The following is a 272,485-nucleotide window of genomic DNA, read 5'->3' on the forward strand; positions in this document are numbered from 1 at the left end:
AAAGCTGCTCCAGTTATTAATTTTTTTTCAAACCCATCTTCCATATGTTGCGTCAGATTAAGTATTTGCCCACAACAAGATCTTCCTGGTCTGAAACCGGCTTGTTCCTTTATGAGCTTTCCATCTATAGTTTCTGCCACCCGGTTGAGAATCATCCGCTCCAGTGTCTTATAGAGATGGCATAGAAGTGACACTGGTCTGTAACTTTTGGGGTCCTTTATCTCCTTGCCAGGTTTTAGTAAAGCCACCACTCTCGACTGCCGCCATAGTTTTGGAATATTCAGCTCTTTAATACAAGTGTTCATCATTTGTAGTAACAAGTTTTGAGCTTTGGGCCCAAACTGTTTTATCTATTCCGTTCTAAGGTCATCAGTTCCAGCGGCCTTATTCAGTTTCATACTCTGAATGGCGTCTTCCAGTTCGGTTGCTGTGAATGAAGCATTGAGGAGTCCGTAATCATTTCGTTCTTGGGGTATAACTCTTTCCCTCTCTCTGTTCCCTTTGGTTTTTCCATCCTTCAGAAGCTGGCTAGAAATCTGATTTGCTGTTACCTCGTTGTTCTTCTGCTGATGGTCAGTTGGGTCCCCACTTAAGTTTTTCAGTAATTTCCATGCACGTCTGCTGTTTTGTTTCATGTCAAGGTTCTCGACTAGTTTGCGCCACCGTGATCTCTTATCCTCGGCAATAGCCTGCATTAGTTCCTCCCCAGCCTCCATCGTATCTTCGCTGAAGGGGTCCTGAGTGAACAGCTTTTGGTACCTGTCAAGTAAGACCTTGCTGCTGCCGGTCAGACTCTGGATGTACTGGGTACGGCAACCCCTTGGGATGTTTTTCCTTGAGATCCCTTTCACAAGATCGATAAATCTACCATACTCATCTGGTCGAGGAGGGATTTTCTCAATCTTTTCGTCCAATTGCTCTTTAAATTTCTGCCAGTCTGCCTTTTTGAAATTAAACCGTCTTCGGAAAAGCACCTCCTCTGGTTTAACCATGGCATTCACAACACAAATGATGGGTCTGTGTTGTGCACTTCGGATAGGTTCTTCAACAAGCTTCATGCACTGTGCTGCCAACTTCCTACTCACAAAGATGTTGTCAGGATTATACCCCCTTCGCCATCTTCTGCTGTTGAACGATGCTGGCTGTTTTTGGTCATGAATGAGTTGTAGGTCATTAGTGTCAACCCAGGATTCAAGCTGTACACCATTCTCATCAGTCTCATTATATACCCATGCTTCACCATGGCAGTTGAAATCGCCCATGACAAAATTAATATGGTCATATTTAAAATTGTTTGGTTCATGGAAAACAAAGTCAACATCTGGTGGTTTGTACACAGACGTCACAGAACTTCTGGGCGTGAATGGTAAGTACTTCAATGTTATTTACTTCTGTAATTGCGGCTGATGTTACGTTGAGCCCGGGTCTGATGAAAATCGTACTCCCATACTTGTCGTGAGGTCTTTCAATGGCCAAATCCATTCTTGCTATTTTAGGTCTGTGGCTGGTGGCTCCCCGGTGTTCTTCCTGCACCAACAATACGTTGCATTTATGCTTATAGCACATGTTTGCTAATAAAACACTCTTATGACTAGAGAATCCCTCAATATTTATCGAGATCGTCACAAAGGATGGTCTTGATAAAGGCATGGAATCCCTGATGCGCTGATGCAGCCCTCGAGAATGGCGTATTGTATCACAGCCGTCCACAATACGAGCACGAAGAGTCTCTACATTTGGTGCCGGGGTTGCATAGACAAGAGCTTTCAAATGCCCCCATAAATGAGTCTAGAGGGTTGAGGTTAGGAGAGCGTGGAGGCCATGGACTTGGTCCGCCTCTACCAATCCATCGGTCACCGAATCTGTTGTTGAGAAGCGTACGAACACTTCGACTGAAATGTGCAGGAGCTCCATCGTGCATGAACCACGTGTTGTCGAACTTGTAAAGGCACATGTTCTAGCAGCACAGGTAGTGTATCCCGTATGAAATCGTGATAACGTGCTCCATTGAGCATAGGTGGAAGAAAATGGGCCCATTCAAGACATCACCAACAATGCCTGCCCAAACGTTCACAGAAAATCTGTGTTGATGATGTGATTACACAATTGCGTGGGGATTCTCGTCAGCCCACACGTGTTGATTGTGAAAATTTACAATTTGATCACTTTGGAATGAAGCCTCATCCGTAAAGAGAACATTTGCACTGAAATGAGGATTGACACATTGTAGAATGAACTATTCGCATAAGTGTACCCGTGGAGGCCAATCAGCTGCTGATAGTGCCTGCACACGCTGTACATGGTACGGAATCAACTGGTTCTCCCGTAGCAGTGTCCATACAGTGACGTGGTCAACGTTGCCTTGTACAGCAGCAACTTCTCTGACGCTCACATTAGGGTTATCGTCAACTGCACGAAGAATTGCCTCGTCCATTGCAGGTGTCCTCGTCGTTCTAGGTCTTCCCCAGTCGCGAGTCATAGGCTGGAATGTTCCGTGCTCCCTAAGACGCCGATCAATTGCTTCGAACGTCTTCCTGTCGGGACACCTTCGTTCTAGAAATCTGTATCGATACAAACGTACCGCGCCACGGCTATTGCCCCGTGCTAATCCACACATCAAATGGGCATCTGCCAACTCCGCATTTGTAAACATTGCACTGACTGCAAAACCACGTTTGTGATGAACACTAACCTGTTGATGCTACGTACTGATGTGCTTGATGCTAGTACTGTAGAGCAATGAGTCGCATGTCAACACAAGCACCGAAGTCAACATTACCTTCCTCCAATTGGGCCAAGTGGCGGTGAATCGAGGAAGTACAGTACATACTGACGAAACTAAAATGAGCTCTAACATGGAAATTAAGCGTTTCCGGACACATTTCCACATAACATCTTTTCTTTATTTGTGTGTGAGGAATGTTTCCTGAAAGTTTGGTCGTACCTTTTTGTAACACCCTGTAGAAGGGGGAGACTTTAGGGAGTCGTGGCCTTCCTCTTGATCACTGCCAAAACATTCTGGTTTATGACTCCTTGAGCCCAGGTACTTAAGACATGTTGATTACGAGGGGGACTAGCCTCCCTCATTCGTTTGGATGAGCCGGTGTGAGCATTCAGAGGTGGTACTTCAATCATGCTGGAGGGGGATAAGCAGAATATTTCAAGGGTTCCATCTCATCCAGGGAAATAAGGTCCACTCGGACAGGGCCGCACTTGCCTGACTATGTCTTATACAACCGAGGTGCAACATGTTCCCCAGAGATTGCCCACTAATGACTGTTCCATCTCAACAGCCATACATCTCATTGGCGTGCAGCATATCTTAAGATTCAGGAATTTTTTTTTAATAGAGTTTTGTCCAATCCTCGCGATCTAGGCGGTGAAGCCAACAAGCCTGTTCCATGCAGCACATAATGTTCCACTGGAACACTGCATGATGGTCACTGAAGCATTCCCGGAGCTTACAGTGACGCAGGACTGGGGGTGCTAATCAGTCCCCCAGCTCAGGAAATCCAGGGTCACCAGGAAACAAATGCTGCATATGATGGTAGCGTGCCTGACACTAACTCTAAAGTCTTTGTCTTAACTCTAACATACTGTATAATTTACAGCAACGTGCAAATATCATTTGCGCATTTGTACTGTAATAATTTAAATTACTGCATAAATGACTAATCCAATTTTTCAGAGTCTATTCCTTTGAGCATCTGTATGTGGAACTACAGTGTCTACAAAATGTATTTTGTAGATCAGTAACCCCTTCATAGACTTTAAGGAACCAGCAAGCCCTTCTAATTCTTTATCGATATAGAAAGGGAACATATTTCCAACATTCTGGTTTATCATTTCTTGAGCTCTGTTACTAAAGACTAGTTGATTTTCGGCAGGAACAGCGTCACTCATTCGTTTGAATGAGTGGGTGTGAGTGCTGTCAGGCAGTGCACCCATTACACTGGAGCAGGAGGAAAAAAAGAAGAAGAAGAAGAAGAAGAAGAACTTGAGGCTTCTATCTCGATCCCACGAGCACCTAGGGATGTAAGGGTCCACTCAGAGCGAGCCTCATTTGCTGGTGCAAGCCTTATACAGCTTTTCTAATTGCTAGTTAGTGTGTGTAGGTGTACTTAGAGATTGTAGTGTCCCTGCATTATTTATTATGATATATTAAACATACTCATCTTCCTTTTGACTTAAAACTTTTCAAAGTAAGACAGACAGAACAACAAAAACCTTTTATTTACTGTGCTGTGTTTTGAAGATTTTTTGGCACAACATAAATGATATACATAGTTTAATACATCGTCATTATAGAAAGGATATGTCAGTAATTAAAGCAGAATTAATAAAACAGGCTGAGAAGCAATACATAAATAGCAAATAAAAATAAAATTCTAAAAAGAAAATACACTGGTGTCCAATATTAAAGCAACAATAGGAAATTTTGCAAGGTTGCCTTTATTTTGCCACAAAACAGTACAAATGTGTGATAGTAAAGTAGAAACAATGTAAAGACTACAGAGAAGCAACTGCAACATGCATAACGGTAGACAAAAACGCTCTTTGTTTTTCTCCAACTTAACCGATTTGTTCACAAATTGTGACAACGGGTTAATGTGCTCAGTATGGGTTGCGACCACCTCTGCCACCAATATGGGCTTGACAACGATGCGGCAAAGTGTGAATGATGTCATCAATCTCATGTTGAGGCAATAACGCCCAGTCTTCCTGCAGAACTGCTCGCAAGTAATAGAGAATGCTTGGTGAATGATGATGTGATGCAACCCGTCTCCCTAGTTCATCCCAGACATGCTCTATGGGATTCAAATCGGGAGAGCGGGCCACGCCATGCGTGCATCATCTTCCGTTTTCAAGGAAACATCAACCACCTGTACTCTGAGGTCGAGCGTTATCGTCCATTAGTATGAAGTCTGGGCCCACAGCACCATCTGACAACTGCACATGAGGTCTGAAGATTTTTTTCACAATACCTGACACCAGTTACACCTTGCTGATTCATCCGTACAATTTCACGAGGTGGTGTTCGAGCTGACAACATAATCCGTGCTCACACCTTTAGATATCCGTCTCTTTTCACAATGTTTGGGTCCTGAAATCGTGTTCAGATGTGAATCCGTCGAGAATCACTTTCCAGATGAAATCGGGACTCATCTGTGTAAAGAACATTGGCATATGACGTTCCCTTCTGTGAAGATGCGTCAGAGGTACACATATAGCAAGTCTCTGACCATAATGGTCATTATGCCGAAGCCTTCTCCGCACCATTTGCCTCTATACTACATGTCCAGTGTATACTGCGTTAAGGTGCCAGTTGCCTTGCAGTACTAAGGTGGTATCGTCGTGCCGTTATGGGCAAAGAGTGGGCCTCTCTTCCTGATGTTACACATGTTCAGCCCTGTCCTAGTCTTCTGGATATAGCTTCGGTCTCTCTAAAATGTCGCCACATCCGAGAAACAGTGGAATGATTCACATTACCCCACTGGGCTACATTAGTTGGTGACTGACCTGTTCCCATTCTTCCAACGCTGTGACTCTGGTAAGCATCTTCACTGTTTCGTACGGTACTGTCTGTGACTTACATACACAGCGATTGCGGATGTGGGACTACCTGGAAAACACTACCCTTTTCAAGAAAAGGAAAACACACAGTACATATGTACAAAGTCAAAACCACTACTTAACTTAATGGTGTACGCTCGACCTCACACCAGTGGAGCGTACACCATTAAGTTGTGGTTTTGGCTTTGTACATATGTACTGTTTGTGTTATTTCTTTTTCGTTAATAAATGTATAGCTGTGGTGTTCTTTTAATCATTGACAAAGGTCTTCTTAAGCACTTGTGGGTTTATTGTTGTTCTGAAGAAGATGTAGTTTCTACGCCGAAACCAGGGTTAACACTTAACACTTAACACTTGGTGTTTTTTTGCAACCGAGGCGGGTTTTTAGTTTTTTAATATATTAACCACCGACTACTGCAGTGTGCGATTTGAAGGGGGGGATTCCCCCCCCCCCTCCCCAATGCATCAGACCATCCCCTCCTCTGGTTTTAGTTTATGCATCCCAACCTGGGATGTTTATTTCCCATGCACTGGTGTAGAACTTTACATATAATTTAAATTTGTTGAGCCGAACACTGAAAGTTTTTAATACAGCCTTACTATTAATATCTTCGCTTATTAATTTTGAAAAAGTGTTATGTAGTAGTTAAGCATTTCAAAACATTTAGAACTAAATCATCATTCTCATGCTGTCATTGTTGCTTTCGTCTAAGGTGCGTCATCCGTTTACTTGTGGGCTTGCGAGGGAAGTAGTGTGGCAGTCACACCGCAACAGTAATACCACAGAGATGGGTCAGCTGGGGCTGTAATTCCCACCCCAGCCCTGACGCAGGGTGGTGACCGGGCCGGTAGCTGTGTGAACATTTACCGTTAGGCCACCTTTTGGCAACGGTATGATGCGGACTAACGCGCCTGGAACGAAAGCACAAAGTAGTGCGAAGTTTGCAACGGTACCTACCAGACGGGATCGGGCAGTATGACTTCGCTAGCTGGGAACCACGCGGCTGGAGCTTAGCACAGGCTCCCCAGCATCGCTTAGTCCATATTGATTGGTGCAGTTGAGTCGTTCGTTAGGTTGTGCTAAACAGACCTTGAACTTAAGACGTTCCCGCTCCAGTAGCTTCATTAGGGAGTTGAATGCGTCCGGGACTGTCAGAGCTACGGAATTTCAGGATGTGACTCAAACAAAGCAATATTTCTGATTTCCTTGGGAGCCTGATACATGTACAAACTCTGACAGTTAGGATACCAACAGTGGTGCTAAAAGAGTTAAAATAGACAGTGAATGAAAAGAAGAAATCGGTAATGATGGCTTTTACAGTTTCAATGTGAGGTCGGCTGTTTTGTATCGGTTTTGGCAGTGTTAATGGCAGCTGGTGGCTGGATGTCCATTCTCACGCCACCATTCCCTCCAGGAAGGAATATGTGCTCCATGTGTCTGCATCAGTGTGCGATTTGCAGGGGGGGATGGGGAGATTCCCCCCCCCCCCCCCTCTCTGCAGCAGACCATCCCTCCTCTGGTTTTATTTTATGCATCCCAACCTGGGATGTTTATTTCCCATGCACTGGTGTAGAACTTTACATATAATTTAAATTTGTTGAGCCGAACACTGAAAGTTTTTAATACAGCCTTGCTATTAATATCTTCGCTTAAGCATTTCAAAACATTTAGAACTAAATCATCGTTCTCATGCTGTCATTGTTGCTTTCGTCTAAGGTGCGTCATCCGTTTACTTGTGGGCTTGTGAGGGAAGTAGTGTGGCAGTCACACCGCAACAGTAATACCACAGAGAAGGGTGAGCTGGGGCTGTAATTCCCACCCCAGCCCTGATGCAGGGTGGTGACCGGTCCGGTACCTGTGCGAACATTTACTGTTAGGCCACCTTTTGGCAACGGTATGACCCGGACTAACGCGCCTGGGACGAAAGCACAAAGTAGTGCGAAGTTTGCAACGGTACCTACCAGACGGGATCTGGCAGTATGACTTCGCTAGCCGGGAACCACGTGGCTGGAGCTTAGCACAGGCTCCCCAGCATCGCTTAGTCCGTATTAATTGGTGCAGTTGAGTCGTTCTCTCGCCTCCGCTAAACACATCTTGAACTTCAGACGTTCCCGCTCCAGTAGCTTCATTAGGGAGTTGAATGCGCCCGGGCCTGTAAGACCTACGGAATGTCAGGGTCATTCAAACAAAGCAATATTTCTGATTTCCTTAAGAGCCTGATACATGTACAAACTCTGACAGTTAGGATACTAACAATGGTGCTAAAAGAGTATAAATTAAACTGTATATAGTATAAACTGTATATAGTATAAATTAAACTGCCGCATGCAACATACGCCGCAAGTTATTGCCTGTTGTAGCATGCTACAAGACGACGCACGCCACATTTCCATAGCATGCCACAATGTTTGCAAGACGTCGCCCCAGCGTAAACGAGGCTTTAGAGCCAGGTCTGTATTGTATGGTGGATGTGATGTGTTGCGTACGAAACTAAAACCTGCAATCTGACCCAAACGTCGTGGAAAACTGTGAAGAGGTGTCATCCTGCAGCAAGATAACGCTCGCCCACATTCTGCCAAACGGACAGCTGACGCAATAAAGGAGTTGAGATTCGCGGTGCTGGAACATCCACCATACAGTCCAGACCTGGCTCCAAGCGATTTTCACATTTTTGGACCCTTAACGGAAGCACTAAAGGGAAGAAGATTTGAAAGTGATGAAGACGTCATTGCTGCGGTGAAAAATTGGTTACAGATGCAACCGATTTTGATGAAATAAAAAACTCGTAAAACGTCGGGAAAACTGCATTGAAGTCCAGGGAGGTTACGTAGAAAAGTAACGCATGTTTCAGTTTTCTATCATCAAAAGTAGTACAGCTTTTCACAAATGTGCCTTTACTTTTTGAATTCCCCTCGTATACCTGTATGTAGATGATTGTGTAAATAAGCTTTGCTTATAATGTGCTTTTAAAGATATAACAAGGGATGGCTTTTCTGATAGTGCATACGCGTGAACAATGAGTTTGGGCATTAACATCTATTTATAAATAACTGTTTAACCATGGGTAACGCCACGGTCCAAGCTAGTAACAAATATAATTATACTAACCCCCTAAGACATCCCGCCCCACTGGTAAAAGCACAAATCGCACACTGGATTTCTGACGCGCTGCGATGTTGAAGGTTCTTTTCATAGGTGCCTTGACGTCGTCATTGGCACGGACAAGAAGCCATCTTCCGTGCAGAACACGATCGTACCAACGTTTGTTAAAAGTTTGTATGATTATATCATGAATTATACACAGAATGGGAAAATAGCCGTATTTTGCTTTAAATTCGGACACTAGTGTATATTGGTGTGGTTCCAACACATATGAGAACGAATTCGTAGTCACTTTCTATAATCCCGACAGTCAGTGCCTATAGATTGATCATCATTTCTTTCTGTGGTTTCTCTTGAAGAATGCCCTTCCTCGAGCACGACATGTTTGCTGCACTATTATCCAGTCTTCCTCCCCCTTTCTTTGACCACGTCCCCTTCTTTCGCCACTCACTCTTCTTACACCCATGGTAACAGCTCTCTGGGAATGGGATATATTATCATACAAGTCCAGATAATTTGGAGGGACGTAATTCGTCTCCTGAAGATTTTTCCATCTTCCAAATTTTATTTCAACTCATTTTGATGCAATGGCTGCAGAAGAGTTATAGATGTGGGGCCAGTATTGGGCCTAATAAAATCCACTTCTGTAAACTTAAGATCACGTCTTAGTGAATCCTTGAAGTGCGTTGTTAGATGATTTTCTTTGCTAATTGAGATGAACCTGATATTCCTCAGTTGTATTTTGTTTCCTTCTATGTCTTTAGCAACTTCACCCTTTGCAGTAGCATCCATGGCTTTACTCTAAGTTTTCTGTTTCCATTTCCACTACAGAAAAAATTCTACTGGCAGGCTTCACTGGTACCATCCTATCTTGGAGAATAATGTATGACTAGGTTCACAGACCTTATGATCTATTGCCTCAAAATCTAAAAGTAGTTATTCCAAATATGATTTACCTTAACATGCATTAAATGTTCTCTTAAAGTACTCTTTAAATGCATACACACTGGACTACTGCTGTACTTTAAAAAAAATGCATATGTGAGCCTTCATTAAAGATAGCAGCATTTCCCCTTTTGTCTGCATTTCACCTATGCTAGTTGTATCCTAAATTCAGTTCATGCATTGGCTTAGAACGTTTATCATCACTGACGGTGGTCCTACGCAGGAAATCACTTGTACTTCTTGTACTCAGAAGAGATCCACACCATAGCTTTCCCAGTGTACATTGAGATAATTTTGTTGTGAAATGTCACTCCTAGCACCTCACTTAAGGGGTGTAGGACGTCAAGCGGCCCGACTTGGAGCAAGATAGGCACCACAGGACATTTTAATTCCCACTGTCTATACTTTTACAAATAAATTCGTAAAACTTAGTCAGCATGACCAGGAAGGATTCAGGATTCACACTCATAACAGTGGAAGTTCAAACACAAGACAGAATAATTTTTTTGCATGTGAAATTTCAGAATTTTTTCACTTACTATTGGCTACCTTTGTTGCTATAGGTACACTTTTCTTCATAAGTAAGAGATTGTCCGATGAATTATGCACAGCATACAAACCATACTTACAGGTGTATGAAACTACAGAATTTTCCAAATCTATTAAAAACTGTGGTAAAAATTGAGGTAATTAACTATAAGAGTTGAGTTTTTTCTAAACATGAAGTTTAAAATGCGACAGCTCATTCATTTTTTTATAAATTAAATAAATTCTAGAGTTTCATATACCTGTAAGTATGGTTTGTGTGCTGTGCAAAATTCATCTAAGAGTCTCTCTTACTAGGAAGAAAAGTGTACCTATAGCAACAAATGCAGCCAGTAGTAAATGAAAAAAATGATGAAATTTCACATGTAAAAATATTATTTTGTTACGTTTTTGAACTTCCACTACTATGAGTGTGAATCCTGAATCCCTGCTGGTCATGCTGAATTTTTACGAATTTATTTGTAAAAGTATAGACAGTGGGAATTAAAATGTCCTGGCGCTTGGCGTCCTACCCCCCCCCCCCCCCCCCCCCTCCCCTGCCACCCTTACGAGTATGTAATTGATGTGTAGCACTTGATGCCCTGTACCTAAATGTGATATCCAAATATCATTACCTTCTCTTGGTAGTTAATGAAATTGTCACTTTGACTAAAACTGGTTATGCTGATACCTGCGTTAGACAGTGTCTGTCGCTCTACAATAACGACCGTTTGTCAGAACTGTGCTCTTCACTGTAATGCAGTTCTCATAACGGCTGAGCTGCAGGCAGTGAACTGTTAGCAGGAACTGAGAGCGTGTCTGTACTAAGCAGAAGCGAAATAGTCAACAGTTCACAGTGCTGGCTCTGGCAACACGGTCAGTCGATGAGTATGGCGCACGAATGGACGTGACACAGAAACAACAAGTGGTCCGGTCCCGAGTAGCGAGTGCCATCTGGGGACTGCTGCTCGGAACTCAGACGGCGCCTGGCTTGTGATTTACCAGCGTGGTGGTGGCCTCTTGTGGCATCTTTGTGCACTTTTTGAGCCATGTACAGAAGGAGCGTGGACGTTATATTCGGAGGCTGATCTGCAGGCCCCAGAAACCACAAAAATCTGCCACATGTTCGTATACGAAAATAGATTTCGCCAAGGACATCAAGAAGTATGAGTTGCTGATGTAACGAGATATGTTGATATGGCGTATAATGTATCAAAAATAGTATCTTCCGCAATTATAGATGTTATAGTTGTCTTGACTAGGTTGTTCGTCCAGTAGCTCTGTGATTGCATTATGGCGGGGCAGTTTCCCGCCTACGTTAAGCTTGTACACCATCTTCAGTTCACAATTCGCCCGGGAAGTCCGTAATTTGGTGTTTCGTTGCAGAAATTTCAGTCCACCTAGCCCGACAGGTTTCCTGAAATTAATCCCCCTTCACTCCGTGTTGATAAGTAATGGTTCAGCCGACGAAAGGCAACTATGAAGAAAAATCGGCCAAGTATCTGCCACTCAAAGGCCATATAACTCAAGCTTGATGGCAGCACCTGTAAGTTCCCAACAACACACTGGGTGTTCGGAATTCAAATAAGGTGGCTGAAAAGTTTAATTCAGTTAATTAAAGTTTTAAACACCTACCAGATCCACATTTACTATCAAAGACTATTATCATGGCAAGTTTACTACTGTTATAGTAAGTCTTCACATGAAAACCAGCCAGAATTTTACACATACGATCCGAATAACTTCCTTATTGCACTCGGTAACTGACCCACAGCTATTATGTCAGAGGTCTTCTTAAAAAGTACACTGGAAGTATGAATTAACAGACGCCTTCAGTCACAACTTTTCGTGATTTATGAAGTACACGATGCATTTCGGTCCCTGTGGGTCTATCATCAGGTGTTATTTGCCTTAATACATGCTTTATTTTTTTCCTCTTAAATGAGGTGAAATGCATATTCCTGTCATGAAAAGGTTTGGTGTTAGGTTATGAATTTGGTAAGTCAAACGCGGAAATTACGTGCGAAATTGTGGAAAAGATGAACAGTGTAAACTTTCCAAGAAAAGCGTTTTTAATGTTTTACCACCAGCTCGCATTCTTTTCTCCATTGTTTTCGTACACATCACTTCATTCAAGAGGCACATTTACATACACATGTTTAACACTTCACAGATATTCTTTTACATGGTGTGACCAAAGATGAATTTATTGGTAGTGCTAAATTAAAGAATTGACATATGCAGGAAACAACTTTGAAATAGGTCTTTAAAATTACTGAAATAACTGTGACTTGCGAAATCTGTTTGTTCATTTAACACAGATTCTAATTTTTTGATTTTGTGGAGGTATATCTCCAGCTGTTCTAACGTATTTAGGCTCTTACCATTGGCTTCATTATGAAGAACTATCAGATTGTTTTCTAGGTTGTAGATGACGTATTTCGTTGTGCACCGACTGATTTTTCGAAGTGGTTGAGCCTGGAAGCATTTACGTGTTCTTGAGAACAGGTTTTGAAGTTTCTGCTTGTTTTCCCTACATAGTAAACAGGACACCTGGGGCATAATACTTTGTACACTCCGCTGTTGTTGTATGTTTGCGTATTTGATTTTGTATTATGAACGAGTAAGTTTCCCAACGTATTATTCGTTCAGAATGCGATTGCAATTTTTTTTGAGAAGTTAGCGATTTTTGTGATATGGGAGCCAATGTATTGAATAGTCAACATTTGAAGCTGTGAAATATGAATAAAATTATATAGAAGTTCTTACAATGAAGTTCCGAGAATGTTTACGAAACACACCACACGGAGTTGTTGTACAACCAGAAATTTCGCACCCAGTCGCTTCATGTATATATCCGGCAGAACGAATTATTTTATTCATATTAGTCAAAATGGGTTTGTCGAGATTGCACATGTTCGTACAGTAAAAGGGTTTCCAGGTGACCCGACCCAAGACACACAACTTCAGGGTAAAGCACTGTACTGTGTGTGGGAAATGCTTAATTCCTATTGGCTGAGATTCGGACATTTAATCAGAGTAGCACCAGCTCTCAGATGGTCACGGTAATTCCCAAGTCATCTGGTAGGATTACAGAGGGCTACTTTGATACAAAATCATGCACACTGGACACTTATCACATGACTTGAGGTTGCCCATGGATCTTCCAAGCATGCGTTAATACAGTTTTCCATATAATAAAACGTTCACACTTTACATATGTCCACCATACACTCCCCCACTCTATCCAGCTCACTCACACAATTTTGAAACGAATACTTTAATGTCAGAAAGCTGTTGTAATGAAAGCAAAGAAAATCGTAAGTAAACCATTTCTGTGAACTGATCTCTTTTGTTATAGTCTCTAGATGAGAGTATAAGAGAAAACATTACAATCCCTACAGCTCTATTGTGTAGTAAAAGAACAGTTATTATAGTTTTCAGCTAAAACTGCGAATTTTACACTGCTGTTATGGTATCAACACAATACTGTATATGGAGCCACAAGAAGAATAAAACGTAATACAGTCCTTTCAGATCCACGTGGAGTGTGGATAGTGTGTCGATCTTATGCCAGGCCGGTTTACTGCCCAAGTGCTCACAGCATCAGCTGCATGGATGTGATGGCAAAAAACGCTACTCTCATTCCGGGCTACATAAGAAAATACACTCTAAATGGCATTTTTCACTGCAGGGAGTAAAGACTCGGAACAGTCTGCAACATTATAGCACCTGAACGCTCCACCCAGATGCAAAAGCAGTACTTACGCTTCTCCAGCTGAGAAGTGGGGACTGATGTCCCCGTTGGTTGGGGAGTGATGCTCCCAAACTGGGTGGTGCAGGAGAAACAGGTATAAGAGTGCCCACCACCATCAAGGGGACAGTGTGCTCAGAGCTAACTGCAAGTGGCGGAACGGATGTAGTTATAGTGGCAGCATAAGATGATGATATGCACATGGGATGGAGCCTTTCAAATTTCCTCTTAGCCTCAGTGTAGGTCAGTTGGTCCAAGGTCTCGTATTCCATGATTTTCCTTTCTGTACGATCCTGCAGTCTGGCGAGCAAGGGGAATGGTGCTCTCCGCAGTTGTCACAGATGGGAGGCGGAGCATGTGGAGTATTGGGATGTGAAGGACGTCCACAATCTCCAGGTGATGCGGGAAGTACAGTGGGAAGACATATGCCCGAACTTCCAGCACTTAAAGCACCGCATCAGGGGAGGGATATATGGCTTGACATCACAGCGGTAGACCATTGCCTGGACCTTCTCAGGTTATTATTTTATGTATCGTATGGCTTTACCAGTGCAAGTGCGGTATTGACATCGTAAATTTACATAACATATAAATACAAATATACATATACACACATACATAATAATATAAACAGAACAAACACCAGTCATTATTAAATCTGAGCAAAGTTGAAATATAATCACAACTACCATTCGTCAAAAAGTTATGTCCAAATGTGACAGCCATTTAATGAAGCAGGGCTGGCGTTCACGAAGTCTCTCCAGTCACCACAGAATCTTCGCAGTGGGCAGTCTTGCACTAGAAGTTGTAATGTTTCTAAGTTCCACAGTCAGTCACACAGTCACACATTGGGTTATCATTGGCGCCCCATTTGCACAGCATGGATTTAGTTCTCGCGTGTCCAGTTCTCACACGGTTAAGCTGGCACCAGATTTTACGAGGAAGCTGCATTCCTGGGAGTTGTTGGCTGGGGTCCTCTATATTGTGTCGGTTAATGTCACTATTGTTCCACTTGGTTTTCCAGGATTTGCGGCAGTCACAGGTATTTCCTTGGGCAAGTGTTCTGTCTTCCCATATTGGCGCTCTTGATTTAAGGAGATATCGACAGCGGTTATCTAGTACTTGATGTATCGGTAGTACTCTTGCCTTCTCTGCATGATTTATTTTTTTGCCATTCCTGAATTGTTACCTGCTGTCTACGGATTTCAGGCGGAGTGATGTTTGAGAGGACATGAAGCCATTCTAGAGGTGTTGGCTTTAGTGTCCCTGTTATTGTCCTCATGGCTTCATTGATCTGGGCGTCAATCTTCTTTACATGGGCACTCCTACTCCACACAGGGGAACAGTACTCTGCCACGGAATAGACGTGTGATATTGCTGCAACACGTACTGTCTTTGCATCCACTCCCCATGTGGTACCTGCTAATCTCTGGATGATATTATTTCGGATTTTCAGTTTCTGGCTAGTTAGTTCCAGGTTTTTCTTGAAGGTAAGTGACCTGTCAAAAGATATGCCTAAATATTTGGGAAATTTGTCATGTTTAATTCATTTGGCGCAGAAAATAATATTTAGTTCTGTCTGCTAGTCTGTTATTTAAATGGAAGGCGCAGGCTTCCGTTTTATTTGGGTTTGAGGACAGTCTCAATTTTTTTTTTTTTTTTTTTTTTTTTTTTAATTACTGATTTACTACTATCTAGGTCAGCAATTAGTTCTTTCACCATCTTCTAGCCATTTGCTTTGAGTAGCTATAGCCATGTCATCAGTGTAGCAAAACTTACTTGACTCACCATGTCACTGATGTAAACATTAAAAAGCAGTGGAGCCAATACAGATCCTTGGGAGCCCGTTTTTTATTCTTTTTGACTTGCTGCTTTGTGACCCCAGGTTTACTTTGAAATATCGGACTTTCAGCATTTTTTTCAACAGGTTTGTCAATTTCAAGCATGGAATCATGTTGGCAAATTTCCGGATAAGACCATCTATCCATACCGTATCATAAGCTGCGCTGAGGTTGACAAAGACTGCTGATGTTTTCAATCCTTTTTGGAATCCCGATTCTATGTATGATGTGAGGGCTAGTACTTGTTCGCAGCAACTTCGATTAGTTTTGAATCCGGCATGTTCGTGAGGCAAGTGTTTGTCCATAGTTGGGTATATCCTATTGTAGATCATTCTCTCCAGCAACTTATAACAAATGCTCAGTAATGCTATTGGGCTGTAGTTTGCAGGGTTTTCACCAGATTTCCCTAGTTTAAGGATGGCCAGAGTAAGAGACATTCGGGATATCTCCAGTTTTTAGTTTGTCATTAAAGTAGTCTTTAAGTCAGGTTCTTGCTATTGGTCCCAGATTTTCTATAAATTTCTGTAGTTTCGAGGGTTTTTATACCTTTGTCTACCTCCCTGATAGTAAAAGGTTTTGAAAACTCTCTCTTTTATTGTAGGGTGCTCTTTACTTCTTTGAATGACTCCTTAACGAATGTTCTATTCTCTTGACTCAACATTACATTTTCAACTCTCTCTTTTATATCTGAGGCAATCTGGTTTGGTGATAATGGTGGTTTCGGGGATGGTGTATGAGTAGCTGCCCGCAGACGTCTTAACAATGACCAACTTTTCCGGCTATAATGCGTGAAGTTCATATTTGCAGTGGTTTCCTCCCATATTTTCTTCCTTTGCTCATTGAGCGACTCTAGCAATTGGCTTCCTAGTTGTGGGTTACTTGTTTCTGGTATTCTCTGTACAGTTCTTCAGTTTCAGAGTTCGAGCATGGTATATACTGCTTTCTATATCCCCATGGTATGTTTCTCACCTTCTCGGGTAATATGTCACCAGCGAAAGCCAAGATGAAGGCACTGTTGGCAACCTGATTATCCCTCAGACTTCAATGGACATGCCGGAGGAAATGAACACCTCGCTGCTCTAAATTGGAGCGCAGCTCATTGTCAGACAGCAAAATAAGGTTCCTGTGAAATATGATACCCTGGACCATGGTTAAGCTCTTATGGGGCGTGATGGAAACAGAAACATCCCCCAGCTTAATAAAACATTCTCGGGTGTCAAGCTGTGTCAAGTGGTTTACTGCCCACGAGCTTTCAGCAGAGATCTCTTCTACCATTGTCAAGTGGATGACTGTCTTGTGGTCGATCGTGTGTGGAACATGGGGAGTGTGTTCCACTTGATTTTGGCTGTAGGTTTTAATGGCTCAATACTATTTTTCCTATATTACGTAAAGTTGAAGTTACGGTTTAAGCATACGACGTTCTACGCTGTCCTGCACTGGGACGTTTTGTTTAGGTTTGCTGCACGATTTTACTGACGCAGCAGTTGTGGCCAGCGTAGGGTCGCTCGCCAGTGTGGTCGGTTGCCGAGTCCTCTGACCAGCTGGTTGGTCGACCCCTCAGCTTTCTCGTAGAAGGTTGTCGCTGCGTCCTTGAACCTCTGACGGAGGCACTTTACAGCGGCGACGTTGGGGAGCTCCTCGGAGGGGAAGTCCTTGGGCAGGTGTAGTGCCAGTCGTAGCGCCCTGTTCTGGATGGTTTGTTGGCGCTTTAGGTTTGTATCGGCCGTGTTTCCCCACTTGACCGCGGCGTATTCCAGCACCAGTCGTATGGCAGCCTTGTACAGTGTAAGACCCACGTCTTCTGGCAGCGTTGATGTGGGGTTGAGCACTGGGTAGAGCAGCCTCAATCTACCCAGTGCCTTGCGTCTGATGTTTTCCACAAGTTGCCGCCATGTGAACCGCCGGTCTGAGGTGGCGCCTAAGTACAGGCTGTCCAGAATGAGACACCAACATTTGAACTCAAAACATGTGAGAGGAAACACAATTTGTTGACGAACAAATACAGGGAATATGTACTGGAGCTCGTCAAGTTTTCATACACAGGTGGACGGTTCAGTACACTTGAACATGGGCGCCCCGGGTTGCGCGAAGGATATTAAGTCTATAATCGATTTCGTGCCATGTGTTGCGGAGCATCTGTTTTGTGACAGTTGATGACAATTCTTATGCGCTGTTTCATGTCTTGCAGGTCCTTTACTGGTGTAGCGTATACCTGGTCTTTCACATAACCCCACAAGAAAAAATCGAGGGGGTTATGTCGGGCGAACGTGGCGGCCAAGGAATTGGACCTCCACGGCCCAAGAATGCGATTTATCATCAAACCACACCACACATTAACTTTCGGGTGTTCCCTAGATGCATGTGTCTAATTCTTTCAATTAGGCCCGATAAATTGAGATATGGGTAATCAAACCCGCTAGAAAAGATAGTATTCTAATTTAAAAAAGGAGCAATGGTTAACGCAACATCGGTGAATGGCCATGGAACAATACGTGCACATTAGGGATGCTAAGACTTTATTTTTCTGATACTGTGAATTCAGTTAGTCGTATGAAGTGCATAATGCATACAATAGATATGCCTGGATTGAAAATTGATAAAATATAGTCATTATTTCAGTGGTATGGATGAAGGTTACTAAATAACGCTAAGAGAGAATTTAAATCATAATTCTGATTTATTTCGATAATATTTAAAAAACTATTACTCTCTGTGACAAAACATTGAAGGAAACTATCACTGTCTGTGACAAAACCAACATGAAGCACTCACTGTCTCTTGCATCCCGTCATACCGGAAACATAGACAACACTTCGGCGCCAGTTACATCTACTAATGATTAGAATGGGTAAAAATGAATGTTCACTGAATGGTGGCCTCTTAACACCATTTAGTTATTGTCACACCTATTTAACGCGCGGAGTAGGGAAGGATATTACCTTTCACTCTCTCTCTCAAACATTACTTGTGTTACTAGACATGCACTACGGTACCATGCGAATAAGTTCATGTTGAAACCGCGTATTATGCAACCTGAGCAAACCAGCCCAGGCTTCATGACTCCACATTATTCATACTATGATTAACGAATGGCAAATACAGTGACTACCGTTATGAATACTGGCAACACGTGGCCAAGTTCGACAACATGAAACGAGAAAAATAAACCGCTGAATCATGAAAAATTTATATTCCTTATATCCAGAACGAAACTATGCAACAAATTAAACATTAATGAACCTATCCGCTATTGATCTAAGAACAAGAACCATTGGTTCATACCCTCAATCACCTCGCGCCTAAGTCCGCTAGTTGAAACACATTAATCTGAAAAATTTCTACAAATAAAATATCGCTGAACGTGTCCCGGTATTAATTGACACCCGAACATGCTTCATAATCAATGTTACCCCAAAAAACCTACATTATGAATAACTTTTCTCACCATCAGGGACGAGCGCCGTACCCCTGCGTCCTTCTCGTTCAATCGGCGGCCCATTCCAGGACCAACCGCCAACCGTTCAAAAAAACTGGTGGTGGGGGTAGCACCTCAGTGAGAACCAACCTCACAAACTCTGCCCTGCTCATCCCCACTATCTTTGGAATCACGAACTCTCAGCCGAATCTGCTCACGTTGTTATGTTGTGCTAAACTACCCTATTGCTATCATCTTTGACTAACCCAGATTATTATATATTCCATACGTCTATCCACCTACGTCATGGGATCAAAGGATGAGAGAGCTGGTGTGACACCAACAGAAGAAAAAATATACATGGAAGCATTCTTGAATGCAGAGGTTAATTAGCTAGACGAAACATTGAAAGGACGCTCTCGGTGTAAAATGAATTATTAAACATGTAGAAATTAATCAGTCAGTTAAATGAAGCATAAACCTGTGATGCTTCAACACTTCTCCAGCTGAGAAGTGGGGACTGATTTCCCCGTTGGTTGGGGGTGTTGCTCCCCAAGTGTGTGGTGCAGGAGAAACAGGGATAGGAGTGCTCCCACCATCAAGGGAACAGGTGGAGTCTTATGGCGCTCGGAGCTAATTGTATGTGGCGGAACGGATGGGGCTGGAACAGTAGTTATAGTGGCAGCATAAGATGTCGTGTGCATGGGATGGAGTTTTTCAAATTTCCTCTTAGCCTCAGTGTAGGTCAGTTGGTCCAAGGTCATGTATTCCATGATTTTCCTATCTTTCTGTAGGACCCTGCAGTCTGGCGAGCAAGGGAAATGGTGCTCTCCACAGTTGACACAGATGGGAGGCGGGGGCATGTGGAGTATTGGGATGTGAAGGACGTCCACAATCTTGACAGGTGATGCTTGAAGTACATTGGGAAGACATATGCCCGAACTTCCAGCACTTAAAGCACCGCATCGGGGGAGGGATATATGGCTTGACATCACAGCAGTAGACCATCGCCTAGACCTTCTTGGGTAATAGGTCACCCTTGAAAGGCAAGATGAAGGCACTGTTGGCAACCTGATTATCCCTCAGACCCCAATGGACACGCCGGTTGAAATGAACACCTCACTGCTCTAAATTGGAGTGCAGCTCGTCGTCATATTGCAAAATAAGGTCCCTTTGAAATATGATACCCTGGACCATATTTAAGCTCTTGTGGGGAGTGATGGAAACAGAAACATCCCCCAGCGTAATAAAACATTCTTGGGTTTCAAGCCTCAAGTGGTTTACTGCCCACGAGCTTTCGGCAGAGATCTCCTCTGCCATTGTCAAGTGGATGACTGTCGTGTGGTCGGTCGTGTATGCATATGTGTGGAACATAGGGAGTATATTCCACTTGATTTTGGCTGTAGGTTTTAATGGCCTAACATTATTTTTCCTACATTACGTAAAGTTGAAGTTGCTGTTTAAGCTTACGATGTTCAAAGCTGTCCTGCACTGGGACGTTTTGTTTAGGTTTGCTGTATGATTTTACTGATGCAGCAGGTCTGGTCAGTGTAGGGACGCTCGCCAATGTGGTCGGCTGCCGAGTCCTCTGACCAGCTGGTTGGTCGACCTCTCGGCTTTCTCCTTGAACCTCTGACGGAGGGATTTGACAGCAGCGATGTTGTGGAGCTCCTTGGAGGAGAACTCCTTGGCCAGTCGTACCCACACGACCGCGGCGTATTCCAGCAGCGGTCGTATGGCGACCATGTACAGTGTGAGACTGACGTCTTCTGGCAGCGTTGATGTGGGGTTGAGCACTGGGTGGAGCAGCCTCAATCTACCCAGTGCCTTGCCTCTGATGTTTTCCACATGTTGCCGCCATGTGAACCACCGGTCTAAGGTGACGCTTAAGTACAGGGTGTCCAGAATGAGACTCCAACATTTGGAACTCATAAAATCTGAGAGGAAACACGATTTGTTGATGAACAAATACAGGGAAAATATACTGCAGCTCATCAAGTTTTCATACAAAGGTGAACGGTTCAGTACACTCGAACATGGGTGCCACGGGTTGCGCAAAGAATATCAAGTCTATAATCGATTTCGTGGCATGTGTTGCGAAGCATCTGTTCTGTGACAGAGTTGACGTGGCGGCCAAGGAATTGGACCTCCACGGCCAATCCATCGTTGCGGGAATGTGTCATTTAAAATTTTTAGGACATCAAGGCTCCAATGGGGTGGTGCACCATCCTGTTGAAACATCACATTTGGCTGCAGGTCTGTTATCTGTGGCATGGCAAATTGTTCCAATATGTCCAGGTACATGGCTCCATCCACAGTCGGCTCCTGAAAGAAAAACGGCCCAACAATCCGATTTATCATCAAACCACACCACTTTCGGACTGTCGCGCATGTGTTCCCTAGATGCATGTGGATTTTCGGACCCCCAGATGCACACATTGTGACGATTGATAGCCCGCTTCAACTGCGTCAACACTGGACCCCATGCTGTGCTCACCTGCAATCCACCGTCTCTATTGAAGGTGTTGTCAGAAATTCTAATCTCTATGGCCTCGTGTATCACGCTATCCCAGAAGCCCTTAGTCCGGTTAATAATAGACGTCTCATTGAATGCAATTCGGTGTCCGTTTCCCGGAGCATATTCTGCCACAGCTGACTGTAACACCTTTCATGTTCTATGTGGCCCACATCGACACGGTGTCTTGTAAAATCCTGTCCTTCTGAGGCCTATATCGTCTTTAACAAATTTCATTAGTTGCCGGATCTTTGCTGGGGGCCTGAAGATTGTGTCTATTTTATGCCTCTTCATGAGCCGACTAATCTTCCCTGTTGTCGACCCACAAAATGGTAAGAATGCAACCTGCTTGGTGTCTTCTTCAGAGGTCTTCTTCCTTGGAGCCTTAAATGACACTGCTTGTGAGATCTGTTTGTTGTTGTAAACGTTTTCCTTAAAAACTCTGCGTATGTGGCTCAATTCTCTCGGCAAGTTTTCAGCGTCTGAGACGGTTTCAGCTCGATGTACTAAGGTCCTGTTTCTGTGCTGGGTGATGGATGCTGTTGGCGTGGAGATACCGATACATGTGGGTGGGCTTATGGTAAACGCTATGACCTAGAGACCCATTGGATTTACGGCGGACAAGCAATGACAAGGAACCCCCTCCCCTCCCACCCTCTACTTCTTTTGTGAAGTTAATGTGGTTGTGGATGCTTCTGGTGTGCTCCAGGAACTCTTCCAACTTTTCTTGTCCGTCTGGCCAAATGACGAAGGTATCGTCGACGTAGCGATAAAAACAGCTCGGCTTTGCAGAAGCCGTGTCCAAGGCGATGTCTTCGAAATGCTGCTTAAAGAGGATGGCTACTACTGGAGGTAATGGATTTCCCATCGCCACGCCGTCAGTTTGGTTAAAATATTCTCCATCATGTAAGAAATATGTCAGAGTGCTTAAATAAATCCACGATGGTGTCGTCAAAGAGCTGGGACAGCAAGTCAATAGTCTGTGCTGGGTGATGGATGCTGTTGGCGTGCAGATACCGATCTGTGTGGGTGGGCTTGAGGTAAACGCTATGACCTAGGGAGCACATCGAAGCTAACCATAATATCCCCTTCAGCAAGTCGCAGACCTTTAATCCGATTGATGAAGTCCGCTGTATTCTTTATATGGTGTCCAGTGTCCAACGTGCATAGAGACGAGGCTGGCCAAATGTTTAGCAAGTTTGTAGGTCGGCGATCCGATGGTACTCACTATCGGCCTCAACGGTGTGTCCTCCTTATGCACCTTCGGCAGACCATCGAATGTGCGCGGTTTTGGTGCCTTGGGGAGGAGGTTCTTAATAGTATTGTCTTCCAGTGATGACCGTTTGAGAAGCTCTGAAGTCTTCCTTACTATTCTGGATGTTGGGTCCCTAGGTAACTTTTGGTATGTGTCTTTCTCCAACATCCATCTGATTTTTGCGTCATAGTCGGCTCGTTCCATTTAGACGGCAGCATTGCCCTTGTCAGGTGGTAGGACGACGGTGAGAGGATCATTTCGGAGTGCACCGAGGCCACTGCGTTCAGCTCTAGTCACGTTTGAAGCTGGTTGTTTGGGTTTTAAAAGAATACGGCTCGTTTCTCTATGAATTTCCTCAGCCACATCACTCGGAAACTTACGAACCTCTTGTTCAACACTACTCAATGTCAGCGAAGGGGATGCTTCGTGGCGAAGGAGCAAAGTTAAGTCCCTTCTTAAGTGCTAAGGTGGCACCTGCATCGATGTTTCTTCCTGTCATGTTGATCACAGCACGTTCCATAACTTTGTCTTGCTCCATGTTGTTGCAGTGAAAGCCTACTGAATTTCCCTTTCTGCTTCACTGTTGCTCTCTGTCTCGATGATGTTTGCTGTGTAACTGTTGCTACGTCGATCCAGTCCCAATCCAAAGCTGAAGGTGACCTTATCAGTTGCAGGTGAACAGCCAAAAGCTCACGACCGTTTGTATCCAGCTGTTTTCTGGTGAAATGTATTCTCTCCTGCAGCAGGGCGAAGCTAGCACGGCGAAAAATTCTTCTGGCTTCCGTGGTGTCGAGGTGATGGTTAACGATGGCAAAACGTGGAACCGTATTCTCATCACGGGAGCGTAGTAGGAAGGTGAGCGAGCTTAGTAAATCAGCCATCTTAACGTGCAGCTTTCCCAGGCGTTTGATGCTACATCACGTCTCCTCTCTGTAGAGGTATGTTATGTACGAATGAATGCTTTCGCGGCGATATCCTTTAGTAAAACACAAAGCTTGTGGGAAGTAAACCACTTGACGTGGCTTGAAACCCGAGAACGCTTTACTAACGGATATCGCCGCAGAGTCTGTGACTTGACAGAGGATGGTGTTTTTATCTAGACTGACCCAGATCGCATTTTGGACAATCCCTCCACCTCCCCAAATGTGTCCTCTAAATACTCCACAAAAAACTGAGGCTTCATTGACATGAAGGATTCCCCATTAGCTCTCATACATACAAGGTACTGGAGCGAATAAGATTTGCTTCTGTCCTTAGCCTGGGGTTCCTCCCATGGTGTGGCCAGGGAGGGGAAAGATTTAGGGTCATACTACTAACGCTGAATTGAGCTCGTGAACACTTAGAGACTGCTGGTGTTTCACCACCAGCACGAGATGGTGGACTATGCTTCATCGCGTGTCATCCACCCTGATGCCACCCACTCCGACCAGGGTCCCTCCACATGGGAGCCACCCAGCCACAGCAAAGGCCACCTGGCATGATGGCCATTGCCAGGAGTCCCAATGACCCAGGGAGATGGGCATCTACCTCTTGGTACACATGGGGATTTAACGGCACAGGCATCAGCAGAGCGATCCCTGTGGTCAGTGATTTACAACCAACATGGTACACAGTGGTGCGACCACAATGGACTGGCTACTGTGCTGGATATGAGATGCAAAGAAGTCTGTGATCATCAGTGCAGAAAACGACACTGTGTATTGGATGGAGGAAACCACACCCAGAAAGGTGTCCTCACCCTAGAGATGAAGAATGAGCGGAACTGCAAAGCCACAATGATAAAGGATGCTGAAGGTGACAGTGCTCGATGGACACAATGCACCATCTAAGGCGCCTTCCTTAATTGGCTCGCTCTCCAGGAAAATTTGGAAAAATGGAGGTCAAACCCTACAGGGGCCATCACATAAAGGCCAGAACCTGTGAGACTCCTTTTAGTCGCCTCTCACGACATGCAGGAAACCTCGTGTCTATTCTAACCCCCAAACCCTCAGGGAGGTGGGGTCTGTCTTGACACTGACTTTCTGTTGTACATGTTTTAAAATAACCGTAATCAGTTTTGTTTGGTTTCTGTAGGCAATTTTGCAGTGACATGCTTTTCTTGGCTTGTCTGTTCAATGGCTTCTGCGAGATATAAGTACGAGACCCTGTTGATTTTACTTTATTTTGTTTCCAGACTAGCGATATCTGCTCGTACGTACAAATTCAATTTTCTGCACATTCTTTATAAGTGTCTCAAGCTGTTTGACGGCAGTGTCTTCGTTCTCTGCAAGTATCGCCAGGTCATACGTAAACATGAAGTACAGAATGTAAAGGTTGTATTTGGGAATGCCCAGTAAGTCGGATTGGCTTCCAAATCCCACATTTCTAGAGTTCTTTCTACCAGTCTCCTACATACTCACAGTAGCGATACACTAATACAGCTTTACGTCCACAAATCTAGTTTCTTTTTACAATACATGAAGTAATACCGCTTTTAAATTAACAGTTCTTGTTACTGTGTGAATTTTTTAATTTACAGTTCATAGTTTTAAAAATAATGCTACCGATTGAGAAAAAAAAAAGTTTCACTTTTCATCACAGCTCTGTCTACAGCTCTTGCAGACCACCTAAACAGAAGACTTAATGTGTAATTCGAACTGGGTAACTCTAAACCTTTTCCAGCTCAAGCAGCTGAAATAATTTAATAATACAATGAAGCAAATGGCTTCTCCAGCCAGGGAGCCGATGGAAGGAGATAGCCTAGGTGATTCTATCTAGCTCCATCCCTAAGCTGAGACACTGCTGGAGGTTACGATAATGAATTACATACCTCTGCTTGTGCCCAACAGTGGTCATCAGTTTAGGGATAGTGCTTCCTCATGGAACTTAATGCTCTGGATATAACAGCAAGTCGCTTGTCATTTCATGCAAACTAACAGGATGTATGAAATCTGCCTCCACCACATACCCTACATCAGAATCTGCACGCCAGACTGAATATTTTTCCACCTAATCCCTCTACTTAATTTTCGGGCACCCATTGAAACCCACCAACCAGCAGTGGCTGCATCATGGCATGCCTGTGTAAGTTGTTCATATACAACTATAGAATATGACTTTGAGGTATGCATTGAACTCCGCACCCATACATGATTATTTGGCTTGATGTGTCTATGGACACACTGACAGTTCTCCACAGATCCGTCGCTCAAAGAAAAGAAGCAATCAGCATCAGTCAAAAGTTCAATGCTGTGCCTCCTTTTCTCGAGTCTTATGTCCCAGGACAACCCAGGTGCCATGTAAAAAAGGCGGGGTCCAGAGAGTACATGGCCATGCATACACTCCTGAACTTTTCAAAAACATCCACAAGCAAACACATGTCGGTGTCCATCTGTAGTCTTGTATATTTACCCAAATTTGGAATGTTGGGTTTCAAAAATAATGCTACCGATTGAAAAAAAACTTTTTACTTTACATCACAGTTCTCTCTACAGCTCTTGCAGACCACCTAAACAGAAGACTTAATGAGTGCATTGTCTTTTTTCTCTACATCATATGTTGTGACTTGGGATCCAACAGATCCCTCACGTACTTGATTCGCCATATAATTGATAAAATGAGATCTGTCTTCTTGCGTCGGGAAAGAGGTGAGACTTTGAGCAATATAACGCCCTGCATTTCCCATGTAATACTCGAGTACACGATGCACAAGTCCGATCAGAGAGCTCCCTAGCCGGTCACTTTGTCCTCCCCGAAAATTGCGGAAGGGCGGTATCTCGTACTGAGCAATAGCTGTGGCAACATTAGCAAGCACTGAAAAGTTGTTTCTGTTTAATGCAGCTGCCTCCTGCTGTGTGTATAGTATCCTGCAATATAGGATAGCATGGTCATAATCTGCACTAGCTATGGCATCGCCTGTGAGAGTACTGGTAAATGCTGGCATGCCGAGTAGCCTGGTTTCATCGAGTTTTGCCTTACTATCCAGATACTCCTTTCCTAGTCACAAACTGAAACTTTTGCTCATCAGAGTGTGCAGATTGGGCGATACACCCATCCACCCGAGGTAGTTTCAATGAGTTTCTGGAGTGGCGCCTGCATAAAACGTAACGTGTCAAGGAAGCGGAATGTAATTAATGGCCTCATTTGTTTGAAGAATGAAATATCTTTCTCGACACTCTCAGACGGGACTCTGATCTGATTTTTTTCCCAACCGGAATTAACCAATGGCTCAACTAGAGTGTGAGTGTCATACCCACTTAAATTATGGAAGAAAAAGGGTATGGTAATTGATACTTCAAATTGCATGCATTGTGAGCTGCACCGCAGAACTTCCCCATAAGATGTCAGTGATCTTTATGTGGAGTTTCGCCTGTTCTAATGGCAGCTCACAAATATGACAGTTAACTCAACTGTGTAATTTTTTATCCTCTTCCTATTTGGTCATGGGGATGTTGGTGCTGTAAAGCCTGTCAAGATCCCATGAGAGTTTTTCGAGCTCAATGTGTAACCAAACTGCAGGATTATCTCCGACGTAAGATTCATACCGATTAAGACTTGAATCGTATGAATGTGCAAGTTGGTTCTCCGCCGCATACAGTACTTGCTTTTGAGTGAAAGTGGTATGTGAGGCTAAGGGATTCCCTTCACACCAGGTGATACAGGTAAGGAGACATTCGAAGTCTGCATATACAACAAACGGACATCGTTCCAGGTGGTGAGCATTCTTGAATTTAATGACCTTGTTTTTTTCTGTAGGCATAACAACACATACCGATTCCTTGACTTTACAGTCTTTCGGATGTCTTTTTGAATACTTGTCTTCTGAAAAGTTATTTAGACACCTGAAGCAAATGTCTTCCTTATCTCTGTTTCGACAGTTGGCTGCAAAGGAGGCGGGACATGTCTTTGATCCATACGTAATGCTCCAGAGAAGAGCATCATGTTTACACTGAGATAAACCTCACCAGCATATTTCGAAAAATCGTGTGGTCCAACTATAGTAAGGTTGTCATGTTCATCTGGCTTGCTTTTCTGCGTTTCCTTCAGGCTATAAACGTGAACCGATATTCTGGGATTTTGTGCCCCAAATTTTGAGCTGTCCTGAATCTTTACAGCGAACTTGATGGCATCAAAATTTAACATCCACGAATGTTAAGACCTATTCCAATAAAGATGTGCCCTCGGAATTTTGTTTGTTTTTCTTTTGCAAGCCAGGATTGACCATGCAAAACAATTACATTATCCTCTTCATTTTGAATGTTAATGCAAACATGCTGCTTCTTAATATCCTCATGAAGTTAGATATAACTGGACCCTCCATGTAACCAATCATAGACCTGTATACGGGTGTCGAGGTGTGGTATTTGGCTGAGTGCTGTAGCTGACCCAACTCGGAAAACCAGGTATAGCAACCAAGCTGGATCCACGATACCACTGGGCTATTGACGTACTCGGAGATGTAATACAATTATCATCCCAGATGTGCAGGATTTTCTCCTCAGCAGCAGCCTGCTGTTTGGGTTTGTTAGTCAGCTCACAGCAGAGTAATGCATTCCATTTAATGGCGTTGTATCTCTAGGGCTTTGAGCAGCTCTGCCTCCAGCACTGGGAGACGTGCTTCTAGAAACCTGACTGGATCACGATACCCCCAGCCTGATTCTCAGTTCTAGTAAATGAGACACCCCTCAATGGCCATAGCAACTGCCGAGTATTCTAGAGGGGTCATGAGACCGCTAATCTGATGTTCTATCAGGACAGGATAGAGCACTACTGCCAGCCACAGGTTCATTATCATAATACTAAAACTGGACTGCATCCACCTGGTGGATGAGTACACTGGGGAGGAGGCGCCTTCAGGGGGTAGGCTAATAATGCGCTGAGGCACACAACCCAGACTGCAGTGATGGCATTCATTGATGCTGCTGTATATTGGAGCCTACACCATCGCTAGCCTGGGCGGTGGGAGATGATTACTCTGACTGAACCACCCACACGTGGCAGAGGGTGTGTGGTGGATTGGGGACAGGCACTGCAGCAGCTCTGGCCACCTCTCGGTCAGCAACGATCTCCGTTTTGCACAGCGGTGTGTGCGTCTCTCGTGTGTTTGATACCCACCCCCACAACCTCCACTCTAGGTGCACGTGACACAGTAAGCTGTTGTCATGGTGGTGCTGGTGGCACCTCTGTAACATACGAACAACGGAAAAAAATTAAGCACAATGCTCAGGTTTTTTTAAAGTATATGCTGTAAACAAACAATGGCAATTAAGTACATCTGCAGTCCTGAATAATAATTATATGCCGTAACGATGATGGTCACATTATAATCACCTTTTACAGTGTGGGTCCCAGGATTGAGCAGTTCTGCCCATCTTTCTGGTAGTTCTCCCACCCAGTCAAATATCTCCCTCTCCTGTTCCAGAAGGGAGATATCGGACTACCTTTCAGAAGCCACTCAGGCATTTCTTGCTCACTGGTACTGAAGTTACAGCTAAGCCACCGATCCATCTCACTGAAATCGTCTACAAGAAGATACTGATTATTAGAAACAACAACAAAAACTTGTACTGAATTTTACTACAGCGAGATATTGATTATACATCACTACGAAAAAATTAATTAAATAAATAAATAAAAAGTTCATACCAGCTGGAAGTGATGACTACTGATCTTCATTCTCGACACATACCCCTACTAGAATCTCATTTTGCTCTTGATGTGTAGCAACATAAACAACAATGAATAATATATACATCATACGTCTTTATACGATTAAAAAAACGTCTAATGGCAATATATTACAACTGTCGTTACGTTCTTGCAGCAGCGAGATTCGAAGTTTTATAAACACTTGTTGCGATTTGAATACATCAAGAGCTGTTTTCTGAACATGGAAACTACCACACAGAATTTGGAGATGTTCTTACATACGCTAGGACAAGCTGTTCCACTTGATGGGGACTTTCAGTTTCCAATTGCTGCCACTTTAATGCTAGAACAACAGTAGAAATGTTATGAGCACTTGTTACGATTTGAACACTTTGAGATGCTTTCTGAACATGTAACTATGACACACAGAATTTGGAGATATACTGGGTGATCAAAAAGTCAGTATAAATTTGAAAACTGAATAAATCACGGAATAATGGAGATATTGACATACATGCTTGGAATGACATGGGGTTTTATTAGAACCAAACAATACAAAAGTTAAAAAAATGTCAGACAGATGGCGCTTCATCTGATCAGAATAGCAACAAAGTAAGACAAAGCAAAGACGATCATCTTTACAGGATATGCTCAATATGTCCACCATCATTCCTCAACAATAGCTGTAGTCGAGGAATAATGTTGTGAACAGCACTGTAAAGCATGTCCGGAGTTATGGTGAGGCATTGGCGTCGGATGTTGTCTTTCAGCGTCCCTGGAGATGTCGGTCAATCACGATACACTTGCGACTTCAGGTAGCCTCAAAGCCAATAATCGCACGGACTGAGGTCTGGGGACCTGGGAGGCCAAGCATGACGAAAGTGGCGGCTGAGCACTCGATCATCACCAAACGACGCGCGCAAGAGATCTTTCACGCGTCGAGCAATATGGGCGCCATCCTGCATAAACATCGTACGTTCCAACAGGTGTTTATCATCCAGGCTGGGGATGATGCGATTCTGTAACATATCGGCGTACCTCTCACCCGTCACGGTAGCAGTTACAAAACCAGAAGCACGCATTTCCTTGAAGAAAAAAGGCCCGATAACGGTAGATGTGGTAAATCCAATCCATACCGTGACTTTCTCGTCCTGCAATGGAGTTTCCACGACAGCTCTAAAATTTTCGGTAGCCCAAATTCTGCAGTTGTGGGCGTTGACAGACCCTCGGAGCTGAAATGAGCTTCGTCGGTCCACAACACGTTTTACTCAACCAATCGTCATCTTCCGCCACCTTTCGAAACGCCCACACCGCAAATGCCCTCCGCTTCACTAAATCGCGAGGTAACAGTTCATGATGCCGATGGATTTTGTACAGATAGTATCGGAGGCTACGCCTCAGTGCCAACCAAACAGTAGTGTATGGAATGCCGGTGCGACGTGCGACTGCACGAGCGCTGACTTCCCCGTGTATAGACGAACCCGCTACAGTTTCCATTTCTTCCTGAACTGTCTCAGCAGCATTACGCCTTGTGCTCGGTCGGCCACTACGGGGTCTATCGACTAAACAACCTGTGGCTTCGAACTTCGAAATCATTCTCGCCACAGCTGCATTTGTGGACGGACCTTTACCCATTCGAATCCCTTTCCTATGGCGATAGGATCGTAATGCTGAACTAGCACATTCCCCATTCTGACAATACAGCTCCACTAAAAGCGCCTTTTCAGGTAACGTCAACATGCTGCGACTGCTGGCACATCTGATTCTCACTCTCTCTATCTTTTTCTTTTTTCCTTCATTGTAATTTTTATACATATACAGATACATAGGTAGGCTGGCAGCAGCATCGTATGCTGCTCTTCAGCCTTCGAGTTTACAATGCGAAAAAACATGAAGGAGATACATAATAGATAGATTGACAGGCAAAAAAACAGTAGACACAGAAATACAAAACATGGAGCCGTTCACACTCGACAAAAATTACACTGAAGCACGTTGGCATGGCGCACAAACACTGATTATTCGACGGCACAGGTGAACGTTGGAGTGTGACTGAACACTAACACAAACACGATGGCACACACACGAGAAACTGATGGCGATGATCTCCGGCGCGCGAATGTCCACGTAGCGTGTACGAGTCCGGGGACCTGAGATGAGGGGCAGAAGGGTGAGAGGGAGAGGGAGGGAGAGGGGTGAGCAACGATGCCAATGGCAGAGAAGACGGGAGTAGGAGCGGAGGAATGGGGGTAGGGGAAGCCCTGAGGAGGAGTGGGGAGAGAGGGTGCCCATATGAACAAGACACAGGAGGAGGGAGGGAGGATCGAAGTTGGTAGGAGGGGTAGATGGAGGGGAGGAGGGCATCATCAGGGAGGGGAAGCTGGTGGAAGCCACCTTGGGAGTGGAGAGATGGAGAGCAGGTGGGACAGAGAAGTACAGGCGTGGGGGTGGGAGAGGATGGGAGAGACCAGTGGGTGAGGAGGATCGAGTTTACGGGAGGTGTAGAGGATCCGTATCCGTTCGAGGAAAAGGAGGTGGTGGGGGAAGGGAATGTGGTCGTATAGGATCCGCGTGGGGGAGGGGAGACAGATGCGATAGGCGAAGTGAAGAGCATGGCATTCTAGGATCTGAAGGGAGATTCTCGCTCTCATTACAGCTCCTTTTATACACGATTGTTATGCTCAGTCATTGACGTTTTACTGTCCAGCGCCATCTATCGGACAGTTTGTGAATCCCCCCTCCCCCCCCCCCTAATAAAACCCCATGTCCAAGCATGTGTGTCAATTTTTACGTCTCTATCTACATTATTCCGTGGATTAGTAAGTTTTCAAATTTATACTGACTTTTTGATCACCCAGTAGAAGAAGACTGCATCCACCTGGTGGTTGAGCACACTGGGGAGGAGGCGCCTTCAGGGGGGGGGGGGGGGTAGGCAAATAAATGCGCTGAGGCACACAACCCAAACTGCAGCGAGGGCATTCATTGATGCTGCTGCATATTGAAGCCTACACCATCGCCAGCATGGAGGTGGGAGATAGTTGCTCTAACTGAACCACGATGATGGTCACATTATAATCACCTTTTACACTGTGGGTCCCAGGATTGAGCAGTTCTGCCGATCTTTCTGGTATTTCTACCACCCAGTCAAATATCTCCCTCTCCCTCTCCTGTTCCAGAAGGGAGATATCGCACTACCTTTCAGAAGCCACTCAGCCATTTCTTCCTCACTGGTACTGATGTTACTGTTAAGCCACTGATCCATCTCACTGAAGTCGTCTACAAGAAGATACTGATTATTAGAAACAACAACAAAAAATTTGTACTGAATTTTACTACAGCGAAATATTGATTATACATAACTACGAAAAAATTATGTAAATAAAAAGTTCGTACCAGATGGAAGTGATGGCTACTGGTCATCATTCTCGACACATACCTCTACTAGAATCTCATTTTCCTCTTGATCTGTAGCAACATAAACAAAAATGAATAATATATACATCACATCTTTATACGATTAAAAAAACGTCTAATGGCAATATATTGCAACTGTAGTTAAATTCTTGCAGCAGCTCAATGTCCATCATCTGCTGCTCTAATGCTATAGCGGCGAGATCCAAAGTTTTATAAACACTTGTTACGATTTGAATACATCAAGAGCTGTTTTCTGAACATGGAAACTACCACACAAAATTTGGAGATGTTCTTACACGACGCGAGGACAAGCTCTTCCACTTGATGGGGACTTTCAGTTTCCAGTTGCTGCCGCTGTAATGATAGAACAACAGTAGAAATGTTATAAGCACTTGTTGCGATTTGAATACTTTGAGATGCTTTCTGAACATATAACTATCACACACAGAATTTGGAGATGTACTTACATGATGGTAGCACAAGCTCTTCCGCTTGTTAGAGACTTTCAGTTTCCGGCTGGCGTTCTAATTCCAACATTTCGGGAATGAGTAGAGTAATAGTAAGAAAAAAGAACTTTTATGACCGCTTATTACGAAAATGTGTCACAACCTCGAAAAATTTGAATACTTCGCTGCGAAATTTTATAACTGTCGCAATTTGAACTCATAATTTTTTTAACCCCTCGACCGTGGTGTTTGTTGTGGCGAAAACCGCCTATTGGCGACTGCTCGGGCGCGGATTTTCGGCGCCTAGAACTGTCCCCTCTAGCGCTCATTGTAGTGGTGCGTATTTGACACGCTTATGTGCGATTGTTGTGAGGGCAAGTGATTATCTAACAACTGAATAGCTAACAATTCGTAGGTTTTCACAGTAGTAACGCTGTTACTGAAATAAAAAATATTTATTATTCATTTTTATATTCTGAGGAAGGGTTTTAGTGTTAGAGCTAAAGTTTATTGAAAAATATTTATTAGAAATTACTCTTTGTGTGGTATAGCTCAAAGCATAGTATTGCACGCAATCCAGCATCGCACTCTTCTAATGCACACGCGTTTCTCCTCTTATTCGGCCCCCCCCCCCCCCCCCCTCGTTGTCATCCAGTTTTCTCCAACACACTCGGCATTTTCGTGTCGGCGCTTTCTTGTTTTCAGTAGCTGGAATGTGTTTGGGGAAGTGCCGGCCTAGCAAACGTGTTGGGGCTTAAACTTGGCAGAGGCTGGACACCTTACTGTGCTGAGAGGACGAAACATTTGCACTGTATTTTTCCAGTAAACTTTCGATTAGACGAATTTGAAAATAGTCGTTCCAATTTTCCACCAAGTTTCTTGTATACAATGTAGGAATTGAGAGCTGTCACGTCCACGAAATGGCGAAACTGCTTCATATGTTTTCGCAGGTGGTTTTACCTATCTATCTATCGATCTATCTATATCCGAATCCCGCTCCAGCTACTGCCGGGTCTGGGTGCTGACGAGTCCTCTCCATTTGGCTCGGTTCTCCCACCACTTTTCTTCCACCACTTGCTGCCAGGTCACACCTCTTCTTTCCACAGATATTCTCACTCCCGTTTTCCACCGTGTTCTTGGGCGCCCTCTAGGTCTCCTCCCATCCATCTTTAGTTCTTCCATAATTTTGGGGAGTCTCTGCCTATGCATCCTCTTAACATGCCCATACCATCTTAATTTCTTTTTTTTTTCAATTTCTTCTCTCATACTTTCTTGTTTAACGTCCTTTCTAATCTCTACATTCCTTACTCTGTTCAGTCTTGTTTTTCCCTTAACTGCTCTGAGAAATTTCATTTCCCCTGCTTGCAGTCTGCTCCAGTCCCTTTCTGTCATTGTCCATGTTTCTCCACAATAGGTGACAGTAGGGAAGTAATAATTCTTATACATAAGGAGTTTTGCTTTTTATGACACTTCCTTATTCCAAGTCAGGTGTTCTATTTCTTGGTAGAAATTGCCTCCCTTCTGTAACGTCCTATTAATTTCGTTAGTTATTCTTCCATCCCTAGATATTTCACTCCCTAAATAAGTGAAACTTTCTACCACTTGGAGGGTTCTCCCTTCAAGGTAATGTTTCCGTTGATCCCTTTCTCTCTTCCAAATACCATTTCTTGTGGCAGTATAATTTGTTATGTATTGGTCAGCCAAATCAACGCCGCCCATTCTGTCATTGTATTTCAGTATAACTTCAGGCTTTGTTTTTACTGTTCTCCTCTTCTCAGTTTGTTTCAGTTCTTTACTATAAGTACTTGATAGTGTACACACGTTTTGTATTTCGCCATCAACTTTCCTCTATAAAAGGTCTAAACTTGACCCTTCTCGAGTTTTCCCTCCCTCAAAACTGCTGGCATTTCTTTTCTGTTCACCATAGCTTTTCCAATACAGTCAGTGCTTTTAGATACAAGAAAATCAACAGCTGGGGGCTTGAATACAATCGCTCAGTAAAAACCGTATACCCCTTGTCAAAATACCCATCGAGTAACGACAAAACAACTTTCGGCGCTAAAGGATATTCAGTATATTGTGGCTCAAACACTGTGTATTTTCCTGTGTAAATGATAAAGCTACACAAATAGCCACTTCTTGCTTCGCACAGACAAAATGACTTAGAGCACGTTTCAGTGGACTATACTACTTTAAAGAAAGTCGCCCTTTCCACAGTAGGAGGGATTATCAATTGACAATTCTTGTTCCGGAGTTTAAGCCTCTTCAAATTTTTTTTGTAAATGGTCAATGACAGGTTTCAGTTCGGAAGGAATGCTACAGTCTTCGGATACAAAGTATTGTCATTGAAAGGAAGGAACTTCAAGAGAAGACTAAATCTACTTTCAGATATAATTTTTCGGAAAATTGGAGTTTCAACAACTTCTTTTCTCGAATAATACGTTTCGAATTCGAATTTTTGCACAATTCCTTGAAGAAATAGCAATGCAAACAACGAATAGATCTCTCCATTATTTGTAGGTAGCCACTTGTGCACACAAGATCGTTGTTTTACCAAGCGAGGTGGCGCAGTGGTTAGACACTGGACTCGCATTCGGGAGGACGACGGTTCAATCCCGCGTCCGGCCATCCCTAAATCGCTCCAGGTAAATGCCGGGATGATTCCTTTCAAAGGGCACGGCCGACTTCCTTCCCCGTCCTTCCCTAAATCGATGAGACCGATGACCTCGCTGTCTGGTCTCCTTCCCCAAAACAACCAACCAACCAACCATCGTTGTTTCAATTTGTTTGCTTACGAACTTTTAACCCTTAACTGCCCGAATTTTTCAAAATTGGATATTTAATTTTATTTTCAGTTTTTTGACTTCTTGTGCATCTAAATAGTGCATATAAGCTGCTATTTGACTCTTCTCTGTCTTAGTTTGTCTGTAACATAACGTGTCCATATGGACACACTGGGCACTCAGATGCATATTTGAAATTTTTTCTGTGATATTGAAATACATTTGAAGATATGTTTTATTAATCAGATTTTTAATATAAGTAAGGCAAAGTTTGAACAAAATAATTCTTGCAAACCAATTTATAACATCATACACAAAATAATTCATAATCATTTGTTTTACTGACTTTCATGGTACACTTCAAAGCATTCTAGACACAGTCCTACATCACATTTCCCACATTTTGAGCGAACAGCTGATGATTTCTGTTTGCAGTACAAACCTATACATATTCTCTTCTCAGTTTTCTTGATATAGTGCTTTATACCATCATATCTGATATCACTTGGAACATGCGATTTGTATCCACACATAGGACTGATAGACGGCCTGCCTGCTCCTTTTACGGGATTCATATATCTTTTTAGGTAAACTTGTACAATTTCTCTTCTGAATTAAAGTTTAGTAGTCCTAGCTCCCGTTCCTTTCTTCAGCTGCCTTGCATTATGTACAGATACGTCAATCAGCCAAAAAAGTAAAGCCCAGTACCACTTCTTGTTTCGAATGTTTATTCTGCACATGGAAATGTTTTCATCCATCCTATCCTCTCCTCCCATGTGTTTATTATAGGCCGTGATAATTTGAGGACGATGTACTTGAGCTGTCTTCTTCTCCTTTGCGGAATATCTTTTTACAAATGATACCGGTTCAACTCCTTCACAGGTAGAAGCTACAGTAACCACTGAATTGTCCACCCATTTTGTGACTATAACACAATCATCCTTGCAAAGTGAGGATTCAAAATACCCCCTTTCCTTTTTAACTAGCGCTTTCTTTGAGGAAATTGGGCACGATTTGGGAACTCTTGTTTTCTCTGATAGTGCCTGTTGCTCCATAGCCCTTTTCTCTTAGGTATGACAGAACAGAAAAACCTGTAAATAGGTTGTCAAAGAAAAAGTGGAACGGCAGTAGCTTTACATCCAGTGTCAAATCATCTATCATCTGAACGAGTGGGGCAGTAGCCTTACCAAACTGTGCTTCATATACTGTATTTGGATTGGGTGATTTTCCTTGATAAAAGGAAAAATTTATCAGATATCCAGAAGTAGTACATAAACACCATGCTTTATATCCAAATCGTATCGGGTTTCCCCCTGATAAATTGCTTGCAAGAGTGTCTCCCAAAATATTTTATCATTTGATTCATCGTAAGACAGATGTTGCTGAGGAACAAACAGCTTATTACATTTGTCTCTTACTATTTCAATAAAGGGTCTTATTTTCCACATCTTGTCTTTGTTATTGTCGTTAAAGTGCAGAAATCTAAGAATTTGTTCAAAATGATTTCTCTTCATGGCAATGCATACAAAATCGTTTCGTGTGCCTACATTGGAATACCCAGTATAACCTCTTATAACCCTCTCTCTAATAACTACTTAGAATGAGGATCCCCAGGAAACACCTCATTTCTTCACAAGTTATGTTGGGACCAAAGCGGGTGATGGGGATTCACACGGACTACTGAGCTGTGGCCTTTTTTTTTTTTTTGCAAGAGTCGACATCTTGCTGTTTGAAGCGTTGTCGAGCCAGAGGGTGACGTCACAGGGAGTCAAGCTTTTGCACCATAACACAGGAAAGGTAGTCCGCCCCTTTGAGGCAAATTTCGAGTTTACGCATCTCATTATGAGACAATTATGGGGTTTCGGAAATGTGGTCTTCTAATTGTGTCGCGCAGTGTAGCGAATAAAAGAAACCAGTTGTGTATTTACTTACTCACTTATCCGAGACTTGGACCTTAGTGACCATATGTCTGCTCCACACGCGTCCTCCATCGTTCAGTTGCGAGCCTCCTGCCACCGCTCGCCCGCTTTTAATCCCATGTCCTCGGTGTCCTTGTCAATATTGTCCTTCCATCTTGTCCGCGGTCGTCCCCGCTACCTCCTCTAGCTACAGTTCCCAGAAACACATCACGGAGTATCCTCCCTTCATTTATGTTTCGAGTCCAGGACATAAAATAATTACAGAAACCAATAAGTATTGATTCACATAAGAAATTTGCAAAATTAAATATGTACAGTAGTATTGATGACACACATTCAACAATATATATAAACAAGCAGGAAGATGATTATATATTTTGACGGGCCCAGTATTCGGCGGCTATCACAGCAGTTTCGCTGGCTGCAGCAAGACGAGAGATAATGCATGTAGCCGGTAAGTTCCTGCAGACTAGCAGGTGGTGTTCGTCCTGTACGTCACCACACTGACAAGTTTCCTCCTCATTACTGAAGCCCCACTTCCTGAGGTTGGCTTTGCACCTTGGCACCCCAACTCACAGTCTGTTCAAAGTCTTCCAGGTCACGTATGACACCTGTGAACCTTCCGCTATTTCCTCCTTGACCGTTGTGTGATTGTCTTCAGCTAGAGAGTCTCGCCAAAGCTCCTCTCTGCGAGTTCTGGGAGATGAAGGAATTGCCGTAGTTTTCTGCAGGAAGCTTTTTCTCTACCTCAATCTTGGCTGTTGAGGGTCATGTCCGAAAAAAGGATGTCTGGGGGGTCGATTTCTTGTTTTTTCTTCTTCACTTCTGTTGCAGCTTGCCTTTGGATGCATGGCGGTGCTATACTCACAATTTGGTAAAGCTTATTGACAGGAGTAGGTCGTAAGCAGCCTGTAATAAAGCGTCCTGTCTCGTTCAGGGCTGTATCTACATGTTCAGCATGTGCAGAGTTTTGCCGGACGGGTGCTGCCTATTCTGCGGCGAAGCAACATAGTCCAAGGCAGATGTTCTAAGCACTTTTGGTAGGGCTCTAATGTTACATGCAATTCCTTCACACACTTTTTTGAAATCCTCAATTGCACCCTCCTCTAAAGAAATTTCATTACCAACAATGACTCTTCTATTAACAGCATCTTGCAATGCAAACTGATTCGTTTTATTATTACAACGTCCAATGTGGCCAACATTTAAACCAAGTGAAATTATACAATCAAAAAACCAATTTTTGCCACTATTTGGTGGACCAACAATACATAATGTGTTTAACTTTTTATTTGGTACATATATATTTTTACCTTCAAATTCTTGCCATTGATACAATCCTTTCTTATTAATCTAAGATACAAGATTTGTTAAAAATTTCGTAGCCTCGTCAGTATCATCTTCACATTGAAATAATAAAATTTTATTTAGCCAAAAAAGGGAATCTTGTAGAGTATAATAATATTCCCAATGAATGAGAATAAAAAATATTATCTTCAGAACCAAAAAACAATAAATTTTCTATACCATGTAAATCCGATTCATTTATTGTTTTTTTATACAATTCTAAGCCCATATCGAAAAATTGTTTGAATTTAGGGTCAATCAAATTAATAAAATATGGATGAGCAGATGGTATTACATTGACTATATTTTCCGGAGGGATACAATTATAACTTAATAAAAGGGATAGTACCTTTTTCGCTGTTTTTTCAGCATTGCACCCTTTCCCTGTAACGATTGGCTGGCGCTTGCTATGAGGCCATTTACATGCTGCATCACTGGCGATTTCGCTTCCACATTGATTAACATTTCCAGTGTCTTGCCCCTCCAATACTGTGAGGGATTGCTCGACGAAACTGCTCCATTGTATAATTTCAAGCTCACCAGGCAATCGCTTATCGGTTCCTCTAAGCCAAACTTGTCCCCTACTTGGCCGTTTTTGCAAGTAGAGATATAAAAGAACATTGAGCCAATCGATGTCTGACATGGCTGCGATTGCTCTAGTGCGTCTTGTTGTTTTCTTAATTCGACTGGCAATAAATCCGTCAGTTCGAAACCTACAGCGGCATCGTCTTGATGAGTAGATACAGTCGTGTATAAGGTGGATGTGGTCCCCATCATGTTTCCACATGATAATCTGGCCAGGGTAGGTTTGTGCAATGATATTAATTCGTCTACAGAATGCATTAACGTCGTTCTCTCCTCTGATCACAATAACGTCAGTGTAATACCATCTTTCAGAGATCTCAGATATTCGGAGAAGCTCTGGAAACCAAAGGACGAGACTAATGAAGAACTTTCGAATTGCGTCAAATAGTTCAAAATGGTAGAGATGTACTCGTATTTGCCTAAGAGTCCATCTCCTTGGGCCAGCTTGCAATTCAATCTCGTCATTAAGTATATCATCGCCTTCAAGGACGGTGTTGGTATTTCTGCTTCCAAAAGAGTGAAGGTGGTCTGCACCGCTTCCAAGAGATTCCCCATTACAACTCTGCAAGAAAGATATCAGCCAAATCAGCATCGTCTTCCTCTGAATCAGATACTGCTTAACGAGCCATCACAACGTACACTTCTGAACAATGGACTATTTGCACAAAACATGCACCAATGGCTATATTGCTTAATATGTGGCGGACAAGTTACACCATATGAAAATGATGGTGCCTTGGTTACCATATTAATTCTCATTCCAATTAGAAGTGGTTGTAGTAGCGGGTTTCGCCATGAATCTGATAATTTGTATAAGCAATTCTCACAAATAGTATATACGAATTGTTTGTAAGTAACTTCATAAAAAAATATTTTAATTTTACATCTACTTTGCCAGGTGATTCCTATAAATTTGCGGATGATGTTCCGCGCTTTTACTTTGAGGCTCGTTTCTTCACAGTGGGCTTTGAATGTGAGGGAACGGTCCATCTTCACCCCAAGGTATTTAGGAGTTTCGCAGCGGAGTAGTTGTTCTCCTCGCCAAGTGATGTTCAGTTTCCTTGTGGCTTAGCTGTTTCTAATATGGAATGCACAGACTTCGGCCTTTCCAGGGTTCGGTTTCAGTTGGTTTTCGTCGTAATACTTGGCCAAATTTTTAAGAGCTGTTGTCAGTTTCACCTCTACTTCCTCAAAGGTCTCACCTTGGGCAGCGAGTGCTGTATAATCAGCCTTAGTTGAAGAGTTAATTGTCTGGTCATTTGTGTAGATATGTAACATGTGCAACTCAGGTCAAACTTCATATTATTTTTATAATGTCAAGCTGTGCGTAAAGCTCTTTTAATTCTTGGTTTTTTCGAATTCTTCATGACCCTGTTTTTGAGTCTCACAGGACCCTATATTTTTCGGAGGATTTTTCGTTCGAAAACAAGTAGTTTCTCTTCGTTCGTTCTCCTAAAGGTGAGGCTTTAACACCCGTACATAACCACTGGCATAGTCATACTTTGGTAAAGCCTGATCTTAAAACTTCTTGACAGGGATATTTTCTTCAGCACATCCTGATGGTTAAAGTATGCTCTGTTGCCTCCGACACGTCTTGCGTTTATTTCAATTTCACAGTGGTTCTGATCACTGCAGAAACTACCAAGGTATTTGACAGTATTTGACCTTTTGAATCTCATACAGTCCAACGTGAGCGGGTCCCCACCTCTCACTGACTTGCTCAGGAATATGTATTCTGTCTTATCTTCACTGACTTGCAGGCCTGCCCTACTGGCAATCTTGCAGTACGAGCGTGCCATTCTTTTGAGCTCTTCTCTGCTACCATTGATTAGGATTATATCATCCGCGTATGCCAGTCGAGTCATTAACATGTTGTCTAGGGGTATTCCAATGGGGTCAGTTTTCATGAATTCCCAGTCTATTTTTTCTAGCACGAGGTTGAATAATATAGGGGAGAGGGCGTCTCCATGTCTGAGGCCGGTTAGAACTTCGAACTGTTCAGATAGACCGGTACTTGCCTGCACTTTACAGTGTGTTTGTTCTAGACGCGTTGCCATCAAACAGATTATTTTAGATGGAAACTGAAATTCCTTTAATACTCTGATTGTAGTACCCCTATGTATGCTGTCACAGGCTTTGTTGAAGCCAATGAAGAGCATGTGCATGTCTGTATTATATTCGCAGCATTTCTCCGTTGTTTGACGTAGGGTAAATAGGTGGTCTAGCGTTGATCTGTTGCGTCTAATCCCACATTGGTACTCTTCTACAGCTTCTTCAGCAAGTGGTAGTATTCTATTTAGGAGGCATAGAGACAGTACTTTATAGCTGACACCTATCAGAGATATTCCCCTATAATAACCACATAGCAAGGGATCATTCGTTTTCAGTAATGGGCAGATGATGGCCATTTTCCATTCTTCTGGGAGGCTTTCTTGCTCCCAGACCTTCCGTATGAGGCTTGCCATGGTTCTTACAAGGTCACGTCCTCCATTTTTTTATGAGCTCAGCAGCAATTTTTTAAGTATTTGTGTAATTTCATATTCAGTGGGAGTAGTCAATACTGTGTCCACAGTGTGTGCGGACTCAAAAGGAAGTAGTTCTGTGGGGTCTTAACAATTTAGGAGCCGAAAAAGTATTCTGCCCGTCTTTGCCCTATCTCTTTTCCATTCACTGGTATTCTTCCTTTTTCATCTTTAATCAACTGTTCTTTCTTTACGTACTTTTTGGTACATTTCTTCACGTTTTGATACATTTGTCTAGTCCTGTGGTGAGTTCCTCCTGCCTCGTTAAGTATGTCATTGTAATATTTCCTTTATTCCTGTCTAAGAACTGTTCTTTCTTTCCTTGTTTGAGTAAAGTTCTCTTTTAGTTGTATATTGCTCATGTTTCCTAACCACTCCTTTCTAGCTCTCCTTCTTCCCTGTTTTTCTTTCGCATATCTGGTTGAACCATACCCAGTTAGGTTTTCTCCGTTTTCCCAAAACTTTTGTGGCTCCTTCATTCAGGGTGGTTTTGATTTTTGCCCGGTCTTCATTTATGTTATTGTGACCAGACTCCATTTTCTCAACATTTGTTATCTTCCCAGCTAGTTATGTCCCAAACTGTTCCTTTCTTTCTGGCTCCTTTAACATATTTACATTATAGATTACCCCCTTTTGGTCATCGTCTTGGTGACTTTCTTAAATTTTACTAGGGCATGATCAGTGTCGCAGTGTAGTCCTCTGTGCAACCTGGTATCCTTGATGCAATTTGGATACATACATGATCTATCTGGTTCACAGTTTGGCTATCAGGTGATATCCATATCCCCGTATGAATATGGCAATGACAGGCCTGTACGTTGTCTCTCTGCCAGTTGTGTATACTGTCGTAAATTCTTGAGTTTCAGAATGTGCCCGTGAGAAACTGCAGTTTACAAGCACATACGACATAGCTGGATTTTTGTACCATCGACGTTTGGCTGATAAACAACTTCCAAATCTTTCCTCATTCTTTTTACTGCCATGTTACATTAACTAATATGTACATAGTGACTCAGCTCTTGTAATACGAGGGTTATTCCAAAAGTAAGGTCCGGTTATAAAAAAAAAATCAAAACTAAAATGTTTTTTCAAAGCAATTGTTTTATTTACATTCCTTAGATCTTTATCTATTTTTCTACATAACTTCCATACTTATTTAAACATTTGTCACATCGTTCAACAAGCTTTTGAATGCCCATGTTATAGAAATCGGCCGCCTGTGACGATAACCAGTCCTTAACTGCTTCTTTCACTTCATCATCTGTGTCGAAGCGCTTGCCGCCGAGAAACTCCTTTAAGTAACGGAACAGGTGGAAATCACTTGGCGCCAGGTCCGGACTGTAAGGAGGATGGTCCATCTGTTCCCATCCAAATTTCTTGATCAGAGCTTGCGTTTCATTTGCAGTGTGGGGTCCGGCATTGTCATGCAACAACAAGATTCCAGACGACAAAAGACCACGTCGCTTATTCTGGATTGCACGTCGAAGTTTAGTCAGGGTAGCGCAGTAGGCGGCTTTATTAATCGTTGTTCCTCTCTCAATAAAGTCGACTAACAATACTCCACGTCTATCCCAGAACACAGTCGCCATAACCTTACGTGTTGAGATTGTCTGCTTTGCCTTGACCTTGACTGGCGATGACGTGTGACGCCATTGCATTGACTGACGTTTAGACTCTGGAGTGATGTGAGAAACCCATGTCTCATCCCTTGTGACAACATTGTCTAAAAGACTGTCACCTTCCTTATGATATCGCTCCAAAAAATCAAGAGCAAAAGCCATTCTTTTCATTCGTTGGGGCTCAGTAAGCAGCCTGAGAACCCAACGGGCACACAATTTGTGAAACTTCAAATGTTCAGACACAATTCTGTACAAAGTTGTTCTACTCACATTCGGAAAATGCATGTCTACGTCTGTAATAGTGAATCGGCGATCTTCACGAATTTTTTTGTCAACCGCATTGACCAAATCGTCTGAAATCACTGATGGTCGGCCACACCGTGGTTCATCGTGCACATTATCCCGTCCTTCATTAAAAGCTCGCACCCACTTGCGCACTTTACTGTCGCTCATTATGTTAGGACCGTACACTTCAGTAATCTGCCGATGGATTTCCGCCGCTGAATTGTTTCTTGCAGACAAAAACCGTATCACTGCCCTTACTTCACAATCGGCGGGCTGATCAATTGTCTTAAACATTGTAAAGTGACACTGTGAACTACACTCAGCAACAGTAACAAAGCGAATGGCGGCGTTTGACGCGCAAGGCTTGCCGGGAGTCGGCGCGCATGCGTTTTGTCATTGGCGCCAAATTTCAATAGTTACGGCGAATCGGACCTTACTTTTGGAATAACCCTCGTATATCCATATATAGCCACGTTATAAATATTCCTCGATCGTCACAGAACAATCACTATTGCACACAGTGCTCAGGCTTATTGCCACAACCAAAAAACTGCCACAGCACTACTGTCAAAGTTGTCACGATGAAGAGAATCTCTGATTAGTGCAGCCGTCGTAGAAGTACAAGAAATGTTTTACATACCTTGTTTCATGTTAATACACATTGCACTTTTCAGTGTAGTTTAGTTTTGGAATAACTGTGTATAGAAACAATGTTATCCGCATTGGCTAAGGTGGTCAGACAGAAATGACAAATTTATGTTAACAGTTACTTACGCTACTAACGGATAGCGGTACTGTTTACAGCCTCATATTAGTGGCTCATCCTTTGAAGTATTAGAAATATAGTATGCGTAGTTGTAGTTTGGTGCCTGAACTGCTATTGCCCTATCATCAGTATAAATGAAAGATCTTGACAGAGGACTAATAGGCTGGCCATTTGTATAAATATTCAATAACATGGGGCAAGAACACTGCCCTGGGGAAGCCCATATTTTTGTAGCCGCCATCTGCTCTTGTTACCCTGTAACTCAGCTAAATATCTTATGTTAAATAGAACTGATTTGAGTGCAGCAGTGACTTGAGGGCTTTTTCTTGTTTTTCGCACTTTTGGAATGAGATTGCTGATGTTGATGGTATCATATGCTGCCGTCAAATCCATAAGCACCACCCTTGTAGCTAGTCTTTTCTCAAACCCATCTGCAGTGTACTGGGTTAGACTGAGAACTTGACTGCTACAAGATTTACCAGGCCGAAATCCTGCTTGCTCTTTTATTAGGATGCCGTCAATCAGCTCTTTGAATCTGTTTAGTATTAGCCTTTCAAACAGTTTGTAAGTTGTACACAACAGAGAGAGTGGCCAATAACTTTTAGAATCTTCTGGGTCCTTACCTGGCTTAAGAATTTTAATTATTTCTGCCTGCCTCCAGATTTTAGGGTTTCGTCTAGTTCATTATGAATTAAAATTAATAAACTAACAAACTTTATGCTGTGCTTTTGTCATGCACGTGTGTGACTTAAAGTTTGTTATTCACTTGACATTGCTGTGTCCTTACAGTGCGCGTAACATCTTGGCAAGCTTACTGTACACTGGTTCACAGCGCCAAATGCGGGGATGTGAGAGCAAAAGAAACTGCTGTCCCTCATGGCTACACAAGACTACACACTCTGAAATCACATACTTCACTGCAAGGGGTACAGACTCTGCTACACTACAGCACGTGTGAACGCTCCACTCAGATGTGAAAGCAGGGCTGTTGTTGTGGCTGGCTCTCTTGTGCTGAGCGGGAAGCCGACAGCTGCAACCGGCTGTGTGGATCTCGCTACACGTGCATCTTACGAATCCCTGTTATGTCTTCCTTTATGCGCTGTGTGGTTCTTTAGTGGATACGGGATCGAAGAACAGAATATGTTCATGAACAGACAATCCAGATGTTAATTTATTCAACATGTAATGTCAAATAGGAAAAATAATACATAACTTAGTCGCTGTATTTGCAGCATCAGTTGCTAATAGTAGACTTGAATGTAGAAATACACTACTGGCCATTAAACTAGAACTGACACGTGATTACATTTTCACGCACTTTCGGGTGCATAGATCCTGAGAAATCAGTACCCAGAACAACCACCTCTGACCATAATAACGGCCTTGATACGCCTGGATATTGAGTCAAACAGAGCTTCGGTGGCGTGTACAGGTACAGCTGCCCATGCAGCTTCAACACGATACCCCAGTTCATCAAGAGTAATTACTGGCGTATTGTGACGAGCCAGTTGCTCGGCCACCATTGACCAGACGTTTTCAATTGGTGAGAGATCTGGAGAATGTGCTGGCCAGGGCAGCAGTCGAACATTTTCTGTATCCAGAAAGGCCCGTACAGGAGCTGTGACATGCGGTCGTGCATTATCCTGCTGAAATGCAGGCTTTCACAAGGATCGAATAAAGGGTAGAGCCACTGTTCAAAGTGCCGTCAATGCGAACAAGAGGTGACCGAGACGTGTAACCAATGCCACCCCATACCATCACGACAGGTGATACGCCAGTATGGCAATGACGAATACACGCTTCCAATGTGCGTTCACCGTGCTGTCGCCAAATACGGATGCGACCATCACGATGCTGTAAACAGAACCTGGATTCAACCGAAAAAATGACGTTTTTGCCATTTGTGCACGCAGGCGCTCCTGTCTGTGATGCAGCGTCAAGGGTAACCGCAGTCACGGTCTCCGAGCTGATAGTCCATGCTGCTCCAAACGTCGTCGAACTGTTCGTGCAGATGGTTGTTGTCTTGCAAACGTCCCCATCTGGTGACTCAGATATCGAGACGTGGTTGCCCGATCCGTTAGACATGCGGATAAGATGCCTGACATCTCGACTGCTAGTGATACGAGGCCGTTGGGATCCGACACGGCGTTCCGTATTACCCTCCTGAACCCACCGATTCCATATTCTGCTAACAGTCACTGGATCTCGACCAACGCGAGCAGCAATGTAGTGATACGATAAACCGCAATCGCGATAGGGTACAATCCGACCTTTATCGAAGTCTGAAACGTGTTGGTACGCATTTCCTCCTTACACGAGGCATCACAACAACGTTTCACCAGGCAACGCCGGTCAACTGCTGTCTGTGTATATGAGAAATCGGTTGCAAACTTTCCTCATGTCAGCACGCTGTAGGTGTCGCCACCGGCGCCAACCTTGTGTGAATGCTCTGAAAAGCTAATCATTTGCATATCACAGCGTCTTCTTCCTGTCGGTTAAATTTCGCGTTTGTAGCACGTCATCTTCATGGTGTAGCAATTTTAATGGCCAGTACTGTATTTCATGACGGGTCCAGTATTCGGCGGTTATCACATCAGTTTCGCTGGCTGCAGCGAGACCACAGATAGTGCTGCAGCCGATAAGTTCCTGCAGACTAGCAGGTGGTGTTCGTCCTGTACGTCACCACACTGACAAGTTTCCTCCTCATTACTGAAGACCCACTTCCTGAGGTTGGCTGTGCACCTTGACACCCCGACTCGCAATCTGTTCAAAGTCTTCCAGGTCACGTATGACCTTTTGGCTATTTCTTCCTTGACCGTTATGTGATTGTCTTCAGCTAGGGAGTCTCGCCAAAGCTCCTCTCTGCGAGATCTGGGAGATGAAAGAATTGTCATAGTTTTCTGTAGGACCTCAGTCTTGACTGTTGAGGGTCATGTCCGGACAAATGATGTCTAGGGTAGACTTCTTGTTTTTTCTTCTCCACTCCTGTTGCAGCTTGCCTTCGGATGCGTGGCGGTGCTATACCCACAATTTGGTAAAGCCTATTGACAGGAGTAGGTCGTAAGCTGCCTGTAACAAAGCGTCCTGTCTCGTTCAGGGCTGTATCTACATGTTCAGCATGTGCAGAGTTTTGCCGGACGGGTGCTGCCTATTCTGCGGCGAAGCAACGTAGTGCCAAGGCAGATGTTCTAAGCACTTTTGGCTGGGCACCCCAGGTGGTTCCTGTAAGTTTGCTGATGACGTTCCGCGCTTTTACTTTGAGGCTCGTTTCTTCACAGTGGGCTTTGAATGTGAGGGAACGGTCCATCTTCACCCCAAGATATTTAGGAGTTTCGTAGTGGAGTAGTTGTTCTCCTGTCCAAGTGATGTTCAGTTGCCTCTTGACTTCCCTATTTCTAAGATGGAATGCACAGACTTGGGTATTTCCAGTTGGTTTTCATCGTAATACTTGGCAAAATTTTCAAGAGCTGTTGTCAATTTCACCTCTACTTCCTCAAAGGTCTCACCTTGGGCAGCGAGTGCTGTATCGTCAGCGTATATGAATGCCTTAGTTGAAGAGTTAATTGGCTGGTCATTTGTGTAGATATAACAGTGGTGACAGCACACGTCCCTGAGGGAGACCATTTTTCTGCATTCTCCATCGACTCTTCTTGTCTTGTAGAGAGACGAAGTATCTCCTGTTTTGCAGCATACACTGAAGGATCTGAGTCAGTCGGTAATCCCTTGTAGCTAAGTATACCTTTCTAAGCAGCTTTTTGCGGTCAACAGTATCATAAGCCGCCGTGGTGTCGATGAAAGCCACACCTGTTATTTCGCCTCTCTCACAGCCATCCTCAATGTGCTGAGTGAAATTAACGATCTCTGATGTTCTGTACAGATGCAGACGACGACCAATTACCCAAAAAATAAAACGATTATTTCAGTCGTCTTGAACTTGGGAATGTTACTAATAATGGCATCTCTTTTACAAGAATCACCGTCGCAGCAAGACCGCAGTTTAGAAATGTACTGATGGTCTTTGCAAATTATCAGGTCACCTCATCAGTTAGTAGCAAGGAAGAAAATGACACAAAACCCACTTATATTCAATTAATTGGTTACAAGATCAACATTACAAAAATTATCGACATCAGTTAACAATATGAGATTATTCAGGGCTAGTGATTATTTTTATATGTGCCAAAGGCACCGGATTTTTATTGTGGCAGTCTGGTGCAGGTTAAATCAAACGACTGAGTCTTAGCCCCCTCAGAAATGCTACTAAACTCTGAAATATTGTTTTACACTTTCTGTAGTGGAATTTCTCTCTGTTAAATAATAAAACAATTCCCGTCGCTGAATAATTACGCAAATCTCGAGCTGCACTCAGCAGAAAACAGTACAAAACTGAAGTTCAACACTCCCTCAAACTACACTGAAGAGCCAAAGAAACTGGTACACCTGCCTAATATCGCGCAGATCCCCTGTGAGCGCGCAGAAGTACCGCAACACGACGTACCGTAGACTCGACTAATGTCTGAAGTAATGCTGGAGGAAAATGACATCACAAATCCTGCAGGGTTGTTCATAAATCCATGAGAGTACGAGGGGCTGTGGATCGCTTCTGAACAGCACGTTGCAAGGCATCTGAGATATGCTTAATAATGTTCATGTCTGGGGAGTCTGGTGGCCAGCGGAAGTGTTTAAACTTAAGAGTGTTTCTGGAGCCACTCTGTAACAATCCTGGGCGTGTGGGGTGTCGCATTGTCTTGCTGGAATTTCCCAAGTCCGTCTGAATGCACAATAGGCAGGTGATCACGCAGGATGCTTACGAACGTGTCACCTGTCAGAGTCGTATCTAGCCGTATTGGGAGTCCCACGTCACACCAACTGCACACGCCCCACACCATTACAGAGCCTCCACCAGCTTGAACAGTTCCCTGCTGACATGCAGGGTCCATGGATCCATGAGGTTGTCTCCATACCCGTTCACCTCCACCCGCTCGATACAATTTGAAACGAGACTCATCCGACCAGCCAACGTGTTTCCAGTCATCAGCAGTCCAGTGTTGGTGTTGACGGGCCCAAGGCGAGGTGTAAAGTTTTGTGTCATGCAGTCATCAGGGGTACACGAGGGGGCCTTCGGCCCCAAAAGCCCACATCGATGATGTTTTGTTGAATGGTTCACATACTTGATACTGCTGAAGGCCCAGCATTGAAATCTGCAGCAATTTGTGGAAGGTATCAAGGACCCTCTCTTCTGTGATGCGAAGTTATTTCCATGAAGACACCCGGCGAACGGTCTGCCCGACGGGAGGCCCTAGTCACACGACATTTATTTATACTGTTACATTGTGGCTAATGGAAGTAAAATAATTTGTAGAGATGAGCATGATGTCATCTATCTTGGTGCTGCTGAATATCCGTTGTACACGTGGCTTCGATGTCTAGGCAATGATTGATCCCTTTGCTGCTCTGGAAGAAAAAGGTGCGGTTTTTGACCGTTACCAGACTACCAAAGTCATGAAGCAGGATTCCACGATTTTTTGTTTAGAAAATACAAATATTCATTGTCAGAACTTTGAACTCGAAAGTAATTTAGTAAATTTCACAATGTCGAATCACAAAAATAAAGTACCACGTGCATTGTGGACACCACACATTTATCAAGAAACTCACATGACAGAACAGAAAAACCTGTAAATAGGTTGTCAAAGAAAAAGTGGGACGGCAGTAGCTTTACATCCAGTGTCAAATCATCTATCATCTGAACGAGTGGGGCAGTAGCCTTACCAAACTGTGCTTCATATACTGTATTTGGATTGGGTGATTTTCCTTGATAAAAGGAAAAATTTATCAGATATCCAGAAGTAGTACATAAACACCATGCTTTATATCCAAATCGTATCGGGTTTCCCCCTGATAAATTGCTTGCAAGAGTGTCTCCCAAAATATTTTATCATTGATTCATCGTAAGACAGATGTTGCTGAGGAACAAACAGCTTATTACATTTGTCTCTTACTATTTCAATAAAGGGTCTAATTTTCCACATCTTGTCTTTGTTACTGTCGTTAAAGTGCAGAAATCTAAGAATTTGTTCAAAATGTTTTCTCTTCATGGCAATGCATACAAAATCGTTTCGTGTGCCTACATTGGAATACCCAGTATAACCTCTTATAACCCTCTCTCTAATAACTACTTAGAATGAGGACCCCCAGGAAACACCTCATTTCTTCACAAGTTATCTTGGGACCAAAGCGGGTGATGGGGATTCACACGGACTACTGAGCTGTGGCCTTTTTTTTTTTTGCAAGAGTCGACATCTTGCTGTTTGAAGCGTTGTCGAGCCAGAGGGTGACGTCACAGGGAGTCAAGCTTTTGCACCATAACACAGGAAAGGTAGTCCGCCCCTTTGAGGCAAATTTCGAGTTTACGCATCTCATTATGAGACAATTATGGGGTTTCGGAAATGTGGTCTTCTAATTGTGTCGCGCAGTGTAGCGAATAAAAGAAACCAGTTGTGTATTTACTTACTCACTTATCCGAGACTTGGACCTTAGTGACCATATGTCTGCTCCACACGCGTCCTCCATCGTTCAGTTGCGAGCCTCCTGCCACCGCTCGCCCGCTTTTAATCCCATGTCCTCGGTGTCCTTGTCAATATTGTCCTTCCATCTTGTCCGCGGTCGTCCCCGCTACCTCCTCTAGCTACAGTTCCCAGAAACACATCACGGAGTATCCTCCCTTCATTTATGTTTCGAGTCCAGGACATAAAATAATTACAGAAACCAATAAGTATTGATTCACATAAGAAATTTGCAAAATTAAATATGTACAGTAGTATTGATGACACACATTCAACAATATATATAAACAAGCAGGAAGATGATTATATATTTTGACGGGCCCAGTATTCGGCGGCTATCACAGCAGTTTCGCTGGCTGCAGCAAGACGAGAGATAATGCATGTAGCCGGTAAGTTCCTGCAGACTAGCAGGTGGTGTTCGTCCTGTACGTCACCACACTGACAAGTTTCCTCCTCATTACTGAAGCCCCACTTCCTGAGGTTGGCTTTGCACCTTGGCACCCCAACTCACAGTCTGTTCAAAGTCTTCCAGGTCACGTATGACACCTGTGAACCTTCCGCTATTTCCTCCTTGACCGTTGTGTGATTGTCTTCAGCTAGAGAGTCTCGCCAAAGCTCCTCTCTGCGAGTTCTGGGAGATGAAGGAATTGCCGTAGTTTTCTGCAGGAAGCTTTTTCTCTACCTCAATCTTGGCTGTTGAGGGTCATGTCCGAAAAAAGGATGTCTGGGGGGTCGATTTCTTGTTTTTTCTTCTTCACTTCTGTTGCAGCTTGCCTTTGGATGCATGGCGGTGCTATACTCACAATTTGGTAAAGCTTATTGACAGGAGTAGGTCGTAAGCAGCCTGTAATAAAGCGTCCTGTCTCGTTCAGGGCTGTATCTACATGTTCAGCATGTGCAGAGTTTTGCCGGACGGGTGCTGCCTATTCTGCGGCGAAGCAACATAGTCCAAGGCAGATGTTCTAAGCACTTTTGGTAGGGCTCTAATGTTACATGCAATTCCTTCACACACTTTTTTGAAATCCTCAATTGCACCCTCCTCTAAAGAAATTTCATTACCAACAATGACTCTTCTATTAACAGCATCTTGCAATGCAAACTGATTCGTTTTATTATTACAACGTCCAATGTGGCCAACATTTAAACCAAGTGAAATTATACAATCAAAAAACCAATTTTTGCCACTATTTGGTGGACCAACAATACATAATGTGTTTAACTTTTTATTTGGTACATATATATATTTACCTTCAAATTCTTGCCATTGATACAATCCTTTCTTATTAATCTAAGATACAAGATTTGTTAAAAATTTCGTAGCCTCGTCAGTATCATCTTCACATTGAAATAATAAAATTTTATTTAGCCAAAAAAGGGAATCTTGTAGAGTATAATAATATTCCCAATGAATGAGAATAAAAAATATTATCTTCAGAACCAAAAAACAATAAATTTTCTATACCATGTAAATCCGATTCATTTATTGTTTTTTTATACAATTCTAAGCCCATATCGAAAAATTGTTTGAATTTAGGGTCAATCAAATTAATAAAATATGGATGAGCAGATGGTATTACATTGACTATATTTTCCGGAGGGATACAATTATAACTTAATAAAAGGGATAGTACCTTTTTCGCTGTTTTTTCAGCATTGCACCCTTTCCCTGTAACGATTGGCTGGCGCTTGCTATGAGGCCATTTACATGCTGCATCACTGGCGATTTCGCTTCCACATTGATTAACATTTCCAGTGTCTTGCCCCTCCAATACTGTGAGGGATTGCTCGACGAAACTGCTCCATTGTATAATTTCAAGCTCACCAGGCAATCGCTTATCGGTTCCTCTAAGCCAAACTTGTCCCCTACTTGGCCGTTTTTGCAAGTAGAGATATAAAAGAACATTGAGCCAATCGATGTCTGACATGGCTGCGATTGCTCTAGTGCGTCTTGTTGTTTTCTTAATTCGACTGGCAATAAATCCGTCAGTTCGAAACCTACAGCGGCATCGTCTTGATGAGTAGATACAGTCGTGTATAAGGTGGATGTGGTCCCCATCATGTTTCCACATGATAATCTGGCCAGGGTAGGTTTGTGCAATGATATTAATTCGTCTACAGAATGCATTAACGTCGTTCTCTCCTCTGATCACAATAACGTCAGTGTAATACCATCTTTCAGAGATCTCAGATATTCGGAGAAGCTCTGGAAACCAAAGGACGAGACTAATGAAGAACTTTCGAATTGCGTCAAATAGTTCAAAATGGTAGAGATGTACTCGTATTTGCCTAAGAGTCCATCTCCTTGGGCCAGCTTGCAATTCAATCTCGTCATTAAGTATATCATCGCCTTCAAGGACGGTGTTGGTATTTCTGCTTCCAAAAGAGTGAAGGTGGTCTGCACCGCTTCCAAGAGATTCCCCATTACAACTCTGCAAGAAAGATATCAGCCAAATCAGCATCGTCTTCCTCTGAATCAGATACTGCTTAACGAGCCATCACAACGTACACTTCTGAACAATGGACTATTTGCACAAAACATGCACCAATGGCTATATTGCTTAATATGTGGCGGACAAGTTACACCATATGAAAATGATGGTGCCTTGGTTACCATATTAATTCTCATTCCAATTAGAAGTGGTTGTAGTAGCGGGTTTCGCCATGAATCTGATAATTTGTATAAGCAATTCTCACAAATAGTATATACGAATTGTTTGTAAGTAACTTCATAAAAAAATATTTTAATTTTACATCTACTTTGCCAGGTGATTCCTATAAATTTGCGGATGATGTTCCGCGCTTTTACTTTGAGGCTCGTTTCTTCACAGTGGGCTTTGAATGTGAGGGAACGGTCCATCTTCACCCCAAGGTATTTAGGAGTTTCGCAGCGGAGTAGTTGTTCTCCTCGCCAAGTGATGTTCAGTTTCCTTGTGGCTTAGCTGTTTCTAATATGGAATGCACAGACTTCGGCCTTTCCAGGGTTCGGTTTCAGTTGGTTTTCGTCGTAATACTTGGCCAAATTTTTAAGAGCTGTTGTCAGTTTCACCTCTACTTCCTCAAAGGTCTCACCTTGGGCAGCGAGTGCTGTATAATCAGCCTTAGTTGAAGAGTTAATTGTCTGGTCATTTGTGTAGATATGTAACATGTGCAACTCAGGTCAAACTTCATATTATTTTTATAATGTCAAGCTGTGCGTAAAGCTCTTTTAATTCTTGGTTTTTTCGAATTCTTCATGACCCTGTTTTTGAGTCTCACAGGACCCTATATTTTTCGGAGGATTTTTCGTTCGAAAACAAGTAGTTTCTCTTCGTTCGTTCTCCTAAAGGTGAGGCTTTAACACCCGTACATAACCACTGGCATAGTCATACTTTGGTAAAGCCTGATCTTAAAACTTCTTGACAGGGATATTTTCTTCAGCACATCCTGATGGTTAAAGTATGCTCTGTTGCCTCCGACACGTCTTGCGTTTATTTCAATTTCACAGTGGTTCTGATCACTGCAGAAACTACCAAGGTATTTGACAGTATTTGACCTTTTGAATCTCATACAGTCCAACGTGAGCGGGTCCCCACCTCTCACTGACTTGCTCAGGAATATGTATTCTGTCTTATCTTCACTGACTTGCAGGCCTGCCCTACTGGCAATCTTGCAGTACGAGCGTGCCATTCTTTTGAGCTCTTCTCTGCTACCATTGATTAGGATTATATCATCCGCGTATGCCAGTCGAGTCATTAACATGTTGTCTAGGGGTATTCCAATGGGGTCAGTTTTCATGAATTCCCAGTCTATTTTTTCTAGCACGAGGTTGAATAATATAGGGGAGAGGGCGTCTCCATGTCTGAGGCCGGTTAGAACTTCGAACTGTTCAGATAGACCGGTACTTGCCTGCACTTTACAGTGTGTTTGTTCTAGACGCGTTGCCATCAAACAGATTATTTTAGATGGAAACTGAAATTCCTTTAATACTCTGATTGTAGTACCCCTATGTATGCTGTCACAGGCTTTGTTGAAGCCAATGAAGAGCATGTGCATGTCTGTATTATATTCGCAGCATTTCTCCGTTGTTTGACGTAGGGTAAATAGGTGGTCTAGCGTTGATCTGTTGCGTCTAATCCCACATTGGTACTCTTCTACAGCTTCTTCAGCAAGTGGTAGTATTCTATTTAGGAGGCATAGAGACAGTACTTTATAGCTGACACCTATCAGAGATATTCCCCTATAATAACCACATAGCAAGGGATCATTCGTTTTCAGTAATGGGCAGATGATGGCCATTTTCCATTCTTCTGGGAGGCTTTCTTGCTCCCAGACCTTCCGTATGAGGCTTGCCATGGTTCTTACAAGGTCACGTCCTCCATTTTTTTATGAGCTCAGCAGCAATTTTTTAAGTATTTGTGTAATTTCATATTCAGTGGGAGTAGTCAATACTGTGTCCACAGTGTGTGCGGACTCAAAAGGAAGTAGTTCTGTGGGGTCTTAACAATTTAGGAGCCGAAAAAGTATTCTGCCCGTCTTTGCCCTATCTCTTTTCCATTCACTGGTATTCTTCCTTTTTCATCTTTAATCAACTGTTCTTTCTTTACGTACTTTTTGGTACATTTCTTCACGTTTTGATACATTTGTCTAGTCCTGTGGTGAGTTCCTCCTGCCTCGTTAAGTATGTCATTGTAATATTTCCTTTATTCCTGTCTAAGAACTGTTCTTTCTTTCCTTGTTTGAGTAAAGTTCTCTTTTAGTTGTATATTGCTCATGTTTCCTAACCACTCCTTTCTAGCTCTCCTTCTTCCCTGTTTTTCTTTCGCATATCTGGTTGAACCATACCCAGTTAGGTTTTCTCCGTTTTCCCAAAACTTTTGTGGCTCCTTCATTCAGGGTGGTTTTGATTTTTGCCCGGTCTTCATTTATGTTATTGTGACCAGACTCCATTTTCTCAACATTTGTTATCTTCCCAGCTAGTTATGTCCCAAACTGTTCCTTTCTTTCTGGCTCCTTTAACATATTTACATTATAGATTACCCCCTTTTGGTCATCGTCTTGGTGACTTTCTTAAATTTTACTAGGGCATGATCAGTGTCGCAGTGTAGTCCTCTGTGCAACCTGGTATCCTTGATGCAATTTGGATACATACATGATCTATCTGGTTCACAGTTTGGCTATCAGGTGATATCCATATCCCCGTATGAATATGGCAATGACAGGCCTGTACGTTGTCTCTCTGCCAGTTGTGTATACTGTCGTAAATTCTTGAGTTTCAGAATGTGCCCGTGAGAAACTGCAGTTTACAAGCACATACGACATAGCTGGATTTTTGTACCATCGACGTTTGGCTGATAAACAACTTCCAAATCTTTCCTCATTCTTTTTACTGCCATGTTACATTAACTAATATGTACATAGTGACTCAGCTCTTGTAATACGAGGGTTATTCCAAAAGTAAGGTCCGGTTATAAAAAAAAAATCAAAACTAAAATGTTTTTTCAAAGCAATTGTTTTATTTACATTCCTTAGATCTTTATCTATTTTTCTACATAACTTCCATACTTATTTAAACATTTGTCACATCGTTCAACAAGCTTTTGAATGCCCATGTTATAGAAATCGGCCGCCTGTGACGATAACCAGTCCTTAACTGCTTCTTTCACTTCATCATCTGTGTCGAAGCGCTTGCCGCCGAGAAACTCCTTTAAGTAACGGAACAGGTGGAAATCACTTGGCGCCAGGTCCGGACTGTAAGGAGGATGGTCCATCTGTTCCCATCCAAATTTCTTGATCAGAGCTTGCGTTTCATTTGCAGTGTGGGGTCCGGCATTGTCATGCAACAACAAGATTCCAGACGACAAAAGACCACGTCGCTTATTCTGGATTGCACGTCGAAGTTTAGTCAGGGTAGCGCAGTAGGCGGCTTTATTAATCGTTGTTCCTCTCTCAATAAAGTCGACTAACAATACTCCACGTCTATCCCAGAACACAGTCGCCATAACCTTACGTGTTGAGATTGTCTGCTTTGCCTTGACCTTGACTGGCGATGACGTGTGACGCCATTGCATTGACTGACGTTTAGACTCTGGAGTGATGTGAGAAACCCATGTCTCATCCCTTGTGACAACATTGTCTAAAAGACTGTCACCTTCCTTATGATATCGCTCCAAAAAATCAAGAGCAAAAGCCATTCTTTTCATTCGTTGGGGCTCAGTAAGCAGCCTGAGAACCCAACGGGCACACAATTTGTGAAACTTCAAATGTTCAGACACAATTCTGTACAAAGTTGTTCTACTCACATTCGGAAAATGCATGTCTACGTCTGTAATAGTGAATCGGCGATCTTCACGAATTTTTTTGTCAACCGCATTGACCAAATCGTCTGAAATCACTGATGGTCGGCCACACCGTGGTTCATCGTGCACATTATCCCGTCCTTCATTAAAAGCTCGCACCCACTTGCGCACTTTACTGTCGCTCATTATGTTAGGACCGTACACTTCAGTAATCTGCCGATGGATTTCCGCCGCTGAATTGTTTCTTGCAGACAAAAACCGTATCACTGCCCTTACTTCACAATCGGCGGGCTGATCAATTGTCTTAAACATTGTAAAGTGACACTGTGAACTACACTCAGCAACAGTAACAAAGCGAATGGCGGCGTTTGACGCGCAAGGCTTGCCGGGAGTCGGCGCGCATGCGTTTTGTCATTGGCGCCAAATTTCAATAGTTACGGCGAATCGGACCTTACTTTTGGAATAACCCTCGTATATCCATATATAGCCACGTTATAAATATTCCTCGATCGTCACAGAACAATCACTATTGCACACAGTGCTCAGGCTTATTGCCACAACCAAAAAACTGCCACAGCACTACTGTCAAAGTTGTCACGATGAAGAGAATCTCTGATTAGTGCAGCCGTCGTAGAAGTACAAGAAATGTTTTACATACCTTGTTTCATGTTAATACACATTGCACTTTTCAGTGTAGTTTAGTTTTGGAATAACTGTGTATAGAAACAATGTTATCCGCATTGGCTAAGGTGGTCAGACAGAAATGACAAATTTATGTTAACAGTTACTTACGCTACTAACGGATAGCGGTACTGTTTACAGCCTCATATTAGTGGCTCATCCTTTGAAGTATTAGAAATATAGTATGCGTAGTTGTAGTTTGGTGCCTGAACTGCTATTGCCCTATCATCAGTATAAATGAAAGATCTTGACAGAGGACTAATAGGCTGGCCATTTGTATAAATATTCAATAACATGGGGCAAGAACACTGCCCTGGGGAAGCCCATATTTTTGTAGCCGCCATCTGCTCTTGTTACCCTGTAACTCAGCTAAATATCTTATGTTAAATAGAACTGATTTGAGTGCAGCAGTGACTTGAGGGCTTTTTCTTGTTTTTCGCACTTTTGGAATGAGATTGCTGATGTTGATGGTATCATATGCTGCCGTCAAATCCATAAGCACCACCCTTGTAGCTAGTCTTTTCTCAAACCCATCTGCAGTGTACTGGGTTAGACTGAGAACTTGACTGCTACAAGATTTGCCAGGCCGAAATCCTGCTTGCTCTTTTATTAGGATGCCGTCAATCAGCTCTTTGAATCTGTTTAGTATTAGCCTTTCAAACAGTTTGTAAGCTGTACACAACAGAGAGAGTGGCCAATAACTTTTAGAATCTTCTGGGTCCTTACCTGGCTTAAGAATTTTAATTATTTCTGCCTGCCTCCAGATTTTAGGGTTTCGTTTAGTTCATTATGAATTAAAATTAATAAACTAACAAACTTTATGCTGTGCTTTTGTCATGCACGTGTGTGACTTAAAGTTTGTTATTCACTTGACATTGCTGTGTCCTTACAGTGCGCGTAACATCTTGGCAAGCTTACTGTACACTGGTTCACAGCGCCAAATGCGGGGATGTGAGAGCAAAAGAAACTGCTGTCCCTCATGGCTACACAAGACTACACACTCTGAAATCACATACTTCACTGCAAGGGGTACAGACTCTGCTACACTACAGCACGTGTGAACGCTCCACTCAGATGTGAAAGCAGGGCTGTTGTTGTGGCTGGCTCTCTTGTGCTGAGCGGGAAGCCGACAGCTGCAACCGGCTGTGTGGATCTCGCTACACGTGCATCTTACGAATCCCTGTTATGTCTTCCTTTATGCGCTGTGTGGTTCTTTAGTGGATACGGGATCGAAGAACAGAATATGTTCATGAACAGACAATCCAGATGTTAATTTATTCAACATGTAATGTCAAATAGGAAAAATAATACATAACTTAGTCGCTGTATTTGCAGCATCAGTTGCTAATAGTAGACTTGAATGTAGAAATACACTACTGGCCATTAAACTAGAACTGACACGTGATTACATTTTCACGCACTTTCGGGTGCATAGATCCTGAGAAATCAGTACCCAGAACAACCACCTCTGACCATAATAACGGCCTTGATACGCCTGGATATTGAGTCAAACAGAGCTTCGGTGGCGTGTACAGGTACAGCTGCCCATGCAGCTTCAACACGATACCCCAGTTCATCAAGAGTAATTACTGGCGTATTGTGACGAGCCAGTTGCTCGGCCACCATTGACCAGACGTTTTCAATTGGTGAGAGATCTGGAGAATGTGCTGGCCAGGGCAGCAGTCGAACATTTTCTGTATCCAGAAAGGCCCGTACAGGAGCTGTGACATGCGGTCGTGCATTATCCTGCTGAAATGCAGGCTTTCACAAGGATCGAATAAAGGGTAGAGCCACTGTTCAAAGTGCCGTCAATGCGAACAAGAGGTGACCGAGACGTGTAACCAATGCCACCCCATACCATCACGACAGGTGATACGCCAGTATGGCAATGACGAATACACGCTTCCAATGTGCGTTCACCGTGCTGTCGCCAAATACGGATGCGACCATCACGATGCTGTAAACAGAACCTGGATTCAACCGAAAAAATGACGTTTTTGCCATTTGTGCACGCAGGCGCTCCTGTCTGTGATGCAGCGTCAAGGGTAACCGCAGTCACGGTCTCCGAGCTGATAGTCCATGCTGCTCCAAACGTCGTCGAACTGTTCGTGCAGATGGTTGTTGTCTTGCAAACGTCCCCATCTGGTGACTCAGATATCGAGACGTGGTTGCCCGATCCGTTAGACATGCGGATAAGATGCCTGACATCTCGACTGCTAGTGATACGAGGCCGTTGGGATCCGACACGGCGTTCCGTATTACCCTCCTGAACCCACCGATTCCATATTCTGCTAACAGTCACTGGATCTCGACCAACGCGAGCAGCAATGTAGTGATACGATAAACCGCAATCGCGATAGGGTACAATCCGACCTTTATCGAAGTCTGAAACGTGTTGGTACGCATTTCCTCCTTACACGAGGCATCACAACAACGTTTCACCAGGCAACGCCGGTCAACTGCTGTCTGTGTATATGAGAAATCGGTTGCAAACTTTCCTCATGTCAGCACGCTGTAGGTGTCGCCACCGGCGCCAACCTTGTGTGAATGCTCTGAAAAGCTAATCATTTGCATATCACAGCGTCTTCTTCCTGTCGGTTAAATTTCGCGTTTGTAGCACGTCATCTTCATGGTGTAGCAATTTTAATGGCCAGTACTGTATTTCATGACGGGTCCAGTATTCGGCGGTTATCACATCAGTTTCGCTGGCTGCAGCGAGACCACAGATAGTGCTGCAGCCGATAAGTTCCTGCAGACTAGCAGGTGGTGTTCGTCCTGTACGTCACCACACTGACAAGTTTCCTCCTCATTACTGAAGACCCACTTCCTGAGGTTGGCTGTGCACCTTGACACCCCGACTCGCAATCTGTTCAAAGTCTTCCAGGTCACGTATGACCTTTTGGCTATTTCTTCCTTGACCGTTATGTGATTGTCTTCAGCTAGGGAGTCTCGCCAAAGCTCCTCTCTGCGAGATCTGGGAGATGAAAGAATTGTCATAGTTTTCTGTAGGACCTCAGTCTTGACTGTTGAGGGTCATGTCCGGACAAATGATGTCTAGGGTAGACTTCTTGTTTTTTCTTCTCCACTCCTGTTGCAGCTTGCCTTCGGATGCGTGGCGGTGCTATACCCACAATTTGGTAAAGCTTATTGACAGGAGTAGGTCGTAAGCTGCCTGTAACAAAGCGTCCTGTCTCGTTCAGGGCTGTATCTACATGTTCAGCATGTGCAGAGTTTTGCCGGACGGGTGCTGCCTATTCTGCGGCGAAGCAACGTAGTGCCAAGGCAGATGTTCTAAGCACTTTTGGCTGGGCACCCCAGGTGGTTCCTGTAAGTTTGCTGATGACGTTCCGCGCTTTTACTTTGAGGCTCGTTTCTTCACAGTGGGCTTTGAATGTGAGGGAACGGTCCATCTTCACCCCAAGATATTTAGGAGTTTCGTAGTGGAGTAGTTGTTCTCCTGTCCAAGTGATGTTCAGTTGCCTCTTGACTTCCCTATTTCTAAGATGGAATGCACAGACTTGGGTATTTCCAGTTGGTTTTCATCGTAATACTTGGCAAAATTTTCAAGAGCTGTTGTCAATTTCACCTCTACTTCCTCAAAGGTCTCACCTTGGGCAGCGAGTGCTGTATCGTCAGCGTATATGAATGCCTTAGTTGAAGAGTTAATTGGCTGGTCATTTGTGTAGATATAACAGTGGTGACAGCACACGTCCCTGAGGGAGACCATTTTTCTGCATTCTCCATCGACTCTTCTTGTCTTGTAGAGAGACGAAGTATCTCCTGTTTTGCAGCATACACTGAAGGATCTGAGTCAGTCGGTAATCCCTTGTAGCTAAGTATACCTTTCTAAGCAGCTTTTTGCGGTCAACAGTATCATAAGCCGCCGTGGTGTCGATGAAAGCCACACCTGTTATTTCGCCTCTCTCACAGCCATCCTCAATGTGCTGAGTGAAATTAACGATCTCTGATGTTCTGTACAGATGCAGACGACGACCAATTACCCAAAAAATAAAACGATTATTTCAGTCGTCTTGAACTTGGGAATGTTACTAATAATGGCATCTCTTTTACAAGAATCACCGTCGCAGCAAGACCGCAGTTTAGAAATGTACTGATGGTCTTTGTAAATTATCAGGTCACCTCATCAGTTAGTAGCAAGGAAGAAAATGACACAAAACCCACTTATATTCAATTAATTGGTTACAAGATCAACATTACAAAAATTATCGACATCAGTTAACAATATGAGATTATTCAGGGCTAGTGATTATTTTTATATGTGCCAAAGGCACCGGATTTTTATTGTGGCAGTCTGGTGCAGGTTAAATCAAACGACTGAGTCTTAGCCCCCTCAGAAATGCTACTAAACTCTGAAATATTGTTTTACACTTTCTGTAGTGGAATTTCTCTCTGTTAAATAATAAAACAATTCCCGTCGCTGAATAATTACGCAAATCTCGAGCTGCACTCAGCAGAAAACAGTACAAAACTGAAGTTCAACACTCCCTCAAACTACACTGAAGAGCCAAAGAAACTGGTACACCTGCCTAATATCGCGCAGATCCCCTGTGAGCGCGCAGAAGTACCGCAACACGACGTACCGTAGACTCGACTAATGTCTGAAGTAATGCTGGAGGAAAATGACATCACAAATCCTGCAGGGTTGTTCATAAATCCATGAGAGTACGAGGGGCTGTGGATCGCTTCTGAACAGCACGTTGCAAGGCATCTGAGATATGCTTAATAATGTTCATGTCTGGGGAGTCTGGTGGCCAGCGGAAGTGTTTAAACTTAAGAGTGTTTCTGGAGCCACTCTGTAACAATCCTGGGCGTGTGGGGTGTCGCATTGTCTTGCTGGAATTTCCCAAGTCCGTCTGAATGCACAATAGGCAGGTGATCACGCAGGATGCTTACGAACGTGTCACCTGTCAGAGTCGTATCTAGCCGTATTGGGAGTCCCACGTCACACCAACTGCACACGCCCCACACCATTACAGAGCCTCCACCAGCTTGAACAGTTCCCTGCTGACATGCAGGGTCCATGGATCCATGAGGTTGTCTCCATACCCGTTCACCTCCACCCGCTCGATACAATTTGAAACGAGACTCATCCGACCAGCCAACGTGTTTCCAGTCATCAGCAGTCCAGTGTTGGTGTTGACGGGCCCAAGGCGAGGTGTAAAGTTTTGTGTCATGCAGTCATCAGGGGTACACGAGGGGGCCTTCGGCCCCAAAAGCCCACATCGATGATGTTTTGTTGAATGGTTCACATACTTGATACTGCTGAAGGCCCAGCATTGAAATCTGCAGCAATTTGTGGAAGGTATCAAGGACCCTCTCTTCTGTGATGCGAAGTTATTTCCATGAAGACACCCGGCGAACGGTCTGCCCGACGGGAGGCCCTAGTCACACGACATTTATTTATACTGTTACATTGTGGCTAATGGAAGTAAAATAATTTGTAGAGATGAGCATGATGTCATCTATCTTGGTGCTGCTGAATATCCGTTGTACACGTGGCTTCGATGTCTAGGCGATGATTGATCCCTTTGCTGCTCTGGAAGAAAAAGGTGCGGTTTTTGACCGTTACCAGACTACCAAAGTCATGAAGCAGGATTCCACGATTTTTTGTTTAGAAAATACAAATATTCATTGTCAGAACTTTGAACTCGAAAGTAATTTAGTAAATTTCACAATGTCGAATCACAAAAATAAAGTACCACGTGCATTGTGGACACCACACATTTATCAAGAAACTCACAAAAAAAACCATTCTCGGCCGCGGCCAAAACACAAGTAGCCGAAATCACGTTGCTGACCAAAGGTGACAGTCATATCGACAAAGAACTTACGATTTTTGTATCGATTATTGATTTTGCATTTTTAAGTTACATGAAATATCAAATAGCACAATAACAGTGAGTGACAAAATTGTACATATAAATAATGCAAGTCAAACTTTTAGAAATTCTAAAAGTCGTAATTTATATGTACACACTTCCAAATTTGCATTGATCGCAACACCTACCCTAACATCATACTTAGCGAATGCTTTCTCAAAACAATTTTAATTAGTGTATAATATCTCATAACAAAATGGGCTCTATTGGTCAGTTCCATTACAAAGGGTTGCAATTCTGTTACGTGGAACGATTTTCTTCGGTCGTCATTGTTCCCGTTCTTGCAGGATCTTTTTCTGGCAGCAGCGATGTCTTAGGTTTGATGTTTTAGCGGATTCCTAATATTCGCGGTAGACTTGTGAAATGATAGTATGGGAAAATCCCCACTTCATCGCTACCTCAGAGATGCTGTGTGCCGACTATAACACAACGTTGAAACTCACTTAAATCTTGATACCTGCGTTTCTAGCAGCAATAACCGATGTAATAACTGCGCCAGAGTTTTTTTCTTTATTGTATTTTCCCTTCATACAAAAGTGGGCCGGCAGGGTGTCTAGATGGGAAAAGGTAAAGTGGGCTTGGTTACGTGAGCAGGCGATGAAAATATTGAGGAGGAAGACAGAACAGGCAGCGAGGGAGATCTGTTGGAGGGTATGAGGGCATTTGAAGGGATGGATGTTCTGAAGGACAATGGTTAAAAACCTGATGACGTCGTCAGCTGTGGGGAGGGATGGGATCATCTATTGGGTGCATAGGGACTGAATTCAGGAGAGGTGGAGGGGGGGGGGGGTGTTGGGCCTTGCATTTTTTGGGAGTAGGTAGGGTGGGGAAGGCTACAGGTGTTGCAGGATGGGGGGATTCCAGGTTGGGACACTGCGGAGGAAGTGCGCCTGTTTTCAATGGGGCCAGACATTTCTCTTATATAGGCGTTGCGGACTGCAGCACCATATTCTGCCTATTTACGTATCTCTGTATTTGAATATGCATGCCTATACCAGTTTCTTTGGCGCTTCAGTGTACATAATACTACAGCAATCAGTTTATATGCTGTCACTTAACGACATGTAACTAACAGTGACATTACAATGTACCTACAAAACTGGAAACATAACTATCACGTGATGCCTCAGAAACTACCACCATTGCACTATGCGTACACATATGTATATAAATACTACCCCATAAATCTAGGAAGTGTCTCTGTGAAGAAAACATATGAAGAACATTGCGATATTATAATTATTATTACTGCTAGTAGTGCATTGCACCCAATAAATGGAAGTCCTTTAGCAAGTAACTCAGTTCATTAGGTCGTTCGTGTTGTTCCACTAAGCTTTCCTTCTTTCCGAGAAGGCTTGTTTACATTCTTACGACCACTTCCATCTTTACTGTTTCCGTTTTGGTTGCTCTGATGGAACTTCGCCTTTGTACACTTTGTATCTGAAGGAGTCTCTTTCTAAAATGTCTGTTTGTCTTGTATTTGCATTTTGAGGTCATTTTGTTCGGCCAAGGTGTTGAGCTGTTAAGTAATGTTACATAGTCTATTATTCGTTTTCTCAGTTGCTTCATTGGTTGTCTGTAGACATGACTGAAAAATTTTATTCACCTTTTCTTAAGGTCAGTTTCGATGTTTGAATAGTTGGTTGTTGTTTTGATTGATTGTATCCTGTAACCGTCTTGGTTGAGCCTTGCTCCTAAAATTTTCCTAATGATATAGCTGTCTTTCTTTTTGTTAAGTGTCAGTGTTTTTCTTGCATAGATGTTTCTTGTTTTATGACTTTGTTGTGGTGTCGAATTTTTGTCTGTGTGGACATGAATTTTTTGTTGTAACGCTCTTTGGAATAACCTTAATGGTTTTCCGGCTTTCTGGAGCCAGATGTGCTGTGAGATTTTTTCTAAGCCTGCCGGCTCGATGAATTCTCAGAGGTATTTAAAGTATGGGATCCGGTTGATTTTACCGCAATTTGTTTTCATACTAGAGATTTCTGTCTTCGAACACAATAATTCCACTTTCTGGAACGAGATTTGTTACCCTGCTTTTCCTACACATTCTTAAAGCGTCTGGAACTGTTTCATGGGTATCTCGTCTTCTGTATCACCAACAAAAGTGTGGTGTGGTGTGGTGTGGTATGGTATGGTATGGTATGGTATGGTATGGTATGTACAGGTTGTTTATGGGAAAGCTCAGGAGGATTGGCAACAAAAACGCTTTTTGAGTTCCTTTTCCCATTTTTCCGTAGCATATGTCTGTGTCATAACATTTCACTTCTTTGCAAGGGAAGAAAATTTGTAGCTACTGTTGATCAGTGGTAGATCACTGATGGATGCCTGGATTTAATTGGCTACACTGTTTTGTTAATAACGTCCCAGGTTTACTAAAGCTCCGTTCACTGATTGTGGAGGTTGCTGTGCTTATGTGACGTATGGTAAGTGTCAAATAGTTACGAATAAAGTGGATGTGTTCCCTATTACTTCCTGCTTTTTTCGAGGAAGAGGAAGACGAATTTTCCATGTTTTGTGTGAATTTCCTATAATAATTTGTTCAATTTTATTATAGCTGTTATATTGGTTTTGCTGGAAGATGTTGTGTATCCAATTGCTTTGGAATTTGAACATATTGCAGAAATTAACGAAATGTTCTGGTCTTTGGAACGGTTCCATTTCTCCTGTGTACAATTCACTATTTTGAATACTGATGTTCGTATGTTTTTCGATAAAGTGGTTATATAACCATATGAGGAATCTATACATTCCTGTTCCGATTTATATAACTTAATAATTTTAATTAGTAAAGTTATAATTTCAAGGTATGGTACTGAATCAATACTGTCAGTACTTTAAAGTTTCCTTTCCCTACCCGTTTTCTTTGGTGTTGAATTTGCACTGGTGTCTTCTTCTTCTTCGATAACTTCTAGATCTTTACCTGGAATTTTCGGAAGTTCTTGATCAATAACGCCTTCTGTATCAGAATAATCTGAAGATGAAATAGTAGCATTAATTTTATTGTTGGACATGGTTTTCGATCCAAATAATTGATTAATTTATTTTTGGTCTGGACAAAAATAATGTCTTCCTTTCCTTCTTTCACTAACCTAAACCATTTCAAAATTACACTTTAGTTTGTATTTGTCTGATCATGATAAATATATTTATCAACAAATTTGGTATGTATCCGTTCTCCAAATGTTGCTTTTAAACATACACTGCAAAAAAGAATTGAACTCATTTGCAATATTGTTTCAAATGTATTGGTAATATCTGTACATCTAATTTCCATTGTTTGAAAAGCATAATGATCTTGACTTGAAGAACAAGTTGAATGGATATAAGGCCTAGTACCAACATATGCAGGTACATTAGTTAATTCTTTCAGTGCCACATTATCTTTCTTATTAACAATTCCATTTATGTAACATTACCTTTATGTAAATTACAAAAATAATGTAGTTTTCCAATATTACATACACGATATATACAATTAACCAGAGTAATTTCTGTAATTGGAAACTTATACTGATTTTGTTGTTACCATTTTGTGAGATATATCAGGTATATAGCCAAATACCGCATGAAATGATCGTATATTCTAAATTCTTTTAATTTCCAGTCAAAAGACCATTGGAAACTATTATCATTAGTGTATATATAAGTTGTTTGTTCAGTAACTTGACGAATGCATGAATTAAAAATACATTTAGGCCAAGTTAATTCAGAACAAAATACTTCAGCTCGAGATGTAGTTCTATGGATTTATACTTCTTATGTCTTCACTGCATTGAAAGGAAATGTGTATCAAACGTTCCTTTATTTGTTTAACAGAAATAGTTCTGTTTGATACTTCATCTGATAATGTAGTAATATCATCAGATTCGTCTGAATCTCATTGCATGTGCATTTGATATGGAGGGAAGTGAATCACTAGAATTGGTGTCCAAAGTTTCTACAGCTTCAAAAGACAGGTCGTCTGACATTTCTAAAAGTAAAATATAAAAATAAATTAATCATATTAATAAATATCTGCTAGTGCTTTTACATAACATATAGATTGCTTGCTAGAAGAGATAGAGAGCAACTTAATCTGTGATAGTGGTACTACATCTGTCTTGTATTGCCATCCTATTATACACATATTTGTTCGGATACCCTTGACTGGTCATTTGCCAACAGCAACCCACGAGGCCCCCCCCCCCCTGCTGTCTCTTAATGTCAGCAGTGTTCAAATGATAATCGAATAATGTTAGTGGTATATTATTAGATATTGATTTTAATTTTTTACTTTCTTCTTGCATTGAAAGTTGGACTTACATTTTCCATTATAGTCGAAAAAGCACGCCTATTTATTGAACTTAACATATATGTATCTTCTGCCAAACGTACATTTTGAGCACAGCGAACTGTTTTAATTAAACGTATTTGTGGCTTATAATTCCATGAAAATATTTTTGAATTGTCAACTTCACGACTTGTTATACCTTGCGGATATATTTTATTTAATAAAACTGGTCCTCTTACTTCATTTTGAATACTCCACGTATTTTTCCTCCTGAACCATTATTATCAAATGGTATAATCCAAGGTGGTGTTTTATTTTTGACATAGCTGCACTCGTTGACAAAGTAAAATATATTTTCAGTTTTTTTAGGTTGTTCACTTGTTATTTTAACTATAATTTTTGGAATTTGTGTCATACCAAAAGTGTCAGCTGTTCTTTTATGTCCCACTTCAGAAGTGTAAAGGCTTCCTTAGCTTTTTCTGATTGACTTTGCATTCCACTCACCTCCGTGAATCTTCCTCTTGTATGTCTGATCAGTCTTAGATAACCTCTAAAAACATACGAGGAAGTTGTGAAAACTTATTTATTTATTCGTTCGGCATGTACAAGGCAAATATTACAGTGTCATTACAATCCACCAGGAAATTACAACACTACACAATGCTACTTATAGTTTTGAGCCAATCTATGGCTAGGTCAGGCAAGTAATGTATGTCCTTCAGTTCGCCACTATATCCTACCACTTCACACACCAGTAGGTGGTCCATTGTCTGGATTTCACCACATTCACACACGGGACTCTCCGCAAGTCCCCACTTATTCGTTAGGTGTCTGCATCTTCCCACGCTTGTTCTAAGGTGATTTAAGGCAACCCAGAGCTTCCGAGGGATATCAAAACCATTTATCTTCTTGCTGGGGTCATTGATAAGCTTTTGGTTTTTGTGTGTCCCTTTGCGCCATGATTCCCCCCAGGCTAGCTTTGGGTCGAAGTCCTGTAATTCCCTGCCAATCTTCCAAAAGGGGGACCTAGATTTTAGCCTGTTGATGGGTGATAAGTCTTGGTGTATAGGGAGTTCTGGATTGTGTACGATCTTCCTGTATCATCTTGAGGTCGCCATGGAGCGCCTTATATCAGGGGGTTCTATGTTGGCAAGGACTGGGAGCCAGTCACATGGGGTAGCCTTAAGTGTGCCTGAGATAATTCTCATCGTCTCTTTCAGTTGGGTGTCTACTTTATTTACATGCGCACTTTTCGCCCAGACTGGTGAACAATATTCAGCCACGCTGTACACGAGGGCTAATGCTGACGTCCTTAGTTATTAGCTCCGCACCCCATGATGTTCCGGCCAGTTTAGACATAATGGCATTTCGAGATTTCAATTTCTGTTTGGTGTCTTCCAGATGGGAGCTAAACGTTAGTGTACGGTCTAATTTTACTCCCAGATATTTGGGCTTATCTTCATGTCTGATATGCCGGTCATTCAGGGAAAGCTGTAGTTTCCTGCTTGAAGCTCTGTTATTAACGTGCATTATGGTACTGGTCGTTTTATTGGGGTTGGGATGCAAATGCCACTTAAGGTAGTAGGTGTTCAGCGCTTCAAGGTCCGCAGTCAATGTTTTTTCAAGATCTTCGAAATTTTTGCATTGGTATGCGATGGCCAGATCATCCGCATACGCAAATTTACGCGACCTGGTGCTCAGCATATCAGATACGTATAAATTAAAAAGGGTCGGCGCCAGGGCTGACCCCTGCGGCAGAACATTGCTTATGACCATGCTTTTGCTGCTCTTTCTATGGAGATAGACCTTGATCTTCCTGCCTGTCAGCATATTTTTTAGTAATGTGTACGTCGGATTGCATTTGATAATTCGAGTAAGCTTGAGCAGTAGTCCTTCGGTCCAGACAGTGTCATAGGCTGATGTAAGATCTATTAATACCAGGCCCGTTTTCAGCTTGTTCTGATAGCCTCTCTCTATATATGTTGTAAGGGACAAAACTTGTTCACAGCAGTACCTTCCCACACGGAACCTTGCTTGATAGTCCGGGAGGTTCGCCTCAATGTATGGTGCTAGTCTGGCCAGTAATATTCTCTCAAACAGTTTGTAAGAGGTACAAAGCAGTGAGATCGGTCTATAGTTCTTTGGATTATCTCCATCCTTCCCTGGTTTCAGTACCGCTATTACCTTAGCTTCTTTCCATAACTTCGGGAGTGCACCTGATTTAATGCATTCCGTGAAGAACTTGGCCATCCATTTCCTCCCAATGGGTCCCAGCTCCCTAAGAAATTCTGGGAGGATTTCGTCGGGTCCGGCTGCTTTCCCTGTTTTCATTAGTGTTAGGGCCTGGGTAATCTCCTCGACGTCTACTCCTTCGACAATATCTAGATTAATTGGATTATTGGCTAATTCCTTGCTTAGGTTCCTGGAGATCCATTTCTTCTCCTCAGTCTTCAGGCGTATTTTGGAGGTCTGTTTCATGGCAGTCGCTATTTCGGATGGGCTCACACCCGCGGCCGATCTTCGTGGTGTTGTGCCACCACCCAGTTTCCGTAGTAGACCCCAGCTTTTCCTGCTAGAATGGGTAAAGCAGGTTCTCCATTGCCATCTTCCACCTGTTCCTACGTTCCTCGTTCATAGTGTTGATCAGTCGTTCTGCAGTCTCGTCCTCCCCACTCCTCTCATACTGCTCTAACAATGACTCGCACTCCTCTGACCAGCAAGGAATGTATTCCCTCCGGGCCCCTCGGGGGATAGCCTTTAGGACCCTTTTATATATCAGATTTACAAACCGTTGGTAGTTCTCTGGACTTGGTGGTATTCGATTTATTGTCTTGTCAATAAAAGATTTATATTTCCCCCAGTCTGCTTTTCTCAGATTCCACCATGGAATCGGGGGGCTCTTTATGATCGGGATGGAACGGCCGATCTCCACAATAATCGGGAGGTGTTGGCTCCGTGGGAACGCTTCGAGGACTCTTCTTGTAGCTTGCATTGGTACGCCCGTTGCGCCGCGTGTGACGAAGGTCAGGTCAGGTGTCGTCTTTGTGCTCCATACTTTTGAATTGAAGGACGCTCTGTCCTTGGGATCAAACAGGAGGTGTAGGTCCCGGTTGTCAGCCCAGTCACTTAGTCCAACGCCTTCCGGAGTGGATCTCTGATATCCCCATCTGGTGTGCTGGGAATTAAAGTCGCCGGCATAGATTGCTGGATGATAAGCCTGCGGTAAGATTCCTATAGGCCATTGCTGCGAAGGTAGTTTGTAGACATTGTAGACTGTCATCTCTCCCAGTTTAATGCCTATTGCGTGTGGAACCGATTCCACATTGTTCTCGAGGTTTCCTAGAAGCTCATTTTTCACCAGGGTCGCCATACCATGTTTGTCGTGTCCTGAGTATCCCACATTGGTGAATCCTGGTATGCATAATCGTTCGATGTTTTCATCCGTCAGGTGTGTCTCCTGCAAGAGTACGACACTTACTCTTTCTCTTGTTACAATTTTTTCAAGGATTTCTCCGTTCGTCGTTGTGTAGCCTTCTATATTGAAGTGGCACACTCTCACCATCTTCGTGGAGTAATTCCGCTTCTGAATCGTTTGCCTTCTTGTGGGCCGGGGGGCATTTGAGCGTCCGGTCACCGGAATTGTGTAGACTTTTTGCCGTTGCATTTTACTGCAGAGTTGCCCAGGGAGCACCATCTTGGAGGTTGTCTACATGTCGCTCCCCATTGTGAAAACTGTGGGGTAACGTGCGGTTCTTGCCCCACTGATGCTTCTTCCTCTTTGGCTTTTACAGTTTCAATGTGAGGTCGGCTGTTTTGTAACGGTTATGGCAGTGTTATTGGCAACTGGTGGCTGGATGCCCATTCTCACGCCACCATTCCCTCCAGGAAGGATTATGTACTCCATGTGTCTGCATCAGTGCTCGATTTGCAGGGTGGCATGGGGAGGATACCCCCCCCCCCCCCCCTCTGCAGCAGACCATCCCCTCCTCTGGTTTTAGTTTATGCATCCGAACCTGGGATGTTTAATTCCCATGCACTGGTGTAGAACTTTACATATAATTTAAATTTGTTGAGCCGAACACTGAAAGTTTTTAATACAGCCTTACTATTAATATGTTTGCTTATTAATTTTCAAAAAGTGTTATGTAGTACTTAAGCATTTCAAAACATTTAGAACTAAATCATCATTCTCATGCTGTCATTGTTGCTTTCGTCTAAGGTGCGTCATCCGTTTACTTGCGGGCTTGCGAGGGAAGTAGTGTGGCAGTCACACCGCAACAGTAATACCACAGAGATGGGTGAGCTGGGGCTGTAATTCCCACCCCGAGCACAGACGCAGGGTGGTGACCGGCCCGGTACCTGTGCGAACATTTACCGTTAGGCCACCTTTTGGCAACGGTATGACCCGGACTAACGCGCCTGGGACGAAAGCACAAAGTAGTGCGATGTGAGCAACGGTACCTACCAGACGGGATCGGGCAGTATGACTTCGCTAGCCGGGAACCACGTGGCTGGAGCTTAGCACAGGCTCCCCAGCATCGCTTAGTCCATATTAATTGGTGCAGTTGAGTCGTTCTCTCGCCTCCGCTAAACACATTTTGAACTTCAGACGTTCCCGCTCCAGTAGCTTCATTAGGGAGTTGAATGCGTCCGGGCCTGTAAGAGCTACGGAATTTCAGGATGTCATTCAAACAAAGCAATATTTCTGATTTCCTCAAGAGCCTGATACGTGTACAAACTCTGACAGTTAGGATACTAACAGTGGTGCTAATAGAGTTAAAATAGACAGTGAATGAAAAAAAGAAAATGGTTATGATGGTGCTAATACTGGGAACAGACTGAATCTCCGGTGACTGAAAACTGTGACACGTCTCAAGGTAGGAATGGGAGTAACAGTACCCTTGAGATTATAGTTGCAAATTGTATTGCCTTATCACGTTTCCAAAACTGGCAAAAGGATAAGCCGTGGGTGTTCGTAAATGACAAAAACTTAGTAATATGCACAGTGTGTTCACCAGTTCGTGAACTTAAGGTGGAAAGCAGTGAACGTGTGCGTATCGATAACGCGTTGTTAGCTGTTGTTTCTGCTAATAACGCCAAAAAAGTAAATGATAAAATCGGGGATCATAAAAATTCAAATCACAAATTAAGTGCGTAGAAATCATGAGTATAAAACAAAAGAAAAGTTAAGAAAAATGCGTGAGTGAAAGTGAAAAGTTGTGGGGAAAGCAGCATCAAGAGAAAGTAATCGTAACTGCTTCGTTGTTCAAATCTGCATATGTAATAGCTAAACAGAAATTATCATTCAAATCGTATCTTGCAGTAAACGAACTACAAAAGCTGAATGGTTTATCAGTCGGTAATATGCTTCATTCTGACCATGCATGCCAAAACATCATTATGTTTGCAGGAGAAGAAATGAAAAAGAATCTTGCTCACTTCCTTCTAGAATAGCGTAAAAACTTCAGTATCATGATGGACGAAAGTACAACGGTTTCTAATAAAACTTGTTTAATAATATATTTACGTTTGTCCTTTGAGGGAGTTGCTTGCAATTATTTTTTTGACATTGTTAAATTAGAAATTGGGACAGGAGAACGCATTTTCAGCACATTGTTAGCAGCTCTTGAAAAGTATGGCATTACAAATGATGTACTAAAAAACCACCTTGTAGGTATCGCAACAGATGGTGCCTCAACAATGCTTGCACCTTATAAAAGCGTAGCCACTCTACTGCGTAGTCATTTAAAACTGTCATTCAAAGTATGAACCACATAATGGAATTAGCTGTCCACGATGTTATGAATGATGTAGCAGATGTATACCATATACAGGTTTTTTTAGCTTCCTTATATTCTGTGTTTTCTAAAAATCAGAGACTACTTCAAAGTGTTTCACAAGAATTATTCTCGCAGCTATTAAAACTAGGCCGTATTTTTCGCTTACATTGGGTTGCTTCCTCATTTAATGCTGTTCGAGCTCTTCTTGAAAGTCCATCTTTTGAAAAACTGAGACATGATGGTTCCCGATCAACTCAGGAGAGATCTAAATTTGAAGGTTTCATAAACATCTTTTAGATTAGATTAGATTAGATTTACTTTCATCTCACAAAGTGGTTGCTTGTAATGGAATTAGTTATGCTTTATGGGGCCCTAGAAGTTCTGCTAGTATTATCATTCTTTAGGCAGAACAGAAATTCTTCAGTCCTTAAAGCAAATCTGGAAACTGACGTGGCTATAAGAACTCTTGAAACACTGAAAACAAATGACTCCTCACGAATTAGGATGATGGTACAAGAATTGGAGGAAAAGCGCGCATTCAAAGGGGTATTAATTAAACAACCATCTTGTGATGAATATAACAGATTTCAGACATTTCGGAAGATATTTTTTCAGTCTTTGGCAGATAATATAAAAAACCGCTTTGAGGACCTGGATTTCTTTTCGGGTGTAGCCGTATTAAATTCAGATACATGGCCCTCAGATGTGTTATGGAGACATGTCAATTTCTCGCTTGTGTAATAAGGTGGATGATGGTGTATTGAGGGACAACAATCAATGTGATGTAATGAGAATGTTCATCTGATTGGGCAACATGTTTACATTAATCTGTGGTCCAGGCACAGTGAAGCCACGATATCGTAATTGACGATGTTGTTGGGGCTACATGGAAAAAAGTAAGGTCATCTGCTGCAGAGACGTATCTTCAACACATGCAGCACTGTACTTTGTCATCAGATCTGCTACATATTGTAGCCTTTTAAACTTCACACACTGGGCAACTCTGCGACCTCCACTCTGTGGTGAAGCATGGTTGCCTAACACAATGTCGCCTACTCGTCGTTTCCCTGCGTTTCTGTCATTTATCATAGATGCTCACAATGGTAACATGCGAAATATGACTACTGAAATGTGAAATAGTCATACAACCTGTCACATAGGTTACTTGATAGAATCTGCTATATAGAGGGGTCCAGAAAAATGTAGACATTCTTTGATAGTATCTTTGGAGCAAAATCACGTAGTTGCAAGTTTGCGTGGTAGTGTAGTCACACGTTTTCCAACAGATGACAGTGCAAAGTGGAAATTGTGCAGTACATTCAAAGATCACTGCATGCTATAAACGATGACGACCTGGATCGAAGGATGGAGTAGTGCGAATGCTTTGTGAGGACGAATGGTTTGCAGCAATGGTCATCTAGACTGATGCGATTCAGTTCAAATTAATTGGTATTTCAAACCACCACAACTGCATGTACCGGGCTCCCGAAAATCCTCACGTTCATGCCGACAAGCATGTGTTAGTGTTTGGTGTGGTCTGCCATTGTGCAGTTTGATTGGCTCATTCTTCTTTGAAGGCACAGTTAACGGGCGAAGTGAATCTTCATATGCTGCAAACATTGATTTTACATGTCGTATCAGAGGTGTTTGAAAATGAAAGAATTTACCTAAACCAAAATAGCGCTCTGCCTCACTGCTACAAAGATATCAGAGCCTACTTGGGTGAAACTTTACCTGGACGATGAACAGGTCGAACAGGAGCTGTTGCGTACCTATCATGGTCTCTGGCCCTTGCACCTCTTGACTTCTACCTATGTCTGCCATGAAGAACGAAATTTATCAACAGAAGCCAGCTACCCTGAGTGAGCCATGAAAAACCATAGAGGCATTGTGTGCAGCTATAACACCAGTGTTGCTGTTTTATAATTTCTACTCTTGCAAGATGTGGTCTATTTTTTGTTACCAGGACAGATCAATCCATTGTTTGTCACACTCATGTAATTTAACTGTTCTTATCTTTAAGATGTTCTGTTAGAGAATCTACTCTCAAAATTTCGTCGTTCATTCGTTGTCAGGAAATGTCATCCTGTGTATCTGTTTGTACAATTCTGTTTATTTGTTTAGTTGAGAGTCTTTCTTTTACTGTACATGGTGCATGTATACAATTAAGTTTGAACCTATCAGGAGAGTAGGCATACCTTGAGTACTGGTGCTGTTCTCTCTTTGTTCCATTGCATTCATGCAATTCAGTTTATTTCAGATTTGTGATACACAGTTATTTGAAAGTTTTCACCAGTACAAACACTGATTTATATGTACAGTGCACACACACTGCATGCAATTTTATAAGGACAACATGGTGAAGTGAGTATTTGAGAGAGCAATTTTTACACGCAGTTTTATCATTAAGAAATCAAAAAAGACGTGAGTTCTCGAAGTGCTGAACTGCTGTAGGAGTGTATGTGCTCATTCTTCATATTATTTACACTTTACAGTCTCTTGTTACTCAGAAAACTATTCATTCTCATACTGGGTATTTGTAGTTATTTGGGAAGGGGCCTACAATGAGTTCTTGGAGAACTGTGTGTTATGATTCGTATAGCTCTTTTCTGAAATTTGAAGATATCTATTAAGCTTGATTCAGTTTTACTCCAGAACACTATGCTGTCAGACACGATGGACTGAATGTAAGCAAAATACACTAGTCTAGTAGAGCCTGTGCTGCATACTCTAGACAATATCCTCAACGCAAAACATGCCGAATTGAACCTGTGGCATAAATACTTGAAATGGTCTTTTCAGCTGACGTTTTGATCAATGTGCCTGCCCAAAAACATTGTGGATTGCACACTCTCTACCTCCTTATCAATTAGTTGTAACTGAAGGTCCATATCTTGGGTTGCTTTGCCATACTGTATATAATATGTTTTACTTAGATTAAGTGTTAACACATTAGCATTAAACCATTGTTGTATATATTTCAGGACTATGTCAGTTGTGGTGATTAATGATTTTTATCATCACTTTTAATTATGCTCATGTCATGTGCAACATTATTTTGGTAGAAGTATTTGGATTTTTTTATGTTATTTATATAAAGCAGGATTAATAAGGGACCAAGAACACTGTCCTGTGGGACGCCTATTTCCAATTTCTTTGCATCTGATTTTTATGTTATGTGATGATTTGTACCACCTGAGTTCCATCTTGAAGGTAAGATTCAAAGCATTGCGCTCACAACTCCCCTACCACCTATTGCCTCCATCTTGTTTAACAGAATTTGGTTATTTACTGTATTGAAATCTTTAGATAGATCTAAGTTAATTCCCACTACACATTTTTCAGTGTCAAGATTCCTGACAATTTCTTCAGTATAAGCAGAGATAGCTGATTCCACGCTGTGGCCCAAGCGTAAGCCATGTTGATCGCAGTTCAGAAGTTTGTGAGCATCTGAGTAATTTATGAGTCTGGTTTTCATTAATTTCTCTAGAATTTGGAAAATAATAGCAGAAGGGATTCTGGTCTATAATTTTCTACCTTGTGTGGATCTCCTTTTTTAAACAGTGGTCTAACCTTAGAGATTTTCAACCTCTGAGGAAACACACCTTTGCTGAAAGAAAAACTGGCAATATGTACCAGGGGCTTTATAATTTGTTGGACAACCTTTTTATTATTGACACAGGCACTTCATCCACACCTGCAGACATTTTTGATTTTAGACTCTTTATCACCTTTATCATCTTTTAGACTCTTTATCATTTGTGGGATTTAACAGCATACTACTGTCTACTTTTGGGGCTGTTAATTTCTCAAGTTTTTACTTAATGACACAGGTACACTTAAAAAGTAATTATTTATGTAATTTGCCAGGGTTTCATCTTATAATTCAATATTTTCACTATTTTAGTACTATTTTCTGGCCCCTACCTATTTTCCTTTTCGTAATTTCTACTGTTCTTAATTTATTGCCTGATTCTCTTAATAATTTATCATTACTTAATAATTTTGCTTTTGTAATTACTTTTCTATATATTTTTTGTAGTTAGTTACATATTCTTTGAACTCGGGGTCAGTACAACTTTTCAGTTTATAGCTAAGCATGGTCCTGCAGGAATTTCTAATACCTGTTGTGATCCAGGAGTTAGCATGTAGATAGCTGTATGAGTTTGTTTTGACAAGTTTTTTAGGCAAACACATTTGGAAATTCAACGTAAACAGGGAAGAAAAACATTACATGCAACATTTGTGCAAGTTTGTGACAGTACTTCTGCCCATGATTTGTTGGTCAGAGTATTTATGAAGTGACTGCAACTGTTCATGGAGATAGTTCTTTTGTACATTTGATATGAACTATTTTTGGTCACAGGGGCTATGGGAAATTTAAGGATGAGTGCATTGTGATCATATTCCTTGGTCAACATTTATTACATCTGTATCTATGGCTCTATATTTGTGAAAATATTACCTATAAGGCTTTTTGAAGAGTTACTCTTCTAGGATTAGTTATATGTGGATGCAAGTTGAAGCTCTGTAAAACATTCAGGAACTGATCTTTGGATGCACCTTGAGTCAATAAGGTGTCATCAAAATCTTTACTTATTGTTGTTGTTCATTTGTTATCATGTAATATATTGAGCAATGCCTCTAACTTATTTCTAAAAATTTCAGGATCACCACATGGTATACTGTAAACTGATAATAATATTTACTCTTTTGCATATTCAACTGCTGTAAGATGCATAACTAAATCATCTCCTAGAGATTCCTGCAGAACTAAACATATTAACAGTAGCATCACTATATGTATATCATACAATTAATTATGTAAAAAGTAACCATGCTGCATTGTTAAACAGAGATGTCCATACCAATACACAAGAAATGAAAATCATTATCACATAGGAGGAAATAGACTCCAATTAACTGTCAAAAAGCCTATAATAGCAGGATGCCTTCTATACAGTAGATTGCAAAACTATATAAAGATAATAGAAATCATTTCTGTTTTCAGAAATAAACCAAAATGTCTCTTTATTAAAACTTGTCCATTCAGGTGTTAAGAAATCTAGAAATAAAAAACTAATTTAAGTTTCATATAGAACTGCAAATTTGCAAAAATTTTCAGAACACATAGTGTGACTTTAATCCTCGGAAATTGTATACATGTATCAATGTTTTTTAGAGGATATTTTTGTAGAAATAAGTAGTTTTACTGATATATGCATGTAGTTATGAATTTTTTGAAACTTCTAATTTTTTAACTTCATGTAAACTTGACCAATACCATTGTATAGAATGGTCCACAGACATAAATAAAGAGATAGATAAATAAATTTCTTTGTAATGGAACTTATCAAGGCCTTTCTGTCAGTTAAGCAGTATAATATCTAATATTTGAATAGCACTCCACATTAAAGTTCCTTTTTAATCTGACCAGACACTGTACTGTGAGTCAGTGTATTAAAAGGGAAACATAAGATTCCTTTGTTTCAGTGACACAATAAGTTGTTAATGTTTTTTTTTTTTTTTTTTTTTTTTTTTTTTTTTTTTTTTTTTTTTTTTTTTTTTACTAAGATCTTGTTGTGAAGCAAAACAGTCTCGCCAATATTGTGGAGAGATTATAAAATTTTTGGTGTACTGATTGTTGTAGCTGCAAAGTAATTATGGATTAATTACCTACTCAGTGATATAAGACGCAGCAAACTTTTTTTCGCATTATACAATTTTAAGTTAATGAAAATGTAGTCTTAGTATTCATTGATACAGAAGATAACAGTAAACATATGATACTAGGTTACTTTCAATATCAAATATGGAAGTAATGTAATGTGAAACAGAAGATTACAGTTAAAATTTGCTGTTATTGAAATCAGTTTTGCTTGTGAGGTTGTGTGTTTCTGAATTTACACATGCAAATTTGCAGTGCTATCATGCCTACAGTTAGTCAAGAACGATGGTGGGCAAGTTTTGGCTTGTTCCGTGCACGTATGTTATACATTCTCTGACACCCAGTGAGCGCTCATTTTCTGAGCACTCTGCTGTGATTATCATAGCCATTGTGAGCATTATAGCTTGCAATCCTCATCTGTGCCTCGACCTGCAGGAACTACCATCTTTCATGAATCAGACTGTAGGTTGTTAAAGATGTTCGGTGATTTATTATACAGTACATCTATCTGGTGTATAACAACAACTGTCTATGGCCTTGCTTGTAGTTATGTAAGTGTCCACTTTCTTTTGGTTATTTGTATAATTTTATTAATTTGGTTGTTATATATATATTCAATTGGTCAAGACATGTATGCACTTGTGTGTTGTTAGACAACTAGCATTTTTTAAATTACTCTGTTTAATATTGTTTTTAAAGTAATAATGTAGTTGTCAGGGCAGTCAAAACTACTAATAGCAGAACAAACATACTGGTTGTAAATTTAATTATTAAATGCAAAGTAGTTACAGTAAATGTGAAACTAACTTATACTGGATGTGCGGTTATCTATAAAACTTTAATACATGATTAACTTTCCTCAAAATAATGTCCTCTGCCACCTACACATTTTTCACCAATGATTGTGCCTCTCAAGATGAGGGAAAAGTCTACGGGAGCCAAGTTAGGATTGTAGGAGTTGGGGCAGTGCTGCCAAATTGTGCCAGGTGGCAGAGACGTGGGTGGGAATTTGGCTGTGGTGTAATTGCTACTTTCATCTGTGGAGCACATCGATATAGCTGTAAGTGTCTGGTGTCATCTGCATGACTGGTGTTTGAAAGATCATGAACAAGATCATCTTGTCTCTTTTATTACTGCTTGATGTCCATGTACAGCAATGTCTTCATGGGGCTCCTTTAATGGCTTCGGTCACTGAAACAGATTTAACAAAGCATGTGTACCTGAAGGCTTGCTGAATCATTTGCTAAATGTCAGCATGACTTTTTGTCAAGAGTCATACAGAATCAAATAGCATACTACTGGAGTAATAACTCCACTACACATTGTGACATTTGCACTATACCTAGACATGGGGAAATAGCTATTCTGACTCTTCAAAAGCTGAGAGTGGTCTGAGCAAGACAGTGTTTGAAAGACCAGCTCCCAACTTATCCATACGCGATGGGATCAGTAAGAGTAATGGAAAAAATTAATTGTATAACTTTTCATTCACACCTTGTATAACACCATCAGAATTGCCATGTGTATGTTATTCAATTGCTTTCTGTTACTTTTTTTCGTACACTGTATGATGAGTGAGCTTCCTGACATGAGCTTCCCAATATAACAATTTTTAATGTTACTTCTCTGCTAATTTATGATGCTCAGTCAGTATCTGCTTATTGTACTAAGTTGGTGCATTAGTTTGTAGAATCTTTGTTTTGTATGTAAGTTATGCAGTTGCTATGGGTTTATTTATTGAATGCCATTTTTATTTGTATTCACTCTTGCTCTTTGAGTTTATATATTGGACACAAAATGTTGTTTAGTATTTTCTCATATACTTCACATGATAGTTCATTAGATTTTCAACAAAGCAAATGTTTAAAATTAACATTTTATTCTTAGTACATAAATGTTGTGAGATTATTTGTTAATATACAGGATCTGTTTAGTTGTTATTAGCATCAAATCTTTATAAAGATTGGTAATGTACCAGTTTTCTCTACTTACTTTTTAATCATAATCTTATTACTGAATTTCATCCATTTAGTTATAGGTTATGTTGTATTGGGTTCTTTTGCATCCAGAACACTTCCTGTGACAAACTTTTGACTATTTATGTGAAATGCAAGCATGAATAAGGATCAGTTATCATCGTCATATTTTGGCCCTTTGTGTCTGATGAAACCACAGATCCAGACGAGGTTACTTGCCTGTGTAAGAACACCTCTGTAGGCATTACCTAAATAAGTCACTGGTTGTAGAAAATGAATGGTGTACAGAGTCCATCCTTGTGTACATGGGTGTTCATACCCAGTTAATTCTGCTGTTGCCGCCCACAGACACTATTACACATTTTGAGGGCAGCAGAAGTGCCAAAGTGTTCCAAAATGCTGCCACGAAGCAGAGGAGCTGGCTTTGATTAGTGATCTTGCTGTATTTACTTAGCATATTCAGGAATTACAACAGCACTGAGCCTCCAGATAAGCATGTGCCACAACCAGAGGGGTGCCTGAGCCGTAAATTTAGGAGCGACTGCACTACCACAGCTGAGGCAACTGTGATACAAACAGAGGGGCGGCCGTCGCGCCGCCAGCCGAGGGGCGGCCGCCGCGCCGCCAGCCGAGGGGCGGCCGCCGCGCCGCCAGCCGAGGGGCGGCCGCCGCGCCGCCAGCCGAGGGGCGGCCGCCGCGCCGCCAGCCGAGGGGCGGCCGCCGCGCCGCCAGCCGAGGGGCGGCCGCCGCGCCGCCAGCCGAGGGGCGGCCGCCGCGCCGCCAGCCGAGGGGCGGCCGCCGCGCCGCCAGCCGAGGGGCGGCCGCCGCGCCGCCAGCCGAGGGGCGGCCGCCGCGCCGCCAGCCGAGGGGCGGCCGCCGCGCCGCCAGCCGAGGTTCTTAGATCTGCTGCACTGTTCAAAATGGTGGGATGGCTGTTTTGGATTACTGTTGCTCTGATATTGCAGAGTGGTAATATAGAACCCCGAGTCTGAAGATTACTAGCACCACACTAGCACACGTATTGGATACATAATTGGACTAATACTTAGCAATACTGTTGCAGTCGATTTTTGTGTATCATCTGTCTGCCCATGGAGCTGAGGAATGAATCATAGCTGAGATGAGTTGTTTTGTGAGCTTTAGACTTCTAGAGAACAGCTGATGAGTGATACAGTTTGATCAATCAGTACTCCAACGGCAGTTGTCACCTGTGTGGATCAATCATGCGAGTGTAATCAATTTATTTGTGGTTACTCCTGAGTAAAATGTGCTAGCCATCTGTTGTGCTACAGAAAGCATTTCTTTACACATTGGCAGTTTCACGCATGGATATCTAGTGGTATTCTGAAGCTGAACAGAATGTACTCTAGTGCTCCTAGTGACCACCAGAAACCTTTGACAATAACCGAAGAAACTGGTCTCTCAGCAGCTACAGAGAAAAAAAGGGAGAACAGAGCAGTGGCATCATGTGATATTATAAAAACAGGGAAAATGTTTAAGTGATTTGTTTGTGTGAATTGTGATCAAGGCCATTACTGATGCACTGATGGAACTCTATGCAAAGGAACTCTGATTACTTGATTCTGATTGTCCTAATGGATTCCCATGCTAATAAAGTGTTGTTTCCTTTCCAAGTTACCTAATGTTATCGAGCAGGCACCACTTCAATTTTTTAACATATTTGCTGTCATGTTATACAGTTAAAGTTTTGTTGTCCATTGCATCCAGTGAAACTGAAAGAAAATATCTATGGTTATGTTTATGGTTGGCACGTAGTGTTTGATGTGATCTGTTTCTACAGCAGTGTTTCTGCTGGTAAAGTTCCAGTTTACCTGGATCACCTTGGATTGTTCTGTTGGAATTAACTTTTGCAGGTCATTTGCTAGATTGTGAATGTATGTCAGAGATAAAATTGTTGTTGGAACAAAACAAGAAATTTAATGTTGATACACCATAATATTTAAATTTTTCCAAGATTTCATGAAGCTTCATGTTTTGCTCTGAGTTTCATAATACTGTCAAATTGCAAATATTTCTTGCGGTATTAGTTTTGGGCCATTTACTTGAAGTACACTCAAAATGTCCTTATTCAAGCTACTTATCTTCAGACGTGTTTTGTGTGTTCTAAATCTGGCAGCGCACCTTCTGTCATGACTTGTAATCACAAATTAGGTACTAGTCAACAGTTTAGGTTTACAAAGACAACAGGAAGACCTCTGTAAAAGTTCTAGCAGTTAAAACTGTTTTTCAATAATTTATTTTAATACAAAAAATGGCATATTCTTTTCTGAAGGACATCATCTTTCCACCATTGACTGTAATGTTTTATTTTGCAATACACGGTTGCAATTGTGGCACTTAACCCATTGCTATGGGCTAAAAACAGTGTCATTCGAAAAATTCAGTTTGATTGTGGATCTCGAGAGCTAGAAGTTACTCACTGTGTGTTCCTTTAAGCATTTATATAAAACTACCACTGTACTTTCTTTATCTGTAGTAATAATGAGTTTTCAGTTGTTTGACCTGTTGTACAGCGTAACCTTTTTAGTCTTGCTCACAAATCTTGATGTGGTGAAATACCTCACTAAATATGGTTTCCACAGATAAACACTACCCTTGTCCTTCAGTGTGCTCTGGATCATCAGAGTGTTATAGAATACATAAACATGCAACTACAATGATTTATCTCTATATACTCTGTCATACTATAATCACATTGAACTATGTATGTGACTTGTATTTATTTTAGTAACTCTCTCCTTAATGTTAGTACTCCGTATTGGATAACTCAGTGGTTTTTACTACTAAAGAGTTGATGCCTGTTATGCCTTTATGTTGTTTTCCATGTTTTTCCTTTCCTTGCTTGATATACATTACTTTTTTATTAAATACTATTTTTACGTTTAAAATAACATATTTTCCTGTATGAAAACTGTAATGCATGCCTTTTTAACACACTGAATTTATTGAACATAATTGTAAGTAGTTCCCAGTTCATCACTTATTTTTTTCATTAATATTTTTTGTATTCTGTTAAAATGTGTTGAGCTATGTACTTGAAGACCTAATAGAGAGCTAAATAAAATATTGTTAAACATTTAAAAATGTGCGTTTTTTTCTACCCAGCAAATACACTGAGGCGACAAGTCACGGGATAGCAGTAGGCACGTAAACAGATGGCAGTGGTATCATGTACAGAAGGTATAAAAGAGCAGTGCATTGACAGAACCATCATTTGTACTCAGGTGATTAATCTGAAAAAGTTCACAAAGTGATTATGGTGGCAGGATAGGAATTAACAGAATTTGGAAGTTGGAGCTAGATACATGGGACATTCCATTTAAAAAATCATTAGGGAATTCAATATTCTGAGATCCACATTGTCAAGAATACCAGATTTCTGGCATTACCTCTCACCATGGATAATGCAGTGGCCAATGTCTCAAGAGTAGCACAATTTGTGTAGAGTTGTCAGTGCTAACAGACAAGCAACACTACACGAAATAACCGGAGAAACAATGTGGAACGTATGACGAACTTATCTGTTAGGACTGTGTGATGAAATTTGGTGTTAATGGGCTATGGCAGCAGACAATCAACAGGAGTGCCTTCGCTAAAAGCACGACGTGCCTGCAGTACATCTCCTGGGCTAGTGACCATATCAGTTGGACTCTAGATTTAAAAACTATGGCCTGCTCAGTTGAATACCAGTTTCAGTTAGTTCGAGCTGATGGTAGGGTTTGAGTGTGGTGCAGATCACAGGAAGCCATGACCCAAGCTGTCAACAAGACACTAAGCAAGTTGGCGGTAGCTCATACTGGTGTCGGCTGCATTTACCTGAAATGGACTGTGTCCTCTGGTTTGATTGATCCTATCATTAACTGAAATGGTTAAGTGTGACTACTTGGAGATCATTTGCAGCCATTCAGGGACTAAAGTTCCCAAACAGTGATGGAATTTCTCTGGACGAAAATGCACGATGACACGCTTACAGTTGTTGACCATTGGTTTAAAGAACGGTATAGAACATTTAAGCAAATTACGAGGGCAGTTCCATAAGTAATGCAACACATTTTTTTTTCTCGGCCAATTTTGGTTGAAAAAACCGGAAATTTCTTGTGGAATATTTTCAAACAATCCCGCTTCGTCTCGTATAGTTTCATTGACTTCCGACAGGCGGCAGCGCTGTACGGAGCTGTTAAAATGGCGTCTGTAACGTATGTGCGTTGCAAACAACGGGCAGTGATCGAGTTTCGTTTGGCGGAAAACCAGGGCATCTCAGATATTCATAGGCGCTTGCAGAATGTCTACGGTGTTCTGGCAGTGGACAAAAGCACGGTGAGTCGTCGGGCAAAGCGCGTGGCATCATCGCCGCAAGGTCAAGCAAGACTGTCTGATCTCCCGCATGTGGGCCGGCCGTGCACAGCTGTGACTCCTGCAATGGCGGAGCGTGCGAACACACTCGTTAGAGATGATCGACGGATCACCATCAAACAACTCAGTGCTCAACTTGACATCTCTGTTGGTAGTGCTGTCACAATTGTTCACCAGTTGGGATATTCAAAGGTTTTTCCCTGCTGGGTCCCTCGTTGTCTAACCGAACACCATAAAGAGCAAAGGAGAACCATCTGTGCGGAATTGCTTGCTCGTCATGTGGCTGAGGGTAACAATTTCTTGTCAAACATTGTTACAGGCGATGAAACATGGGTTCATCACTTCGAACCTGAAACAAAACGGCAATCAATGGAGTGGCGCCACACCCACTCCCCTACCAAGAAAAAGTTTAAAGCCATACCCTCAGCCGGTAAAGTCACGGTTACAGTCTTCTGGAACGCTGAAGGGGTTATTCTGTTCGATGTCCTTCCCCACGGTCAAACGATCAACTCTGAAGTGTATTGTGCTACTCTTCAAAAATTGAAGAAACGACTTCAGCGTGTTCGTAGGCACAAAAATCTGAACGAACTTCTCCTTCTTCATGACAACGCAAGACCTCACACAAGTCTTCGCACCCGAGAGGAGCTCACAAAACTTCAGTGGACTGTTCTTCCTCGTGCACCCTACAGCCCCGATCTCGCACCGTCGGATTTCCATATGTTTGGCCCAATGAAGGACGCAATCCGTGGGAGGCACTACGCGGATGATGAAGAAGTTATTGATGCAGTACGACGTTGGCTCCGACATCGACCAGTGGAATGGTACCGTGCAGGCATACAGGCCCTCATTTCAAGGTGGCGTAAGGCCGTAGCATTGAATGGAGATTACGTTGAAAAATAGTGTTGTGTAGCTAAAAGATTGGGGAATAACCTGGTGTATTTCAATGCTGAATAAAACAACCCCTGTTTCAGGAAAAAAATGTGTTGCATTACTTATTGAACTGCCCTCGTATTTGGCCACCCATCAAACATTTATGGGGCATAATCAAGAGTTGAGTTCGTGCAAAAAATCCTTCATCAGCAACATTTCTACAATTACGAATGGCCATGGAGGCAGCAAGGCTCAGTACTTCCTCAGAGGACTTCCACTGACTTGTTTAATCCATGCCACATCAAGCTGCTGCATTACACAGAAAAAGGAGGTCTCACGTGATATTAAGAGGTATCCCATGACTTTAGTCACGCCAGTGTATAGTTCAGCTAGATGCAGTAAACCCCCTCCCTTTTCCCTCCAGTGGGCCTTCATCACCAAACCAAGGAAACGTTCATCAGCACTGAGGTACTCATTTAATCTGTGAAAACTGTTGGAAGTAGGCTGTTTGAATCTGTATTTCTAGTCTGCACCCAGAGGGAATAATGTTAACTGGTGTGCAAATAATTAAATTATTGTGGGAAATCAACAAGTTGGCATAAAGATGATTAGTGTAATGCTGGAAGCACATAGGCTAAATACTCATGACCTTGAGCAGTGGAAGTAATTGGATATTTCTACAGTTCTGGATATTTTAAATTAAATGAATCAAGTTGGCAATGTTCTGAAGTTCATATTCTGAGAGTGCACCGAGTTCAACTCTTGTGGTTACATTCTTTCTGTGGTTAGTTGTTAGTTGCCAGCAGATAAAGTGAAGAAATATTTAATATTATTTTTTTTTCAAGGATCTAATGCTTAGGCCTGGAATACTAGGATGATAGTGGAAAATATCTGCACACTATGTCGCAGAATATTATTTAGCATGCAACACTGCCTGCCCAATTACTACTTCAGAAAGTGCAAAGGCGCAGTAGAGCTCTGATCACAGTGACTCAATTTTCATATATGAGGAGGGGGGGGGGGGGGTAGAGAGAGAGAGAGAGAGAGAGAGAGAGAGAGAGAGAGAGAGAGAGAGAGAGAATGAGTGTGTGTGTGTCTGTGTGTGTGTTATTTCGCTTTTGATTTTACACTCAGTATGAAAGATCTAAATATGGAAACAGAGGTAAGTTATACTTTGTGTGTTGCACACAAATCAAAATGTATTCCTGCTACAAATTCATGACTCAACTGAGCTGTTAAAAATTACTGCAGATGTGTAGAGACAGACAGTCAACAGGAAACGAGAAGTCCATGGTGCCACCTAGGAACAGGTAAATGTGTGTTCCTTTTTTACAATTTTTGGTCTTCAAGAGGGAAGATATGACTGTTATAATTATCACTTGCACCCCCCCCCGCCCCCTCCCCCCCCCCCCCGCCCATATTACCCGGCAGTATACACCGTTCTGTAAGCAATTTGTGTTGTTCTGTATTAAATACTTATAGGTTAACACACAGCACCTGTCCCATTCAAAAGAAAAGAGGGATTTCCAAGGGGGTTAACCTCTGTGAAGTAGAAATTCTTTTGTAAGTTCATTTGTAATTACAAAGGCAATTAAGAAGGCTGTAAGATGAGATAAGTATGTGCTATCACATCACATTACCATGTAATAATGGATAAATACATGAGAACTCATTAATGTTTTGCTGGGCTCGATCAGGTAAAGACTTGATAATGCAACATTCTTTTAGCCTCAAATATAACTATTTTGATTGGGAGCAACTGTGATTGAAGCATCTATTTTTAAATGATTGCTGGTAATGTAGTTTCCACTATTAATCAGTTGCCTGTTACAGAAGTTTTGATACAGAATGATCTCCTATCAAGGAGTCACTTGGGGAGAACTGTTCAAGAAGACTTTGCAGTGAATACTAGCATTTGATCTGTCAGTTGATAACAGATGAACAACAGTCACTTGGCCTGTAGTGTATTATATTGAAAATAACTAGCAGACTATCTTGATTTCTTTGTGTATCTCATACCATGCTTCCGCTGCTGTCATACCATCCATGTATTCCATAAACACACATGGAGGTAATGAAGTTTTGGTTACATTCAGAACTAAATCTCTTACTTTAAATTACCAGCAATAACATGCAATTAACAAAAAAAGTGTGACTGAGTTGAAAGAGTTCCTTCTGTGTATGACAATTAGTATTAAAATCAATTACCGATAGATTTACTGGAACAGAGGAAATCCTCACATTCATGTGGGCAAACATGTTAATTTACAGGGTGTTAATGTATGATGCAGTCTGTCATCACATGGTTTGATTGGCCTATTCTTCCTTGAAGGGGACGCGGTGTTCCTACGCTGCAAACATCGGTTTTATCCGCCATCTGAGAGGTATTTGGAAATGAAAAATTTTGCCTACAATAAGATGGCACTCCGCCTCACTACTAAAGAGATGTCAGTGCCTGCTTGGATGAAAATCTATATGGATGATGGATAGGTGTAAGAGGAGATGCTGAGTACCCACCACAGTCCTCAGACCTTACACCTTACACCTGTTGACTTCTACCTATGGAGGACCTTGAAAATGAAGTTTGTCAACAGAAGCTAGCTACACTGATAAGCTATGAGAAACCATTGAGGCATCCTGTGTGGCTTTCACACCGATAACCCTGACAGCTCCATAATTTGGTCAACAGTTCAGCACTATCGACATTGTCTGGCTGCTAATTGGGCTTACTTTGAATAGAACACACACAATAATCTACCCCCCCCCTCCCAATGCAAGAATTGTAAGGGTATGCCAGTTTGTTACATTAACATTAAATATGAAAGAGAGTCTACATTTTTCTGGATCCCTGTGCTTGGTGTGATTAATAATGATTGGTGTCATGATAATGTCACAACCGAGTATTTGACCAGTCATGTATAACCCTTGTAGATAAATTTGTGTAATTGTTAGTAAAGTGTTGCGTTGTATACAAAGGACATTCAGTACATAATGCAACACTTTTTTTCTCAGTCAGTTTTGGTTGAATAAATTCGGAATTTGCTGTCGGACATCGTGGAATCTTCTCACTGCAGCCCTTATACATTCATGATGGCCCCTTAGGTGGCGATGCTCTACATGGTCTTCAAAATGGCGTCTGTAATGGAGGTTCATTCCAAGCAAAGAGCTGCCACTGAGTTCCATGTGATAGAAAAGCAGAGCAGTGCCGATTTTCGTAGGGGCTTGCAGAATGTCTGTCGAGGTCTGGCAGTGAACAAAAGCCTGGCGAATCATTGGGCAAGGTGTCTGTTATTATGGTTAAAAGACCTTAAAAACCTGTCTGATCTCCCTCGTGCCAACCAGCCACACACAGCTGTGACTCCTGCAATGTTGGAACATGCGAGCACTGTTTTTTGAGGTGATCAATGGATCACAATCAAATACCTCGCTGCTCGACTGCACGTGTCTGATTGGTAGTGCTGACATACTCGTCCACCGGTTGGGGTAGTCAGTGGTGTGGTGGGTTCCTCTCCGCTTATCAGGAGATAATATAGAGCAATTATGGACCATGTATGCAGAATGACTTGCACGTTACAAAACTGACCACGAGAATTTTTTGTCGAACATCGTCACAGACAATGAGTGGTGTGGTATCACATCTCCTCCGAAGAAAATGTTCAAAGTTGCATCCTTGGCCAGTAAAATCGTGGCAAAGGTCTTCTGGGACGCTGAAGGATTTATTCTATTTGATGTCGTACCTCATCTGTATATTGAGCAAGCAGTAAAGGAAACGAAAGAAAAATTCGGAGTAGGTATCAAAATCCATGGAGAAGAAATAAACACTTTGAGGTTCGCCGATGACATTGTAATTCTGTCAGAAACAGCAAAGGACTTGGAAGAGCAGCTGAACGGAATGGACAGTGTCTTGATAGGAGGATATAAGATGAACATCAAAAAAAGCAAAACGAGGATAATGGAATGTTGTCGAATTAAATCTGGCGATGCTGAGGGAATTAGGTTAGGAAATGAGACACTTAAAGTAGTAAAGGAGTTTTGCTATTTGGGGAGCAAAATAACTGATGATGGTCGAAGTAGAGAGGATATAAAATGTAGACTGGCAATGGCAAGGAATGCGTTTCTGAAGAAGAGGAATTTGTTAACATCGGGTATAGACTTAAGTGTCAGGAAGTCGTTTCTGAAAGTATTTGTATGGGAGTGAAACATGAATCATATATAGTTTGGACAAGATGAGAACAGAAGCTTTCTAAATGTGTTGCTAGAGAAGAATGCTGAAGATTAGATGGGTAGATCACATAACTAATGAGGAGGTACTGAATAGGATTTGGGAGAAGAGGAGTTTGTGGCACAACTTGACTAGAAGAAGGGATCGGTTGGTAGGACATGTTCTGAGGCATCAAGGGATCACAAATTTAGTATTGGAGGACAGTGTGGAGGGTAAAAATCGTAGAGGGAGACGAAGAGATGAATACACTAAGCAGATTCAGAAGGATGTAGGTTGCAGTAGGTACTGGGAGATGAAGAAGCTTGCACAGGATAGAGTAGCATGGAGAGCTGCATCAAACCAGTCTGAGGACTGGAGACCAGAACAACAACAACAACAACCACCTCATGGTGCAATAACCTGAAGTGTAGGGCAACTGTGCTACGCCTGGGAAACTGAAGTCAGAGATTCAGCGTGTTTGTTGCCACAAAAATGCAAACAAACTTCTCCTTCTTCATGACAATGCAAGTCCTCACACAAGGCTGCACACCCGAGATGAGCTCACAAAGCTCCATTGGACTGTTCTTCCTCATTCAGTGTACAGCGTGGACCTCACACCATCTGACTTCCATCTGTTTGACCCAATGAAGAATGGGCCCTACGGAAAACAGTACGTGGGTGGTGAGGTTATTGATGCAGTGTTGACTCTGACATCGACCAGTAGAGTGGTACCACACAGCCATACACGACCTCTCAGTAAGGTGATGGAAGGCCACCACATTGAAATGAGATTATATTGAAAAATAGTATTTTGTGGAATAATATGCTGTGCTGGAATCCTGACTAAAACCAACCTGCTTTCAGAAAAACACATTATTGCATTACTGACTGAATGCTCCTCGTGTGTAGTTTAGTGGAAGAATACAATATTAAATAAAGAAGATGTAACCATGCATACAAAGACACACATTCAGCTTGTCTCACAAACCTGTGTTTGTTCGTTCTGAAGAAAGCAGACCTGTATCTGGAAATGTGTAGCATTACTTTTGCAAACGTTTAACGATTTGACGTAGCTGTCTGGGGTGGACTTTAAGTTCTCATACACTAAAACCATCAACATGTCTGCTCTGCAAACCCTCTTAAGGTTTGTTGTGGTAAGTATATAAAATTCAGTTTACACCCCACCCCCACCCACGATCTGAAGGAAAAAAAAAAAACGAGATAACTGAGGGTCCTGTGATCACAGTTAAAGCTCAATCACACTTACGTTGTCTTTGTGCTGCACCACCGTTAAATTCCAGTCAGCAAAATGCGTTCAGGTAACTGGGAATTAGACTGTGTTTATCTCTGTGTGTTACATAGAAAAGTGGCTATTTTACCGTGTTTATGTAACACTACACAGAGTGTAATGATCGCAAGGCATTGTTGGCTGGGAGGCCCCATGCAGGGAAGTTCGGCCGCCGTATTGCAAGTCCTTTCTAGTTGACGCCACTTCGGCGACTTGCGGAGTCAATGCTGATGAAATGATGATGAAGAACACATAACACCCAGGCTTCACGAGGCAGAGAAAATCCCTGACCCCGCCTGGAATGGAACCCGGGCGCCCGTGCGCGGGAAGCAAGAGCGCTACCGCAAGACCACGAGCTGCGGACCATTACACAGAAAGAAAATATCTTGTTTCGAAGAGAAGCTCAAGAGAAACTTTACATGTGAGGAGCGCCGTCTCTTTAGGAGAAAAAGGCGTAGCTATTGTTGACACCGCTCTAAAGGCGGGGAATGAACAAAAATGGTTCGTGCTGAAATGTAGTGCCTACACACACACACACACACACACACACACACACACACACATGCGGCGGACGGTAATCTTGATCGCTACAACATAGACCGAACTGTCACCAATAACTGTTAAATACGCCAGTTGCATATGCCCTTAATGCCATCAAAAGTCTGCTCAAGGGCGAAATAGCGTTATTTTGATAAGCAGGAAATTTCAACCTCTCCTTGATTTGACCTAATAACCACCAAACTTTTTATTTTAATCGCTCATCAAATCTCCTGATCCTGCAATCTTCGAAAGGATTTCCCCTTTTCAAAAGTATAGCAATATTGTTGCGGCGACAGTTTGGATGGTCAAGATTACAGGTTATAATTCATATCAAACTTTATTGGCAGACGTTCACCATGTTACATGGCCTCAATATAATCAACCTATATCTCGATCACCTTCTCCACAAAGTTCGAAGGCGCCATACACAATCAGTGCATCCGTCTCTGTCGATGTCTAGCAAAGGACGGATCTATGGCACAGATGTTGTCTTCTCTTGTGTTGTAGCGTGTTCTACAATGTTTACTTCATTTTGGCCAAAAGATCATAATTGCATGGACTCGTATCGGTTGAATATGGTGGATGTTTGAGCCCCTCCCGCCCCCACTTACACAGGAGCTCCTGCACGAGTTTCACCGTGTGGCATCGTACAGCGTCGTGAAGGGTGATGGGTTGCTGTGGCAGAAGGAAACATCGTTGTGTGCTGTGACCATGTGTCACTTCAGTCTTCATCCGCGCACGCTGTTTGTGCTTCCTAAACGTGGTGTTAGGGCGCTTGAACTGCCCACTCTCAGAAAATACCCACAGCAGCTGACTCAGTGGTCCCTGTAAGTACACACAGCAGCTGACTCAAAAGACCCCTGTAAACGATCAAACGTGTTTGTCAGAATCGCTCTTATGTGGCCACGGATTTGCCAAGCAAACCCGTACACATTCAAACGTTTGTCAGTTTAAACTCACTTTGAAGCAGACACTATTCGCATGTACTTTGAGAGTAGTGAGTGCAATGTTGGCAGAAGAGCCAACACAGTGTTACAAGAGGAGGCCGAAATGCACACGTTTTAGCTCACGCAGGCTGGCATGAGGAAGGAAGGACTATTTTGACGTGAGGTCTGGAACATGACAAGGAATTACAATTCAGAAAGTGGGTGTAGCTAGTTTGATACTTAACTTTAATCCATTAATGATGAACGTCGCCCTTGACGGTACATGATTCACAATATTATCTGTTCAGAAGACATATAGTAACTGAATATGGCGCCTTGCTAGGTCGCAGCAAATGACGTAGCTGAAGGCTATGCTAAACTGTCGTCTCTGCAAATGAGAGCGTATGTAGACAGTGAACCATCGCTAGCAAAGTCGGCTGTACAACATGGGGCGAGTGCTAGGAAGTCTCTCTAGACCTGCCGTGTGGCGGCGCTCGGTCTGCAATCACTGATAGTGGCGACACGCGGGTCCGACGTATACTGACGGACCGCGGCCGATTTAAAGGCCACCACCGAGCAAGTGTGGTGTCTGGCGGTGACACCACTTTGAGTATGGCCACAAATGCAGACAAAGCAGTCCTGACATTAACTTTGGAACTGAGTTTAAAGAAGAAGAATGGAAATGAAGTCCCATGCTACTTGATAGAGCGTAGGGGAACGATGCAGGAGTCCCGCACCACCGTACTAGGCAAGGTCCTAGTGGAGGTGGTTTGCCATTGCCTTCCTCCGACCGTGATGATGATGATGATGGTGATGATGATAATGATGAAGACGACACAGAACACCCAGTCATCTCGGGGCAGGTGAAAATCCCTGACCCCGCCGAGAATCGAACCCGGGACCCCGTACTTGGGAAGCGAGAACGCTACTGTGAGACCACGAGCGGCAGACAAGAAGAATACTCTGGTCCAGGTAAGGGCTTAAAATGAGAGATTTACCCATGAAAATATGCTAAAGGAAATATTTCTATCAGAACCGTATGATTAAGTCAACGTTCTTCGAATGGGCAATGAAACTTTTTAAATTGGAAATTTGTGGTAAGGTCTTCTGGCACCAAACTACTGAGGTCATCGGTCCCTAAGCTTGCACAGTACTTAATCTAACTTAAACTTACGATAAGGACGACACACACACACGCACACACACACACACACACACACACACACACACACACACACACACACACACACACACACTTATGTCCGAGGGAGGACTCGAACCTCCGACGGGGAAGCCGAACTGACTGTGACAAGACGCCTTAGACTGCTCGGCCTCCGGCCGTTGTGGCCGAGCGGTTCTAGGCGCTACAGTCTGGAACCGCGCGACCGCTACGGTCGCAGGTTGAATCCTGCCTCGGGCATGGATGTGTGTGATGTCCTTACGTTAGTTAGGTTTAAGTAGTTCTAAGTTCTAGGGGACTGATGACCACTGCAGTTAAGTCCCATAATGCTCAGAGCCATTTGAACCATTTGAACTGCTCGGCCACGCCGCGCGACAACTTTAAAAGAGCAAACCTGCCCGTTGAGTTCGCTATTGTCTAGCGGCGGATGTGTAAAACATGCCCGAACTATGAAAGCTTGTCAATTTAATCTTACTTTTTAAGCAGACACTATTCATGTATGCTCTATTTTGGCACTAGTAGGAATTGCTACAAATGCAGATAAAGCATTTCCAACATAGCCTCTTGCACTGTGTTTAATGAAGAAAAAAAGCAAGACGCTGATCCAGGGAATGGTTTAAAATGAGAAATATGCAACTGAAAAGCTGTTAATGGAAATGTTTCACTCAGGAGCTGATGATTACATCAACATTCTGCGGATAGGCAGTGAAACGTTTAGTAACTTGTTTAACATTACTTCATCCTCACACTGAAATGAAATAGAAGACACAAGCATGCGAAAATTTATTTTCTTCTGACTGGTCCTCTAATGACAGGTCACTAAACTACTGCAATGCGGGAACATATTGCCCACATCGTCCGTTGAAGAACCGGAGAACTTCGTTTCTTTTATTTCATTCCAGTCCCCTTCTGTGTCACTATGTCCATAAAATATTGATTTTGTTCATAACTTCTTCATGCGTAATATATGGCTGGGAAAGGTGTGTTACCTCTACCAGTTCGATTATTGACTGTGCTATTTTGCTTTTATACTTGATCAAAGTATTCATAGCAGTGTTCAAAAGTTCAAATGTATGTGATTGTTAAGGGACGAAACTGCTGAGGTCATCGGTCCCAGCCGGCCGCGGTGGCCGAGCGGTTCTAGGCGCTTCAAGCGGTTCTAGGCGCTTCAGTCCGGAACCGCGTGACTGCTACGGTCGCAGGTTCGAATCCTGCCTCAGGCATGGATGTGTGTGATGTGCTTAGGTTAGTTAGGTTTAAGTAGTTCTAAGTTCTAGGGGACTGATGACCTAAGATGTTCAGAGCCATTTGAACCAATCATCACACACACACACACACGCACACGCACACACACACACACACACACACACACACACACACACACACACACATGCCCGAGGGAGGACTCGAACCTCCGGTGGGAGGGGCCGCGCAATCCGTGACGTAGCGCCTCAAACTGCTCGGTCACTCCACGCGGCTCATATTAGTGGAAACTCACGATACAGTGAGATAAATCGTAATAAAACAATTTTTCAATAAACATATGTGGCGAAACGTCAACACAAACAACGTCCGCGATCTAGCCAATGTTTCTGTCAATCAAAATTTCTCTCAAACACGTCTCAGACGATCTACGCTTGACGAACATGTCAAACTGCACTGTACACGCTCAAATATTTGACAGCATAGTTAAGGTTGACAAAATGTTTGAGCGTTTACAGGGGCCTTCGCCGTTTACTGCCTTACTACATATTACCGCAGTGTTCCCACTACTTTCTATCCAACCGATGTATAACACTTCTTCATCTTCTGTTCTATCCAAAACATCAAAACGTGCCGCCATCTTCATACAGTACGGGTTTATTTTAACCGCGAAAATTTCAAAACAAATAAGCTTCCTCCGACTCGGTCAACTCCACGACCGTTTCCATGTCGTGTCACCAAATCCTGTATGCTGCTGTTTGCAAATGGGGCTCTCCAGAAACAGATGCAAATGCAAAAAAGAATCGAGCCCCGTCCGTTTGTACATCTGCTGTGATTGCAGAGATTCGAACACGAATGATCGAAAGCTGACACGTTAATTGTCGCAACAGGTGAACGTTTCGCGTAGGTTTTGTCGACATGTTTTCTACACCATACAGGGATGAAGCCCTACAAAATGAAGTGTCGAAGAACTAAAGGAGGAAGTTAAGCCGGCCGGTATGGCCGTGCGGTTCTAGGCGCGTGACCGCTGCGGTCGCAGGTTCGAATCCTGCCTCGGGCATGGATGTGTGTGATGTGCTTAGGTTAGTTAGGTTTAAGTAGTTCTAAGTTCTAGGGGACTGATGACCACAGATGTTAAGTCCCATAGTGCTCAGAGCCATTTGAACCTTTTTTTTTTTTAGAAAGTTAAGGCAAAACGTGTAAATTACTGTAAATATCTGTGTAAAACAATTGAGTAGAGTATTGGATCAGCTGCGATGAATCCAGGTTGCATCTGGTAGCACATGTGAACTCGCAGGACATCAGATGTTGGTGAACAAACAGTCGCTACAGGAGGATAAGGAACCTCTTCACGGTGAAAAAAATCTGAGTGGGATGTGTGCTGTCAGCAAGTCGGATTGTGGGTCGTGTATTCTTTGAAACAACAGTAAACACTGCTGAGTATATGCAAATCTTTCAGGAATTTAATACTGGATGATTATAGTTAAAGTTAAACTTTCAAACCACCGTAGAAACAACCACTGATCAGAGGGTGCGTTTCTGGATGAGGTATCGAATATATTGCTTCCCCCTACTTATACCTCCCGAGGAGATCACGAATGTAAATTTAGAGAGATTCGAGCGCGCACGGAGGCTTTCCGGCAGTCGTTCTTCCCGCGAACCATAAGCGACTGGAACAGGAAAGGGAGGTAATGACAGTGGCACGTAAAGTGCCCTCCGCCACACACCGTTGGATGGCTTGCGAAGTATAAATGTAGATGCAGATGTAGGTCAGAATGACGTCAAATTGCAACGGAATATCATCAGAGAAAGGGGAAAACGCATGGCAGAAGAAAAATAGTTACAAAATGCATCAATGGATGGTGCTATAAACATCATAATGTAATTGAGGTCGACTACAAATGACAAATGAATCATACAACAATGCCTAAGGTGTACGTTTGACGTTAAACAAACTGCAGTACTCAGTGTGCATTAGTTACGTAAGCCCATCCATCACGTCAAGGTCATATCACATCGGATGGGAAAAATCGGTTTTTAATTGTCCTGAGACCAAAATCCGCATAAAAGGCATCAACCAAAATCAAATCGGATTATTAATTTCCGTGTGATAGGCGCAAAACATGTTCAATATGTTGTCTACCGTTTTCTGCAACAAATTGAAATCGAGAAACAGCACGTTCCACAACTGATCGAAATGTTTTCGGGGTCACATTCAGAATATGTTGCGCAAAGTGTGCCTTCAGTGCAGCTAAGTTTGCAATCGGAACACTGAACACAAGATCTTTCACATAGCCCCACAGCCAGAAGTCGCACGGATTAAGATAAGGCTGTAAGGAAAAGCGGCTGATAATTCTAGCATTTCCGAAATGACGATTCAGCAGCTGCTTAACTGGATTTGCAATTTGCGGAGGTGCACCATCTAGTGTAAAAAAGATCCCATCCACATATCCACGCTGTTGGAATGACGTGGTTGCACAAAAGACACTCATAGCGCTTACCAGTGACGGTACAGGTAACAGGACCGGAAGCACCTGTCTCTTCGAAAAAATATGGCCGTATGATAAATGATGCCGTAATCCCACACCTCACAGTGACCTTTTCAGGATGAAGTGGTACTGGTTGATTTGCGTGTCAATTTTCTGTTGCCCGTGTTGGACAATTCTGTGTATCGACATATCCTTGTCAGATGGAAGTGGGCTACATCTGTCCGAAAAATCTTTCACGGCCAGTCATTGTATGCGAGCAAGAGATTATAAAGCAAAGGTCTCTCTTGCTGGCAGGTCAGCAGGAAGCAACTCGTGCGCATGGGTAATTTTGAATGGCTAGCAAAGAAGGATGTTTCGTAGGATTTTACGCACCGTGCTCACGGGTGTGTCCAATGTTCGGGGAATTCTCCGTGCACCACACGTTTGCACACCACCACTCGCCTCCTCCTGCACTGCTGTGGCCACTGCTTCCACTGACGTCGAATCAATTCGTTTCCTCCCTCTACCGGGTTGCACACCAAAGGAACCCGCCTTTCCGAATTTCCGAATTATTTTCTCCAGACCCACTGTAACGTCGGACCAACGTCTATTTTCAAACCATTCAGTGTCTGGAACTTCTGCAGAGCGACGTGTGCACAGTCATCGTTCTTGTAATATACACTACTGGCCGTTAAAAATGCTACACCACGAAGATGACGCGCTACAGACGCGGAATTTAACCGACAGGAAGAAGATGCTGTGATATGCAAATCATTAGCTTTTCAGAGCATTCACACAAGGTTGGCGCCGGTGGCGACACCTACAAAGTGCTGACATGAGGAAAGTTTCCAACCGATTTCTCATACACAAACAGCAGTTGACCGGCGTTGCCTGGTGAAACGCTGTTGTGATGCCTCGTGTAAGGAGGAGAAATGCGTACTATCACGTTTCCGACTTTGATAAAGGTCGGATTGTAGCCTATCGCGATTGCGGTTTATCGTATCGCGACATTGCTGCTCGCGTCGGTCGACATCCAATGACTGTTAGCAGAATATGGAATCAGTGGGTTCAGGAGGGTAATACGGAACGCCGTGCTGGATCCCAACGGCCTCATATCACTAGCAGTCGAGATGACAGGCATCTTATCCTCATGGCTCGAACGGATCGTGCAACCACGTCTCGATCCCTGAGTCAAGAGTTGGGGACGTTTGCAAGACAACAACCAAATGCACGAACAGTTCGACGACGTTTGTAGCAGCATGGACTATAAGCTCGGAGGCGTGGCTGCGGTTACCCTTGACGCTGCATCACAGACAGGAGCGCCTGCGATGGTGTACTGAACGACGAACCTGGGTGCACGAATGGCAAAACGTCATTTTTTCGGATGGATCTAGGTTCTGTTTACAGCATCACCATGGTCGCATCCGTGTTTGGCGACATCGCGGTGAACTCACAATGGAAGCGTGTATTCGTCATCGACATAATGGCGTATCACCTGATCTGATGGCACGGGGTGCCATTGGTTATACGTCTCGGTCACCTCTTGTTCGCATTGACGACACTTTGAATAGTGGTACGTTACATTTCAGATGTGCTACGACCCATGGCTCTACCCTTCACTTGATCCCTGCGAAACCCTACATTTCAGTAGGATAATACACGACCACATGTTGCAGGTCCTGTACAGGCCTTTCTGGATACAGAAAGTATTCGACTGCTGCCCTGTCCAGCACATTCTCCAGATCTCTCACCAATTGAAAACGTATGATCAATGGTGGCCGAGCAACGCCATCCAAGTTCTGTTTGTTTGACTCAATGCCCAGGCGTGTTTAGGCCGTTATTACCGCCAGAGGTGGTTATTCTGGGTACTGATTTCTCAGGATCTATGCACCCAAATTGCCTGAAAATGTAATCACATGTCAGTTCTAGTATAACATATTTGTCCAGTGAATACCCGTTTATCATCTGCATTTCTTCTTGGTGTAGCAGTTTTAATGGCCAGTAGTGTAGCTTTACTAGCAGAGCGCGATCCTGCATTGAGATTGTCATGGCGAACGTCGCAGACGCGAAAGGAGGAAAAGGCGTGTACCCGGCGTGATTATACCAACCTCAATGGGTCGTCCGCATGACAGGTGTTTTCATTTACGTATTCTGACACATATAGCGCCATCTATTGATCAATTTTCACACTTTTTTTTCTTATGCCTTGCGTTTTCCCTCTTCTCCGATAACATTCCGTTGGAATTTGATGTCATTCAGACCAGTGGTGTTATTTCTACAGCGTTTTGAAAGTTTAATTATAATGACCCTGTACACAGTTGACCCCACGTGAACCTACGTAAACTATCTTTCAACAGGTTCAGCCACCTGTTACATTTCACGCGAGTCGATCTCAGGCATTCATCAAAGATTCGTAGAGAAAAGGACAATTAGCAAAGGATTGTGGTCGCTGCAATCACTGGACCTATCCGTGGGGCAACCTAAAGGAAAAAGTGTACGCAAATGAATCAATAGCGTTAGAGACTTGAAGGACAATATTCACATTGAAATCTTGGGAACTGATGCGGTAGAGCTGATTAAAGTGTACGTTAACATTTTAGGGACTGCGCTAAGGTGCATTGAAGCACAAGGTCAGCACCTACTAATTCCGCCGGCCGGTGTAGCCGTGCGGTTCTAGGCACTTCAGTCTGGAACCACGTGACTGCTACGGTCACAGGTTCGAATCCTGCCTCGGGCATGGATGTGTGTGATGTCCTTAGGTTAGTTAGGTTTAAGTAGTTCTAAGTTCTAGGGGACTGCTGACCTCAGAAGTGAAGTCCTATAGTGCTCAGAGCCATTTGAACCATTTTTGAACCTACTAATTCCGTAAATGTAGACTATTGCATTAGCTTATTTGTTAGTTCTTTATTGTCTAATTATTACACGTATAGCTTTTTTTTGTTGGATCTGCTCGTGGCGGACAACAATGCGTGCGTAATTGGCGAGCAGTGTCCACTCGATGCCGGTTTTTCGTGGGCTACCCTGTATTTGTTTGATGTAAATTCCATGCTTTCGTATGCATAATGTAACATTTGTCTTACTATGTTCGTTGATTCAGTACATATGGGAATAACTGTTCTTATTCACTGTGTAGTTATTTAACAAGAATGGATTTGTGAATGTTAATTTTCGAAGCTACGTTGTTGTGCGATTCTAATACCGATTGGTTATAATTAAAGTGCAGCTACACACAGATGTCCAGTGTGTGCTGTGATTATCGCACGGCAGCGAAACTTCACAGATATTTTAATGCAGTAATGTGGCAGAAAGTGAGCAACATGCGGAAAGATCTAAATGAAGCTTGTGTGGAATATGGGATGCGAATAAACACAGCGAAAACAAAGAGTATGGTCATCACTACAAGACGCAGACTGTCCAATATTAAAATACGACAATCTACCATTAGCCAAGTAAGTGCATTTAAATATCTTGGAAGCACAATAACTGAAGACTTGAGATGTCACCAGGAGGTGAAAACTCGAATTGCCATAGCGAAGGAGGCGTTCAACAGAAAGTGGAGACTCTTACGTGGCAAATTAGATAAAGGACTAAGGAAAAGGGTTGGCAAATGTTTTGTCTGGAGTGTGGCACTATATGGGGCAGAAACATGGACGCTGAGACGAGAGGATGGAAAAAGGTTAGAAGCAATTGACATGTGGATGTGGAGGAGAATGGAGGGAATAAGCTGGATGGAAAGAGTGAGTAATGAAAGAGTATTGGAAAGGGTTGGTGAGGGAAGATGTCTGCTGAAGGTTTTAAGAGGAAGGAGAAAGAACTGGTTGGGACATTCATTGAGAAGGGAGTGCTTGCTAGCAGATGCTTTGGAAGGAATTGTTTGTGGGAGAAGACTGGGAGGAAGAGGGAGATACAAGGTGATAGACGACATAAAGGGAAGAGGAAATTATGCAGTGCTGAAGAGGATGGCAGAAGACCGGACAGCCTGGAGAACTACCGTGTGAAAACCTGCCTTTTGGCAGAACACTGATGATGATGAATGCAGAACCGTTGGAAAAAATTTGTTTCAGTTTTACCACCAGGTGTAAAACTGTAGCTGAGAATGCAAGAAGGCCGTATAGAAATGTTACCATTATACGGGGTGTATCAAAAAGAATCATCTGATTAAAAGAAAATCATAACTACTATGTTATTTGAGATATGTGCTTGAACATTGTACTATTGGAAAGAGCAAACTCTCGAGTTTTACATGGTTCCCGCTACATAGCAGCAGTTTGCACCCCACTTCAGGTCTAGTAAAAATGGTATCAGGACTACAGAAAGCGTCTTGTGTTTTACGTTTTGCGCAGTGCGGGTCAAAAAATGGTTCAAATGGCTCTGAGCACTATGCGACTTAACTTTTCTCAGGTCATCAGTCGCCTAGAACTTAGAACTAATTAAACCTAACTAACCTAAGGACATCACACGCATCCATGCCCGGGGCGGGATTCGAACCTGCGACCGTAGCGGTCGCCCGGCTCCAGACTGCAGCGCCCAGAACCGCACGGCCACTCCGGCCGGCAGTGCGGGTCAGTAATAACTGAAGAGCTGACATGGAAAAGGGTGTAAGAGCCAAATCGGTCATTATTCCAATTTTGCATTGAAAATGTCCTATGTGAGATCGCCAGCGGCCTGGAGGGAGATCTATGTCCAGAGCGACTGCTTGTAGTTCCCACCGACGCTGCTAGATGGCATATGATGTAACTCCACAGTAGAGAGCCTGTATTCCCTATACAGGCTCTCCACTCCACAGTTGTTGGAGTGGAAAAGGATGTATGTGCCATTCAGTATTCAGTGAGAGTCAGTGCTACACTCAGTGAAGTCTGAGTGTTGATTTATATTCACTACTCATTTAAGTGTGTTTTGATGCTTACTGAAGAATTATACAGAGCTAACAAGGGAACCTCCCCATCGCACCCCTCTCAGATTTAGTTATAAGTTGGCACAGTGGATAGACCTTGAAAAACTGAACACAGATCAATCGAGAAAACAGGAAGAAGTTGTGTGAAACTATGAAAAAAATTAGTAAAATATACAAACTTGGTAGTCCATGCGAAGATAGGCAACATCAAGGACACTGGGAGTCAAGGTGCGCCGTGGTCCCGTGGTTAGCCAGAGCAGCTACGGAACGAAAGGTCCTAGGTTCAAGTCTTCCTTTGAGTGAGAAGTTTAATTTTTTATTTTCAGTTTATGTGACAAACTCTTATGTTTTCATCACTATTTTGGAAGTGATTATCACATCTACAAGAAAACCTAAATCGGGCAAGGTAGAAGAATCTTTTTACCCATTCGCCAAGTGTACAAGTTAGGTGGGTCGACAACATATTCCTGTCATGTGACGCACATGCCGTCACCAGTGTCGTATAGAATATATCAGACGTGTTTTCCCTTGGAGGAATCGGTTGACCTATGACCTTGCAATCAAATGTTTTCGGTTCCCATTGGAGAGGCACGTCCCTTCGTTTACTAATCGCACGGTTTTGCGGTGCGGTCGCAAAACACAGACACTAAACTTATTGCAGTGAACAGAAACGTCAATGAACGAACGGACAGATCATAACTTTGCGAAAATAAAGAAAGTAAAATTTTCAGTCGAGGGAAAACTTGAACCTAGGACCTCTCGTTCAGCAGCTACTCACGTTAACCACGAGACCACGGCGCTGCTAAGCTCGCATTTTCCTTGATGTTGCCTATCTTGCATATGGACTACTCAGTTCGTATATTTTACTAATTTTTTTCACGGTTCCACATAACTTCTTCCTGTTTTCTCGATTGATCTGTGTTCAGTTTTTCAAGGTCTATCCACTGTGCCAACTTATAACTAAATCTGAGGGGGGTGCGATGGGGAGCTTCCCTTGTAAGATGACAAGGAACATCCCAAAGTGAAGGAGGTGTATCAACCTCCAGACAAGGTAGGTTTCAATCAGTGCTTTGTTAAATATAACAACGTAATCAACACATTATTTGCATTAAACTCCTTCAATATTGTTGCTGATTCCACTGTGTTCACTCTATCAAGGCTTCCTGTAAATGCCTATATGCGTGCCAATCATTGATCAAGAGCCACTTCCAGAAGCTGTAAGAGGATTTCTCTCATTTAGCAAACGATGCACAAGGCACGTATTTAATTAGTCTAATTCAACTGACGAACATTGCAAGAAGACGCCATGGGAGCTATGAAGATCCAGCAGACAGCAGAAGACGTCAGCTACGTACACTATTCCATCATGGCAAGGTACCGTATGGGTCTGTAACAGTACCTTCTTAGCTGTTTTCAGAATATCGAAAAAGAAATACCATCTACTCCTGGAATGTTTAAAGAAAGGAGATAAAGTGTTCAGGGATGCCCGAGGCACTTCCGCCGCGTCACACAAGCAAAAATATGATGCCACTGACACACATAACATAAAAGATCATGTACGATCATTCCCAACAGAAGAAAGCCATTATTCGAGGCATCATCATCAGTTATCTGCTATATTAGCAGATCCTTTGCCTCTCTATATTCTGTGATCCATTGCTTCCTTCTTAAGGCTGCTGTATGTTGTACCGTCCATCACGTCATCCAGTATCTGGAATCTCTTCCTTCCTCGCTTCCTTTTCCCTTCTACATAAGCTTCTAAAACTGTTTTTATCAGTCCGTCATTCTTTCTTAATATATACCCAATCCAATTTCTTCTTCTTCTCTTTAGTACATCTAGTAACTGTCTTTTCTCTCCCACTCTTCTCAGTACCTCTTCATTTTTTACTCTGTCCATCCAACTTATTGTTTCCATCCTCCGCCATGTCCAGATCTCAAAAGCCTCCAGTCATTTTCTGTCTTTTTTCCTCATAGTCCATGTTTCAGCGCCATGTAGAAGAACACTCCATACAAGACATTTTATGAGTCTTTTCCTGAGTTCTCTGTCCATACCGCTGCAGAAGATTCTCCTTTTCTTATAAAACGCCTCTTTTGCCATTGCTATCCTTGTTTTAATTTCTGTGGTGCACTTCCAGTCGGTGTCTATCCTGCTTCCAAGATACTTAAAATTTTGCACCCGTTCTAGTGTTTCTGCATTCAGCATAATTTTTATTTCCTTATTTCCTCCCAGTGCCAATACTTTTGTTTTATTTGTGTTAATTTTCATTCCATATTTTTTTCCGTTAGTTGCAATGGTGTCCACCAAATCCTGTAATTCTTTTTCCCCTGTGACTAGAAGGACCATGTCATCAGCAAATCTCAAACACCCTACTCTTCTTCCTCTAATTTCTACTCCTTTGTCATCTAATGAGCATTGGTCAATCATATTTTCCAAGTATCACCTACTCTTTTCAACCTCGTGATAAACAGCAACCTTGTCGTACTCCTTTTCCTAGTCTGTTCCAGTTTGTACTTTCTCCTCTCACTTTAACTGAAACTGTGGTGTCACCGCCAGACACCACACTTGCTAGGTGGTAGTTTAAATCGGCCGCGGTCCATGTAGTACATGTCGGACCCGCGTGTCGCCACTGTGATCGCAGACCTAGCGCCACCACCAAGGCAGGTCTCGTGATACGAGAGTGGACTCGACCCCAGTTGTACGAGAACCAAGCTACCGCCCAGTTGTACGCGAACCTAGCTATCGCCCAGTTGTACGAAGCCTTTCTCTCTCATTAGCCGAGAGACAGAATAGCCATCAGAAGTTAATGGCTACGAACTAACAAGGAGCCATTTGTATCAGTGCCTATAGCGTACGAGTATTCAAGAGAGATGTATTCCAAGGAATAAATAAAAGTTAAGTAAAAAGCATCTACATACTTTTCTTCTTATTCATTTATAAGTTCTCATGTTCCAGACTTCACGCCCGTCTGCTTCATGCCGTGCGTGCACTATCGGCTACAGCATTAGTCTAGCGTGCCTTTCTTTTGGCTACTACCGTGTGGCGTAACAGTCTGGTTACGTCACTACAGAAACTTTTTGATTAAGATATAATGAGTTTATAAGTCTTCTGGTTTTCCAGTCCACTCTCTTTTCCCTCATTATAGTCGCCAGCTTGTCCCAAACGACATTGTCAAATGCCTTTTCTAGATCGATGAAGCACATATATAGCTCTCTTCCTTTTTCAATAAACCTTTCTATCAAGATTCGTAGGAGCCCTATTGCATCTCTGGTGCCCGTATTCCGTGTAAAGCCAAACTGATCCTCGCCAAGATTCTCCTCCATTACTTTTTCAAGTTATTTATTAATTATTCTTAACATCACTTTGGCTGCATGTGAAATGAGGCTGATTGCCCTGTGCTCGCTGCATTTCCTGGTTCCTTGTTTTTTCGGTAATGGAATCATTACTGTTGTCAGAAAGTCCTCAGGCCATTCAACACCGTCATATATTACATAACCTCAATTCGAGGCAGTAGTCAGCAAAGCAATACCTCAGTCCTGACTTAAACATTAATCGGCTTTATCATGCATTCAAGGGAAAATTTCCTGAGACACATACTCATGGTCGATTTTATTGCAGACTCTTCAAGAGAGAATTTCCCAATCTGCATTTTAGACGGCCGAGAACACATACCTGGCGTACCTGCGATAAGTTCAAAATGGCTCTGAGCACTATGGGACTTAACATCTATGGTCATCAGTCCCCTAGAACTTAGAACTACTTAAACCTAACTAACCTAAGGACAGCACACAACACCCAGCCATCACGAGGCAGAGAAAATCCCTGACCCCGCCGGGAATCGAACCCGGGAACCCGGGCGTGGGAAGCGAGAACGCTACCGCACGACCACGAGATGCGGGCTGCGATAAGTTCACCTGTGAAATAAACGCCAGTAGTGGGGCGTCCAGATTCGCTGCAATTTCTGCAAAAGAGCTTCACCTCAGGAAAGCTGAGAAAGCTGTAAGACTTCTTTCTGCTTCCATTAAATCTAGTCAATATCCTTCGAGCACTGTAGCGACTGTAGCTGTCGATATGCATAAGGTTATGTTCACGCCCACTTTAACATATAGTAACATGTTTTATATGCGCCAGCTGTCGAATTACAGCTTGTGTGTTCATGTGGGAAATTCTGCAGTCATGTGTATGCGGCACGAAGGAATTGGAGGCTGCGGAGGCAACGCTATTGCATTATGTCTTTTAATGGTTCTGTCCGATCGATTGACACCTAAGTGCCAGCTGGAAATATGGCGTGACAACTGTGCTGGTCAGAATAAGAACAAGATGATGTCGCTGATTCTAAATTATCTATACTACTGGATATGATAGTCTCAGGTTTTACTATTTTAGCTGTAATATTTTTTGAGTATATACACTACTGGCCATTAAAATTGCTACACCAAGAAGAAATGCAGATGATAAACGGGTATTCATTGGACAAATATATTATACTAGAACTGACATGTGATTACATTTTCACGCAATTTGGGTGCATAGATCCTGAGAAATCAGTACCCAGAACAACCACCTCTGGCCATAATAATGGCCTTGATACGACTGGGCATTGAGTCAAACAGAGCTTGGATGGCGTGTACAGGTATAGCTGCCCATGCAGCGTCAACACGATACCACAGTTCATCAAGAGTAGTGACTGGTGTATTGTGACGAGCCAGTTGCTCGGCCACCATTGACCAGACGTTTTCAGTTGGTGAGAGATCTGGAGAATCTGCTGGCCAGGGCAGCAGTCGAAGATTTTCTGTATCCAGAAAGGCCCGTACTTGACCTGCAACATGCGATTGTGCATTATCCCGCTGAAATGTAGGGTTTCACAGGGATCGAATGGAGGGTAGAGCCACGGATCGTAACACATCTGAAATGTAACGTCCGCTGTTCAAAGTGCCGTCAATACGAACGAGACGTATAACCGATGGCACCCAATACCATCACGCCGGGTGATGTGCCAGTATGGCGATGACGAATACACGCTTCCAATGTGCGTTCACAGCGACGTCGCCAAACACGGATGCGACAATCGTGATGCTGTAAACAGAACCTGGATTCGTCTGAAAAAATGACGTTTTGCCATTCGTGCACCCAGGTTCGTCGTTGAGTACACCATCGCAGGCGCTCCTGTCTGTGATGCAGCGTCAAGGGTAACCACAGCCATGGACTCCGAGCTGATAGTCTGTGCTACTGCAAACGTCGTCGAACTGTTCGTGCAGATGGTTGTTGTCCTGCGAACGTCCCCATCTGTTGAGTCAGGGATCGAGACGTGGTTGCACGATCCGTTACAGCTGTGCGGATAAGATGGCTGTCATCTCGACTGCTAGTGATACGAGGCCGTTGGGATCCAGCACGGCGTTCCGTGTTACCCTCCTGAACCCACCGATTCCATATTCTGCTAACAGCCATTGGATCTCGACCAAGGCGAGCAGCAATGTCGCGATACGATAAACCGCAATCGCGACAGGCTACAATCCGACCTTTATCAAAGTCGGAAACGTGATGGTACGCATTTCTCCTCCTTACTCGAGGCATCACAACAACGTTTCACCAGGCAACGCCGGTCAACTGCTGTTTGTGTATGAGAAATCAGTTGGAAACTTTCCTCATGTCAGCACGTTGTAGGTGTCGCCACCAGCACCAACCTTGTGTGAATGCTGTGAAAAGCTATCATTTGCATATCACAGCATCTTTTTCCTGTTGGTTAAATTTCGTGGTGTAGCAATTTTAATGGCCAGTAGTGTAGTAGTGGGAGGATGAACTGAAGTTTCTGTTCTCCGGGCATTCTTATACACCTTGTGATCGAGATTCCGGCGTTACTGAAAAACGAAAACGCGTATGCAGAGCCATGGTGCCAGAAGAACTACAGAGTGTAGTGAGATCGTCGTGGCTATACAACCCATTTCAGGTGGTGCCAATGGCAAAATCTGATTTCTTTGATGTCTCCCGTGCCCGTGACGAGTTTGTAAACACAACAGCGTTACAGATCACTAACAAATCGTGGATCAAAGTGTATGTAACAGATTTACCACAAATTAAAACAAAGAAAACCTTCAATGAAATGGAAGCATGGGAGCATCATATTATTGTCAAGAAGGGAAAATGTGAAGAATTAGAGAACATGCACGCCTTCAGCAATGAGACACATGTAATAAACATCAGCGAAGCCAAGAAAAAAGATTTATTGGCTATGTTGGAGTACCTAGATCCAAAATATCATCGTTCTACAAGGACATCTGCTTTTCGTAACTTGTTATTGTTGTGTTTAACAATGACTTTAATACCTTTTGTTAATATCTATAGTGAGTATTGTTCAAAACACACACCTAAATTGATTGCACCTAAAAATTACAAGAAATAAATCATTTCTAAAGTCCCAGTCACATTTTCTTAACTCCTGAAACATTTACTTTTTGGCACTTATATCCTTTTCAATGTCAGCTCTTCAACTGTTCAGTGTGAGTTTCGTACTAGGTATGGTGTGGATTCTCCTACAGCACAGAACATTAGACGATGCATGAACAATTGTGAAAAACAGGTTGTTTGAGTTATGTCGAATAGCTGGGCCATCCCCGAGTGTCTGACACAGATATCGAATGCATCTGGCATAGTTTCACAAGGAGTCTGCAGAAATCCATTCATGTGTCAGCTCGACAGCTCAACATGCCCCCATGTCTGTCTGACGTGTGTTTCGTCAGCGTTTACACATGAAACCATACAAAATTCAACTACTGCAAGTTCTTTGTGAAGGTGACAACAATGTGTGGAGTTCTGAAATTTCCTTCATGGAATCCTGTAATTTTGCACTTGGCAAGATGGAAAATGACAAGTTTTGTTTCACACATAGTGTTTAGTGACGATGCAACATTTGATTTAAATGGGAAGGCGAACCGCCCTAATGTGAGAATATGGGGTACAGAACAACTCACAATATGTGATGGTCTCTCTAAAATTTAATGTTTTGTGCAGTTTCATGGGAAAAGGTTTATGGTCCATTTTTCTTTGCCGAGAACACTGTTACAAGAAGCAAATATCTCGATATGCTTGAAAATTTTTTTCCCACAGTTGGAGACTGATTCGAACGACTTCATTTAGCAACACCAGCATCTGGAAGTGCGAGGTATTTTTAAGTCAAATGAATCCTGAACGATGGATCGGTCGCACTGGACCAAATGATTCAGCCTTACATTACTGGTCTCCAAGGTCACCGGACCTGACTGTATGTGACTGTTTACTGGTCTCCAAGGTCACCGGACCTGACTGTATGTATTTCTTGTGGGGTTTTTTATGGACTGTTTATGTGCCTCCATTACCAACAAAAATGAACGAACTGAGACATTGCGTAACAGCAGATGTGGAAGCTGTAACTCATGTTCGCTGCAGTGTGGTAACATTCTGAATACCGCACTGACATATGCCATGCATCTGAAGGGGGCATATTGAACACCTTTGAAAGGATATGAAAAAACTTTGAGTTTCCCGTTAATCGAAAAACAAAATTCATTGTATATGTTTGTTACTTTCAGAAATACGGTTGTGCCACATCACATGGTTCTTTTTGACACGCCCTGTATAATAGATTAGAAACGAGACATGGACAGAAAAGGTCAAACAAGCGACGAAGGCATAATGTTGATTTTGTTCAAATGCTTAAATAATCTGTTCAGTACGACCACCGGAGACTTCGATGAGATGCTCGACCCACAAAGTGATGTTGTCGACTGTTGCTCACAGTAGTTCCAGTGGAATGTCAGCAATGTGTTGTTGCATACTGGCCTTCAGATCAGGTAGAAACCAGATGCGTCCTGTCCCTGGTAAACACTTTCTTTTATGTATCCCCAGAGCCAAAAATGGTGCAAATGGCTTTGAGCACTATGGGACTTAACATCTGAGGTCATCAGTCGTCTAGACTTAGAACTACTTAAACCTAACTAACCTAAGGACATCACACACATCTATACCAGAGGCAGGATTCGAAGCTGAGACCATAGCAGCAACGCGGTTCTGGACTGAAGTGCCTATAACCGCTCGGCCACAACGGCCGGCGCCAGAGCCAAATGTCAAATGGATTCAAATCAGATCATTTTGCAGGTCATGCATCTGTTAAACCTCTGGATATAACTTGTCTGCAGGAGGCTGCATTAAGCAGATCTCACTGGGCGAGCGACATGAGAACTTGTAGCATCTTGTTCGAAAACCGTCGTCTCTACACAGCTGCGCTCTTCCAAAACAGGAACTACATGCTGTACAAACAGGTCTCAATAACACCTGATGGGCCCTTTGGATGTATTCTCTACAAAGAAGAACGAACCAAGAAAAATGGTACTTGTCCATATTACACAGGCACATACTGTGAGTGCAATAGCTCTTTGCACACAACATGCGGTTCACCAGTATCCTAAATTTGGTAGTTCTGTGTATTCACTGCACTCCGTAAGTGCAAAATGTGTCTACTTACTCTGTAGAATAATACCCAGCCACATGTCATGATTTTTGATCCATGTCAGGAACCGTAGAGCAAATTCAGAACTTTGCTGTGTACCATGAGGGTTCAGTTGTAGCACCTCCTGCAACTTATATGGGAACCAGTGTAGAATACTTTTCGTATTGTTGACCACGTGCTGGATAATTCTTGTTACACAGCACGAGCAAGAGAACCATCCACGGAATGTCCTGCATTGTCAGTTTACAGCAACAGAAACCTTGTCAATAACTTCCACTGGCATAGGAGGCCTTCCTCTTTCAGGTGCCTCGCCAAGCTAACGCATGTTTTTGAGTTTCATATCATCATCTTTAAAACATCTGATAACATCGCGCATCTCCTCAGACCTTTCAGTCAGCGATACTCTCTCAATACAGCACTGTAATTGCTGCTGTTCACATACATCTACATACATACTCCGCAATCCACCATACGGTGCGTGGCGGAGGGTACCTCGTACCACAACTAGCATCTTCTCTCCCTGTTTCAATCCCAAACAGAACGAGGGAAAAATGACTGCCTATATGCCTCTGTACGAGCGCTAATCTCTCTCATCTTTGTGGTCTTTCCGCGAAATATAAGTTGGCGGCAGTAAAATTGTACTGCTGTCAGCCTCAAATGCTGGTTCTCTATATTTCCTCAGTAGCGATTCACGAAAAGAACGCCTCCTTTCCTCTAGAGACTCCCACCCGAGTTCCTGAAGCATTTCCGTAACACTCGCGTGATGATCAAACCTACCAGTAACAAATCTAGCAGCCCGCCTCTGAATTGCTTCCATGTCCTCCCTCAATCCGACCTGATAGGGATCCCAAACGCTCGAGCAGTACTCGAGAATAGGTCGTATTAGTGTTTTATAAGCGGTCTCCTTTACAGATGAACCACATCTTCCCAAAATTCTACCAATGAACCGAAGACGACTATCCGCCTTCCCCACAACTGCCATTACATGCTTGTCCCACTTCATATCGCTCTGCGATGTTACGCCCAAATATTTAATCGACGTGACTGTGTCAAGCGCTACACTACTAATGGAGTATTCAAACATTATGGGATTCTTTTTCGTATTCATCTGCATTAATTTACATTTATCTATATTTAGAAATAGCTGCCATTCTTTACACCAATCACAAATCCTGTCCAAGTCACCTTGTATCCTCCTATAGTCACTCAACGACGACACCTTCCCGTACACCACAGCATCATCAGCAAACAGCCGCACGCACATTGCTATCCACCCTATCCAAAAGATCATTTATGTGGATAGAAAACAACAGCTTACCTACAACACTTCCCTGGGGCACTCCAGATGATACCCTCACCTCCGATGAACACTCACCATCGAGGACAACTTACTGGGTTCTATTACTTAAGAAGTCTTCGAGCCACTCACATATTTGGGAACCAATCCCATATGCTCGTACCTTAGTTAGGAGTCTGCAGTGGGGCACCGAGTCAAACGCTTTCCGGAAGTCTAGGAATATGGCATCCGTCTGATATCCTTCATCCATGGTTCGCAAATACCACTAACAGCGCACGATCTCTCTTCTAGATAGCTTTACCGTTCGCTAACGTTAATGCTTATCAAACGACATCATGGATGACATACCGTCATACAAACAGTTTACAGCGCCAGGTCTACGAGGGGCGTTTGAAAAGTCCGTGCAAAGTCCGAGAGATGGCACCACCGGCGCGTATCGAGGCCATGTTTAGTTAGCAGCATCTTTGGAAAGAGCGCACACCAAGTTTCAGCCATATTGGTCTATTTCTTTGTGTTTGGCATTCGTGTGAATCAAGGAAGTCGACTGATTGTCAAAAAATGGACAAAAAAGAATTTCGCATGGTGATTAAACATTACTTTATGAAAGGCAAAACGCCTCAGGAGACTAAAGAGAAGCTTGATAAACATTACAGTGACTGAACCTTCGATCAGAATAGTTTATGAGTGGTTTCAAAATTTTCGGAGTGGCCATATGGCCACAAGTGATGCTGAACGTTATGGACGCCCTGTGGAGGTTATGACTCCAGAAATCATTGATAAGATCCATGATATGGTGATAGAAGACAGAAGAGTTTAGGTGTGTGAGATTGCTAGTGCTTTGGGCACCTCGAATGAACAAGTAAATAATATGTTGCATAAACATTTGGACATGAGAAAGCTATCCGCAAGATGGGTTCCGCGATTGCTCACACTTGAGCAAAAACGGAATCGTATGAAGTGTTGCAAGGATGGTTTGCAGCTGTTCAGGAAGAATCCGCAGGACTTTAAGCGTCGTTTCGTCACTGTGTAACAAACAATCTAAGCAATGGGTGACCAAGGGAGAATCTGCACCAAAAAAGGCGAATACCATTCCTTCGGCCGGAAAGGGTATGGCGACTGTCTTTTGGGATTCGCAAGGGATAATCCTGATGGACTATCTGGAAGTGGGTAAAACTATTACAGGTGAATATTATTCATCATTGTTGGACCGTTTGAAAACCGAGCTGCAAGAAAAACGCTGGAGATTGGACTGCAAAAAAGTCCTTTTCCATCACGACAATGGACCAGCACACACCTCAGCAGTTGTAGTTTCAAAATTAATGGATACAGGATTCCAACTCGTTTCACGTCCCACCTGTTCTCCAGACTTGGCCGCCTCGGACTACTATTTGTTCCGCGATTTGAAGAAATGACTAGCGGGACAAATATTTTATTCAAACGAGGAAGTGATTGCAGCAACTAATACCTATTTTGTAGACCTGTACAATTCCTATTATTCGGAAGGGATCAACAAATTAGAACAGCGTTGGACGAAGTGTATAAGTCTAAACGGAGACTATGTCGAAAAATAAATAAGGTTTGCTGCAAACACGTAAGTAGTTTTTATTTTTGCACGGACTTTTCAAACGCCCCTCGTACACCCGGTGGCCTCAATCGGAACTAATTTATTTTACAACGTAAATTCGTCCCACATTAAGGCATTAGCATTTCTACCACGTTTCGTTGCCACATTACAATCACAGCCTACACTGGCTCTCAGTGAGTAGCTGCACATTAACATACAGGGTGGTTATAATTAGAGTGTATAAAACTGGTTCATGCATAGAGCGCGTAAGTTAACAGCCATGACAAAGCTGGAGCGAAGTCCCTCTGCAACGAAAAACTGAAGGTGGGATTGTGATAGGTGGTGTGGTGGCAAGTATAGAAAGAACTCTATGAGGCACATAGAGTTGGTGGCCAGCATTCAAACAGTTAACAGCTTGAGTGTTAAAGGAGGCAAGGATAGCAGCAGGACTGGATTAATTATGCCTCTGCTGTAGAAGTACACTGAAGCGCCAAGAAAACTGGTGCATGTATGCTCATTCAGATACAGAGATATGTAAACAGGCAGAATACGGCGCTGCGGTCGGCAACGCCTATATAAGACAAGTGTCTGACGCAGTTGTTAGATCGGTTACTACTGGTACAATGGCAGGTTATCCAGATTTAAATGAGTTTGAAAGTGGTGTTATTGTCGGTGCACGAGCGATGGAACACAGCCTCTCAAAAGTAGCAATGAAGTCGGTATTTTCCCGTACGGCCATTTCACGAGTGTACCGAGAATATCAGGAATCCAGTAAAACATCGCTGTGGCCGGAGAAAGATCCTGAAAGAATGAGACCAACGACGACTGAAGAGAATCGTTGAACGTGGCAGAAGTGCAACCCTTCCGCAGTTTGCTGCAAATTTCAATGCTGGACCATCAACAAGTGTCAGCGTGCGAACCATTCAACGAAATATAATCGATATGGGCTTTCGGAGCCGAAGGCCCACTCGTGTACCCTTGATGACTGCACGACACAAAGCTTTACGCCTCGCCTGGGCCTGTCAGTATAGACGTCTGACTGTTGATGACTGGAAACATGTTGGCTGGTCGGACGAGTCTCGTTTCAAATTTTATCGAGCGGATAGACGTGTACAGATATGGAGACAATCTCATGAATCCATGGACCCCGAATGTCAGCAGGAGATTGTTGAAGCTGGTGGAGGCTCTGTAATGGTGTGGGGCGTGTGCAGTGGGATTGATATGGAACTCCTGATACGTCTAGATACGACTCTGACACGTGACACGTACGTAAGCATCCTGTCTGATCACCTGCATCCGTTCATGTCCATTGCGCATTCCGACGGACTTGCGCAATTCCAACGGGACAATGCGACACCCCACACGTCCAGAATTGCTACAGAGTGGCTCCAGGAGCACTCTTCTCAGTTTAAACACTTCCGCTGGCCACCAAACTCCCCAGACATGAACAGTATTGAGCGTATCTGGGCTACCTTGCAACGTGCTGTTCAGAAGAGATCTCCACCCCCTCGTTCTCCTACAGATTTATGGGCAGCCCTGCAGGATTCATGGTGTCTGTTCCCTCCAGCACTACTTCAGACATTAGTCGAGTCCATGCCATGTAGTGTTGCGCCACATCTGCGTGTTCGCGGGGTCCCAACACGATGTTAGCAGGTGTTATCAGTTTCTTTGGCTCTTCAGTGTATATTGGCTGCAAAACGACGTCATTTATTATTTGCCGGCCGGTGTTGCCGAGCGGTTCTAAAGGCTTCAGTCTGGAAACGCGCGACCGCTACGGTCGCAGGTTCGAATCCTGCCTCGGGCATGGATGTGTGTGATATCCTTAGCTTAGTTGGGTTGAAGTAGTTCTGAATTCTAGGGGACTGATGACATGAGATGTTAAGTCCCATAGTGCTCAGAGCCATTTGAACCATTAATTATTTTTTCTGAATCCTAAAACTATGGCGAAAAGAAGACATTTTGCAGAGTGGTTTTACATAAAGAGCCATGGTCATGTATGACGTCTTCATACTAGGACTTTTGATATATCGATATTTAAAATATTTTCGTGTCGGCTGTCGATATATAGAGAAAAAGTGTCGATAGATCCGCAGAAAATGTATCGATCCACCGGGCCATAAAAATATCGGCTTCACATTGTAAATATACTGCCGGTTTTAGAGCTCTATATTTAAGTACTGATATATTATTAGATATTCTGTATATCAACAAACTAGCAGCCTGCCTATCCCCCTCGGAGCAAGAATTGAAACGGTGCACGTTCAAGCTTGGGAATAACCACTTTGCTAACAATGGTAACTGAAGGTAAGTGGCACAATAAAGGGTGTCCGATGGGTCGGTCGCTCGGTTTCCTCACATATCGGATTTGTCCGGAACACTTCGTGTCGACTTTCCTGTTCTTTCATTTCTGCCAATGCCAGGGATCTAGCAGTTGTGATGTCAGTACTGCGTAATGAAGCTAAAAGTTGCAGTTTCTGTTGGTAGCGCCAAGCGCCGATTACGTCACCGTTTTCCCACACACCTCTCTACCCACTGCAAAGACCAATCCCCTCATTTATATTTTTGTTCATCATTTTCAGCAACTGTTTTTGAAGAGAGTCAAAATGAAGCAATAACACACTAGTTGCGTTAAAAATTGCTTTTTTACACAACGTTCAAATGGCTCTGAGCACTATGGGACTTAACTGCTGAAGTCATCAGTCCCCTAGAACTTAGAACTACTTAAACCTAACTAACCTAAGGAGATCACACACATCCATGCCCGAGGCAGGATTCGATCATGCGACCGTAGCGGTCGCGCGGCTCCAGACTGTAGCGCCTAGAACCGCTGGGCCACTCCGGCCGGCTTTACACAACGGTTGTGCCATTTATTCACAGCGGAAGTCCTGTTATTCCATTCACGCAATCGGACTACTACTATTTGGCACATATACTTGCTTCACTCAAAGATAAAGATTGACATGATGAAAGCTGGAAGTTGTGACTCCTTCACACAGTGAAAGTAAAATTATGTTCTACTACAGTACCAAGAGAACAACTTAAAACATGAACAGAAATTGTGAAAGAAATATAATATAAAATAAAAATATCGGCACTCGTAATTTCTGTTTTGATATCGATATATCGTGAGAAAATATATAGCCGTCGCATAGTGATACATTTTGGAAAAGATATCGATATATCGCTAATTTATAAACTGCCCTACTTCTTACTAGGTCCACAGAAGGTCGGTGCAGCTACCAACTTCGATACAAATAAAGGTTAGTATTGTATTTCCAAGAACCAGTAAGTTTCTTGCTTTGCACATGATAAGTGATCAAACTGTGTTTTGAGAACACTCCAGTGATGCACTAATTCAGGGTGACATAATTCTGACGAGCTACAAAATTATTACTGTGTTGTTAACTGTGTCTGTTAATTTTTTCTCATTTTTCAGTTAGTGTTTTGTACAAAATACTCCATCTGATCAGTAAAGTGAACAGCTTAAGTCTTTCAAACGATGAATGCAAAGAAAAAGGCCTACTAACAGTATCTGATTTTCACTCCTGTTATAAGCCTTGCTCAGTACTAAAAGAAACAGAATAGAATTATAAGAATCATTTCCCGACCATTATAGTTGAAAGGCCTACTCCGTTACTATTTTATTAGCAGGCTTGTGACAGTCCCTTTACTGATATATTCACGTATTTGTGTTTGTGATACTCCTTTTATTGATATATTCATGTATGTGTGTGTATCTTTATTGTTTTTTGTTTGATGTGGTTGTCCTAAACCCAGTCAGTAATCAGAAAAATTTATCCATTCCACCCCCCCCCCCCTTTCCTCCCCCACACACCCCAAATATTGAGACAGTTGTTGAGTAATTATCATAGTGAAAATGTTTACGAAGTGCAGTAATCATTCCAAACACATTTGTATCCTTGTTAATATAACTGGCAACAACTTACTGAAAGCCTAAGAAATTCACTGTCCCCATGTTACACTTATGCTCTACATATGTAATTCGGACACATACGAGTATGTCCAGAAAGTAAGTTCCGATCCGTCGCGAAATGGAAACCAGTGGGAAAATCCGGTAAAGGTTTGCACAGATGTGTTGGGCAGTGTCTCTAGTATGCCCATCGATCGTGTCGCGTCGCTCTTTTCAGTTTTGAGTGCACAGGGAGCACGTAACGATGCGTAGGGAATAGCGTCTCCTGCCAAGTATAAGGTCCTGGTTAGAGATTTCGCCTGTGTCATGCAGCCCACATAACACAACTGTCGAGCAGTTCCTTTTCGCACACTGCAGGGGCAATGAAGACGCTCCTGCAGCGTTTCCGATGAGAAGTGTTTGATCACCCACAATACAGCCCGTAATTGGCTCCCCCTGAGTCTCATCTCTGCTCATAAGAACCGCTGGCTATGAAGACAAAATTTGACCACAGACATCGAGCTTCAGACCAGTGCAGATAACTGGCCGAAAGCACTGGCGGCTGCTTTCTATGGCGAGGATAGTGGAAAGTTAATACAACACTACGACAACACTCGAAGTTGAATCGGCGACTATGTAGAGATGTAGGCGGAAGGTGTACCTAACGGTTGCAAATAAAACGTTTCTGGTTTTCACTGTGGTTTCCATTTCGCGATCGATGGGAACTTACTTTCTGGACAACCCTCGTAGATGCCGCTTCTGAAAACAAAAAGTGACCTTCTACCTAGGATGACAGTTCGACAACTTTCCATGTTACTGTCTTTCGATAGTAAAGTGTTAAAGACAACTTATATACAAACCAGAGCACAGTAGTACTGTGTAATGCACACTACCTTCCCTGCTGTAGTACATATGGTACACTTTAGTGTGAGACAGTTTATAGCCAAAACTTTTTAAGCTTTTACCTGTGCTGCTCGTGACTAGCTACGTCAACACTACTCGACAGACTGTGCTGTTGTTTGGTGTCCAAATGGCAAAACAGATTTCAGCCCCAAGTAAACCCACACACACACCTCTTAGTTTTCTGATGAACAGCTGAATTGACAGTCTCCAGTTGTCAAAAGTATTTCGCGAAAATGTTCTATATAAATAGAACCTTCATGATTAGACAATCTACCAACAAAAGGAGTCGACAGTTTCCTCACTGACCCAATATGGAGCCGGCCGGTGTGGCCGAGCGGTTCTAGGCGCTTCAGTCTGGAACCGCGTGACCGCTACGGTCGCAGGTTCGAATCTTGCCTCGGGCATGGATGTGTGTGATGTCCTTAGGTTAGTTAGGTTTAAGTAGTTCTACGTTCTAGGGGACTGATGACATCAGATGTTAAGTCCCATAGTGCTCAGAGCCATTTGAACCATTTTGAACCCAATATGGGCATCTACAAGGGGCATTCAATAGGTAATGCAACACATTTTTTGTCTGGAAGCAGTTTGGTTTTATTTAGGATTCCAATACACCATAGTATTCCTCACTATCTTGGCTACAAAACCCTATCTTTCAGTATAGTCTCCGTTCAATCCGATGGCCTTACGCCACCATACTGGAAGGGCCAGCACGTTTGCATGGTATTATTTTACTGGTCGACGTCAGAGCCTGTGACGACATTCGACAAAAAATTGTTATGTTCAGCCTCGTAATATACAAGTAATTGCTCACAGATATTCCTTCATTGCTTTTTACTACAAGGGTCACTCCAAAAGATATGCACACAATTTTTTTTAAAATCCATTTTTTATTCTACATGTTTGAAAGTTTACAGTGTGTAGATACATCCTTTAGGAACAATATTTTCATTTCTCCACATAATTTCCATCCCTCTCAACTGCCTTACGCCACCTTGGAACCAGCGCCTGTATACCCGCACGGTAAAATTCTGGACCAACCTGTTGGAGCCACTGTTTGGCAGCGTGCACAAGGGAGCCATCATCTTCAAACCTTGTTCCACGAAGAGAGTCTTTCAGTTTCCCAAAGAGATGATAGTCACACGGAGCCAGGTCAGGACTGCAAGGCGAGTGTTTCAGTGTTGTCCATCCGAGTTTTGTGATCGCTTCCATGGTTTTTCGACTGACATGTGGCCGTGCATTGTCGTGCAACAGCAAAACATCCTGCTTTTCCGGATGTGGTCGAACACGACTCAGTCGAGCTTGAAGTTTCTTCAGTGTCGTCACATATACATCAGAATTTATGGTGGTTCCACTTGGCACGATGTCCACAAGCAAGAGTCCGTCGGAATCGAAAAACACTGTAGCCATAACTTTTCCAGCAGGTGTGGTTTTGAATTTTTATTTTCTTGGCTGAATTTTCATGATGCCACTCTATTGATTGCCTCTTCGTGTCTGGTGAAAAATGATGGAGCCATGTTTCATCACCTGTCGCAATTCTTCCAAGAAATTCATCTCCACCATTCTCGTACTGTTCAAAAAGTTCGCTGCATACAGTTTCTCTTGTTTCTTTGTGAGCCACTGTCAACATCCTGGGAACCCACCTAGCACAAACTTTTTTTAACGCCAACACTTTCAGTATTCTGCAAATACCCCCTTCTCCTATCCCAACGTAGCGCGACAATTCGTTCACTGTGATGCGTCTGTCAGCAGTCACCAACTCGTTAACTCTCTGCACGTTGCCTGGAGTGTGTGCAGTACGAGGCCTGCCGCTGCGAGGACAATCCAACCTCTTGATGATTTTTCCCACTATCTCGTTTTCACAGCAAGGAATTCTATGACAGCACGTTGCTTCCGACAAGCGTCAAGTGTAGCAGCCATCTTGAAGACATGGTGTGACAGCGCCACTCATGGGAACAGATTGAACTAAGTTTGAAAACAAGCGGGAAGGATGTATCTACACACTGTAAAACTTTCACACATGCAGAATGAAAACTGTATTTTTACAAAAATAGTGTTCATTTCTTTCGGAGTGACCCTCGTATCTTCTGTTAGGTGTTGAGGAACCCAGCAGTCCCACACCCCAGCTGGTGGACAAGTGTGTGAGTAGTAACAGCAGAGACGTCCTGTTGAGCAACGTGGTGTCTGATTGCGGTACGTCGATCAACTCGAATGAGAGTGTCCACACGTCCCAACACTGCAGTAGTCCAAGCTGTGTGCTGCCGGCTGGCACGCGGAAGGTCGGACAGGATTGCGCGACTTTGTTGCGGCGATAGGTGCCTCGTCCAACGACCAACCTTGTTTTTCTCACTGCCTAGTCTCTGTAGACATCTGCAAGGGCCTACAAATATCTGTGATGCTGTAGTTTTCCTCCAAAGGGAACTCAGTGACAGCTATCTTTCTTGTAACGCACCTTCAAAAGAGACGCCATTCCGAAGGACACGTACAGTGCCGCCACCTACTGGAACTTCGTGAAACCATAGAAATTGAAGTGGGAATATTCCACGATGTCCCACAACATATTTCGCATTTTTTCAACAGAAACTGGCCGAGAAGGAAATGTGTTGCATTACTTTTGTACCAGGTGTACTGGTATGAAATGACCGTTAAGATACAAATGTGTCGGTAGGGAACATTTGTTGTGAACGAGCCTTAATTTATTTATTTTTGGTTGGTATGACATCTGTCAAAGATATTTAGTATGCATCAAGTCATGGAACAAACAACATCATATGTTTTCATCGTGTTAACAATGTCGAAGTTTGTACCAGAAAGTGATGATTTTCGGAAAGCATTAATTTTTTGTTTTCATTTGAAAAAAAGTGCTGCAGAGTCGCATCGAATGCTTGTCGAGGCATATGGTGATCGTGCTCTATCAGAAGCAACGTGCAAAATATGGTTTCAACGGTTCAGAAATAATGATTTTGATGTAAGAAATGAAGAACGTGAAGACCACCAAAAAAGTTCGAAGACGCCGAATTACAAGCAATATTGGATGAAGATTATACTTTTAGTCAGAAGCAAATGGCAGCAATGCTAAATGTTGCACAACAAACAATTTCTCACCGTTTGAAAGCTACGGGAAAGACCCAAAAGTGTGGAAAATGGGTGGCACATGAATTGAATGAAAGACAGCTGGAAAATCGAAAAACCATTTGTCAAATTTTGCTCCAAAGACAGGAAAGAAAATCAATTTTGCATCGAATTGTTACTGGCGATGAAAAATGGATTTATTTTAAGAATCCTAAACGGGAAAAATCATGGGTTAATCCGGGTCAACCATCAACATCGACTGCAAAACCAGATCGATTCGGTGGGATCAGAAAGGTGTGGTGCATCATGAGCTTCTAGAACCCTGTGAAACTGTGAATACTAATCGCTACAGACGACAAATGATCAATTTGAACTACACTCCTGGAAATTGAAATAAGAACACCGTGAATTCATTGTCCCAGGAAGGGGAAACCTTATTGACACATTCCTGGGGTCAGATACATCACATGATCACACTGACAGAACCACAGGCACATAGACACAGGCAACAGAGCATGCACAATGTCGGCACTAGTACAGTGTATATCCACCTTTCGCAGCAATGCAGGCTGCTATTCTCCCATAGAGACGATCGTAGAGATGCTGGATGTAGTCCTGTGGAACGGCTTGCCATGCCATTTCCACCTGGCGCCTCAGTTGGACCAGCGTTCTTGCTGGACGTGCAGACCGCGTGAGACGACGCTTCATCCAGTCCCAAACATGCTCAATGGGGGACAGATCCGGAGATCTCGCTGGCCAGGGTAGTTGACTTACACCTTCTACAGCACGTTGGGTGGCACGGGATACATGCGGACGTGCATTGTCCTGTTGGAACAGCAAGTTCCCTTGCCGGTCTAGGAATGGTAGAACGATGGGTTTGATGACGGTTTGGATGTACCGTGCACTATTCAGTGTCCCCTCGACGATCACCAGTGGTGTACGGCCAGTGTAGGAGATCGCTCCCCACACCACGATGCCGGGTGTTGGCCCTGTGTGCCTCGGTCGTATGCAGACCTGATTGTGGCGCTCACCTGCACGGCGCCAAACACGCATACGACCATCATTGGCACCAAGGCAGAAGCGACTCTCATCGCTGAAGACGACACGTCTCCATTCGTCCCTCCATTCACGCCTGTCGCGACACCACTGGAGGCGGGCTGCACGATGTTGGGGCGTGAGCGGAAGACGGCCTAACGGTGTGCGGGACCGTAGCCCAGCTTCATGGAGACGGTTGCGAATGGTCCTCGCCGATACCCCAGGAGCAACAGTGTCCCTAATTTGCTGGGAAGTGGCGGTGCGGTCCCCTACGGCACTGCGTAGGATCCTACGGTCTTGGCGTGCATCCGTGCGTCGCTGCGGTCCGGTCCCAGGTCGACGGGCACGTGCACCTTCCGCCGACCACTGGCGACAACATCGATGTACTGTGGAGACCTCACGCCCCACGTGTTGAGCAATTCGGCGGTACGTCCACCCGGCCTCCCGCATGCCCACTATACGCCCTCGCTCAAAGTCCGTCAACTGCACATACGGTTCACGTCCACGCTGTCGCGGCATGCTACCAGTGTTAAAGACTGCGATGGAGCTCCGTATGCCACGGCAAACTGGCTGACACTGACGGCGGCGGTGCACAAATGCTGTGCAGCTAGCGCCATTCGACGGCCAACACCGCGGTTCCTGGTGTGTCCGCTGTGCCGTGCGTGTGATCATTGCTTGTACAGCCCTCTCGCAGTGTCCGGAGCAAGTATGGTGGGTCTGACACACCGGTGTCAATGTGTTCTTTTTTCCATTTCCAGGAGTGTATGTATTGATCGAAAAAAGACCAGAAAGAGCCAGAAGACACGGCAAAGTAATTTTTTTTTTGCACGACAGTGCACTTGCACACAAAGCGAAACTGGTTCAGGATAAAATCAAAACACTTGGCTGGCAGCTGCTACCCGACCCGCCGTATTCACCAGACTTGGCCCCTTCCGACTACCATTTTTTTTCGTCAATGGGACACGCATTGGCTAAGGAAGACTTCGATTCCTACGAAGAAGTCGAAAATTGGTTTGCTTCAAAAGATGAACATTTCTATTGGTGTGGTGTCCACAAATTGCCAGAAAGGTGGTCAAAATGTATAGAAAGCAATGGTCAGTACTTTGAATAAAATGTTTTTACTTTTCAATTCAAAATTAGTGTTTCATTTTCACAAAAAAACGCTCATTTCATACCGGGACACCTGGTAGTGCCCCTCGCATTCCAAATAGATGTTTACTTCATAATGGCATTATATCCGAAACGAGCTCGTAGTAAAGCAGAAACACTACTAGTTAAACTCTTTCAGCTTACCTGGAATTGCTTATTAGAAAAAATTATGTTAATGACTCATTGACTCTAGCCTACGTTGATTTAGCTAAATTCTTTTTTATGACACAAAAGACATTGTTTTAACAATAGCACAACACGTGATTGCTTGCTGATTCCATAGGTACGATACAATCTTTCTGATTTTTTTTAGTATCCCTGTGAGAAATCCATACTTCGAATGTTGCAACTAGTTAAATCAATGAGAAGCTGCCACGAGCAACATCATTCTTGCATACCAACGGTAAATGTATATGTCGTACGACTAGGGCCTCCCGTTGGATAGACCATTCGCGGGGTGCAATTCCTACGATTTGACCCAACTTCGGTGACTTGCGCGTCGATGGGGATGAAATGATGATGATTAGGACAACACAAAACCCAGTCGCTGAGCGGAGAAAATCTCCGACCCAGCCGGAAATCGAACCCAGGCCCTTAGGATTGAAAGTCTGTCTCGCTGACCACTCAGCTACCGGGGGCGGACATACCAACGCTACGCCCGAGCCCGTAATACGGGATGTCGTGTAGTATGGACTGCGGTAAGTGACCAAGTGTTTGGAAAAAATGTGAGGGGGCAGAGTAACGGGAAAGAGGCAATAACAAGGAAAATGTCGCCAAGATTTTTCGGTCCATATGAGGTGCTTAAAGTCCTCACACCAGTTAACTCCTGGCTAAGAGATCTGCGAATGTTCAGGGAAATTCGGACCTACTTGAGCCAGATCGAAATTGGAAGGCCGAGGAGGTGCTCAAGTGTTTGTAAAATGAATAGGTAGGGGTTGGTAACTCCGCCTGGGCTTCACTTTTCTGCAGTGGGTGGGGAGGTGGGCGACGTTATGTTGATGTGTCCTTATTGACAATGCTGCGTGTGCATTTGACTATAATGACATCGCTTGTGGGTTGCTGCAGGGAAGATGCTCTGTGGCGAGGATAAGGTCTTAACTGTGCGCTGTACAAAAGGCAGTGGTTGGATAAAATGGTTCAAATTGCTCTGAGCTCTATGGAACTAAACATCTGAGGTCATCTGTGCCCTAGAACTTAGAACTACTTACACCTAGAACGAGATTTTCGCTCTGCAGCGGAGTGTGCGCAGATATGAGACATCCTGGCAGATTAAAACTGTGTGCCGGACCGAGACTCGAACTCGGGACCTTTGCCTTTCGCATTCGAGAGGACGACGGTTCAATCCCGCGTCCGGCCATCCTGATTTAGGTTTTCCGTGATTTCCCTAAATCGCCCCAGGCAAATGCCGGGCACGGCCGACTTCCTTCCCCGTCCTTCCCTAATCCGATGAGACCGATGACCTCGCTGTCTGGTCTCCTTCCCCAAAACAACCAATCAACCAACCTTTGCCTTTCGCGGGCAAGTGCTCTACCAACAGCGCTACCCAAGCACGACTCACGCCCCGTCATCACAGCTTTACTTCTGCCAGTACCTCGTCTCCTACCTTCCAGATTTTGCAGAAGCTCTCCTGCGGACCTTGCAGAACTAGCACTCCTGAAAGAAAGGATATAGCGGAGACATGGCTTAGCCACAGCCTAGGGAATGTTACCAGATTGAGATTTTCACTCTGCAGCGGAGTGTGCGCTGATATGAAACTTCCTGGCAGATTAAAACTGTGTGCCGGACCGAGTCTCGAACTCGGGACCTTTGCGTTTTGCGGGCAAGTGCTCTACCAGGAGTGCTAGTTTTGCAAGGTTCGCAGTAGAGCTTCTGTAAAGTTTGGAAGGTAGGAGACGAGGTACTGGCAGAAGTAAAGCTGTGAGGACCGGGCGTCAGTCGTGCTTCGGTAGCTCAGATGGTAGAGCACTTGCTCGCCAAAGACAGAGGTCCGAGTTCGAGTCTCGGTCCGGCACACAGTTTTAATCTGCCAGGAAATTTCATACTTAAACCTGACTAACCTAAGGACATCACACACATCCACGCCCGAGGCAGGATTCGAACCTGCGACCATATCAGTCGTGCGGTGCCCGACTGAAGCGCCTAGAACCGCTCGGCCACTGCAGTGGTGATACAGATTAGCTCAGTAGAGAGAGCTCTGATAAAGTGGTTCGGGTGCAAAGGGGGCAGCAATATTCATTTCCAGGTATGATGTATTTACTGCATTATCCCTCTTGTGAAAACTCGGCGTTTTAGATCTTGTGCCACCTTCAAAAAACAGCTGAGAAATATTACTTTCTTTCAGTTTTTCCTCCAGAACTCGCTTCCAGGCAAAAATATGCCATTATCAGTTTTGAAGAGCGTTAAATTACTTGCAAGTTGGAAAATTCGCGACAGCTACTGAGCTAAGAGGCTTTGAAAAATCTGCAAAAATCCAGAAATAGCAAAATATTAGATACGTCAGTGATCTCGCCTTAATAACTTTGGCAATACAGATTTCTACACAATACATAATAACCAGTGTTGTAGAGGATTTCATTTCCTTCAAGATTCATACAAAATAGTTTTAATTACTCCATATACATGCTGAGAAATGTTGAATTAATAATTTTGACGGGCTATAAACTGAGAATATCATCCTCAGTCAAAAATAGTATTCCTGAACGTAATATTATCTTTGAGCTATTGTATGTACGATGTCTATATGTAATTCATGAGATTCACTTAATTTCTAGGCAATGCATTCACAAAGGGAGAAAGTCCACATTCTTCTTTGCCTTCACGCCATTACCAAGTGACATGGGGAAGAGCAAAGTTGAAGTAGTGGTTGGCGGCTACCTCCTACACGGATTTCACTCGAGTTGGAACGAAAGTTTTTCTGCTGGTGTTGAAAGATTTATGACCTATGTACAGTGACATCATGGTCAAAACGCTGTGAGAGTCTTCAATTGGTACCCCACAGAAGACAAAGAAGTACAAAAACCACCGAAAGGGCTAATTGCTCAATGCTACAGTATCCTGTACAAGTTCACTTTCATGGTACCATGCTTTCACAGATGTCAAAGGATAAATTATTATGGAAAAAAAGGCAGTAGAAGTACAGATGTGTTAATTGTGAAAAACTGCCATTTCGTTTTCTCCTGGATACGATTCTGTTGTTGTTGGCACAGATATTGATCTTTGGTTTTGGTGATGGCTTTAATGCCACACTACGTGTTCTTTTGCAAATCTTGTGACAGCCAGAGCGAGAGCACCAGCAGCAGCGAGTACTGTTTGTATAAAGCGTTTATTTTGCATTTTGTTTACGACCTTCCACTAAGGAAGGGATTCTATTTGTGTTTATCTGCTCTGCATAGTAACTAACAGTTCTTGATAAAACTTTACGTAGTTTTCGTGTTAGATTTCTTAGTGTTTTCTTGATCGTTTAGAACAGAAAGCGCCCTAAAACCGTCTTTTGTTTGTTTCGCGGCCGTTAGCCACTAGTCACTTGAATCAGCAGTTGTCTTGTGACAGCCAGAGTGAGAGCACCAGCAGCAGCGAGTACTGTTTGTATAAAGCGTTTTTGTACTTATTTGCTGCGCTTAGCTTTTAAATAGTTTTTCTGGGAAAACCTAGCGTAGCTTTCGCGTCTCGTATTTCAGTGAGTGTTTCTTGATTATCAGAGTAGCTCATCAGAAGATTATCTTGGGAATTTGTCACCGTATAGAGTAGGGTAAACATAGTCATGTGTAGGGACTGTGGTTGTTGTGAGCGGACGCAAGGAGAATTGGCCACTCTTCGGGGGCAGGTGGAGGCTTTGTCTGTTAGGCTCATCGAGCTCGAGGCGCAGGCGTCGGCTCGTAGTGGCGTTGGGGCAACTGTGGTGAGACCTATGCCTACTTCGGTGGCCTTGGAATCACATGGAACCCCTGATGTCGCTGCGTCTTCCGGCAGTGAGCATCTTACCGGTCAGCCATCACTCCAGGGTGAATGGCGGACAGTGGTGGGCTCGCGCGTGCCTGGCCGAAAGGCGAAGGTGGGATCTGGCCGCGTGGCAGCTGCCTTACCCCTTTCCAACAGGTACTGGGTGCTTCCTAGTGGTGATGACATCGTTTCCGAGCCACCACAGGATGCCTCGCCTGCTGGGCCAGTGGCCGATTCTCCGGCAAGGTCCCGACAGTCACAGAGGGCGGGCCTATTAGTTATAGGGAGCTCCAACGTTAGGCGGGTTATGGAGCCCCTCAGGAAAATAGCGGGTAGGTCGGGGAAGAATGCCAGTGTGCACTCGGTGTGCTTGCCGGGGGGTCTCGTCCGTAATGTGGAGGAGGCCCTTCCGGCAGCTATTGAACGCACTGGGTGTGACCGGCTGCAGATAGTAGCACATGTCGGAACGAATGACGCCTGCCGCTTGGGTTCTGAGGCCATCCTTGGTTCCTTCCGGCGGCTGGCTGATTTGGTAAAGACAACCAGCATCTCACGCGGAGTGCAAGCTGAGCTTAATATCTGCAGCATAGTGCCCAGAGTCGATCGCGGTCCTCTGGTTTGGAGCCGTGTGGAGGGTCTAAACCAGAGGCTCAGACGACTCTGCGACTATAATGGTTGCAAATTCATCGACCTCCGTTATTGGGTGGAGAACTGTAGGGCCCCCCTAGACAGGTCAGGCGTGCACTACACACCGGAAGCAGCTACTAGGGTAGCAGAGTACGTGTGGCGTGCACACGGGGGTTTTTTAGGTTAGAGGGACCCCCCCTTGGGCGAAACGATAAAATACCTGACGGCTTACCAGAGAGGACATTATCATCGTTGATAAAGAACGTCCGTCCTCAGAGACCAAAAACAGGAAAAGTTAACGTAATATTGGTAAACTGCAGGAGTATCCAGGGCAAGGTTCCTGAATTAGTATCTCTTATTGAAGGAAATAGTGCGCATATAGTATTAGGAACGGAAAGTTGGTTAAAACCGGAAGTGAACAGTAACGAAATCCTAGACACAGAATGGAATATATACCGCAAGGATAGGATAAACGCCAATGGTGGAGGAGTATTTATAGCAGTAAAGAATTCAATAATATCCAGTGAAGTTATTAGCGAATGCGAATGTGAAATAATCTGGGTTAAGTATCAAAGATGGGTCAGATATGATAGTCGGATGCTTCTATAGACCACCTGCATCAGCAACCGTAGTAGTTGAGCGCCTCAGAGAGAACCTGCAGAACGTCGTGAAGAAGTTTCGTGATCATACTATTGTAATAGGGGGAGACTTCAATCTACCAGGTATAGAATGGGATAGTCACACACTCAGAACTGGAGCCAGGGACAGAGACTCTTGTGACATTATCCTGACTGCCTTGTCCGAGAATTACTTCGAGCAGATAGTTAGAGAACCAACTCGTGAAGCTAACGTTTTAGACCTCATAGCAACAAATAGACCGGAACTTTTCGACTCCGTGAATGTAGAAGAGGGTATCAGTGATCATAAGTCAGTGGTTGCATCAATGACTACAAGTGTAATAAGAAATGCCAAGAAAGGAAGGAAAATATATTTGCTTAACAAGAGTGATAGGGCACAAATCGCAGAATATCTGAGTGACCACCATCAAACGTTCATTTCTGAGGAAGAGGATGTGGAACAAAAATGGAAAAAATTCAGAAACATCGTCCAGTACGCCTTAGATAAGTTCGTACCGACTAAGGTCCAAAGCGAGGGGAAAGATCCACCGTGGTATAACAATCATGTACGAAAGGTACTACGCAAACAAAGAAAGCTTCATCATAGGTTTAAGAGTAGTCGAATCATAGCTGATAAGGAAAAGCTGAACGAAGCGAAAAAGAGCGTAAAGAGAGCAATGAGAGAAGCATTCAACGAATTCGAACATAAAACATTGGCAAACAATCTAAACAAGAACCCTAAAAAGTTTTGGTCATATGTAAAATCGGTAAGCGGATCTAAATCCCCTATTCAGTCACTCGTTGACCACGATGGCACCGAAACAGAGGACGACCGAAGAAAGGCAGAAATACTGAATTCAGTGTTCCGAAACTGTTTCACTGCGGAAAATCGTAACACGGTCCCTGACTTCAGCCGTCGCACGGACGCCAAAATGGAAAATATTGAAATAAACGATATCGGAATTGAAAAACAACTGCTATCACTTAGTAGCGGAAAAGCATCCGGACCAGACGAGATACCCTTAAGATTCTACAGTGATTATGCTAAAGAACTTGCCCCCTTTCTATCAGCAATTTATCGTAGATCGCTGGAAGAACGTAAAGTACCTAGCGACTGGAAGAAAGCGCAGGTCGTTCCCATTTTCAAGAAGGGTCATAAATCAGATGCGAATAATTATAGGCCTATTTCGTTTACGTCAATCTGTTGTAGAATAATGGAACATGTTTTGTGTTCTCGTATTATGACGTTCTTAGATAATACAAATCTCCTTCATCATAACCAACATGGATTCCGCAAACAGAGATCATGTGAAACTCAGCTCGCCCTATTTGCCCAAGAAATTCACAGTGCCGTAGACACTGGCGAGCAGATTGATGCCGTATTCCTGGACTTCAGGAAGGCATTTGATACGGTTCCGCACTTACGTTTAGTGAAAAAAATACGAGCTTACGGAATATCGGACCAGGTTTGTGATTGGATTCAGGATTTCCTAGAAGAAAGAACACAACATGTCATTCTTAAAGGTTCAAAATCTGCAGATGTAGAGGTAATTTCGGGAGTACCGCAGGGAAGCGTGATAGGACCTTTATTGTTTACAATATACATAAATGACTTAGTTGACAACATCGGTAGCTCCGTGAGGCTATTTGCAGATGACACGGTTGTCTACAAGAAAGTAGCAACATCGGAAGACTCGTACGTACTCCAGGAGGACCTGCAGAGGATTAATGCATGGTGCGACAGATGGCAGCTTTCCCTAAACGTAGATAAATGTAATATAATGCGCATACATAGGGGCAGAAATCCATTCCAGTACGATTATGCCATAGGTGGTAAATCATTGGAAGCGGTAACGACCGTAAAATACTTAGGAGTTACTATCCGGAGCGATCTGAAGTGGAATGATCACATAAAACAAATAGTGGGAAAAGCAGGCGCCAGGTTGAGATTCATAGGAAGAATTCTAAGAAAATGTGACTCATCGACGAAAGAAGTAGCTTACAAAACGCTTGTTCGTCCGATTCTTGAGTATTGCTCATCAGTATGGGACCCTTACCAGGTTGGATTAATAGAAGAGATAGACATGATCCAGCGAAAAGCAGCGCGATTCGTCATGGGGACATTTAGTCAGCGCGAGAGCGTTACGGAGATGCTGAACAAGCTCCAGTGGCGGACACTTCAAGAAAGGCGTTACGCAATACGGAGAGGTTTATTATCGAAATTACGAGAGAGCACATTCCGGGAAGAGATGGGCAACATATTACTACCGCCCACATATATCTCGCGTAATGATCACAACGAAAAGATCCGAGAAATTAGAGCAAATACGGAGACTTACAAGCAGTCGTTCTTCCCACGCACAATTCGTGAATGGAACAGGGAAGGGGGGATCAGATAGTGGTACAATAAGTACCCTCCGCCACACACCGTAAGGTGGCTCGCGGAGCATAGATGTAGATGTAGATGTAATGTAGGAGATGCGCTGTACTCCAAAAGATCGTCCAAATATAAAGACATTGTTGAATGGAAATCAATAACGAATTAAACGCAAAAAAATTGATTCTGAGTTATTCTTTTTTTGACAAAAATATTTTAATAAAAAAATTTGAATAATAATTTTTATTTGTTGTGTACAGTAAGAGAAAAACAATTATTTGCAAAAATGCTATACGTTCCCGTCATTTTATCAATGAGGAGAAATATATTATTCCGAAGAATTTGGAATGTGCTAAATGCCATACAGTGATCAGCAAAAACGAGGTATGTGCCAATGAAATAAATCTCAAGCAATTATCAGTTTTTTTAAATAATAAACATTTTGCAGATAGCACTATGCTATGATTACACTCTTGTTAATAATATATTTAAATTTTGCAGAGTACAAAAGCAATTTTAATTGATCAACTGATCGAAAAATGTTCTATTAGCTACTTTCAGATATGGTAACATTTGTTACAAATCCTTTTTCTTTTCAGCTGACAAGTTGTTTTTACACTGTTGTGACAGTAAAATAAAGTTCTTTATTATATCAGTGATAACCCCTTGTTGAAAATATTGTAGGTGTTCGTTGAACATCGTTCTCGTCTTCACGATGCCAGGAGCACTTTTTTTCACTTGAATCCAACTACATTTGGAAATATTTATTTTAGTTATGTTAATGTCTGTTTCGGCTGCTTTTTAAAATCAAAAAAAGTCTTCAGGCGGGAGCATAGTAATCAGAAACGGATTGTTAGGTGTCGCATTCTCCATAAGTTTTACAAGGTCTTTAGGTACTTGACAGCACTCTGGTCTCTTACGTTTTTTAGTGTGGGAAAAATCTGTGACACGACATAAATGAATGTCCAGAGACCAAAAATTTATGATTCATCTCATCATACATTCCTAAAACTGTCAGATAAACCCAAAGAAAAACCGTCATTTTATTCTTATTCTGGCCAATGCAGTTATCAGACCATATGGTAATCTTTAGTTTCCTACAACACTCAGGTCTATCAATGCGTGGTCGATGGAATGAAATATGCGGGAAAAGTTTTTTTAAAGGTTTTATTATAGAACGTAATTTCGGAGTCTGAATACACAAACATCAAAAAACGTTTTGCATCACCTCGGTTCCAAGAGTTCAGTAACCTGTACAGAAAATTGGAATAGAGATCAACATATACATCATTTACGCCCTTTTTATTGCTTGTGAAAACCACACATTGCATGTTGTACCACCATACAGAGAGACCATCAGAGGTGGTGGTCCAGATTGCTGTACACACCGGTACCTCTAATACCCAGTAGCACGTCCTCTTGCATTCATGCATGCCTGTATTCGTCGTGCAATACTATCCACAAGTTCACCATATCACTGTTGGTCCAAATTGTCCCACTCCTCAACGGTGATTCGGCGTAGATCCCTGAGAGTGGTTGGTGTGTCACGTCGTCCATAAACAGCCGTTTTCAATCTATCCCAGACCTGTTCGATAGGGTGCATGTCTGGAGAACATGCTGGCCACTCTAGTCGAGCGATGTCGTTGTCCTGAAGGAAGTCATTCACAAGATGTACACAACAGGGGCGCGAAATGTCGTCCATGTAGACTAGTGCCTCGCCAATATGCTGCCGATATGGTTGCGCTATCGGTCGGAGGATGGCATTCACGTGTGGTACAGCCGCTACGGCGCCTTCCATGACCACCAGTGGCGTACGTCGACCCCACATAATGTCACTCCAAAACAGCAGGGAACCTCCACCTTGCTGCACTCGTTGAACAGTGTATCTAAGGCGTTCAGCCTGACTGGGTTGCCTCCAGACACGTCTCTGACGATTGTCTGGTTGAAGACATCTGCGACACTCATCGGTGAAGAGAACGTGATGCCAATCCTGAGCGGTCCATTCGGCATGTTGTTGGGTCCATCTGTGGTGCCGTGGTTGCACAGATGGACCTGTGGCTGCACGAAAAGCATTACTCAACACGGTGGCGTTGTTGTCAGAGTTCCTCCGAGCCATAATCCTTATTTAGCGGTCATCCGCTGCAGTGATAGCTCTTGGACGGCTTGAGCGAGGCATGTCATCGACAGTTCCTGTCTCTTCGTATCTCCATGTCCTAACAACATCGCTTTGGTTCACTCCGAGACGCCTGGACGCTTCCCTTGTTGAGAGCCCTTCCTGTCACAAAGTAACGATGCGGACGCGATCAAGCCGCGGTATTGACCGTCTAGGCACGGTTGAACTACAGACAACACGAGCCGTGTACCTCCTTCCTGGTGGAATGACTGGAACTGGTCGGCTGTGGGACCCCCTCCGTCTAATAGGCGCTGCTCACGTATGGTTGTTTACGTCTTTGGGCGGGTTTAGTGACATCTCTGAACAGTCAAAGGGACTGTGTCTGTGATTCAATACCCACAGTCAACGTCTATCTGCAGGAGTTCTGGGACCTAGGGTGATGCAAAACTTTTTTTTATGTGTGTATATCCTTAAAGTCAGCTCTGTATTACTTTTCACTCAAGTCATTTGAAGCTGCTAGATGCACTTAGCACAGGTAATTTCTGCTGTATGCCCACATTTTCCGCACACGGCTTTGTGGCACTTCACAAAGTTTTCGCTGATATTGTTGCATTTGCAGAGGCTGATTTGGCACTTCCTCCGCTTTCTAGGTGATTTCAGTCCCATATTCTCTTCCTTTGCCTGATGTTCTTGCTCTTTCGTTCCCTTATTTGCCAGTTGAAGTGTGAACTTCTTCCTTTCTGTTTTCTTGTTCGTTACTAAGTTATAGATGACCCATACATTCATTGCGCCATGTTCAGTATGTTGTAGGAGACATCCATTGGCCATCTCCTGCATGCAACCTTTGCAGTGTATTTATGGGTCATTTGATCAGCCATGCCCACCCCGTACTTTGTTGCATTGTAGAACGTTACGGTTTCAGGTTTTTTTCCCTTCTTTGCTTATTGCTACTTCAGCATACATCGTACTCGAAAAATGACATTTTTATTCATGTTTCCTTGGTATGAAGTCAAGGTGCAGACTATGTTATTACCACTATTGTGCAGTATTGTGGAGGAGTGTATTTCAGCATTCGGCTTCTTTACTTTGTCGGGGATTTCACGGTGGTTCCTGCTCATTGTACCAAATAATGAAGTTTTCATTTCTTTGAGTTTTTAGCAAGTTGAAGACACGTATAGAAGTTGTCTGTGATCACATTTATCCCTTGATTTACAAATGGCTCCATGAGACGCAGAACGACGTAGTCACCAAGTGGTTGTTTCTCCCTATGTGTGTCCTCTTTGCCTAGGTATTGGAAAGCACTACATATATACTTTGTCACTACAGCAACAGCCAACAAGAATTTGAGACCATGTTTGTCTGGTTTGTTGGACATGAATTGCGTAAACCTGGATCTTGCTTTGCTTGGCAACAGTTGCTCGTCAATGGTAAGCGCGAATACTGTTTCCTATGAACTTTCCTCAAATTTCAGCTACAAGAACGAATTTGTTGGCTGCCAGGCGCTCAGCCCGGGTTGATTTTCATCATAATGGAGAAATCTGAGAAGCTCCTAAAATCTCTCTCTTAGCATAACATCCTAGATATAACCAGGCCCCCAAGAGCGCGACCAGAGATCATCTACAGACGTATCTTTTGTGCACAATGCACCCCAAACATTCATGATGGCTATCAGTTTCTCCAGCAATTCTGTGGTATGCCCTTTGCAACTGAATTTTTTATCAGGTTATAATCCCAGAAACTTAACACAGTCTATCTCTTCAATCTGAATGTCATCATATGTTATACACATGCTGGAAAGAAATCTCTTACAGGTTCTCAACTGCATATAGTGGCTGCTTTCAAAGCTTAAAGACTGTGTATTAATTTTAAACCATTTATTAATGTCAGTGAAAATTTGATTATGTTGGTATCTTCTGCAAACAAAACAGACTTTGCATCTGGCAATGTGACAGACGAGATGTCATTAATGCACACAAGAAGAAACTAACGGACCCGAGATAGAACCTTGAGGGACACCACATGTAATTAAATCCCAATCAGATGAAGACTGACTGCTTACTGAACAGGTATTTTGCAACAACACCGTTTGTGTCCTGTTAGATAGATAAGACTCAAACCATTTCACAGTATTGCCAGTGACACCATAATGTTCTAATTTACTTAAGAGAATGCTGTGATTCACAGAGTCAAAGACTTCTCACACAGCACAGAAAATGCTTCTAGCCTCTAATTTGTTATCTAATGAATTAAGTACATTCTCACTATACGTGTAAATAGCTTTCACTGTATCAGAACCATTAAGAAACCCAAACTGTGACTTAGACAATATATTATTTGCATTCAGATACTTAAGGAGACACTCATCTGTGTTTAAAAATTGTACGCAGTCTTATGGGGTCCACCCTTTCGTCATGATCCTTCCAATTTCTTTTCCTTGTCTTCATCCATGTATTTATATTTATAATTGTGCACTGTTTCACCATCGGCACATTTGTTCTTCTGTCCCACGTTGTTACACCATGTGATCAAAAGTATCCGGACATCTGGCCGAAAATGACTTAAAAGTTCGTGGCGCCCTCCATAGGTAATGCAGGAATTCAGTATGGTGTTAACTTAGCCTTAGCCTTGATGACAGGCATACGTTCAATCAGGTGCTGGAAGGTTTCTTGGTGAATGGCAACCCATTCTTCACGGAGTGTTGCATTAAGGAGAGGTGTTCTGTAGGATTCAGGTCAGGACTCTGTGCAGGTCAGTCCATTACAGGGATGTTATTGCCTTTAACCATGCCACCACAGGCTGTGCATTATGAACAGGCTCTCGATCGTGTTGAAAGATGCAATCGCCATCCCCGAATTGCTCTTCAACAGTGGGAAGCAAGAAGGTACTTAAAACATCAATGTAGGCCTGTGCTGTGATAGTGACATGCAAAACAACGAGGGGTACAAGCCCCTCCATGAAAAACACGACCAAACCATAACACCATAGCCTCCGAATTTTACTGTTGGCACAACACACGCTGGCAGATGATGATCACCGGGCATTCGCCATACCCACACCCTGCCATCAGATCACCACATTGTGTACTGTGATTCGTCACTCCACAAGACTTTTTTCCACTGTTCAATCGTCCAATGTTTACGCTCCGTACACCAAGTGAGGCGTCGTTTGGCATTTACTGGCGTGATGTGTGGCTTATGAGCAGCCACTCGACCATGAAATCCAAGTTTTACCACCTCCTGCCTAACTATAATAACACTTGCAGTGGATCCTGATGCAGTTTGGAATTCCTGTGTGATGGTCTGGGTAAATGTCTGCCTGTTGCACATTACGACCCTCTTCAACTGTCGTCGGTCTCTGTCAGTCGACAGACGAGGTCGACCAGTACCCTTTTGTGCTGTACGTGTCCCTTCACGTTTCGACTTCACTATCACATTGGAAACAGTGGACCTAGGGATGTTTAGGAGTGTGGAAATCTCGCGTACAGACTTACGACACAAGTGAGACCCAATCACCTGACCACGTTCGAAGTCCGTGACTTGCGCCGAACGCCCCATTCTGCCCTCTCACGGTGTCTAATGACTACTGAGCTCGCTGATATGGAGTACCTGGTTGTAGGTGGTAGCAGAATGCACCTAGTATAAAAACCGTATGTTTTTGGGGGTACCCGGATACTTTCGATCACATGGTGTACTTCTTGGATCTGTCTCACTACCTTTATTTCCACTGCCGTTAACTTTCGTTTTATCTTTTTTGTTTGTGCTGTAGTTTTTGCTGCATATGTCAAAGCGGGATGCGCCATTGTTTTATGTACTTTTATTTTCCCCCTGTTGTCATAAATTTGTTTCTCCGTACTTTGCTTTGCAGGCCTTACAGCCTTTGTCACTCGATTTTTCACTTTTATTGTATCTATAGCTAGTGATTACAGTCGCTAGATATTTAAAGCTCATAACTTGGTTCAAAAATGGCTCTGAGCACTATGGGACTTAACTTCTGAAGTTATCAGTCCCCTAGAACTTAGAACTACTTAAACCTAACTAACCTAAGGACATCACACACATCCATGCCCGAGGCAGGATTCGAACCTGCGACCGTAGCTGTCGCACGGTTCCAGACTGTAGCGCCTAGAACCGCTCGACCACCCCGGCCGGCCCTCGTAACTTGTACAGGTTACATACTATCCACTTCTAATTCACATAGCACAGGTGCTTTTCATATTACCATACTCTTAGTTCTTTTTAGAAGAGATAGCCGTGGTATATTGCTTAACTGTTTTATTAAATTGGTGAAGTAACCTTGTAAATGATCCTCATTGTTCGCTGTCAGTACAGTGTTGTCAGCATAGCTTATGATATTTACCACTTTATTTCCCTTTCTTAGGCCAGTTTCTCTCTCACGTCGTAATTGATGTGGTGCAAAATTAAGTTGAACAGGAATGGTCTTAATGAATCTGCTTGTCTAATTTCGTTATTTAGCATCATTTCATCTGTGAATCCTTTGCGTGTTTTAATTATCGTTTTATTACCTGAATACACTGCCGGAAAAAAATCGCAACACTAAGAAGGAGCCGTGGGTCATGAACGGAAGATGGTAGGTGTGTTTCCACTTCTGAAAATGATGACTCTTCAGATTTCGCGCTGGCAGCACCACTATGAAGATACAAGTCAGGTTTGCTTTAAATACACTTTCTTTCTTTCTTTCTTTGTCTGAGCCGTGTCCTGCAGTTACGCAGGGTCGGCCATGGTTAATCGGATGTGGGATGGTAAGTTTAAGGGGTGGCCAGATGCCCATCCTGCAGCCACCCGCTACCCCCCCCCCCCCCCCCCCAGGAAGGAATTAGTGTACCCCAACTGTCTGTGTCTAGTGTAAGGCATAGAATAGCGCGAATGTGTTGCAAATGTCTGCGAGTCGTGTAACTGAGGCGGAACGTGGGGACCAGCCCGGCATTCACCTAGCAGGATGTGGAAAACCGCCTAAAAACCACATCCAGGCTGGCCGGCACACCGGTCCTACGTCGTTAATCCGCTGGGCGGACCCGATCCGGGGCTGGCGCGCCTACCCGAGTCCAGGAAGCAGCGCGTTAGTGCTCTTGGCTAACCTGGTGGGTGTTTGCTTTAAATACACGCTGTAACAAAAAATGGTGCAAATGGCTCTGAGCACTGTGAGACTTAACATCTGAGGTCATCAGTCCTCTAGACTTAGAAATACTTAAACCTAACTAACCTAAGGACATCACACACATCCATGCCCGAGGCAGGATTCGAACCTGCGACCATAGCGGTCGTGCAGTGCCAGACTGAAGCGCCTAGAACCGCTCGGCCACATCGGCCGGCCACACTGTAACGGTCGTCACCTTTAGTTACCTTCGAGATTGGACGTGCCGACTTGATGTTAGTCAAGAATGTCTTTAAGGCGACAACGCAGCTCACTAAGTTTGAACGAGGATGTGTAATACGGCTATGAGAAGCTGGATGTTTCTTCTGCGCTGCTGCAGAAAGAGTTAACAGGAATGCAGCCACTGTGCATGATTGCTGGCAGCGGTGGTCACAACTGCTCAGGTGTTTGTTGGTGCTTTGTCATGGTTGGAAAATTACTTTTTTGCGGTCCAATTGCCGGCGTTTTTCTTGCAGCTCGGTTTTCAAACGGTCCAATAACGGTGGATAATATTCAGCTGCAATAGTTTTACCCTTTTCCAGATAGTCGATGAGGATTATCCCTTGCGAGTCCCAAAAGACAGTCTCCATAACCTTTCCGGCCGTAGGAATGGTCTTCGCCTTTTTCCTTTTTTGGTGCAGATTCCCCCTTGGTAACCCATTACTTAGATTGTTGTTTGGTCTCAGGAGTATAGTAATGTATCCATGTTTCATCCACAGTGACGAAACGACACTTAAAGTCCTGCAGATTCTTCCTGAACAGCTGCAAACCATCCTTGCAACACTTCTCACGATTCCGTTTTTGGTCAAGCGTAAGCAATCGTGGAACCCATCTTGCAGATAGCTTTCTCATGTCCCAATGTTTATGCAGAATATTATGTATCCGTTCGTTCGAGATGCCCACAGCACTAACAATCTGACGCACCTTAACTCTTCTGTCATCCATCACCATATCATGGATTTTATTAATGATTTCTGGAGTTGTAACCTCCACAGAGCGTCCAGAACGTTCGGCATCACTTGTGCCCATATGGCCACTCCGAAAATTTTGAAACCACTTATAAACTATTCTAATCGAAGGTGCAGAGTTTTCGTAATGTTTATCAAGCTTCTCTTTAGTCTTCTGAGGCATTTTGCCTTTCATAAAGTAATGTTTAATCACCACACGAAATTCTTTTTCGCCCTTTTTTGACAATCACTTGACTTCCTTGATTCACACGAATGCCAAACACAAAGAAATCGACAAATATGGCTGAAACTTGGTGTGCCATCTTTCCAAAGATGCTGCTAATCAAACATCACCTCAATACGCGCCGATGGTGCCATCTCTCGGACTTTATTTATTATTTATTTATTTATTTATTGATCCGTGGGACCAAATTAAGGAGAAGTCTCCATGGTCATGGAACAAGTCAATACATGAAATTATAACACGATATTAGAAACAGAGAAAATGAAATATAAAAAACATATTCAGGTGACAACTAAGTTTAAATAAAGAAACTAAACAATGTAACACTGGAATTTGCTTAACTTTTTATATCTTCCAGGAGCTTCTCAATAGAATAGAAGGAGTGAGCCATGAGGAAACTCTTCAGTTTGGACTTAAAAGAGTTTGGGCTACTGCTAAGATTTTTGAGTTCTTGTGGTAGCTTATTGAAAATGGATGCAGCAGAATACTGCACTCCTTTCTGCACAAGAGTCAAGGAAGTGCATTCCACATGCAGATTGGATTTCTGCCTAGTATTAAATGAGTGAAAGCTGCTAACTCTTGGGAATAGGCTAATATTGCAAACAACAAACGACATTAAAGAAAATATATACTGTGAGGGCAATGTCAGAATTCCCAGACTATTGAATAGGGGTCGACAAGACGTTCTCGAACTTACACCGCATATAGCTCGAACAGCCCGTTTTTGAGCCAAAAATACCCTTTTTGAATCAGAAGAATTACCCAAAAAAATAATACCATACGACATAAGCGTATGAAAATATGCAAAGTAGACTACTTTTCGTGTTAAAGTGTCACTTGTTTCAGATACTGTTCTAATGGTAAATAAAGCAGCATTTAGTTTCTGAACAAGATCCTGAACATGGGCTTTCCACAACAGCTTACTACCTATCCGAACGCCTAGGAATTTGAACTGTTCCGTCTCGCTTATAATATGCCCATTCTGTCTGATCAAAATATCGGTTCTTGTTGAATTGTGAGTTAGAAACTGTAAAAACTGAGTCTTACTGTGATTTAACCACAAATTATTTTCCACAAGCCACGAACTTATTTCATGAACTACATTATTCGATAATGTTTCAATAGTACACACAAGATCCTTCACTAACAAGCTGGTGTCATCAGCAAACAGAAATATTTTTGAATCACCTGTAGTACTAGAAGGCATATCATTTACATAAATAAGAAACAGCAGTGGCCCCAGCACCGACCCTTGGGGAACGCCCCATTTAACAGTGCCCCATTGGGACTGAACATCATTACCACTCTCAATATTGCGGAGGTTTACCTTCTGCTTTCTGTTCTTAAAGTAAGAGGCGAACCAATTGTAAGCTACTCCCCTTACTCCATAATGGTCCAACTTCTGCAGTAATATTTTGTGGTCAACACAGTCAAAAGCCTTCGTTAAATCAAAGAAAACTCCTAGCGTTCGCAACCTTTTATTTAATCCGCCGAAAACCTCACAGAGAAAAGAGAATATAGCATTTTCAGTTGTTAAACCATTTCTAAAACCAAACTGAACATTTGACAGCAAATTATGTGAATTTAAATGCTCCAGTAACCTTGTATATACAACCTTCTCGATAACTTTAGCAAACACTGATGGCATAGAAATAGGTCTAAAATTGTCAACATTATCAATGTCTCCCTTTTTATAAAGTGGCTTCACTACCGAGTACTTTAATCGGTCAGGAAACCGACCACTCCTAAAGGAAAAGTTACAGATATGGCTAAGTACTGGGCTAAAATACATAGAACAATACTTCAGTATTCTGCTAGATACCCCGTCATATCCACGAGAGTTCTTGGTCTTTAGTGATTTAATTATTAACTCAATCTCCCTCTTGTCAGTATCATGGAGGAGCATTTCAGGTAACAGTCTCGGAACACTTTTTTCTAAGAGCGCTATATGATTCCCTGTTGGGACTAACTTTCTATTTAGTTCACCTGCTATATTCAGAAAGTGATTATTAAATACTGTACGTATATGTGACTTATCAGTAACACGGACATTCCCACTACACACTGATTCTATATCCTCGACCTGTCTCTGCAGACCAGCAGCTTCCTTTACGACTGACCATATGGTTTTAATTTTATCCTGAGACTTAGCTATTCTATCTGCATACCACATACTTTTTGCCGTCCTAATAACATTTTTAAGCACCTTAAAATACTGTTTGTAATGGGCTGCTGCATTTAGATTCTGACTGTTTCTAACGTACTGATACAGGGTGTTTCAAAAATGACCGGTATATTTGAAACGGCAATAAAAACTAAACTAGCAGCGATAGAAATACACCGTTTGTTGCAATATGCTTGGGACAACATTTTCAGGCGGACAAACTTTCGAAATTACAGTAGTTACAATTTTCAACAACAGATGGCGCTCCAAGTGATGTGAAAGATATAGAAGACATCGCAGTCTGTGGGTGCGCCATTCTGTACGTCATCTTTCTGCTGTAAGCGTGTGCTGTTCACAACGTGCAAGTGTGCTGTAGACAACATGGTTTATTCCTTAGAACAGAGGATTTTTATGGTGTTGGAATTCCACCGCCTGGAACACTGTTGCAACAAGACGAAGTTTTCAACGGAGGTTTAATGTAACCAAAGGACCGAAAAGCGATACAATAAAGGATCTGTTTGAAAAATTTCAACGGACTGGGAACGTGACGGATGAACGTGCTGGAAAGGTAGGGCGACTGCGTACGGCAACCACAGAGGGCAACGCGCAGCTAGTGCAGCAGGTGATCCAACAGCGGCCTCGGGTTTCCGTTCGCCGTGTTGCAGCTGCGGTCCAAATGACGCCAACGTCGACGTATCGTCTCATGCGCCAGAGTTTACACCTCTATCCATACAAAATTCAAACGCGGCAACCCCTCAGCGCCGCTACCATTGCTGCACGAGAGACATTCGCTAACGATATAGTGCACAGGATTGATGACGGCGATATGCATGTGGGCAGCATTTGGTTTACTGACGAAGCTTATTTTTACCTGGACGGCTTCGTCAATAAACAGAACTGGCGCATATGGGGAACCGAAAAGCCCCATGTTGCAGTCCCATCGTCCCTGCATCCTCAAAAAGTACTGGTCTGGGCCGCCATTTCTTTCAAAGGAATCATTGGCCCATTTTTCAGATCCGAAACGATTACTGCATCACGCTATCTGGACATTCTTCGTGAATTTGTGGCGGTACAAACTGCCTTAGACGACACTGCGAACACCTCGTGGTTTATGCAAGATGGTGCCCGGCCACATCGCACGGCCGCCGTCTTTAATTTCCTGAATGAATATTTCGATGATCGTGTGATTGCTTTGGGCTATCCGAAACATACAGGAGGCGGCGTGGATTGGCCTCCCTATTCGCCAGACATGAACCCCTGTGACTTCTTTCTGTGGGGACACTTGAAAGACCAGGTGTACCGCCAGAATCCAGAAACAATTGAACAGTTGAAGCAGTACATCTCATCTGCATGTGAAGCCATTCCGCCAGACACGTTGTCAAAGGTTTCGGGTAATTTCATTCAGAGACTACGCCATATTATTGCTACGCATGGTGGATATGTGGAAAATATCGTACTATAGAGTTTCCCAGACCACAGCGCCATCTGTTGTTGACAATTGTAGCTACTGTAATTTCGAAAGTTTGTCTGCCTGAAAATGTACTGTTGTCCCAAGCATATTGCAACAAACGATGTATTTCTATCGCTGCTCGTTTAGTTTTTATTGCCGTTTCAAATATACCGGTCATTTTTGAAACACCCTGTATAATTGCCACGTTGTTCTACAAGATATTCTTATCCCTCTAGTCAGCCACTCAGGCTGCCTGTTTGTGCTAGTACCCTGTTTTGAACGTTCTAACGGAAAGCAACTTTCAAAGAGCACGAGAAAAGTCTTGAGAAAAGCATTATATTTATCGTCTACTGTATCAGCGCTATAAACATCTTGCCACTCTTGTTTCACGGACTTTCCAAATGCCCCTCGTAAAACCATGCATATAAAAAAAAAAAGCCGTGCGTGCGAGCGTAGGCGTGTGTGCATGTTTCGAGGAGCACTCAATCGAGAATCTATGGGATCAGTCGATCAGGCTGATCTCGCCATGGATTCTCAACCGAGAAACCTAGCGTATCTAGCCACGGTACTGGAGTCAGCATCTGTCAGAATCTTCCAGAACATCGGGATCCGGACAGCCACTTGACACTACTGAGAGGGAAGGTCATCGTGTCTAAACGATGTTGTGTAATACGGGTACGAGAAGCTGGATATTGCTTCTGAAATATTGCAGAAAGACTTGGCAGGAATGTAGCCACTGTAAATGACTGGTGGCACCTGTTTAAGGGGAATGTATGGTCGCAAGAAGACCGAAATACGGACGACCATGTGGGACAACAGAGAGGGAAGAAATGGTTCAAATGGCTCTGAACACTATGGAACTAAACTGCTGAGGTCATCAGTCCCCTAGAACTTAGAACTACTTAAACCTAACTAACCTAAGGACATCACACACATCTATGCTCGAGGCAGGATTCGAAACTGCGACCGTAGCGAGAGGGAAGACCATTGTGTTACGTGTAAGTCTCTTTCTCATCGTACTGCATCTGCAGCATGTAATGGTACTTGAATTACGCAACCATTACGGTACCTTACCTGAACCTCTCGATACCAGTAATATATTTCTGTGTTTCTGTAAAGTAGTTAACATATTTCTGAGACAACATTCAGATTTGATTTCACTTTCGATACATCGATATGTTTATATTGCAATGATATTATTCTTATGTGTATTCTTTCTTTTGTCACTATGATCTTTGACGTACTTGTAACTCTGATTTTTGGACGCGTAAGCGATTATTAGTTAGTTGTTGAGTTGTTAGAGACTCGGACCTTGAGAAAGTCAAGTCGTGAAAGTCATGTTGGAAAGACGAATATTGCAGTCAGCTTATACACTCCTGGAAATGGAAATAAGAACACATTGACACCGGTGTGTCAGACCCACCATACTTGCTCCGGACACTGCGAGAGGGCTGTACAAGCAATGATCACACGCACGGCACAGCGGACACACCACGAACCACGGTGTTGGCCGTCGAATGGCGCTAGCTGCGCAGCATTTGTGCATCGCCGCCGTCAGTGTCAGCCAGTTTGCCGTGGCATACGGAGCTCCATCGCAGTCTTTAACACTGGTAGCATGCCGCGACAGCGTGGACGTGAACCGTATGTGCAGTTGACGGACTTTGAGCGAGGGCGTATAGTGGGCATGCGGGAGGCCGGTTGGACGTACCGCCGAATTGCTCAACACGTGGGGCGTGAGGTCTCCACAGTACATCGATGTTGTCGCCAGTGGTCGGCGGAAGGTGCACGTGCCCGTCGACCTGGGACCGGACCGCAGCGACGCACGGATGCACGCCAAGACCGTAGGATCCTACGCAGTGCCGTAGGGGACCGCACCGCCACTTCCCAGTAAATTAGGGACACTGTTGCTCCTGGGGTATCGGCGAGGACCATTCGCAACCGTCTCCATGAAGCTGGGCTACGGTCCGGCACACCGTTAGGCCGTCTTCCGCTCACGCCCCAACATCGTGCAGCCCGCCTCCAGTGGAGTCGCGACAGGCGTTAATGGAGGGACGAATGGAGACGTGTCGTCTTCAGCGATGAGAGTCGCTTCTGCCTTGGTGCCAATGATGGTCGTATGGGTGTTTGGCGCCGTGCAGGTGAGCGCCACAATCAGGACTGCATACGACCGAGGCACACAGGGCCAACACCCGGCATCATGGTGTGGGGAGCGATCTCCTACACTGGCCGTACACCACTGGTGATCGTCGAGGGGACACTGAATAGTGCACGGTACATCCAAACCGTCATCGAACCCATCGTTCTACCATTCCTAGACCGGCAAGGGAACTTGCTGTTCCAACAGGACAATGCACGTCCGCATGTATCCCGTGCCACCCAACATGCTCTAGAAGGTGTAAGTCAACTACCCTGGCCAGCAAGATCTCCGGATCTGTCCCCCATTGAGCATGTTTGGGACTGGATGAAGCGTCGTCTCACGCGGTCTGCACGTCCAGCAAGAACGCTGGTCCAACTGAGGCGCCAGGTGGAAATGGCATGGCAAGCCGTTCCACAGGACTACATCCAGCATCTCTACGATCGTCTCCATGGGAGAATAGCAGCCTGCATTGCTGCGAAAGGTGGATATACACTGTACTAGTGCGGACATTGTGCATGCTCTGTTGCCTGTGTCTATGTGCCTGTGGTTCTGTCAGTGTGATCATGTGATGTATCTGACCCCAGGAATGTGTCAATAAAGTTTCCCCTTCCTGGGACAATGAATTCACGGTGTTCTTATTTCAATTTCCAGGAGTGTAGAATGTGAACTTTAACAGTGACCGTGAGGAAGATGTTTTCAAGTATGTTTTGTATTGTGAAGTGATGTTTTATGTGTTACGTGATATTGCAATAAAAGCAATTAAAAGGAAGTCTAACTTAAATTCGGAGTGCTGATTATTTTTTTTTGCATCACTATTGTGCTAACTTTGAAAGGTTTAATCTCCAAGAATCGTTTGTGAAGCGCATCTACATAACTTTTGAATATAGCAGAATAAAACCGAGGCCTCTTTGCATCCGAGCTTGGAATCACATTCACCTAGATTTTCAATGATTGAGCCATGATTTTAGGACGAGACCAGCGTGGGAAACAAAAAGATGAGTGCCTAGTTTTCTGATTATTACATGAAATGACTATTAACTGTGCTCTAATGACAACTGCCACATAATATGACTGTTGTTGCCCGATAATGGAGTATTTAGCAGCGTGAGCAACACCACAATCGTTATTAAAATTTTCACCTTTGTTGTGGTAGTGTTGTTAGAAGCAGCAGTCCGAACAGCAGTTGGCACCACACTGACACAACCAACTGTTACAAATCGGTTAATTCAGGGGACAGCTCTGAGCCAGGAGGCCTGTAGCGTGCGCTCCACTGACCCCAAACCACCGTCATTTGCGACTTCAGTGGTGCCAAGTGACAGTCTACTGGAGGACAGGGTGGAGTTTCCTGATGAACGTAGGTTTTGCCTCGGAGCCAGTGATGGTCGTGTGTTGGTCAGAAGGAGCCCAGTTGAGGACCTGCAGCCAACCTGCTACTGACAAGGGATTTCAGATCGATTCCGTATTCCTGGATTTCCGGAAGGCTTTTGACACTGTACCACACAAGCGGCTCGTAGTGAAATTACGTGCTTATGGAATATCGTCTCAGTTGTGTGACTGGAAAGCAGTGCTTGGGAAGGGAGTGAACTGGGTTGTAGCCTCTACCCGATGTTATTCAATCCGTATATTGAGCAAGCAGTAAAGGAAACAAAAGAAAAATTCGGAGTAGGTATTAAAGACCATGGAGAAGAAATAAAAGCTTTGAGGTTCGCCGATGACATTGTAATTCTGTCAGAGACAGCAAAGGACTTGGAAGAGCAGTTGAACGGAATGGACAGTGTCTTGAAAGGAGGGTATAAGATGAACATCAACAAAAGCAAAACGAGGACAATGGAATGTAGTCGAATTAAGTCGGGTGATGCTGAGGGTATTAGATGAGGAAATGAGACACTTAAAGTAGTAAAAGAGTTTTGGTATTTGGGGAGCAAAATAACTGACAATGGTCGATGTAGAGAGAATATAAACTGTAGGCTGGCAATGACAAGGAAAGCGTTTCTGAAGAAGAGAAATTTATTAACACCAAGTATAGATTTAAGTGTCAGGAAGTCGTTTCTGAAAGTATTTATATGGAGTGTAGCCATGTATGGATGTGAAACATGGACGATAAATAGTTTAGACAAGAAGAGAATAGAAGCTTTCGAAATGTGGTGCTACACAAGAATGCTGAAGATTAGATGGGTAGATCACATAACTAATGAGGTATTGAATAGGAATGGGGAGTAGAGGAGTTTGTCGCACAACTTGACTAGAAGAAGGGATCGGTTGGTAGGACATGTTCTGAGGCATCGAGGGATCACCAGTTTAGTATTGGAGGGCAGCGTGGAGGGTAAAAATCGTAGAGGGAGACCAAGAGATGAATACACTAAACAGATTCAGAAGGATGTAGGCTGCAGTAGGTACTGGGAGATGAAGAAGCTTGCACAGGATAGAGTAGCATGGAGAGCTGCACCATACCAGTCCAAGGACTGAAGACCACAACAACAACATGTGGCTGGATTTGCCATTTTCCTGTCAGAGAGGTCACGGTTCGTAGTAATTAACGGAAAGTCATCAAGTGAAACAGAAGTGACATCTGGCGTTCCCCAAGGAAGTGTTATAGGCCCCTTGCTGTTCCTTATCTATATAAACGATTTGGGAGACAATCTGAGCAACCGTCTACGAACCGTGACCTCTCTGACAGGAAAATGGCAAATCCAGCCACATGTTGTTGTTGAGGTCTTCAGTCCAGAGACTGGTTTGATGCATCTCTCCATACTACGCTGTCGTTTATCGACTAATAAAGTCGTCAGAAGATCAAAACAAAGTGGAAAACGATTTAGGAAAGATATCTGAATCGTGCGAAAAGTGGCAGTTGACCCTAAATAATGAAGAGTGTGAGGTCATCCACATGAGTGCTAAAAGGAACCCGTTAAACTTCGGTTACACGATAAATCGGTCTAATCTAAAAGCCGTAAATGCAACTAAATACCTAGGTATTACAATTAGGAAGAACTTAAATTGGAAAGAACACTTAGAAAATGTTGTGGGGAAGGCTAACCAAAGACTGCGTTTTATTGGTAGGACACTTAGAAAATGGAACATACCTACTAAGGAGACTGCTTAACTACACCTGTTCGTCCTCTTTTAGAATACTGCTGCGCGGTGTCGGATCCTTACCAGACAGGACTGACGGGCTACCTCGAGAAAATTCAAAGAAGGGTAGCACGTTTTGTATTATCGCGAAATAGGGGAGAGAGTGTCACAGAAACAATACGGGATTTGGCCTGGACATTATTAAAACAAAGGTGTTTTTCGTTGCGGAGGAATCTTCGCACGAAATTCCAATCACCAACTTTCTCCTCCGAATGCGAAAATATTTTGTTGACACCGACCTACATAGGGAGGAACGATCACCACGATAAAATAAGGGAAATCAGAGCTCGTACGGAAAGATACAGGTGTTCATTCATTCCGCGCGCTATACGAGATTGGAATAATAGAGAATTGTGAAGGTTTTTCGATGAACCCTCTGCCAGGCACTGAAATGTGATTTGCAGAGTATCCATGTAGATGTAGATGTAGAACCTGTCTGCGTGATAGACACACTGGACGTACACCTGGAGTTACGGTCTGGACTGGATTTTCGTATGACAGCAAGACAACTCTCGTGGTTATACCACACACCATGACACCCATCTGGTATCTGGTAATTCGACCAGTTGTCCTACCATTCATTACAGCCTGCTGCCATTCACCACACCAACTGGAAATTTTGTCTGAGTCGTCTCGCATCCTCCTACAATCACTGAACCTTCATCTCTCAGCATACACCACAGCATCGTCAGCAAACAACCACAGATTGCTGCCCACCCTGTCTACCAAATCATTTATGTATACAGGGTGGTCCATTGATAGCGACTGTGCCAAATATCTCGCGAAATAAGCATCAAACGAAAAAACTACAAAGAACGAAACTCGTCTAGCTTGAAGAGGGAAACCAGATGGCGCTATAGTTGGCCCGCTAGATGGCGCTGTCATACGTCAAACGGATATCAACTGCGTTTTTTAAAATAGGAACCCCCATTTTTTATTACATAGTCGTGTAGTACGTAAAGAAATATGAATGTTTTACTCGCACCACTTTTTTCGCTTTGCGATAGATGGCATCAATGCGAGATGCTTTTAAGCAGTTTCCACAATGAAACATTGTTTCAAAATATGGTAGAAAACCCAAAGAAATTCTGACCGTATGTAAAGTACAGCAGTGGCAAAAAACTGTCAATACCGTCACTGCGCGATAGCGATGGAAATGTTACCGATGACGGTGCCACTAAAGCGGAGTTACTAAATACAGTTTTCCGTAATTCCTTCACGAAATAAGACAAAGTAAATATTCCAGAATTCGAAACCAGAACAGTTGTTAGCATGAGTGACATAAAAGTAGATATCTCAGGTGTTGCGAAACAACTCAAATCACGTAAGAAAGGCAAGTCTTCCGGTCCAGATGGTATGCCAATCAGGTTCGTTTCAGAGTACGCAGACACAATAGCGCCTTTCTTAGCAATCATATACAACCGCTCACTTCACGAAAGGTCTGTTCTTAAAGACTAGAAAGAAAGGAAATAGGAGTAACCCTTTGAATTACAGATCCATATCACTAACCTCAATTTGCAGTAGGATTTTGGAGCATATACTGTACTCGAACATTATGAGTCACCTAGAAGAAAATGACTTATTGATACATAACCAACACGGATTCAGAAAATATCGTTCTTGTGCAACACAGCTGGCTCTTTCTTCACATGAAGTAATGAGTGCTGTCGAAAAGGGATCTCAGATCGATTCCATATTCCTAGATTTCCACAATGCTTTTCCTACCGTTCCTCACAAGCGACTATTAATCAAATTGCGTGCATATGGAGTATCGTTGAAGTTGTGTGACTGGATTCGTGATTTCCTCTCAGAATGGTCAATGTTCGTAGTGATAGACGGTAAAGCTTCGAGTAGAACAGAAATGATATCTGGCGTTCCGCAAGGTAGTGTCATAGGTCCTCTGCTGTTCCTGATTTACATAAATGATCTAGGTGATAATCTGAGCACCCCCTTAGATTGTTTGCAGATGGCGCTGTAATTTACCGTGTAGTAAAATCATCAGACGATCAATTCCAATCACAAAATGATCTAGAGAGAATTTCTGTATGGTGCGAAAAGTGGCAATTGGCACAAAACAAACAAAAGTGCGAGGTCATCCACATGGTTTCCAAACGAAATCCGATAAATTTTGGGTACACGATAAATCGCACAAATCTAAGTGCTGTCAATTGGACTAAATACCTAGGAATCACAATTACGAGCAACTTAAATTGGAAAGACCACACAGATAATATTGTGGGGAAGGCGAAACAAAGACTGCGCTTTGTTGGCAGAACACTGAGAAGATGCGACGAACCCACTGAAGAGACAGCCTACATTACACTTGTCCGTCCTCTGCTGGAATATTGCTGAGCGGTATGGGATCCTTACCAGGTAGGATTGACGGAGGACATCGAAAAAGTGGAAAGAAGGGCAGCTCGTTTCGTGTTATCGCGCAATAGGGGTGAGAGTGTCATTGAAATGATACGCGAGTTGGGGTGGCAGTCACTGAAACAAAGGCGGTTTTCTTTGCGGCGAGATCTATTTACGAAATTTCAATCAACAACTTTCTCTTCCGAACGCGAAATTATTTTTTTGACAGCCACCTACGTAGGGAGAAATGATCATCATAATAAAATAAGAGAAATCAGAACTCGAACGGAAAGATTTAGGTGTTCCTTTTTCCCAAGCGCCATTCGACAGTGGTGTGGTAGAGAAGTACTATGAAAATGGTTCGATGAACCCTCTGCCAGGCATCTAAGTGTGAATTGCAGAGTAGCCATGTAGATGAAGAATTTCGAAGAATTTCTATTTCTTACAGTTGTGCATAGTCAACAGTGTCTTTCAGACATGCACGTAAGTTGAACGAATTGTTGGGATTTCTAGACGGTAGACCGTACAGCTGGGAAAGCAGCATTAATGGAGGGAAAAAATAGGCAAAAGTAAAGTGTGTATTCGTGGAAAGGAGCCGGTATATCGCGACATTAAATACGAATTCTGAGCATGTGCCCCTCATATTTACGTCATAACGTAGCTTCATGTCCATCCTCATTGTTTCTGTCCACTTCATGTCAACGAAATTAATTCGTATGTACACTGAAGAGCCAGGAAACTGGTACACTTCCCTAATATAGTGTACGGCCCCGGCAAGCACGCAGAAGTGACATGGACTCGATTGATGTCTGAAGTAGTGCTGGAGGGAAGTGACACCATGAATCCTGCAGGGCTGTCCATAAATCCATAAGAGTACGACGGGGTAGAGATCTCTTCTGAACAGCACGTTGCAAGGCATCCCAAATATGCACAATAATGAAACTTCCTGGCAGATTAAAACTGTGTGCTGGACCGAGACTCTAACTCGGGACCTTCGCCTTTCGCGGGCAAGTGCTCTACCAACTGAGATACCCAAGCACGACTCACGCCCCGTCCTCACAGATTTACTTCTGCCAGTACCTCGTCTCCTACCTCCTAAACTTTACAGAAGCTCTCCTGCGAATCTTGCAGAACTAGCACCCTTGAAAGAAAAGATATTGCTGAGACATGGCTTACCAGAATGATAATCTCATTCTGGAAGCATCCCCCAGGCTGTGGCTAAGCCATGTCTCCAAAATATCCTTTCTTTCAGGAGTTCTGCAAGGTTCGCAGGAGAGCTTCTGTAAAGTTTGAAAGGTAGGAGACGTGGTACTGGCAGAAGTAAGGCTGTGAGGACGGGACGTGAGTCGTGCTTGGGTAGCTCAGTTGGTAGAGAGTACTGGCCCGCGAAAGGCAAACGTCCCGAGTTCGAGTCTCGGCCCAACACGCATTTTTAATCTGCCAGGAAGTTTCATATCAGCGCGCACTCCGCTGCAGAGTGATAATCTCATTCTATGCTCAATAATGTTTATGTCTGGGCAGTTTGGTGGCCAGCGGAAGTGGTTAAACACACTCTATAGGAATTCTGGACGTCTCGGGTGTCGCAATGTCCTGCTGGAAATGCCCAAGTCCGTCATAATGCACAGTGCACATGAGTGTCACCTGTCAGAGACGTAACTATACGTATCAGGGGTCCCAAATCACTCCAACTTCATATGTCCCACACCATTAAAGGGCCTGTCTCCTGCTGACGTGCAGGGTCCATGGATTCATGAGGTTGTCCCCACACCCGTACACGTCCATCTGCTCGATACAATTTGAAACGAGACTCGACCGACCAGGCAACATGTTCCAGTAATCAACAGTCCAACGTCAGTGTTGACGGGCCCTGGCGAGGCGTAAAGATTTGTGTTGTGCTGTCATCGAGGGTACACGAGTGGGCCTTCGGCTCCGAAAGCCCATATCGATGATGTTTCGTTGAATGACCAAGCACTGAAATCTGCAGCAGTTTGTGAAAGGGCTGCACTTCTGTCACGTTGAACGATTCTCTTCCGTCGTCGTCGGTCCCGTTCTTGCAGGATCTTTTTTTGGCTGCAGCGATGTCGGAAATCTGATGTTTTACCAGATTTCTGATATTCACGGCACACTCGTGAAATGGTCGTACGGAAAAATCCCCACTTCATCGCTACCTCGGAGACGCTGTGTCCCATCGCTCGTGCGCCGACTATAGCACCACGTTCAAACTCACTTAAATCTTGATAACCTGCCAATTGTAGCAGCAGTAACCGATCTAACAACTGCGCCAGACACCCGTTGTCTTATATAGGCGTTACAGACAGCAGCGCCGTCAAGTCATCCCACCCCTGCCCTGGCGTACGGGACTACAAGTCCCACCGCCACACCTTCACCTGCCCATGTTAGGCAAAATTCCTCTGCCTGACTCATGTAGTACTATCACCGTCAGAGGGTGGTACGGGACTACAAGTCCCACCGCCACACCTCCAAAGCGAGTTGCAGTGACGGAGTCACTGCCCTGTGGAAATTTACTGCCTCACCAACACAGTTAGACCGCAATAGACCGGTGACGCTGTATTGTAACATATCACCCCGGACTACAAGTCCATTTAAAAAAAAAAAAAAAAAAAAAAAAAAAAAAAAAAAAAAAAAAAAAAAGCAGCGCCATATTCTGCCTGTTTACATCTCTCTCCATTAGAATACGCATGCCTATACCAGTTTCTTTGGTGTTTCAGTGTATACGTGGTGTGGCCGAGCGGTTCTAGGCGCTAAGTCTGGAACCGCGCGACCGCTATGGTTGCAGGTTCGAATCCTGCCTCGGGCATGGACGTGTGTGATGTCCTTAGGTTAGTTAGGTTCAAGTAGTTCTAAGTTCTAGGGGACTGAAGACCTCAGAAGTTAAGTCCCATAGTGCTCAGAGCCATTTGAACCATTTGTATACGTGGTGTCTGTTCTTCCGGAAGAAGACGCCATTTTTGTTCCAGCAGGCAGTATGAATTAATGCACAGAGGAATTAAAGACCTTGTCTGCGAGGAGAAATTGACTGATAGCAATGGAGAAAGTTGATAATTTGTGGCGGACCGGTATTCGACCACGGAGCTCCTACCTACAAGGCAGACACTCTGACCACCGTGTCATCCAGACACATTGGTCGTTGCATCTGCATGAACTACCTTGTATTGTATTGTACTGTATGTTAACCGGGGACCTAGAAACGACGGAGAGGCTCCGTCCCCGCCGCAGCCGCAGTGGTCCACAATCCCACGACGACTACCGCAGTCCACTTCACCCCTCCGCCGCCCCACACCGAACCCAGGGTTATTGTGCGGTTCGGCCCATGGTGGACACCCCATGGAACGTCTCACACCAGACAAGTGTAACCCCAATGTTTGCGTGGTAGAGTAATGGTGGTGTATGCGTACGTGGAGAACTTTGCGCAGCAATCGCCGACATAGTGTAGCTGAGGCGGAATAAGGGGAACCAGCCCGCATTCGCCGAGGCAGATGGAAAACCGCCTAAAAACCATCCACAGATTGTCCGGCTCACCGGACCTCGACACAAATCCGCCGGGTGGATTCGCGCCGGGGACCAGGCGCTCCTTCCCGCTCGGAAAGCCGTGCGTTAGACCGCACGGCCAACCGGCCGGACATGAACTATCTTAGCACGCCTCAGTACTTCGCTTCTATACTTTTACTGCGTTTTCTCTATACTTAACGCGGAGTACTTCTACCCGCGCCACACTATACGTATAGAATTTTAATAGTGTCTTTCCATTGTCTTGGTATCCTACCTTCCTTCACGATACCGTTAAGCAATATTCTCCGGCTCACTTTATTCGTGTGAATCTGAGAATGTTCTCGCAATTTCGGGCAACTGTAAGTAGGCTGTTTAGGTTTTTATATTGGCAAAGCCACGTAGCGCTCTGTATGAAAATCACTGGCTGTGCTGTGTGCAGTCTGTGGCTGGTTGGCATTGTTGGAATATTCGCTATTGTAGTGTTGGGCAGTTGGATGTGAACAGCGCGTAGTGTTGCGCAGTTGGAGGTGAGCCGCCGGCAGTGGTGGATGTGGGGAGAAAAATGGCGGAGTTTTGAGAGCGGATGATCTGGACTGTCTCCGTCAGAAAAACGAAATTTTTAAGACTGGATGTCATGAACTGATATATATGATGACTTTTGAACACTATTAAGGTAAATACATTGTTTGTTCTCTATCAAAATCTTCCATTTGCTAACTATGCCTATCAGTAGTTAGTGCCTTCAATAGTTAGAATCTTTTATTTAGCTCGCAGTATTGGCGCTCGCTGTATTGCAGTAGTTCGAGTAACGAAGATTTTTGTGAGGTAAGTGGTTCATGAAAGGTATAGGTTATTGTTAGTCAGGGCCATTCTTTTGTAGGGATTACTGAAAGTCAGATTGCGTTGCGCTACAAATACTGTGTGTCAGTTTAGTGAATGTCTGAGTACGTTCAGTTTTGCTCGGCTGTTTGAAAATCAAATAACATAAGATGTTTATCAGCACAGTAGTTCAATAATTTTTCTAAGGAGACATTACACAACAAAGTAAATTTGTCGTTTTATTCGTACGGTCTGCTATCGTGGCCGTAGGCTTCTTCTTCACCTCCGCTACAGTAATCTAAGACTGTCCGCCCCGATAGCTGATTGATTAAAAAAGGAATTTAAAATAGTTTATTATTGAAGGTAGGGTAATAAGAAAGGAATATGAGAACTGTGATGTTTATGTGTACACAGGGTGGTCCATTGATCGTGACCGGGCCAAATATCTCACGAAATAAGCGTCAAACGAAAAAACTACAAAGAACGAAACTTGCGTAGCTTGGAGGGGGAAACCAGATGGCGCTATGGTTGGCCCGCTAGATGGTGCTACCATAGGTCAAGCGGACATCAACTGCGTTTTTTATGCCGGCACAGTAGCTCAGCGTGTTCGGTCAGAGAGCTGGTTGGACTCTGTAATAAAAAACCTGAGTCGAAAGATCAACAAACGAACTTGAACGGATGTCATGTGACGTCCGCAGCGATCTAACATAACGATCACAGCTGACAAAACGCAAAAAAAAAGAAAAAAAAGTGGTCATCGTGACGGATTGCCGTCCTACGGGCCCGGGTTCGATTCCCGGCTGGGTCGGAAATTTTCTCCGCTCGGGGACTGGGTGTTGTGTTGTCTTCATGATCATTTCATCCCCATCCGGCGCGCAGGTCGCCCAATGTGGCGTCGAATGTAATAAGACCTGCACCAAGGCGGCCGGACCTGCCCCGTTAGGGGCCTCCCGGCCAATGACGCCAAACGCTCATTTCCTTTCCATCTAAGACTGCTATAACCTGAGCTGCTGAGATGAACTGTTCGCCACGTTTTCCCCAAAGTATGCGATACTCATACTTGTTTACAAACGGGTCACGATGCGAGTGGAGATTTCTAATTAAATGTATCGGAGAATTCGTCGTTAATACGGGTGGATGCTAAGCTGTGAACTGCACTAACTATTGCAAGAACGATTTTCGCATGTTTGGATTTCGTACTGACCCCGAATGAAGAAAAAGATGCGCCATAGACTGCCGGAGAAAAATTGGAAACCACCCGGCGCTCAATTGTGTGCCGTAAATATACGTTGATAAAAGTTTTAAACATGACACTAGTTGTATGCAAATGCGTTTCTACCCAGTCGAAAGCTGTACTGAGGCAGTTCGTCTTAAAAATTTTCGATTCCTGTGATATTTTCGCAATCGGAAAAGCGGATAGAAATATTGTTGATGTATTTTTACGCCCTATCATAAATATACACACACAAACGGAGTAACACTTAACTCCATTTCTTATACAGGCTCGGTAGAACGAGTGATGATTCAGATATTTTTATAGCGGATCAGTCATTGTGAGGGAACCTGTACAAGTAACGTAATCTTCAAAGAACACCACAAGCAGCAAACCTATCACGAAGTACATAAAATGTTCTACACAGTAGTTCCTTCTCTAGATTTTCGCACGGATGACAAAATGGTAGATATCGAAATAGATGACAGAGGAATAGAAAAACATTTAAAACCGCTCAAAACAGGAAAGGCCGCTGGACCTGACGGGATACCAGTTCGATTTTACACAGAGTACGCGAAGGAACTTGCCCCCTTCTTGCAGCGGTGTACCGTAGGTCTCTAGAAGAGCGTAGCGTTCCAAAGGATTGGAAAAGGGCACAGGTCATCCCCGTTTTCAAGAAGGGACGTCGAACATATGTGCAGAGCTATAGACCTACATCTCTAACGTCGATCAGTTGTAGAATTTTGGAACACGTATTATGTTCGAGTATAATGACTTTTCTGCAGACTAGAAATCTACTCTGTAGGAATCAGCATGGGTTTCGAAAAAGACGATCGTGTGAAACTCAGATTGCGCTATGCGTCCACGAGGCTCAGAGGGCCATAGACACGGGTTCCCAGGTAGATGCCGTGTTTCTTGACTTCCGCAAGGCGTTTGATACAGTTCTCCACAGTCGTTTAATGAACAAAGTAAGAGCATATGGACTATCAGACCAATTGTGTGATTCTATTGAAGAGTTCCTAGATAACAGAAGGCAGCATGTCATTCTCAATGGAGAGAAGTAAAAGTGACTTCAGGTGTCCCTCACGATTTTTAAATTAAAATACAGAACGTAGATACGTTTGAACATTTTATTTCGGTTGTTCCAATGTGATACATGTACCTCTGTGAACGCATGCTGTTACAGCGTGATTACCTGTAAATACCAGATTAATGCAATAAATGCTCAAAATGATGCCCGTCAACCTCAATGCACTTGGCAGTACGTGTAACGACATTCCTCTCAACAGCGAGTAGTTCGCCTTCCGTAATGTTCGCACATGCATTGACAATGCGCTGACGCCTGTTGTCAGGCGTTGTCGGTGGATCACGATAGCAAATATCCTTCAGCTTTCCCCACAGAAAGAAATCCGCGGACGTCAGATCCTCTGAACGTGCGGGCAACGGTATGGTGCTTCGACGACCAATCCACCTGTCATGAAATGTTCTATCCAATACCGCTTCAACCGCACGCGAGCTGTGTGCCGGACACCCATCATGTTGGAAGTACATCGCCATTCTATCGTGCAGTGAAACATCTTGTAGTAACATCGGTAGAACATTACATAGCAAATCAGCATACATTGCACTATTTAGATTGCCGTCGATAAAATGGGGGCCAATTATCCTTCCTCCGATAATGCTGCACCATACATTAACCCGCCAAGGTCACTAATGTTCCACTTGTCGCAGCCATCGCGGATTTTCCGTTGCCCAATAGTGCATATTATGCCGGTTTACGTTACCGCTGTTGGTGACTGACACTTCGTCGCTAAATAGAACGCGTGCAAAAATTTCTCGCCGTCGCGTAATTTGTCTTGTGCCCAGTTCAAAGTCGTCGCCATGCAATTCCTGGTGAATAGAGTTATGGTACGGGTGCAATCGATGTTGATGTAGCATTCTCAACACCGACGTTTTTGAGGTTCCCGATTCTCACGCAGTTTGTCTGCTACTGATGTGCGAATTAGCAGCGACAGCAGCTAAAACACCTACTTGGGCATCATCATTTGTTGCAGGTCGTGGCTGACGTTTGACATGTGGCTTAACACTTCCTGTTTCCTTAAATAACGTAACTATCCGGCGAACGGTCCGGACACTTGGATGATGTCGTCCAGGATACCGAGCAGCATACATAGCACACGCCCGTTGGGCATTTTGATCACAATAGCCATACATCAACACGACATCGACCTTTTTCGCAATTGGTAAACGGTCCATTTTAATACGGGTAATGTATCACGAAGCAAATACCGTCCGCACTGGCGCAATGTTACGTGGTTCCACGTACTTATACGTTTGTAACTATTACAGCGCCATCTATCACAAAACGAAAAAAGTGCTCCAACAAAAACATACATATTTCTTTACGTACTACACGAATATGTAATAAAAAATGGGGGTTCCTATTTTAAGAAAACGCAGTTGATATCCGTTTGACCTATGGCAGCGCGATCTAGCGCCCTTCAAGCTAGACGAGTTTCGTTCTTTCTAGTTTTTTCGTTTGATACTTATTTCGTGGGATATTTGCCCCTGTCACTATCAGTGGACCACTCTGTATATAAATGACCTTGTGGATAACATCGGAAGTTCACTGAGGCTTTTTGCTGATGATGCTGTAGTATATCGAGAGGTTGTAACAATGGAAAATTGTACTGAAATGCAGGAGGATCTGCAACGAATTGACGCATGATGCAGGGAATGCCAAATGAATCTCAATGTAGACAAGTGTAATGTGCTGCGAATACATAGAAAGAAAGAACCTTTATCATTTAGCTACAATATAGCAGGTCAGCAACTGGAAGCAGTTGTTACGTCGTGAATCACAATAGAGCAGCGATTAGCAGTCCAACAACACTTTATTCCATAGTCACAGAACATACAATATAACAAGTCAAAGATACATTGTCCTAAGAGTAAACAAACAGTCTCTCACTTGCGAGAAGTACATCACTCTGTGACATCCTCCCCACCCTGGTCGACCTCCAAAGGTACGGCCAGCTGCACAGGACGACTAATGATGTGACCTTCTGGTGTCCGGAGTATTATCGTCCTTACCCTGCCGTCTCTTCCTGGTAGTACCTTTTCTATCCTGGCCTTCTTCCACATATGTCGCGGACGAAGGTCCTCTTGGATCAGCACGATGTCGCCAGGGCGAAAGGGGATGACTCGTCCCGATGGGCGTTTAACTTCATGGTAGTTCCGGAGCTCCAATAGGTATTCTTTAACCCAACGGTTCCAAAAACTGTCACAGAGTTGCTGTCTCAGTCGGAATTCCTTTGTTAAATTCGTGCTCGCTGAAGGCTCTGGTCCCGTCGGAATAGTCGTAAGTTTTTCTCCCGTCAGAAAATGGGATGGTGTGAGTGCATCACAATCATCTCCTGGTGTGATGGGCCTGGAGTTCACCGCGGCTTCAATACTGATCAAGGTGGTGTTCAGTTGTTCCTCAGTGAGCTTTGCGAGTCCCAATACCTTCCGTAGGCAACGCTTTATAGTGCCCACCATTCTTTCCCACCATCCTCCCCACCAAGCCGCACGGGAGACAATGAATTTCCAAGTAATACCGTGGTGGGCGAGGAACTGATAAGATTTTGTGGTGATTAATGTCTTCCAAAGTTGGGCTAGTTCCATATTCGTGGCGTGGAATGTTTTCGCGTTATCTGTATATATCGTGTGGGGTAGTCCGCGTCTTCCGGCGAATCGCTGAAGTGCCATAAGAAACTTGTCCGTTGACAAGTCTGTACAGAGTTCGAGGTGGACAGCTCGTGTGGTAGCACATGTGAAAAGAGTGATATATGACTTGTGCGTTTCCTTCCCCACTTTGATGAATAGTGGACCAGCGAAGTCTATTCCGGTTACAGCAAATGGTTTGGCAGGTGAAACTCGTTCAGGTGGCAGCGGTGCTTCGATCTGTTGCCCTCGTGGATTCTTCAAGATCTTGCATGCGAGGCATGAGTATAGGATTCTTTTGATGGCCTGACGAGCTCTAAGGATCCAAAATTCGGTTCGCAGTTCGGATAGTACAGAACGAACACCAAAGTGATGAAGGCGGATGTGTGTCTCTCGCATAACCAATTGTGTGAAGTGGTGGGAACCGTCAAGGAGTACAGGATGTTTTTGTTCCCTATTTAAGCTAGTGCACTGCAGTCGACCTCCTAGACGTATCAGTCCATCTTCTAGGAAAGGATTGTATCGTGCGATTTTGACTCTCTTGGCAGTGGTAAGTTATTCTGAAGTGCATGTAATTCGTTGGGGAAGGAATCTCTCTGGCCCACTCGAATCCAATACATTTTGGCAGCTGATAATTCGGTGGCTGTAAGTTCTCCTGAAGATTTATTCTTCTGACGAATGTTGTGTAGGAAACGGAGAGTCCATGCTGTGATACGAATGAGCTTCCAGTACGAGCTGAATTTAAGTAAGTTCAAAAGGCCGGTTGGCGTAGATATCGACAAAACTTGGCTCTGGGTTTTCTTCCTCTTTTCTTCGGGAGGAAGTCGTACCATCGTTGGAGTATCGTTGTTTGGCCAGCATTCAGGAGGGCGTGTAAGCCAAGGCGGCCCATGCCACCAAATATCCAGAGAATTCATTTGGTAGCCGAGGAGTCCACGTGAGAGGTGGTCAGCAGGATTGTCTGGTCCTGGGCAGTGTTTCCATTGCGTGGGAGTCGTGTGTGTTTGTACCTCAGTTACACGATTACAAACGAAGGTCTTCCATCTGTTAGGATCACAGCGAATCCAACTTAGTGTTATTGTAGAATCCGTCCACAGTATCGCACGGGCAATTTTAAAGTCTGTTGCACGGCAAAAGTAACACAATAGTCTGGTCCCAACTACTGCCGCTAAAAGTTCGAGTCGAGGCAATGTCACCTTCTTAATAGGAGCAAGTCTGTTCTTGCTACAGACTAAATGGGTTACGACGTCATCATCTAAGACAGTACGAATGTACAAAGCTGCTCCATATGCCTTTTCCGAGGCGTCACAGAATACGTGCAGCTGAGAGTCTCTTCCATGAACTGTAGCTATCCATCTAGGGACACGTATATGTGACAATGAAGGTAAGCTAGACATCCAAGCGCGCCATCGTGCCCCTAAGTCCCAGGGCATAAGTTCATCCCAGCCAATTCCTCGGCACCATGTGTCCTGGAATAGCAATTTCCCAACAAGAGAAACTGGGGAAAACAGTCCGAGTGGGTCATAGAATTTAGCCGTACATTGTTAAAGAAGTCGTTTGGTGGCTGGCTCTTCTGACGACCTTCTGATGATTTCGCTAGGATCGATACAGAAGTAGTCACCTGCGGTGTTCCAGTCTACACCTAAAACTTGAGTCTGGGTGTGGAGTTCTCGCCCTTCTGCCCTCCAGATAGTGTGGAGTTGTTCACAGTTGGTAGCCCATTGTGATAAGGGGAGACTGATCAATTTCATTAGGGTTACAAGTTCATAGTATATAGTTATCACCAAATTATCACCTTCTACTGAGATCACAAAGTCGTCCATCTATGCAGTCTTGTTTATAAGTGGCGCTACGGTGGGAAATGCTGTCATACACTTGTCGGCAAGTTCTCTTAGTGTTGCAGAAAGTAAAAATGGGCTGCAGGTCAGGCCGAATGGGAGTCTGTTAAAACGGTATTCTGTTAGTTCGTCCGTCGTTTGAAGATTTCCTGTTTGATCCTGGCTAATCTTGAACCAGAAAAATCTGGTCAAGTCTTTGTCCTTTTCGCTCAAGGTTAATTGAAGGAAAGCTTGTGTGATGTCCGCGACGATAGCCGTAGAATATAGTCTGAAACGCAGTAAAATTTCCAGAATCTCTGGTAATAGGTTAGGTCCTACTTCTAATACCTCATTCAGAGAAGGTGCATTGTTTTCGTGAGATGAGGCGTCAAAGACTATTCTCCACTTAGTGGTTCCGTATTTCTCCTTCCTCACTGCATGATGAGGGAGATAAAATAGCTCCTTTCCTGAGAGTGGGATGGGAGCGACCTCTACTTGCCCCTTCGTAATGTAGTCTAGCATAAGATCGAAATACATTTGCTTAAATGTCTCTTGACGTTGAAATCTTTCCCTGAGGTGCTTGAATCGTTTTTCCGCGATAGGTCTGTTACTCGAAAGCACTTTATGTTGCATTTTGGGAAGTGTAACGACTGCTCGATGATCCTTTATAGAGAAAGATGCTCTAAACTCTTCAAGAAGTCTCGTATCCTTGTTGTTCACAGGTAGATCCTGATCGGCAGTAATCCCTATAGTTTCCAAGTCCCAAAAGCGTCTGAAATCATTGTCAGAGTGCAGAGGAGATCGGTCAGTCTGAGCAAAATTTACCACGGTTGCATGCACAGAGGCTTGTGACTTGCTACCACTAAGTATCCAGCCAAACAGAGAAGGAACTAACACTAAGGTTTCAGAGATGCGTATGGGCGAATTGTGCTTCACTATCTTCCAATAAAAATCGCCTCCTACAAGAATCTCCACGGGAAGATCTTCTGTTGAATCGGTTTTCGGATCTGCTGGCGTAATCTTACGGGCATCTGGTAAACTCTTTATATGTTGTGGAACTGAAGGCTGGTGAGAAATAACGTGAGTACTTTCGAAGGCAGTAAGTGGCACTGAAGAATTCTGCCAAAGCCCCTTCATACTAAACTGAACAATCCTGCGGTGGCGTGGGCGTGTAGGGTTTGATTCAAAGGAACAAACAGTTAGTTCTTGTCGATCTATCGTTTCCAGTTTGAGATCATCAATCAGCGATTTTGCTATGAAGCTGGACTGACTGCCTGCATCCAGTAGACATCGCGTTGTCCTGCTCAATCCTGTAGGTCCTGAGACGCATACTTGGGCTGTCTGAAGGTACGTGTAACCGTGGGGAGCGACAGATACCTTTCCAACGGAAGTAACGTTTGTCTGACCCGCAGGACCCCTAATATCCTTTCGTTCCTCACAAATGGACTTATGATGCAGTCTTTTACAGTTAACACACCGAGCCTTTTCTTTCTTTTTGCAATTTGACACTTTGTGCCCACGTTGAAGACAAAGAAAGCATCTGTTTGCTAGTTTCAGTTTATCTAATCGATCATTAACGCGTACGATCTTCTTACAGTCTTGCGCCCAATGACCGTCAGATTCACAAAAGACGCAGAATGGTTCCTTTACTCTGGTATCCTTCGGAGTCGATCTTTTAGATTTCGCGTGTACGTGAAGTGTGGACGCTGTGGGAAGGTTATTAGAAGTGCTTGAAAATTCACCGCGTATCTTCTGCGTGGTAAGCGCCCCGTCGACTTCCTCGTTCAGAAACTCCATCAGTTGCAAAATGTCCCCTTCGGATATTCCTGTACGCTTAGCGTGAATTATCCAGCGGCGGCATATATCATCCGGAAAAGCGCGTAAAATTTTCGGCGCAAGGACACGGCCGTATCCGTTCACGTCTTCCCCAAGTGCCCGGAGAGCTTGAATACGTCGCTGGCATTCAATGAATGTTGAATTAAGTTCCTCTGGGGTGGACAGCTTAATTGGTTTTATGGCTTCGAGATAATCTAAGTGGGCTTGAATTATTCGATCCTTGTTGCCATAACGCGCTCGGAGAATCCTCTTCGTTTCTGCGTACGTCTCGGCCGTCACCGCAATATCGTCCACTAAATGCTTTGGTTCTCCCGAGAGATAGCCGCGAAGAAAAATGTGTTTATTGATTGTAGTTACCGTCGGATCTTTGTCAACCGACTGCTCAAACTGCTCCCAGAATCGCGCCCATGTCTCAATATGGCCTGAAAAAGGCTCAAGTTTGATCGGCGGAAGTTTTACTGAAGCTGTGGGAACACTCATTGTTACAGATTGTGCCGGCGGATTGTCGGGAATCTTTATGTCTGCTACCGATTTCGCAAGCTGTTTCTCTATTTCGTGAGACAATCGGGAAATTGTGAGTTTCGCGGTGTCTATATAATCTTCGCATTTAGGAACATCTTCTTCGTATTCGCCATCGTCTAACAACTCGTGAATATCCTCATCTAATTTAACGAGGCGGTCCAGAACGCTTCCCAGTCTGTCATTGTAATATTTATAATCCGCGATTTCCGATGTGTCGGGCAACCTTGCAACTTCCGCCACGAGTCGCGTAATGTTTGCTCTTTCTCTCATACGTTTTCTCTTTAGAGAGTGTAATTGCGCTTCTGGTTTGTGGTCTGGCACGTCCATTCCGTCCGATTACTCGAAAGTTTAAAGCAGTGTCGGCTAGCGATCAGCTGGTCCTAGTAAGGCGTTATCTTTGGATCGCTAGTCGAAGTAGTTCAATTGATGGTCGCTAGATGGCAGCACTAGTCATAAACAATCTACAGGCGTAGCGTAGGATCTGATAATTCGTTAAATCGCTAATCGAACAGCTACAATAGCAGTACACAGCGGCATTAATGTAATCAGTTGCCTTTACAAATGGCATTACAAAACATGTTGCGTGATAATTCAATTGAACTTAGCTGTGTATGATGGCGGTTGTCGTCGAAGAGCTTGTTGCGTGGTGTAACAAATCGCTGCAGTAAACCCCGTCGTAGTATTGCCGCGTGACGTGCGTCCAGAATTCCGTGCACTACAACAATCGTGGAATTGTCTCGGGCAAAGTCTTTCCCGGGTTTCGGCACCAAATTGTTACGTCGTGAATCACAATAGAGCAGCGATTAGCAGTCCAACAACACTTTATTCCATAGTCACAGAACATACAATATAACAAGTCAAAGATACATTGTCCTAAGAGTAAACAAACAGTCTCTCACTTGCGAGAAGTACATCACTCTGTGACAGCAGTTAATTCCATAAATTATCTGTGAGTAGGCATTAGGAGTGATTTAAAATGGAATGACCATATAAAATTAACGTCGGTAAAGCAGATGCCAGACTGAGATTCATTGGAAGAATCCTAAGGAAATGCAGTCCAAAAACAAAGGAAGAAGGTTACAGTATACTTGTTCGCTCACTGCTTGAATGCTGCTCACCGGTGTGGGATCTGTACCAGATAGGGTTGATAGAGGAGACACAGAAGATCCAATGCAGAGCAGCGCGCTTCGTTAGAGGATCATTTAGTAATCGCGAAAGCGTTACGGAGATGATAAACTCCAGTGGAAGACTCTGCAAGAGAGACGCTCAGTAGCTCGGTACGGGCTTTTGTTGAAGTTTCGAGAACATACCTTCACCGAGGAGTCAAGCAGTGTATTGCTCCTTCCTACGTATATCTCGCGAAGAGACCGTGAGGATAAAATCAGAGAGATTAGAGCCCACACAGAGGCATACCGACAATCTTTCTTTCCACGAACAATACTAGACTGGAATAGAAGGGAGAACCAATAGAGGTCCTCAAGGCACCCTCCGCCACACACCGTCAGGTGGCTTTCGGAGTATGGATATAGATGTAGATGAACACTGGTTAAATGATCGGAGGAACTATTCATAAAAATTCGTTTCCATGTAGGATGAAACTTCCGCCAACTCTGTACAGTAAAATGCGGCATTTCTTAGAGTACCTCCCTTTGAATATAAAATAAACATCTCTCTTACAAGCGGCTATATACAGGCAAGACTAAGAAATACCCGCAAGTTCTTACTGAATAACATTCATATTTGAAAACTGTGGAACCAAGTCCTTAATTCACTACGTTTAATATTTACAAACTATCGCCTAAGTTCCAAGCCTACGTTTCTATAGCCGTGCAATATTACTTGTCAGTTTTTCTGTAATACGAAATGGGCGTTCTACATACCTCTAGACACATTAATTGCTGTTTGGTTCACTTCATACATACAATATCAAATATTTTATAGTGAATACTGTAAAAAGTTGCGTTAATAAGTTAACCACCCAGAAGGTAAACACTGCTGAATCCTCAGAGATGCGGAAAACATGTAGGACGTTTCAGCATGTTATATACTCTAAAGCGACGAAGAAACTGGTATAGGCAAGCGTATTCAAATACAGAGATATGTAAACAAGCAGAATACGGTACAACGGTCAGGAACGCCTATATAAGACAAGTGTCTGGCACAGTTGCTAGATCGGTTACTGCTGCTATAATGGCAGGTTATCAAGATTTGAGTGAGTTTGAACGTGGTGTTATAGTCGGCACACGAGCGATGGGACACAGCATCTCCGAGGTAGCGATCAAGTGGGGATTCTCCCGTACGGCCATTTCACGAGTGTACCGTGAATATCAGGAATCGGATAAACCATCAAATATCCGACATCATTGCGGCTCGAATAACGAAAAAGATCCGGCAAGAACGGGACCAACGACGACTGAAGAGAATCGTTCCGCAAATTGCTGCAGATTTCAATGCTGGGCCATCAACAAGCGTGAGCGTGCGAACTGTTCAACGAAACATCATCGATGTGGTTCAACGAAACATCATCGATGTGTACCCTTGATGAGTGCACGACACAAAGCTTTACTCCTCCGCCGGCCACTGTGATCGAGCGGTTCTAGGCGCTTCAGTTTGAAACCGCGCGACCGCTAAGGTCGCAGGTTCGAATCCTGCCTCGGGCATGGATGTGTGTGATGTCCTTAGGTTAGTTAGGTTTAAGTAGTTCTAAGTTCTAGGGGACTGATGACCTCAGATGTTAAGTCCCATAGTGCTCAGAGCCATTTGAACCATTTACTCCTCCCCTGGGTGCGTCAACACCGACATTGGACAGTAGACTGGAAAAATGTTGCCTGGTGAGACGAGTATCGTTTCAAATTGTATCGAGCGGACGGACGTGTACGGGCATGGAGACCTCATGAATACATGGACCCAACATGCCACCAGGGGACTGTTCAAGCTGGTGGAGGCTCTGTAATTGTGTGTGGCGTGTGCAGTTGTACTGCTATGGGATTCCTGATACGTCTAGCTACAATCATATACAACCGTTCGCTCGACGAAAGATCCGTACCCAAAGACCGGAAAGTTGCATAGGTCACACCAATATTCAAGAAAGGTAGTAGGAGTAATCCACTAAATTACAGGCCCATTTTGTTAACGTCGATGTGCAGCAGTATTTTGGAACACATATTGTGTTCGAACATTATGAATTACCTCGAAGAAAACGGTCTGTTGGCACACAGTCAACATGGATTTAGGAAACATCGTTCCTGTGAAACACAACTAGCTCTTTATTTACATGAAGTGTTGAGTGCTATTGACAAGGGATTTCAGATCGATTCCGTATTTCTGGATTTCCGGAAGGCTTTTGACACTGTACCACACAAGCGGCTGGTAGTGAAATTACGTGCTTATGGAATATCGTCTCAGTTATGTGACTGGATTTGTTATTTCCTGTCAGAGAGGTCACATTTCGTAGTAATTGACGGAAAGTCATCAGGTAAAACAGAAATAACTTCTGGCGTTCCCCAAGGTAGCGCACGGTAGTGTTATATGCCCTTTGCTGTTCCTTATCTATATAAACTATTTGGGAGACAATCTGAACAGCCGTCTTCGGTTGTTTGCAGATGACGCTGTCGTTTATCGACTAATAAAGTCATCAGAAGATCAAAACAAACTGCAAAACGATGTAGAAAATATATCTGAATGGTGCGAAAAGTGGCAGTGGACCTCAAATATCGAAAAGTGTGAGGTCATCCACATGAGTGCTAAAAGGAACTCGTTAAACTTCGGTTACACAAAAGACCAGACTAATCTAAAGGGCATAAATTTAATTAAATACCTAGGTATTACAATTAAGAACAAATTAAATTGGAAGGAACACATAGAAAATGTTGTGGGGAAGGCTAACCAAAGACTGCGATTTATTGGCAGGACACTTAGAAAATGGAACAGACCTACTAAGGAGACTGCCTACACTACGCTTGTCCGTCCTCTTTTAGAATACTGCGGTGCGGTGTGCGATCCTTATCAGATAGGACTGGCGGAGTACATCGAAAAACTGCATAGAAAGGCAGCACGTTTTGTATTATAGCGCAATATGGGAGAGAGTGTCACTGAAATGATACAGAATTTGGGATGGAAATCGTTAAAAGAAAGGCGTCTTTCGTTGCGGAAGAATCTTCTCACGAAATTCCAATCACCAACTTTCTCCTCCGAATGTGAAAATATTTTGTTGACACCGACCTACATAGGGAGGAACGATCAGCACGATAAAATAAGGGAAATCAGAGCTCGTATGGAAAGATATAGGTGTTCATTCTTTCCGCACGCTATACTAGATTGGAATAATAGAGAACTGTGAAGGTGGTTCGATGAACCCTCTGCCAGGTGCTGAAATGTGATTTGCAGAGTATCCATATAGATGTAGATGTAGATGTATGGAGACAACCTCATGAATCCATGGACTCAACTTGCCACCAGGGGACTGTTCAAGCTGGTGGAGGCTCTGTAGTAGTGAGGGACGTGTGAGTGATATGGGACTCCTGATACGTCTAGATACGACTCTGACAGGTGACACGTACGTAAGCATCCTGTCTGATCACCTGCATCCATTCATGCCCATTGCGCATTCCGACGGGCTTGGGCAATTTCAGCACGACAGTGCGACACCTAACCTGTGTAGAATTGCTCCAGGAACACTCTTAGGAGTGTAAATACCTCCACTGGCCACTAAACTTCCCAGACATGCACATTATTGAGCAAATCTGCAATGCCTTTCAGCGTGCTGTTCAGAAGAGATCTCCACCCCTATCGTACTCTTATAGATTTATGGACAGCACCGTATCAGTTTCCTCCATCACTGCTTCAGATATTAGTCGAGTCCATGGCACGCCCTGTTACGTCACTTCTCCGTCGTCGTGGTGGCCCTACACGATATTAGGCAGGTGTACATCTTTGGCCCCTCAGTGCAAAAAAAAAAAAAAAAAAGTGTGAAACTTCCTGGCAGATTAAACTGTGTGCCAGACCGAGACTCGAACTCGGGACGTTTGCCTTTCGCGGGGAAGTGCTCTACCAACTGAGCTACGCAAGCACGACTGACGCCCCGTCCTCACAGCTTTAATTCCGCCAGAGAGTTCGAGTCTCGGTCTGGGACACAGTTTTAATCTGCCAGGAAGTTTCATATCAGCGCAGACTCCGCGGCAGAGTGAAAATCTCGTTCTGGAAACATCCCCCAGGCTGTGGCTAAGCCATGTCTCCGCAATATCCTTTCTTTCAGGAGTGCTATTTCTGCAAGGTTCCCAGGAGAGCTTCTGTAAAGTTTGGAAGGTAGGAGACGAGATAATGGCAGAAGTAAAGCTGTGCGGACCGGGCGTGAGTCGTGCTTTGGTAGCTCAGATCGTAGAGCACTTGGCCTCGAAAGCAAAGGTCCCGAGTTCGAGTCTCGGTCGGGCACACAGTTTAAATCTGCCAGGAAGTTTCATATCATCGCACACTCCGCTGCAGAGTGAAAATCTCGTTCTGGAAACATCCCCCAGGCTGTGGCTGAGCCATGTCTCCGCAATATCCTTTCTTTCAGGAGTGCTAGTTCTGCATGGTTCGCAGAAGAGCTTCTGTAAAGTTTGGAAGTTAGGAGACGAGATACTGGCAGAAGTAAAGCTGTGTGGACCGGGCGTGAGTCGTGCTTTGGTAGCTCAGATGGTAGAGCACTTGCCCTCGAAGGGCAATGGTCCCGAGTTCGAGTCTCGGTCGGGCACACAGTTTAAATCTGCCAGGAAGTTTCATATCAGCGCAGACTCCGCTGCAGAGTGAAAATCTCATTCTGGAATACTGTGAAAAGTTGCGTGAAGAGGTTAATCACCCAGAGGGTAAACACTGTTGAATCCTCAGAGATAGCCCCGCGGGATTAGACGAGCGATTTAAGGCGCTGCAGTCATGGACTGTGCGGCTGGTCCCGGCGGAGGTTCGAGTCCTCCCTCGGTCATGGGTGTGGTGTGTGTTTATACTTAGGAAAATTTAAGGTAAGTAGTGTGTGAGCTTAGGGACTGATGATCTTAGCAGTTAAGTCCCATAAGATTTCACACCGAACATTTTTAATCCTCAGAGAACCGCGCTGCTGCTACGGTCGCAGGTTCGAATCCTGCCTCGGGCATGGATGTGTGTGACGTCTTTAGATTAGTTAGGTTTAAGTAGTTCTAAGTCTAGACTGGTAATGGCAAGGAAAGAGTTTCTGAAGAAGAGAAATTTGTTAACTTCGAGTACAGATATAAGTATCAGGAAGTCGTTTCTGAAAGTATTTGTATGGAGTGTAGCCATGTACGGAAGTGAAACATGGACGATAAATCGTTTAAACAAGAAAAGAATAGAAGCTTTCGAAATGTGGAGCTACAGTAGAATGCTGAATATTAGATTGGAAGATCACATAACTAATGAGGAGGTATTGAATAGAATTGGGGAGAAGAGGAGTTTGTGGCACAACTTGACCAGAAGAAGGGTTCGGTTGGTAGGACATGTTCTGAGGCATCAAGGGGTCACCAATTTAGTATTGGAGGGCAGCGTGGAGGGTAAAAATCGCAGAGGGAGACCAAGAGATGAATACACTAAGCAGATTCAGAAGGATGTAGGCTGCAGTAGGTACTGGGAGATGAAGCAGCTTGCACAGGATAGAGTAGCATGGAGAGCTGCATCAAACCAGTCTCAGGACTGAAGACCACAACAACAACAACAACAACAAGTCTAGGGGACTGATGACCTCAGATGTTAAGTCCCATAGTGCTTAGAGCCATTTGAAGCATTTTATTGAATCCGCAGAGATAGGGAAAGCATGGCTGACGTGTCAGCCTGTTACAAAGGGGCTCCCCAGTGATCCGTCCTCCGCTTAGACGGGACAGAGCTTCCGGAAGCGCGTTACAGCTTCCGGCGCCGCGGGCCCCTGGTACGCGGTGCTTTCGCCCCGGGCCTCTTCGCTTCTCCCTGCCGTGCCGGGCCGGCCGCGTATCTGTCGGTTCCGCACCGACCGCTACGGCCGTAGAAAGCCGGCCCGGCTGCGCCGTGCGTATATATACGGCGCCGCGCGCTGCCCGCTGCAACACGAGCTGCCGCCACCACACGCGACGCCGCAGACATGAGGATTCCCGTGAGTACTCGTCTGCATCTGCATCTGCATCTACATCTACACACACACACACACACACACACACACACACACCCTGCAGGCACCTGTGCGATGAACGGCTGACGGCAGCTTGTACTAGGTTGGTTGGTTGGTTGGTTCAATAGGTCCCTGTGCGGTCTACAACGGAGGGTAGCTTGTACTAGGTTGGTTGGTTGGTTCATTCGTTCAATAGGCTCCTGTGCAGTCCACAACGGAGGGTAGCTTGTATTAGGTTGGTTGGTTGGTTGGTTCAATAGGCCTCTGTGCGGTCCAGAACGGAGGGTAGCTTTTATTAGGTTGGTTGGTTGGTTGGTTCAATAGGCCTCTGTGCGGTCCACAACGGAGGGTAGCTTTTATTAGGTTGGTTGGTTGGTTGGCTCGTTCAATAGGCCCCTCTGCAGTCCACAATGGAGGGTAGCTTTTATTAGGTTGGTTGGTTGGTTGGTTCAATAGGCCTCTGTGCGGTCCACAACGGAGGGTAGCTTTTATTAGGTTGGTTGGTTGGTTGGCTCGTTCAATAGGCCCCTCTGCAGTCCACAATGGAGGGTAGCTTTTATTAGGTTGGTTGGTTGGTTGGTTCAATAGGCCTCTGTGCGGTCCACAACGGAGGGTAGCTTTTATTAGGTTGGTTGGTTGGTTGGCTCGTTCAATAGGCCCCTCTGCAGTCCACAATGGAGGGTAGCTTTTATTAGGTTGGTTGGTTGGTTGGTTCAATAGGCCTCTGTGCGGTCCACAACGGAGGGTAGCTTTTATTAGGTTGGTTGGTTGGTTGGCTCGTTCAATAGGCCCCTCTGCAGTCCACAATGGAGGGTAGCTTTTATTAGGTTGGTTGGTTGGTTGGTTCAATAGGCCTCTGTGCGGTCCACAACGGAGGGTAGCTTTTATTAGGTTGGTTGGTTGGTTGGCTCGTTCAATAGGCCCCTCTGCAGTCCACAATGGAGGGTAGCTTTTATTAGGTTGGTTGGTTGGTTGGTTCAATAGGCCTCTGTGCGGTCCACAATGGAGGGTAGCTTTTATTAGGTTGGTTGGTTGGTTGGTTCAATAGGCCTCTGTGCGGTCCACAATGGAGGGTAGCTTTTAGTAGGTTGGTTGGTTGGTTGGTTGGTTCGTTCAATAGACCCCTGTGCAGTTCACAATGGAGGGTAGCTTTTATTAGGTTGGTTGGTTGGTTGGTTCAATAGGCCTCTGTGCGGTCCACAATGGAGGGTAGCTTTTATTAGGTTGGTTGGTTGGTTGGTTCAATAGGCCTCTGTGCGGTCCACAATGGAGGGTAGCTTTTAGTAGGTTGGTTGGTTGGTTGGTTGGTTCGTTCAATAGACCCCTGTGCAGTTCACAATGGAGGGTAGTTTTTATTAGGTTGGTTTGTTGGTTGGTTCAATACGCCTCTGTGCGGTCCACAACGGAGGGTAGCTTGTACTAAAGTGCGCGTCATTTACGACGGCGGCCGAGTTTAGGTTCGTTCTGCGCATCTGACGTCACAAAATACAGTCAGCCAATGAACAGAGAACGACGTTGCCAGAGCTCGACTGCAGTGCAGAGAGCGGACGAATGTCTTCAGTTTCAGAAACGTTCAGTCATAAATAAAGTAATTGAACAAAAGCAATGTCTTGATAACAGACTTTCTCTTATAGAAAGTTTGGAAAAAGCATTCTTTATACCAATTGCTTCGTATTCTATTAATTAATTAAACCAAACAAGCAATAAGCCTCCTAATTCAGGCGATAGCAAGGAATGGTGTTCGTATCATTCTCACTAACCGCTTTTTCACAATAAAGAACAGTGGTAATATTTTATTTCCTATTGTACTTCGACGAAACGTGAGTAATTCGTAGTCATACCAACAGTGTTTGTCAGTATTTTGCGTGATCCTTTAAAGTCATCCAGGAGATGTATTGAATGACGAGCTGCTTTAGCGTAATGGTTAAAGTGTTAGGCTGCTAACTGAAAGGCTCTGAGTTCTAACCTTGTTTGGTGGTTAATATTTTCTTTATTTAAAAACAATATCGGACTGTCATACTTCATAAATTTTATTCATTTGAATGTAATTTTTTAAAATTTCTAGTGGCAACTAAAATCGACCATATGGACTTCAAAATTTCGTGGAATGGTTTACTACATCTAATGCTGCACAATAACTGCGTTGAACATCGAAACAAAATTAAGTCATTTATGAGGGGAAGGTATCAGTCAAGAAGATGTGTAAAAACCAAATTTTTGGGCCAACTAGTTTTTGTGAAATCGAATGATAAAGTGTGTCAAAGCAGTCGAAACACCATGTGTCGGCACAGGCGAGCAGTGCAGTGATGACAAAATCGCACTCGCATTCGGGAGGACGACGGTTCAATCCCGTCTCCAGCCATCCTGATTTAGGTTTTCCGTGATTTTCCCTAAATCGCTCCAGGCAAATGCCGGGATGGTTCCTTTGAAAGGGCACGGCCGATTTCCTTCCCAATCCTTCCCTAACCCGAGCTTGCGCTCCGTCTCTAATGATCTCGTTGTCTACGGGACGTTAAACACTAACCACCACCACCACCACCACCACAAAATCGCGCACAGCGCGGAATGCGGGGAGCACGTCTCCGTAGCAGCGAAAGGGTTAATGCAACCGTGTTGGCTTTACTTCATAAACTGCGCGCTCCCCCCTAAACGGAAGTTTGCGAACTGTACTATACTATGGAGCTGCTTCTCTTGGCGCGTGCAGCTGCCAACGCAGCAATGTCCCGCGTCTGGGCGGGCATGCGCGAACAGCCAAGATAAAATAATTGAACTATAGGTTGATTGGTTCAATAGGCCTCTGTGCGGTCCACAGCGGAGGATAGCTTTTACTATGTTGGTTGGTTGGTTGGATCAATAGGCCCCTGTGCGATCCACAACGGAGAGTAGCTTGTACTAGGTTGGTTGGTTGGTTGGTTCAATAGGCCCCTGTGCGGTCCACAGCGGAGAGTAGCTTTTACTAGGTTGGTTGGTTGGTTGGTTCAATAGGCCCCTGTGCGGTCCACAGCGGAGGGTAGCTTTTACTAGGTTGGTTGGTTGGTTGGATCAATAGGCCCCTGTGCGGTCCACAGCGGAGGGTAGCTTTTACTAGGTTGGTTGATTGGTTGGATCAATAGGCCCCTGTGCGGTCCACAGCGGAGGGTAGCTTTTACTAGGTTGGTTGGTTGGTTGGATCAATAGGCCCCTGTGCGGTCCACAGCGGAGGGTAGCTTTTACTAGGTTGGTTGGTTGGTTGGATCAATAGGCCCCTGTGCGGTCCACAACGGAGAGTAGCTTGTACTAGGTTGGTTGGTTGGTTGGTTCAATAGGCCCCTGTGCGGTCCACAGCGGAGGGTAGCTCTTACTAGGTTGGTTGGTTGGTTGGATCAATAGGCCCCTGTGCGGTCCACAGCGGAGGGTAGCTTTTTCTATGTTGGTTGGTTGGTTGGATCAATAGGCCCCTGTGCGATCCACAACGGAGAGTAGCTTGTACGAGGTTGGTTGGTTGGTTGGTTCAATAGGCCCCTGTGCGGTCCACAGCGGAGGTTAGCTTTTACTAGGTTGGTTGGTTGGTTGGATCAATAGGCCCCTGTGCGGTCCACAGCGGAGGGTAGCTTTTACTAGGTTGGTTGGTTGGTTCAATAGGCCCCTGTGCGGTCCACAGCGGAGGGTAGCTTTTACTAGGTTGGTTGGTTGGTTGGATCAATAGGCCCCTGTGCGGTCCACAGCGGAGGGTAGCTTTTACTAGGTTGGTAGGTTTGTTGGTTGGTTTGTTCGAGGAAGAGTATCCATTAGCGAGGTGATCAGTCCCATCAGATTAGGGAGGAGAGAAGTCGGCCGTGCCCTTTCAGATCTCGGCATTGGCCTGTAGCGATTTACGTAGATCACGCAAAACTAGATCAGGAGGTCCGGACGCGAGTTTGAACCGCCGTCCTCCCAACCACTGTGCCACCTCGCTCGGTACATTCGTTTATGGGACCACACTCTGCCTATCTAACCCGTGTTAATGCAGGGAAGTATTTGACCCATTTCTGAAAAGAGTATTTAATGCAGGACCTTGATATTTACATGATGCATGACATGTTACATGATGCTAATAGAGTCAACTGTACTAAAATCTACCTTATCCATTTCATAGCTTTTAAGAAATACTTTTTTAAATTTATTGACAAAAAATATAAAGTTTTTTCTGCAGAAAATATTTTTTGTGGGCTTCCTAATGGGGAAATATTAACGAATGTAGTACCAGAGGTGGCTTTTTATGTTACGCAGAGCCTCTGAAAATTACATTCATTTATCTATGATAGTTTCTGATACAATGGGGCATATCTACTGAAAATTTTAGTTTGCGGGAAATTGACTTTAAAGAAAAAGCTTTTGAAATTTAAAACTTTGAACATAGCTGCTAAGGTTCAGTGACCGTGTCAGAATTATATTGTAACAAATAAGCCGTCGGTCACAAATATTAAGTCAAAATTGACCTGGTCACTTGTAAGTACTGCATCTTTTCTAGTCAGTACTGCCATCAAATGTTGTGTGATGTGGTTGGTGTCTGAGAGGGTACTTGTACACAAACACCATCTCCGCTTGTTCCCGACACGAATACCGGACCATGTTGCTGTTCACAGTACACTACGTCAATCACACAGCCTGCAACACACGGCACGTGGTCAGAGCAACTGTCATTCCTCAGCGCCATCTACCATAGCAACGATGCCTTTCCCAACACATGGCCGGCCGCTGTGGCCGAGCGGTTCTAGGCGCTCCAGTCCGGAACTGCGCTGCTGCAACGGTCGCAGTTTCGAATCCTGCCTCGGGCGTGGATGTATGCGATGTCCTTATGTTACTTAGGTTTAAGTAGTGGAGAGAGGTCTTCCGAAGTAAGAGTGATTTCAGGTGTGCCGCAGGGGAGTGTCGTAGGCCGTTGCTATTCACAATATACATAAATGACCTTGTGGATAACATCGGAAGTTCACTGAAGCTTTTTGCGGATGATGCTTTAGTATATCGAGAGGTTGTAACAATGGAAAATTGTACTGAAATGCAGGAGGATCTGCAACGAATTGACGCATGGTGCAGGGAATGGCAATTGAATCTCTATGTAGACAAGTGTAATGTGCTGCGAATACATAGAAAGAAAGGTCCCTTATCATTTAGCTACAATATAGCAGGTCAGCAACTGGAAGCAGTTAATTCCATAAATTATCTGCGAGTAGGCATTAGGAGTGATTTAAAATGGAATGACGATATAAAATTAATGGCTGGTAAAGCAGATGCCAGACTGAGATTCATTGGAAGAATCCTAAGGAAATGCAGTCAGAAAACAAAGGAAGTAGGTTACAGTACACTTGTCGCCCACTGCTTGAATACTGCTCAGCTGTCTGGTATCCGTACCAGATAGGGTTGATAGAAGAGATAGAGAAGATCCAACGGAGAGCAGCACGCTTCGTTACAGGATCATTTAGTAATTGCGAAAGCGTTACGGAGATGATAGATAAACTCCAGTGGAAGACTCTGCAGGAGAGACGCTCAGTAGCTCGGTACGGGCTTTTGTTGAAGTTTCGAGAACATACCTTCACCGAGGAGTCAAGCAGTATATATCTCAGGAAGAGGCCGTGAGTATAAAACAGAGAGATTAGAGTCCACACAGAAGCGTACCGACAATCTTTCTTTCCTAGAACAATACGAGTCTGGAATAGAAGGGAGAACTGATAGTGGTACTCAAGGTACCCTCCGCCACACACCGTCAAGTGGATTACGGAGTATGGATGTGGATGTAGATGTAGTTCTAAGTCTAGGGGACTGATGACCTCAGATGTCAAGTCCCATGGTGCTGAGAGGCATTTGAACCACTTGAACCCAACACATGTTCATAGTACTTTTTTCCTTTCATTACCAGTTAGGAATGCGTCCCTGCAGTATGTCGGTTTTATTAATGTTCACGCTGTATATTCGAACTCAGAATGCGCTCAAGGATTCTGTAAAAAATCGATGTTAAGGATATTGGTCTTGTAATTTCGCGGGTCCGTTCTTTTACCCTCCTTGTATACAGAAGTCACCTGCACTTTTTCTCAGCCTCTTCCGACGCTGCGATGGGCGAGAGATTCGCGATAAACCAGCTACACTACCCCCCATTAAAATTGCTACACCAAGAAGAAATGCAGATGATAAACGGGTATTCATTGGACAAATATATTATACTAGAACTGGCATGCGATTACATTTTCACGCAGTTTGGGTGCATAGATCCTGAGAAATCAGTACACAGAACAACCACCTCTCGCCGTAATAACGGCCTTGATACGCCTGGGCATTGAGTCAAACAGAGCTTGGATGGCGTGTACAGGTACAGCTGCCCATGCAGCTTCAACACGATACCACAGCTCATCAAGAGTAGTGACTGGCGTATTGTGACGAGACACCATTGACCAGACGTTTTCAGTTGGTGAGAGATCTGGAGAATGTGCTGGCCAGGGCAGCAGTCGAACATTTTCTGTATCCAGAAAGGGCCGTGCATTGTCCTGCTGAAATGTAGGGTTTCGCAGGGATCGAATGAAGGGTAGAGCCACGGGTCGTAACACATCTGAAATGTAACGTCCACTGTTCACAGTGCCGTCAGTGCGAACAAGAGGTGACCGAGACGTGTAACCAATGGCACCACCTATCATCACGCCAGTATGGCGATGACGAACACACGCTTCCAATGTGGGTTCACCGCGATGTCACCAAATACGGATGCGACCATCATGATCCTGTAAACAGAACCTGGATTTATCCGGAAAAATGACGTTTTACCATTCGTGCACCCAGGTTCGTCATTGAGTTCACCATCGCAGATGCTCCTGTCTGTGATGCAGCGCAAGGGTAACCGCAGCCGTGGTCTCCGAGCTGATAGTCCGTGCTGCTGCAAACGTCGTCGAACTTTTCGTGCAGATGGTTGTTGTCTTGCAAACGTCCCCATCTGTTGACTCAGGTATCGAGACGTGGCTGCACGATCCGTTACAGCCATGCGGATAAGATGCCCGTCATCTCGACTGCTAGTGATACGAGGCCGTTGGGATCCAGCACGGCGTTCCGTATTAGCCTCCTGAACCCACCGACTCCACATTCTGCTAACAGTCATTGGATATCGACCAACGCGAGCAGCAATGTCGCGATACGATAAACCGCAATCGCGATAGGCTACGATCCGACCTTTATCAAAGTCAGAAACGTGATGGTACGCATTTCTCCTCCTTACACGAGGCATCACAACAACGTTTCACCAGGCAACGCCGGTCAACTGCTGTTTGTGTATAAGAAATCGGTCGGAAACTTTCCTCGTGTCAGCACGTTGTAGGTATCGCCCCGGCTCCAACCTTGTGTGAATGCTCTGAAAAGCTAATCATTTACGTATCACAGCAACTTCTTCGTGTCGGTTAAATTTCGCGCCTGTAGCACGTCATATTCGTGGTGTAGCAATTTTAGTGGCCAGTAGTGCAGATAATGGCTGCGATTGCGGACCTGGCGACTTGTTTGTTTTCAACTCTTCTAGCAGTTTTTCTGCGCCAGGTAAGCCTATTTCGACGTCCTCTGTGCGGCAGTCATAAACTTGCTTCGTCTCTAACGATCTGGTCGTCGACGGGGCGATAACTGCTCACATCGCTTCCTTTCTCTAGGCGAGAAAAGTCAGTTTATCAGCCGTGAATGGTAGCTTGCGCTAGTTTACGAGATGCTGAGCGGCGCGCGTCTTTACGACCCGCCGTTACTGACAGGCAATTTCTCCGTCGTAACTCGAGTACCGCTTTCTCACAGGGGAGGAAGTGGTGTCGGCGGCCAGTAATAACGAACTGTTATCTCAGGAAAAGACTGTAGAGTACCGATCAGCTGACTGTCCGTTCCATGCAACATGCCTAGTAACCGTATTGGCGATGCTGCTGTTGTACTGAATGACTCGTCTAGCTCCACCGATGTTTGAGTTGGTACGCTAGCTCCGCGTATCCGCTCAGGGGGCTAGCCATCCACTGCAGTAAAGAAAAGTGAGTGAAATTTGCAGCCGGCCATTGTGGCCAAGCGGTTTTGGGCGCTACACTCTGGAACCGCGCGACCGCTACGGTCGCAGGTTCGAATCCAGCCTCGGGCATGGATGTCTGTGGTGTCCTTACGTTAGTTAGGTTTAGGTAGTTCTTAGTTCTAGTGGATTAAGGACATTAGAAGTTAAGTCCCATAGTGCTCAGAGCCATTTGAACGATTTTTTTCTTTTTTCGTCGGTGAACTTGAAGAGGTGTCATGCAACATTAGCACAGAAGTGACAGAAATGTTCACGAAAAAAACTGGTCAGGTGCGAGCAGGTCTCGTGCAAACTTAATTATACACGGAAGCGCCAGAGAAATTGGTATTGTCACGCGTATTCAAATACAAATACAGGGTGATTCAAAAAGAATACCACAACTTTAAAAATGTGTATTTAATGAAAGAAACATAATATAACCTTCTGTTATACATCATTACAAAGAGTATTTAAAAAGGTTTTTCTTCACTCAAAAACAAGTTCAGAGATGCTCAATATGGCCCCCTCCAGACACATGAGCAATATCAACCCGATACTCCAACTCGTTCCACACTCTCTGTAGCATATCAGGCGTAACAGTTTGGATAGCTGCTGTTATTTCTCGTTTCAAATCATCAATGGTGGCTGGGAGAGGTGGCCGAAACACCATATCCTTAACATACCCCCATAAGAAAAAATCGCAGGGGGTAAGATCAGGGCTTCTTGGAGGCCAGTGATGAAGTGCTCTGTCACGGGCTGCCTGGCGGCCGATCCATCGCCTCCGGTAGTTGACGTTCAGGTAGTTACGGACAGATAAGTGCCAATGTGGTGGCGCTCCATCCTGCTGAAATATGAATTGTAATTGTAATTGAATAGCTCTGCGAGTCGATTTTCCTGGGCTGCAAACAAATGCTTGCTGGATGCGTGCTACATTTTCATCACTCGTTCTCGGCCGTCCAGAACTTTTCCCTTTGCACAAACACCCATTCTCTGTAAACTGTTTATACCAACGTTTAATACACCACCTATCAGGAGGTTTAACACCATACTTCGTTCGAAATGCACGCTGAACAACTGTCGTCGATTCACTTCTGCCGTACTCAATAACACAAAAAGCTTTCTGTTGAGCGGTCGCCATCTTAGCATCAACTGACGCTGACGCCTAGTCAACAGCGCCTCAAGATAACAAATGTACAACTAAATGAAACTTTATAGCTCCCTTAATTCGCCGACAGATAGTGCTTAGCTCTGCCTTTTGTCGTTGCAGAGTTTTAAATTCCTAAAGTTGTGGTATTCTTTTTGAATCACCCTGTATATGCAAACAGGCAGAATACGGGCTGCGGTCGGCAACGCCTATACAGGGTGTTACAAAAATGTACGGCCAAACTTTCAGGAAACATTCCTCACACACAAATAAAGAAAAGATGTTATGTGGACATGTGTCCGGAAACGCTTAATTTCCATGTTAGAGCTCATTTTGGTTTCGTCAGTATGTACTGTACTTCCTCGATTCACCGCCAGTTGTAAATTTTCACAATCAACATGTGTGGGCTGACGAGAATCCGCACGCAATTGTGCAATCACGTCATCAACACAGATTTTCTGTTAACGTTTGGGCAGGCATTGTTGGTGATGTCTTGATTTGGCCCCATGTTCTTCCACCTACGCTCAATGGAGCACGTTATCATGATTTCATACGGGATACTCTACCTGTGCTGCTAGAACATGTGCCTTTACAAGTACGACACAACATGTGGTTCATGCACGATGGAGCTCCTGCACATTTCAGTCGAAGTGTTCGTACGCTTCTCGACAACAGATTCAGTGACCAATGGATTGGTAGAGGCGGACTAATTCCGTGGCCTCCACGCTCTCCTGACGTCAACCCTCTTGACTTTCATTTATGGAGGCATTTGAAAGCTCTTGTCTATGCAACCCCGGTACCAAATGTAGAGACTCTTCGTGCTCGTATTGTGGACGGCTGTGATACAATACGCCATTCTCCAGGGCTGCATCAGCGCATCAGGGATTCCGTGCGACGGAGGGTGGATGCACGTATCCTCGCTAACGGAGGACATTTTGAACATTTCCTGTAACATAGTGTTTGAAGTCACGCTGGTACGTTCTGTTGCTGTGTGTTTCCATTCCATGACTAATGTGATTTGAAGAGAAGTAATAAAATGAGCTCTAACATGGTAATTAAGCGATTCCGGACACATGTCCACATAACATATTTTCTTTCTTTCTGTGTGTGGAATGTTTCCTGAAAGTTTGGCCGTACCTTTTTGTAACACCCTGTATAAGACAAGCGTCTGGCGCAGTTGTTACAGCCGGCCGAAGTGGCTGCGCGGTTCTGGCGCTGCAGTCTGGAACCGGGAGACCGCTACGGTCGCAGGTTCGAATCCTGCCTCGGGCATGGATGTGTGTGATGTCCTTAGGTTAGTTAGGTTTAACTAGTTCTAAGTTCTAGGGGACTAATGACCTCAGCAGTTGAGTCCCATAGTGCTCAGAGCCATTTGAACCATTTTTTTGCAGTTGTTACATGGGTTACTGCTGCTACAACGGCAGGTTATTAAGAATTAAGTGACTTTGAACGTGGTGTTATAGTCGGCGCTACCCCGAGGTAGCGATGAAGTGAGAATTTCCCGTAGTACCACCATTTCACAAGTGTACCGTGAATATCAGGAATGCGATAAAACATCAATTCCTGAAGGAACGGGACCAACGACGACTGAAGAGAATCGTTCAAGGTGACAGAAGTGCAACCCTTCCGCAAACTGCTGCAGATATCAGTGCTGGGCGGGATTAGCCGAGCGGTCTCGGGCGCTGCAGTCATGGACTGTGCGGCGGGTCGCGGCGGAGGTTCGAGTCCTCCCTCGGGCATGGGTGTGTGTGTATTTGTCCTTAGGATAATTGTGTAAGCTTAGGGACTGATGACCTTAGCAATTAACTCCCATTAGATTTCACACACATTTGAACATTTGAACAGTACTGGCCCATCAATAAGTGCCAGCGTCCAAACCATTCAACGAATTGATATGGGCTTTTGGAGCCGAAGACCCACTTGTAGCCATGAAGACGGGACGACACAAAGCTTTACGCCTCCCCTGGGTCTGTCAACACCGGCATTGGACTGTTGATGACTGTTGATGACTGGTCAGACGAGTCTCGTTTCAAATTGTATCGAGCGGATGGTCGAGTAAGGGTATGGAGACAACCTCATGACTCCATGGAACCTTCATGACAGCCTGGTGGAGGCTTTGAATTGGTATGGGGCGTGTGCAGTTGAGGTGATATGCGACCACTGATACGTCCAGATACAAGACAACTCTCACAGGTGCCACGTACGTAACGTTTCTGTCTGACCTCCTGCATCCACTCACGTCCATTGCGCGTTCCGACGGGCCTGGGTGGTTCCAGCAGGACAATGCTACACCCACGCGTCCAGAACTGCTACAGAGTGGCTTCAGGACCACTCTTCGCAGTTTAAGCACTTCCACCGGCCACCAAACTCCCCAGACATGAACATTGTTGAGCATATCTAGGATGCCTTGCAACGTGCTGTTCAGGAGAGATCTCCACCCCCTCGTAATCTCACGCATTTATGGACAGCCCTGCAGGATTCATGGTGTCAGTTCCCTCCAGCTCTACTTCAGATATTAGTCGAGTCCATGTCACGTCGTGTTGCGGCACTTCTGCGTGCTCGCGTGGGCCATACGCGATATTGCACGCGTGTACTAGTTTCTTTGGTTCTTCAAAGTACACAGGGTGGTTCATTGATTGTGACCGGACGAAATATCTCACGAAATAAGCATCAAACGAAAAAACTACAAAGAACGAAACTTGTCTAGCTTGAAGGGGGAACCAGATGGCGCTATGGTTGGCCCGCTAGATGGCGCTGCCATAGGTCAAACGAATATCAACTGCGTTTTTTTTAAATAGGAACCCCCATTTTTTTATTACATACTCGTGTAGTACGTAAAGAAATATGAATGTTCTAGTTGGACTACTTTTTTCGCATTGTGATAGATGGCGCCGTAATAGTCACAAACGTATAACCACGTGGTATCACGTAACATTCCGCCAGTGAGGACGGTATTTGCTTCGTGATACATTACCCGTGTTAAAATAGACCGTTTACCCATTGCGGAAAAGGTCGATATCGTGTTGACGCTCACGCTTGACCACAAACGGAATCGTGTGAAGTATTGCAAGGATGGTTTGCAGCTGTTCAGGAAGAATCCACAGGACGTTAAGCGTCGTTTCGTCATTGTGGATGCAACATGCATACATTACTATACTCCTGAGACCAAACAAGAATGTAATCGATGTATTACCAAGGGAGAATCTGCACCAAAAAAGGCGAAGACCATTCCTGCGGCCGGAACCGCTATGGCGACTGTCTTTTCAGATTCACAAGAGGTAATCCTCATCGGCTATCTGAAAAAGGGTAAAACTATTACAGGTGCACATTATTCATCGTTATTGGACCGTTTGGAAACCGAGCTGCAAGAAAAACGCTGGCGATTGGACCGCAAAAAAGTCCTTTTCCATCACGACAATGCACCAGAACACACCTTAGCAGTTGTGGTCGCAAAATTATTGGAAATAGGATTCCAACTCGTTTCACATCACCCCTGTTCTCCAGACTTGGCTCTCTCGGACTACTGTTTGTTCCCCAATTTGAAGAAATGGCTGATAGGACAAAGATTTTATTCAAACGAGGTGGTGATTGCAGAAATTAATAGCTATTTTGCAGACTTGGACAGTTCCTATTATTCGGAAGGGATCAACAAATAAGAATAGCACTGGACGAAGTGTGTAAGTCTAAAAGGAGACTATGTCGAAAAATAAAAAAGGTTTACCCCAAACACGTAAGTAGTTTTTATTTTTGCACGGACTTTTCAAACACCCCTTGTATCAACAAATGGAGAGAAAACATTTTTCACGAAAAAATGCTTCCGAAAGTTGGCGGCATGTGTTTAAAAAACAAGTGATTAAGACAAGGAACAAGCAAAAGAAAATTGTATGTTTTATGTTCCCTGTTCATGCCGGCTCAGAGGTTACTGGAGTTATCAGTGATGGAAGCAAACCGGTGGGAAGAGAGACACACAGCTTCAATAAAGTAAATTTCAAAAGTAATTTGACTATGTAGTACCGTTACTAGATTGTTAAAAGGAACCGAAAATTGATATTCAACGTCAGAAGCACGAGAAACTCTTGTCTACGTAGGCAAATACAAAATTTTGAAAATATAGCATTTATATAAATATATTTTTATTTTCTTCTACCTGAAATAATGTTTACTATTTACATCTAAAGAAGTCGGTAATCCTGCTCGGTGCTCATGTCTAACCATAAACGCTGAACAAGTAAAGTGAAAACACTCATTCTGGGAATTAACTGAAAACATTCACATAACTGTCAGGAACTTGTCTCGGTCTGTTGGCTGACATTTGGTGACAGCACTGAAACTCGAAGAGTGAGTGACAGACATTCATACAGCTGACATGGCCGAAGAGACTAGTTTTATTTCTTTATTTTACTCGACTGAGAAAAAAAGGACTGAATGAAAGAACATTCGACTGTCGAGTCTGTTGTTCCATCAATAGCTGCGACGGAAAAACAATTCTGTCTATAAATTACACTATCGGTTTCAGTCCGAATTTTCATAGCCAAAAGAAAAGAGAGAGGAGTGCACGAATGATACATCAGGTTTACCAGCTTGAGGTCAAGCTTCGCAAAATCATATTAAATTGCCTGAAAGTAATCAGAGTAATGAAGAAAACTTAATTAGTGATTTGAGGAAAAATTGAAATGTTTCACGAACAACCACTGCTAGTTATCTACTGAAGAGTCACGAAGTTCGTCTCTCCAATGTCTACCTATTCCACGCATAAAAATGTTAGATGGTCATACAATTTACTGTCAAAGAGGTATCCTTCGAATCAAGTACTTAACTTAGGACATTTCCAGAACATAATACGCCAGGAAGAAAAGTGCTTCTCAAAACTTTATTCCTTCAAAGCATAGTTATTTTCCGTAAATAAAAAATTGTGTTTGGGTTATATTTGACTTTAAAATGGCTTCGTTCCAGTCAAGCTCTACATTTAGGACATTTCGAGAGGATCGGATACTAGGGAGAAAGTATGTCTTTCCAAAGTTTAGCTATTTCTGCACACGAAAAGTTAGATAATGTGATAGTTAAACGTCAAAATGGTCTTCTTCGCACAAAGTTCTAAATTCAGGGCATTTCGACAAGACGCTAGACAATAGTAAACGAGGTGTCATAAAGATCATGATATCTGAAGGAAACGTGAAAATAAAAGGAAACAAGGAAAACGTCCGTCAGATGTTTTGTGAAATGATTTGTCTAAGAGTAGAAAATAAGAGAGGTTAGAGAAACATCAATGAACTGATTCTTTGAACAATTGAACTTCCATGTACAAAACAGCTGTAAACATCTGATTACAAATGAGGTAATGTGTTAAGATGAACATCAACAAAAGCAAAACGAGGATAATGGAATGTAGTCGAATTAACTCAGGTGATGCTGCGGGACTTAGATTAGGAAATGAGAGACTTAAAGTAGTAAATGAGTTTTGCTATTAGGGGAGCAAAATACCTGATGATGGTCGAAGTAGAGAGGATATAAAATGTAGACGGGCGATGGCAAGGAAAGTGTTTCTCAAGAAGAGAAACTTGTTAACTTCGAGTATAGATTTAAGTGTCAGGAAGTCGTTTCTGAAAGTATTTTAATGGAGTGTAGCCATGTATGGAAGTGAAACGTGGATGATAAATAGATTGGACAACAAGAGAATAGAAGCTTTCGAAATGTGGTGCTACAGGAGAATGCTGAAGATTAGATGGGTAGATCACATAACTAATGGGGAGTTATTGAATAGAATTGGAGAGAAGAGAAATTTGTGGCACAACTTGACTAGAAGAAGGGATCGGTTAGTAGGACATGTTCTGAGGCATCAAGGGATCACCAATTTAGTATTGGAGGGCAGCGTGGAGGGTAAAAATCGTAGAGGGAGACCAAGAGATGAATACACTAAGCAGATTCAAAAGGACGAAGGTTGCAGTAGGTACTGGGAGATGAAAAAGCTTGTACAGGATAGAGGAGCATGGAGGGCTGCATCAAACCAGTCTCAGGACTGAAGACCACAACAACAACAACAATGTGTTAACTATTTGATGTTAAATATGTAAGTGATAAAAGTTCAGAGATCGCTTGAAATTATGTACAAAATTCGTTGGAAGTAGCCAATTGCTCTCATTATCAATTACTAGTTGAGTTTATTCTGGGTAATTTGCACTCCGTTTCAAGAGAAACGTAGTTTTTCACACGTCTTAACGTTTATGACGTCATGTGTCCTGAACCATAAGTGCTACAGTGATACTACTTTGCTGATACTTTAAGTGCGATATGTGGACGCTGTCTGCAAAATTCATCGGAAATACAGTTGGTGGTAAAGGAGTAATAAATCAAAACGTCGTGCCTCAAGCGGAAGTTTTACTTGATGAACAGAGAAAATTTAGTAAGCGGCAAACTTTTCTCCTCTTTTCATTTTGTGGGGGAAGGGGGAGGGTAGGGGGCAAGGGGTCCTTTCGTAAAGGTTTGAAATTATGCCGGGCTCTGGGATAGCGGTTTAGTGATATGGATTTGGCGCGGGTCTGAATTATGTACTGCAAATAATGATCGTCAACTGTTCCTGTCGTCTATTTTATTTCTTAATTTTAGACAGATCATTTTAACAAATATTGACCTAAAATTATTTATGAGGGTACCCCCACCCCCCACCCAAAAATAAGACGGACACAATAAATGGTTCAAATGGCTCTGAGCACTATGGGACAACATTTGTGGTCATCAGTCCCCTAGAACTTAGAACTACTTAAACCTAACTAACCTAAGGACATCACACACATCCATGCCCAAGGCAGGATTCGAACCTGCGACCGTAGCGGTCACGCGGTTCCAGACTGAAGCGCGTAGAACCGCACGGCCACACCGGCCGGCACAGACAGAATAACACTGCCGTGAGCGGAGCTTGTGTAGTTCCCATTTCTGTCGCTAGACGTGTATACGCAACTGAAATGGCTCTGAGCACTATGGGACTCAACTGCTGAGGTCATTAGTCCCCTAGAACTTAGAACTAGTTAAACCTAACTAACCTAAGGACATCACAAACATCCATGCCCGAGGCAGGATTCGAACCTGCGACCGTAGCGGTCTTGCGGTTCCAGACTGCAGCGCCTTTAACCGCACGGCCACTTCGGCCGGCTATACGCAACTCATTGCCAGTTCGTTGCCATCCCTGTTGTCGACCTGGCTAGTTCTGTTCATCTGAAGTGACTGTGTCGACCGGTGTGGCCGAGCGGTTCTAGGCGCTACAGTCTGGAACCGCGCGGCCGCCACGGTCGCAGGTTCGAATCCTGCTTCGGGCATGGATGTGTGTGATGTCCTTAGGTTAGTTAGGTTTAAGTAGTTCTAAGTTCTAGGGGACTGATGACCTCAGATGTTAAGTCCCATAGTGCTCAGAGCTTTTTGAACCATTTGAAGTGACGGTTTTTGCTAGCTCTATTTTGTTCTTGTATCGTTTTTTATGATGGCAAGTTTAAGTGAACAACGTACAGCTGTGAAATTTTGTTTTATATTATATAAAAATCCTGCTTTTTTTTTTTAAATGCTGAAAACAGCTTCCTAAGATGACGCTATGGGAAAAACTCAAGTGTACGAACGGTTTTCTCGATTTAAAAATGGCGACATGTCGATTGATGGCAAACCTCTTTCCGGACCAGAATGAGATTTTCACTCTGCAGCGGAGTGTGCGCTGATATGAAACTTCCTGGCAGATTAAAACTGTGTGCCGGACCGAGACTCGAACTTGGGACATTTGCTTTTCGGTCTAGAGCACTAGCCCGCGGTAGGGCACACAGTTTTAATCTTCCAGGAAGTTTCATATCAGCGCAAACTCCGCTGCAGAGTGAAAATTTCATACTGGAAACATCCCCCAGGCTGTGGCTAAGCCATGTCTCAGCAGTATCCTTTCTTCCAGGAGTGCTAGTTCTGCAAGGTTCGCAGAAGAGCTTCTGTGAAGTTTGGAAGGTAGGAGACGAGGTACTGGCGGAAGTAAAGCTGTGAGGACGGGGCGTGAGTCGTTCTTGGGTAGCTCAGATGGTAGAGCACTTGCCCGCGAAAGGCAAAGGTCCCGTGTTCGAGTCTCGGTCCGGCACACAGTTTTAATCTGCCAAGAAGTTTCTCTTTCTGGACGTCCATCAACTGCCCGAACAGACGAGGACATTGAAAAAATTAGGGAGCTTGTGCTCACAGACCGTCGACCGACAATTGATCCACTGTCAAACATTAGTGGGTTATCTTGGGACTTGGTTTAGCGAATTTTAACGGTAGATTTGGGAATGAAAAGGACTTCTGCCAAGTTTCTTCCTCGGGTTCTGACTGACAATCAAAAAGAATGTGGAGTTGACACATCTCGTGCTTTGATCCAACAGCTAGAAATTGATGCAGATTTTCTGTTGAAGATCATTACTGGCGATAAGTCATGGTGCTACGGTTACGTCTCAGACACAAAGCAACAGTCTAATGGAAGACGTCTGTGTCACCTCGCCCAAAAAAATGTTGTCAAGTCAAATCCAACATCAAAACAATGCTGATTTGCTATTTTGATGCCAAGGGCGTAGTTCAATCAGAGTCTGTTCCACCTGGGCAGACCGCCTATCAAACCTTTTATTTGGAAGTTGTAACAAGATTTCGCAACAGTGTTCGTCAAAAAAGGCCCGATTTGTGACAGAAAGGAGATTGGTTTTTCCAGCACGACAACGCACCTGCGCTCGGAGCCATCTCTGTTGGACAGTTTTGGGGTAAAAATGGCATGGTTCCGCTGCCCCACGTACCTTAATCACCTGACCTGGCCTTGTGCGACTTTTTCTTATTTCCACACATGAAATGGGACACCGATATGACAACGTTGATGAAGTAACAAAAAAAGAAAAAAAGCGAAGGAGGTGCTGTCAGCTACTGCTATAGATGACTACAATAAAGTGGAGGCACCACTGGGACAAATGTATTAGTTTTAATGGAAATGAGCGTTTGGCATCATTGGCAGGGAGCCCCCTTACGGGCAGGTCCGGCCGCCTTGGTGCAGGTCTTGTTACATTCGACGCCACATTGGGCGACCTGCGCGCCGGATGGGGATGAAAATAATGATGAAGACAACACAACACCCAGTCCCTGAGCCGAGAAAATCACAGACCCAGTCGGGAATCGAACCCGGGCCCTTTAGGACGGGAGTCCGTCACGCTGACCATTCAGCTATTTTTTTTTCTTTTTTAAATCACATTTTGTTCGTTTTCGTTCGTTGTATCTGCTCGGCGCGGACGTCGAACGTCACCCGTTTCAGTTCATTGTTGATCCATTAACTCAGTTTTTTTATTACAGAGGGTAGCTAATCCTCTGACCGAACACGCTGAGCTACCGTGCCGGCCATATCGGGGCGAACATTAGCTTTAATGGAAAGTATTTTGAAGGGGATTGGGTTGTTTTGTTAACAATTTGAAAATACAGAGGGGTAAAAAAAAAGTATCCACTTTTTAAAAGCCCACAACTGGCCAACTAATTGACGGAGTTGTCTCATCTTTGGTAGTGTAATAGTCTGTAGTTCCGGCAATCGCCATACAAGCGTTGTATTGCATTGTTGTGTTTTGTCAGAAGACAGTCTCCAGATAGTCAGTGTTTTGTTCTGAGTTGCACTTGGTTACTCGAGTAAACATGGCTGGCGCAAGGCTTACATTCGATGAATGGAAGTCAGCTTTGAAGTGGTATTTTAAGTACGAAAACACTGAGTTTCAACGGCAATGGCGAAATGAGTATCAAACAGAGCCACCAACACGTTTAACGATTCGTCGCATTCGAGACAAATTTGAAGCCGAAGGCTGTGTTAAAGATGTACACAAACAATGATATGGACGACCTGTAAAAGTAACAAGGCCAGCTAACTCCCGTCGTGTGTTACAACAATTCAATCGCTAACCACAGAAGTCTGTGAGGCAGTGTGCCCGTGAAAGTGGAGTGAGTCGCTCAAGTGTTCGGCGAGTTTTGAAGACAGCAAAGTGGAAGTGCTACATCCCACGATTACTACACGCAATGAACGAGGACGACCCAGATCGTAGAATGGACTACTGCGAGCGGTTTACTAACATGGTGCTCAACGATGAAGAGTTTGCAGAGATGATTGTGTGGTCTGATGAGGCACAGTTCAAACTCAATGGTACAGTAAATCGCCACAAGCATGTACTGGGCCGACGAAAATCCGAACGTCCGTGTAGACAAAGCCGTGAATTTTCCAGGAGTAAATGTGTGGTGTGGGTTGTCTTACCGGGGCTCGATTGGGCCATTCTTCTTTGACGACACAGTTACCGGTGAGGTGTGCCTTCAGAAGCTTCCGACATCCGTTTTACCTGCCATCCGAGACTTGTAAGGAGACGGAAGAGTTTACTTTCAACAAGATGGTGCCTCAGCCCACTACCAAAATCGTGTTAGGGCGTATCTCGACGAAAATCTACCAGGAAGATGGATAGGCCGTAGAGGTGCTGTGATCCACCACGTTCCCCAGACCTAACGCCTCTGGATTTTTACCTGTGGGGAACACTAAAGGACGTCGTTACGTCGTTTATCGACAAAAGCCACGCACATTGGATGAACTTCGAGAATCACGTTGCAGTCAGTAGCTCGTGCTGCAGTTCGGCGGCATCGTTTGTGTGTGGATGTTAATGGTGACCATTTCGAACACCTACAGTGATACCTTTAAGTTAGACCTTACGCTACACTTTTACCAAAAATGAGACAACTCCGTCAATTAGTTTGCAAGTTATGGACTTTTAAACAGTAGATACAGTTTTTTGGACGTCTCTGCATATAACGTTTAAAAAATAATTCCGATTTTTTTCGCGTAGTCCTTCGTATATGCCACGTCGTCCTCTCAGCTCAGTGACGTCACCCGGATTACCTGTCAATGGTGGTAGGCTGTACCGTATCCCCCGTCGCCCACGGCCTAGGGCACGGCTGTGTCGTTTCCGCCTCCCTGCGGAGTACAATGGCCGCGTACGGAGAAAGCCCGAGCTCTTCTCTCGCCGGCTGACCATTGTGTCCGCACGAGAAGCTGCAATTACCGCAGCTGCTGCTTTCTCCGTCCGTCGCGTATCAGCAAATGAGAGTGGGCAGACATTCCACCGGCCAGCACGCACGATTCTCGCTTCGTTAAAAGGGAAGCTAGGTTAGGGTTTAACTACGCGTCGGGGACTGCGTCGTTAGAGCAAAGTGGACACAGCGTGTTGTTCTTAACCCGGAGAAATCTTAACGACACAAACGTACGTGCCAACTGCGAGAGTATTGTTCGGCGATCATTATTTTTGGCAATATACGAGGCGTGTTTTTTAGGTATGTTCCGTCTTGAAATTAAAAAAATACGAGCTAAGATGTCTCAATAATTTTATTTTTACATGGAAGCCTGTACCTTAATCTACGCACTGACGCCATTACAGCCGGCCGAGTTGTCCGAGCGGTTCTAGGCGCTTCAGTCTGTAACCGCGCTACCGCTACGGTCGCAGGTTCGAATCCTGCCTCGGGCATGGATGTGTGTGATGTCCTTCGGTTAGTTAAGTAGTTCTAAGTTCTAGATGGTTAGATCACATAACTAATGAGGAGGTATTGAATAGAATTGGGGAGGAGCTTGTGACACAACTTGACTAGAAGAAGGGATCGGTTGGTAGGACATGTTCTGAGACATCGAGGGATCACCAATTTGGTATTGGAGGGCAGCGTGGAGGGTAAAAATCGTAGAGGGAAACCAAGAGATGAATACACTAAGCAGATTCAGAAGGATGTAGGTTGCAGTAGGTACTGGGAGATCAAGAAGCTTTACAGGATAGAGTAGCATGGAGAGCTGCATCAAACCAGTCTCAGGACTGAAGGCCACAACAACACAACACAAGTTCTAGGGGACTGATGACCTCAGAAGTTAAGTCCCATAGTGCTCAGAGCCATTTTTTTTTACGCCATTACAGTCTGATTCTTCCTTGAAAACAAAGGAAGTAGGTTACAGTATGCTTGTTCGCCCACTGCTTGAATACTGGTCAGCAGTGTGGGATCCGTACCAGATGGGGTTGATAGAAGAGATAGAGAAGATCCAACGGGGAGCAGCGCTCTTCGTTACACGATCATTTAGTAATAGCGAAAGCGTTACGGAGATGACAGATAAACTCCAGTGGAAGACTCTGCAGGAGAGACGATCAGTAGCTCGGTACGGGCTTTTGTTGAAGTTTCGAGAACATACCGTCACCGAGGAGTCAAGCAGTATATTGCTCCCTCCTACGTATATCTCGCGAAGAGACCATGAGGATAAAATCAGAGAGATTAGAGCCCACACAGAGGCATACCGACAATCCTTCTTTCCACGAACAATACGAGACTGGAACAGAAGGGAGAAAAATGGTTCAAATGGCTCTGAGCACTATGGGACTTAACATCTTAGGTCATCAGTCCCCTAGAACTTAGAACTACTTAAACCTAACTAACCTAAGGACATCACACAACACCCAGCCATCACGAGGCAGAGAAAATCCCTGACCCCGCCGGGAATCGAACCCGGGAACCCGGGCGTGGGAAGCGAGAACGCTACCGCACGACCACGAGATGCGGGCAGAAGGGAGAACCGATAGAGGTACTCAAGGTACCCTCCGCCTCACACCGTCAGGTGGCTTACGGAGGATGGATGTAGATGTAGATGTAGAATGTGAAGTATGGGCTGTTATAAGATTTGTTAGTATTAAATGCCTAAAAGCGATCGATATTCATCGTGAGATCTGTGCAGTTTACGGAGAAAACATTATGAGTGATGGAATGGTTAAAAAGTGGGTGAGAGCATTTAAAGATGGCCGCACAAATGTGCACGACGAACAACGGAGTGAGTGTCCTTCGGTCGTTAATGAATGTTTGGTGCAGGAAGTGGACAATAAGGTGAGAGAAAACAGACACTTTACGATTTCCTCCTTGCGGGATGTCTGTGCATAAGTGCATTATTGCAAGCATAGTGAGAGCAATGAAATTAATATCACGCGCCTCAGGATTTGTTTTCGTGGTATCCACGCTTTCCACTCTCCCTAAGTCGTCATCTAGCTACGAGCATGGTCTGTTATCCTATGTGATTGGTTTTACTGATGTGATGAGCCCTTGATTCTAGGGCCCTTAACTTTTACATATAGACATGTAGACCGTGAAACCCACCTGTTTCTTCGGATATGTTGATGAATCTTTTGTTGTTTGGCCTCATGGTAGGGAGAATTTGAATGTCATTTTAGAACATTTGAACTCGATCTACCCGAACACGATGGAGGTGGAAGAGGATGGTTCCGTCCCCTTTCTTGACGTTATGGTTAGGAGGAAGGTGTATGGTACGCTAGCACATGCAGTTTACCGGAAACGTACTCACACTGATTTGCATGTACAGGCTGTTAGTTTTCACCATCTGGCTCAGCGTGAAGGGGTTCTTCGTACCTTGGTACGCAGGGCACATGTCATTTCCGATACTGAGACTTTGCCAGCTGAGCTGGCCCATCTTGAACCTACATTTCGTCAGAATGGGTATAGTGAAAGACAGATTGAACGTGCGTTGCGCTATCGACCAACTGTGCATTGGGTGACTGATGGTAATACTGAGTCGACACCGAAGTCTACTGACTTTTTGCCTTACACGGGAAGCACTTCCAACAAGATCTGTCGCATTTTAGGGAAATAGGATGTGAAATGTGTTTTCCGACCTCCATCTTAAATTAGAGTACTTTTGGGTTCTGTTAGTGATAATCTCGGTTTGCTTAGGGCGGGTGTATATCGGATTCCTTATAGCTGTGGCATGGTGTACAGATCATCAGGACTGTCGCTGTGGCCGAGCAGTTCTAGGCGCTTCAGTCCGGAACCGCGCTGCTGCTACAGTCGCAGGTTCGAATCCTGCCTCGGGCATGGATGTGTGTGATGTCCTTATGTTAATTATGTTTAACTAGTTCTAAGTCTAGGGGACTGATGACCTCAGATATTAAGTCCCATAGTGATTAGAGCCATTTGAACCATTTTATTAGGAGGACCGACGTACTGAGCATAAACGGCACACACCATTACAGCAGCCAAGTAGATCTGCTGTTGCCGAATATTTTTCGGATACTGGTCACCCTATGTCACATAACAAGATATTGGCATGCACGTCCAGCTATTGGGACAGTGTTATTAAGGAAGTTGCTGATATTAATGCTGACTCCCTTGTCAAAATACGGGGGGTTAGAATCAATGTTACCTCACTTACTAGTTCGCAATCTTTCACTATCGATACCTCTGACCTTGGTCATCTTTGCTGGCACTAGTCTTCAGTGTGTGTGTGTGTGTGTGTGTGTGTGTGTGTGTGTGTGTGTGTGTGTGTGTGTGTTTTATCTTTCCTGAATTACTCCAAAAACCGAGGTTTTAAATTTGGTTGTACATCACCTGTTCGTTGCAGTTTGTGGCTTGAAAATGACGGGGTGTACTCCCGCCGAAATAACGGCGGTCGCTGTAAATATTACCTGGCTGAATTCCCGGAAGTTGTTTGAATAGTTGTCCTCCGTTAGTATATATCATGTTCTACATCTACGTCTACATCTACATCACTACTCTGCAATTCATATTTAAGTGCTTGGCAGAGGGTTCATCAAACCACAATCATACTATCTCCCTACCATTCCACTCCCGAACAGCGCGTGGGAAAAACGAACACCTAAACCTTTCTGTTCGAGCTCTGATTTCTCTTATTTTATTTTGATGATCATTCCTACCTATGTAGGTTGGGCTCAACAAAACATTTTCCCATTCGGAAGAGAAAATTGGTGACTGAAATTTCGTAAATAGATCTCGCCGCGACGAAAAACATCTTTGCTTTAATGACTTCCATCCCAACTCGCGTATCATATCTGCCACAGTCTCTCCCCTATTACGTGATAATACAAAACGAGCTGCCCTTTTTTGCACCCTTTCGATGTCCTCCGTCAATCCCCCTGGTAAGGATCCCACACCGCGCAGCAATATTCTAACAGAGGACGAACGAGTGTAGTGTAAGCTGTCTCTTTAGTGGACTTGTTGCATCTTCTAAGTGTCCTGCCAATGAAACGCAACCTTTGGCTCGCCTTCCCCACAATATAATCTATGTGGTCTTTCCAACTGAAGTTGTTCGTAATTTTAACACCCAGCTACTTAGTTGAATTGACAGCCTTGAGAATTGTACTATTTATCGAGTAATCGAATTCCAACGGATTTCTTTTGGAACTCATGTGGATAACCTCACACTTTTCGTTATTTAGCGTCAACTGCCACCTGCCACATCATACAGCAATCTTTTCTAAATCGCTTTGCAACTGATACTGGTCTTCGGATGACCTTACTAGACGGTAAATTACAGCATCATCTGCGAACAACTTAAGAGAACTGCTCAGATTGTCACCCAGGTCATTTATATAGATCAGGAACAGCAGAGGTCCCAGGACGCTTCCCTGGGGAACACCTGATATCACTTCAGTTTTACTCGATGATTTGCCGTCTATTACTACGAACTGTGACCTTCCTGACAGGAAATCTCGAATCCAGTCGCACAACTGAGACGATACCCCATAGGCCCGCAGCTTGATTAGAAGTCGCTTGTGAGGAACGGTGTCAAAAGCTTTCCGGAAATCTAGAAATACGGAATCAACTTGAGATCCCCTGTCGATAGCGACCATTATTCGTGCGAATGAAGAGCTAGCTGCGTTGCACAAGAACGATGTTTTCTGAAACCTTGCTGATTACATATCAATAGATCGTTCCCTTCGAGGTGATTCATAATGTTTGAATACAGTATATGCTCCAAAACCCTACTGCAAACCGACGTCAATGATCTAGGTCTGTAGTTCGATGGATTACTCCTACTACCCTTCTTAAACACTGGTGCGACCTGCGCAATTTTCCAATCAGTAGGTACAGATCTATCGGTGAGCGAGCGGTTGTATATGATTGCTAAGTAGGGAGCTATTGTATCAGCGTAATCTGAAAGGAACCTAATCGGTATACAATCTGGACCTGAAGACTTGCCCGTATCAAGCGATTTGAGTTGCTTCGCAACCCCTATGGTATCTACTTCAAAGAAACTCATGCTAGCAGCTGTTCGTGTTTCAAATTCTGGAATATTCCATTCGCCTTCCCTGGTGAAGGAATTTCGGAAAACTGCGTTCAATAACTCCGCTTTAGCGGCACAGTCGTCGGTAACAGTACCATCGGCACTGCGCAGCGAAGGTATTGACTGCGTCTTGCCGCTTGTGTACTTTAAATACGACCAGAATTTCTTCGGATTTTCTACCAAATTTCGGACAATGTTTCGTTGTGGAACCTATTAAAGGCATCTCGCATTGAAGTCCGTGCGAAATCTCGCGCGTCTGTAAATTTTAGCCAATCTTCGGGATTTCGCGTTCTTTTGAATTTCGCATGCTTTTTCCGTTGCCTCTGCAACAGCGTTAGGACCTGTTTTGTGTGCCATGGGGGATCAGTTCCATCTCTTACCAATTTATGAGGTATGAATCTCTCAATTGCTGTTGCTACTATATCTTTGAATTTGAGCCACATCTCGTCTACATTTGCATAGTGAGTTGGGAAGGAATAGAGATGATCTCTTTGGAAGGCTTCTAGTGACACTTTATCCGCTTTTTTAAATAAAATTATTTTGCGTTTGTTTCTGGTGGATTTGGAAGAAACGGTATTGAGCCTAGCTACAACGACCTTTTGATCACTAATCCCTGTATCAGTCATGATGCTCTCTATTAGCTCTGGATCGTTTGTGACATTCCTATACTTGTCGTAAAGAATAGTTTCTGTTGGACACATAATGTCGGTCCATGACGCTTTCATTGTAAGTTAAGTTATCGAATTGTATAAAGGTTTGTCCTTGAAGATGGGTTTAAATCCGTTGAAACCAGAATTTTTTGCATCTGACTGGCTGTCTACTACATCTCCTGTTCTGTTGCCATTAGTGTAGTGCAGCCATGTTCAACATATTCCAGTTGTTTGTATGTACATGTACATCGCATTTCCCGATTTCCACCCCATTCGGATAATTACACCGTGGTGCGCCTTTTTTGTCCCTAGAATGTAAAAGCAAACAGGTTCCTCAAATGAGCAGTTTGCAAGATAATTGAACTGGTCGGCGAAAAGAACTGCTAGCCCTCAATTGAGCAAGGATTAATTTCGTCAGCATTTGGAGCATTCGAAACCGGAACAGACGGTGCGATAACAGATTCTCTAATTTGTACCGCTAGGAAGAAGTTCCTGCTAGACGCACGGGAGGGCATCCGGCGGCCCGCGGAAGAAATTCGTGGGTAGAGAGAGAGAGAGAGAGAGAGAGAGAGAGAGAGAGAGAGAGACCGAGACCGAGAGGGGGAGAGAGAGAGGGGCGGAGAGGGAGAGAGAGAGGGAGAGAGGCGGGGGGCGGATAGGGGAGTGAGAGGGTGAGAGAGAAAGAGAGAGAGAGAGAGGCGGGGGGCGGATAGGGAGGTGAGAGGGTGAGAGAGAGAGAGAGAGAGAGAGACAGACAGACAGACGGAGGGCTGGAGAGGGGGAGAGAGAGGGGCGGAGACGGGGAGGGTGGGAGAGAGAGAGAGAGAGACGTTTACATTGTACTCCACCCGGGACGCTCTGCTCCTAATTGTTATCCCTAGGTATTTACTTAAATTGGCAACCTTTAGATTTGTGTGATTTGTCGTGAACTCGAAATTTAATGGATTCTTTTTGGTACTTAATTTGATGACCTCACACTTTTCATTATTTAGAGTCAACTGCCACTTTCTGCACCGTACGTCGTGTCTAAGTCATTTTGGGATTGGTTGTGGTCTTCTGATTACTTTACAAGACGCTAAGTAACACCATCACCTGCAAACAACCTGACAGGAATGCTCAGATTGTCTCCTAAAGTGGCCGAGCGGTTCTAGGCGCTGCAGTCTGGAGCCGCGCGACCGCTACGGTCGCAGGTTCGAATCCTGCCTCGGGCATGGATGTATGTGATATCCTTAGGTTAGTTAGGTTTAGGTAGTTCTAAGTTCTAGGGAACTTACGACCACAGCAGTTAAGTCCCATAGTGCTCAGAGCCATTTGAACCATTTTTGTCTCCTAAATAGTGTATGTAGATAAGGGGCAGCGGAGGGCCTAAGCACTTGTTTGGGGAACGCCAGATGACTTTCCGTCAATCACTACGATGTGTGACGTTTATGCCAGGAAATCAAGGGTTCAGTCAAACAAGTGAGATGATACTCCACAGGCACGCAATTTGATTAGTAGTCACTTCCGAGGAACGGTGGCAAAAGCCTTCTGGAAATCTAGAAATACGGAATCAATTTGAGATTTCCTGTAGATAGCGCTCATTACTTCGAGAGAATGAAGACCTAGTAGTCTTTCACAGGAACGATATTTTCTGAATCGGTGTTGCTTGCTTGTCAATAAATCGTTTTCTTCGGTGTAATTCATAATATTCCAACACAGTTTATGATCGAAAATCTTATTCCAAATAGACGTTAGCGATATGGCTCTATAATTCAGCGGACTACTACTATTTCCTTTGTTGGGCATTGGTGTGGGTTCAAATGACTCTGAGCACTATGGGACTTAACATCTGAGGTCATCAGTTCCCTAGAACTTACAAGGGAACCTCCCCACCGCACCCCCTCAGATTTAGTTACAAGTTGGCACAGTGGATAGGCCTTGAAAAACTGAACACAGATCAATCGAGAAAACAGAAAGAAGTTGTGTGGAACTATGAAAAAAATAAGCAAAATATACAAACTGAGTAGTCCATGCGCAAGACAGGCAACATCAAGGATACTGTGAGCTCAGGAGCGCCGTGGTCCCGTGGTTAGCGTGAGCAGCTGCGGAACGAGAGGTCCTTGGTTTAAGTCTTCCCTCGAGTGAAAAGTTTAATTTTTTATTTTCAGACAATTATCATCTCTCCGTCCGTCCGTCCGATGCGAGGTAACTGCGCCGTAGTATGGGGACGCTACACCTAAACAAACTTCCAAACACACGACGTCAGTCGACTACAGCGCACGGAAGAGAGAGTATTCCTGCTAATCGCACGGTTTTGCGGTGCGGTCGCAAAACACAGACACTAAACTTATTACAGTGAACAGAGACGTCAATGAACGAACGGACAGATCATAACTTTGCGAAAATAAAGATAGTAAACTTTTCACTCCAGGGAAAACTTGAACCAAGGATCTCTCGTTCCGCAGCTGCTCACGCTAACCACGGGACCACAGCGTTCCTGGGTTCACATTATCCTTGATGTTGCTTATCTTGCGCATGGACTACTCAGTTTGTATATTTTGCAAATTTTTTTCATAGTTCCACACAACTTCTTCCTGTTCTCTCGATTGATCTGTGTTCAGTTTTTCAAGGCCTATCTACTGTGCCAACTTATAACTAAATCTGAGGGGGGTGCGATGGGGTGGTTCCCTTGTTAGAACTGCTTAAACCTAACTAACCTAAGGACATCACACACATCCATGCCCGAGGCAGGATTCGAACCTGCGACCGTAGCGGTCACGCAGTTCCAGACTGAAGCACTGATGTGGCCTGTGCAACTTTCCAGTCTTTAGGTATGGATCTTCCGACGAGCGAGCGGTTGTAACTGATTGCTTAATACCCAAGCCTTCAGATGTCAGACACTGAGATTGGTACCAAACGTTGTATGCAGATATAGTGTCTACCAAAACTCCGATTTAGTTCGTGGTATGTACTGTCGTTCTGTAGGACATGCATAAACGGTAAGTAAAATTTACACCAGAACCACGGAGCACAGGAAAATCGTAACTACGAGTGACAGCTTCGCAGATCTCGCGCGGGTGAGTTGGTAGAGCGTGACATTGTTATGGCGAAGGTCCTGCGCTCAAACCGAACTGATGATAATTTGTTTTAACTGTCTACGCGTGAAAGTGTTACATGGGAGAACATTTTCCTGCCGTGTATAAGGAATTTGTAGCAATGTTTAGACAAGAAGAGAATAGAAGCTTTCGAAATGTGGTGCTACAGAAGAATGCTGAAGATTAGATGGGAAGATCACGTAACTAATGAGGAGGTATTGAATAGAATTGGGGAGTAGTTGGTGGCACAACTTGACAAGAAGAAGGGATCGGTTGGTAGGACATGTTTTGAGGCATCAAGGGAATTTGTAGCAATGTCCTTTTGGTAGTCTGCTTTCCGCCTCGTTAGCTGACGTAGCAAACCTACGGAGTACATTTGTGTAGACAGGTGTGGAGTTCTGCCTGACATGAGCGACAGAATAGACACCACTCGTGATGAAGCAGCTGGTGCATTTGTAGTTTCACAGAACAAACACAAACAAGCGGGACGGTAGAATGAAGAAAAAACTGCATCTCACGTGCGGGAGTATTGATAGTCCCATATAACACTTTAAAAAAGAAAAGGAAAAATTCGGAGTAGGTATTAAAATCCAAGGAGAAGTAATAAAAACTATGAGGTTCGCCGATTTCATTGCAATTCTGTCAGAGACAACAAAGGATTTGGAAGAGCAGTTGAACGGAGTGGACAGTGTCTTGAAAAGGGGATATAAGATGAACATCAACAAAAGCAAAACGAGGATAATGGAATGTAGTCGAATTTAATGGAATGCAGTCGAATTAAGTCGGGTGATACTGAGAGAATTAGATTAGGAAATGAGACACTTAAAGTAGTAAAGGAGTTTTGCTATTTGGGGAGTAAAATAACTGATGATGGTCGAAGTAGAGATGATATAGAATGTAGACTGGCAATGGCAAGGAAAGCGTTTCTGAAGAAGAGAAATTTGTTAACATCGAGTATAGATTTAATTGCCAGGAAGTCGTTTCTGAAAGTATTTGTTTGGAGTGTAGCCGTGTATGGAAGTGAAACATGGACGATAAATAGTTTAGACAAGAAGAGAATAGAAGCTTTCGAAATGTGGTGCTACAGAAGAATGCTGAAGATTAGATGGGAAGATCACGTAACTAATGAGGAGGTATTGAATAGAATTGGGGAGGAGTTGGTGGCACAACTTGACAAGAAGAAGGGATCGGTTGGTAGGACATGTTTTGAGGCATCAAGGGATCACAAATTTAGCATTGGAGGGCAGCGTGGAGGGTAAAAATCGTAGAGGGAGACCAAGAAATGAATACTCTAAGCAGATTCAGGAGGATGTAGGTTGCAGTAAGTACTGGGAGATGAAGAAGCATGCACAGGATAGAGTAGCATGGAGAGCTGCATCAAACCAGTCGCAGGACTGAAGAGCACAACAAACAACATAACACTGTCACGCTTAATACAGTAAAAAAATTGTCATAATTGACATAAGAAGGCAAGACCGTTGGTACGACGATCTAACTCGCTGCTAACTTCCCCAGGGAAGCTATGCGTATTAGCTACTCACAGTTATGCTTTTCCTGTGCTCTGATGTTACTTTTAATTAACGTTCACGCCCGTTCTGCTGAACGACAGCACATAGCAAGAACTAAGTCGGACTTTTGGTTGATAGTCTATCGATATATTCGTTTGATACCGATCTGCGTGTCTGACATCTGGAGGTTAAACTGAGGAGAGTGTTCCTGGAGCCATTCTTTAGCGATTCTGGACATGTGGGGTGTCGCGTTGTCCTGCTGGAATTGCCCAAGTCCGTCGGTATGCACGGTTGATATGAATGGATGCGGGTGATCAGACAGGATCCTTACGGACGTGTCACCTGCCAGAGTCGTATCTAGACGTATCAGGAGCCCCATATCACTCCAACTGCACACGTCCCACACCATTACAGAGCCTCCACCAGCTTGAACAGTCCCCTGCTGACATGCAGGGTTGGAGGGATCAGATAGTGGTGCCCTCCGCCACTCACCATTAGGTGGCTTGCGGAGTATGATGTAGATGTAGAGACCTGGAGACATGTTTGTTTTTAACTCTCTCAGTTGTTTCTCTACGCCAGAAATGCCTAGTACTAGGTCCTCCATATAGGAGTCTGCGGGGGATAGTCTGTATCCATTGGACGGTGGATCCATGGAAACGTGTCATCTGGTCGAATAAACCACATCGGGTCGATGTTCGTATCCAGATATACAGTCAAACAGGCGAATGGCTGCTCGAAACATACACCACACTATGGACACAGGGCAGTGGGGATGGCACGGTATGGGGGACATTTATCTCGATCTCCATAGTTTCATGTCCAACACCAGACACACAACTCCACTGAAGTGACAAATTGTTTACTCACACAGTTCTGATTATTTGGACAAACAACTTAAATGTACTGGGCGATTTGTTCAGATTAAACAACAAATAAACGAACACTTTTTCCATAATTCTTAGGTGGCATAAAAGGCTATTCTTGCTACTTGCTAGACACTATAGTGGAAGCAAGAGTGAAGTTCTGAAACACTACTAGTCTTCTCATGTTGAATGATAAGGAGGGGAGGCCACGTGTTGGGATCTCGATTTACTTCAAACTTTGTACACAAATGGTAGGCCATTAAAACAACATAATGTGCAAGTATTAAGGTGTACTCTGGCAATTCCAAAAAATTTGCAGAAGTTCTTATACGCGTCTGTACGCGTCTATCATGTAACTGACGTATCTGTTCGTAGGTGCTGGATGTTAGAGTTCATGGTGATGAAGTGGTTAACGTTCTAGCTTCGTAAGACGAAGATGTATGAGGTGATAGTTCGACTCCCACACGAACTTTCATTTTTGTAGTACAAGTGTAAATTCTGTGACATTAAAAAAATTTGCACGTACGCTATTCGTTCAAGCTACGTTGGCAACGTCCCACCGCTATGCAGGTTAACTGCGAAACAGGATCTGCCTCTGTGGCTGCAGCTCGAAGTGACGAGGAGCCTGTATAAGGGATTTCGCAAATCACGACAGGCATACATTTTCAGGGAAACTGTATGCGTTTTTCATTTACTTGTCGATAGATAAATATGTTTGTTCTAATAATCAAATTTATTTAAAAATAGTAAGCAGTCGAATAGCATTAAATTCATTAACACTTCATCCAAAACACTTGTTTTTTATTTGATTGTATTACCTCTTAATTGTTGAACACTGAAGCGCCAAAGAAACTGGCATAGGCATGCGTATTTAAATACAGAGATATGTAATCAAGATCAAGGCAGAATACGGCACTGCGGTCGGCAACGCATATACACTCCTGGAAATGGAAAAAAGAACACATTGACACCGGTATGCCAGACCCACCATACTTGCTCCGGACACTGCGAGAGGGCTGTACAAGCAATGATCACACGCACGGCACAGCGGACACACCAGGAACCACGGTGTTGGCCGTCGAATGGCGCTAGCTGCGCAGCATTTGTGCACCGCCGCCGTCAGTGTCAGCCAGTTTGCCGTGGCATACGGAGCTCCATCGCAGTCTTTAACACTGGTAGCATGCCGCGACAGCGTGGACGTGAACCGTATGTGCAGTTGACGGACTTTGAGCGAGGGTGTATAGTGGGCATGCGGAAGGCCGGGTGGACGTACCGCCGAATTGCTCAACACGTGGGGCGTGAGGTCTCCACAGTACATCGATGTTGTCGCCAGTGGTCGGCGGAAGGTGCACGTGCCCGTCGACCTGGGACCGGACCGCAGCGACGCACGGATGCACGCCAAGACCGTAGGATCCTACGCAGTGCCGTAGGGGGCCGCACCGCCACTTCCCAGCAAATTAGGGACACTGTTGCTCCTGGGGTATCGGCGAGGACCATTCGCAACCGTCTCCATGAAGCTGGGCTACGGTCCCGCACACCGTTAGGCCGTATTCCGCTCACGCCCCAACATCGTGCAGCCCGCCTCCAGTGGTGTCGCGACAGGCGTGAATGGAGGGACGAATGGAGACGTGTCGTCTTCAGCGATGAGAGTCGCTTCTGCCTTGGTGCCAATGATGGTCGTATGCGTGTTTGGCGCCGTGCAGGTGAGCGCCACAATCAGGACTGCATACGACCGAGGCACACAGGGCCAACACCCGGCATCATGGTGTGGGGAGCGATCTCCTACACTGGCCGTACACCACTGGTGATCGTCGAGGGGACACTGAATAGTGCACGGTACATCCAAACCGTCATCGAACCCATCGTTCTACCATTCCTAGACCGACAAGGGAACTTGCTGTTCCAACAGGACAATGCACGTCCGCATGTATCCCGTGCCACCCAACGTGCTCTAGAAGGTGTAAGTCAACTACCCTGGCCAGCAAGATCTCCGGATCTGTCCCCCATTGAGCATGTTTGGGACTGGATGAAGCGTCGTCTCACGCGGTCTGCACGTCCAGCACGAACGCTGGTCCAACTGAGGCGCCAGGTGGAAATGGCATGGCAAGCCGTTCCACAGGACTACATCCAGCATCTCTACGATCGTCTCCATGGGAGAATAGCAGCCTGCATTGCTGCGAAAGGTGGATATACACTGTACTAGTGCCGACATTGTGCATGCTCTGTTGCCTGTGTCTATGTGCCTGTGGTTCTGTCAGTGTAATCATGTGATGTATCTGACCCCAGGAATGTGTCAATAAAGTTTCCCCTTCCTGGGACAATGAATTCACGGTGTTCTTATTTCAATTTCCAGGAGTGTATAAGACGAGTGTCTGGCGCAGTTGTTAGATCGGTTACTGCCGCTACAATGGCAGCTTATCGAGATTTAAGTGAGTTTGAACGTGGTGTTATAGTCGGCGCACTAGCGATGCGACACAGCATCTCCGAGGTAGCGATAAAGCGGGGATTTTCCCTTACTACCATTTCACGAGTGTACCGTGAATATCAGGAATCCGGTAAAACATCAAATCTCCGACATCGCTGCGGCCGGAAAAAGATTCTCCAAGAACGGGACCAACGACGACTGTAGAGAACCGTTCAAAGTGACAGAAGTGCAACCCTTTCGCAAACTGCTGCATGTTTCTATGCTGGGCCATCAACAAGTGTGAGCGTGCGAACCATTCAACGAAACATCGATGCGGGCTTTCGGAGCGGAAGGCCCACTTGTGTACCCTTGATGACTGCACGACACAAAGATTTACGCCTCGGCTGGACCCCTCAACTGATGACTGGAAAGATGGTGCGTGGTCGAAGGAATCTCGTTTCAAATTGTATCGAGCGAATGGACGTGTACTGGTATGGAGACAACCTGTGCCTGGGACGAAGCCTCTGTACTGGCTCTAATTTCCCGAATTTTCTCCTCGTGGTCAGTACACGAGATGTATGTGGGGGGAAGCAACATGTTGTCTGACTCCTCCTGAAATGTGCTGTCCTCAAATTTCAGTAGCAAATCTCTCAGTGGCGCACAACGTTTCTCTTGTAACGTCTGCCAGTGGAGTTTGTTTCGGATCTCCGTAACGCTCTCTCGTCAGCTGAATGATCCCGTGACGAAACGCGCCGCTCTTCGTTGGATCTTCTCTGTCTCCTCTATCAGTCCTCCCTGACAGTGATCCCAGGTAGATGAGGAATACTCAAGAATCGGGCGAACAAGCGCCCTATAAGCCACTTCTTTCCTGGATGAGTTACATTTTCTTAAGATTCTTCTGATAAATCTGAGTCTGGTGTCTGCTTTTCGCACTACCTGTTTTATATGGTCATTCCACTTAAGGTTGTTCTGGATAGTTACGCCTAGATATTTTACGGCAGACGTTGTTCCAGCTGTTTGTCATCAATAGTGTAGTTGTACAGTAGTGGATTTATTTTCCTATGAATGCACAACACGTTATATTTATTTACGTTCAGTGTCAACTGCCAGAGTCCGCACCATTCATCAGTTCTCTGCAGGTCGTTCTGCAAATTCTTACTATCTTTTGGTGTTGCTACTTTGGTACAGAATAGCCTTGAAGAGCATACAACGTTTTCTGCTAGATCATTTAGTTCTATCTGCAAGAAAGGTCGGGATAGAATCCCCATTCGGTTTTATAGAGAATACCCTGCGGCGTTGCCCCTTACTTAATTTGCGCTCGGCCAGAGATTCGCGATGAATGCAGAGTCCCAAGCGACTGGAAAAAAGCGCAGGTGACTCCTGCATATAAAAAGGGTCAGATATGTAACAGCAAAATCACAGATAAAATGTTCTTAATGTTGATCTGCTACACAATTTTGGAACACATTCTCAGTTCCTATATAATAAGTTTAGACGGATAAACTTTTGTCCACGAATCAGCACAGTTTTGGAAAGCATCGCTCGTATGAAACAGCTTGCTCTTTTCTCACCTAATATACTATCAGCTGTGGATGGAAGGCAAGAGGGGGGTTCTATACTTCTAGATTTCCGGAAAACGTTTGACATGCTGCCCCGCTGCAGGCTGTTAGCAAAGGTATGAGCATATGGAACAGGTTCTCAGATATGTGAGTTGCTCGAAGGCTTCCTAAGTAACAGAACTCAGTACTTTGTCCATAACAGTGTATGTTCATCAGAGATAAGGGTATCGTCAGGAATGCCCCAGGGAAGTGTGTCAGGCGGTAAATGATCTGACGGACAAGGTAAGCAGCAATGTGTGGTTGTTTGCTGATGATGCTGTGGTGTACGGTAAGGTGTCGAAGTTGAGTGGCTGTAGGAAGATACAAGATGACTTAGACATAATTTGTAGTGGGTGTGACGAATGGCAGCTAGCTCTAAACGTAGAAAAATGCAGCTTAATGCAGATAAGTAGCAAAAATAATCTCAATGTTCCTTTACATCATTTGTGGTGTCCTGCTTGGCGCAGTAACGTCGTTTAAATATTTGGGCGTGACGTTGCAAAGCGGTATGAGGCGGAACGAGCATGTAGGCATTGTAGTAAGGAAGATAGGTGGTCGACTTCTGTTTCTACATCTGCATCAGACTCCGCAAGCCACCTAATGGTGTGTGGCGGAGGGTACTTTCGGTACCGCTATCTGATCCTCCAACCCTGCTCCACTTGCGAATAGTGTGTGGGAAGAATGAGTGTCGGTAAGCCTCTGTACTGGTTCTAATTTCTCGAATTTTCTCCTCGTGGTCAATACGCGAGATGTATGTGGGGCGGAGTAATATGTTGTCCAGCTCCTCCTGAAAAGTGCTGTCCCGAAATTTCAATAGTAAATCTCTCCGTGGTATAAAACGTCTCTCATGTAACGTCTGCCAGTTGAGTTTGTTTAGCACCTCCGTAACGCTCTCTCGCCAGCCAAACGATCCCGTGACGAAACGCGCCGCTCTTCGTTGGATCTTCTCTGTCTCCTCTATCAGTCCTACCTGATAAGGATCCCAGATAGACGAACAATACTCTAGAATCGGGTGAATAAGCTCCTTATAAGCCATTTCTTTCATGGATTACATTTCCTTAACATTCTTCCGGTGATTCTGACTCTGGTGCCTGCTTTTCCCACTATCTGTTTTATGTGGTCACTCCACTTAAGGTCGCTCTGGATAGTTACGCCTAGATTTTACGGCAGACGCCGTCTTCAGCTGTTTTTCATCAATCAATAGTGTAGCTGTACAGTAGTGGATTTCTTTTCCTATGTATGCGCAATATGTTACCTTTATTTACGTTCAGGGTCAACTGCCAGACCCTGTACCATTCGTCAGTTGTCTGCACGTCGTTCTGCAAATTCTTATTATCTTCTGCCGTTTCTACTTTCGTATAGACAACTGCATCATCTGCGAATAGCCTTAAGGAGCATTCGACGCTTTCAACTAGATAATTTATACATACTGTAAAGAGCAGCGGTCGTATCACACTTCCCAGTGGTACTCCTGATATTACCTACACATCTTTCGATTTTTTTCCGTTAAGAGCGATGTGTAGAGGTCTATCTGCAAGAAAGTCTTGAATCCAATCGCGGGTCTGCTCCGATACTCCGTAAGCTCGATTTTTTTTTCATTAAAGGGCAATGCGGGACGGTGTCAAGTGCCTCACTGAAATCAAGGAACTCGGCATCGGCCTGAGCGCCGTTGTCCACTGCGCTGTGGATCTCGTGGAGGAACAGAGCCAACTCAGTCTCGCAGGATCGTTGATTTTTATAGAGGAAATGTTCATTTTTCCAAAACGTCATAATTCTTGAGCATGAAATATGTTCCATAATTCTGCAACAGATTGACGTCAAAGATATAGGTCTATAATTGTGAGGATCTGTCTTACGGCCTTTCTTACTAACGGGAATGACCTGCGCTTTTATCCAGTTTCGTTGCTCAAGCGATCTACGATAAATTACAGGTAGAAGGGGAACAAGTTTTTTCGCATAATCTTTATAGAATCGTATAAGTATCTCATCTGTTCCTGACGCCTTTCCACTACTAAGCGATTGTAGCTGCTTTTCAGTTCCGCGATCTTTTGTTCAATATCTGCCATTTCGATGTTCGCACGACGACTGAAAGGAGGGACAGTGTTACGATCTTTCGCGGCGAAACAGCTTCGGAAGACCGAATTCAGTATTTCGGCCTTCTGTGTGTTATCTTCCGTTTCGGTGCCGGTGTGGTCGCTGAGAGAATGAATAAATGATTTTGACGCAGTTACTGATTTTACATACGACCAAAAGCTCTTAGGATTTTTACTCAGGTCGGTTGACAACGTCGTACTTCTTGTGAGTGCAGGCTTTCTCGGCGAATTTCATATATGAAGTCTTCACGGGCTGTCAGCCGAGTAGTATCGTCGTCTCGTAGCAATGTTTCGATGGAATGCGTCTCCATCATCTTCACACAAGTATTGTGGAGATGCTTCGAGAAGTTAAATGGGAATACCTTGAGGGGAGGTGATGTTCTTTTCGAGGAAGACTGCTGAGAAAATTTAGAGGTCATTTGAAGCTGACTGCAGAACGATCCTACTGTCTCCAACACACATTTCGCGTAAGAACCGTAGAGAGAAGAGAAATTGGGGCTCAGACAGAGGCATACAGACAGTCCCATTTTCCCTCGCTCTGTTTGCTAGCGGAACAGAGAAGGAAATGACTGGTAGTGGTATAGAGTACAGTCAGGCATAAACTCTGCATTTTGCTCGTACAGAGGGATGTAGACTGTCGCTACGTTTGGGAGTGGAACAGGAAAGGATGTGGTGAAGGACACGGTCCACCATGCTTGCGGAGCATATGCAGGTGTAGATATAGCGTCAGTGGTCCTTGTTCCCAGATTTAGTTCTCACACGCCCTGTCCTTTATTTGCTAGACTATATCAATGTAATTTTTTGGTCAAAACTGTAGAGTGACGTACATATGGTAAGGAACGCCATTTTGTGCTCGTGTACAGTTGCCGCTGTTGGCCAGTGTGGCGCTGCTATCGGCAGTTGGCGCCACTACGACGACGGCATCGACGACGACGGCATCGACGACGACGGCGACGACGACGACGGCGACGTCGACGACGGCCACCCCTGCTGAGAAGAGAGAAGGAGCTGACTCTGGAAAGGACAGCACGGAGGCCAGGGTGCACACCAAGAGGGGCCTGCACCACGGGGACTTCGGCGGGGAGCACGGCGATGTAAAGCACGTGAGTACTTTGCCAATGCCCAGCAGAATGAGTGGACACCCCACAATCCTTGAGAACCTTGGATTGCTGCCACGCTTCCTTAACCGCGCCTCACCTTCCTTACATGCTACACGTCCTCTGCTACGATAATTTCAACGACCGTACCCTCACAGACCACACATCATCCACTTAACTGCAGTTAGTGCGGTATGTCATTTGGCGTATCGAGGAGTCCAGAGAATTTCCTTCGTCCTCTTTAGTCAGTTGTTTGTCTGCATGTACGATCAACCTTTATTTCCGTTTCCTAACAGTTACCATAGAAGCCTCCACTTTCTGTCAATTACTACATCTACGGCCATTGAATGAATTCGAAAGTAAAGTTCTGTAAAGTTCTATGTGCGAACGTGACAGAAAATCCTAAGAAATTTTGGTCTTATGTCAAAGCGGTAGGTGGATCAAAACAAAATGTCCAGACACTCTGTGACCAAAAAGATACTGAAACAGAGGATGACAAACTAAAGGCCGATATACTAAATGCCTTCTTCCAAAGCTGTTTCACACAGGAAGACTGCACTGTATTTCCTTCTCTATATTGTCGCACAGATGACGAAATGGTAGATATCGAAATATCCGCATGGCAGTAACGCATAGTGCAGCCACGTCTCGATCCCTGTGTCAACAGATGGGGACGTTTGCAAGACAACAACCATCTGCACGAACAGTTCGACGACGTTTGCAGCAGTACAGACTATCAGCTCGGAGACCGTGGCTGAGGTTACTCTTGACGCTGCATCACAGACAGGAGCGCCTGCGATTGAGTACTCGACGACGAATCTCGGTGCACGAATGGCAAAACGTCATTTTCTCGGATGAATCCAGGTTCTGTTTACAGCATCATGATGGTCGCATCCGTGTTTGGCGACATCGCGGTGAACGCACATTGGAAGCGTGCATTCGTCGTCGCCATACTGGTGTATCACCCGGCGTGATTGTATGGGGTGTCATTGGTTACACGTCTCGGTCACCTCTTGTTCGCATTGACGGTACTTTGAACAGTGGGCGTTACATTTCAGATGTGTTACGACCCGTGGCTCTACCCTCATTCGATCCCTGCGAAACCCTACATTTCAGCAGGATAATGGACGACCGCATGTTGCAGATCCTGTACGGGCCTTTGTGGATACAGAAAATGTTCGACTGCTGCTCTGGCCGCCACATTCTCCAGATCTGTCACCAGTTGAAAACATCTGGTCAATGGTGACCGAGCAACTGGCTCGTCACAATACGGCAGTCACTACTCTCGATGAACTGTGGTATCGTGTTGAAGCTGCATGGGCAGCTATACCTGTACAGGCCATCCAAGCTCTGTTTGACTCAATGCCCAGGCGTATCAAGGCCGTTATTATAGCCAGAGGTGGTTGTTCTGGGTACAGATTTCTCAGGATCTATGCACCCACATTGCGTCAATCTGTAATCACATGTCAGTTCTAGTATAATATATTTTTGTCCAATGAATACCCGTTTATCATCTACATTTCTTTTTTGTGTGGTAATTTTAATGGCTACTTGTGTATATGAGATCACTGATACTAAGTGTGTCACTAAGACAGTAGTCATATGCCACTAGGACCTATGTCTTTAGATTATACATGTCTAGGCTTTAGGTTATACAGCGTAGTTAATAGTTCTGGTCACCTTCTGGAACAAATCTGGCAGTGTAGTGTTCAGTGGATGTTAAGGGTTGTATTACAAAACTTACGGTCATCTTTTTTCACCCATTTGGTGATGAGTTGCTTGTTTTTTAATTAACCTTTGCTATTGTATTTGCTGTTTTCTAGCAGGTTTCTAATTTTTTCTATTATTGCCGTTCATGGCTTGTAAGGCCTTCAGCCGTGATTGTGGTCACTTGCCTTAAAATTCTAATTTGGTATTTGTATGTTAGCAGTAGGTCTTAAAACCTTGTTTACTGCCATTCTTGGCGTTTGATGCCTTCTGCTGTGTTTATGGCGACTTGCCTTTAATGTTTGAATACCTGTAATTTGTAAGTTGCGTCGAGTTTTAAGCAATTCTTAATTTATTGCCATTCCTGTCGTGTAAGGCCCTCTGCCAAAATCACAGTGGCTTGCTTAAAAAAACATTATCTGCTGTATCTGTATTTAATGGTGATTTGCTAAATTGTAGCTCACTGAAAACAGTATTGTTTATTCCTTCATTAATAACGTATTTTTTAAGGATATAAAATGTACCTGGCAATGGCAAGGAAAGCGTTTCTGAAGAAGAGAAATTTGTTAACATCGAGTATAGATTTAAGTGTCAGGAAGTCGTTTCTGAAAGTATTTGTATGGAGTGTAGCCATGTATGGAAGTGAAACGTGGACGCCGGCCGGTGTGGCCGTGCGGTTTTAGGCGCTTCAGTCTGGAACCGCGCGACCGCTACGGTCGCAGGTTCGAATCCTGCCTCGGGCATGTATGTGTGTGATGTCGTTAGCTTAGTTAGCTTTACGTAGTTATAAGTTCTGGGAGACTGATGACCTCAGATGTTAAGTCCCACAGTGCTCAGAGCCATTTTGAAACGTGGACGATAAATAGTTTAGACAAGAAGAGAATAGAAGCTTTCGAAATGTGGTGCTACAGAAGAATGCTGAAGATTAGATGGGTAGATCACATAACTAATGGGGAGGTACTGAATAGAATTGGAGAGAAGATAAATTTGTGGCACAACTTGACTAGAAGAAGGGATCGGTTGGTAGGGCATTTTCTGAGGCATCAAGGAATCACCAATTTAGTACTGGAGGGCAGCGTGGAGAGTAAAAATGGTAGAGGGAGACCAAGAGATAAATACACCATGCAGATTCAGAAGGATGTAGGTTGCAGTAGGTACTGGGAGATGAAGAAGCTTGCACAGGATAGAGTAGCATGGAGAGCTCCATCAAACCAGTCTCTGGACTGAAGACCACAACAACAACATTTTTTAAAATTTATTGTTGAGTCTGGAATTACTGATTTAAAATAAATTGTGTGTAACTGTGAAAGGCAACCAATAGTAAATGATTACGACCCCGTCCACAGCCGGCCGATGATCACACGCACGGCACAGCGGACACACCAGGAACCGCGGTGTTGGCCGTCGAATGGCGCTAGCTGCGCAGCATTTGTGCACCGCCGCCGTCAGTGTCAGCCAGTTTGCCGTGGCATACGGAGCTCCATCGCAATCTTTAACACTGGTAGCATGCCGCGACAGCGTGGACGTGAACCGTATGTGCAGTTGACGGACTTTGAGCGAGGGCGTATAGTGGGCATGCGGGAGGCCGGGTGGACGTACCGCCGAATTGCTCAACACGTGGGGCGTGAGGTCTCCACAGTACATCGATGTTGTCGCCAGTGGTCGGCGGAAGGTGCACGTGCCCGTCGACCTGGGACCGGACCGCAGCGACGCACGAATGCACGCCAAGACCGTAGGATCCTACGCAGTGCCGTAGGGGACCGCACCGCCACTTCCCAGCAAATTAGGGACACTGTTGCTCCTGGGGTATCGGCGAGGACCATTCGCAACCGTCTCCATGAAGCTGGGCTACGGTCCCGCACACCGTTAGGCCGTCTTCCGCTCACGCCCCACCTCGATGTGACCGAGCGGTTTTAGGCGATTCAGTCTGGAACCGCGCGACCGCTACGGTCGCAGGTTCGAATCCTGCCTCGGGCATGGATGTGTGTGATGTCCTTAGGTTAGTTAGGTTTAAGTAGTTCCAAGTTCTAGGGGACTGATGACCTCAGATGTTAAGTCCCATAATGCTCAGAGCCATTTGAACCCCGTCCATAATCGTAACCGAATCCTGCCTTCAGCTGACTGCCAGGTTTCAGTGGGATTGTATTCAGTGACGAGTCCCACTTCGAGTTGCACCGCGATGGCCAGGAAAGACGCGTCTCGAGATGCCCCACGCGGCGGTGAGATACCAACCTGAATGACGGCTGCGATATGGCCCGATATCCAGGAGTGATGATCTGAGGTGCCATTTGTTTCCTTTTCCTAGCAGGACCCCTTTGGTTGTCACCCACGGCAGCTTTACTGCACGATGGTACATTGACAATCTTCTATGCCCCCTTTTGTTTCCCTTCATGCGAAATCATCCTGGGCTTACATTTCAGCAAAATAACGCGCGCCCGCATACAGCGAGAGTTTCTACTGCTTGTCTTCGTACTTTCGGAATCCTACCTTGGCCAGAAAGGTCGCCAGATCTCTCCCCTGTTGCAAATAGTTGGAGCATTACGGGCAGGACCCTCCAACTAGCTCAAGATTTTGACGATCTAAGTGCGAATTGTACAGAATTTGGCATGATATCCTCAGAAGGTCATCCAACAGCAAAGTCAATCAGTGGCAAGCCGAATATCTGCTTGCATAAGAGATGGAAGAGGACCACTGCGTAATTTACTTGCTAAATTTGTGGAGCTCTAGCTCTTTAATAAAATATCAATTTTTTTCTAAAAATTGTTATGATTTTTTTGTCTGTACATATGTTACACCTACCGATTTCCGTCCCATTCGAACAACATGGTGCATCGCTTTTTTGTCTTAGAGCGTAGAAGGAGGGGGAGAGTATTGCATTGTCAATAGAGCAGCAGAAATGGACGATCAGAAGAGCTCAGTCACGTCGACTGTTGAGTGGTCATTGGATGTGACCTGAGTAACAAATCTATCACGAACATTTCAGTCCTTCTCTAAAGCTGCCCAAATCGACTGTTGGTGATATGGAAATCAGACAGGACAACCACCGCTAAATCAAGATGTATCTACATCTACATCTACATATACATCCATACTCCGCAAGCCACCTGACGGTGTGTGGCGGAGGGTACCCTGAGTACCTCTATCGGTTCTCCCTTCTATTCCAGTCTCGTACTGTTCGTGAAAAGAAAGCTTGTCGGTATGCCCCTGTGTGGGCTCTAATCTCTCTAATTTTATTCTCGTGGTCTCTTTGCGAGATATACGTAGGAGGGGGCAATATATTGCTTGACTCCTCGGTGGAGGTATGTTCTCGAAACTTCAACAAAAGCCCGTACAGAGCTACTGAGCGTCTCTCCTGAAGAATCTTCCACTGGAGTTTATTTGTCACCTCGGTAACGCTTTCACGATTACTAAATGATCCTCTAACGAAGCGCACTGCTCTCCGTTGGATCTTCTCTATCTCTTCTGTCAACCCTATCTGGTACGGATCCCACACTGCTGTGCAGTATTCAAGCAGTGGGGGAACAAGCGTACTGTAACCTACTTCCTTTGTTTTCGGATTGCATTTCCTTAGGATTCTTCCAATGAATCTCAGTCTGGCATCTGCTTTACCGACGATCAACTTTATATGATCATTCCATTTTAAATTACTCCTAATGCGTACTCCCAGATAATTTATGGAATTAACTGCTTCCAGTTGCTGACCTGCTATTTTGTAGCTAAATGCTAAAGGATCTTCCTTTCTATGTATTCGCAGCACATTACACTTGTCTACATTGAGATTCAATTGCCATTCCCTGCACCATGCGTCAATTCGCTGCAGATCCTCCTGCATTTCAGTACAATTTTCCATTGTTACAACCTCTCGATATACCACAGCATCATCTGCAAAAAGCCTCAGTGAACTTCCGATGTCATCCACAAGGTCATTTATTTATATTGTGAATAGCAACGGTCCCTGCGGCACGCCTGAAATCACTCTTACTTCGAAAGACTTCTCTCCATTGAGAATGACATGCTGCGTTCTGTTATCTAGGAACTCTTCAATCCAATCACACAATTGGTCTGATAGACCATATGCTCTTACTTTCTTCATTAAACAAATGTGGGGAACTGTATCGAACGCCTTGTGGAAGTCGAGAAACTTGGCATCTACCTGGGAACCCGTGTCTATGGCCCTCTGAGTCTCGTGGACGCATAGTTTCTGGGTTTCACACGATCTTTTTGAAACCCTTGCTGATTCCTACAGGGTAGATTTCTAGTCTCCAGAAAAGTCATTATACTCGAACATAATAATAGGTCTACAATTCTGCACATCTGTTCCACGCCCTTCTTGAAAACGGAGATGACCTGTGCCCTTTTCCAATCTTCTGGAACGCTACGCTCTTCTAGAGACCTACGGTACAACGGTGCAAGAAGGGGGGCAAGTTCCTTCGCGTACTCTGTGTAAAATCGAACTGGTATCCCATCAGGTCCAGCGGCTTTTCCTCTTTTGAGCGATTTTAGTTTTTCTATCCCTCTGCTATTGCAGGCCAGGGCATCAGTCGAACATTTTCTGTATCCACAAAGGCCTGTACAGGACCTGCAACACGCGGTCGTGCATTATCCTGCTGAAATATAAGGTTTCGCAGGGATCGAATGAGGGTAGAGCCAGGGTCGTAACACACCTGAAATGTAACGTCCACTGTTCGAAGTGCCGTCAGTGTGAACAAGAGGTGACCGAGACGTGTAACCAATGGCACCCCATACCATCAGGCCGGGTGATATACCAGTATGGCGATGACGAATACACGCTTCCAATGTGCGTTCACCGCGATGTCGCCAAACACGGATGCGACCACCACGATGCTGTAAACTGAACCTGGATTCATCCGAAAAAATGACGTTTTGCCTTTCGTGCACTCAGGTTCGTCGTTGAGTACACCATCGCAGGTGTCTGAGTTGATAGTCCATGCTGCTGCAAACGTCGTCGAACTGTTCATGCAGATGATGTTTGTCTTGCAAATTTCCCCATCTGTTGAGTCAGGGATCGAGACATGGCTGCACGATCCGTTACAGCCATGCGGATGCCTGTCATCTCGACTGCTAGTGATACGAGGCCGTCGGGATCCAGCACGGCGTTCCGTATTACCCTCCTGAACCCACCGATTCCCTATTCTGCTAACAGTCACTGGATCTCGACCAACGTGAGCAGCAATGTCACGATACGATAAACCGCAATCGCGATAGGCTACAGTCCGACCTTTATCAAAGTCGGAAAAGTGATGGTACGCATTTGTCCTCCTTACACGAGGCATCGCAACAACGTTTCACCAGGCAACGCCGGTCGACTGCTGTGTGTGTATGAGAAATCGGTTGGAAACTTTCGTCATGTCAACACGTCGTAGGTGTCGCCACCAACACCAACCTTGTGTGAATGCTCTGAAAAGCTAATCATTTGCATATCACAGCATCATCTTCGTGGTGTAGCATTTTTAATGGCCAGTAGTGTATCTAAGTACAAGAATGCATTTTGCCCTATGTCTGTCCTCGATTGTTCTTATGTCGTACTTCCAAAACGGGGCATGGCGTCATAAATGCCTCTCGGACGCCTTTACCTTCCAAAAGTCAAATTGATCGAAATCTAACAGAGCCAAGGTTTTATTTTCCATTTTTTAACATTTTTTGTGTTGTTGAGATCGAATATATAAGCTACCAAGATGATTCTACAATACGTCTTGCATTTATCTGTCAAGGTGAATGGTGTTTCGAAAGCACAATGGTATGTCGCAAGTCTATACACGAACTTGGTAATTTGGCTGCTATTTGCCCAGTGAGCTCATAAATGGTAAACATACCTCCTGCCTTCTTTCGGAGCAAGTATTCCAATGGTGTTCCAAACTCTAATACTGGATCGCTTATGTTTCCCAAATTCACTTCCATTTCTTCTTGTATCAAGTCAGCAAGCACTTTCTCCCTCTGGTGGAGACCATTGTCCTCTCTCCACCTATCCATGTTGACCTCTGCGTTTAAGAGCGGAATTAATTTCGCAGTCTCATATGGAGGGCATTGCTTTTACAGTCTCCGAAACCTAAAGGTTTCTATAAACAGCAACCTGACGCCTTTTATGATGGTTCAGTTTTTACTATACGATGAGCAGTTTCTAATGGCGCAGAGACTTGTCTTCAGATGGTACATACTTTTAGCGGTTGGTTGTAGCAATGTGGGGGTCGTACAGACGTGGCAAGATAGAGAAAACGAAACAAATAAGCAATGAACGTGGTGAGGTATCAGGAATTATTTACATCACGAGATCGAGATCATTACTTAGTTATGAGCTTATATGACGCCGCGCGTAATTTAAGTTTGGCAGTTATGTTGATGACATAGCATTACACATCAACAACTCCGACGCACTATAAACAAAGTAAGCCGGCCGAAGTGGCCGTGCGGTTAAAGGCGCTGCAGTCTGGAACCGCAAGACCGCTACGGTCGCAGGTTCGAATCCTGCCTCGGGCATGGATGTTTGTGATGTCCTTAGGTTAGTTAGGTTTAAGTAGTTCAAAGTTCTAGGGGACTAATGACCTCAGCAGTTGAGTCCCATAGTGCTCAGAGCCATTTGAACCATTTTTAAACAAAGCAAAGAAAGTGACTAAAGTTAACGTTTAAAGAATTAACGTTGCAGCTATTTTGTCTTTCCTGTGCGCTGAATCTTTCCCAGAGATGACCATTTCTTTTCCATTTCTTTCACATTTTTCTTGTACCTGTTGCCCACTATTTCCTCGTAGTTACCTTACCTATATCTGCTTTTATCTGTCCAATCTCTTTGATTGCTTTTTATCCCCAATCATAGCTTGTTCACCATCTATAATGACTGAATCATAGACGGAACATAAAACCCAAATGCTGAAGTTTTTCACATTTCCGCACCAGAATCCAAGAAGACTGTTCTTATAACCAAGACAGCAGCAGTTATTTTCTCCACAAGAAGCTGAACACTATACTTGCAAGAAATACGTCATTCAAACTAAACTTCTTCCACTTGAAAGGTAGCTCGGTCTTTATTGTCAAGATGAGATGCGACCCTTATAAGAGGTCTCGACGCAACTTGTATCCAATGTATTTTGCAGTAATTAACTGATAACATGTTTACAGTAAGTCACGTGTTGATATTATCCAAAACAGCACTTGATCTGAGGAGCTTTTTTAAATGACCGTGCAAATATAATAACTACTTACGAGTTTGCAGTAAACCTTTTTTTTATTTTTCGATATAGCCTCCTTTTAGACTTATACACTTCGTCCAACGCTGTTCTTATTTGTTGATCCCTTCCGAGTAATAGGAACTGTCCAAGTCTGCTAAATAGCTATTAGTTGCTGCAATCACCTCCTCGTTTGAATAAAATGTTTGTCCTGCAAGCCATTTCTTCAAACTGGGGAACAAATAGTAGTCCGAGGGAGCGAAGACTGGAGAATGGGGGGGGATGTGAAACGAGTTGAAATCCGATTTCCATTAATTTTGTGACGAAGACTGCTGAGGTGTGTGCTGGTGCATTGTCGTGATCGAAAAATTACTTTTTTGCGGTCCAATTGCCGGCGTTTTTCTTGCAGCTCGGTTTTCAGACGGTCAAATAACAATGAATAATATTCACATGTAATAGTTTTACCCTTTTCCAGACAGTCGTTGAGGATTATCCCTTGCGAATCCCAAAAGACAGCCGCCATAACCTTTCCGCCCGAAGGAATGGTCTTCACCTTTTTTGGTGCAGATTCTCCCTTGGTAACCCATTGCTTAGATTGTTGTTTGGTCTCAGGAGTATAGTAATGTATCCATGTTTCATCCACAGCGACGAAACGACACTTAAAGTCCTCCGAATTCTTCCTGAACAGCTGTAAACCATCCTTGCAACACTTTTCACGATTCTGTTTTTGGTCAAGAGTAAGGAATCGCGGAACCCATCTTGCGGATAGCTTTCTCATTTCCAAATGTTTATGCAAAATATTATGTATCCGTTCATTCGAGATGCCCACAGCACTAGAAATCTCACGCACCTTAACTCTTCTGTCATCCATCATGGATTTTATCAATGATTTCTGGAGTCGTAACCTCGACAGGGCGCCCAGAACGTTCAGCATCACTTGTGCCCACATGGCCACTCCGAAAATTTTGAAACCACTTATAAAGTGTTCTACTCGAAGGTGCAGAGTCACCGTAATGTTTATCAAGCTTCTCTTTAGTCTGTTGAGGCGTTTTGCCTTTCATAAAGTAATGTTTAATCAGCACACGAAATTCTTCTTTCTCCATTTATTGACAATCACTCGACTTCCTTGATTTACACGAATGCCAAACACAAATAATTAGACCAATATGGCTGAAACTTGCTGTGAGTTCTTTCCAAAGATGCTGCTAACTAAACATGGCCTCGATACGCGCCGGTGGTGCCATCTCTCGGACTTTTCACGGCCTTTCCAAACGCCCCTCGCAAAACCATACATATAAAAAAAAATGGCGTGCGCGCGAGCGTAGGCGTGTGTGCATGTATCGAGGAGCACCAGCACGTTTTTACCGTACGCCTCAGACCACCGAATTTCCCACGTTTAAGCCCAATCGAGAATCTTTGGGATCAGCTCGATCGGGCTGATCTCGCCATGGATTCTCAACCGAGAAACCTAGCGCATCTAGCCACGACAGTGGAGTGGGGATGTGTCAGTATCTTCCAGAACATCACTGACACTATTCCTGCACGTCTCATAGCGGTCCGCTCTGGAAAAGGCGGTTACCCAAGCTTTTGAGAGGCGGTGACACTGATGTGGCTGGCCGGTGTAGACTGACGTGTATCGATAATAAGCCAGTGATTTATACTGCATTTCTTATTTCTACACTGACTTCTGTTGTCCCTAAATGATCATGTGATCATGTGATCTCTATGTGATCAAAAGTATCCGGACACCCCCAAAAACGTACTTTTTTTATATTAGGTGCAATGTTTTGTCTCCTACTGCCAGGTAATACGTGTCAGCGACCTCAATAGTCATTACACATCGTGAGAGAGCAGAGTGGGGCGCTCTGCGGAACTCAACGGACTTCAAACGTGGTCAGGTGACTGGGTGTCACTTGTATCATACGTCTGTACGCGAGATTTCCACACTCCTAAACATCCCTAGGTCCACTGTTTCCGATGTGATAGTAAAGTAGGAAACGTGAAGGGACACCTACAGCACAAAAGAGTACAGGCTGACCTCCGCCGACAGTTGAAGAGAGCCGGCCGGTGTGGCCGAACGGTTCTAGGCGCTTCAGTCTGGAACCTCACGACCGCTACGGTCGGAGGTTCGAATCCTGCCTCGGGCATGGATGTGTGTGATGTCCTTAGGTTAGTTCGGTTTAAGTAGTTCTAAGTTCTAGGGGATTGATGACCTCAGATGTTAAGTCCCATAGTGCTCAGAGCCATTCGAACCATTTGAGTTGGTCGTAATGTGTAATAGGCAGACGTCTATGCGGACCATCGGACAGGAATTCCAAACTGCATCACGATCCACTGCAAGCTCTAAGACAGTTAGGCGGTAGGTGAGAAAACATGGATTTCATGGTCGAGCAGCTGCTCATAAGACACACATAACGCCGATAAATGCGAAACTATGCCCCGCTTGGTGTAAGGAGCGTAAACATTGGACGATTGAACAGTGGGAAAACGTTGTGTGGAGTGAGGTATCACAGTGCACAATGTGGCGATCTGATCGCAGGGTGTGGGTATGGCGGATGCCCGGTGAACGTCATCCGCCAGCGTGTGTAGGGCCGACAGTAAAATTCGGAGGCGGTAGTGTTGTGGTGTGGTCGTGTTTCTCATGGAGGGAGCTTGCACCCCTTGTTGTATTGCGTGGCACTATCACAGCACAGGCCTACATTGATGTTTTAAGCAGCTTTTTGCTTCCCACTGTTGAAGAGCAATTCGGGGATGGCGACTGTATCTTTCAACATGAACGAGTACCTGTTCAAAATGCACGTCCTGTTTTGGAGTGGTTACACGACAATAACATCCCTGTAGTGGACTGCGCTGCACAGAGTCCTATAGAACACCTTTGGGGTGTTTTGGAACGCCGACTTCGTGCCAGGCCTCACCGATCGACATCGGTACCTCTCCTCAGTGTAGCACTCCGTGAACAGTGGACTGTCATTCCCCAAGAAACCTTCCAGCACCTGACTGAACGTATGCCTGCGAGAGTGGAATCTGTCAGCAAGGATAAGGGTGGGCCAACACGACATTGAATTCGAGCGTTACCGATGCAGGTTGGCACGAACTTGTAAGTCATTTTCAGCCAGGTGATGACATAGTGTATCAAATTTATCATTATCTACATCGGTATCCACGTCTGTAAGCTATCAATCAATATAAAGTGGGTTACAGAGATGACATTCAATTGGACTGATGTCAAGGAGTCTGTGTGTGGTGCCGCGTGCTAGCAGTGCAGGAAGAGTGACACTCTGTCATTTCGGCCTTAGCGGGATGATTGAAAGGAGGAACTGTATTGTACTCCTGCACAGTTATAAGTAGATATCATTCAAAAAGTTGTTTCTTGTCTGTCAGGTGTAGCCAAGGTGTCAGCGACTCACTGAGCTGCTATCAGTGAGATTCTTTCTTCAAGGTTTCTACAGGACGGATACCGGTATGTAGATGGCTGAAAAGCATCCGATTAGCACGAAAAGGAGCAGTCACCGCGGTCGTAGCACTAATAAGGTATTGGCCTGATTCGTTTTCAGCGTTCTCTACGCACGCCCTATGTCTGCTGTTATTCCGATACGACATGCATCCCGTAAACTTATGCCATGCTCCAGTATTGTCAGCGCCAGTGTTTTTCGACACCTGTCAGACGATATCAACGGTTACGTCTGACATTTTGCAGACGGCGCAGTTGTCTAGAGCGAAGTGTTATCAGATAAAGAAATCTGCACAAGTCTCCAATCAGATATCAAAAAGATTTCATTGAGGTGCTAAGTTTAGCGGATTGCTTTAAATGTTCAGAAATGTAATACTATCACTTCACTAACCGCAGAATAGTATGGGCGTTAGTCAAATGAAAACAGAACACCCGCCTCAATGGGACCATGGAATGGTTCTGTAAAAAAGTAGTGACCACACGCGTTAACACATGTATCCCACTGGGAGGCCAGAAGATCGATTCATTTTTCGTAGAACGAGCATCGGGCTTTCTCAACTGACTCTTTACACACATTAAGTGACAAGGGATTGCAGGTAGTATTTCTGGATTTTCGGAAGGCTTTTAACACTGTATCACATAAGCAGCTTGTAGCGAAATTGCGTTCTTATGCAATATCGTCTCAGTTATGTGACTGGATTCGTGATTTCCTGGAAGAAAGGTCTCGGTTCGTAGTAACTCACGGAAAATCATCGAGCAAACCGCAAGTGATTTCTAGCGTTGTGCAAGGCCCTCTGCTGTTCCTTATCTATATAAACGATTTAGGAGACAATCTGAGCAGCCGTCTTAGGTTGTTTTCAGATGTTGCTGTCGTTTATCGTCAAGTAAAGTCATAATAAGATTAAAAAATTCGCGAAACGATTTAGGAAAGATATCTGTATGGTGCGAAAATTGGCCAATGACCCTAAATAATCAAAAGAGTGAGGTCAACCACATGAGTGCTACATTTAAGCCCCAAAGAAACCGGCACAGGCATACGTATTCAAATACAGGCAGATTTCAATGCTGGGCCATCAACAAGTGTCAGCGTGCGAACCATTCGACGAAACATCATCGATATGGGCTTTCGGAGCCGAAGGCTCACTCGTGTGCTCTGGGGCGTGTGCAGTTGCAGTGATATGGGATCCCCGATACGTCTAGATACTACTCTGACAGGTGACACATACGTAAGCGTCCTATCTGGTCACCTGCATCCATTCGTGTCCATTGTGCAACCGACGGATCTGGGCAATTCCAGCAGCAGAATGCGACATCCCACATGTCCAGAGTGACTCTAGGAACACTCTTCTGAGTTTAAACACTTCCGCTGCCCACCAAACTCCGCAGACATGAACATTATTGAGCATATCTTGGATGCCTTCCAACGTGGTGTTCAGAAGAGATCTCGACCCCTTCGTACTCTTACGAGTTTATGGACAGCCCTGCTGGATTCGTGGTGTCAATTCCCTCCAGCACTACTTCAGACATCAGTAGAGTCCATGCCACGTCGTGATGCAGCACTTTTGCGTGCTCGCGGGGGCCACTCACGATATTACGCAGGTGTACTAGTTTGTTCGGCTCTCCAGTGTAAGTGGAATCCGTTAAAGTTCGGTTACACGATGAATTAGTCAAATCCAAAGGCCGTAAATTCAACTATATACCTAGGAATTAAGTTACGAACAACTTAAATTAGAAACAACACATAGAAAATGTTGTGGGGAAGGCGAGAGAAATGCGATTTATTGTCAGAATAGTTAGAAAATGTAACACATCTACTGAAGAGACTGCCCACACTACGCTTGTCCGTCCTCTTTTGCAGTACTGCTGCGCTGTTTGAGATACTTAAACCAGATAGGATTAACAGAGTACATAGAGAAAGTTTAAAGAGGACCCGCCAGGTTAGCCGAACGCGCTAACGTGCTGGTTCATGGGTAGGCGCGCCGGCCCTGGATCGAATCCGCCCGGTGTGCCGGCCAGCCTGGATGTGGTTTTTAGGCGGTTTTCCACATCCCACTAGATGAATACCGGGCTGGTCCCCATGTTCCACCTCAGTTACAGGGCTCGCAGACATCTGAACGCTTTCTCATTATTCCATGGATTACACTAGTCGCAGACAGTTGGGTTACACTAATACACTAATTCCGTCTCGGGGGGGCGGGCGGGGGGGGGGGGGGCGGGGTGGCGGAAGGTAGGGCATCCGGCCACCCCTTCAACTAACATTGCCACATCCGATTAACCATGCTGACCCTGCGTATCCGCGGGAAAAACGGCATCAGCAAAAGAAAGAAAGAAGATAGAGAAAGATGAAAGAGCAGCAGCACATTTTGTATTATGGAGAAATAGGTGCATCATCAGCAAACGACTGCAGACTGCTGCTCACCGTTTCCACCAAATCATTTATGTATACAGAGAACAACAGCGGTCCTATCACACTTCCCTGGGACACTCCTGACGATACCCTTGCCTCTAATGAACACCCGCCATCGGTGACAACGTACTGGTGTCTATTGCTTAAGAAAAGTCGAGTCACTCGTATCTGCGAACTTATTCCGTATGCTCGTACCTTCGTTAACAGCCTGCAATGGGGCACCGTGTCAAATGGTCTCCGAAAATCCAGAAATATGGAATCTGCCTGTTGCTCTTCATCGGTAGTTCTCAGTATATCATGTGAGAAAAGGGCAACCTGGGTTTCATACGTGTGATGTTTTCAAAAACGATGGTGATTCGTGGAAGCAAGCGTCTGAGTCTCAAGAAAACTTGTTATATTCGAGGATTCTGCAGCAAACCGAAGTTAGGGATATTGAACTGTAATACTGCGGGTCTGTTCTTTTACTCTTCTTATATACTGGAGTCACCTGCGCCCATTTTTCCAGTCGCTTGGGACTTTGTGTTGTGCGAGACATTCACGATAAACTTGCTAACTATCAGGGACAGGTCTAGGGATCTTGCTGGACACGCGAGTCTCTCAACAACACACAGGTGGCTGTGCCGTCAGAGCTTCCTCACTCCCTACCAGCCATGATGAAGTCATACACTATAGCTCCTCACCCCACGACTCCAATAGTAACACTGCCATGTCTCTCCAAAACGTAGGAAGAATGGGATATCTCGCCGGGTCGTCGCTGTAGCAGCTGGTGATGATCATCTGGGGTTGCGCAGATTCATCAGTGAACTCAATGTGATGCCATTCACAAGCAGTCCATGTTTCCCGCTCATGGCGCCACACCAAATGCAGCTGCTTGTGTTGTGTTGTGTCAGTGGCAGCCTACGCATGGGACGAAAATTCCCGGCTCATGCTAGTTCCTAACCAATAGTGTACAATGACACCAAAAGTTGCAGGGAATCCATTACTATCTCTCAGATGGCAGGCATGGATGAGAACCGGTTATGATGTGCTTGCTGCTCAATATCGCGATCCTCCCTTCTAGTGGACTGAGCGAAGCAGTGCAGTGGTTAGCACACTGGACTCGCATTTGGGAGGACAACGGTTCAAACTGGCATCCAGCCATCCTGATTTAGGTCTTCCAAGATTTCCCTAAATCGCTTCAGGAATATGTCGGGATGGTTCCTTTGAAAGATACCAGCTGACCTCGTTCCCCAACCTTTCATAATCCACTGGGACCAATGACCTTACTGTTTAGTCCCAACCGACCAAACCAAACCAAACCAACTCAACCTTCTGACTGCCAGACATCATAGACCAGAACCTTGTCCACGAGTATGGCTGCCTTCATATCCCCATGCATTCCAACGTCGGACCTCTGTCACAGCTGAATGACAGAAAAATCTGGATATAGCAAAATTGGACCAGCCGGCCAAATAAAGGCCCAAAATAAGGTCACTTTCAGACTCTCACTTAAGACCAATGCTGCCTCACAGAAGTACGTGGTATGTCCAGGTCCTTCACAGTGACCACACAACTTATGACGTTGTTCACACTTCCCTACATATGCTACTACGACTGGTAACAACACTAAACACAAACAACAATAATATACTCTGGCGGTCACCGTACATACCAGAGTATTGCAACTCTAATGATTTACATGTTGTTGTTGTGGTCTTCAGTCCTGAGACTGGTTTGATGCAGCTCTCCATGCTACTCTATCCTGTGCGAGCTGCTTCATCTCCCAGTACCTACTGCAACCTACATCCTTCTGAATCTGTTCAGTGTATTCATCTCTTGGTCTCCCTCTACGATTTTTACCGTCCACACTGCCCTCCAATACTAAATTGGTGGTCCCTTGATGCCTCAGAATATCCCCCAGCAACCGCCCCTTCTCCTAGTCAAGCTGTGCCACAAATTTCTCTTCTCCCCAATTCTATTCAATACCTCCTCATTAGTTATGTGATCTTCCCATCTAATCTTCAGCATTCTTCTGTAGCACCACATTTCGAAAGCTTCTATTCTCTTCTTGTCTAAACTATTTATCGTCCACGTTTCACTTGCATACGTGGCTCCACTCCATATAAATACTTTCAGAAACGACTTCCTGACACTTAAATCTATACTCGATGTTAACAAATTTCTCTTCTTCAGATACGTTTTCCTTGCCATTGACAGTCCACGTTTTATATCCTCTCTACTTCGACCATCATCAGTTATTTTGCTCCCCAAATAGCAAAACTCCTTTCCTACTTTACGTGTCTCATTTCCTAATCTAATTCCCTCAGCATCACCCGACTTAATTCGACTACATTCCATTATCCCCGTTTTGCTTTTGTTGATGTTCATCTTATATCCTCTTTTCAAGACACGGTCCATTCCGCTGACTATTTTCGTGTACCGGGCTACATTGACACCCCACTATTTCCTCTGGAGGCTTCACATTTTTTTTTTGTCATGCAGTGTACATAAATATTCAGTGCTTGTATTTGCCCACCGCATGGCTAGTCCAGTAGCCACATTGTTTTTGCAAAAAAAAAATGGTTCAAATGGCTCTGAGCACTATGGGACTCAACTGCTGAGGTCATTAGTCCCCTAGAACTTAGAACTAGTTAAACCTAACTAACCTAAGGACATCACAAACATCCATGCCCGAGGCAGGATTCGAACCTGCGACCGTAATGGTCTTGCGGTTCCAGACTGCAGCGCCTTTAACCGCACGGCCACTTCGGCCGGCATTGTTTTTGCACTTCGCACTCAGCTCCCGCTTATCTCAAGCACCACTTAGCGAGAACGCTTAGCAAACATTACATTTGACGCCGCGGTATCTACATGATGGTATCGCGGCGCCTATTGCCTTTAGCAGATATTAATTTGGAGCAGATTCATTGCTTCATTCCTTGTGGCTGTTTAAGAACATCTCAGTGTCACAGGTAACCCTGATCCCAAATGCCAACGTTCGTCTGTAAGTCTCTCTGTGTTATTCCTCTTTGGTAAACCACGGATTTTAAGAAACAGGAAGGCGATGTTGGCCTGATGTATTCGACGATGCCCTTTGGCTACACTGTCTTAAGGATCGTTATAAGAATTACCAAATTAAAATCAACCTGAAGATGCCTAAATAAGGCGAAACGCGTAGTTGTAAAATAAAAAAATAAAATTCCAACCAAGACTGTTTTTAACCAATACGGAATAAAAATTTCCCGGAAAAACTATTTTTACCAGCAGGGCTCTTAATTATCTCCTAACTGCGTGGTTTCAATCTTCCGCTGCTGCATGGAGCTTCCTATCAAGCAATTTCTTCACTCTGACTGAATACATCAGTGACTCTTATCGTTCATATCTTTTCATCCTCAATTTTCATCTCACTCCTTAAACTTTCCTTTATGAGCGACATTCTATAAGTAACGCAACACGTTTTTATGATGAAATCAGGTTGGTCTCATTCAGGTTTCCAATACACCATATTGTTCCCCACTCTTTTGGCTACAAAACCCTGTTTTTCAACATTATCTCCGTTCAGTGCGACGACCTTACGCCACCTTCCTGGGAAGGCCTGTGTGCCCATATGTTTTTTGCTCGCGTATCATGCCATTTCTGGAAACCCAGAATCTACTCTGTAGGAATCAACATGGATTCCGGAAACAGCGATCGTGTGAGACCCAACTCGCTTTATTTGTTCATGAGACCCAGAAAATATTAGATACAGACTCACAGGTAGATGCCATTTTCCTTGACTTCCAGAAGGCGTTCGATACAGTTCCGCACTGTCGCCTGATAAACAAAGTAAGAGCCTACGAAATAACAGACCAGCTCTGTGGCTGGATTGAAGTTTTTAGTAAACAGAACACAGCATGTTGTTATCAATGGAGAGACGTCTACAGACGTTAAAGTAACCTCTGGCGTGCCACAGGGGAGTGTTATGGGACCATTGCTTTTCACAATATATGTAAATGACCTAGTAGATAGTGTCGGAAGTTCCATGCGGCTTTTCGCGGATTATGCTGTAGTATACAGAGAAGTTGCAGCATTAGAAAATTGCAGCGAAATGCAGGAAGATCTGCAGCGGATAGGCACTTGGTGCACGGAGTGGCAACTGACCCTTAACATAGACAAATGTAATGTACTGCGAATACATAGAAACAAGGATCCTTTATTGTATGATTATATGATAGCGGAACAAACACTCGTAGCAGTTACTTCGGTAAAATATCTGGGAGTATGCGTGCGGAACGATTTGAAGTGGAATGATCATATAAAATTAATTGTTGGTAAGGCGGGTCCCAGGTTGAGATTCATTGGGAGAGTCCTTAGAAAATGTAGTCCATCAACAAAGGAGGTGGCTCACAAAACACTCGTTCGACCTATACTTGAGTATTGTTCATCAGTGTGGAATCCGTACCAGGTCAGGTTGACAGAGGAGATAGAGAAGATCCAAAGAAGAAATGCGCGTTTCGTCACAGGGTTACATGGTAAGAGTGATAGCGTTACGAAGATGTTTAATAAACTCAAGTGGCAGACTCTGCAAGAGAGGCGCTCTGCATCGCGTTGTAGCTTGCTGTCCAGGTTTCGAGAGGGTGCGTTTCTGGATGAGGTATCGAATATATTGCTTCCCCCTACTTATACCTCCCGAGGAGATCACGAATGGAAAATTAGAGAGATTCGAGCGCGACGGAGGCTTTCCGGCAGTCGTTTTTCCCGCGAACTATACGCGACTGGAACAGGAAATGGAGGTAATGACAATGGCACGTAAAGTACCCTCCGCCACGCACCGTTGGGTGGCTTGCGGAGTGTAAATGTAGATGTAGATGTAGGTACCACTCTACTGGTCGATGTCAGTTTCAACATCTTGCTGCATCAATAACCTCCCCATCCACCACGTATTGCATTCTGCAAAGTGCATGCCTCATTAGGCCAAACAGATGGAAATCAGAAGGTCCGAGATCAGGGCTGTAAGGTGGGTGAGAAAGAACAGTCTTACAAAATTTTGTGTGCTCCTCTCTGGTGTGCAGACCTGTGCGAGGTCTTACGCTGTCATGGTGAAGAAGTTCGTTTGCATTTCTGTGGCGACGAACTCGCTGATGTCGTGTCTCCAATTTTCCTAGGGTAGCACTATACATTTCAGAGTTCGTCAGTGTACCGTGAGAGAGGACATCAAACAGAACAACGCCTTCAGAGTTGCCATGCCTTACCAACTGAGAGGCCGGCCGGTGTGGCCGAGCGGTTCTAGAAGCTACAGTCTGGAACCGCGCGACCGCTACGGTCGCAGGTTCGAATCCTTCCTCGGGCATGGATGTGTCTGATGTCGTTAGGTTAGTTAGGTTTAAGTAGTTTTGTGTCCTAGGGGATTGATGACCTCAGATGTTAAGTCCCATAGCGCTCAGAGCCATTTGGACCATTTGGACCAATTGAGGTTGCCGCTTTGATCTTTTTCTTCAGAGGAGCGTTGGTGTGGCGCCACTCATGGATTGTCATTTCGTTTCCGGTTCGAAGTGATGAGCCCATGTCCCATGGGTTGTCGCGATTTTCCACAAAAAGTTGCCATGACCATATTCTTTACGTGCAAGCAGTTCCACACAGTTGGCCCTTTGTTGCTCTATATGCTCTTCTGTTTATTGGCCGGGAATCCAGCAGGCACACACCTTTTAGTACACCAGTTGATGAACAAATGTGACAGCTCTACCAACAGAGACGTCTAGTTGAGCAGCGGTGTGTTTGATTGTGATCCGTTGAATATTTTGAATGAGTGTGTCCGCCGTTCGAACATTGGAGGAGTCACAGCTGTGTGCGACTGGCTGGCACGTGGGAGATCGGACAGACTTGCGCGACTTGGTTGTGATGATGACAGATACCTCGCCCAACGACTCACCGTGCTTTTGTTTCTATCAGGTATCCGTAGACATTCTGTAATATATCTGCGGTACTCTGTGTTCCCGCAAAAAGAAACTCAATGACAGTGCTTGGAACGCACTTCTGTAACAGACGATATTTTGGACGCTACATATAAAGCGCTCCGTCGTCAGGCCACAAGTGGCCCATTGTGACCATCCGACCGCCGTTTCATCCTCAGTTGAGGAAGCAGATAGATTTATACCTACAGATTGGAAAATTGCGCAGGTCGCACCAAAGAAAGGTAGTAGGAGTAATCCATCGAACTACAGACCTATATCATTGACGTCGGTTTGCAGTTGGGTTTTGGAACATGTACTGTATACAAACATTATGATACGTAATCAGCATGGTTTCAGAAAACATCGTTCTTGTGCAACGCAGCTAGCTCTTTATTCGCACGAAGTAATGGCCGCTATCGACAGGGGATCTCAAGTTGATTCCGTATTTCTAGATTTCCGGAAAGCTTTTGACACCGTTCCTCACAAGCGACTTCTAATCAAGCTGCGGGCCTATGGGGTACCGTCTGAGTTGTGCGACTGGATTCGTGATTTCCTGTCAGGAAGGTCGCGGTTCGTAGTAATAGACGGCAAATCATCGAGTAAAACTGAAGTGATATTAGGTGTTCCCCAGGGAAGCGTCCTGGGACCTCTGCTGTTCCTGATCTATATAAATGACCTGGGTGACAATCTGAGAAGTTCTCTTAGGTTCTTCGCAGATGATGCTGTAATATACCGTCTAGTAAGGTCATCCGAAGACCAGTATCAGCTGCAAAGCGATTTAGAATAGATTGCTGTATGGTGTGGCAGGTAGCAGTTGACGCTAAATAACGAAAAGTGTGAGTTGATTCACATGAGTTCCAAAAGAAATCCGTTGGAATTCGATTACTCGATAAATAGTTCAATTCTCAAGGCTGTCAATTCAACTAAGTACCTGGGTGTTAAAATTACGAACAACTTCAGTTGGAAGGACCACATAGATTATATTGTGGGGAAGGCGAGCCAAAGGTTGCGTTTCATTGGCAGGACACTTAGATGCAACAAGTCCACTAAAGAGACAGCTTACATTACACTCGTTCGTCCTCTGTTAGAATATTGCTGCGCGGTGTGGGATCCTTACCAGGTGGGATTGACGGCGGACATCGAAAGGGTGCAAAAAAGGGCAGCTCGTTTCGTATTATCACGTAATAGGGGAGAGAGTGTGGCAGATACACGCAAGTTGGGATGGAAGTCATTAAAGCAAAGACCTTTTTCGTCGCGACGAGATCTGTTTACGAAATTTCAGTCACTTTCTTCCGGAGATGGAGGAGGAGATTAGTGTTTAACGTCCCGTCAACAACGAGGTCATTAGAGCCGGAGCACAAGAAAAGGGTTAGGGAAGGATGGGGAAGGAAATCGGCCGTGCCCTTTCAAAGGAACCATCCCGGCATTTGCCTGAAGCGATTTAGGGAAATCACGGAAAACCTAAATCAGGATGACCGGAGACGGGATTGAACCGTCGTCCTCCCGAATGCGAGTCCAGTGTGTTCTCTTCCGAATGCGAAAATATTTTGTTGAGCCCAACCTACATAGGTAGGAATGATCATCAAAATAAAATAAGAGAAATCAGAGCTCGAACAGAAAGGTTTAGGTGTTCGTTTTTCCCACGCGCTGTTCGGGAGTGGAATGGTAGAGAGATAGTATGATTGTGGTTCGATGAACCCTCTGCCAAGCACTTAAATATGAATTGCAGAGTAGTCATGTAGATGTAGATGTAGATGCGTGTGGTCAGCAGACCGCTCTCCCGGTCGTTATGATGGTTTTCTTTGACCGGAGCCGCTGCTATTCGGTCGAGAGGATGCTAACACATAGCGCCGCCGTATATTGGAACTTCATGAAACTATGGGAGTTGAAACTGGAATATTCTACGATTTTCCACAACAAAATCCGAATTTTTTCAATCTAAACTGGCGGAGACCAAAAATGTGTCGCATTACTTATTGAACACCCCTTGTATTTCTGTTATTGCTTCTTCGACACAAAGGAACAGTGGGGGACAAATATTGCGCTGCTACCTTGTTCGTAGTTTCTTATTGTTTCCTCTTGGCTCTTGTGGATGTTGTTCACTGCCATATTACTACGAAATTTCAAGTAATTTGCACTGTTCTGCGTCGCTGAACGCTTTGTCTACAAATCCTATGAAAGTGTCTTCATTCATACTGACTCTTGCTTCTAGTTACACTCCTGGAAATGGAAAAAAGAACACATTGACACCGGTGTGTCAGACCCACCATACTTGCTCCGGACACTGCGAGAGGGCTGTACAAGCAATGATCACACGCACGGCACAGCGGACACACCAGGAACCGCGGTGTTGGCCGCCGAATGGCGCTAGCTGCGCAGCATTTGTGCACCGCCGCCGTCAGTGTCAGCCAGTTTGCCGTGGCATACGGAGCTCCATCGCAGTCTTTAACACTGGTAGCATGCCGCGACAGCGTGGACGTGAACCGTATGTGCAGTTGACGGACTTTGAGCGAGGGCGTATAGTGGGCATGCGGGAGGCCGGATGGACGTACCGCCGAATTGCTCAACACGTGGGGCGTGAGGTCTCCACAGTACATCGATGTTGTCGCCAGTGGTCGGCGGAAGGTGAACGTGCCCGTCGACCTGGGACCGGACCGCAGCGACGCACGGATGCACGCCAAGACCGTAGGATCCTACGCAGTGCCGTAGGGGACCGCACCGCCACTTCCCAGCAAATTAGGGACACTGTTGCTCCTGGGGTATCGGCGAGGACCATTCGCAACCGTCTCCATGAAGCTGGGCTACGGTCCCGCACACCGTTAGGCCGTCTTCCGCTCACGCCCCAACATCGTGCAGCCCGCCTCCAGTGGTGTCGCGACAGGCGTGAATGGAGGGACGAATGGAGACGTGTCGTCTTCAGCGATGAGAGTCGCTTCTGCCTTGGTGCCAATGATGGTCGTATGCGTGTTTGGCGCCGTGCAGGTGAGCGCCACAATCAGGACTGCATACGACCGAGGCACACAGGGCCAACACCCGGCATCATGGTGTGGGGAGCGATCTCCTACACTGGCCGTACACCACTGGTGATCGTCGAGGGGACACTGAATAGTGCACGGTACATCCAAACCGTCATCGAACCCATCGTTCTACCATTCCTAGACCGGCAAGGGAACGTGCTGTTCCAACAGGACAATGCACGTCCGCATGTATCCCGTGCCACCCAACGTGCTCTAGAAGGTGTAAGTCAACTACCCTGGCCAGCAAGATCTCCGGATCTGTCCCCCATTGAGCATGTTTGGGACTGGATGAAGCGTCGTCTCACGCGGTCTGCACGTCCAGCACGAACGCTGGTCCAACTGAGGCGCCAGGTGGAAATGGCATGGCAAGCCGTTCCACAGGACTACATCCAGCATCTCTACGATCGTCTCCATGGGAGAATAGCAGCCTGCATTGCTGTGAAAGGTGGATATACACTGTACTAGTGCCGACATTGTGCATGCTCTGTTGCCTGTGTCTATGTGCCTGTGGTTCTGTCAGTGTGATCATGTGATGTATATGACCCCAGGAATGTGTCAATAAAGTTTCCCCTTCCTGGGACAATGAATTCACGGTGTTCTTATTTCAATTTCCAGGAGTGTATTAGCACAACGTCAAAACTGCCTCTCTGATGCCTCTACTTTTCCTAAAGCCACACGAATTGCCACCTAGTACAACCTCAGTATTTTTCCATTTTGCTGTATATTACCTTGGTCAGAAGTCCGGATGCTACTCGGGTAGCAGAGTACCTGTGGCGTGCACATGGGGTTTTTTTAGGCTAGACAGTAGTGCGAGGTGTCCTGACGAACACTCACCAGTCGCTGAAAACCCAAGGATATTCTGGTCTTACGTAAAATCGGTAAGCGGGTCGAAGGCTTCCATCCAGTCACTCACTGATCAGTCTGGCCAGGCAACGGAAGACAGCAAAACGAAAGCTGAAATTTTAAATTTAGCATTTGAGAAATCTATCACACAGGAGGATCGTACAGACATACCGCCGTTTGAGTTTTGTACAGATTCCCATATGGAGGACATAGTGATAGACATCCCTGGGGTTGTGAAGCAGCTGGATGGGTTGAAAATAAATAAATCGCCAGGTCCTGATGGGATTCCAATTCGGTTTTACAGAGCGTACTCTACTGCATTGGCTCCTTACTTAGCTTCCATTTATCGCGAATCTCTTGCCCAACGTAAAGTCCCGAGCGACTGGAAAAAAGCGCAGGTGACGCCTGTATATAAGAACGGTAGAAGGACGGATCCTCAAAATTACAGACCAATATCTTTAACATCGGTTTGTTGCAGGATTCTCGAACATATTCTCAGCTCGAATATAATGAATTTCCTCGAGACAGAGAAGTTGCTGTCCATGCATCAGCACGGCTTTAGAAAGCATCGCTCCTGCGAAACGCAACTCGCCCTTTTTTCACATTACATCTTGCGAACCATGGATGAAGGGTATCAGACGGATGCCATATTCCTTGACTTCCGGAAAGCGTTTGACTCGTTGCCCCACAGCAGACTCCTAGCTAAGGTATGAGCATATGGGATTGGTTCCCAAATATGTGAGTGGTTCGAAGACTTCTTAAGTAATAGAACCCAGTACATTGTCCTCGATGGTGAGTGTTCATCGGAGGTGAGGGTATCATCTGCAGTGCCCCAGGGAAGTGTGGTAGGTCCGCTGTTGTTTTCTATCTACATAAACGACCTTTTGGATAGGGTGGATAGCAATGTGCGGCTGTTTGCTGATGATGCAAAGGTGTCGTCGTTGAGTGACTGTAGGAGGATAGAAGATGACTGGGACAGGATTTGTGATTGGTGTAAAGAATGGCAGCTAACTCTAAATATAGATAAATGTAAATTAATGCAGATGAATAGGAAAATGAATCCTGCAATGTTTGAATACTCCATTAGTAGTGTAGCGTTTGACACACTCACATCGATTAAATATTTGGGCGTAACATAGCAGAGCGATATGAAGTGGGACAAGCATGTAATGGCAGTTGTGGGAAAGGTGGGTAGTCGTCTTCGGTTCATTGGTAGAATTTTGGGAAGATGTGGTTCATCTGTAAAGGAGACCGCTTATAAAACACTAATACGACCTATTCTTGAGTACTGCTTGAACGTTTGGGATCCCTATCAGGTCGGATTGAGGGAGGACATAGAAGCAATTCAGAGGCGGGCTGCTATATTTGTTGCTGGTAGGTTTGATCATCGCGTTAGTGTTACGGAAATGCTTCAGGAACTCGGGTGGAAGTCTCTGGAGGAAAGGAGGCGTTCTTTTCGTGAATCGCTACTGAGGAAATTTAGAGAACCAGTATTTGAGGCTGACTGCGGTACAATTTTACTGCCACCAACTTATATTTCCCGGAAAGACCACAAAGATAAGATAAATTAGGGCTCGTCAGAGGCATATAGGCAGTCATTTTTCCTTCGTTCTCTTTGGGAGTGGAACAGGGAGAGAAGATGCTAGTTGTGGTGCGAGGTACCCTCCGCCACGCACCGTATGGTTGATTGCGGAGTATGTATGTTGATGTAGGTTCTGTGAATGCGAATTGAAAGTCCTGTTGCTAACAAAACGTTCCCTTACATTAAAATTAGACTTCAATGACCATATGTTCCTTATCGTAACATATTTCTTTTGTTGTTCTCTACCTCTTGTATTAATATGGACGAATATTTCCGAACAACATAATTAGTCATATATAGTGTACGTATTGTTTCACTCCCAAGACTGTACAACTATGAACCTGCTTATTGTATCAGACTCTCCCTAACACTTCACTTTTCAGAAAGTCTCTTCTTGCTATTGATAGTCTATATTTTAAATCCTCTCTACTTCAGTCACTACCAGTCATTTTCCTGTCTAAATTACAAAATTCGTCTACTACTTTTTAATGCTTGAATCATTAACAGGTATACATGTTGTTGTTTGCAGGTGACAATCACAAAGGAAGAGTACATCCCAGTGCCCCATCCCTACCCAGTGAAGGTGCCAGTGGAGAAGGAGGTACCGTACCCTGTGGAGAAGGTGGTGCCGTACCCGGTGAAGGTCCCTGTGGAACGGCCAGTTCCGTACGAGGTTCCGGTACCGAAGCCGGTGCCTTACGAAGTCAAGAAGTACATCCCGTACCACGTCAAAGTGCCCGTGGACAAACCCTACCCCGTACCCTACCCTGTCGAGAAGAAAGTACCTTACAAGGTGGAAGTCAAGGTGCCGGTCCCACACCCGTACCACGTCCACGTACCGAAACCCTACCCTGTCGTCGTAGAGAAGAAGGTTCCGCAGCCGTATCCGGTCCACGTCAAGGTTCCTGTACCCAAACCCTACCCGGTCCACGTCAAGGTCCCGGTGCACATCCCTGTCGAGAGACCGGTACCGTACGAGGTCAAAGTCCCGGTGGAAAAGCCCGTACCGGTGCACGTGATCAAACCTTACCCAGTTCCGGTCGAGAAGAAGGTCCCGTACCCGGTGGAGAAAGAAGTTCCGTACCCGGTGAAGATACCCTACGATCGTCCTGTACCGTATCACGTGGAGAAACCCTACCCAGTTCCTGTAGTGAAGAAAGTACCCTATCCAGTGATCAAGCCGGTTCCGTACCACGTAGAGAAGGAGATACCGTACCCGGTGAAGATACCTGTCGATCGCCCCATACCATACCCTGTAGAGAAACCATTCCCAGTTCCTGTGGAGAAGGAGGTGCCCTTCCCTGTAGAGAAACCTGTCCCATACCCTGTGAAGGTACCTGTAGAGCACCCCGTCCCATACCCTGTTGTTAAGCACGTCCCATACCCAGTAAAAATATCAGATGAAAAGCACCACGACTTCCACCATGGTGGCGACTTCCATCATGGTGGCTTCGATCGCCGAAGGTAATTTTTGTTATAATCTTTTTTAAGTAAAATATTGTACAGACAAATAAAAAAATACATTTTTTACCTTATTTCGTTGTTTTTATCCACCACTCTCCTTACATGGTATTAACGTCCCTACAGTGGATCCAGAACTCGTCGGAATTGCAATAGCCAAAAATCATTGTCAGGTAACGTGTGTTTGTCTATGGTAAGCAAATGATGACACCGAATTTCACGAAACCGTCTCTCACAAGGAAACGTCTGCTAGACACCCCAATTTACGAAATTTAGAGTTCCAAAATGACACCCCCTCCTTTCTCCACTGATTATCGATATGACATTTTTAACACTAAAAGCAATTTGTGCGCACACACACACACACACACACACACACACACACACACACACACACACACACGTTTAAGATAATTAAAAATTATTTAGAAATGCTGATCTAGTCGCAACAGAGACTTTTTCAAACCTCATTAATGAACAATAGTGGCAGATTGTTTATTGTGCTGATAACAAACACTAAATATAATGCTTTCCTCAACACAGTACTCATATTCTTCGAAAGTTGCTTTAAAGTAAAACGTTTAAAACAGAATACTGGCACTAACAGGCAACCTTGGTGGCTGACTAATGGGATAAGGGTATTGTGTAGCACGAAGTGGGAATTATATCAAAACGCAAGTTACTATAAAGTGCTTAAAAATGTCATTGGGAAGGTAAAGATCATTTGCTGTGCAAATAAAATAGCTAATTCTCAGGATAAAATTAAAACAATAATCTCAGTAGTAAGGATGTGTTTGATCAGTAGCACAAGGTTGAGGATATAAAGTCAATACGTGGTAAACTGTTTTTATTACTGATAAGTCAGACATATGCACAGTATATAACAATACTTTCTGAATGTAGCAGGTGAACAATAAAAACTTAGTTTCTGTGAGGAATCATAGGAAATGGCTTTCCTTCATGTGGCTAATAAGGGGGCAATTTAGTTAATAATTAAACTGCTGAAGACTAAGAAGACTCACTGAAATGATGGTCTATGTAGCAGGAAGTAAAGCACCATTCCGCATATGTTAACTCAGTACTTAGCCAGATTTGTAATTTTTATTCTAGGAATGGTCACTTTCCTGACTACTGAAAGTACATGAAACTGCTTTACAGAACAGGAAAAAGGGATAATGTACACAGTTATATCCCTATCCATCAGTGTTTGCAAAAGTTACTGAGAATTTTGTATACATGAGGGCAATTAATAATTTCAGTTCACATAATTTGCTGTCAGACGTAAAGCTTGGATTCAAAAGAGATTTAACAAGTGAAAACATTATGTTCACTTTTCTTGGCCAGACTCTGGATGGATCGACCAAAGTTGTGAACACTAGGCATGTTATTTCATTTCACTAAGGAGTTTGGTTGTATTGATCACAAAATACTACTGCAGAAGTCTGACCATTATGAAATAAGAGAAGTAACTCAGAAATCATGCTTAAGACCACACAGAAAAAGGTCACTCTCCACTGTAATGCAAAAGGCTATGAGATGGTGCTGACTGGTGGACGATAAATGTGGGGTGCCTCAGGGGTCAGTGCTGGGACTTCTACTGTTTGTTATACATGTAAATGATATCCCTTCTAATGTGATAGATGATTCTAAAGTGTTTCTGTTTGCTGATAGCACTAGCTACGTAGTGAAGGGTGTTGAGTGCGGCATCCTGTATCAAATAGTGCATTTCAAGACGTTTTATAGCTTATGTGAAAAACTGATTCTAATTCACAGTTAAGACCCAGTTTTTACAGTTTGTAACACACAGCTGAACGACAACTGACATTTCTGTTACACAGGATGGGCATATGATCAGGAAGCTTGAAAAAATTCAAATTTATAGGTATTTGGAGAGACAGTAAACTGTCATGGAAATCCCATGTTCAGGATCTCGTTCGAAAACTGAATGCTGCTGTATTTACTGGTAAAACAGTATCTGCAACAAGTGAGAGGCCAACACGAAAATTAGTCAGCTTTGCTTATTTTCATTCGCTTATGACATGCAGCATAATATCCTGGGCTTACTCTTCTCATTTACAAAGGGTATTTTGGAGGGAAACGGGGAGTTAGAGGAATAAGTTCAGAAACCTCTGGTCGGTTCTTGTTCAGAAATCTGGCAACTGTGATGCTGGCGTATCAATACATATTCTCTTTAAGGTTATTTGGCGTTAACAATATTAGCAGCTTTTACTCAGTTAACACCAAGCAGAAATGCAATCTTCATTTCGAACATAGAGCATTGACACTTGTGTGTAGTATTCTACTGCATACATTTTTGGTAAGCTGCCAAAAGAAATAAAAAAAATTTACCAGTAATCTTCGCACATTCAAGTCTAAACTGAAGAATTTCCTTCTGTCAGAGTTTCTGGAAAAAAATTAAGTAAACTGCTGCGTTAAATTGTTGATTATATTAGTATATACTCAGCTGCTTGATGCCTAAATAGAATTTGTGTGAGCTGTATTTTATCTCTTGTTAACTTTTCCGATAATGTTTCATCTATTGACTCGTTCCATCACCACGCAGACTGGCTCATCAATTTGACTCTAGGAAACTAGAGGTGTAAAATAAAATAGAAGTGACTTAAGATTTGTCGACATGAGTCTTACTAATAATAAAAACAATAATTATTCATCTTTTGCTCATTTTGCACACTTGTAAAGACAAGTCAGTGGCAGGGGAGACTGTTTTACTGTGCAACACTTCTTTCAAAGTTTTGTCTGGCCAGCCCGGTAATACAAGCTTAATATATTTCTTTACTCCAATTTTAAATGATGGCACTCACTTGTGTGTCGCAGACTTTTTCAGAAATTACAGAAATTACTGAAGAAAAGTAAGGTTTTCTGAACGTTAAAAAATGTTCCAAAATACAAGATGGCTATGTATCTAGCAACAAACATTGTATTTAAATTTAAATGTGTTACAGGCGAGAAAATTTTATCAGTACTGTATTTAATAGTCTGTGTGTTACATTATTACTCGACTATACACCAATAAGAGGCAAGTGAAATCAAAGTAAGTAGAACTATTATCAAAAATTCACAAGATAAATACGTTTTGAAATAGAAGCCACTGAAAAATAACTCACGTTTCCGTTTTCAAGACAGGTAAAATTGTTAATATATGAAAGAAACTCAGATCATTTGCAAATGTCACGTATTACATTGTGGAAGACCTGCTTCCCTGCAAGGTTACAAGATGGTGCACAACTGGTGGAGACATGACTTGAAAATCCACAACCTCGTGCCTTACAACATAAACAGTAGCAAACACAATCTTAGGTCTCACAGGAAGAAAAATGATATAAAAAGGCCGAAAACATGTGATTCTAAAATCGGTCACTGCACTGAAATAGCGATTCCTAGGTACACTGCCTTGCAGGTATGACATGCCTCCCACACAGACAGACACACACACACACACACACACACACACACACACACACACACACACACACTATCCTCCACATACAACACGCCTCTCTCCCACCCCAAACACACACACGCACATTTTACTATATGTAGGTTTGTGTGTGTGTGTGTGTGTTTTCCAAATAATCTCGTAAACCAATGGTCCGCTTTCAACTAAACTTGATACACTTATACCTTAAGCCATCGGCACACGGACCGTGCATCCAAACGAGCGTTGAGCGTGCCGAGTTTCTGACGTCATAGCGTGGAATAGCACGTTCGGGAGTGTTTCGGATCGTGCAGAGCAATATCTGGCACGTCAGATATTCTGAGCGTGCGTCTGAGCGTTGACCAATGAGATGGCACAACGCCACCTACGTCACAAGCACGCCGTCTCCCTTCAGTGCAGAGTTGTGAGGCGCCTTATTAGCATTGATTTGAAGCCTATATGTATATTCGCCGTTTCTGAGCACCAGCAAATTGAGAATCACTGGAAAACCCATTGTTAACTGTGTGATTCGTTCCAATACAATAATGAGAAACATCACATTCATGGCAAAAGAATTATTGTATCTTGCGTATTATGAGAGTATGCTATTTGAAGGCAGTGACACACTGAAGATCCACCCAAAACGCATTGTTCTTGGTACAATTTGTTATAATTGTATTGCAATTAGTAACACATCTACGATTAAGGTTTTCAGCAACGGCTAGGATACTATTATTAGAAGCAAGGTATGTGTTGTTGGTTCAGCGTAACGTGTAGGGTCATTGACCTGTGTTGGAGTGGTGGTTCGCGTCTTCACACTTCCAAATTTATTTTCCTAACATTCGCGTTTTATTAGGTTCTGACGAGCTGCATTAGCGTAACGGTTAAGGTGCTTGGCTGCTAAGCAAAAGATTCCGAGTTCAAATCTTGTTCGGTGCCTAATATTTGCCAGCACGGTGGCTCAGCATGTTCGGTCAGAGGGATAGCTGCCCTCTGTAATAAAAAAAAAAAAAAAAAAAAAACTGATTTAATGGATCAACAACGAACTGAAACGGGTGTCTTTCGACGTCCGCCCAGAGCAGATAAAACGAACAAAATGAGATTAAAAAAAAGCGCAACGCGTAGCATCACTGACCTGTATTGAGTAGTTTGTTGGGATGGTGGTTCGCGTCTTACATTTCCAAATCTTTTTCCTAACATTCGCGTTTTACTATTAGGTTCTGATACTTTATTATTAGTTTAATATAAGTATATACTATAATAATTGATGTTATGTAAATATAGGGTCACCTTTCTTTTTTTTTGAGGGGTGACTTTGTTCGATTGACTTAATCTACAGGACAGCTACCGCTACTTGTATAAAGATATTTTGCTCCTTTTTCTTTTATGCTTCGTAATTCACATGTTGCAAAGATTCTGCTAATGGGTAGGAACAGTGATCATGTAAGACTGAGCTTGGGGTTTTACTAAAATGTAGCAATGACGAAATAACGTTTATCATATGCGAAGAAGTATTCCCAATTTGTACCGCACTATTTGTAATGGCACTTTTATAAACCTTTGTCTTTACTGATTGGACACGGTATCTTCCTTTTCGTGGACGATGGAGGAAATGTGCGTTTTAATGGAGCTAACGTGGGAATTTTATGCGCGCCCGTTTAGTAAACAGTTTGATTTACGAACTAGAAACATCCCTCAACTGCCGCTGGAGTGCGTTGTGATCGTGTATAGCCGGCCGCGGTGGTCTCGCGGTTCTAGGCGCGCAGTCCGGACCCGCGGGACTGCTACGGTCGCAGGTTCGAATCCTGCCTCGGGCATGGATGTACGTGATGTCCTTAGGTTAGTTAGGTTTAAGTAGTTCTAAGTTCTAGGGGACTGATGACCACAGCTGTTAACTCCCATAGTGCTCAGAGCCATTTTTTTGATCGTGTATACCACGTTGGGGCCCACGTACCGTATGCACGAGTCGCATCGTTGCTGAACGCTCAGCACCGCGTTGAACTCGGCACGCTCAACGTTGACGTTAGACAGCACGGTCCGTGAGCGGGCGGCTTTACTGTGAAGCAACAATCGTGCTGCTGAAGTGGTGGGGCTAGGGGTGAAATAGAATCGTAGCCCGCTACGCGTGAATTCTCACACTTTATTCATCCACTTTTTGAGAATGGGAGCACCGTAGCGACATGCAACGAACTTTACACACAATTTCAAATATGTGTAGAACTTTTTCTGCCCCACTTCTCACACGAAATGATGAAAGGAAAAACGTTTATCATATTAAATTATCGCTGTTCAGGCAGTCCAGCTGCCCCATAATGCCCCATGCTGCTAAATTTGTTACTTCTTCATTATTTACTGTGCCGGTACTCGAGACAAATTTTTCAAACTATGCATATACACTTAACAGCCAAAATAAACTGTAACACCTGTCTAATATCGTGCAATGCCTACGCGATCACGCAGAAGTGCCGCAACACGACGTGGCATGGACTCGACTAATGTGTGAAGTAGTACTGGAGGGAAGTGACACCATGAATACTGCACGGCTGTCCATAAATCCGTAAGAGTAACAGGGGGTGGAGATCTCTTCTGAATAGCACAAGTATATTTTTAGATGGGTAGGTCACGTAACTAATGAGGAAGTACCGAATAGAATTGGGGAGAAGAGGAATTTGTGGCACAACTTGACTAGAAGAAGGGATCGGTTGGTAGGGCACATTCTGAGGCCTCAAAGAATCACAAATTTAGTATTGGAGGACAGCGTGGAGTGTAAAAATCGTAGAGGGGGATCAAGAGATGAATACACTAAGCGTATTCAGAAGGATGTAGGTTGCAGTAGGTACTGGGAGAGGAAGAAGCTTGCACAGGATAGAGTAGCATGGAGAGCTGCATCAAACCAGTCTTTGGACTGAAGACGGCAAGAAAAAAAGATATTTAGATGTCTTGCGAGATGGAAGAAATTGCTGCCTCTTCTTATGATTGGTGGTAAAAGTCATGCTTGTGAACTAATATTGGCGAAATAAATAAAAATATTCTTGCGCCTATGATAACTCTTATTATCTGTGTTCTCTTACATTTTTATCACACAGAGCATTACTACTACACTGTTGACGCACGAGTAAAAATTACACGTTTTCTGTGAGATGTAAAACGTAAGTACTCTCAAGCAAGATTGAAACAAAAGTTGTTACAAAAAGAATATTCCCCGGACATTGTTCTTTTGTTACAAAGATAATTTTAAAAGCTTATGTTCGCCGCCTTTTGCGGCAATGAGCAAATTTCTTATTAATAATGAGAGAAGGAAAAATTCATAGAGATTAATAACGAAAAAAATAAAAATAAAAAGGTATGATATTGCGACAAAAATTAAAAAGGTGTTACACAGAAACGGCATTTCAATCATGGAAACTTTCTGTGAGAATTCTCATACGTACTATGAATTGAACAAGCTAGGGTTAACTTGCAAAACTACAGTACATATAAGCAAATACGTAACTTAGAATAGTTTCTTGTGTTTGTTATTATGACCATCATGCTAAATGTTACAAATGCTGGCCTTATGTACTGATTCATACTATATTGCGATTCCCAACAGACAACATTGCGCGTTGAAACTTCATGGCAGATTAAAACTGTGTGTGCCGGAGCGAGACTGGAACCTGCGACCTTTGCCTTTCGCGGGCAAGTGCTCCAGCCCGCGAAAGGCAACGGTCCCGCGATCGAGTCTCGGTCTGGCACACAGTTTGAATATGTCAGGAAGTTTCGTATGAGTGCACACTCCGCTGCAGAGTAAAAATCTCATTCTGGAAACATTGCACGTTGATGTTCATCTGGATTTATTGCAGCAAAGGGACATGTTATATCGCATTCCATATCTTCTAGAGTTGCCGGAATTGCCTTGTAGAAACCTCGTTTTAATTCCCCTCCAAGATAAAAGTCCACAGGTGTTATGTCTGGTAGACGTTGAAAATTACGTGCTGTGTTAGCAAAGAAGACGTGTATATACGTATAATTACCCGGTTTAGTGTCTTAGTGCCTGCTCGAAGATCGCAGAGGTGTCAACTTCAAGTTTTAACCAGATTTTTTTTCCTATTAATTCGTGATCTTCCGTAATTTTCAGGAGCGCCTGAAACTCTAACACTGTGTTACGAATGCTTCTGTAGTTAACCACTAGGATTTTGATGCTCTCACCTCCAGGAGGTGATCTATGGATCTTTGGATCTTACGCTGATGCTCTTGGCTTTCCTACAGCAATCGTTATCTCGACCGGACAGAGAGCTTCCTAATCTAAACCACCCTTGTGTGCACACCACACAGAGTCAGCCTCTGATGTACGAAGTGCATTCAAGTTCTAAGGCCTCCGATTTTTTTCTGATTAACTACTCACCCGAAATGGATGAAACTGGCGTTACTTCTCGACGTAATCGCCCTGCAGACGTACACATTTTTCACAACGCTGACGCCATGATTACATGGCAGCGGCGAAGGCTTCTTTAGAAGTCTGTTTTGACCACTGGAAAATCGCTGGGGCAATAGCAGCACGGCTGGTGAATGTGCGGCCACGAAGAGTGTCTTTCATTGTTGGAAAAAGCCAAAAGTCACTAGGAGCCAGGTCAGGTGAGTAGGGAGCATGAGGAACCACTTCAAAGTTGTTATCACGAAGAAACTGTTGCGTAACGTTAGCTCGATGTGCGGGTGCGTTGTCTCGGTGAAACAGCACACGCGCAGCCCTTCCCGGACGATTTTGTTGCGGTGCAGGAAGGAATTTGTTCTTCAAAACATTTTCGTAGGATGCACCTGTTACCGCAGTGCCCTTTGGAACGCAATGGGTAAGGATTACGCCTTCGCTGTCCCAGAACATGGACACCATCATTTTTTCAGCACTGGCGGTTTCCCGAAATTTTTTTGGTGGCAGTGAATCTGTGTGCTTCCATTGAGCTGACTGGCGCTTTGTTTCTGGATTAAAAAATGGCATCCACGTCTCATCCACTGTCACAACCGACGAAAAGAAAGTCCCATTCGTGCTGTCGTTGTGAGTCAACATTGCTCGGCAACATGCCACACGGGCAGCCATGTGGTCGTCCGTCAGCATTCGTGGCACCCACCTGGATGACACTTTTCGCATTTTCAGGTCGTCATGCAGGATTGTGTGGTCAGAACCCACAGAAATGCCAACTCTGGAGGCGATCTGTTCAACAGTCATTCGGAGATCCCCCAAAACAATTCTCTCCACTTTCTCGATCATGTCGTCAGACCGGCTTGTGCCAGCCCGAGGTTGTTTCGGTTTGTTGTCACACAATGTTCTGCCTTCATTAAACTGTCGCACCCACGAACGCACTTTCGACACATCCACAACTCCATCACCACATGTCTCCTTCAACTGTCGATAAATTTCAATTGGTTTCACACCACGCAAATTCAGAAAACGAATGATTGCACGCTGTTCAAGTAAGGAAAACGTCGCCATTTTAAGCATTTAAAATATTTCTCATTCTCGCCGGTGGCGGTAAAATTCCATCTGCCATACGGTGCTGCCATCTCTGGGACGTATTGACAATGAATGCGGCATCAATTTAAAACAATGCGCATCTTTCTATCTCTTTCCAGTCCGGAGAAAAAAAATAGGAGGCCTTAGAACTTTAATGTACCTCGTATAGGGCACATCTGACCCGTTTAGGGAAAGCCTACATTCCTCAAGCCATGGCTCAAGTCCAGTAAATCGCAGTCTAGCTCGTTACAGAACCTTAGGAGTCTCTGGTTCAAGCCTCCCTTTCGACTCAGAACCAGAAGGCACGATCAGTAGTAGGGAAAATGCTGCGAACTGTGGTCTTCGTTGCATCTCCGTGTGCAAGGCTGGTGTTCTCAACCTGCTCCGGTTGTCGCTGATATGATGAAAGTACGAACCCTGACCCCAGACGACACGTATCGTTTGTTCCAACGTGCTCCACAGAGTGAGAAACAAAGTCATGCACAAAAAATTGAATGATTTTTTTTCATTTGTCTGCGACTTACCGTGCATTCATAAGCAACGTCTTTGCCAACACTTATGGCCAATCGGTGTTTCATTTTTTGTTTTTAATAAATTTTACCTTTACAGTGTCCTGAGGGTCTTTCATCATGTACCTACACAATGGTTTCCATGCTAGAGGCCTTTCATTCAAATGGTTCAAATGGCTCTGAGCACTATGGGACTCAACATCTGAGGTCATCTGTCCCCTAGAACTTAGAACTACTTAATCGTAACTAACCTAAGGACATCACACACATCCATGCCCGAGACAGGATTCCAACCTGCGACCGTAGCAGCAGCGCGGTTCCGGACTGAAGCGCCTAGAACCGCTCGCCGACAATGGCCGGCTTTTTATTCAATCATACATTGTTACAGACATTGCGCTCCAACAAGCGCTGTGCCAAAAAAAATGTTCAAATGTGTGTGAAATCTTATGGAACTGAACTGCTAAGGTCATCAGTCCCTAAGCTCACACACTTTTTTTTGGTCATCAGTCTACTGACTGGTTTGATGTGGCCCGGCACGAATTCCTATCTTGTGCTAACCTCTTCATCTCAGAGTAGCACTTGCAACCTACGTCCCCAATTATTTGCTTGACGTATTCCAGTCTCTGTCTTCCTCTACAGTTTTTGTCCTCTACAGCTTCCTCTAGTACCATGGAAGTCATTCCCTCATGTCTTAGCAGATGTCCTATCATCCTGTCCCTTCTCCTTATCAGTGTTTTCCACATATTCCTTTCCTCTCCGATTCTGCGTAGAACCTCCTCATTCCTTACCTTATCAGTCCACCTAATTTTCAACATTCGTCTATAGCACCACATCTCAAATGCTCCGATTCTCTTCTGTTCCGGTTTTCCCACAGTCCATGTTTCACTACCATACAATGCTGTTCTCCAGACGTACATCCTCAGAAATTTCTTCCTCAAATTAAGGCCGGTATTTGATATTAGTAGACTTCTCTTGGCCAGAAATGCCTTTTTTGCCATAGCGAATCTGCTTTTGATGTCCTCCTTGCTCTGTCCGTCATTGGTTATTTTACTGCCTAGGTAGCAGAATTCCTTAACTTCATTGACTTCGTGACCATCAATCCTGATGTTAAGTTTCTCGCTGTTCTCATTTCTACTACTTCTCATTACCTTCGTCTTTCTCCGATTTACTCTCAAACCATACTGTGTACTCATTAGACTGTTCATTCCGTTCAGCGGATCATTTAATTCTTCTTCACTTTCACTCAAGATAGCAATGTCATCAGCGAATCATATCATTGATATCCTTTCACCTTGTATTTTAATTCCATTCCTGAACCTTTCTTTTATTTCCATCATTGCTTCCTCGATGTACAGATTGAAGAGTAGGGGCGAAAGGCTACAGCCTTGTCTTACACCCTTCTTAATACGAGCACTTCGTTCTTGATCGTCCACTCTTATTATTCCCTCTTGGTTGTTGTACGTATTATATATGACCACCCGTCTCTCCCTATAGCTTACCTCTACTTTTTTCAGAATCTCGAACAGCTTGCACCATTTTATATTGTCGAACGCTTTTTCCAGGTCGACAAATCCTATGAAAGTGTCTTGATTTTTCTTTAGCCTTGCTTCCATTATTAGCCGTAACGTCAGAATTGCCTCTCTCGTCCCTTTACTTTTCCTAAAGCCAAACTGATCGTCACCTAGCGCATTTTCAATTTTCTTTTCCTTTCCTCTGTATATTATTCTTGTAAGCAGCTTCGATGCATGAGCTGTTAAGCTGATTGTGCGATAATTCTCGCATTTGACAGCTCTTGCCGTCTTCGGAATTGTGCGGATGATGCTTTTCCGAAAGTCAGATGATATATCGCCAGACTCATATATTCTACACACCAACGTGAATAGTCGTTTTGTTACCACTTCCCCCAATGATTTTAGAAATTCTGATGGAATGTTATCTATCCCTTCTGCCTTATTTGACCGTAAGTCCTCGAAAGCTCTTTTAAATTCCGATTCTAATACTGGATCCCCTATCTCTTCTAAATCGACTCCTGTTTCTTCTTCTATCACATCAGACAAATCTTCACCCTCATAGAGGCTTTCAATGTATTTTTTCCACCTATCTGCTCTCTCCTCTGCATTTAACAGTGGAATTCCCGTTGCACTCTAAATGTTACCACCGTTGCTTTTAGTGTCACCAAAGGTTGTTTTGACTTTCCCGTATGCTGAGTCTGTCCTTCCGACAATCATATCTTTTTCGATGTCTTCACATTTTTCTTGCAGCCATTTCATCTTAGCTTCCCTGCACTTCCTATTTATTTCATTCCTCAGCGACTTGTATTTCTGTATTCCTGATTTTCCCGGAACATGTTTGTACTTCCTGCTTTCATCAATCAACTGAAGTATTTCTTCTGTTACCCATGGTTTCTTCGCAGATACCTTCTTTGTACCTATGTTTTCCTTCCCAACTTCTGTGATGGCCCTTTTTAGAGATGTCCATTCCTCTTCAACTGTACTGCCTACTGCGCTATTGCTTATTGCTGTATCTATAGCGTTAGAGAACTTCAAACGTATCTCGTCATTCCTTAGTACTTCCGTATCCCACTTCTTTGCGTATTGATTCTTCCTGACTAATGTCTTGAACTTCAGCCTACTCTTCATCACTATTATATAGTGATCTGAGTCTATATCTGCTCCTGGGTACGCCTTACAATCCAGTATCTGATTTCGGAATCTCTGTCTGACCATGATCTAATCTAAGTGAACTCTTCCCGTATCTCCCGGCCTTTTCCAAGTATACCTCCTCCTCTTGTGCTCTGTACACTAACGTAATTTGAGGCAGCGTCCTTTCCTCACCTGTTGTTGTCCAACATGGTGTGTAATTTTGACAGCAAATATATACTCCATTGTGGATTATAACGTTTGTAACATTTTATGTTTGAGTTCTCACGTACTGATTGATGGGAAGCAAGCCGTTGCGTCGGTCGGTCCGTGGCTGTCCTCTGGTTGGGATCCGACGGATCGAGTATAGTTGGGCTCACCGTCTGTCTCACCTAACTGAACGAGGACAGACCGTCACCCTGGAGGCTTCTGAGTGCCACCGGTGTTTAATTATCTGTTGTCAGCTATTTTAAATTTTAGGCTTATGGTTATTGCTAGTTTCTTAAAATTTTGTAAATTAATTTTTAAATTTATCTTTCAAGCTTAAACACTGCGGTCTTCTGCCTTTAAAGATTATGGTAATATGTTTTCAAATTTTGAAGTATGATTGTGGCCCTCAGTCATTGGTATTGCACCTTGCATATGTGGTTTCTTTAAATTATTTTATTGCAAACTCAATTGGATTTTTATCTTGTTGATTTTTAAGATTTCTTGTTGGCCTTCTGCCTTTAAAGGTTTATGGTAATATATTCTGAAGTTGTGAAATGTAATTGTGGACCTCAGCCATTTCAGTTGCACCATGTATATGTTGCCTTTTGGGTTTTCAATTATTTTATTGCTCCCTTGTAAGTAGGCTGTTTATGTTTTCTCTATGTAAGTAGGCTGTTTAGGTTTTTTTATTGGTAACGCCACCTCTGTATGAAAATCACTGGCTGTGCTGTGTGCAGTCTGTGGCTGCTTTGCATTGTTGTAATACTCGCCACTGTAGTGTTAGGCAGCTGGCTGTGAACAGCGCGTAGCGTTGGGCAGTTGGAGGTGAGCCGCCAGCAGTGGTGGATGTGGGGAGAGAGATGGCGGAGTTTTGAAATTTGTCATGAACTGCTATATTTATATATGATGATATCAAGGTAAATACATTGTTCGTTCTCTATTAATATCTTTCATTTGCTAACTATCCCTATCAGTAGTTAGTGCCTTCCATAGTTTGAATCTTTTATTTAGCTGGCAGTAGTGGCGCTCGCTGTATTGCAGTAGCTTGAGCAGCGAAGATTTTTGTGAGGTAAGTGATTTGTGAAAGGTATAGTTTAATGTTAGTCAGGGCCATTCTTTTGTAGGGAATTTTGAAAGTCAGATTGCGTTGCGCTAACAAAATATTGTGTGTCAGTTTAAGCACAGTCATGTAAAATTGTTCAAAAGGGGACGTTTCATATGTCGACCCTTAGCCGAGGATACCTCACCGGAATCTTCTGATTTTTTCTTGTAGTTTGTGTAATTAGTGTAGATTTTGTTTATTGCTAGCGCGTAATTGTAGAGAAAATCTCCTTTGTAGTTGCAGTCTTTCATTGTTGTACAGTAAAACAGTTGTGGCATGCATGTAGATTTGCACCAAGTATTTCGCAGCTGCAATTAACTAGATATTATTTTCAGTGCTATGTTAATGTGTTCTCTTATTTTTGCTCTTCAAATTGTGTTTTTCTGTGCTATCGTGTGAAATATTGTGACAATTATGGCGTGTGAAAAACGTAATACTAGGCTCCAAAGTAAACTGAGAAATGACAGTGAAGACGAAAGCAGTGTGTTAGCGCCACCGAGTAGTGAATTAACTGATGTTCAAAGTAGTAATTTGGTAATTGTGAATAGGGAAATGGAGCGGGCTGCAAACAATGGTGTAGACAGTGAAACAGGTAGTGAACAGGGAAGCATTATCGATCGATCGGTCGGCAACAGCTCGCCTCAGGAATCCGAAATGACAGGACACAATTTCGCAAATACTGTAGATTCAGGTTTTGGGTCATCACCGTTTTCTCAAATAAGTCAAGACACATTTTCTGCTTGTCAAAATGTGAATGTTGCCGGTGCAAATGCACTGCCGAAAAGCGTAGAGAAACAGATTCCAGACACTAATACATTATTATTGCAATTAATGCAACAAATGGAACAAAATCAGAGACAAACACAGCAAAAGCTTGAAAAGTTAGACACAATGGAACAACACCAGAGACAAACACAGCAACAGTTAGACACAGTGGAACAAAATCTCAAAAAGTTAGACACAATGGAACAAAATCAGAGACAAACACAGCAACAGCTTCAAAAGTTAGACTCATTGGAACAAACTCTTGAACAAACGCGTGAAGATTTAACTACTGAGTTACATCACATTGAATCGAAATGTCAAAAAGTCTGTAATGACGTAAAAACACAAATTTGTGAGCATTTCCAACCTATTTTTTCGCGTCATGAAAATGTATTACAGAAGCACGAAGCAGCCATAAAAGAACTGCAAACTATTGTTCATGAAAATCATGAGACCTTGCAAGCTAAAATTGACTCAGTTGCATCTACCGATTCGGTTACGCAACTTGCAAGAACTCAGGAAAACTTAAAGAACACAGTAGATACCCTGAAAATTGGTTCAGAAAGACACATGGAGGAAATAAGTACACTATCGGAGAAAGTAGCCGAACTTTCGGATCAGGTCACTAACTTATCTACAAAGGTAGATGATGATCTGAATGACACAAGACCCGTAGCCTTCACTGACACAGAAGAGTATGAACAAATAAGAAAATTCAAACAGAATCAAAATCAAATCAATACACAGTACAAAAGAGAAATCCGGGAAGTACAAGATCAGCTGACACAGGTAATACAAGAATTACGTATTTCAGAGGACACTCGCGCTCCAATACGGGAAGAGGGACATAGAAATACGGAACAACCACAAAATAATAACACAGGACACTTCGGAAATTATGAAAGAAATTGGCAAGGCGCATTGGATTTTGAGATGGAACCGCCGAAACGAAGTAACAATGACCGACATGCGACTCGCCGACATGACGATTTTGACTATAAGCTGTTCATTACTACACGTAAATTCAAAACATTTAAGAATTCTGGCAACGACATTCATCCACAAGCATGGCTCCATCAATTCTCTCATTGTTTTCCTCCCAACTGGTCGTTAGAACACAGATTAGAATTTATGTGTGGCTACTTGGAGAATGAACCAGCTGTAAGAATGCGATCGGTAATTCACGATTGCCACAGTGAAGGAGAGTTTTACCATGCCTTCCTCTCAGCATATTGGTCTCAAGCCACACAAGACCGTGTAAAACATAGCATCATAATGATGAAACGTTTCGAACAATCTGAATTTTCCAGTCTTATGAAATATTTTGAAGACATGTTGCATAAGAATCAGTATCTTTCAAACCCATACAGCCCCTCAGAACTCATCCGCATTTGCTTAATCAAAATGCCTGAACATTTACGACATATTATTTTGGCAGGACGTTGCAAAGACGACATTGAAGCATTTCAGGGACTCTTACAAGAATTAGAAATTGACACTGACAATCGCGGAACGCGAAACCAGGAACACAGCAATTACAGGTCACATCCGTCGCAATTCCGCGATGAAAGAAGTAATAACTTTACACGACAAGGCTATTCTCACAACACAAATCGTGACCAAAACAGACACCACCCGTATGACAACCGTTGGCAGAATAGTAATAACTACAGGGAAAGAACACCTCTCCGTGGTATTGACTATCACAGAGACAATAAGAGAAACAGACAATATGGGAACCAAAATAAATACTATCAAGGGAGACAGAATAACTTTAGACGCAACGGATCAGCGCGCAGTTACGATTCAAGGAGAAATTCTCCACCATGTGACCGACAAGAAAGAAACTATGGAATCTACCGACATGACATCAGACGATATGATCGTAACGACAGACCTGAATTGCATCAGAACTGGCGGGATTCAAACAGAGCAGGGCCCTCTCGTCACGGTGAATTTGTAGAAGTTAGGTCTCCTAATCCCAATAACAACGCGCGGCAACAAAGAGACAGACAATGACTCGCGCCGCAGGCACCCACGTGCGCCGGCTGGCTCAGAGAAAAATAACATTGACGCTAACCCTGTGAAAAATTCCAGTATTCTTTACCGACGTATACTGCATGATAATTGCGTTCAAGCTGAAATTCTGAGTACTTTGAAGAGTAAAAGATTGTACCACATTTCACATGTAAAACCGATTATTGAAAGATAATCTGCTTTTTAACTTTGTCTTTGCCATAAAACGTTTCACTTCACGTTACTAGTATGCTTTAGAAACTGTTAACATGCAACAATGTTTGAAGTTAAATATCCAGTCTAGAACCTAGGGAACATTTTTAAACAGAAATTACGAATGCGTTGTTATAGTGAACAGACGTCACAGTGTTATTGTGTGTGTACATTCTTGCTTGTGTGTTGCACAATTATGTAACGACTATCAGGCTTACATACTTAGAACATATACTGGCACTGCTAAGGAGATTTTAATGCAACATTTTGGTTTACTTGAAAAGACATTCTGGGTTTAAAGTACTTTCTGTGGAATTAATGATGACTTAGCATTTGGTTTCTTTGACAGCTACACGATTATATCACGACGCTACTAATGAGTGACAATCTACAATGTTGTTTTTGCGGTGTATCTGTTTTATATCCGCACAGTTATTCTGAATTATTCTGGAAAGTAAAACATGTTTTAGTAGTAACTTTTATGGTATAGCTACAATGAGACTGCCTTTTCCGTAGCACGATAATACGTTACAGCACAGTACTTTCCTCATCACGGCAATAAGCGTAATAACTAAGACATTTATACGCAAAGCATTTCACTTTTGTGTATTATGAGGTAAGTACATTGACTTCTGCAGAACTTAGGTTTCGGAGGACGATAACTACGACACTTCCACACAGATTATGTTGCAACAAGACGCACATTTAGCGCTACAGTACACGTATTTGAGTGATTAATTTTGTACTTAAAACATTTATTTTTAAAGATTTTTGAATTACAAAGAAAGTTTTCCGTGATACATTTCATTCCATTGCTGTAATCTGTAACACCTGAGGGTATAATTACATTAATCCTCAGGGGGGTACACGCCTACTTTGTGTACCATGTGTTTGGCAAGCACAAGGAACCCTAGCTAATATGGTATTTGCTTATACAACTTTACACATAGGTACCATATTTCTCTAACACACAAATTACACAGCTATCTGATCATTTAACTGAGAGAGACAAACATTTATTTTACTATATCAGTGACAGGTGTTTACCTAATTACACAGTTGGATAACTTCACACTTATGAAACTGTATTTTGTCTGTACTTTGTAAACTGTTCATATTTTTTCGGAATCATTGTGATACTATGAGAGCTTTGAATGATGTATTTGGTATGAGATCATGATTTTTAAAGTACGTTTGAGGCAGCTGACACTTTTGACATGAGCAGAGAATTTTTTTAGGCTTAGAAATTATTGGAGGAAGTTACGACGATTTTGAGATTTGACTGAAGTGTTATGATGTTATTATTACGACGACGATGTGTATTATGTTGTTGAGGAATGTTTATTATGCTACGTATTTCTCATGATGAAATATTGAAGAAGTGTCGACGAATATGTATATGTATAATGAGGTAAGGAATAATGAGTAGTGTTTAGGGACTCTGATTTATGAAAAGGATGTTGGAAACCAAGAAACGTACTTTAAGAGTTATGAAATGTGTGTGTATATGCGTGACTGTATCACAATACTGACGAATATTTTATTTGGACACTTATATTTTTAGGATTTTCTTTCTACAGATTTGCAACGCTAATTCTTGACCTGTGAAATATTTTTATGTGAGACTGTCACTGTAGCGGAAACTGGTGTCGTAAATATTTCCGTAAGAAAGTTAAGTGACCACCTGCACGTAATGCGTTGTGGGCACGCAGCTGTGTCAAACACCTGGAGAACAATCCATTAGGGTGTGCCTTTCCGGAAGCACAGGTAGAAAAAAAAAAAAGGAAAAAAGGCAGGCCTTTATCCTCGCCATTGACATTCCTTTAGAGAAAATATTGCAAATGCGACACCCTCATTACTTCCATTAACCTTGCTATTGACATTCCTTTGTAGAAAGCATCGCAAATATTACACGCTCATTACCTGAAAACATATGATTACTCGTACTTTGTGCTAATTACTGCAATGCTTATGAATTGATGGGAAATATTTGTACATCTGCACACCTGATTATGACAAGTGTCTTTCTATGAGAGTTGAGAGCTACTGACTTACGAAATGCCACATGACTATTGAATGATGTTTTTATGCTTTGGTTTGCGTAATTGCTTATTTCATTTGACATCTGTTTTCCAGCTGTGTTGCAGCATTGGTTTCATAAAATAAAACTAAATTCATTTGCTAATGTGAACACTTTCTGTCAACAGATCTATTAAATAATAATTTTGTGATCCACATTCTTCAAAAAAGGAGCACTTGGAAAGGAAAGAACAATAAGAAGGGACTAGTAACAGTAACATGTAATTTTCTTTTCAAGTACATGGTAATACTTCTTTTACAATAAGTTGTTGTGGTGCACCACTATAATTACATAGACATTAAGATAGGATTATACGTTTCCCTTATCTGCATTGTTGTTTTTACTGTAATATTTTTTCTGCTTGAGCTATGTCATGTTTAGATATAAGCTGCTGTTTGCCAGGCATAGTGCTACTGAACTTTAATTTGTGTTACTCTGCTAAGCCAGATTTATTTTTTTGTTGCTGCACATTGGCTCATATTAGTTGTAATGTTGCATTGCTTGGTAATTTAGATTTACTGTAGCTTGCTTTGCAATTTTCCAATTTTTTGGTCATTGCTGTTTGTGTTACTTATTATGTGCTGCTGAATTGCCTCGTCCCTTAGTTTAGCATCTGAGCTCAGTAGATTTAAGTTAGCTTAAGAGGGGGTAGCCTCTAAGAGAATGAGTTGCGATGAATTGGAAGAAATGCATTAAGAAAACAGGTTTAGGTAGGATTTTCTTGGAAATAAATGTTGAGGTAAGAAATGTGTGAACATATAAATACAGAAAGCATGCTTAGATAGAATTTTTTTGGTGGAAACAAAGGATGAAATAAGAGGAAAGATATATGAAGTTTTGGGTTGGACTGCAGTACCAAATGTTACACTGAAAACGAACCCTGTCCTTTCCTATTGGTGTTATCCCACTATGTGTTTGTGTACCCTTGTGTATTTGTTTTCTTCCTGTCTCTGTGTAGTTTCATAGAATTTTTTCTTCTTTTAATATTAAGTTACATTCACTATGATGAGGAATACTGTTATCCTCAAATATAATTGGCATTAATAATATGTTATTTACCTTATAAATATGCTTACACATTATTTATTCTGTTTTGTTTTAATGCTCATGTGTGAAGTTGATGTTTCGAATGTTACTCTGATCTTTTATGTATGTACTCATGTCATAATTCCTGTAACACTGATGTATATGTTATTTCGATTCTTTTGTAAAGCCCCTATTACTACAAATGTTATCTGTATTATTATGTTTTTAATGATGTATTGTGTACCTTTGTTATTGTATTCTCATGTTATAAAATTGTAATTGTTACCAGTTCTTCAAATTAAGTAACATTTCACTGCACACGTTTCTGTTGGTCATAGTATATGGACAATATGTGAGAAGTAGGGACTGTTAGTGTTTGCACGTGTGTTAATAATTCAGCAAGGGACTGGATAACAGCATTGCTGGTTCTAAGGACAATTCCAAACACTTTGTGAGTGCACAAGTGGTGGTTATGGACTTGCTATATTCTCCGCAAGAATCTTCGATGGTGATTGTGCACCTGCACAGTCGCAATGGATGGCTGCTAGCCATCTCTACAAGGACTACAGTGGGTCTGCATTTTTGATGGCCCACCAATACCATTATTTCTACAAGAACTACCGTGGGTCTGAACCTCTGGTGGCCCACCAATACCGTAATCTCTACCAGGACTACAGTGGGTCTGCTCTGTGATGACCTACCTACCAATATTCATCAAAACTTCGACTGACTCTGCAGTGGGTTTGCTCTGTTGTGACCCAATACTTGTCTGCATGTCGAGAGTCAGCACTGTCTTTCCGTTGGAAGGACAACACTACTTCTTCAAGACTGCATGGAAATCCACTACTTCCGTGTGCATTTTCTTTTACTGCTCAGACTTTGAGAAAACACTGCTATTCTACTGTAATGAATGATCAGGACTATCTTTATGGACTGTGAGAAAATTTTAGCTTTTGACCAACATTGTATCAATAAGTGTGTGCATTTGATTTCTTTGTTATTGTAATTGTGAAAAATTTTTGTCAAATCTGTATTGGCCAGTGCCCAACACCATTTGTAAAAAATTTTTTGTGGGGAGCATGGGGGCTATGTAAGTAGGCTGTTTATGTTTTCTCTATGTAAGTAGGCTGTTTAGGTTTTTTTATTGGTAACGCCACCTCTGTATGAAAATCACTGGCTGTGCTGTGTGCAGTCTGTGGCTGCTTTGCATTGTTGTAATACTCGCCATTGTAGTGTTAGGCAGCTGGCTGTGAACAGCGCGTAGCGTTGGGCAGTTGGAGGTGAGCCGCCAGCAGTGGTGGATGTGGGGAGAGAGATGGCGGAGTTTTGAAATTTGTCATGAACTGCTATATTTATATATGATGATATCAAGGTAAATACATTGTTCGTTCTCTATTAATATCTTTCATTTGCTAACTATCCCTATCAGTAGTTAGTGCCTTCCATAGTTTGAATCTTTTATTTAGCTGGCAGTAGTGGCGCTCGCTGTATTGCAGTAGCTTGAGCAGCGAAGATTTTTGTGAGGTAAGTGATTTGTGAAAGGTATAGTTTAATGTTAGTCAGGGCCATTCTTTTGTAGGGAATTTTGAAAGTCAGATTGCGTTGCGCTAACAAAATATTGTGTGTCAGTTTAAGCACAGTCATGTAGAATTGTTCAAAAGGGGACGTTTCACCCTTAATTGGATTTTTGATTTTTTTTAAAGATTTCATGTTGGTTTTCTGCTTTTAAAGGTCTATGATAATATATTCTAAAATTTTGGAAATTATTTGTGGCCCTCAGCCATTTGTTCAAAAATGTTCAAATGTGTGTGAAATCTTATGGGACTTAACTGGTAAGGTTATCCGTCCCTAAGCTTACACACTACTTAACCTAAATTAGCCTAAGGACAAACACAGACACACATGAACGAGGGAGGACTCGAACCTCCGCCGGGACCAGCCGTACAGTCAGCCATTTGTATTGCACCTTGCGCATGTTGTTTTTTGAATTATTTTAAAGCTATCTTCATGGGATTTTTATCTTGTTAAGATTTCTTGTTGGAGGCCTTCAGCCGTGAAAGAGTTATTAAATTACAATAAGTGACAATTAGAAGCAGAAACTGACCTCAACCCTTGGCCCTTTCCGCAATCCTATTACCTGCTCTGCCCAGCGGGTTTAGCGGGCGTCTCATCGCAACTGTAAACACATTTAATGTGTTCCATAACGGCAGTAATCGCCGCAGTGCCATGCTAGCATGTCCGAAGGAAACTTTGCACTGTAATTCACAATAATACTGGCGCTGAAATATCTTATTTCTGACAAAGTCGCGGATCGACGCTCACTAGCGAGGCACGCAATTTAATTAGGCGACTCTTGTCAGGATGGTGTCAGAAGCCTTCTGGAAAGCACGAAGCTTCGCAGTATCAGCACACAGTACTTATCTCGACACAGCTTCCCACTCCCGGCGCTCGATCTTAGCGCTTATCGATTACAATACGTCGCGTGTCAAATTATCTCTCCAGGGCTTGATTTCGGTTCGATAGCAGGTGGTTTGCGAACGTCCGTACTCCCACGTCCTCCTCTCAGTGCAGTACGCGAGACCAGAGGCTTCGGGTTAGACACAGGAGTCTGCTCCACAGTTCCGATTAAGGTAAGGCAATGACACTCCTCTGACATTGGCTCTGAGCACTATGGGACTTAACATCTGTGGTCATCAGTCCCCTAGAACTTAGAACCACTTAAACCTAACTAACCTAAGGACATCACACACATCCATGCCCGAGGCAGGATTCGAACCTGCGACCGTAGCGGTCACGCGGTTCCAGACCGAAGCGCCTTTAACCGCACGGCCACACCGGCCGGCGCGCCAGCAATTAACAGCTGCCTTTTAGACTCTGTACATCGCATTTATTTCTTTTAACAACATAAGGGAAATTCTAAATCATATGTGAAATCTCCAAAAAATGTGGGTCGCGTCTTACTCTACGAGAAAGTACACTACTGGCCATTAAAGGTGCTACATCACGAAGATTACGTGCTACAGACGCGAAATTTAACCGACAGGAAGAAGATGCTGTGATATGCAAATGAGTAGCTTTTCAGAGCATTCACACAAGGTTGGCGCCGGTGGCGACACCTACAGCGTGCTGACTGGAGGAAAGTTTCCGACCGATTTCTCATGCACAAACAGCAGTTGACCGGCGTCGCCTGGTGAAACGTTGTTGTGATGCTACAATTGCCAAAAATATTTTTCACCTAGTGACTATCTTACTGTTGACGAACAGCTTTTGGCATTTAGAGGAAACTGCCCGTTCAGGCAATATATTCCTAGCAAATCAGCAAAGTATGGGTTAAAAGTGTTTGTTTTGGTTGAATGTAAAAACAGCTTACACTTCGAATTTAGATCCGTACGTCGGTAGACAACAAGGGGGACCATGTAACACTAATAATTCAGCTGAAGATATTGCTCTTCGAATAGTCAAACTGTTTCAGACCTTAGAATATATTATACTGTGTACAAATATTAAATGTATTATATTTAGATTTTTAAAGAAACATAAAACCAGCCATAAAGACAGTTCAAAGTATACAAATAGACCGCTTGCATTGTCGATGACACCAGTCATCCGCCGAGTGACGATGTCACGAATTTTCGCGCGAGTAACGGAGGGTTAACGAAGGTACAAGCATACGGTACAGGTTCCCAAATACAGGGTGTTACAAAAAGGTACGGCCAAACTTTCAGGAAACATTCCTCACACACAAAGAAAGAAAATATGTTATGTGGGCATGTCTGGAAACGCTTACTTTCCATGTTAGTGCTCATTTTATTACTTCTCTTCAAATCACATTAATCGTGGAATGGAAACACACAGCAACGGAACGTACCAGCGTGACTTCAAACAGTTTGTTACAGGAAATGTTCAAAATATCCTCCGTTAGCGAGGAAACGTGCATCCACTCTCCGTCGCATGGAATCCCTGATGCGCTGATGCAGCCCTGGAGAATGGCGTATTGTATCACAGCCGTCCACAATACGAGCACGAAGAGTCTCTACATTTGGTACCGGGGTTGCGTAGACGAGAGCTTTCAAATGCCCCCATAAATGAAAGTCAAGAGGATTGAGGTCAGGACAGCGTGGAGGCCATGGAATTGGTCCACCTCTATCGCTCCATCGGTCACCGAATCAGTTGTTGATAAGCGTACGAACACTTCGACTGAAATGTGCAGGAGCTCCATCGTGCATGAACCACATGTTGTGTCGTACATGTAAAGGCACATGTTCTAGCAGCACAGGTAGAGTATCCCGTATGAAATCATGGCCGTGAATCGAGGAAGTACAGTAGATACTGACGAAACTAAAATGAGCTCTAACATGGAAATTAAGCGTTTCCGGACACATGTCCACACAACTTCTTTTCTTTATTTGTGTGTGAGGAATGTTTCCTGAAAGTTTGGCCGTACCTTTTTGTAACACCCTGTATATTATTGATAGAAGGCCTATTGAAGCAATGGAAACCAGAGACAAAGGTATCGCCAGGAGTGTGCAGGGAAGTGTGATAGGACGATAGTATTCTCTATGTACACAAATCATTTGACGGACGGGGTGGGCAGTAATGGTTCAAATGGCTCTGAGCGCTATCCGACTAAACTTCTGAGGTCATCAGTCGCCTAGAACTTAGAACTATTTAAACCTAACTAACCTAAGGACATCACACACATCCATGCCCGAGGCAGGATTCGAACCTGCGACCGTAGCGGTCACGCGGTTCCAGACTGAAGCGTGGGCAGTAATCTGCGGCTATTTGCTGATTATTTTACAACGTACGGGGAAGTATAATCTTTGAATGACTATAGAAGGATACAGGATCACTTAGACAGGATTTCTTGTTATTTTAATGAGTGGTAGCGTACTCTAAATCTGGGAAAAATGTAAGTTAATACAGACGAGTAGAAAAAACAATCTTGTAGCGGTAGAATATAGGATTAGTGGTGTACTTCTTGATACTGTCATGTTTAATAAATGTGTAGGCGTAACGTAGAATGGAAAATGCCTATGATATCAATAGACAACAGAAACAGGCTCCGCATTCTTGAAACGTATGTTTACATTCCGTTGCTTTCAGTGGAGTAAGCTGCCAATATACTCACACTCGAAAGCATTTCTTCATGAACAACTTATAGCTTATACGAGGGTGAGTCAAATGAAAACCTTAAACATTTTTTTAAATATTATTTATTGTGCAGAAGTGGTACAAAGCTGTATCACTTTTCAACATAATCTCCCGCACGCTCAATGCAAGTCCTCCAGCGCTTACAAAGTGCATAAATTCCTTTAGAAAAAAATTCTCATGTTAGTCCGCGCAAACACTCGTGCACCGCGTGGCGTACCTCTTCATCAGAACTGAACTTCTTTCCTCCCATTGCGTCTTTGAGTGGTCCAAACATGTGGAAATCACTTAGGACAAGGTCTGGTGAGTATGGTGGATGAGGAAGACACTCAAAATGCAGGTCTGTGATTGTTGCAACTGTTGTACGGGCAGTGTGGGGCCTCGCATTGTCATGTTGCAAAAGGACACCTGCTGACAGCAGTCCACGTCGCTTTGATTTGATTGCAGGCCGCAGATGATTTTTTAGGAGATCTGTGTATGATGCACTGGTGACAGTGGTCCCTCTAGGCATGTAATGCTCCAAAATGACGCCTTTTTTGTCCCAAAAGAGAGTCAGCGTAACCTTCCCTGCTGATGGTTCTGTTCGAAACTTCTTTGGTTTTGGCGATGAGGAATGGCGCCACTCCTTACTCGCTCTCTTCTTTTCCGGTTGGTGGAAGTGAACCCAGATTTCGTCCCCAGTAACGATTCTTGCAAGGAAGCCATCAGCTTCTCGTTCAAAGCGCGGAAGAAGTTCTTCACAAGCATCAACACGTCGTTCTCTCATTTGAGGAGTCAGCTGCCGTGGCACCCATCTTGCAGACACTTTGTGAAACTGGAGCACATCGTGCAAAATGTGGTGTGCTGACCCATGACTAATCTGTAAACATGCTGCAGTGTCATTCAGTGTCACTCGGCGGTTTTCCTTCACAATGGCTTCAACTGCTGCAATGTTCTGTGGACTCACAGCTCGTTGTGCCTGACCTGGACGAGGAGCATCTTCCACTCAAGTCACACCATTTGCGAACTTCCTACTCCATTCGTAGACTTGCTGCTGTGACAAACGTGCATCACCGTACTGAACCTTCAGTCGTCGATGAATTTCAATAGGATTCACACCTTCACTTCGCAAAAAGCGAATAACAGAACGCTGTTCTTCCCTGATGCAAGTCGCAAGTGGGGCGGCCATCTTTATACTGATACTGCGACGGTATGTGTGCATCTGCACTATGCTGCCACCTACAGGCCATTCTGCACGCTGTTTGTAGCACGCTTACCAACTTACAGAATAAAGGCGCGAAATTTCGATTTGTTATTACAAATTTAAGGTTTTCATTTGACTCACCCTCGTTTAATTGATTCGGCTGCTTTAACATGTATTTCACGATAGTTTACTAATGGATGGAACGCACAGTTACAACAACTATTTCGTTAATTCGATAGCAAATAAGCAAAAGTTAGTGTTAGTCTAAGGGAGGTTGTGAATGTTCGCTGTCTCACCGCTTGGAGCGCTAGTGTCTCCCCAGCTATCAAATGGTAACTTCCGCACCAGAGTATAAAGACTGTATTTGTCAGGTTGTGGCTGTAGCGTAACAATTTACTCCCAACGTTCAAACACCTCTTATCGTAAATGCAGTATTTACTCACTGTAACTTGATTAAACGGCGATTTACGTCTTTAATTAGTTTTGAAAGTCCCCAATGGAACAGCGCTGAAATAGTTTTAATCATACCTAACTGAAAGAGTGCAGAAAGTTGAAATAAGCAGTTCACATAATATGCAAAAAACTGGTGATTTCTCGAACTGGGGAACAATCAAGAATGGAGTGCCACAAGGTTCGATCTTGGGTCATCTGCTGTTCTTAATATATATTAATGACTTGCCATTCTATATTCGCGAAGATACAAAGCTGGTAGTTTTTGCCGATGATACAAGTATAGCTATCACACCCAACAGACAACAATTAACTGATGAAATTGTAAACGATGTTTTTCAGAAAATCATTAAGTGGTTCTCTGCAAACTGGGTCTCATTAAACTTTGACAAAACACAATATATACAGTTCCGCACAATAAATGGAATGACAACATTAATAAATATAGACTTCGATCAGAAATCCGTAGCTAAGGTAGAATATTCAAAATTTCTAGGTGTTTGCATTGATGAGGGGTTGAACTGGAAAAAAACACACTGAAGATCTGCTGAAACGTTTGAGTTCAGCTACTTATGTTATTAGGGTCATTGCAAATTTTGGCGATATACATCTCAGTAAATTAGCTTACCACGCCTATTTTCATTCTCTGCTTTCGTATGGCATCATATTCTGGGGTAACTCATCATTGACTAAAAGAGTGTTCATTGCACAAAAGCGTGTAATCAGAATAATTGCTGGAGCTCATCCAAGATCATCCTGCAGACACTTAGTTAAAGAGCTAGAGATCTTCACTGTAGCCTCACAATATATATATTCACTTATGAAATCTGTTATTCACAATCCGAACGAATTCAAAGGTAATAGCAGTGTACGTGGCTACAACACTAGGAGAAAGGATGATCTTCACTACTCAAGGTTAAACCTAACTTTGGCTAAGAAGGGGCTAAATAATGCTGCCACAAAAGTCTTTGGTCACTTACCTAATAGCATCAAAAGTCTGACAGATAGCCATATAGCATTTAAAAGGAAATTAAAAGAATTTCTTAATGGCAACTCCTCCTACTCATTAGATGAATTTTTCGATATGGTAAGTGGGTAATTTCCCCACCCCCCACCAAAAAAAAAAAAAGAAATTAAAAATTTTAAGTGTCATGTAATATTTTGTGTAATGTAATATCTTCTATAGACATCTGTTATTAACCTGACACCTTCCACATCATTACGAAGTGTCGTATTCATGAACTACGGAACAAGTACTAATCTAATCTAATCTTCCCATTTGCTGCAATAGTTAAAACGTTGCGAAACGAACGATGAAGTTACTGTACGTAGCTTATAAAATATCGATAATTAGTCACTATGCAGATCAAAATTGACCTAAACCACTTTTTGATAATTAAGCTCTTCAATTATTTTTGATAAAGTACTTTTAAAAACTCTGACGTATAACTTTGTGCCTTTCTGAAATTTATGAAATCACTGATTAAGGCACTTTCCCTCAGAACTGTCCCAGAAACAAATTCATGAAAAAATTAAATATACTTCAACATCGTGAACCGCCTGATAAGGAACGTTTCAGAAAACACAGTTTAATTGTGAGAAATGTGTTAAGCAATTTCAGTAGGCCTCTGTTTCACGATACATCTCAACATTGCGCTTCAACTTCAAGTTATTGCAGACACTTCAGCAAAGTCAGTGTTAAGAGAGGCAATTCTTCACTGCCTTAGTCAAATAAAAACTTCGCTAACAGAATTTTAGCGATCAATTGAGCTTTTATTTTTCACAATACAACATACAACATGTTAACATCTATACACTTCGGATGTCCAACAACATTCATGCTCATAAATTAAGGATAATGCTGATACACGGTGAAACAACGCTCTGGTGGGCGGTTTGCGGGTTTAAATCACCTCGCGGTATGAACATGCGGTGCATTTGACCTGCGGTCGTCGCACGGTGGCGCTGGCAGCAGTCCACATACGCAGAGGTGTGTTGGTGCATGTCAGAGTACGGTGCAGCGAGTAAGTGTGCAGACGTTTTCAGACGTGCTAATGGTGACTGTGTGTTGAAAATGGTTCAAAGTACACACATTGATGACGTTATGAGGGGTAAAATACTAGGGAGCTGGAGGCTGGTCAAACACAGCAGGTTGTAGCATGGGCCCTCCGTGTACCACAAAGTGTGATCTCAAGTTTATGGCAACGATTCCAGCAGGTAGGAAACGTGTCCAGGCGCTACAGTACGGGACGTCCACAGTTTACAATACCACAAGAAGACCGATATCTCACCATCAGTGCCCGCAGACGGCCGCGGAGTACTGCAGGTAGCCTTGCTAGGGACCTTACCGCAGCCACTGGAACAGTTGTCTCCAGGCACACAGTCTACAGACGACTGAACAGACACGGTTTATTCGCCCAGAACGCTGCAAGGTGCATTCCACTGATCCCTGGTCACAGGAGAGCCCGTAAAGCCTGGTGTCAAGAACACACTACATGGTCATTGGAACAGTGCCCAGGTTTTGTTCATGGACGAGTCCAGGTATAGTCTGAACAGTGATTCTCGCTGGGTTTTCATCTGGCGTGAAGCAGGAACCAGATAGCAACCCCTTAATGGCTTTGAAAGGGACCTGTATGGAGGTCGGGGTTTGATGTTGTGGGGTGGGATTATGATTGGTGCACGTACACCCCTGCATGTATTTAACAGAGGAACTGTAACAGGTCAGGTGCATCGGGACGTCATTTTGCACCAGCATGTCCGCCTTTTCAGGGGTACAGTAGGTCCCACCTTTCTCCGGATAATGCTCGGCCCCACCGAGCTGCCATAGTGGAGGAGTACCTTGAAACAGAAGATATCAGGCGAATGGAGTGGCCTGCCTGTTCTCCAGACCTAAACCCCATCGAGCACGTCTGGGATGCTGTCGGTCGACGTATCGCTGCACGTCTTCAAACCCTTACGACACTTCAGGAGCTCCGACAGGCACTGGTGCAAGAATGGGAGGCTATACCCCAGCAGCTGCTCGACCACCTAATCAAGAGTATGCCAACCCGTTGTGCGGCCTGTGTACGTGTGCACGGTCATCATATCCCATACTGATGTCGGGGACCTTACGCAGGAAACAGTGGCGTTTTTTAGCACGTGTTTTTCGGGACGGTTTTCTCAACTTGTCACCAATACCGTGGGCTTACAGATCTGTGTCGTGTGTGTTCCCTATGTGCCTATGCTGTTAGCGCCAGTTTTGTGTAGTGCCACGTTGTGTGGCACCACATTCTGCAATTATCTTTACTTTATGAGTATGGGTGCAAAAGTCTTTACATTTTGTAACCTTTGTGGTATAATTTAACAATAAATCCTTAGAATTTTGACAATGGTGGAGCGATGTTTTCGCTGATAACAACCGTCAGCATCTATCATGACCGAGCGAGGTGGCGCAGTGGTTAGCACACTGGACTCGCATTCGGGAGGACGATGGTTCAATCCCGCATCCGGCCATCCTGATTTAGGTTTCCCGTGATTTCCCTGAATCGCTTCAGGCAAATGCCGGGATGGTTCCTTTGAATGTATACGACCGACTTCCTTCTCAATCCTTTCCTAATCCAATGGGACCGCTGATCTCGCTGTTTGGTCCCCTCCCCCAAATCAATCACTCTACCAGATGAAGAACCCCCCACCGCGAGAGGCTGATTGGGGAGAAATACTGTTGGAACACGTTGTCGGAAACTTCTGCGAATAATTTTAACAAAAACATTTTGGCATACATGTTAACATCTACATCTATATCTTCATGGATACTCTGCAAATCGCATTTAAGTGCTGACAGAGGTTTCATCGAACCACCTTCACAGTTCTCTATTATTCCAATCTCGCATAGCGCACGGAAAAAACGAACACCTATATCTTTCCGTGCGAGCTCCGATTTCCCTCATTTTATTATGGTGAGCGTATCTTCCTATGTGGGTCGGTACTGACAAATTTTCGCATTGGGACGAAAAAGTTGGTGACTGAAATTTCATGAGAAGTTCCCGCCTCAACGGTAAAGGCCTTTGTTTTAATGATGTCCACCCCAAATCCTGTATCTTTTCAGTGACACTCCCTTTATAGGTCAACTGAAAGACCACCACTGTGGGTCCGGGGGTTAGAATAGGCCCCCTCAAGGGGGTAGTTAGCGCCTGCGTCCGGAGACGGACGGTCCCACGACCTATATTTGTGGTCTTTTTGGTTTTTCACTACTCGTTTCTTCCTTCTTTGGTTGGTTCCTTTCTTTGTTCTTCTCCATCTCACTGTCTTCCTTACTCTTTCCCTTGCCTTCTTGCCTTCTTCTCCTTGCCTTCTCTGGTCTCCGCTTCGGCGTTTGAGTCAGTCTGTCCTCTCTCTCTTCCTTTTCCTCTTCTTCCTTCCTCCCTGTGCGCGCCTGAAGGCCGACCCACGCGTTCGCACGCGTAGCCGGTGACGGGGTAACGCGTAATTCCCCGCCCTGGGTAGACAAGTAAGGCACGCACGTACCCCCTGGTAAAGGCCAGGCCCAGGGAGGGGTGATTGCCTGAGCTGATACCTTCTGACCATGCCGATTGGTCCCTCCGTCTGTTTCTCGGGAGGTGTGACCTGAGTTGTAAACATTCACCTAAGGCGGGAGTGCCCTCTGAGAGGGTCCCCATAAGGAAGGAGCGCGCCATCGGAGACGCTGGCAATCATGGGGGATTCCTCCGCAATGGATTTCTCTTCTTCTCTCTCGACTTCTGCCCACAAACGGAAACATGATCAGCCCCCAGTGCCAAAAGTACTACCGCCTACCCCACAGTTCCTCGTCATTTCTCGATCTGAGGACGGAAAGGATTTTTCCTCTGTCAACCCTTTCGTTATCCAGAAGGGCGTAGATGCCATAGCCGGTACTGTTAAGTCTTGTACGAGGTTGCGTAACGGCACCTTGTTACTAGAAACTGAGAGCGCCTTTCAGGCACAGAAACTGCTTCGAGCCACACTCCTGTACACGTTCCCTGTCCGGATGGAGGCTCACCGAACTTTGAATTCGTCTCGTGGTGTGATCTATACTAGATCCCTCGACGGATTGACTGACGAGGAGATTCAATCTTTCCTCGCTGAGCAGGGAGTGACGGCTGTCCATAGGGTCATGAAAAAGGTCAACAATGACCTTGTACCGACCCGGACACTTTTCTTGACCTTTGATAGTGTTAAACTGCCATCGTGCATCAAAGTGGGCTACAAGGTTATTTCTGTTCGCCCCTATGTCCCGACATCTACGCGCTGCTACCAGTGTCAGCGTTTCAATCACACTCGACAGTCTTGTTCCAATGCGGCTAAATGTGTCACTTGTGGCAGGGATGCCCATGAGGGTGACTGTCCACCTCCGTCTCCTCGTTGTGTGAACTGTCAGGGTGACCATACCGCATCCTCCCGCGACTGTCCTGTCTATAAGGAAGAACGCTGTATCCAAGAAATTCGGGTCAAAGAGAAAGTGTCCACCTCGGCTGCTCGCAAGCTATTTGCTAGTAGGAAGCCCACGCTGCTCCCAGCGGGGAAATACAGTACTGTCCTCGCCTCTCCTCGGACTACCAGGGAGGTGGCAACCCAGACATGCGATCTACCCTTCAGCACCACGGTCGTCCGTTCGGCCAGTGCTAAGATCGCCCTGTCGACGTCTCCTCTTCCTCCCGTCGCCCCTCAGACACAAGCACCTTCATCAGCTTCTGCCAAGACCTTTGATAGTGTTAAACTGCCATCGTGCATCAAAGTGGGCTACGAGGTTATTTCTGTTCGCCCCTATGTCCCGACACCTACGCGCTGCTACCAGTGTCAGCGTTTCAATCACACTCGACAGTCTTGTTCCAATGCGGCTAAATGTGTCACTTGTGGCAGGGATGCCCATGAGGGTGACTGTCCACCTCCGTCTCCTCGTTATGTGAACTGTCAGGGTGACCATGCCGCATCCTCCCGCGACTGTCCCGTCTATAAGGAAGAACGCTGTATCCAAGAAATTCGGGTCAAAGAGAAAGTGTCCACCTCGGCTGCTCGCAAGCTATTGGCTAGTAGGAAGCCCACGCTGCTCCCAGCGGGGAAATACAGTACTGTCCTCGCCTCTCCTCGGACTACCAGGGAGGTGGCAACCCAGACATGCGATCTACCCTTCAGCACCACGGTCGTCCGTTCGGCCAGTGCTAAGATCGCCCTGTCGACGTCTCCTCTTCCTCCCGTCGCCCCTCAGACACAAGCACCTTCATCAGCTTCTGCCAAGACGAAGACCCAGAAGTCAGATGCACGGGCCTTCAAGAAGGAACCGTCCCGTGCAGACTTCCTACGTACCTCGACCTCCGAGCCATCGACCGGTACTTCCACCAAACGACCTTCCAAGAAGGCTCATAGGAAGCACAGTTCTCCTTCTCCGCCACGGCGCATTTCTTCTCCTGCGCCACCCAGCGGTTGCCGCCCCAGGCCGTCATCCGTTTCGCCTGGCCGCACCGCTGGTAGCCGAACATCTGGCCGTTCACCGGCGGAGGAAGCTCCCCCTGACGGCCATCTTACCAAGATGGCCGATGAACCTATAGAACCAATGGACGATGACTGTCCGCCTACTGATAGCGGCGGCAGTGCTCGCTCGAAGCCA

The 272,485-nt window shown here is 43.9% G+C and overlaps 1 protein-coding gene across 1 annotated transcript; it reads left to right on the forward strand.

The window, feature by feature from the left end:
• Positions 1–88,738: 88,738 nt before the first annotated feature.
• Positions 88,739–239,608, forward strand: LOC124718657 (repetitive proline-rich cell wall protein 2-like). The gene is made up of 2 exons (XM_047244285.1): positions 88,739–88,765; positions 238,670–239,608. Exons 1-2 carry the CDS (start codon positions 88,739–88,741, stop codon positions 239,606–239,608), a joined length of 966 nt encoding a protein of 321 aa, XP_047100241.1.
• The last annotated feature ends 32,877 nt before the right edge of the window (positions 239,609–272,485 follow it).

Source organism: Schistocerca piceifrons, chromosome 10 (assembly GCF_021461385.2).
Source record: "Schistocerca piceifrons isolate TAMUIC-IGC-003096 chromosome 10, iqSchPice1.1, whole genome shotgun sequence".
NCBI lineage: Eukaryota > Metazoa > Arthropoda > Insecta > Orthoptera > Acrididae > Schistocerca > Schistocerca piceifrons.

Coding starts and splice junctions, on each gene's coding strand:
- LOC124718657 (XM_047244285.1), top strand. CDS start 88,739: ATGAAAGATCTAAATATGGAAACAGAG. Junction 88,766..238,669: donor ATCTAAATATGGAAACAGAG/GTAAGTTATACT, acceptor TGTTGTTTGCAG/GTGACAATCACAAAGGAAGA.